This window comes from Python bivittatus, unplaced genomic scaffold, assembly GCF_059951505.1.
Source record: "Python bivittatus isolate LINGU-HERP-01145 unplaced genomic scaffold, Pbiv_v1 ctg000080_np1212, whole genome shotgun sequence".
In the NCBI taxonomy this organism is placed as follows: Eukaryota; Metazoa; Chordata; class Lepidosauria; order Squamata; family Pythonidae; genus Python; species Python bivittatus.
This window is the reverse complement of record NW_028277035.1, coordinates 61328836-61572120: the sequence shown is the minus strand read 5'-3', so window position 1 is coordinate 61572120 and position 243285 is coordinate 61328836. Positions and strand designations below refer to the sequence as shown.

Below are 243285 nucleotides of genomic sequence, written 5' to 3'. Positions count from 1 at the left end.
TAGCCTGATGCCTTAACCACTACACCAAACTGGCTCTCATAATAATGTTACTGCATGAAGTTAATAACAGCTGTATTTTAGAAGCAGCATTTTTGGAAGCATAGACAACTATCCTATTCAGGCACTGAACACTGTCCACTAATAAAGCAAAATAGGAGTCTCTCCCACTACAAACCATGAAGAAAAGAGAACCACTGAAATATGGTGTTCCCCTTTTGCAACCCCTTGAGACTTACCAGAAGGATAGATAGCACCAAAGGCCATGATCAAGTAGGGCCCAAAGGGTTGCAACACCTGCATTTCAAACCAGCCGGAAGTCCTCTACAAGCACAATCAATGCCATCTTGGTACTGTACCTTGGCCTGAAAGATAACTGAAAGGGGTCCAGAAAATCCACTTCCTTCAGGCTCCTCTGAAGCTGGAGTCCTACCACCCTCTCTACTAAAGAAGGAATTTACAACTGCTTGAACCCAGCCACACATCACTATCTAGTAGCTTGACCAACTAGGAAGGATGTGGATCTAATATATACGTGGCTACTCTGACAGCCCTAAGAACCCTATCCCCTTCCTCAAGACTTGTAAGCTCAAGCTTCGCTCAGATAACAGGGTGTTAAAGGTGCTGAATCTGCAACAACTAAATATTTTCTGCTTCTCCATCACACCACCCCAGTTAAATAAAGGTAAATATGCCCCTGAGTCTGGCTCAACTCTTAGTGACTACTTGACATACCATTGCAGTATTCCTGGCAATAGTATGGAAATTATTTGCCATTGTCACCTTTTAATTTTTTAAAAACATTCCTAGTTTATCCTTCTACAGAAACATTAATTTCTTTTTATTGCTTGGAGCAAGAGATAATTTGTTTAAATGTTGGGGAAGGTGGAAAATGGTGTTCCTCTCTCATTTCTGTGTTAATAGAGTGTCATCAACAGGCTGTTGGGTTCACCACAATTCTTTAAAAATAGGATTGCTCTGCAGTGAGACAGAGGGATTAATTATTAAGCTACTATTTAGAAATGTATATCAGAAGAATTTATTCCAAATTCAGAGAGATAACAAAGTAATCTGAAGAAATCTTTTGGTGCTCTAGATTAAACTTATGCGGGTTTATTCATTAAACTTTGGTGTAGTATATGTTATGGCAGAGTTTTTAATCTACTTTGTGCAGAAATAGGATGAGACCTTTGTTCAGATTCTACAACATACACTTTCATGGCAGGCAGGGGGGAGGCTATAGACAAAACATGTATTCTCACTTTGCTTTACTTGATATGTAGGTAACATCAGTGTATGTGCCTAGAATTTGTGGGAGACAGGATTGTATCCATGCAGCCTAAACTTCTAACTTATCACTACACAATTTGTAATATTCTGTCTGAATTTGCACTACTGGGTCAAGTGCAGGATTAATGTGTCTGTTATGTGAATACCAAAAGATTATTTTTTTATATTTATTGGATACATGAGCAGATGTTTATAAAGGGCTGGATGTCAACTTCTCAATGCTGAACATTTATTTGAGACAATGTAAACTTGTTCTATAATTGTCCCGCTTTGATGTAATACTTGTATTATTAGATGATTCGGGGGAAAGAAATAAGATTTAAAGAAGTTACTGTGGTGCTGACCAGTGCACTCAAAACCTGGAATATATTGATTTATGAAGAACTTTGGATTTATCAAGCATGGGCAACAACAATAAATACTGTTCTGCTTTGATGGAAAGATATGGCCGTTGCAGATGTAATATCCCAGATTGAAGACACGTGTCTTTTGATTGGCTCTTTCCCAACATAATGAAAAGACTGAACAATATTATTCCATCTGCTCAAGTTTAATTTGCTGGTATATATTCTTTTTAAAATGCATTTTTATAATATTTTATTTTTTCTTATTTTTTACTTTGTTAATTTTATATATTGCTTTAGATTTCTATTAGTTTCTCTCTCTCTTTCACTCGCTCTCTCTCTAGCAATGAAATAATATATTAATAAAAAAACACCACAGCTCAGTCAGCAATAAGGCAGGAAAGGATTATTATTAATCCACAACAGACCTGAGGTTGGTTTAAGCTACACTGTCCTTTTCTGATCATTCATGTCATGCAAACATCCCAAACCAGTCCAATGTGGAGTAGTTTCCAGCAGCGGCATCTGAAACAAACCACAATGGCAGCAAAATGAGGACACGCACATGGTGAAGTAATCACACAAATTTCAACCTGATGTACTTATATCGTAACATGTGACACAAGTACATAAGTTGCATCATTTGTGCAATGAGGTCACATGTGTTGTCATTTTCTCCCTCTCATGCCTCTCACGGACACTCAGGGTTTCCAGTCCTTGAATAAAACATTGGAAATGCAGAGCAGTTGAAAAAGCATCCCTGTGCATTGCAGTACACATGGAAAGCATTTCCCAAACCCTGACTGGCTGCCATCCCCAGGTCATGCTTATTGCTGCCTGCTGACAAATGGAGAAATGGCAACTCATGTAGTGAAGCCTTGCTGATACTCTCCCAGCATGAGTTTCATGCAAAAACTAGTAGGATTGGAGGAAGTGCATCAGGTTCCACCCAAAGGACTGCTCTTAGTCCGGTTATCATAATTGTTCCCTTTGATAGCTACTAATAAAGTAGGACTGGGTTAGGGCTGCATGGATTACATGCACTGCGCAATCAGGGCCTACAGGTCTATTTAACATCTGGTTCATCCTAGCTCTTGGAAGCAATATGGGAGGCTTAAGAAGCTACCCTTTCCCAGATCAGACAAGTTGTCCATTTAGCCCGAGGTGTCTACTCTTGACTGAAAGTTTTCAGGCTAAAGTCTGTTTTCAAATGGAATACTCAGTTTTTAAGTAGAGATGGCAAAAGTGGACCTAGGAACTATCTGTGAAGAATTGCTTCTGCCAATGGGGAGCCATTACCTTATTTTTAATGGAATCCAGTTGTAGCTTGGAGTAATAAAAGATAGATTCAGTCCCATAACTGACTAGAAAGTAGACTCTATTAAAATCAGTGTGACTTGAGTTAAAATCCACCCTCAAGATTTTTTAAGCTCCAAAGGAAGGCCTCCAATACCTTTAAAAACAGTATTAGGTAGTATTTGCTGATTTTCCTCAGTTCTGTAAAACCAAGAAGAATTTTGAACTTTCTGCTGAAAAGAACTACAGTACAGTATTAAGACTAAAAATGACTGTGTGTTCACCACATTGACAGGGAACTCTGAGAGTCTGCAAACATCTGAGGGTGCTAGGCGGAAAGCTGATCCAGTAGTGAAGTAAGAGGCAAGGTGAGAGGTGTGTGTGTGTGGGGGGGGGGGGGGATTGATAGCTTCACATACTTTTGAGAGAAGCCAAGGTGCCTGTAAGTGTTTGTGGCAGCCAAAGACTAGGTAGGAAAAGGCCAGGGATCCCAGCCTTTGGAAGCAATTTCTAACCTTGGGACAGAAGACCCTGGCTCCCTAGAAACAAGCAGTTCTGACACCATCCTGGGACTCCCTCTCAGTTTGTTAAAACCGAATCTCCAGCAACAACTTCAGACATGAAGTTTGTTAGACACTTTCTAACAAACTGCAAGGGCTCACTTCGGTGACCCCAAACCTCAATTTTTGCTCGCTTAAGTCGTGAGCAACTTTCTGTTCATCTACCGACGTCCCAAACCAACAGCTCCAGCGATGCTTGCTGACCGCGAGTTCTTTTCTGCGCAAACTCCACTCTTAATCAGGCGCGGGGAGGCATTGCGGGGGGAAATGCAGAAGAAAAGGTAAGGCTGCGAGGCACGTACAGCAGGTTGAAGATCCGGGAGCTGATGGCGCAGCTGGCGGCCGGCGCGCCCCCGATTCACGAGGCTCCTCTCATCGCTGAGCTCTGCGTTGCCTTTTCGCGTTATCAAGTCTCGCTTGAGGGCAAAGGAAGCGCGGGGTGGCAACTTTTCGGGTGGTCCAAACCATTGGGACGTAGGCGGCAGCGGCAGCGGCAGCGGCGAAGACCTGTGGAGCGACGAAGTCGAGGCTGTTGCCAGTCTTCTCCGGCTTAGCGGCGAGATTTCACTTTAATTCTGCTTCTCTCCATACAGAAACGTTCTCCCTCCTCCCTCTCTTTCGCCCTCTTCTCCCGCTATAGGGCTTCAAAGCACGCAGCCTGCCCCGCCCACCGCCTCCTACCGGGAATCACTGAAGATCTTCCCCCTCCGGATTACTTACAAACAAACAAACATACATTCCCCGCGCCTGCTCTCGGCAAAGCGCTCCAAAATACGTGGCTCGGAAGGAGGCGAAGTCGAGCGCAGCCCGAGGGAGGAGGGTTGCTAGGCGAAAAGAGGGCATCGCCGGGGGGGGGGGGGGAGTACGAGGCGCCCTCATAGCCCGAGGTTCTCAGAAATGGGTCGCGCTTCTTGCCCGAAGGTCTCTTTTCCCTTCAGTCGGGGAAACGAAGGTGTGCCTGTTCTGAAAACGAGGCTCTGCTGTGCGGGCCCCTCCGCCATTAAGCGACTGAGGTTCTCCCCCTTTTCCCGCCGCCAATCTCCTCATGCCACCAGGGACTAAAAGTTGCTTCTCTTCTCCGCCCCCAGCTCAAAGAGGGGGGCAGAGAGAGGAGGTGACCCACAGTGGCGTCCCTCGGTCTTCACCCGCCCCTCGCGTGGCGCTGCTTTCCAGCGTTACCGCGAACTGAAAAAGCGAGCGGGGAACGGGCGCCCGGCAGAGATTTGCCGGCCGTAAGTCCAAGTCCAAGCATCCCCGCCGCCAGTACTAAAGAAGCTGCCATCCTCCCGCTGCAAATACATACCGATCCCAAAGTCTCCGCAAGAAATTTGCGCCCCTGCCGTCCTTTTGGCTGCTCCTAATTCTATTCGAAGAGACTCCTTCCGCCTGCCCTGCTGCCCCGCGCCAGTTTCGCCAGTGCGAGTAACTGCTACTCTCGCATCCCTCTGCCCTCAGACTTTTCCTGACAGCGCCCCTTTTCTCTGCCGTATCGTCTGTTTTTCAAACTCGAGACCAAAAACGCCTCCATCAGGACTGCTGCCCTCCTTGATGCTGGGAGAGATTCTACTCAGCTCTGCATTCAGGCTGCGGGATGGTGCCCTCTACAATTTGGGTCCCCGGCGGGCCAAATCCTGCCCTTTCTGAACCCCGCAGTCCCTTGAGTCACGGCCCCTCCAGTTCGGGCGGGGACCCCCCTGAAAACTGCTCACCGGCTCCGTGCTGCTGCAGCCGACCACGTGAGGGCGTCCAGTGTGTTAGTTACAACAAATTAACCCAGGGCTAGTGCGCCCCCCGAGGATCGTCAGCGCCCCCCGACTGGACAGAGACACGCGGCCCCCGCTTTCCTATCCGAGCCATGCGCTCCCTGAGAGCGGGGGCTCTTCCTGGGATGTCTAGAGCCCTCGATATAAGGCACCCCTATCCACTGTCTTTCCCCAGTATAGGGTGCGCCCTTAAAATCGACTCTGAAGAGCCTTTCCCACGTCCGGAAAACTGTGATACCCAGGCAGCTCGATCAGGCACCGTCGGGAGCAGCAGATGCCAACCGCATCTTGCCCCTACGGCGCCGGACGCGCGCAAGAGACCTCGGCGAAGGGGCCACAAAAAGCACAATTTAGAGCTTGCCTTCTCGCTCCCTGTTGTTGTTCTCAACATGGTCCGCTCCTGGCGCATATAAGGAGCTGTGGAGAAGCCCGCCCAGGCAGATTGCTTTTCTCAGGCGACACGGAGGGTAGCTGCGCTTGGTCGCTGTGCTTCTTTCTTGCCTCCGCTACCCCGCGACCGAGAGCATCTCAGCGAAAAACAAGCTCTGAGGGCCAGCCAGGCGCTCGCTCCCAGCACTTTTAGAGTGAAAGCCGGTGCGCTTTTCCAGTATGTCTGTGGAACTGGAAGAAGCTGACCTGCCGCTGACCGAGGCGGAAGAGGCGCCTCTGGCTCCAGAAAAGAAAGGGGCGGCCAAGAAAGCCAAAGGTGGCGTGTCGGCGCTCTCCCCTTCCAAGAAGAAGAAAAACAACAAGAAAAAGAACCAGCCTGGCAAGTACAGCCAGCTGGTGGTGGAATCCATCCGCAAACTGGGCGAGCGAAATGGCTCCTCGCTGGCCAAAATCTACAACGAAGCCAAGAAAGTGGCTTGGTTCGACCAGCAAAACGGGCGGACCTATCTCAAATACTCCATCAAGGCGCTGGTACAAAACGACACTTTGCTCCAAGTGAAAGGCACCGGCGCCAACGGCTCCTTCAAGCTCAACAGGAAAAAGCTCGAGGGGGGAAGCGAGGGGGGCGCCGGCGGCGGCGGCGGCTCCCACGCCAAATCCCACAAGAAGGCGGTCGCGGCGTCCACCTCGCGGAAGGTCGAGAAGAAGCCCGTCGCCAAGAGCAAAAAGCTGGAGAAGAAATCGCACAAGAAAGGCGCCGGCGGCGGGACCGCCAAGAAAGACAAGGTGAAAGCGAAGAAAGCCCCCAAGAAAAGCGCCGCTTCCCCCAGCGCCAAGAAGGTGAAAAAATCGGCGAAGCCCAAGGCTCTCAAGAGCAGGAAATGAGACTGCCCCCAAACTTGGAGGGAAGATGGCAGCTTCCGTTGTCCTTCGACCCAAGACTTTTGGGCCCCAGGACGCTGACTTTAGCTCGAAGCACAGAGCCAGCTTTGATTTTTGTCTCTTTGGCCTCATTTCTGCATCATTTCCTCCCCCGGAAGGCGGGTGTGTGTAAAATAGCACTTCTTTCCTCCACAGACCCCATCAGGATGATTGGGGCATTTTGGATCGTGGGAAGTTTGTACGTTCACCCCACACCCTTTCCTTTTTATTGGAATATTGTGCCATTGAGGCTTGCTTTTCTGCTTTTGTGTTCTGCAAAAGTAGCGTGATATCGTTGTAAATACTCCCCCACCCATAAATCTGGGTGGGGTTCGGCCCCCCTTGTCATCCGCCCCCAGGCACTTCGGGGGAAGGGGGCGTCCTCGGTGGATCCCTAAACTCTGAACTGCCAGCCGCCTCTCTAATGGCCGGGATGCCATGGCAACAGCCTGTTGGTTGCATAGGCGTCCGCGCCGCTCCTGGGCCTGAAGTGCTGCCGGCGCTGCATGCGGGGTAGGGGGCGGCGGTCGCGTGGGACCAAGTGACCAGCGGAGTGGGCTGATTTTACCTCGAAGACTTGCGCAATCACTGCAGGTTTGAAATACGTATCTAGCTGAATCTGGGGGTGGGGAGGGGGGCAGTGCAGTTCTCCTTCGCCTACAAGATTTCGTATCGTCCTTTTCAGGTCTCGTCTTCAAATGCCTTTTTTTATTTCCTTGTGTTTTTGTTCAATAAATCGTTTAAAACATTTTCTCACGTTCTGCTTCCTCGATGTTTTAATATTCAAAATCGAAACGAGATAGTCGATTATATTTCTGGGAAGATGGGATACAGGGGCGTTGGAATCGAGCATAAGATCCCGAAATCATATCCTGAGGAATTGGGGTTTCAAGGTGGACGTGATCGAGGGGCGCGGCGCAGACGACCTGCCCGAACGAGAGGGGAATCGGGCTGCTTCGACGAAGTTGGCGCCCTCCCTCTATGAATGCAACTGAGCGTGGGCGTGGCTGATTGCTTCCCCTCCGCCTAATCCGCGCTTTTGGCAAAGGTGCGGTCCCCGCTCCTGTTTCTTCCCCTGGGGTCTCTCCTTGCTACAGATCGTACATTCTGGGGTAGCCTCGTATGGGGCGCAGCGGAGCCGCACGGGACCGAAAGGACGAAAAAGGTGAAGCGGCGCCTCTGAGCAACTCCAGGAGCATCACCCCCTCTCCCCCTCCCACGCCCATCCCGAGGCGGACGAATCCGGACATTTTACGAAGCCAATAGAGGCATCCGGAGATTTTACGAAGCCCCGCCCCGTCGGCGATCCTCCCATTCCCAGCCTCTGAGAACGGGTCATCTGGCGAGGGCGGTCTGCTGATTGGGCAGTGCGAGAAGAGCGATTACTGGGCGGAAGTAGCCTCATCTGACGGAAGGGTCCAGATTCGCAGATTCTGGGTGGGAGGGGGAGAGACTCAAGGCGGTGCGCTGTCTACGTTCGCCCTCCTCTCCTGTTTCTCTCGCAGCGCTCTGTGGTCCCTCATTGCCAAGACGCGATCTGATCCATCGCCTTGAAATTGCAGGCTTTCATATTTTAGAAAGGCTTTATCGGGCAGGGGCTCCTAAACTTTTTGCTATCACACCTCCCTTTAGTGTGCAATCTTAATGTACGCAGCTCCCTTAAAAATCCAAACACCGAAATGAACACAATTAAACAATGAAAACAATACAACGAAATTTTGGGAAACGTGGATTTATTGTGACAATGTAACTAAAAGGTTCTTCGCACCTCCCCTGAACTCTGTCTGCACCTCCCCGAGGGAGGCACACCTCACGGTTTGGGCTGCTCTAGGGTAACGCTCTCAAAACCGGTATAATGCGGCTGCTGCTGGTGGTAACTAGTCGCTCTTCCCGCCCCTCCGATCACAGCGGATCACTTTTTAGCGGCGTGTGTTGTGCGTGTATAGGAAAGGAACCCCAAACTGTTTGTAACAAAATTGGCTCTGAATTTCCTCCTTCCTGTCTCTCCCATATCAAAAGCCCCTTTTCTAATTCAGTATAAACTGTAGAGGTCAGGCTGAATGCAAAAACCAGGGTGCTGAGGCAAGACATACTGTTCGCATCTAACAAATACCGGTGAAGGACATGTATTATATTCCTTGTAACTAAGTATCTCCTAAATAATCTAATGAATTGATTCCATTCTGGGAAATCTGGGTAGATAGAAATCAGCTTTTGCTTTCAAGAAGAGCCTCTCCCACATAATCCCATAGATATGATGGGAAAATTGGTAAAAACCAGACTGCACCTTTATAATACCAGGAAAGATCATTAGAAAAGTGGGCTAGGCATTAGATAATCTTGAATGTGCTGACCAAGAGCTGGAACATCAGATAGTGTTGTCTTTGGGAAAAGCAGCAGTATCCCAGAAGAGTCTGGCTTTCACTTTCTGTCTTCATTCTGTAAAACTGGGGATAACTGCTCAGAGAGGGAGCAAGAAAATGTAAAGGATCAAGAAAACAATAAGGACCTGCTATAAACATCCACACAGAAGGTCCCAAAACTCTCTTTCCAACTATCTTTTCTGCAACGACCTGTTCTGAAACTCAAGACCTGATTTTAAAAAGGAGTAACTAGTTTAATCAAGGTGACTGTATTGGTTTTGCTTGGAATTGTAGTCTTCCTCAATAAGCTTTTTTCCCCATTTATGACTTGGCTACATTTGTTTTATCCATTAAAACCTTCCCAGTCTGCAAGACTACATCATTACATAGTTAATCCTTGGGGTCTGAGATTGGCACAGGGGCTGTTGAGCACTGTATTTCTGGGCTCTGGGCAGAAAGATTGAAAGCACCAGAGATGCTTACAGGTGTAGCAAGGGGGGCAAATTACACCATTGCATAATTTGCACAATATAATGATACATGTGTTACCCAGGGGTAAAAGTGGCAGCAGGCAAAGCCAGAAAAAACTTACATAAGAAAGAGTTGCCTATTGCCCCCTAGGGCTTACTCTTGGCAAGATGATGGCACTCCTCTTCCCACTACCCCTTCTGTTTATAGAAGTCAAACAGAACTTAAATCTTACTCTCATTCAACTGGCAAGGAGAAAGCATTCTCCACCCTACTTCAGGGGAATAGGCTACCTTAGATGGAAACACAGGGTCACATATGGTTAACCATTATTCTGCCCTCATCATCTGCACCTGATGCTGCTCCATTATTTTACCAAAGGGAAGAACCAGTCTCAAGTCTGAAAAGTACTCATCCCAACAACAAATTAGTTTTGACCACTACAAGAGGAGGGAGGTAGTAGAGAAAAGAACAATTGTTACCCATCAGTAGAGGTTTCTATGGCTCATGAAAACACAGCAGCTGCTACAATCTTATTCTGATAATGGTAAATTGTAAGAACAAAGTAAACTTTAATACCCAGACTGGGGTATTGTTGGTCTACAATCAGAGATGTTAATAATATAGCTTGTTTTAGGGACATGGTATTCACAATTCTGGCACAGATGAAGACAGGTCATGGAAGTAGTGCATATCTATGGGAAATTAGATGGTAAGAAACTCAACATCATATCCAGTTTAAGTAAGGTCACAGAACCAAGGGCTTTCTTAAAGCAAGTAGAAGCCACAAGGGGGGGGGAGGGAGTAAGAGTAAAGCTCCATAGAATTAGCATTTCCACCATTTTCAAGATGCTTTACAGCAGTTTTAAACCTCATATAACAGCAGCAGATAAAGCTAAGTGTAAGTAGTATCTAGGTAGAAAAAACCCACCCTATTTTATCTACTTGCATACCTAAACACTGTTAATAAAGTGATCTAATACTTTTGCATGTCAACACACAAGTCAGCTTCAGTTTTTCAAATAACAAAATACAAATTTTCCAGTTAATTTGTTGGTAGAGGGGTCTGCTCCTAACCACAATGGTACCAAAAATGACAAAACACAAGTTGTGGCATCATAATGCAAGCTCTGTCCTTTCATACTTGTGCCATGTTGCACACAAATATGTAAGGGACAGAGGTTATGACTCAATGCATGTTTTGTCATTTGCCCCGCTCCACCCAGATGCCTAAGTTTGTTGGTCATGTAACAAAACTGCTAACAAAGAAATGACTGCAATAAAAACAAAGGCAAGAACAGAAAAAAGGAGAGAATAGTACAACACACCCCATCTCTGTAATTTTAGTCTACATGGTAAAAACAACAAAAAAGCAGTATATAACACAAACTATTTTGAAGGCAACATTTTGGAGTGGAGGAAATTGAGTTGTTCCACCAGTTTTGCCCAATCTAATTATTTTAATCAGAAATTTTAAAAAATCAATGAAAGCAATGTAAGAAATTGTAATAATTACCTTATATGGAAACATCCCACTACTATAGACCTAACTGGTGAGACTTCTGTTAAACCTCCATAGCTTTCTACAGATTGGACAGAATATCTTTTAAATGGAAGTCCGTGGTTCTTGTTAGGATATTGTTAAGTTTATTTATCTGCATTTATTTAAATTCTTTGGGCATCAGTTATTCACTAAGAGTCAATGGATTGGATCCATTTATGTTGTTCTGCCAATGGAAAGAACATTTCTGGCAATCCAAATTTCTTTGCAGCAACTTGTATCTTGGGTTGGATGATCCTCTGGAATGGACTGGGGACCAAACTAGGAGAAATACCTGCAGTCAGAGAGTGAAGCTTGGACATGTAACAGTGAGTTTAACCTTTTGAAGAGAGTTATCTCCCAAAACACATTTGAGTCTTCGAAGCAGCTACTTCCAGTCACAAATGGGAATTGTTATAGTCATTCACTTCTTCTTTAGAGAAAGGAGGGCTATAATACTGATTTTATTAGTAATAGCAATTTGCAGCCCCTTACACTCATTTACTCTTATCACAGGCAGGAAGCTTCAGACAGTGACAAAATAATTTAATCCTATTTAAAATAAAAATGATATAGAATGCACAGCCACACAGTATTGATGTTTGAGCTTGGTCAGTAGTAGAAGTCTTAGATAATTAACTTACTCCTCATTTTAAGGGAATTGTGTTCAAGTCTACCTCACTATTTTCACTATTAAAAAGATATACTTAAGGAATACACAATCTCACATTGAAAGCTAAGCACAACACTTAGAATGGCACCCCTTAAAAGCAGTATAGGCATCATTAAATTGAACACAGATGTCCCTTAACCACTTGCCCCTTGTTCAGAAGTATTTCATATGGTATAAAGCAAATACAGAATAAGAATTAGGCCTGCAGACAAAGTATGTGCATTGTTATAGCAAAAATTAAGTCACAAAAGGCTTTTTCAGTCTGCCATCTTTTAATCCCTGACGTCTGCTTTGTGTCTTTTTGGGGAGTTGGGGTTAGAGGAAGGAAAACAAGAGGGCCAAAGCAACAGTAGGAGCATTACTTCTGAACATCTGCAAAGTAGAATTTTACATGCCCACATGTGTGACGCATAAACATTCTGCACTATAGTATTAGCACCCATCTTTGCAATTAAGGCATGCCTTCTAATGTTAGTTTTGACTATTCATGTAAACAAGCCCCACATGTTAATATACAATTAAGTAAAACAGATCAAAAGGCCATATTGTTAGGTAGGGCTCATCACAACTAGAGATAACAGGTTCCATTTGAGTCAGACTTTGAAAATATTTATAAGGGCCCTATGTACATTGGTTGGCCCTCCAGCAGGAGACACACAAGACTTGTTCCATTTTACTTCAAACTTTTTTCTAACTGAATATGCTTCCCTTTGGCTTCATCCTCTAATCATAGCATACTTAATGGCAACCAAGCAGACTGGTGCCATAAAAGCTTACAGAACTGTAACACCAATCAGGAATTCAGCATGTATAGGAGTTGACAGGAAAACCTTGATGATTCAAATGCTTAAAGTGAGTAGGGGGCCTTTGCCTGCATGTACTTCTATTAACACTGAAATCCTGATATTAAGGTACTACTCCTGAAGAGTTGAAAAAGAGGGAGTGAACTAAGTCAGAGGAAAACAGGATTGATTCACGGATCAGATAAATGCAAAAATGGCTTTCATGCTTACAGATTATTAAATGACCATTCACCAAAATGCATTTCAAAACAATGAAAACACAGAATGTCAAGATGCTCATCTGCATTATGGGTGAACCATCTTTTAGTCATCATGATCTGTACTTATGGGGTGGAGGGGCACAATGAATTTTCAAATGCCCTCTGTTTGGGGAGATGAATAACAATAATAAAAAAACTAGTCTACTTGCAGATTTACTCTACAGATTTCACATAGCCTGTTTCAAAAGTTTCAGCAATCACATTTGGAGGAGCCTCCAGAACCTAAAGAAAGAGGTTCAGAGCCATTAGCTGCCCATCCATCTTCCACACTTTTTGTACCTCAGATGGAAAGAATGAGCTGGGAACCGAAGTTAAGGGACTTGCACTCCAGACAAGGTGATTAAACAAATTTCTGCTTTTCATCTTTCCTTTCTCCCAACAATATTTCTAGCCATTTCTTTTTCTAAGAACCAAAGAATCCCAAGGAGATAAATAAATGACATGTTGTTGAGAAACAATTTGATATGTACTCAAGACTGAATCAGTTTAATATTTGTTTCGCACTTTCCAGTATCACAACTTTTGCATTTTCTAATACAAAGCAATAGTTGACAAAACACAAAATACTGATTTTGAAAATAATTTTTAAAAGACAGAAAAACACAAATAAAGGAACTCTTGTTTTCCACTTTTCAGCCATTATTTGCATTTAAAGGATCCCTTCCCTTCAGTGATGCAATCAGTGTTCATTCTCACAGAAAGCAAGAGCCTGCCTGGTCCGATGCCAGAAGAATGAGATAGCTATTTAAATCCAAGAGGTCTTTTTTCCCTGGGTCTGTAATGGGAGACAGGCAAGACAAACAGACATGGATGGATAGAGGTTCTATTTCTTGAGCATCACTAATGAGACTGTACACTCTACCAGCAACTGACTGAACAAACCATTTTCTTTATCCCGTTATTAAAGCATCCCAACCTCCACTGGTCTAGATGTCCTTAGCTGAATCCAGAGCAAGACAATAGTTCATCCACAGATTTACATCCCACATGATGATTTGAACACATGCTATTAACTGCACACACACAGCTGACCATATATAGGATTACAGGTTCTACTTGCTCAATAGTCTAGAGACTGCTGCATGCACATGGCTCTATAAACTTTTCACCTAAGCAAGCAAGATTTGGCTCTGGTACCACAGCTACTAGGCATCACAGGACAGGCTAGGCCAACTTCCATGCTCATACATTATCCAAACACCTATTTAGTAAACCACCAACACTAACTAGATATTTTACTCTTGTATAAATTATTCTTTTTCCTAAAAAAACCCAACCTCCAAACATTAATCTACTGAGGATTACAATTAGATGGATACCATACTTGCACTCTATTTTAAGCACTAGAAGCAAAATTCTGAACAAAAAAAAAATACTGTGTAAAGATTAAAGTGCAAACTAGGGTACAAATGCTAGACTTCAATCATTACAGGTGACATTACAAGAGAATTCATAATGGAGGGAGAAAATACAACAAAACTGCTTACTGTTTCAAGGAAACAACACATATCATTGAGGCTGAAAACCACAAAAGCAGTCACACTAAAATACTTCGATTTAAGCCATTTTAGTTCTGGGTGACATCAAAAGGACAAAAATAGACCTAAATTCAAAGGACCCTTGCTTAAAATGGGTTTCCAGATAAACTGTTAAGCACATTCAGATCTGAATGCACCACATTAAAAGTAGAGATAAACAGCACCTCCCTTCCCCATTCCTCCCTCCCCTCCCTTGTTTGAAAGAGAATCTTCCTTGCGGGTGGCACTCCTATTCCACTTTTGCCTCTGGAACATCTTAGGTGTAACAAGAACTGCTTGAGGGGAAGACCATAAGACAAAGATGTGTCACATACTCAGTCAAGGTTATTTACTAGGTAAGATTTTGTTGCAACAACAAAAATCAAAACTCAACAAAGAAACAGGAATGGCCAGCACAATGACACAATAGCTCATCATAAAGCAAACACAAGGGAAAAGTTAACATATGAAACCATTCCTTTCTCAGCAAAAGAAGTTCTTTTCACATTTAGAATTTCCGGGCCACTTCTTTCCCTCCCATGTTTTTTTTTAATCCTTAAATTCATGATCACATTTAATGGGGATGTGCAGCAACATCAGGGAGATTAATCCATTACCATCTCCAGCTCTGGGACAGAGCAGTTTTAAGAGAATAGGTTGAGTATTGGTGCAAACAAGAAAGCAACGTAGAGGCCAACCCTTCCCTCCTCTGTATACTCTCACCTTTTAGGTACAGAAGGGGATAAAAAAAAAAATCAGCATTGTCACACACTGCGGCCTATTGTCTAACCAGTTTCCTTCCTTCCCAATGTTGGCCTGTGCTGCTTCATGACTTTCCCACCTTCATGACTCCCATTTTTTCAGTTCTCCAAAAATAAATAAAAATGCAGCGATCAGTCCAGGTTTAAAAAAAAAAAAAAAAAAGCCTAATCCCTTTTCCCTCTCCTCTTCTCCAGAGGAATTGAAGAGTGATTTAAGGGAGCAAAATAAAGGGGACCCCCCCCCCCATCGCTGACGCTATGGATCACACAGCTCCAAGGCAATGGATGTTGTTAGGCTCAACCGTCTCAGGGAAAGGGGCGGAGACAAAAAATCTATTTGCGGGGCGCTAGGTGGCGGCCAGGCCCGACGCACGTGCCCTTTCTGTGACACGAAAAATGGTGATGACTGCTCTTCCCACATCGGTCCCTAGAACTGAAAACGGGCAGGGACGAGCGCGGCGGGCTCAGCGCTCGGCCGAGTCAGGCGAGAAAGCGCACGAGAAGCCCAGCGGTTGTAGCACCAGCAGCGCGGAGGCGGGAGGCGGGAAGAGGGCCGGCATCAGCGCTAGCGAGGAAAGGGACGGCTCAGCGCCGGCCGCGCCAGGGCAGACGATGCGGTAAACAAATCTGCCCGGCACTGGCTGCGCCAAGTGACGCGGAAGAAAGGAGACAATGTCCGGTGTCCGCTGCACCAGATCCTGTGGGTGGGGCGCAAGGAAATGCATGGCCGCGCGCTTTCCTTTAGCCAGGCAGCCGGCCTCATTTCTTGGAGCTCTGGGTCTTCTTGGGCAGCAGCACGGCCTGGATATTGGGCAGAACCCCACCCTGGGCGATGGTCACCCCACCCAGCAGCTTGTTCAGCTCCTCGTCGTTGCGAATGGCCAGCTGCAGGTGCCGCGGGATGATCCGGGTCTTTTTGTTGTCCCGCGCAGCGTTGCCGGCCAGTTCCAGGATCTCAGCCGAGAGGTACTCGAGCACAGCGGCTAAATAGACAGGCGCTCCGGCGCCCACACGCTCCGCGTAGTTGCCTTTCCGCAGCAGCCGATGCACTCGCCCGACTGGGAACTGGAGGCCGGCTCGAGAGGAGCGAGATTTCGCTTTGGCTCTGGCTTTTCCTCCGGATTTACCTCGGCCGGACATAACGAGGCGAGGCTGGGCGCTCGCGAAGAGCTAGGCGCCGAGACCCGAGACCCGCTTGCAAAGCAGGCAGGCTGAAGCGGCCTCGTCTGGATAACGGGAAGAAAATAACACCAGCGTAAGCAGAGCGGCGAGCGGAAGGACGCCGACGCCGCGCATTCTACACTCCTCCCACCCGTGGCCGCAACCCGATCTAATGACCCGACCCACGAGCTCCAATTAGCTCTCCCCGGGACCCCCCCTTACCGTTGGCCACCCTCCACAGGGTCGCCGAGTCCCCGCAGCTGCAATGACAACAAGCGCGAGAGGCTGAAGGATATAAATCCAAGCTCATCCTCTCGGTGGCTTCCCATTGGCGGCGAAGAGAGCGGAGCTGCGCTCTTATTGGCGGATACTGCGATCCCTGATTTGCATAGTAGCTCGCGTCGTCCATATTCGGTCTCGGCTAGGAACTAGGACGGCAGCGGACCCGAAGACCTGGATGCGTGCGAAGTGATTAGGTATATTAACGTGCAGTAGCAGCAGCCTTGGGAGACGCGAGGCCTTCGGCACCGAGGGACAAAAGGAGGGGCGAGCAGAGAAGCGCTCTCTTGCTTGCTCCTTCTACTTAGCGGCCGATCTGCCTCAGAGCTTTAGAGTGAGCAAGAGACGGCCAAGCCGGGTATTCTTCAGTCCTCCTTCGAATTCATTTTTCCGGATTACTTTGTTTCTGGCTCCCCAGCTCGTGGCAAGTGCAAATGGATGAGTAGGATCAGTACTGCCCGATCGCCCTGTAAGGTACACGGTCATGAAAGGTCAGTGTAAAGAAATACCAGCTTTGTCACGAAACTTGGTGGGCTGATAAGAGCGTGTTAGGTTGGTATTCCAGCTTGCATTTATTTGTCCAATATCTAAACATCCTTTTTGTGGACGATTCAGTTTTAGTTTTCCTTCTGGAAACCTAATTTCGTAATAGCTATGGCTTGGATACTTGCCATGGATAATTGCTCAACCCAGAAGCAGGGAGATGAACTTCAAGCAAAATTCTGCTGAACTATTGTTAAAATGTCAGGAGGCTCTTGAATGTGGAGTGACACTACCTAGCAGCATTTTAAATAATACTTTTACACCTGCACTTTTGAAAATAATGGATCAGCAATAAGCAGCATACTGTCCACTCAAGGTTTTTGAAGAAATATAAAATGCTTTGTTATTTTCTTGCCTATAACTATATTTGTGTTATGGGGAGAAGCAAATGGGAAATAAATACTGTATATCCATGTGGAATGTGTGCATTTGTAGAGATTAGTTCCTAATATTTCCCAACTTTCCCTATATATAGACAAGCAGCCACAATTTACACACATTATTTTTGAAAATCTTCCTTGGCTAAAGGCAAACAAAGAGCACAGCAAATCCGTGGACAAATTATAGACTTTTATCAGGATTCCAAAAATTGTTCCACTAATGGTTTCTACTAGACTGCAGGAACATTTTGCAGAAATTGAGTGTAAACAAAGTCTTTTCCCCTAAGCAAGTGGCAATTTGCCTTTTACAAAGTTTTTGAGACAATGGTGTGTCTTATAAGCCTCAGTCTTTTGCAGGTCTCTTTCTGAAAATTAAATATGGGCCACCATCTCTTCCTTGCAAAACCCCCAAAGCTTACCAAGTATGTTTCCAAACTCAGGGGTTAAAAGGGCTTTTTGAGGGGAGGGCAGTGGGGGCCCATCTAAAGTACTGATTGGTAGTTGAAATGATCAGGTGGGCTGTTTTCCATTCAAACCAGTAAAACTTAATATATTAAACATTCACATTAAAATTTCAGGATTTGGGGTTTCCTTGCATGTTCCTGCTCAATGGGACAAAAAACCCCAAAACAAACAGAAACCAGTTATGTTGACATAGAGTGAAGGGAAATAAAGAAGATTGTGGAGAGAGCGCACAAGGACAAAATAACGAGGCTTACATGCCTCCAGTATCTGACAAAGAATGGTGAAGCGAAGGTTTTCTTCAGGTTGAGCGAAGGTCCTGCTGACTTTATGAACAATCACAGTGCTGCCACCAGAAGTCAACTGCAATTTCAGATCAGGGAATGGATCCAAAGGACCAGAGAGAAGGCAAAGAGAATGGAAATTTGCTGTTCCTTATTCAGTTCCTCAATCAGATAACTAGGCAAACCTTCCTTGGCTTTAAAAAGTCTGTATCTACAGTTGAAACAAAGCAGTAAGGGGAGGGTGGGGGGTTTTTTTGTTTTTTGTTTGCCAAAAAGATTTAGAAGGTAAACAGTCTCAGGCTGAGATTTGGAGATTTTTCAGAGTTCCAGGATCTAGGATAATGCTGCTAAGGAGAACAGAAGGAATTGCGTTTAAAAAGGCAGCTTTGAACATGGAGATAGAATCAGAAAAATCGAACGTTACTCATTCCTTCCCATCAAATCTACAGACTCAAAAAAATGCAGAAGAATACTATGCTGGTATCTTTCAAAACTACAGAAGAGAGTTTTCATTTGCCCTTAACTAATCAGAAATCAAAAGGTCATTATAATGTTAAAAAAAACTGGGATCCTAGCTTGCTGCACTTTTTCCAAGTTTGGATTATAAAGCAGTTGTTTCTGGTTTATGAATACTTGCTTATAAAGAGTGGTCAGTGGCATGCCTGTCATCCCTTCAGCAATATGATTCCAGTGTGGAAGCACTTCACGTGGGGTGGGGACCCTGGCTGAAGTGAGGAAGTCCTGCTTCAGCCTTCAAATTTATGTTGGAAATGTGAACAGGAGGGGACATTTTATCATGCTTGGTGACATGCAAAAAAGACAGAAAGTTATGGATTCATATACATATACTAGTTCAGAAGATTTTAAAGATTAATATACAGTTGACACCAGAGGTCTTTCTTTTGGGATTGATCGATAAACAGTTGGAAAGAAGGTCCCCACTCACCCTGCAGATCAAGTTCTGACAGACCAGATGGCTAAACCCAATGCTCTAATCATATCTCAAAATGCACCTCCTCCCCCAGCCTCAGTCACCATTAGAGAAAGTGATTGGTGGATGTTTTTTCCACTAGCAGGAGATTCACTAATCATTGTCCCTTAATTTGCCCTGCAATGAGCTGTTAGCACAGCTCTATTTATTGGTCTCATTAGCACTTAGACAGAGCAAAATTATAGTGGCATATTTTATGCTTCTTCACAGACTTGAGGGCAGCATGTTAAACTACTATCTGATATGTCCTATAGCTGCTTGTACATGTAATATAATCTATGTTGACTCTATCCTGCTCACATGGATTGTTGGCTGGAGATCAGCCATTGCCTTAGGTTACCAACATTTGGGTGGGTGGCCCTCTTAGAAGTTAAGGGATTAGATGTAGCCAAGCTAAGTTGAGGTGAAGATGGGCTCCTGATGGAGAGGCAAGTTATAGGAAGGAATCAGACCTGTCTCCATGTTAGATGGATTGCCTCAATCCATCAATATGGCATTAAGTCCACACTATTGATATATTTTGTAACCTGTTTTCTTCTCAGGACACTAGGCTTAGAAAATATTCCTGTGACATTTAATAATGAAGGCACTAAAGTACTTGTTCCTTTAACTTGATACCTAGAAAATTAGCTCAGCAATTTGTGATTTTTCGAGCAAGGTGAAGAGATTCAGAACAAGATGTCTGAATTATTACTATTCCATCTTGGAATACAGATGAATAGGGTGTCTTCTCCACTAAATCTATCTGGTTTTTACTAAGTTAATTGTGTTTATGCTTCCCAAGATGCACTGGGCTAAGATGGATTGCTCAGTGTGCCTCCAACTTGTTCTCACTTTCATCTTCCAACATCTTGATGGAAGAGATGCTACATACTACAGAAAAGCTTTGCAAGCCTGCCCTGTGCAGAAACAATGGCAACAGAGCTCTTTTTACTGTACCCACTGCTACAGGATTTCAGATGGGCCTTGATCCACTCATTGTTTGATACAATTCATTTTGAGAACTTTTTTGCTGCTGCTCATTTAGCTCCCTTATAAATCAAACACATATACCTTATAAAAACTATCAAAAAGAAACTTATTTTAAGCCAACTGCTCCAGTTTTAACAGATATACATGAGCTTTTATCCATTTAGGAAAAAAAGATATGGAGCAAAAGCTTGCTGGAATGTTAGGCCTTTATATTGATAAGTGAGTGTTTTTGTAATTGAAGAAAAGCCTTTATGAAGTTTTGACGATTGAGACGTAAGTACAAGTAGTCCTTGCTTAGTGACCACAATTGGGACCAGCAACGCAGTCACTAATGACACAGTCGCTAAGCGGAAAATCATGTGACCACAACTGGGTTTACAATCTTACTTTCCCTTCAGTTGTAAGCGAAAAATCACGTGACTGTGACTTATGATTTTACCTCCGCCTTCTGTATTAATTCTGCTTGTTGCAAGCCAGCTGTAAAGTATGTGAATGGTGATCACGTGACTGTGGGACACTGCAATGGTCGTAAATGCAAGGATTGGTTGTAAGTTATTTTGTTAGCACTGTCGTAAGTTTGAACGGTTGCCGCATGAGGCAGTTGGCAAGCGAGGACTATCTTTTCCTGTTTTTTTACAGAAGGCAAACAGAAAAGAAGCATTCATATGATGAGATATACTAAAATATAGTAATGAGAAGAGCTTGGGAAGTAGGAAATGTCTTCAGCCAAATCAGTGGTAAAATTGGGGAAGAGATGAGAGCAAGAATATTATACTAATAATAACAACAACAACAGTAATAATTGCACACTAAAGGCACAATCTCCAATTTCAGTCGAATCAGAAACCTTTCTACCAATCCATAAATAGAAAGGCTGCAATGAATCAGTCAACATCTGACAAAGAAGAAACAGTGCAATTCTGGGCGCAGCTATGGGACAACCCAAAGAAATACATCAAGAATGCAGTTTGGATAAAGGAGATGGATAAGAATAAAAAAGAAGCTGAAATGAAAGAACTTGTAAAAACAGCAGAAATGGTGGAGGAAAGGGCAAGGAAGATCAAGAATTGGTCAGCACCAGGTGAAGATGAACTGCATGGTTTTTGGTTGAAACATCTGACTGGTCTGTACCCACTCATTGCCAAGAGTTTAACAACATACTACAAGGAAGTGAATTTGAAGATTGTTTAACATCTGGCAAAACCTACCTGATAATGAAAGATCTAACAAAAGGGGCAGCACTAGGCAACTACAGGCCAACTGCCTGTTTATCAACAACTTTCAAAATGCTAACTGGTGTGGTAGCTGATACAGTCCAAGAGCATCTAGTTGAAAACAAGCTCTTTCCATCTGAGCAGAAAGGAAACTGCCCAAACAGCAGAGGAACAACAGATCAGCTCCTAACTGACAAGATGATTTTGGAAAATTGCAAGAGAAAGAAGACCAACTTGAATGTAGCTTGGATTGATTACAAGAAGGCATTTGAGACTCTGCCACATGACTGGATAATCAAGTGCCTAGAAACAACAGGAGTCAGTAAAAACATCAGAAGCTTTGTGCAAAGATCAACGGCACAATGGAAGACACAGCTGCTGGCAAATGGTGATAGACTGGGAGAGGTTAATATCGAGAGAAATCTTTCAAGGAGACTCACTATCACTACTACTATTTGTCATTGTATTGATTCTTCTGTCAAGCATACTGAACAAGCCAGGCCATGGCTATCAAACATCAAAAACATCTGCCAGGCTATCCCACCTCCTTTACATGGACATTCTGAAGCTGTTTGAAAAAACACCATCTGAAATAGAATCGCTGCTCAACACTGTCTGAATATACAGCTAAGATATTGCAATGGAGTTTGGACTGGAAAAATGTGCCACCCTTACCATCAACAGGGGAAAAATAGTGAAAACTGAAGGAATCAAGATGCCTTATAGAAATAACATCAAGAGTCTGGATGAAGATCACTACAAATACCTGGGCATCCTTCAAGCTGACAACATCAAGCACATTGAAATCAAGAAGGTTAGTAGTGAATACATCATGAGGGTGAAGATCTTAAAGTCCAAACTCAGTGGAGGAAATACCATCAAGGCAATACCTGGGCAAGGCAATACCTGGGCAATTCCAGTCATAAGATACACAGCTGGAATAGTGGACTGGACTCAAGCAGAACCAGAAGCCCTGAATAGGAAGACAAAAAAAATAATGACAATGGGTCATGCCCTCCATCCACGCAGTGATGTTGACAGACTCTACTTACCAAGGAGCATAGGTGGGTGTGGAATGTTGCAAGTACACCACACAACTGAAGAAGAAAAAAGGGCATTAGAAGAATATCTGAAGAACAGTGAAGAAGATGCATTGAAGCTAATATACCATGAAGGCTTACTGAATACCAAAGAGACTGAACTGTCCTATAAGAAAGACCAGATGAAGAATAGAAAAGCCACATGACAAGGCAAAGTATTACATGGACAGTACACAAAAAAACTAGCAGGCAAAGCAGATAACAACAAGACTTGGCAATGGCTAAGAGCAGGAAAGTTGAAGAAAGAGACAGAGGGGCTAATTCTGGCTGCACAAGACCAAGCCTTAGGAACAAACACATACAAAGCCAGAATTGAGAGGACAGCAACAGACAGCAAATGCTGCCACTGCAAAGCTGAAGAAACAGTGGATCACCTAATTAGCTGCTGCAAGAAGATCACACAGACTGACTACAAACAGTGGCATGACAAAGTAGCAACAATGGTGCATTAGAATATCTGCAGGAAATACCATTTGCCTGCAAGCAAGAACTGGTGGGACCACAAAAGAGATCAAGTAATAGAAAATGAAGATGCTAAAGTGCTCTGGGACTTTAGAATTCAAACAGACAAGCACCTGCCACACAACACCCCAGACTTAACAACTGTTGATAAGAAAGACAAAAAAGTCTGGATAGCGGACATTGCAATACCCAGAGACAGCAGAATAGAGGAGAAAGAACTGGAGAAAATCACAAAATACAAAGACCTGCAAATAGAACAACTGCGGCAAAAGAAAGCAAAGATAGTACCAATAGTAACAGGCACCTTGGGTGCAACCCAAAACATCTGTAGCACCACTTGAAGACCATCAGCATTGACAAAATCACCATCAGTCACCATCAGTAAAGGCAGCTTTACTTGGAATAGCTTACATCCTGCGAAGATACCTTTAACACCATCAAACAACATCTGCCTATCCCAGGTCCTTGGGAAGACTTGATAGGTGGATAAAAAAGCCAAATCTAGTCTAAACTGGCTGACTGTGCAAGCAATAATAATCATAAAAACTGATCACATCACCCATGCCAGATTGGGCACTGGGGGCAATTAATACCTGATTTACTAACATGTTTGTCTACCATTTCGTACTATGACAAATCTTGAAGCATATTCAAGTATCTCTCAGCCCAATCTTCCTCACAGGATTACTGTTGTTAAGGAAAATAGGGACTTCTGTGTACATCACCTTGAGCTCTTGAATGAAAGGCAGGTTGGAACTAAATAAAATATCAAACTACTATTCAAGATTTGTTATTGGATACTTCCTTATACCCAGGTTATACACATTTAAGTGAGGAAGAGAAATTCTGGAATAATTTGATAAACTGGGCTGTTAGAAAGCAGGAAGAAATATGATCAGCTACTTGCCTAATGTACCGATTTTTTTCTAGACAGCTATTTCAACAGCAGCTGCACTCACTCTACAAATTATATTACCAAATGTACAACTAATATTGAAAAGTCTCTTCTCCCTGTTCCCCTAATTATAATTTAGTACACACACACAAAAGGAAAACAAATTACACAAAACTCTTGCCATGGCCAAAAAGACCCACCTCAAAAAAGTGTTGACATAACATCTCCGCTCATGGAAAGAGATGGTCATGCCAATTTTTGGCTAGAGCTCTGTGTGTTTCTGGAGCCAATCACTGTTCTGCAAAAGCCATGGAGAAATTCCCATCCCTCCATGACCTGATTACAGACAACACTCCTGCTTTCCTCAGTTCTAGTGTAGTTATTCTTAAATAATTGGAAAGAGAACCCTGCACCATTCCCAATGGTGGCACAAGAAGCCTATAAGGGATAGCACAAGCTACATATATGTTCAAAATGGTTACAACATGGAATTGGTGCAAAAGTACAAACTCTTCAGGACTGGGACACTTCCTGCACTGAATAATCAAATCTCCAGAATTCTGAATATATATACTAATGTTCACTTTTATACTTATCAAGATAAGGGAGACATGTTATTCACAGTGACTCTCAATGTAATTGTACTTTAGGATTTAGCAGGAATTATACTATGCATAAAAACATTAATGGGATAGTTAAATGCTTTTTACTTCTATAGCTGTTGTCACAAGTTAAGAAATTAATGATGTCAAAATAAGTTTAACTCCGAACAAAGTCTTCATTTATATTTCCAGCATTGTCTGTGTATTAAAAACTTTAAAAATGTCCCAAATTTGCAACCTTATTTCTAGTGAATGGTATTTCATGCATTTCAGCAGATTGCTTACAGGAACTCTGTTCTACCCAAAAGGATTTATAGTCTTCTATATAAAATTAAATATTCTGAATATTTATCGTTTGTTTCAGTCTCTTATTTGCCAAGAAATGGACAAAATAGATTTCTGATGTAGTTGTATAGTAAGGCTGTACAGAGATCACCAACCAATTTCAAGAGCTGCATGGAATTCCAGGTACAGCCTCTCCCATGTTGGTCTGAGGTAATCCTTTCCCTTTCATTCCCAGGGAAATAAACTCATTTCTCACTGGAACAATTCTCTGTATAGCACTTTAAAGAACCCATCACTGTCAGGAGTATTTTCCTGCATGAATTTCAGGCCTATTCAGGCCCAGTACTCTAGCTCTCTGGAGAGTGGAATAAGTTGATCCTATGCATAAAGGTGGATTTCTCTCTTGAAGTACCATCTTAACCACCTAGCCATTCTTTTGACAATAGTGGTCCTGATGCCTCTTAGGCTGGACAACAACACTTTGCCTTGAGTCCAGCGTGACTCATCTTAAGCAGCTCAAATTTTGTCCTTGTCTCTGGACCTCATAAAGCTTTTGTTTAGAATTCTGCATTATTACCAAGTGTCAGTTATCCTTAATACAGCCAACTACTACTACTACCACATTATCTTGACTGCCCCCCAAAACAGTCTTTCTATCCCCTCTTACCACCTGCTCAAGATATCAGTTACAGTGGTGGCCTGATCACCATTATAGCTTTGATGAGCTAGTTAAACAATACCACTACAGGTTTGGAAAGTACAGTAAATCCAGAATAGTGAAACAAGCTCCTTTTGGAATAGCTTCCCAACCAATAGGAATTATATTTGAAAACTGCTTGAAGATGATATTCCACATGTTCCAAAACAGATAAAAAAGGACAAAAGTTTGAACTGGCTTGAGAATAAAGCAAACAATCATTCTCATTGTGCAGCAGCAAATCTCCAGCATTAACAGTGACCTACTTTTTCCATAAAAGATGAAGCAATCCACAAAGTGAATTGAATGAATACTGCGACAGTAACCATGACAAACCAAATCTCTGCTTGTGTCCTTGGAGAAGAAAAAAAGGATTAAACCCTTCACTTTTTACATATTTCGGGACGCTGTTGCCTTCTCAAAGTTGGCATGGTAAAGTCAATGCTGCACTTAACAACCATACCCCTATTTGTGTCAGACAAAACTAAATGTTAAATGTCAGAGCCCATCTACTCAACATTAGGAAGTAAGCATGCCTGAAGTCCTGCATTATAATCTAAATCAGGAAGTTTAAATATTGCTATAACTCCATATGTAAGAACCTATTAGGCTAAAAACAGGCTTGGTAATAAGCAATACAACCAAGATATCACTGTTTTTTGGGATGCTTTGCAGAAGGTTCTCCATCTTCTTTGAGCCATTGGTGCATTAAGTCTATACTCGTTTTCTTAGATGGTGGTGTCTGGATGAACTGGCTGGACCACTTTGGTAAATTGTCTTCATCCTTGTCATCTTTCCTGGGGCCTTTGGTTTTTAACCAGTTCAGCATTATTGTGCTGCTTGCACTAACTTTGGTATTCTGGAAGATACAGAATAAGAAAAATAAGATTTTTATGACTAGTCCATCAAAAATTGCAGACTAGTTCAGTGAATTTTGCTACTATGATCTAGTGGTTTCATGGAGCATTCTAACTTGTTGAAATGAAATATATTTTATTGAAAAATAAAATTCCTAAACCACTTCCTCCATGGAAAACAAATTTATATCTGAGCTGATCTCAGTTACAGCTCATCAGGATCCCACTCTCCCCCCTCCCCCAATTTATTCAGGAAGCTTTGATGAAGATCATAAACAATCTTTTTTGCATATGAACTGAACAGGATACAGATGCAGAAGATGTACATGAACTCCATCTTTGAATTTTATGCAATCAGTAACATCAATGTAACAATTACTTTTACACAGAGATGCTTAGCCTAAGCAGGTAGCAGCAGCACCTTAGTCAATCTCAGAAGCTAAGCAGGGTCAGCCCTGATTAATACTTAGATGGGAGACTGCCTTGTAATTCCAGGGTTGTAAAATAGATTGGGAAGTTGAAAATATATCCTAGAAAAGGAAATGCGAACTTACCTTCTTGAACTCCAGTTCAATGGGTAAAATGCATTCCAGTGAATTATTTCGGGAATTGTTCACTATTGTTGATACAGGGTGAAAGACAATGTTTTCTGTGGACTGGATAAGCTGAAGCGCTTCTTCTGTGGGTACTTCTGCAAAGTCCAGCCATCTTCTAACTGCCTCATCCCCTTCCAGAATAGCTGGCATCCTAGGCAAGAAGAAAGATAAAGATTTTAGTGGTGGAAAGAAACATCTGAACTAGTCCACAACCTATATTAATAGAAAACATAAAAGGCCAAATATCAGCATGAACCAGATTCCACCGATCAAATTCAGCAAAAGAAATTGGTCTGATGTTGCAGTACCCTCAATTCAAAGCTCACTCAATTTCTCCAAGGATTGAACTGACAAAGCAATGCAGAAGATTTGGAACAATGCTTATTTCTTACTGCTGTTCAAACTAGTCATGCAATAGAAGTCAGCATAGATGCCCATTTCTAAGGAGACAATTTTATAAGATTAGATAAAACTTCCATATTCTGACCTTTATTTGAAGTTATGTTTAAAAATAAGCATACTACGTGGTAAATACAAAAAGAAATTAGATAAGGGAAAGTGCAATTTATGAAGCATTATCTTTAGCTTATTCCATTTTACAATATGTTGTATCTCCCCTCTGGGGGAGATGGGCAGCATATACATTTAATAAATAAATAAAATAATAATAATAAATAAATATGTTCTCTCTTGCCTGTGATGGATGGATCTTACACTTTCAGATGCATCTACTGTGATGATACTGTAACTGTACAATGCTTCTCTTCCCTTCTGGGGCTCCCAGCAATCAAAAATTCCAGCCATAGTAAGCAGCTTCCTGACTTTTGAATCTTCAACCTCATCTTCCGTATCTGGTTTGGTGAACTGCAAATGCAAACAATATATTAAAAAACCTTAGCAGCATGGGATCTCCTCTTAAACAGACTAAACATCACCTCTTTGGATCTCTCACCTTCATCTTGTTGTAGATGAACATCAGTTTAATTCTTAACTAGCACCATTATCTTGCTGCATTGAGCATCAAATTATTGTTGAGTCTATTACTATAATTATACCACAATAACTAAAATTCAACTCATAAATCAAGGTTTTGACACTAAAGAACAAAGTGATTCCACTGGCACTGAATGCATTTTATAAATTAAGCTTGTGAGCTGCCTAAATTAAAAACTGTTTGCCAGTCCAGGCTCTGATAATTTCTTAGTTTGACTATTGCATAATAACATATGTGGGATTACCTTTGAAAACCGCTCAGAAACTGCATATGGTTCAAAACAAAGGTCTTCATTAGTAATTTACCAATTTTTAGTAGCTAAAATCAGGTGCTGGGACTTGTCCCCATGGCTGATTTCAGAATGCAGTTTAAATATCTTTATAGAATAAGATGTTTACAGCTTAGCCTGGTTTCCTGGTTTACCTTGCCATATGAAGCAAGGTTGGTAATTTTAGTTGCATTACCATACTTCCTCAGGAAAGTTTGCTTTGTGTCTGTGTTACTCTCTTTTAGTGCTAGGCAAAGCCCTGTTTATCCTTCCAGATGTTTCTCACATTATGTACTTTTATCCATGCTATGATGTTTTTAGCAAATAAAATATTTGCTAAATATATTTTATTCATTATTTTAAACTGCCCTGGAAATGTCAAATTGAGCAGTGTATAAGTTCCACTGTTGTATAGTTTACCAATGATACGTTTGGAATTGTTTAATCCCCGGGGACTCAAGTAAGTGTTTCAATAAGTAAAATGTAGGCTTAGGAATACCACATTTCCCCAACTCAACAGTCCTTAAGCAAGCAGGATTAGATATGACCATCCTCAACCTGAGCTGCAGCAGCTGTGAGCAAAAAGGGGAAAATGACAAAGCACAGTCCCGTCCATTTTATTCTGACAAATGTAATATTTGGGGACAGGTTTAAAAAAAAGTATCAGCATCAAATATGAAGATTAATACATTACAGTGTTGTTATACCATTTCCTGCTCAGTCTGGGCAAAGTAAATGAAATAGGGCTGCTTTTGTCCATTATGTTGTCGCCATTCATAGTAGCCATCGGCCAGCACCACACAGCGTTTGCCTTTTAAGAAAGGACCCTTTGGAAAAAAGAGAGGAGCAGGATAAATAGCAATCTATTCAATGCTAACTTCAAATATATTTAAAAGCATGCATTTTATGGTTGGCACTGGCAGATTGTAATACTATCTCCTAAGGGAATCTATAAAATCATATTCAGAGCAAGAGTTCACCCTAAGTTTTAATTAGGACTGTGCAGCAATAAGGATTCAAAGGGGAAAAGGTGGTTCAGAGTGCACAAGGACACTCCCATAGCATCTGTCAACAACTGCTGTATAGCTCCTGTGTGTGCTTGATCACTGTCATTCAATCCCAGGAAAAGAAATATTTGATTTAAAGAGGTGCTGACAGGCGCTACATGAGCATACACTTGTGCTCCACCTCACCATCGCTCCTTCAAATCCAGATTGCTGCAAAGTCCTAATTTTAATAATTATACTTATCTTGACATCCATATAGGGATTCCTCAACATTCACTGTTGTGTGAAAATAAACACTACATAACTTAAAATACAGGAGTGATTTCTTTGCTGAAATGAAGAACTGTATTTTGTCCAAAAATAGCTAATCTTTACTAACAGATGTGAATTTTCTACAGCATGAACAGTGGTGTTATCTTTATTCATCAGACATATTTGTGGCTATCTTGAAGCCTGTATTCAACCAAAATGCAAAACCAGAATTCTTCAGAACTCTGGCTTGTTTTTCGGAACAAGGCTTCTTTCACAAGGAAGAGCAGCTAAATAAATCAGGAGATTCCCAAGGTGGAAATGTTTATCCTGGGGCTCCTGACTTATTTAATATGTCAAACTTCAAATCTAAATTATGAACTCAGCTTCCAGATTCATAAATGATCAGAGGAATAAGATATTTTCTGCCCTGGTATGCTCCTGATGAGATTCTGCTCCTTAATGAGAATAAATCAGCATTTCATTCATCTTCCAGAACTATACTGATAAAACAGCAGTGCAAGCAAAGCTTAAGAACCTTATTTGTTTGTAATAGATTGCAGCATTTCTAGTTTTCATATTCCCTACCCCAATTCTATGAGGTCTGGGAAAAAAGGAAGGAAAAAGCAACTGGAGAAAACAGACCAAAAATAAGCAAAAGTAAGGTAGGGCTAAGCAGTTCACCACAATATTGCTTAAGCTACCAAGTCATTATAGAGCAAGCTTGAAGTAATCTGTTGCTGTAGAGAAGAACAAAGACAGTTCGTTTTCCAGGAGGGTATCTGCTTCCTTAGTCATGTGTATATCACTTCCTGATTCTGTTTAATTGTTATGTAATAATCTGATCCTTCAGAAAAGGAGAGAATTGTAGAAAATAGTAGTTATATTCAGCCTTTATATTAGTTTTTATGGACTTATTTATATTACTGTATTTCTAAAGGCCTGTCTTAAAGTCAGTATTTTCTCTAATCTAATGTACACAGAAACCAGGCTATCTTGAAGCTGTTCTATCAAGCACAGCATGTGAAATGCTATCACCTATTGGGCTTTTCTCTTTCAGAAAAATTAAGATGCAGGGTTTGCAGCATCTTGATGTTGGTAGTATATATTAGACAAAGTTCCAGTTTTCATGTTCAACTCAAAAGTCATAAAGGCCATGGCCAGAGGGAGACAAATAATTTTTTTTTTCCAAACTGAAGATTATACAACTAACCTTATAGCAGAATTTCTCCATCATGGTATCACTCCGACAATTGAAAGTGCTGTACTGCATTTTAGATGGGTCAGCTTCCTTGAACCAAGCTGGAACTAGTCCCCAACGCATGGCTACAAGGATACGCTCAGAAGAACTGGCATCCTTTCATAAACCAGAAAAAGAAATATTGTGAAGAAGCATACATAGACACCTAGAATAAAGATTACTCTGCAATCAAAGACTCTTCCAAAACTCTGTGCATATCACTCCTGGTACTGAGAATACTGATATGTTTTAAACAGCAAAACTCTTAATCAGCTGCTTAAAAGGGAAAATCAATAAGAAAAAATACCTTTTAAAAAAGAGGCCACATGCAGAGTTTCAGCTACTGATGTGCACAACACTTGCCTGGATATGCAACTCCCCAATTCTCCCCAATTAAGAATATATGATTCTGTGTATTTATATCTTATAGGTAGTTTGAGCAGAATGGATATTCTTTGTCTTTGTTAGGGATTTCATGGGCTGTAGAACTTCAGACAAAGTTTACTGAAAACTCTTTGCTATCATCTGGTAATCTTCTGGATTTCTGCAGACCAGATATGGTAGCCCTAGTTTTTGTGGAAAAAAACAAGAGTCAACTAGGCAGCTCAGTTACTGGAAGAATGTGTGGCAAAATCTATAATTGAAAGGAGGCAGCCAAGTTGTTGGCATTATTAGAAAAGTTCAATTATTTTTATATAATTGTTTCAGGGATATACTGGAGTGCACAGTGATTCCATATATTCCAAAAAATACACCCCAAAAAGGTAAGTCTCCTTCAAGCTGAGCTGCATTCCTGGTGATTTCACAGATGTGTCTGTGTAGTTCTCTTGGCAACAATATGGAGTGGGTTGATATTGATTTCTGGGATTTTTCAATTTCCAACTTTAACAAACAGTCATAGAATTTCCAGGCTGTCTCTTATCTGAATACTAATCAGGCTCAACCTGCTTGGTTTGAGCCCAGACAAAGCCAATACAAAGGAGAAGAATCATGCTGAAGTAAAGAGAATGCAGTTATATATATATATATCTTCCACTACTTATATGAGTCATTTCTTGCAATTTTCTCAGTTAAAACAATTGAAACAGACCAACGGGTTTCATTTCTTCTTTTTGTCTCTTTAATCAAATTCACTTTCAGCACTACCCTGTGCGTGATTTCTAAATTGCTTTAAATTCAGTTTTTAAAAAGCCCAACACTGTTTGTTTGAAACCTTACAATATACATATAAGTTTAAATATCAAAAAATGTTTGAGAACTTTGTTTTTAGTTCTATATTCATTATGTCCTGTGGATCAGTTTCAGTGCTTTTACCATTAAGGGTTGCAGTACTCCAGTTGTTTAAAATGACCAATACAACATTTAGTCATCTATTTCCCCTCAAGCATGCCCATTCCCTTTTGTCTTGTCTTCGGCCTGCTACTCCTACATACGTATCTTTTTCTCCAAGGATAAAATATTTTTTACTGTTTGTCTTTGCCTGTGAAGCATAGCATAACAGAGAAACTGCCAGTGTAGCGGCACAAGTAGCAGGGGCCAGAATAATGAGCAAACATATACATCTGCCATTTTATCCACTGGTAAAATTCCTTTACAGGAACAGAAAATGATGTGGCTGTATGGCAATATTTATTAACTGGATTTATTTTTGTCTCTTTGTGACTTTATGAACTGCTAAAACTTCTGTAGTCTGCTATCCTGAGCATTTAGGCAGGAAAATGAAAGAGGAAATAGTTTGAAAAAGCGTTATGCTTATATGAGGTTTCATGTTTGGGTGCGTGCAGTGATCTGATAATGATTTTAAAATGCCAAACATCTTTGTTTTGAACTACAAGTAAAACCATGTCACGGTTGAGTATTATTTTTTAAAATCTGAGCAGTTAGCATTATTATATAATGGACAATATCAGCATCTCCCCTCAAATACCTATGTGTATGTGAGTGTTTATCTAACAGCTACTACAACAGCATGTATATTTGAAAACCATGAAAAATCCTAAAATATTATGAATTCATTTAAATAGACGTGCAGCATTAAGTTAATACTTATGCCAAAAAATTCCCTTACAGATTACTAGTAATTACTCCTAATGGGAGAGGCCACTATTCCTTATTTTCAAGGAACACTTTTTATCTGACCATCTCAAATAGCAATTCATTAAAAAACATACTGAAAAATTTGGAAACTACTTGTTTGGGGCACGACATAATTTTATGTATCCAAGTTTACTGATCAAGAGATATTAAGGCTAATATGGCATTGGACCTGAGATTGCTGTACTTTCAAGGAGTTTTTATATGTACACAACATGCAGATGTTGGCTGGTTATTTCTACAGAATGATGCTGCAGTTAACTTTTTGAAATGCATATTTTTAGTCAACTTTCACAATTATAATTCTTTAAACTATGATTTAGCAAGACATAATAGGTTGTTCATAGAACCAGAAGGCCCCATTTAAGTAATCAAAAACACCCCTTGCAAGTTTTACTAACAGTTGGCTATTTAACCTCTGCTTGAACTCATCCAGGGATGTGGGTTTTCAGAAAAATCTGAACTAGAAAAATTTCCTATGTAAATGAGTACGATTCCAACTGGCGCATTCATCTCAATATTTATAATCAACACAAATATTTGAGCTCATTGTCTGAGACAAGGGAGGAAGAACCATGAAATCCTTTCTTCTCATTTTCTTCAACAACCTGAAAAGAAACTTCATACAACTTTAAAACTGCCAAATAGTCCTGAAGTCAAAACTTTCCTGGACAATTTTTAGGCTCAGATCTTCAGATACGTTCAGTGATGGGGAGCCCAACATTCCACTAGGTAGTTTAACTGCTGTTATGCTTTTATTATGTTTTCCTCCTAACATTCAACCAGAAGTCATTTCATGTCACTAAAACCATTATTTTTTGTAGATTCACATGTTGTGTGTCAAAAGGAATGCACATTGTGGGTTGGCATAATCCTACAGTATATTCTGTTGCAACAACAAGACCTTATTTTAGCATAAGGGAATATAATCTATGGTTCTCCAAATAAGTGGATTCCAATTCCCATCATCCTTGATAACTAGTGGTATTGACTGGGGCTGATTAGTGTTGGGAGTCCAGCAACATTTTGAAGGATAAACATTCTCTTCTCTGTGGAGATAATTAGAGAATTATTTATTGTGGAGTCCATTTCTGGTCACCACAATACAAAAAAGATGCTGAGGCCCTAGAAAGAGTGTGGAGAAGAGCAACAAAGATGATAAGGGGTCTGGAGGCTAAATCCTATGAAGAACTGCTAAAGGAACTAGGTATGTTTAGCTTAACCAAGAGAAGACTGAGAGGAGACATGATAGCAGTCTTCCAATACTTAAAGGGCTACCACAGGGAAGAGGGCATTGATTTATTCTCCATAGGACTTGAGGGTAGGACAAGAAGCAATGGGTAGAAGGTCATCAGAGGGAGATTCAACCTGGAAATGAGGAATTTCCTGACAATGAGAACTATTAAGCAGCGGAACAGCTTCCCTCCTGGAGCTGCGGGTGCTCTATTGCTGGAGGTTTTCAAAAAACGATTGGACAACCATTTGTCCAAGATGGTATAAGGACTCCTGCCTTGGGCAGGGGGTTGGACTAGAAGACCTCAAAGGTCTCTTCTAACCCTATGATTCTCTATCTTAGCAATATAGGAGGCAAGTAAAAGATACTTGGGAAGTTATTCCCATCCAGCCTTATTCTCAGAGCTTCAGAGAAGGTAACATTGGCATTAATATCTGAATAAAGCATGGCTAAAATGTGTAAAAATGTCCAGTTTGATATTTTAAAAAGCACTGCTTCTTTATAAGTTCTTTTTTGAGAACATCACAGATGTAGCATTAATTATAACTGGCTTCCTTAACAACACAATGCTAATGTTCTACAGAATGCCACAGAGCACACAAAACACACTTGTGATTTTTTTTTTTTTTTTTTTACAAAAATTCAGCTTTAGCTAGAATGATCCATGAATGTAAAAATGTCAGAGAATAGAAAGTGAGTGCAGTGAACAACTACTTTAAAAGTAACGTTACATTCACCTTCTCAAAGTGTTGCCGGGAGAGAAGCACGGGACTGTTAGACTGTGGGCTCTTATTGAAGGAGGGGCTATATTTGTCAGCATTTTTCCATTCAGGATACTTTCTTTCCCCTTGATTATTGTGATAGGCACAGGCACGGCGGAGACGATCTGCTCCCAGACTAACAGCTGTCCGTCCACACATTCTTCCACAGTACACACAAAACAGTGGCCTACAAAACAGTGTTTTAGGAACATATGTATCTGGAAATCAATTCATTTCATACATTTCTAATGATCACTATTAATTAAACATGTAAACCACCCAATTCTCAATGACTCTAGGCAGCTCACAACAAAGAAATTACAATAAACTCAATAAAACAGAAAAAATAAAGCTAAAGGTGGCAAGCATAACAAAGTGAGGGGGTCTCATTCTCCCTCACTGAAGCGCTGAGTGAAAAACTACTTTCTATTTCACGCTGCAGTTCTGAAGTGTTGCTGCTTCACCACACTTTCCATGAATTTGCTACATCATCGTTAGAAGACTCCACAGTAATAAGTGAATAATAAAATTAAAAAGTAAAATTAGCAAGACATTATCTCAATACAAATAGAACAAGTAACAGCCTCCAGATGTGTCAATTAGGCCTTAAACTTTCTCTCTTGTTAGTCTGCATCGTGAAGAAGTCGACCCTGTTTGAAAAGGCCAATTCTGATGAAGATCCCTGCAGGGAAGACCAGTGCAAACCATTAATTCAGCTTCTCTGGGGATCCTTTGTGCCCCTTTGGTTCACCGTTAAAACTCTTACCACCCAACTCCCTTCTGTTCAAAAAAGAGGAGCCTCATGCAGACAATAAATCGTTAGAGACCAGAAATTTTGGAAGAGATGCTTCTTCAGCACCTTAGGCTTCTCCACCTCTCCTCCTCTTCCCTGGTTCAGGCACCAGAAAGAGTACAAGCCGCACCTGGAAGAAAGCTAGCAAGAAAAGGCGCGCGGACGTTTTCTTACCGGAGGTACCGAGGGTTGAAAGAAAGAGATTTGGGGCTCACCAGGACCAGCTACACAGAAGGCTTCCCTAGCACGTCAGAAATCATTTCCGCAGCCCCGCCGTCGTCGCCCCTTTCAGCCTCCCGGGTTCGGCCGCGACGAGGACAAAAAGGGAGTCTCCTCTGATGGGGAAACTCGGGCCTCCCCGCCCGGGTTTTCCCGCCTCCCGGCGTTCCTCTCCCTAAGCCTCTGGCGGTCGACCCGGCCGGGGGTTCCTGTTGTAGCTCAGCTTGTTGTTCAAACGCCGCCTCGGAAGTCCGCCGCTCACCTCCGCTCGGCTCCGCAGCCAAGCCCAACGGGGGCCGGCAGCCAATTTCCACTACCACCCCCGCGCCTTTGAAGCGTGGAAAGGCCTCCGCCCTCTCGCGGAGACGCGCGTTCTCCCCGTCGGTGCGCACTGCTTCCAGGTCTTAATCCCGGAAACTTTTTTTTTAATGTCAAAGCGATCCTGAAGAGCATTTCTGCCTGTGCTGGTCTGCTTCCCCCGCTCCGGCTCGGGAAGCAGAACTTAATTCCCAGACTTAAGTGCCTAGAAATCAGGATATGAATAGGCCGGGTGGGGGCGGGAGGGATTACGGTTCAAAAGTCAAGACAGGAGAATCCTTCTAGGATCACATACCTGTACAGACATATATCTACTAATAAACATCCATTATATATATATATATGTCACTCCTCTCTATTTCGTAGCGTCTTTACAGAAGTATCTTAACTCCACGTGTAACGTTTGTGTCAGAACTACAATGCTTGGAGTGCAAAGCTCCGGACGCCCGCTAGGTACATATGAACGAACAAACAAACATTTCTAACTCTCTGCTGCCAATCTATGGTCATCCATATGTCTACAACCCAGGTATAGTAGCTGTAGGTTATAATTAAATGCATATTGTCAATTTGTTGCCAGCTTTTCTTTTAATCATTCCTGAAAAAAATCAAACGAGCCAGTACATTCAGTGAGCATGCTTCAATATGTCCTTAAAAACTTTATTATAGTTTTTACTACAGCTTCCACTTTTAAATCAGAAGGGCTGATTTAAGAGTAAAATATTATACAGAAGTGGAATTGTGACTATTCTGTTTGCCCCAGGGAAAACAGTGTAAGGGCTGATGCACTGAGGCGACCATTCACTGCTACACTTCCTTAAAATAGACTGTTTCTGTAGCCTAGGGCTGAAACTCATTTGGCCTGCATTTGCAGTGTTTTGCAAATTACTATGAGACCATAATTCCCTTTCCATAAGCTACAAAATTGTATTTTGTTCCTGTCATGGAATTGATGAGACAGTACGGTGTGAGATACATGCTTTAATGTCTGAGATACTGTACATGGTTTAAATTCAAAGACATTTTCTATGCAAATTGAATTTAGGCCTACAATAAAAACTGATACATGTTATAGCATTACTGATTTAAAGTTAATTATAATATATATATTTTACTGATGTTGTTAGTTGCTTCCAACTTTTAGTGATTGTCAGCAATTGCTTCTTTCAATTCTTGTAAACTCATGCTGTATCATCAGCAATAATATCTAGCCACCTTGAGCTCTGTTGGCCTCTTTTGTCTTTATCTTATGTTGTCTTTGGTTTTTCCAAGCATGAAGGACTTCTCCAATGATTCATATTATGCATCCCAAATACTTAAGCTTTTGTTTCCTGATTAGTGCTTCCAGGGAGCAGTCTGATTTTACTGTATCTGGTATTAAATGATTTGCTCTTATTGCTGTCCATGGCATTCTCAACCATTTTCTTCAACACTGTAATTCAAAGGCATCAGTTTTTCATTAGTTTTTCTGATGATCCAACTTTCGCAGCCTAAATTATTTTGTTGCTCTTCTTTCACCTTCAACAAAAGACCCCTTAAGTCTTCCTTGTTTCCAGCAGCCAAAATGGAAATATTAACATATCTGAGGTTGTTAGTACTGTACAGTATTTCTTTCAGCAATTATGACAAATTTCTGTTTCTTCTAGTCCAACATTTCTCTTTATAAACCATGCATTTAAATTAGATATATCGGTTAGCAGTATATAACTTTGGCACACTCCTTTCTTAATTTTGAACCAATTAGTTGTTCCATATTCCATTCCTAACAGACAGTCCGTCTGTCATTCCTACTGTTGCTTTCTGATTAGCATACACATTCTGCAGTACAGAAAAGATGGCCAGTACACCCATGTTTTAAAGGGTTGCCCCAATTCCCAAGTGATAGTATGATAAATATAGCAAAAATAAGCCTCTTTGGGGAGTTCTTGCCCTTTCCATTTATGTATCATGTTAGCAATGTGACTGAAGGTGCATTTGCCTCTTTTGATTCCAGCTTGTACATCTGGCAGTTTCTGTTCAATGAATTGTTATCTTGCTAGCATGTGAAATATGCAATTGTGAGGTAGCTGAAACATTTTTTAGCACTGCCTTTCTTGGTACTAGAATACAGTTCTCTGGCCAAGCTGTTTCCATACCTGTTTACCAATTACAAGCAGCACTTTAACAGCATAATTTTGCAAGATTGTAAACCAGGGTTCCCCAAAGTGGTCAATATCAACCCCCATGGGCTGATGGGACTATCCAAGGGGTTGTTGTTATTTGTAGTACTATTAGTTAAAGTAGCATTTATTAAAATCGTATTTATTATTTTTACATGATGTTTGGGGGTCAATGAACAATCTGAAACTTCATGAAGGGGTTGATAAGCTGAAGAGTTTGGGGACCCCAGTACTAAACAGTTCTGCTGGCATTTCATCAACTCCTGCAACTTCGTTGTCAGCGATATTTTATAGGGCCCATTGAACTACACTTTACAAAATATTTGGGTCTAGCTTTATACCTATCAGCAACTTGGGGGGCTTTTTTGTATAGTTATTCCATGTATGCACACCATCTCTTCTTTATCTCTGTTAGATCTCTACCTTCTTTGTATTTTATTTATCCTTCTTTACACTATTTAGATATATATCTCTGCCTCTTATTTTTTTCTAGAATTAGACATTGTAGGGAAAAATTTTCCCTGTCCCTGTTGCTTTTGCTTTTCACCTTACCTCAACTATTTTTAATGAATCAGTAGAAAGCTATTGCACCTTATTTTGTTCTTTTACAAGGCAGAATATTTTTCATTCTTCATCTTTAATGATATCATGAATTTTGGTTCAGAGTTCTTCAGGCACTCTATCAAATCTAATTCACTCTATCAAATCTAATTCATTCAGTCTAAACTTTCCCTTTATTGCATAATCATATGGAATATTGCTCAGGTAATATCTTGTTAATCTGACAGATTTTATTTTTTTTTAAGTTTAAATTGAAATTTTGCAAGAAGTCCATGATCAGAGCTGCAGTCAGCACTGAACAAAACTCTAGTTTTGCTTGCACAGTATATAATCAGTTCTATCTCAGTGTTGTCCATCCACCAATGAACAAAATATAAGATTCCTAATTTATACAAATTCTCTATGTTGTACAAAATCTGTAAAGTCCTTACACTTTGAAGGATATCAGGTTGCAGAAGGCTAGATTAAAACTTCGTTGAATGTACAATCTTAACATAATGGGTGATCTTATATCCCTATCCTAATCTATTTCTTCTAAAACCATAGAGAACTGAAATGCAGTAGTATACAACTCATTTTGTCACAACTCTGATGACTAACTATGTAAATTATAAGAATGTTAAACACTGTTTATTCTTTCATTATGGGGCACATTTATGTATAAAATCTAGTCAGAGTAGAACAAAGCACAGTACCAGCCTTTACAAAATCAAGCTCAACCACAGTAGTAGATGCCCAGTCATAGAATAATTTAGGCTGTTTTACTGAAACAAATGACTTTCAGAAATGTGAAGCAATATGAACATGAGCAATTTCCTTGAACATCCCCTTTTCTAAATATTGTGCAATACAGAAAAATGATATGATTTGGAACTAAGTGAGGGATGCTTCAGCATTTTCTCATTCTGTTTTTCTACTCTAGATTACATACCAGTTTCTTAGTCAGATTAATATTCCTGATTCTTCCTCACCCTAGCACTTCTCCAGTTCAGGCTCTCTATGGATGATGCCAACTATTTGAAAATGAAGGCAATTTTGATATAAATCAACCAAATCAACTAGATCTGTGTGTTGTGAATGTCTTTTCAGTTTCATTTGGGCAAGAGAGAAAATTTATTTACTTTCATATTCTTGAGAATAGCAGTGTTGCTGAAAGAAAATCCATATTTTTATTTTATCATATGTATGAAAGGGCTTAGAAAGATCATAAGTATAACAATTGCCCCAATTGTAAAGGGTCTCCCTAATCACATAATGGGTCTGAGACACTGTAACCAGAACAGGAGCTGGCACAAAGTACTATAGTGTTCTTAGGCACCTTGGTATAAAAGGGGTGCTCTTTTGAAGTAGCCTGGCAATCATGAAGAAATAACTAATTCAATATTTCACAGAAACATTCTTGTGGTTATAAACCTACACACTTTGCTTTCATTTCCAATTACAGAAAGAACTGATGCCAGTGTTCTAGTATTTCTCCCAATGTCCAGAGCAGTGAAAAGAGATCTCTAACCCTCCCTTCAGCCTTGGAGTCAAACAGGTAGCCTTAAAATGTGTTTAACCAACAGAAGCCATGACAACATCCACAGGAAGTTCTTCTCTACTCCGAGCCGTGACTTGCATCGTCACAGAGTCTGTGAGGACAAGGCGAGAACGAACCAAGAGGTCATGGCCGCCTCGAAATACACCTGTAGCAGATCAAAGACAGTAACATTTTCATCAGCATGTATGGCTAGAACTATTCTTCCACTCTTGAAGTCTGGAGGTTGAATCATGGCAACTGGACTTTTCTTTTTGGTTAGAGATGTTTCAGTACTTGTCCAAGCAGCTTCTTCAGTCTACAAAAGTTGGTTAGGGGGACCCCATTAAATTCTTCCAGGGTGGCTGTGTTTCTTACTAGCATGACAGGCTCGTTGAAGGGACCATAAGAGATGTGATTAGTAGAGTATTTGAGATGTAGATGTCTTACTCCTAGTCTCTCACTCATCCCCAGGGGGATGTTAAGTGTTGCCTTCCTGGTGAACTTTTGAACTGTTCTTAATCTTCCTGGGGACTGTTGAAAGGACAGCCTGGAAAATGGGAGACAAGTTGTGTCTGAGGCCTCCACCTCTATTGAGGGAAGGATTTTCCACTTTGGCATAAATATATTCCTTCACTCCTCTCTCAAACCATCTATCTTCTCTGTCCAAAATGTGAACATTGTTGTCCTCAGATGAGTGTCCTTTTTCCTTTAGATGAAGGTAAACTGCTGATTCTGGCCCTGTGTTGTTGCTCCTCCTGTGCTGGGCCATCTTCTTGTGTAAAGGCTGTTTGGTTTCTCCAGTGCAGAGCTCTGAGCATTCCTCACTGCACTGGATTGCATATACTACATTGCTCTTCTTATGTTTTGGTGTTCGATCTTTAGGGTGTACAAGCCTCTGTCTCAGTGTAAACACATCTATATCTTAAAGACTCTACTAATCACATCTCCTATGGTCTCTTCAATGAGCTATCATGCTAGTAAGAATGCAGCCACCCTGGAAGACTTTTATGGGGTCCCCCTAACCAACTTTTGTAGACTGAAGAAGCTGCTTGGACAAGTAGCGAAATGTCTCTAACCAAAAAGAAAAGAAGTCCAGTTGCCATGATTCAACCTCCAGACAATTCTACCTGGATGACTGAGAATCTTCATAAACATATTCCACTCTTGAAGGAATTAAAGTAAAATCCTAAATTAAAGTCCCTTTTTAAAAAGGAGATAATCATGCTTGTGAAGTATCATTAAAAGCATCTACAACATTGACAGTGTTTTGGTCAATGGCCATCTGATCTTACAATTGAATTGTCACTTAGTGATATTTTACCTTTTCAACTTTTCCTAAATTAAGTAGGATTATAGTGAAAGGGGGGCAATCACCCTGCAGAATCTGGTGCAACTATGAACTCCACCCAAGGACTCCCTTCACTGTTTTCAGAGAGGAATTCTATTAATCAAATAATGGGAACAGACCTCATAGAAACATTTTAGGTATCACTGTATTGATACAGACCTCATTCCGCTGAGATCCATGGCACTAGCTTACTTCCTACATATACCCACATATATCAGAATAATGAAGCTTGAAGAAAAATCATGATACTGTTTCTACATCTGTAGGAATTAGGAAGAAATAGCTTTCCTAATAATGAAACCATGTGCTAAGTTGATATTACCCAGATAGATATGGATGGCTTCAGAGCTCACTGAGAAAAAGGACTGAATTTACATCAAGCAAATGTGACAATTATTTTTCAGACACTTAGAATGGACTAAACGCATTAGAGGAGCCAATGTGGTGTAATGGTTACGGTACCAGGCTAAAAACTGGGAGACCCTGAGTTCTAGTTCCACCTTAGGCACAAAGCCAGCTGGGTGACCTTGGCCAGTCACTCTCGCTCAGCCCAAGGAAGGTGGCAATGGCAAACCATTTCTGAAATCTTGCCAAGAAAACTGCAGGGACTTGTCCAGGCAGTCTACAGGAGTCAACACTGACTCAGAGGCACATACAAATTTTTTTAAAAAAAAAATTAGGATCAGCCAAGAAGGCACACACAAACTCACCTGCCAGGTACAAGGTATGAGAGTTCTTGTTATCTGGCACTTTATCTGACCGCTCACAGGGTTGCATTCCCAGGAATTTCACAATATTGCCCACTGCCTCTGTGGAAGTAAACATATTGGAGCTCATTTTTTTCTTCCTTTATGCTTACTCTGCTCAGTTTGCTTTCATAACCAGATTACTGGGATCCCTATTCCCAGAGAAAGGAGCTGTTATTTTCTCCAAGCACCAAGAAGTAAAGTGCAGAGACCAGGTGACTTTGCTTGTTGCCAGTTCAATAACCCAAACAATCTGGGTCCTGGGAAAGAGCGAGACCCCAGTGGAGAGGTCTTATAGATTGGAGTCTCACCATCTTCAGTTGTATTAGTTTGGTGGAACTAGCAAGTATTATTACAGGTGTCTTGTTTTAAACATCTATTTGTATGAATACCAAGATCACAGGTTCAATTATCTCCCCTTCCCCCTGTCAAAAAAGGTCAATTATTCTCTTCAAAGAGCAAGGGAAGAAAGTCTTAATTTTCAAGCAGTCTACTGCTACTGAGATTTCTAATGTGGTTCCTAGAGGTGCTTGTTCTAAAACAATTACTTCTGACTATATTTCACAGTTATGTTAACAAACAATGGAATTCTGAGCTATCATTCTAGATTTCTTCTGTGTATACTCTGCCATTAGCAAATCTTTTTTTCAGACTGGATGGCGCGTAACAGCATTTAAAGATTTCCAGTGAAAACACAATAGGAATGTTTAGTTAAACAATAAATGTTATCCCAAAATAAGTTTCCATGTGATTGTGCATGATCTAATTTGAGAAGGACTCCAAATATTTACAGGAAATCATGTAACAATCCAGTTTACAACATTAACTTTTTTTAGGCACAGGAATCAAGAGCTGTGCTAATGTTTTGTGTTTACTTACCTTCCAGTGTTTTAACAGTAGACAATGTGAAAGTCTCTTCTTTTTCAAATTCATCACCAACTTCTTCCCAGGCTGCTCCAAAATTGGGCTTCAAAACTCTTTGGATGTGATCTGCTACGGTCACTTCAAGATCTTCTAGCTAATAAAGGAATTTGGTAGTATATTGCCTTTGAGCATCACTGTCAGCTCTTTAGAAAACTGACCACATTTTAAAGCAACAGTACCATATTTTTCCGACTATAAGACAATACTTTTTTCTAAAATACTTACCCTAAAAATTGAAGGGCGTCTTATTCAAGGAAGTCAGCTGAGAACCGCGCGGTTGCAAAACTGCCCATACTTTGTTTCTGCAGAGAGGCTTCCTCCTATTGCTAGCCTCCAATCACGAGTGAAATAGCTTGTCTCCCAAACAGACTTCCTCCAATCACGAGCCTGATGTAACTGATGTCAGCTGATGCTGAACAAACCAATTAGAGGAAGGCTGTTTGCAGAGACAAGCTATCGGCAGTTTCACTCGTGATTGAATGTAATCAGTTATACAAAAGGGCGTGGAAATAATGCAGCAGAGAGGCGGTTTGGACCTCCTCCCACCGAGTGTATCAGGTAAATGTTAACTAATTACTAAATAAAAATGTGTTCTGCACTATCTTTAAAATATTGATTTTTTAATTTTGGGTTGGAAAAGTGGGGGTTGTCTTGTACATGGGGGCGTCTTATTGTCGGAAAAATACGGTATCTCATGCAGAATACGGCAGCTTAAGTTTTCATTTCTTTTGAGATGAAGTGCAGGGAGAGAAGCGTAGGATATTCTTAATCCATGTGGGGAAATGCTTCATCAAATACAGCATTTATATTTACAGTATTTGATTTCTGCAATGTTCAGACTTTACTCCTTCCCTGTTAAGAGCTACAGAAGTTCAGCATCTGATTATAACATGAAACATTCCAAAAAACAAAAACACACTTTTACCATTTTTATCTTTTCTTATTCTAATCCCTGATGTTAAAATTTCAGGCATGAGAGGAAACATATGCAAATTCTGTGAATTTGTATGATTCAGGTACAAGCTCTAGATCTCTACAATAAGAAACTTTCCAAGCCCCAACTTCATGTACATACACCAACTTCATTGGACTGGAAATCTGAATCATCATGGAGAAAGAAAGAGGGGTGTGCCTGCTTCCCTGGACATACAATGTTATGTATTGTATGTACAGACCAAGAAGGGGGCTCCACCAACCTTGTACATACAATAGCCTGATCAGGAAAAGGACAATTGCTCAGCTCAGGTCATTGTGCATCCAGGCCTTCCCATCTTCTTTCCAAAATAGGCTAACTGATAAGTGTTGCTTCTCCACTAACATTTCAGATATCAGTTCCTTATCACCATTAAAGATGCTAAACCACACATCTGACAGGCACTTTGATTCCACAAAGCTCCAATCAGCTTACACAAAGCTGGGTTTTTCTTAAGTCATCTATTTTAATTCCATAAGTTGGCTAGGAGCAAACCAATACCTGCCCGCTGTGCAGAGAACAGACTTGGGCTACTGATCCCAAAAGTGATTTAATGCACCAACCTGGTGAATACATGACACCAACTGATTCAAACATATTTTTTTCCTCATCCAACATAAAAAGAGGCAGAGAAGTATCCTTTTCATTTACCTCCAAGCACTAATAGTGGTTAGGAATTTTTTAGCAGCATATACAAGAGCTGAAAACTCATAAAGCCAATCACTCAATAGGGAGGAAGTTCAGAAGATGAAAATTAGTAGGTAAGAACAAGGTTACCCTTGGATGCTGCCCAGTCTAAGTTTCTGCGAGCACTCTTTCAGGTTCCATGTTGTGTTCCAAACATCCTAATTTGCATGGAAACAGGAACGATTCTACTGCAGGTGAAGGTCCAGGTTTGCTGTCTCTCTTACTGGCTCAAACTTCTATTTTCTCTTGCCCACTGGCCTCACTAATTCTCCTTAATGACTTTGCATCAAGATGCAAAGTAAAAATCATAGCTGACCTGTGTTGTTGCAGCCTTTCTATCCAGTCTTGGCTACCTCTAGGCCAACGGAAAGCAAAAGCTGAGATTGGCTAAAGAGTCTTTGATATTGCACGTCAGACAGACCTGAACACTACAGGCGACCTACAAGGTTGGGTTCCTTCCCTGAAATCTTTTAGACCTGCAAACTATCTGTTCAATCTGGTTTGCTCAGCACACTGTAGAGCCTTCTTTTTGGACTGCTTTCATGTTCTACCTTCGGCATATTGGATGGGAGGTTTCATAAAATCCCATTTAACGAGAGAAATTGTCCCTGTGGCCAGAATGAACCTGAGACCTTAGTGCATGTATTTCTTCACTGTCCCTTCTATGAGATCTTATGTGCTGGTATACTTATACCTCCTCCTGAGAGATCAAGCTTTCAATGAGGGAGAGATGGTTTGTTTTCTACTCTCAGATGGGAATCCTGCTATAGAGTTGTCAAGTTCTCATCAGCAGCTATTGCTCTAAGAAGGCATAAGGTGTCCTAATCTTGGAACGATGTCATGAGGAAGTCCTTTTATTCTTTGATTTAAATTTTACTTTTATTTTATCTATTTTGTTTCGCTTTGTTATATTTTGTTCTCTTTTGTTGACTTCTTATATGTATACATTTTAATTGGCAGATCTATATGGGGTTTTTATTGCTCTTGTATTTGAGCCTGCTTTTCTGTGTGGTTTCAGGGTTGTGGCTATTTTGGTGATCACTGACTGTAAATAAAAAAGTTTTAGTTTTCAGAACAAGGTTTTCTTCTTCACACTGAAAAATGATGATCCTGTATGAAGTGATTGCTGGGAAAAAAACAAGCCTTCAGTGAAAGAAAGCCAATCTATTATACCCAATTATGTAAAATAGCTGACTTAGTACATCAATGGGATCAGATGTGGGAGTTGCTAAGACAAATAAGAGCAAACCTCCCAAATCTTTCCAATTTAACACTCCATAGTGGCAATTCAATTGTACCTAAAACAGACAGGAAATCAATAGCTTCCAACACAGGGGAAGAAATCTACTAAGTATAAAAGCTAGATCACCACTGCCCTACACTCAACTTGCCAATTACATTTTCTGGAAAAGATACAATGATGTATTCTTATTTCAAAGAAAAAGAGAAAGAGAGAGCAAGAAAAATATTAGTTTAATTTGTAGTTTAAGTGACAAAGATTTTTGTTTCTAAAGTATTCTGCTTGAACTCTTATATGCCAAGACAATTGGAACAAGCTGTTTTATTTATGGACAGCTTAGGGCACATGACCCTGAGGGAGACATAATGGTCTTCAAGATTATGTCTGCAAAATCCAGCTGGCCAAGTCTGTCAGGCAGAGCTCCAGTAGGAAGCTCCAGGTCTGACCCTGAGTCATCTGGACATGCTGAGACTTAACAGCTTGTTAACTCAGAGCTTCATCAAGTTCATCCTTTGGCCTGGATAAAACCAAATGGTATATAAGGTGGAACTATTTATTGGTGTAAATGGTGAAATCATTTATCAGATCATGTCATAGGACTCCACAGATGAAATAAAGCTATGTTATCAGTGGCTTCACTTTGGAGCACAGAATTGTGACACTGAACTGGGTATCACCTGACTAAGATGACAGTGGAAAGTGTTAATATAGCCTCTACTGAAGTTTCTGTCTTACCACATATTCGTCCTCATAGCCCTCTTCCTCAGCTTCGCCAGTATTTGGATCACAATCTTTCACAGTGAATTTCATCATGCAGCTGAAAGTGCAAGCCACTGCAAAGAGGACAAAACAGCTGTCACATCACTGTGAACTCTGCAAGTGAACATTCTTCCTGGCTTACAGAACTTCTTAGGCCCATTCTGATCCCATTTGTTTAAAAAAGCCATTGTGGACTGTGATATTTGCTTGTAAAATTATCTGCATTTTCCATGGAGACTTACTATCAAATTAATACTTCTCCTTAGGTATACAAGCTTATTTGTAAATTTGTATACAAATATACTTGTGTAAAAATTTGTACAATGCCATTTAGATGTAATAGGAAATGGTTTTTCAAAAATACATCCATTCTATATCTATAGAAATGGATATAGCTACGGCTCCAAACTATGGATGGATATATTAAATAGGGATAAACAAAGGAAAAAGATAAAATATTGTTACCTGTTGTTGGATCCTCTTCAGGCAAAGCAATCAATGTGTAACAAGTACCAGGCTGATTGTACAGCAAGCTTTTGGCAGGTATATAAGCAGTGACCTCATACCCCTCTGTTGGCTCCATCTGCACTGTGACATTTTCCAGAATCTGATCATTCAACGTATTTGTGCAGTCAAACTATGAAAAAAAGTAAAAGTATGTCAGAGCACGAAACAAGACTTCTAGCATTAAAAAACCCAAGGCTAATTTTCTAAAAAGAAGCAAGCAATGCAGTCCCAATATATTTGAGCTGCATTGGAGAATTACAATATATAGCTGCATTGGAGAATTACTATGATTACTATTTTGAACTTGTAAATTCAAGTGCAACTTCCAACATGATGTTTTATGGTTTCATAGCTTTATAGATACTCAGCTCAGGGTCCACAGTTTAGAAGATCTCTCTAGAAGGCAGTTTCCAGGAGAAGATGCATTTCTTCAGTATAACTAGTAAATGTAAGCATTCAGTCTGCACTGTAGTCATTTCTAACTGTGCAAGTGCTCCAGTGAAGTTTGACAGTATTTTCAGAATGACGGCTTCTTGGCATATCATAATTATTATATGCAATATAATTTCAGAACATCTACACATTTACTAGCTTTACTAAAGAAGGGCACATTTTCCCAGGTATATCTACATTTGAGTAATGATCAAATTTTCAATGGCTATAGTAGAAGCCCTGCAATGGAAGAAATTACACTTACTGAAGCCTCTCTGCATGACAGAGTTATAAAAAGAACCTTTACTTGTCAGTTGTACAATCCTCTAGTGACAGTTTTAACCCAACAAGCTAAAGGAGATCTTCAGACCTCTAGAAAGAGTAATGCTAAATAAATCACTTAGTCAGTATGATCTGGGAATGCACTCAGTACTGGATTGTCCTCTGCTTCAGGACAGCAACAAAGATTGGCAGCCTTTGTTTCCATTTTTAATTAACCTTACTCCCTTTATCTAAACCTGCAGATGCTGCATTTAGAGGTAAGGATCTGAGGAAATAAACCAAGGTTTACAAATCTGACTTGTTTCCCCAAACCTTAACTCATCTTGGATGACACAAATAACCACATTTAGATGAAAACGAAACAGAATTATTTTAATCTCCCCATTATAGCTGCATTGGAGAATTACTATGAGCCTCAGTTTTGTTCCTATAGCATTAGATTGTAGTGCAGTGTTAGAGAATAAAAAAATGCAACTAAAGGCACATAGATAACTGACCATTCCAGTGTAGCAAAAGAAATCATTCATTTATTTATATTGTACCGAAAGCTATCCCATTTGGGATACATGTGCATATATCGCATCATATCAGTGAGATTAACTATATGAATGCCTTTTCAACACCACGCACCTGGAACACCATGTGACTGGAGAATGTATGCTTTGTACAATAGATCACATATTCTGTTTCCAATTCTGTAAGTGCTTCTGGCTCAGGAGAGGACTTGAACAGAGGGCCAAGTCCCTGGAACTCTGGAATAGCAGCCAATTGCTCTAAAATACAGTTCAAAGAGAGCAAAAAAAAAATAAAATAAAATAAATCCACAGGTTTCTATTTAGTGTTATTACTGTATTTCTACAGATATAAATGCAAAAAGAGATAGTTTTTAGATTATATCTACTGGAAGGTTCAGTGTTGAAAGGAAGGCTCTTCCATATGTATAAAGAACAACTTTTTTTAAAATACAGTATTCCCAGGAAAGTATGTTGAGGATCTGTCTCCCAATATGAGCTGGTTTTTTCCTATGATTCCTTCTATGCTAATGTTATTATGGCATTATACACTCTTGAGGTGGTACTTTGTGTTGCTGTGAATATAGTTGTTAAAAAAATTGAAGGTCTGGATTTGTCTCTGGTTTAAAACAAGAGAACAATTAGAAAGCAATTTGGAGCAGAATCTAAACAGACTTTGCTGTCTGGAATTTTTGTATGTTTGTTTGTTTGGGGTGCCTTTGAGTTACTCTTGACTCATGGCAACTACTTGGACTACTTCCTGAAGTTTCTTGGCAAGGTTTTTCAGAAGTGGTTTGTCCTTCCCTTCTTCCTAGGATGAGAGTGAGTGACTGGCCCAAGGTCACCCAGCTGGCTTCATTCCTTAAGGCAAGACTAGAATTCACAATCTCCCAGTTTCTAGTCTGCTGCCTACACCAAACTGGCTCTCCTATTGTCTGGAATTAGTATCCTGGAAAAAAACTTTTTTCCCCACAATGGGGTGAAATCTATACTAAATATACAAGTTCTTAACCTAAAAATATAGGTGGAAATGTCTCATTTTAAAATCTGAGTTGAAGATTTTGTGGCATTCTCCTGCCTTTGAAGTAATCCCCAAGTACTATGCATAAACAGAAGTGTTCAGCTGCAACCTGTAAGTGTGGTCTGGTCTCTAGAGCACTGGATGATATCCAGATTCAAATTCCTACACCATCATGTTTTTAAAGCATCCTTCTTCATCCTATGCCTCCCAGATCAAGTGAACTACGAGCCCCATCAAATGCAATAGTGAGAATGGAAGTTGTCATCCAGTGCATCTGGAGGGCACTAGGTTTGGGGAAAGCTGATTCAAGGTCATGGGTTTAAGTTAATTGCTTTCTCCCAGCCTCAATTCCCTTATCTGTGAACCTGGAATAAAAGCAAATCTTTTTATAAAGTGTGATAGAAGAAAAAAAGATTTGCAGTTTTACAAGCTCTTGTAAAGGAAATACAATTTGCCATTTTCTATAGAAATGAAAAAGGCTGAATGTAGAACAATGCAACATCTGCATTATACTTTCTTGTTTTATTTTCTTCCCCAACACCCAGTGCAAACAAACCTTGGAATATCTCTTGTCGGGTTGTTGCTACTTTCTCTAACTGCTTCATCACAGAGACGGGGGTGTTTTCTGCTGAAGGGCAAAAAAAACACAGTAGTGGTATAAAAATGGAGAAAACAGAAGTGAAAGATATGCTGTGGTAATTCAAAAGGGATGCAAGTCCTCTCACAACAAATAGCTTGTTTTTGAAGCCCGTTTAGGGAAAAAAGGGCAGGTGGCAGGAGGAGTAGGAGAGAATTGGAACAAACAGCAGGTCTGTAATAATAATAATGCAAAAGGATAATGGTAAAATGTGAATCACTTGGCAGCAGAAGGGGAAATGAAACAGTCCCAAATGTCTAATAAAATGAAATGCAAGCAGTTCATAATTTCACAGATGCTATTGCCAAAACTCTCCCTCTCAAATCCAACCCGAGATATCTTGGTAAGGGTAAAACAAACTGGATTCTGTGCTAGACCAGGAAAGAAAATGGTTTTCCTTTCTCTTACCTGCTCTTTGTTCAATGAGGGGGGCAGTTGCCAAGGGAACAGACTTGAGGTCAAAGGGTTTTTCAGAGGGGTCCAGAGTATATTGGTGCAGGGCCCTCTCTAGGCCAGGGATAGATACTGTCAATCCTGAAAAAGAGAAATGTTGACCCCCAAAATGCAATCTTCAAGAAACCAGACAACTTCTTCTTTGCCAACTTCTAAATTAGAGCACGGTTAACTCTCTTCTGTGATTCCATATGGTTAGTCCTATTTAAAGAGCTTGGGTTTTTACCAGTTTAACCCACCACAGCTTAATTTCTTGTTGTGCATATTTCCAAATGCAGTGGCATCTATCTGTTTAGCCTAATGAATGACTGTATTTCAAGCATATCCTCAAAAGATTACTCCTGGAAACCTCTCATCCCTAGAGGAGAAAACAACATGTGGCATTCATCTGTTTCCATTTAAGGCTCAAACACAGGAGACAGGGAGGCTCTGCCATGTGTCACAGTAGAACCTGCTCAGACAGCTAATGTTACCACCAAAGAGGAGCAAAACTGAAAATTAGGGTGACCTCCTCCTCTGCTCTTCATGCTATGTTAAGCCACCTCTGTTAACCTACAGACATTAAAAAAAAAACCATAAATGTCATCAACCAAAAGAAGGCTTCCAGCCAGCAGGCATTTGAATTCTGAATTTCACACTACACCAAAATATGCCAGCTACTGAGAGATAAGTGGGGATAGGAAATCATGCATTTACTACTGCCTTGCTCCTTTTCCAGCCCTTGCTTAAAGAGGAAATTGATGACTGTGTCCTAAACATGTAAATAATGAATTGACTCCAAGGAGAAACATTCTACGCTATGGCCTTTTCCCTGCTAGTGACTAACAGCATCTTCAGCCATCACTGGAGCTGGAGGGAGATGAGGAAGGATAGTTCTGTTCCTTTGGGTGGTTGGAATTGTTATTCCATAAAAGTCCTCAGCTGGCCAGAGTTACCTGGAGTTGAGTGGCCTGGACATTTAGTTAAATAAATAAATTACCAAATAAATGGAGGGGATATAAAGCCTGCCCTCATCACTGGCACAATGATGGAGGGATGACTAGAAGATACTATAAGTCACTAGTGAGGATATGGCCTAAGACAAAAAAAAAAAAAAAAGACTGGATGCATGCAACTTTAAAAGTATTCAATTAAATGTATTCAAATTATTCAATTTGAATACTTAAAGTATTAAAAGTATTCAAGGTACTCAATACTATAAGTATACAATAAGTATTCAATACTTTTAAAGTATTAAAAGTATTCAAGGTAATAAATAAAAATAAAGTTATGAGTATGTCAAAGAAGTTAACAACATTCAAGGTTTTGAATAGAGGAAAATACTCCAATGTATGCCTTTCTTTCTACTCTGATTGTAGGCAATTTTATAACACTATATAGTCTGAGCAAACTACATCATCTTGTTTACAGTTCTTAAGCAATGTAAAATTTCTGTTTTCAAATGGTCTCAATAAAGTTTTACAACCTTCACCATGCCAAAATATAGTTGATTTACGAATTCTTACTCTGAGATCAATATTGTAAACTTCAGGGCATTAAATGATTTTCAATATTTACTTGTTCTACAATGTGTCATGTTCCAGCAATATAAGTGACTACATTTTTTAAAAAGCTAATGAATAATGAACTTAGGTACCATTCAGAATGTAGCCAGCGTTGAGAGCCTTTTGCTTCTGCTCCAATACACTTAAATAGAACGTAGCCCTGTCTCTTACTTCATTGTCATCATCCATCACACACCTGAGGTTCAAAAAAAAAAAAGAGGGTTCTGTTCAATGGGAGGAATGTGCATTTCCATAGACCCCATCTAGAACATTAAATCGGTGTAACAGGTCAGGAAATATAACAGGACATACTACAGCAACAGGATAAGAATGTATGCAAATGATTAATGCTGATTGTTTTTTAAGATACAATTGGGATAGGATACTTTGAACCTGCAATGGATAGCAACTTTTAGAACATTCTGCATTGGAAATGGCAAGCTGGGTGATATTTCTTTTAAATACTGCAGCACTCTGTGCTGACTACTAATTTTCTGAACCTCTCTTTAGACTTACAGAAACTAGATCAATGTGTTGTAATAATGCAACTGATAATTTTCCACCCAAAGTTTCTTCTATATTGGGATTTTTTAGAAATTATCATCAGATCCCTATCACTGGAAAATGTCAAGACAGCAACTGGAAAATGGTTTAAAAATATGCTCACTCTGCCCCAGTGACTATGGAATCTGGTCATATTAGATGCTTATTGTCATTTCAGTATAGACTGAATTTTCACTAACCCTACATTTTTAGTTTATAGTCCCATGGTGTCTTCATTTTCCAAAATTTCATTTGCCATGTCGTCAAGCTGCTATGCCCAAAGCTCACCTTTTCAGGAGCACGAGGATGCTTGGTAGCATTTCCTCATTCTGAGCCCCAAATTTAGCCAGAGCACTCACTGCACCTGCAAACAAGTGAAAAAAGGCAAAGGGAGTGATTAACTGGAAAAGACAAGGAAGATACTTAGAAGTTTGTCATTTATTTAGCTATTTATATATAATGTTACTGCAGCCAAATATAATTAGGAAAACATTCTTAAAACAGTTTCAGGGTTAAATGGATTTGAGCAAAAGATAACAAATGGAATTCTTTAAAGTATTTGAACATATCTTAGTAGCTGATACCCATTAAACTCAATTAGTAATTCTCCTAACCCATTAAGCTATTTTCTACACGTGGACCAAGTTCAGAAGAAATTAAGTAAAATTTCCTTTTAAGAATGTGTTTATTTCAAAAAGTTGCCTATAATCTAACTTGGTGATTTAGAAGTTCAAACGTTGCAACAAATCCTAAGGAGAGAAGCTGTAGCTCAGTGGTATCATTTTTGCTTTGCAAGCAGATGGTCTAAGGTCCAATTCCAGGATCTCTGGGCATGGACATAAAAGATCCTTGCTTGGGGATCCCGGAAAGCCACTTCCAGTTAGAAGGGATGATGGTGAAAACAGATAGACCAATGATCTATCTCAGTAAAAACTAGTTTCCAACATTCTTATGGCATGCTTTTTTCTAGTGTACGTACCTGCCCTGACTTCTTCATGTTCCAAGACAACTCTGTTGTAAATGAAACGAATGTATTTTGAAGGGTTGTTGGTCTTTGGCCCTTCCTGGCCCAGCAAGTGGAGAATTCGGGTGGCCAGGACAGTGAATTCACAATCCTCAATGAATTCGCATAGGTGGGAGAGGCCAGTTTCCTTGCTTTCAGAATTTTCTTCAATGATACCGATGATACATTCAACAATGGCTCGTTTGTATTCAAAGCCACCCTAAATAGTAAGGTGAATGGATCAGCATGACAGATTAGGCTTTCATGTGTTAGATCATTCTTTTGTACAAAAGACATGCCCTGACAAAGCCAGACCAAAATCTACATGAACCCAGTTCTAGGCTGTTTTTCCTATGACTTGGCCTTATGCTAAAAAGGTACTGCAAGAATTCCATAGAAGACTGATCGGGCTGCCTGAGGCACTGTGGATCAATTTGTATTTCTGTCCTTGGAAAATCTACATTTCTGTCCTACTTTTCTAGAAGGGTATGAACTCTTTTGTCTTCAAATGACTGGCGAAAAGTAGAAGTCTGACCATGCTGTGAAGTCCCAGAAAACTGCCCTGTTAGTACATAAAGTTACAGTTCCTAACACATTTTGGTTGCTAAGTTTTAACTAAGGTTTAATCAGCACGAACTAATTGCATTGTGTTTTTCTTTGAACAATCTTTAACCATTTCTTACTCCTCTCTACTTCATGTTTTATAAATGTATTCAACTGAAAATAGGCATTGATCTACTCTTGTTCTATAGCCTGGGGACTGGTCTTCAGCAAGTACAGATATGCTTATCTGTTTCTTAAGACAATTAAAGGAAATTTCTAGAAATGGGGCTAAAACTTCTGATATAGGCACAATCCATATGCCTAAACATTCATCAATTATTACTAATCACAGGATTACTGTCAGCATATTATTATTATTATTATTATTATTATTATTATTATTATTAATTTGATTTGTCCCCACCCATCTCCCCACAACGGGGGACTCTGGGAGGCTTATATCTGCCTATGAAATACACAATGGGGCAGAGGTAGTCTAGAGGCCTATCCTACTCTGCAGTATTGGAGGGGCAGATACCTTAATTTGTCAAAGTCATCAGGAAAATTGGAGGACAGGGTCCTGGTTATGTTGTAACCTTTTGAAATTGAAAGCTGCTCAGTTAAAGGAATTCTCATTAGGCTTTCAAAGCAAGTAAGGAAGGGCCACTCTTGTTTTTCTGCACAGCAGAGAGCTAGAGCCCTTGGAATTCAAAACATAGTTCCCTCCACCTTTTTCTACTGAAAAAAGAAGGTGGAATATAAATTCTGTATGCAAAACTAATTCTTATAGTTGTGAATAAAAAATTGGGGGAAAAACCCCCAATGAATATGATATTAAATAAGATACACTACAGGTTAGTGTATACTTAGTTTTCCCTTTCATCACATTACAATTCATTTTATTAACAACTTTTGAAGGTATTTGGGGACTGTAGTAAAGGCTTTGGAGTGGCATGTAGCCTTGGGCCTCAGGCTGTGCAGCTCTGATCTAAACTGACCTGTAGCAAATGAAATTGATAATGATGATTTCTTTATACAGCTGTCTTCTGCATTCTCATGGTAAAATCACTCTTAGGGGTGCATGAAATTAGGCTGAATTGTGATGCTTGTGGCCCAAGGTGCTACAGGCTGCTTACTCTTGATTTAAAGTCTCAGAAAGCCTGAGGAGAGTCTAAACTTCTTGAAGGAGTCAGATCTATGGCACTGGATCTTAAAGCTTTTTACAGGACTGACTGAGGAGAAAGCAGAATTCCAACTAAAGGCAGTCAGCCATGTTCTCAGGCTCTCTTACACTAAGGTGAAATTAATATTTGATCTCTCTCATAAAATCCTTTTTTGCCTTTTATGGAGAAGGGGATAGCATAGCAGGAGAGAACTAAACATTCATACAAGGTCTTTTTACAAGTTTATGCTAACTGAGATGGAAAAACTACTATTGTTAAAAACAGATTATAAGGAAGTTCCTAAAACATAGATGAATAGGAAGATTTTTTTAAAAAGCACAAAAATTGCTCTGGAAAAACCCACCCCGAATACATTATATGTTGTCCATCCTAAATCTAGGATGAATAAGTGTTGGACCACAATTCCTACCCTCCCCAGCCAATAAAGTCACTGAGAAAGGCTGCTATGCACTGTTCTTGAACTCAATGTGGCCAGTATAAAGAATATACAGCATAAACAATCATAATATTTTTCTATAAAAAACAGACCAGGCATGAGATAAAATTAGTGAAATTATGCTCTTGTAAACCAGACATGAACAGACCATTTCGTTTCAGCATATGACTGTTAAATATAATAGCATTAGGTCTGCCATCTCCATCAAATAGTCTTCCAATCTAAGTTGAAGAAACATTGCAGTAAGTCAAGGATAATGACAGTATCTCAAGTAGCCAAGCTTACCTCCTCACGTAGCATTGTGAAGAGGAAGTTCATGAGGACAGCATGCTTGCGTGGATACTTTTGACAGAGGGCACTGATAGCCTGAACCACCACAACCTAGACCAAATTGGGGAATTAAACAAGCACAATGAACAATTGGAATTCTCCCTGTCAGCCACTCCATCCCACAACATAAAATTTGATGAAGGCCTAACACAAATGACTTTGCATGCCTTGAACTCATCTGAGATTTCAGACATGAATGAGGAGATCTGCTTCATGAGCCGGTCAATGCTACTTTCACTGCCAGTTTTTAGTAGAGTTGTGATGGCCAAGGTAGCAATGCTGCGGTTGGAGTCGGTCACGAGATTCTCTAAATCAAGGTTACAGGCAGTCACAGCAGATGGATGCTTCATGGCAACCTAATGAGGGGAAACCAAAGTAGAATTTACCTCATGCAAATTAGGTGACCTTGACAGCCTTGACATACAGTATTCTCAATTAAATGTACATCTGGAGAGAGTGGGCCAGGTACATCTATTAAGCCAGGACCATGTCTAGTGATGTGCTCCCCACCCCCTGCCCTAACCCTTTTGCCTGCTTCTGGTACACTCAGTCTTCATCCCTTCAATCCTATTCTCTTTAAACCACAGTTCCCACTAAACTAGATTCCCTCATTTTGGATATAATTAGTTTACTCAACAGGATCTTCAATCAAAGTTTGATCCTGGCATATGAAACAGTCTATGTCTCTTTATTTGAAATAAAGCCATCCTGTCTTTATTTGGAAAAGTAATATTTGCCGAGTGTCCAAAAAGATAGCAAAGTACAAGAAAATTAAGCCTCCCCCAGGAAGAGAATTTCATAGGAAAGCACAAATTAATGGCTGATCTCTAGTCACGTCTGCACTGCCACAAGAGTAGAACAAGTGGAGGTCGACCTCTCATGAGGACCTCAGCACCCTAGCAGCGTGAACTGGAGATGCTTGGATCCCAAACTGGGTCTTGGAAAAGCAACCTCTAACAGATATGCTCAGAAATTGACAGATAACCAGGAAGGGTATTTAAAGTAATATGTACCCATCACTGGTCTCATAGGCACAATTATGTTTTCTAAGTTGTTTTTAAGGCTGCACATAGTAGGATTCAGCTGCCAAGTCTAAATATGGAGTATTGGATCATATCTGCAGGTATACAGATTATTTAGTTTCAAATTTTCTTTGATCCATCTTACCTTGTTGAGGGTTCGGACTGCTGCATAGCGAAGAGCTGCTTTGGGTGAACTGCAGAACAACTGCAACACTAGGAAGGGTAGATTTTATAACAAGTCAGTCATACCATTTTATGAAAGGATGATTCAGATTCAGTATTAGCAGCCCCATTATATAAGAAGATACCTGGGAAATTGGAAAATTATGCAGAAAAGACCAGCTCCTCTCATTCATAAAGGCCCCAAAGAGATCATAAGCTTATGTTTTACTTTAATCAATAATTTTTAAGTTATCCGCTGGAGATTACAAGATAGTACCTGCTTGAATTCCTTGTTTGTTCACCCCATTAAGCTTCTTTCCTCTTTAGTTACTTAAACTGGATTTTTCACTGTATTACAAAATCAGGCCCTTTCACTGAGACCATTACGTTTACTGCACATATACATCCTTCCAGAGAGCAACAATGAGTTTGAATGTCACTCTATTGATACTACTCTGCAGTACAAGCCAACATCTAAACATGAAACAAGATGGCTGAAAGTGTTAGCAACCTTACGCAGAACACAGCAACAAAGTTTGTTTTGCACACAGTAAAGCTTCAGTTTTAGCGTTAGTAAACCAAACCAAACCAAACCAAACCAAACCAAACCAAACCAAACCAAACCAAACCAAACCAAACCAAACCAAACCATGCCAAGTAATTCAGCAAACTTCAACCATTAAATCATGAAAAAACATTATTACCAGACACAGCAGGGGCTAGTTCCTTAGCTGTGCATTCAGGCAGGTTAACAATGGCAGATGCTGCCTCATAGACCACCATTTCATGCTTGCTCCGTAAGCAGTTCTCAATGAAATCAAACAGGGGACTATCCCGGCTAGGACAACAAGAAAAAGAAGTATTAGGCTCACACATCCTTATCATCCACTTGATTTAAACACTGATGACTGGTTCTTTTTTCTGTGATCAGTTAGAAGTATTGGGTTGAAATTGCTAGATGGTACAGAACATTAGCATTTTTTTTTCATTTAAACAAACAATTAGCAAATTTAATGAATATTTGGGATCCCATTAAGTCATATATTCCACCAAGAGCCTTATGACTATGGCAGTATAAATGAGTAATATTTATTTATTTGTGCTCAGATTAATGCATACACCTCATGGAAGAAAAGGAATAAGGAATTTCAATGTAATAATCTAGAAAAGAACACTTATCCAAGACACCCTTGTTTAAAATTATAAAATGACTCTGTTTCTGCTAAATTGAACTTTAGCCATTTGTAGATGCATGGCATGGAATTTTCATTATTTGAGACAAGATAAAAGACCAGGTAAACTACTGATTTCTAGACTGAAACAATGGTGTCAGTATAATATTATTTTTACAGCTACAGGGAAAAATCAGTAATGTTTCTGACTTGATAAATCAACATTTGTTTCATTTTATACTCACACATAGTATCATTTTAACAGCTTCTGATGTACAAAATGAGGATTAAAAAAAATATTTTTAAAATATTTCCCAAGATCATTAGCTGCATTGATACTGTTAAATCTATGCAAGCAAGGAAACTCTGGTCCAGATAATTTTTCTGTAGAATGGTATAAGGTATATAATTTCTTACTAAGAAATAAGGAGCTTTTTGCTCCTGTACTGTTGGAGGTACACAGTGAAGCATTTTTAATGAAATTCTCTCCTTTTTTTAGAGGCATATATAATGGTAATATCAAAGCCTAGTAAAGATCCCCTTAAATGTGTAAGTCATTGCCCAATTTTTTATTAAATGTGGATGCTGGAATTCTTGACTGCAGTGCTGGTGCACAGATTACAAAATATTACTGACACTAATTCATCCTGCTCAATGTTGCTTCACGAGAATGGCAAGCTTAAGAAAATACCAGATTGCTAATTGTTATTATAGATATCCCAACAGAAACAGTGGATTATCCAATTGTGGCTTTACTGGAGGCCAAAATATGTGACATGGTACAGAATAAATGTTTGGAACATGTTTTGGTGAGATATGGATTTCTTCCTGTATTTATCGTTTCGATTAAGATGTGTATAAAGCTATATAGAGTTGACCTTGGGTTTGGAATGAATAAGCAATTAAGGAGGGACCTGCAGAAAACATTACACAGTCCTGAGAAAGAGGAAAATAAGAGGGAAAAAAAAACACTTAAAATGACCCCACTTTGATTTTGTTTAGTGTAAGATGGGACAGAGAGACCCTTGGACAGGCTTCCAAGATTCTGAAACCTCTAATCAACCTATGTGGTTAGTTTATGGTTCACGGCACCATATAATCCCACTGTGAGAAAAACACAGCTCACATTTCAACATTCATAGATCATTCAGGTAAGCAAATGTATACATTAAAAAAATGTATATATTTTTAAAGTATTTATGGACTGTTTTTAGCTTTGTTGTATGCTGCCCAGAGTTGCTTGTGATGAGATGGCCAGCTATATAAATTGGTTAAATAAATAAATAAATAAATACATACATACATACATACAGCTCTCCTATTTCAGAATCTCCTCAACCACCATCACTCCAACACTGCTCCTGTCGCCAAATACACTTTTTAATTCTATTTACATATACCACTGCCTGCTTATTTGTTTAAATAATTGAACTTCTGTTTCCTAGGCATTATGAAACAGTTATGGAGTACTATTTGGCTCCACAATATCATGGTGAGGGCCAAGTAACCTACTGAGGATGGGGATGTTGTGCTTGATGAAACCATCAGGAAGCCAGATCTGGTTCTATGAAGATGAAAGCCAATGTTTTAAAACATGATGGTCATAAAGCAGCCAACTGAGATTGTAACTAAGCAACTAATGTCCTTTTCTTACCCTCCAGCTTCTTCTTCAAGCAGTTTACTGGCCACTCGGATCATCATGCAGTAGGCAAAAGGTGATTTCAAGCCATGACGCATGAACTTGTTTAGCATCTTGTTGACGGCCAAGCGATCATTCTTGCGCACGTGATACAGCAAGCCAAGAGCGTGATACTGGAAGATGGTAGCAAAGGGAGAAATCATGTGAACTTTATTTTTATATTTGTACCCCATAAATTCATCAGAACACAACACCATTATACATTCCAGAAGTAGCTTTAAAACTCTTACTTGGACCATTATATTGTCACTAGATGCTGCCTCCTGAGCTTCATTCACCCAACGTTTTACCACATCAAAACTGGTCTTCAGAAGGTGCTGTAAAGGAAGAAAGCCTGGTAGCACATCAAGAACTGGGCTTCAAATGTCAAACAGAAACTTTGCAGCTAAGAAATAGGTCCAAAAAAGATCTAGAAGTTTTGTGGCCCAGGAGTTGCATTACATCACCACTTTTCTATTATCTCTCTTTCTCTCTTCATTCATGATGTAAAATAGTATTTGAAGAAGGAGGTGACAGCTGGTGCCTTTAAAATAATTTGCAATGGAGCCACCTTGCTTCTTCCAAACATGAAACACAGGCCTATCAAAAGACCAAATGTAGTTACTTCCTCCTAGGATCTGACTGTATGCTCCCATTATAATTTTCACTTTTTGTTTAAAACAAGAAGTGTTCTGCTGGACAACAGACACTCAATTGCCCACATAGTTTTCTTGCTCATTGCACAAATTCTGCAAGCACATACGCACCAAAGATGACACGAGGGCAGAGCTGGACACACTGGGAACCTTGTCAACAATCGCCTGCTTCATGTAGCGCTCAATTGATTGCAGCATGATGGTCTGCAGGAAAGCAGAACATGGGAGGCTGGTTGGAGAGGACACAGAAGAACATGTGGCAAGACTTCCAAGAAGGGACAAAGACCAGAGTAAAGGAGCAAACAATGCAGGAGAAAGACAGGAAAAACCCAGTAAGAACAAAACAAAGGAAGATGCAGATAATGATGGGAAGATGTAGAAAAATGACAAGGAATGCAAAAAGAAAAAGATGCAACAGTTTCATTCTTACATCTGTAATTTGACAAAGTGCTCGGACTGCAGGGCCTCTATAGTTGTCATCTTTTCCTGTCATATCCTTAGTTAAACTGGACAAAAATGGAATAGAGATGTTAGCATTATGTATTTACTATATCAGGTTTTACAAAATGGAGACTCCAAGAACTGACTTCCCTAGGCATCTCAGTTGCATCAAAGGAAAATAAAGTCTTTCAATACACACTTGTATGTATATACATACTTATACACACATACACAATGCATATTACAATGCAATATTTCATTGTATAAACACACACATGGACCAGATTCACTAATCACACTAAGCCATAAACCACGTTTTACAAATCACAATAGCTGGGTGTGCAGCACATGCTAAGGCAAGTCAAACATCCCACACTGGGTGTGTGACACACACACAAAGAATTACTGTTCAAGTCTGCTGACTAACATTGGCAGGCATCACTCTAATATTTTGAATATGGTTAAAATATTATTAACCTTACTTCCCTATAACAAAGAAACATATCTGAAAAAAAAATCACAGAATTAAAAAGCAAAAGCATTTGGGAAGGGAGGAGAGAGAAGGAAGGCAATGTTATCTTGCTGAGAATGTGCTTGGATTACTCAAAACTTGGGGTAATCCAGTCAAATGGTGAGGCTTTCTGTGTAAGTATTTCAATAGCCTTTTAAAGCTACCATTTATTTTTACTTGCTAATGACTCCAGTTTCATCATTTCCTATTAGCATTGCTGCCCACACTACAGCTTATACAATTGAAATGTTATACAGTTTGACCGATTCAAGAAGGAATTACCTGCTAGTCACTATGATGACATCTTCTGAGATGCTAGACATCTCTTTGATGGTCAGGTAACACATTCTGCGGAGAGTTGGCTGACATGGAGAACAACAAGCAACAGAGTTAGAGTGTACAAATATTGACAAGACATATAAAGTGGCCAATACTGCAGGTAAAACTGAGGTCCCCATACATTTTGCAGTTGGATGACACAATTCAAAACTGACAAGTAGACAGGAGATATTTTGTCAAGAGACAAATGACATGTGCAATGGAGTGAGATGTCAACGTTGTCATCCCAGCAGTGACATCAATTCCCAATGGGCTTAGCAAACTACCAAGGCCACCCTTTCAGAGGCCCGGCAGAGCTCCAACTAGAAGCAGCAGCACCCTGGTGGCAGCCAGCTACCAAAGCCAGAGGGGGCAGCAGCAACCCCTTTTGAAGGGATTGTAACTAGAAAATCAAGCAAGGACAAAGAAAGGGGGCAGGTTATCTCCAAAGGAATAAAGGGAGTCTAGGGCACAGAACGTTCAAATTGAAGTATAGACATATGTCTGTAAGAGAAGAAACACTTTTAGGAAATAAAATAGAAACAGAAACATAGGTTCAAGGATATCTAAAAGCTAAGAATAGAACTAGACACATAGGCTGATGGAAGCAAGTACAAGTATTGCAGAACAACAGGCATAAAGCAATAAGAAACTACTGACGATAGATGTAAGTTAACTATGGGATGAGAGTAAGGCATTTCCTATAAGAAGTACAGACAATGGAGATGTAGTAGAATAAGTTCATGTGTACTAACAATTCCATTTTCCAAGGAAGTGTTTATTTAATATTTAAGTAATAAACACCAATCATTCTTGGGATCAAAAGCCTATCCTGTATGCGTGTGTATTTCATCCCCAAAAGAACTCATGATAATGGACCTTCTGAACAGGGGTCCTACATCCTCCTCCCTCCCTACATAAACCCCAAAATGCACAGTGGACAAACAGAAGACTTACATCATTGGACTGGAACAGTTTAGTCATTGCAAAGAACGATTCGGTAGCTTCTATCACACCAAGATGCTCTCCCTAGAATGGAAGGAAAAACTCACATTTGCTAGCATTTGTGCCAGTTGGTAGAATAAATTGCATTTAGCACTGAGGCAGAAAGCACTTCAGTCAAGTCAGTTAGGACTTAGCCAAGGAAAGGTCATGACAAGAGTTGACCTAGCTGAGAGGCAAGATTAGTGAGAGCCAATGATCCCACTACAAAGAGTCACCCTGCCTCAGACCATGAAAGAGCTCTTTGATGCAACTGCCAGCTGCTTCATCACTGAAAACATAACTGAAGGAATTCTAGCAATTTACAACTAGCTGCTGATACTCTTAGAACAGCGAGATTCACAATGTGTCTTAATTTTGGCAAGCAGAGCAGTACAAGTACAATAAAGCCCTTGTAAATGGCTTTTACCTGGTTTATGAGATACAAAATCTTTGTGAGGATGTGAGCGCATTTCCGAGGATTTATAGGTGTCTCGTTGAATACTCGAGCCTAGGACCAGAGAAATATAGACGTAAGAATTTGGGGACACATCCAGGGGGTTTCCCCTTAGAAGAAAAGACCAGCATTGTTTGGAAACTTACTTCTTGCAGCACAGCACTTTTTTCCAAGTGTTGGAATGGATTGGAACCTCCACCTGCAATGTAAGATTCTCAATTTAATTAATGATCAAGGATTTTCGTATGTGCAACATTTCAGTTGGGAAAGCCCAGGTTCAGTTTGCCCCGTAGTAAAATTTAGCGTTTCTGAAAGAAAGTTAATAGCAAAAGTTGGAATGATCAAAACAGAAAGAAATGCAGTTATTCTAGGCAACCATTATGAACCCTTTTAAAGTGCAAATGGAACTGAAATGTCACAAAACATTAGTTTGGCCTTGCATGAAGTTGGTTCAACTATGATTCAGGACAAGTATTATTCTGTATTTCTCAGCTTCACATTCAACGCAGAAGAATACATAAGAAATAATGCAGCTTGCAACATAAACGTCTTTTATTATTAAAAGGATATTCAACACTAAAGTGAGAAATTAAAAGCCGCAGTATTCACCAGATGATGTGAGATACATTCCTTACTGCCATGCAAGAGGCACACAACTAGTCAGCTGCAGCTGCTGCTATCTCTGGTCACTTCTTTAGCATCTCGATACACCACCCAAGTTTCTAGTTATGGGAAGCTGGGTTATGAGACAATGATTTTGAGAATTGGAGTACAGTATGTGCATTTCAGGATGGAAAAGTAGGAAAAGGAAAAAGAATAAGATACAGAGATGTTTTCACACAATGGGGACAAGGTTGGTAAAAATACCCACAAAAATTGTGCTGGAGTGGACCCAAAGCCCATCAGTGTAGCATTCTACAAGAATCACCCAGATTCCAAAGAAGCCATGAACACAATGATACCCTCCTGGTTATCTTATTATTATTTAAAAGCAACTATAAGCAGCAGCCACTAACAACATTTTTCTACCTGTCTAATTCTTTTTAAACCTTCCAAGTGGGTGCCCATCACTTTCTTTTGTGATAAACAAATTATGCGATTTAACAACAGCCTGTGTTAAGAAGTAGTTCCTTTTCCTTATCCTGAGATTCCTCCTTTTCATTATGACTCGAGATTTTAATTATCATGCATAATTTAACTCTTATATTCCCTGGCTCCCCCCCCCCCCCAACTAAAGGCTCCCAAATATTCTAACCTTTCCTTATTTAGGTGCTGTCCTACCCTCTTAACCACATTAGCAGCCATCTCTGTACCTCTGCATGTTATAGTATCCTTTTTGATGTACTGAGCAGATAATGGTAATTTCATCTTCAGTTCCTTTATTATGCTCCCCATCATGACATTTGTCTTTTTCTCCAAAGTCATACAGTGAAGTCAATGTTCGCATAGAACTGTTACAACTCCTTCCTAGCCAATAATTATGAGCTCAGGCCTATCAACGTTAGTGTCTATTGTTATTATTACATGGTGGAGATGGGCAGCATATAAATTAAGTAAGTAAATAAATAAATATTATAAGCTGCCCAGAATTACCCTCTGGGGGAGATGGGCAGCATATAAATTTAATAAATTATTATTATTATTATTATTATTATTATTATTATTCCTTTTCTTTTGTGTATATAGCTGAAGCCCTCTTGAGAATGCCACTTTTAACATTTTGTGGCCCAAGAGGGTATTTTCAGTACAAGTGCCCCAACTGAGAAATTAATCCCCTATTCAGTTACTGTTGCCACTATCCTTGTAAGCTTTCAACGCCAACTGGAGATACATTTGTTCACCCAGGCTTTTAGGCAGAGTACTACTGTGCCTTCAGGTTTGCTATGTATGCTCTGATTGTTAGGTATAGTTTTTCAGAAATAGAACCTCCCTTGTCATTCCAGCTCAATTTTTTGTGAAAGTCTGTATGTCTCAGTACCAACTAGTATGCAACAAGCAGAATGAAGCTATTATATTTATAACCTATAAATATATATATTTATGTGGGGTTCCATTTAGTAATCTATTATGAGCACAGCAAATTGGACCAGATGGACCTTAGTATGATCCTGCAGGAATCTTCTAATATTCTGGAATAATCTACAGACCACCCAATAGCTTCTAATCACTGTTTCAGAGCAAATAGTTCTTTTGCTTTCAATAGTGATTCAGGAAATAAAAAGTAGATTAAATATTCCTATATTTCTATAGCAAATTAATTCTTCTACAGGGTTACCTGAAGAAGTGAAGGAACACTGCGCTATTATAGCACTGACAATTAGACATTATTATCATGCCATTTTCCCTTTGATTAAAGAAACCTTACCATGCTGTTTTAACACAATCAAGAGACATTAGCGCTTTCTCTAACAAGAATTGGAGTGGGTGAGTAGATGCATTCATATTACCTGCAACTAAGTATAAAATATTTACAGTAATTCACGGAAAAGGGACCATACACCACACCTTTGATAAAGTAACATTTCACCCATAAAATGGGATAGGTCTCTCAGGTCAAGCTGTATTTTTCTCCCTTCCCAGTATAGGGACATTTTGCGCACTCCCGATATTGCAGCTCACATCATTACAGCCCCTAGATCCTGCAAACATCCCGATGACCGCTAGCTGGAAGCCAAGGGATGCAGAGGAGTCCGAAACGCTTTGCTGTTATTCGGATTTTTGCAGCCCAGAAGGGGTAGCTCTTTGCGTCTGGGAGTAGCAAAGAGGGAGTAGCAACGCACCAAAGCTGGAAGTCGCCCTGTTGGACAACTGTACGGTTTCCACACTCACCTGATTCCTCATCCTTCTTATCGAACTTCTTTAGCATCCTGTCCGTGTGTGTGCAGAACCGGGGAAAAGAAGAGGGAGCGGAAGAAGATACCAGACTAGCCTCACCCTAGCCCAGGGAAAGGGAACGGAAAGGAAGGAAAGAGAGAAAGAAGACGCTATGACAGAAAAGAAATTATGGGGAACGGCAGCACTAGGTAGACCGTCCGTATCTGCGTGGAAATCCCTACGTCGCTACTTCCTGCAGAGGAGCTACTTCCTGCCAGCAGGACGGTGTTGAGACAGCTCAGCATCCCAGTGACGCGCAGCCGCACTTGTCAGCTGGTGGGCTGGAGAAGGCTCTACGTGGCTGCCAGGAGAAGGGCGGAACGACGGGAAGGGCGGCTCATGACGTTAGTGCCCCGGAAGCCAATGATCGTGGACAACGCCTCAAGCCGGAAAGGAAGACTGGCAGCCAATCCCAGGCAAGGCGACAAAGGGCGGAAGCGTGGAGGCAGGGAAGCTGGGCTTTGTGCCGCTCTGTGCATTGGCAGAGAGAGAGAGAGGGGGTAACCACGTTCCGTTTGCCGTTTCAGATTGCGCTACCTTTGCGTTTTTCTGATGTGGAAGAGATGGACGTTTCTCTCCGTTTCGTTTTGGAACCCTCGATCCTTTTTTTTTCTTTTTGAGCTGAGAGTACTGTTTCTCCGTATGCTCATTGGAATTATTTTCCAGAAAATATATCTGGAGCGGGGGAGTAACCTGATTATTTTTCTGTCCCAAATTGTCTTTTTCTTTTCCTTTCCTTTTGTTACCTATTTGCGTTCTCCTGACAACAGTTTCATTGCCTGCATAATAAACAGACATTCAATGAAGGGGTTCCAACCGTTTTACATTTACATTACGGGGCAGGGGGTGGGGAATCTCTGGAGGTTTTTAAGAAGCTGGACAGCCACCTCTCCAGAATGGTTTAGTTCAGTGATTTTCAAACTTGGCAACTTTAAGATGTGTGGACTTCGACTCACAGAATTCCCCAGCTAGCATGATTGATTGATACAAGAGGTGACAGTGAGCAAAATTTGAAAACGTACTATGGCTTTATATTAGACAAAAAATTTGCTTAGTGTGTTTCTCTTCACCCACCCATTGAAAAGTGCCTGAAGTGAAAAAGGAAATTTTCTATATCTGCTGATTTAAAGATTGCATATGATAGTGGACAGACTTGAATTATGGAATATTTTGTGCAAATACAAGTGTAAAGGTTTGCTGAATGGGATATCAGTTGTACATGATGGAAATATGAGAAAAAATGGAATGCTTAGTGAATGGTTCAACAGTGAGCAAGGAATAATACAAGGATGTGCAATGGTCAATTGCTCATTCAGTGTATTTATGGAAAAATGTATAAGGAATTATTGTGGAGATGTGTTGATTGGAGATGTGAATGTACGAGTAGTTTGTGTGCAGATTGTGCTGTTTTGTTGGCTGAGAACCTGAATGATTTGCATCAAATGTTAGATAGATTATATGATGCAACAAAAAGTATGGATCTGAAAATGGATGTGTCAAAGACCAAAGTAGATATGATTAACAGAGAAATAGAATAAATGATTGCAAATTATCCATAAATGGCCAAAACAAACAAACAAACAAACCCTGGAGCAAATAGATGAATTTGTGTACCTTAGTAGAATGTTTACTAAAGATGGGGAAATGGATGGAGAGATGTAAAGATGTTCAAATGCTGGTAGAAAGATAGTACTTGTTGCATGCAGACTGTTGTGATGAAACAGTACTTGTTGAAATGATAATGGCTGCATATAAGATGTGCTCTGCCCATTTTGTTTTATGGAAGTGAAAGCTGGGTATGTCAGGAGAAACATAAAAGTAAGATGAATGCAGAGCATGGGGTACATCAGAAGTATGTATAATGAAACAAGGATAGGATCAAGAATAAACAGATAATGTGGATTGAATATAAAAGTGTGTGATCGGTATAAAAGAAGTATGCTCAGGTGGTTTGGACATAGAGAGAGAATGAATGGGTATTGAGTTGCAAAACAAATACACAAAGGAAGAATGAATAGGTTGAGAGGAAGAGGAAGGCCAAAGAAGTGATGGGATGGAATTGAGAGATCCTCAAAAAGAGAGACATGCGAAATGTAAAGAATAAAGGGGAATTCATGAAATGGTATATGGATATGATGGAAGCAAGCATGGTTTACAAGGATAGAAAATAATAGAGAAAAATAGAGAATGGTGTTGGTAACTAAAATAAAACTATATTTCTTAGCTCATACCTTTAATTTTTTTTGTCTTACTACTTCTTTTATGCATTTATGCATAATGTTGCTGACCCCAAAGGAAATAGTGATGGCTATGTATGCATTGCATATATAGAATTATTATTTGCTTGGAAGTAGCTGGGCTCACAAATTCGTAGGGCTGCTATTTAGGCATTACCAAAAAGGGGACAAAAGGCAACATGGATTTCCATAGAAAATTAATAAGCTTATATGTAAATGCAAAGTTAGAAATAATTATTAGCTGAAATAGCTAATTAGCCCTTGCTTAGAATTCTGGGAGTTGAAATCCATAAATCTGTAGCACATTCAGATTAGGAAAGGCTATTCTAAGCTTTCTGTAAGTACTCAGCTTTTTAAATAATAAAATCTTGATGACTGATACTAGCTGATATTCAGCTGTTCTGATAAATAAGAAGACCAGACTGTAATGCATAGCACATATGGAGCAGATCTAGAGTTTGTTTTCAACTTCAGACTTAATTAGTGCCAGAAACAATATGCAATCAAATAGGTCTTGCTGGTCCTTTTTTTTTGCCTTTGAATCAGTGTTGATTCCTGGTGACTGCCTGGATTAGTCCTGCGGTTTTCTTGGCAAGATTTTGGAACTGGTTTGCCCTTGCTTGCTTTCTAGGGCTGAGAAAGGTGACTGACCCAAGATCACCCAGCTGGCTTTGTGCCTAAGGCAGGACTAGAACTCCCGGTCTCCTGATTTCTAGCCTGGTGCCTTAACCACTACACCAAACTGCCTCTATGCTGAGCATAATCATTGGGATATTTTGTTTCTTGTGCTAAGCTTTAAAACAAACAAAAATAATTCCTGCAGTTCCTACAGAAGTAGTTTTTCTCTGATCAGACAAAGAGAATATTGCCAGTTGAAGAAATCAAGATGCACTCCATAATATTTTTTCTAAACTAGCACAATAAATTCTCATTACAACTGCTGAAAACATGCTTAGTATGCTGTGAAAATACTCATCTAACCAGCATGAGAATTGCTTGTATTATACAAAGCATATTTCAGCATTTGCTTCTGAATAATTATGATGTATTCACTAACTTGTAGGTTCACTGTTTATTATTGTTGCTGTTTTATTATTGTTAGTATTAAATGACACGCTAATCAGAATTCCTTGTGAGTTGCCAATTGTTCTCTGTTGAAACTGAAGAAACAGATTGGAAACCTGTGCAAACACTCCCTCCATTACTGCTGTTTGACATAAAAGGAATATACATCAAGAGAGATACACCTACCATAGTTTAAGTAGTCCCCATAGAACATGGTCAGGTCTGCAAGGAGTTCCAGTGCTGTAAGGAGCACCTTCTCTTACCAATGTGTCCTTTATGTGCACAACGTAAATGGTCTGTGTACTTTGCACCAAACTGCCAGCCACCGTTATCTCAAAGTACTTAAAACATTGGAATCAGGGTTCAGTAAAAGGTGACAATTCATATTTCTTTGCAACTGTGTATATGGTGTTATTTCTGCAGCAGAGTATCTTAGAGAGCCTGACCAGTTGCTCAGGCAGAGAATGAAATCCAATTCTCATTACAACACAATTGGATTGATGACACTTTTAAAGTGGCCTTTTTGGTATACTTTCTTTTCTCCTGAAATTCCTGAATCTAATCAGGAAGGATGAAGGGCTGATTCTGTACCCAAGAGAAGGTAGTGACTCAAATTTGATTATATACTGCAGTCTTCCCCAGTCTGGCAACTTGAAGACATTTCCCATCATTTTCAGCTAGCAAGCCAGTATTATTTTCTGTATTTACCTTTCACTGGTACTTTTTTTTTACATTATCCAGTAGTATTTATTTCATTTGTTCTATCAGTAGGAAGACTAGAAAGAAAATAGTATTATAACAATGAGCTGTATTTGCAGCTCGGACTTAACTAGAACATTGGGATAAAAGCCTTTCTTTATATCCAGTTAAATCAGAAAACCTCTTAGATATGCAGTGCATATTTAGCTCTTTAACCTTTCTGGCCTTAGTTCTTTCCATGATTTGTGAGAACTTCTAGCTCTTCTACAGAAATCAAAATACTAGTCACCTTGTGAAGTTACAAGTCCTAACTCACAGGCAACCTCAAATAGTTTAGGAACAGAGGGAGGCACACCCTTTTTGAATCCCAAAGTAAAACATGTCTAAATAAATTGCTTTCCAAAGAAATATTAGGCAGAGGACTCCTATAGGTGAAACAAACTGTGGAAGAAGAAAAACATGGCTTGAATGACTATGTTAAGAAAAGCGAAAAATCCTTATTGAAGGAAGTCAATCAAAGCAAGCTTTTGAAAACAACAAAGGTGAAGGCTAAGTATAGAAAAGAAACAATTGAAAACCAATTTGTTAATTGGAAGAACAAGCCAATGCATGGCCAATACTCAAAGGACATAGAAGGAAAAGCCGATAAAACCCCCACATGAAGCTGGTTAAGATCAGGAGTGTTAAAGAAAGAAACTGAAGACTTTATTTTAGCATTTCAAGAACAAGCTTTGCTGACTAATTGCATGAAAGTGAAAATCATGTAACAAACAATAAATGTTACCTTTGTAGTGAAAAGAATGAAACAACTGACCATTTGATCAGCCGCTGCAGCAAAATTTCACAAACTTGCTATAAGCAGTGTCATGACCGAGTTGCCAAAATTAATCATTGGAAACTTTGCCAGAGGTTTGGATTGAATGTAGCAAAAACCACTACATAAAACCATCAAGTTGAGGAGGTTTTAGAAAATGAGCAGGGTAAGATCCTGTGGGACTTTAAAATCCAAAGAGCAAGGCACCTTGTTGTTCATAACATGCTTGATATAACAGTCACTGAAAAGAAGAAAGTCTGGTTCATTGATATTTGCTGTACCGGGTGATGCTAGGATTGAGGAAAAACAATCTGAAAAAAATTACAAAGTACTGTGTCTTGCAGATTGAAGTTGAATGCTTATGGAAAAAGAAATCTGCTGTTATACCAATTTTGAATTTATTGGACCTGAACACCCTATTGTTACAAAAAAATACCATGCTTGGAACTGCCTATATCCTCAGATGCTATTTTAATAATTCTTAGGTCCTTGGTTAGGACTTGAATTATTAAATTTTCACCCATCTTTGTGAATCTAATTGTAGATTACCCATACAATAATAATAATAATAATAATAATAATAATAATAATAATAATAATACCACCAACAGTGACATCTGCCTATCCCAGGTCCTTGGGAAGGACTCGATAGGTAGATAAAAATGCCAAATCCAGTCTAAACATCTGGCTGACCGTGCAACCAACCATGATAATAATAATAGAAGAAGAAATATGTTGCTGAGTTCAGGCAATTTGCTTTAGGAGGCAAAGTTTTACCGATGTCAAACTGCCTTTTCTGTTTTCTGAGATACCCCTTTAGGCTCTGGATGGTAGAACTGCCCTGCCTGAATCTCTCCACTATGTCCCACTAGGGCTCCTTGTCTGCTTGAACCCAACAGCCTGGCTGGCAATTCTGTATGGGATATATTTAAGCCACTTGGAGTTATTTGAAGAGGCACTGTGCTAATAATTGTAAAATAAATAAATGCCAGATTGTTTTCAAGGAGCTTATGGATCATCTCCTTATGGTCTGGGATAGAATCTTCCCCAGGATTTATGGCATTCTGAATAGTTTTGTAGCTTGTTGGATCCTGCTTTTTCTTATTTTTGGATAACATTTGCTCTCGTCCATCACTTGGCACTCTACCGGTTCACTAAGATTTTTCAAAGATAATTCACAAATATTTGGCTAGACTAATGATAATCTGCAGTAGTACATTTCTGGTCACCATTTGAATGAGGGAGGTGTCTTTTGACAAAGCAGCAAGGATGATTTCTGAGCAAGTGTATCAATTTTTTGAGTTGTTCTATTTATAATTTTCCAGTTTTAAAAAAATGGTTAAATAATTATTTATTTTGTGATGTTTCCTTATAGTGTTGTTTGGGTATATACTTTTTTTCAGTTAATTAGTTTGATATAATAAAATATATTTAAATATTGAATGTGGACATACCTGCATTGCCAGGGCTGAGGCACACTCTACCCCATACTTAAAACAAACTTGCCTCCTTGAAAAAAGAAGCCCACTTGATATCCTGTACTGAGACACATTTGCAAGTGGAAGCAAAGATTTCTGGAACAATAAACAATTTGGATGTGCAAATGGATAAGTTGTACTAAGCGTTTTCCCCAAAGTGGACTTTCTTAGGACTTCCAAGAATATGAATGATCTCTCCTTGGTTGTTTTTACTTATAATGACAAATAGAGGTATTTAGTTCCTATTGAGGCAAAGTAACTTCATAACCATATCTTCCAAATATTTATGGAAGTGGTTACTAGAGCTTATCTGTTTTAATATCAAAACGTTTTCTCATTTCATACAAATGGCAAGGAAAAAATAACAAATATACAGGATGGTAGCATTCTCTGAATATACATAGCTGGTCCAAGTATGTAAAAAAATGAAACTAAACTTAAAAATTTTTTTTTGATGCTTTGACCCAATGCACTGTTGGTGCCTTACTACTGCACCAAAGGGAGAACACATTGTGTTGTTCATTGGTCATTTTCCAAATTAAATTCATAATTGTTTTCTCCCTCAGCAGTAGGCATGAATGCCAATCACCTGCTCTCTGGTATCCACTGTCATAATTGGAATGGTGCAAGCAGGGAATCAAGAGGGCATTTATTAATTGAAACAGCTTTGCTAACATGGACATTGCTTAGAACAAATGTAGATTTCAAGTTCTAAGTGTCATCATGCTTTTGGAGACATAGGCTCACAATGGATGAAACTGATGAAATGCCCAAGCTCCAGTTTACTCTTATACATATATTTACAGTTAAGTTGTAGCATATATTTTAGATGTTTAATTTGTTCAGTTTTGTAAGGGTCTTTTGATGTTTTTTTGGGGGGGGGTGTCTCTTTTTTCCCTTTCATTTATTGGCTTGGTTTAGTTTTTATTTTTTGTTGTTCATTAATTGTTTTTAGTATTGTATGGCCCTTTTCCATTGGTTATGTTTTGTATTCTGGTATTCTGCTTATCTTTTGGAATCTTCTTACAATAGAAAATAAAGAACAAGAGAAAACTGTACAGGCCACCTAAAGTTTCAAATGTAATGAATGTAGAAATATATCCACTTTATAGCTATCAAACTCCAGCTATTACACCGATGTTAGCAAAACCATCCACTAAGTATTCCACTAATTGTGTTCCCTTTCAATATTGGAAATGTGGATGGGAACAGAGAAAAGCATTCTGCAGATTCTTCAGATCAAATGCTGCAGTCTGATGTGTAGGCTTATAGGTAGGGGAAGATATCTGTAATGGACCTCACAAAGTCAATAAACATGCTTGATTGAATGAGGTACTGTATGCTTTTATTTGATTAGCACATTTGGATTTTTGCACCATAATATCATTAATAGAGGCATCTTACATATAGCAGAAAAAAATTCTGCAGTGACATGTACATTCAATATTTTGAAAATAAAACAGTGATAAATAGCCATAGCACCATATATACGTACACCAAGGTTGCTCTTTGGCTAAATTTTTTTGCTTTCTTAAGCATATTGGTCAGAGGAAGATAGGCCCAACCCATGTTAGTTTATTGTAGTTTATCTGGGGGTAGCATAAGGATAGAGTTATCCACATTTGGGTAGAATTGCTGCATTTTAACAATGTGAATGAGTAGAGAATTGATGTTTAATTTTTAAGGTACCACAGGTGAAACACCAGTTTTTGCAAGAGGCTAAATGTAGTTACCCTTCTGGAACTGACAAAGTCCTGATGACATTCAGGAGGGTCCACAGAGTATTTCTGAAAGACTAGCTTTCTATTGCATAAATTTTCAGAGTCACTCTCTGTCATCTCAAGGTAAAATAGTGATATTCACATGTTCATGCCCTTCCAAAGAGGCAGGGCTAGCTCTAGGCTAAGGCTGAGTAGGTACTGTCCTAGGGACACCAAATTTTAGGGGGCACCAAAATTGAAAAGATTTCCCAAAAACACAATAAAAAAGTGAAAAGTAGTAGCGGCGCACTTTGTGAGTCAGCACACCTGCTTGAGGGTTAAATATAATTTCACAGTGTAAATAGGATGAAGATGTCCAAGAAAAAATTTAAAAACCATCTGGGGCTGAAAATCTGTAAAGCTCAAAAAGTCTAAGAAAAAAAGAAACAAGAGAGTGCCTTTTTGAAATTTCTAACAAAATCGGAAGATGAACCAAACCATAGAGGGTGCCAAATATGACTTTGGCTAGGGCACCAAAACGTCTAGAGCTGGCCCTGCAAAGAGGGAAAAGAAGCAGTAGACTATTAATATTACTTAGCTACTGCCCCCTTCGTTGTAATGAATGAAGTTGCTTCAAAATACCTTATGTTTCAGTGAAACATGGTTACTGAAATGTCACCCTCTCATGGACAGTGACTTTCCTTTATTCACAAACATTTAGTGAATTGCCACAGAAAGCACCATCTAGCCTTCAGTTTTAACAGGATAAGGCCATGTTCTCTTGCTAATTGTATTCTTCAGCTGGAAATTTCAGGATGAGTGACTGAAATTCAGGCACCTGAATCCAAACTCCTGCTCAGTGGAGAAATTCTAATTAAAGCATCCTCAGTATCTAGTAGGTTCTACCAGAAGACATCAAAGCCAGGGGAACCCACAATTTCTCTTGACAATTCGTTGCACTGTTGCTCTTACTGTTAGGAAATTTCTTCCTAACTTTCAACTAGAATCTATCTTCCTGTAACTTACTACCTTGTTCTTTACTCTATAGTAAGTATGTATATGTATGCATGTGTGTGTGTATGTATGTATGTGTGTACGTATGTCTATATGTATGTGTATGTATGTATGTGTATATGTATGTCTGTGTATGTGTGTGTGTATGTATGTATGCATATATAGAGAGAGAGGGAGTATAGAACTACCTTGTTTCTATCCTATACTGTCCTATACTCTGGGATGTTGGAGAAGAGATCTTCATCTCCATAAGGTACTTCAAAAATAGCATTATATGTTCTAATTGGGCACATTTAACATCGTCTATTGTTAAATATATCTAATTTCTCCAGCCTCTACTTGTCAACATTTTAGTTTCAACTCCCTGTCATCCACAGTGCCCTTCAATGCAGCTGTTCCAACTAGTCTGAATCTTTTTTAAAATGTGGTGTTTGGATGGTAAAATTTCAAGTTGACTATGAAAAATGGTAGATTTTTTTTTTAAACTAAGTGAATCAGGAACAAAATAAAGAATGAGATCCAGCATAAGTAAATATAAAGCAGTGAATGTTAGGGCTAAACCTCTGTTTGGATTTGCAATGACTGTGAATGCTAAAGAAAAGGTTCACTGAAAATCTTGATTCAGTATGCAGTGGCAATTTAAAATAAGTTTAGTTCTAAGAAAAAAAAAGGAAAACAATCATGCTTTTTTATAATTCTATAGTGCAGCCATATCTAGAACAGCTCTAGTTGTCCCAGAGCTTCAAGTACCTCAAAAAACATGAAAAATAATATTCTCCATGGCATATGGCATTCTCTGTCAGTGGATGTGGTGATTTGCACTAGCTTCAACGAATTTAGTAAAATATTAGGCATATTCACAGAATTGAAATGACTCTTAGTCACAGCTGAACTTCTTCTGCTCTTGGTAATAGACAATGAATTTTTCTCAACACTCAAATCTACTTTTCACTTCTTATTTTTCATATTACAAAATATATGAAACTTTGCAACTTTGAATTTTGCCAGCCTTGCCACCACTATGTTTTAATCCATGGAGCCTGGACACAGAGCAACTCAGAAATGAATCCAATGCGCTGGCATTATTTTGTTCAAAAGTTGAAAAATTAAGGAGTACTAGTACTCTAGGGGCACTGGAAAACTGATGGCAGGAAAACAGAAATGCTTTGGGAGAAGATTTTCCATTCTGTGACCACTTTATTCTTGACCTATCTCAGGCTTAGGAAAAGCCTGTATTCCCCAAGTGTTATTTGTTAACAATAAAAAGTCATAAGCTATGAAAAAACAGGGAAGCGGGGAGGGGTTCCTGAAATAATCTCTGCTCATAATGAAATAAACTCATGGAAAGAACTCTAGTGTTGCCTGTGAATCAGAAGATTCTTGTATTTTTATGAATGGAAGGGCATTTTAGCCTCTCAGGATTAGCCTGGGTGATACTGTCTAGTTGGCTTCTTATTAGTCTACTCTCAGAGGAATAATATATAGATCTATAACCCTGAATTAAAACAACTTGCAGGCAGAATCGGTTTGGTCTGGCCATAATACATTCCACGTGTCATTAGTCAGCCAGTATCAAATAAGTTAAAGAACTCTAATTAAAAAATATGTCTTTTCTTTACATTATACATAAAAGACGGTATGCATATATTTCCCATTTGATTAAAAAATCACCTTAATTTAAAAAAATAAATCAAGAGCAACAAAACTACTGTAAAAAAAAGAATAGCACCATTTCTCTGCTCCAGCTGAAGCAGCCCACACACGAATGATGTACGCGCACACACACACTCAAATGAACATATGCACCCACAAGCAACTGTGTTGCAAGCAGTAAAAATGGCAGCAAGATGATTCTCAGACCAAATGCTTGCCAGGTGTATATCTAAGACCTCATGCAGGCTAAGAAGGGCAGAAAGCCTGAAAGGCTGCAACTCTTCTTTTCTTCAGTATGTCAGTTCTCCAAACTCACTTCAGCATTTATACAGCTTTGTTTCTCTCCACTGTGCTACTACCTGCCAAAAAAAAAAAAAAGATGGTGAAAAGTCATGGAGAGCTACAATATTTACACCTATACTGAAGAGTAAGTACTTCATGGGATGCTTTGGCAATTCCTACCTGTATCTGCCTGGGGCTTGCAGTGGAGTTCACAGTCCTCTTTGGAGCTGAAGCGGTTGGAATTCCCTCCGCAGCCACTGTAGAGAAAGGGCCGACATTCCAATACTTTCTGGTTATAGTACCATCTTAGGGTGTATTTGCTGCAGGTGCCCTCTTCCAGATGCAAGGTGCACAGGTCAGCTGGAAAAAAAAATAACCATGAGGGTGAAACCGGCCGTGAAACATTAGCTTATCTAAGGCATAAGAGTGCTAGCTTAGACATGACACTTAGCCGCAATTCAACAGAAATATGGCCCATTCTTTCTAATGCTCCGGATAGAATTGTACTGCAAGATATTACAAGAATAGGATGGAAAGAAGCCAGACACAGTTACACTTTGTATATACCCATTCCGCTATTTATCCTAAAGACCAATGCTGAGCAGAAGTCTAATGTTAGTCAACTTTAGCTATCCCAGTTTATGACACAGTGTTCACATATTATCTATACACTTCATTTTTTTTTTCTTCTGAAGAGAGAAACGATATGGTTTAATAAAATTACTGATTATGGGGATTGCCTCTAACAGCACTGATGTAGAATCAATGTTCTTAGTAGACCACACTCTCAGATTGCTATTATAGAGTGATTTGATCCAAATTTTCACTAGTGTATTAACGGTGGTAGCATGTATTTTGAATGCACAGGATTATTGCTCCTCAGATGCAACATGAAATGCAAGGGAATGATCCAATGTGAAGTGCACAGAGATTGATCCACAGGTTCTTTTTGGAGGGATGCACAGCTTTGTGTCAAAAATATTGTAAGGACATTGAGATCTTCCTAGTATGTGAAGGTTGGCATCATGTCTTGATGTGCACTGTTGATAAGAGGATTCCTAATGCATTGTAAGTGGCTCCCCATCATCAGTCCATGCACATAGAGGCAATCCATTCGATAAAGATTAGCAAGTAATGCTGCCTTTTCCAAATTAACAGTATGACTTTTGATTGGTACACATAAGTTGTCTCTCTTCAGTTGAATGAAATCCTCTTTTGTCTTGAAGTTTTCTTTTATCACAAGCATGTTGATTTATTCTTCCAGGGTACTAAACGGATCAAGGCCCTACTGAAGAAATACAGCTATGGAAGTTGTTAATGCTGGTACCTCCGCAAACTCAAATCTTCCAAATGACATACTTTCCCACCATGAAATTCACTTCCTCTTCTAAAAGAAGTATGATATTTGACTCTGCTACCAAGTACCAATTCTAATTAACGTACCACACCACCTCCAGATTTATCGAGTCTGGTAAACATCCTGCTTTTTTCCTCCTGTTTCAGTTGGCAACAAGTCAGATCATGAGAAAAGTCTAGGCAGGCCATATGTTCCATATTTTAGCCTACAGGATCTGTTTTATTATTAGAAGTTGGGAATAAATGGAACTGAATCTGAACAAAAAAGGTTTCTTTGACATCCAGTAGCTCTGCTGCTTTCCTTCCTCAGAAAGAACTCTCTTTGGTCATCTATGCTTGGGGATGCTTTGAGGCTCATCACTTCCACCCCAAGGAGCAAACTACCGGTTTACAAAGTCATGGCCCTAGGAGAAATTTCTGGCCTCTGAATGGATCTCTTCCCACTCATAACAACAACAACAACAGACGGAATAGAATGGTGAGGACACAGAACAGTGGATATTTCTGGGATAAAAGAAATGAAAGGTTTATTATAGCAATACCTTCTCAATTTAAAAGGGGGAAGGGAACTATCGTTATTATCTCAGCCTAATCTCACTATCCATAGGCACTTTCAGATTACAAGCTGTGAAACCAAATCTTGCAAAAAATTTTAAAAATCCACTAGAAATGTACTTGCGATTTAGGAAAAAAGGTGATAACAGAATCAGGTACTTTTTGGTGCCAACCTATTACTGGCTTCTTTTAATAAGGTAGAAGTTAAATATTCTCCTGGGGCATGCAATTAATTGATAGTCTTCTCTTGGTGTAATGCTGCTCAGAAGATGCCAATTGCATATACATTTCATGCTGGACTATCGATCATATGAAAAAATGAATTAGTTATTACGAACAACAGTTATTCAGGTTAAACAATATTTGCTGGTTGCAAATATAATCCAAATATTCCTTTTCTCAATCATGATAAGGAAAATTCTTTACTTATAAACCCTATTTTACAGTTATTTGCTTTTACTAGATGGCAAGAACAGGAATAATATTGTTAGGCAACTTCAGGCAAAGAATATTTTATTTTGCAGAGAAAAATGTTGTTTAAGCTTTGCTAAAAAAAAATCTTTTCCAAGATTGCCAGCTAGTGGTCAAAGTAAGGAATATAGGACTAGGGTCAGACAACAGGCCTTCCCTTTAATGGCCCCAGGCTTTCCCCAGAGATAAGTGAGGGACCCTCCCAACTTGCATTTCACAAGGTGGAAAACACATTCATATTCTGCCATGCCTTTGGCCCTAACTGATTGATTGTGGGCATTTCATCTTACTATCTATGTTATATTTAAAAAAAAAAATCTTGTTATTTTCTGCTTTTCTTGAACACTACTCAGAATTTTGTAATTGGGATAATTTAGAAATATTTTAAATTATTGCATACATATATACACACATAAAAAGAGTAGCTTATAACAAAATTATCCTCTATATAGATAAAGGTTCTAGTTAAGCACCACTCCTTTTAACCATATGGAAGCATCCATCTAGTTTTCTTTGTAACAGTATGGAAATGGTTTTTCACTGCCCATCTATGGGATTTTGTTTTGACCTTCTTCCAGTCTAACCCAGAATGCTGGGATTGTCTAGTGTGTCCCATGCAAGTACTAGCCAAATCTGACCTGTTTATCTTTTTCAGACTCAGCCAAGGTCAATTAGGTAGAGTGGATTTAAAGCCATTACTTATTTCATAGAAGTTATCAAGCAGTCTACGGATGATTGCACTTTTACTAATCACTTCCCCAATTTTCAAAAGGAGCTCAGTATTCTAACCTTTTACTATCCACAGAGAAAGCCACAAGCACACGCCAATTCTTCAAACACACATCAGAGATTGATGCAACTCACCATCCCTCAACATAGGGCTCTCAGTCCCATCTGCTACCAGGCCCTCTTCATAGTCTTCCTCTGCATAGACATACTCATACTCAGATCCATCTGCTTTCAGTATGTTTCGTTCCTGGCCCCCTACAAAACAGAGATAGTTAGCTCAAAAGGTCTCATGTAAGGAAAACTGGATGGCAAGGAAGGAACAACAAACATGTTGAGTCCATAAGGTGGGGCATATTTACAACTATACCGTATACCTAGAATGGATTATTTATTTATGTAGGTATTAAATTTGTAGGCCACCTAATTCCAAAACAACTTTATAGATTAAAAAACAGAAGGAAAACAACATTATAAAAAGAGCAGCAAATTGACATGGGAAACAAAAAAACACCCCCCACTCCAAATCAGCCCCAGCCTAAAGGGGCCTATTAAATACCCTAACCCAAGGCCTGGGAAAAGAGCTAACTTGAAGGTGGGTATGGTGGGGGCCATATGAATCTCTGGGGGATGCTGTTCATCAGTGTAGCTGGACGAAAGTGCAACCTGTAATAATATTGCAGATGTTGCACTGACTTTGTTAAGTAAAGCAAGAAATGCATCTTATTGTATAATCTGTATATTTGCATCTCTTCTGAGCAATATAGGATATTTCCTGAAAAATAAGCACTGTAGTATAGGAACACATGCAACTTCATGTATCCTGGGGCATGAAATCTCAACTTCCCAGAAAGAATGTCTTCTGGCTTGCCTTTGGCAAGTTCTTAATGATCAGTCCTTTTTTACCATGAACTGGTTAAGGCACAGCTTAGGTAAATTATTCTAAACAAGAAACTCAACATTGAATGTAGAAAATTTTATCCTAAAATTGATTTAAGCATCCAGCTGCATAGTCTGAAGTTCAACTAGACATCTTAATCTGTAAGTGTACCTAAATGTTATAGTGCATTTACTCTACTGCATTTTGAGATCTTATTCTCAGCAAGTCTTACAGGACAGATTCAGAAAGATTCCACAGGCTTATGGAATCTGTCATTATGGAGCTCATCCCCTACAATATGGTAATTTTTATAGAGAATCCCATAACCAGTTGATTGTAGCCCACATCCCTTATCAAACTTGTTTTCTGGGCAACCAGGTTGTCCATTATGTCTATCATCTTTTGTCTGACTGGGACTCCAAAAATGTTCCACATTGCCAAATTTTCTACAATAGCTTGTAGAATTTGCCTGCAGTTCATACCTCATTAATTTCTCTGTAATTATGTTAGCCGGCTGCCTGAAAATATCTATATATCTATATACTGTATATCTCTCTCTCTATCTCTCTCTCTATCTATCTATATTCAGGCAGCCGGCTAACATAATTACAGAGAAATTAATGAGGTATGAACTGCAGGCAAATTCTACAAGCTATTGTAGAAAATTTGGCAATGTGGAACATTTTATATATATTTTTGGCAATTTTATTACATTGATAAGGCTGCCTTACTCTATTATGACTCTGGGCAGTATACAATAACATTGTTCCTAAAATACAATCAAAAACTCCAAGTGTGCAGAAGAAAAACAGCCATTCTAAAACAATAAAATACACAGGAACCATCAACTACTCTAACCCAAAGCCTGGGGAAAGAGCCAGGTTTTCAAGGCTCTTTTAAACATGACCACAGTGGAGGCCAAACAAATCTCAGCAGGAATGATTTTCCAGAGGGAAAACAGAGAAGACATGCTTCCTGGGTCCCATCAGATGACATTCCTTAATGGAAGAGACTGAAGCATGCTAACTCTGCTTGATCATATAGGCCAGGCAAAAACTACGAAAGGCAGATGGTCCTTTAGATAACCTGGCACTTTGTAGGCGATAGCCAGTACTTTGAATTGTACCTGGAAGCCTACTGGTAACTACTGCAGTTCACAGAGCAAAGGTGCTAGACAGGCATGAGAAGATATGTTCAATATTGCCCATTCTGGACCAGCTGCAGCTTCTGAGTGGTTTTCAAGGGCATCCCCAGATTATTGTAGGGCACTATAAATTATGAATGTCAATTGGCTTGATGGCTACTTTTTTCTGCATTTTTATATTTCTTCTTGATTTTATACTGTTGTATTTTACATATTATTTGTTCTATTTTATCTGTCATATTGGTCATTAATAAAGAAATGAAGTGAGCAACATTCCATCACTACTTCTTATTCTTACTTCTCCTGGGGTCTATCTTTGGAATGGTATATGAATCCACCTTCCTTTTCCTAAGCTATTATATTATGTCATGCTCTCATTTTACAAGATTTTATGGGTCTTCCTTCCCGCGCCCTCTCTTTTTACACAGGATACATCCTGTGTGGTGTTTTTACTTGTATTGACCACCAAGTGCCAGTCTTCCTTCCACTGAAAGCAAAAGGTAGAACACAACCGGTTGCATTCTATTTGGAACTTGTCAGATATACATAGCCTCTGATCTTACAATGGAATTCAAGCTGTTATTATGGGGTGCAATTTCCAGTAGAGGGTTTGAAGCCTATATTAAGATCTGGGGCTACATGCACCTGACAAGTTCCAAATAGAACAAAGCTGATCATGTCCTGCCTCTTGCTTCCAACAGAAGGGTGGATTGTCACTCCGATAATGCCTGGCTTGCAAATTATACTCTGCTTTGGAATTACAAAATGGAATGAAAAAAAGGTGAAACCACTTAATTCTTGAAAGGAGAGTGTGACAGCAAACATTTTATGCATACTAACATCAGAAATCCTGCAATGAGTGCAAGAAAAAAAAAGGAGACAAAATTACAAAGGAAAAAGACTCACCTTCCTCTTCCTCAGCATGGGACAACCTAAGCACGGGGATTATTTGAGCGTTACCGGATGGGAGTGGTTGGGTGGATGGATAGTTGGGGAGGTTACCTGGGAAGAAGAAGTCACAGTGCAAACCTCAACAAGCACACGGCTGGCATAAAAATAATTGGCACACGGTTCAGAGGAGAAGCCTCTAGCCAGAGTTCAAGAATCTTCAGAAAATATATCTCCTTTGACCCTTTTCTATACAAGTTAGTGAGTAATAAATTATGGAAGTAGGGTAGAGACAGTTCTCAAATAACATTTATGTAATAAGTAATTAATTAATCTTTTTCATGCAAAAGCTCTCTTGGAAATCAGAACAGACATTATGGATGAATTTTAAACCAACTTTGTTTGAATGGAAAAATCTTGGATGCTGGCAAATTTGGGTGGCTTGAAACACTGCATAACAATACACAATGCAGGCTACTAGTTTAGCATCAATGGATTGTTTTAACCTAGTGAAACAAATAAGCACAACATACTTATTCTCCAAGGTATGCAGCTTTTGTCATTAGCTGATTGAAAAAATGCTGATTTCATGCACAAAGATAATCATGGAAGCTAAAATGTTTGTAAACTGTGTAATCTTCCTATACTTTAAATAATTCAATTCTGATAATAAGTCCCTGAATATAGTGAACCAGTTGATTCATCCTGCTGTCTAGTTTTCTCTCCTAGAAACATTTTTTACATGGCACACTAATTGCTATGGCATCTCTTGGAGTATTTTCTGTAGATGGGCTTCCTCTGTCTTCTAAACCACCTGTTAGGAGACTCTGCCTACAGAGTTTTTTTTCTTCTGCTTCTTGCATGCATCTCTCATGCACCTTTTTTTTTTCTTTTTCTTTTTTTTGAGAAAAATGTTTATCCAGAGATTGGCTGCCAATTTTTCTAGTCTGCTAATTACTGTGTTTCAACAGATGGAGTGTTGTTTTTCAACCTAGAAAATTAGGAATTCCAGCTCTTCTGTCACCAAACTAAGTCCAAAGTAGAAGACTTGAAATTGGAAATATGAATCTTTGTGAAGCACTGAAAAAGCAGACCTAGCAGGAATATCTGAGACCTGAAGCAAAAAAGTAGCAAGGGTGGGATGGCTACTTAACTTTCTTTCACCTGCAACTTCCCCTTTATTCCTACTCCCTGCCTAATTGCCCTATACGTGCATGAATGCCATGGTAGGTTGGAGCGTAGGATAAAACAGCATTCCTAATCTTCTATTTCACTCCTCACAATAATCATAGTTCTCTTCTCACTTTTCACATGTGTGGTGGAGAGCAGGGTCTCTCAAACATTTATTTTAACCTTGAAAACTTATAACTCAGTTTCTACTTCCTGTTTCTAAAATCAGTTTGCCTAGCTACTTGTGGCCAAGCTGAATGAGATTTTTAAAACAAACTTATCCCAAACAAACAAACAAACACTGAATATTCAAGACAGGATGGAACATTTTGCTAGACAAATATTATTTGTTCAAGTGAAAGAAAGAAATCAGCAAGGCTAGGTTGCCAGGACTCAACAGCACAGCTATTACACAGGAATGAGGCCAGTCATCCAGGGATCTTTTACTTCCTCATCTCATTCTGTTGACTCTGCATTCCTCAAAAGTTGTGCATATCTGGGAGCATTTATCGGTGATATGCTGGATGCCTCTTTATTATTGGCTCAGATTACAAGCACTGCAGAGAGGGAGACAGTTCATAATAATTGAAAATACTTACGGCGTTCAGGAAGAGAGAACTGGCCTCCACAAGCTGAAATGAGAAACAGAGAGACAGTCCATTCACCAGGACACTCATTCTGTGATTAGACTGTCCACCAGTTTTTAAACAGAAATACAGCCTTAGGTAGGGGATAAGGGTCATTATTTTTTTCAGAGGAGTTTCAAGGGGAAGCAGGAGTTTTTTCGCAATTTGAATGCCCCAACTTTCTATAAACCTATTGAACTGTAGGAACAACAGATGTCCTTTTATCTCCTTTCAGGTCTCTACATAACTTGCATCCTATTGGTTAGATCAGTGTTTCTCAATGTCAGCAAGTTTAAGATGTGTGGACTTCAACTTCCAGAATTCCCCATCTGGCATGCCAGCTGGGGAATTCTGGGAGTTGAAGTCCACATGTCTTCAAGTCGTTGAGGTTAAGAAACACTAGGTTAGACTGATGCTATCAGGGCTGTTGATACTTTCTCAATTCACTTCATGGTTTCTTTTGACTTTGATCTGTTCAGTTCAGGTTCTCACTAATTTGCTCTTTCTCCATAACAGAGGGGGCACACAAAAAGCACTTAGCTGGTAACTTAGGCTTTCCCATCACTAAGTTAGTTCCTAAATAAAGTTTATCCTTATTTTCTTTCACATTAAGTACCAGCCTCAACAGTACTTTTTTTTACAAGTTACACTTTAGGATTTCTCTTTACAAACATTCTTCCTCCTGAGAAAAACCTCTTGCTTGACCAACAAGTTTGAGGCAAGTATTTCACTTTCCTTCCAAACTACTTTCCCTACAGAAACTTTCTCTAGCTCTGGTATATCCTCTATAGAAAACAATCCAGAAGTATCTAGATTTTTTTTCTTCAAAAGCAACTGAATATGGGGCAGGGGTACATTTTAAATAGCCCCGGAGGAAACAGTACAACACCGCAAATCCTCCCCACTGCTGCAAACATGTCTACAACTTCTCCAATAAGCACACATCTATTTTTTTTAAAAAAATGGAAGAGACCCTAATCCCAGATTTCTAATCAAATGGGTGATTTGACTCAAATGACACACTCCTAAACAGAGAGTCTGAAAAACATATGGCATAGCTATGCTTCAGTGTCAGCCAGGGCAGCTTATCTGAACAAAATTGTTTACAAGGAAATGGGAATATAGATAAGAAGAGCTTAGAGGGAAAATGGCAGGGCTGAAGGGTCCTGTTAGCTGTAGGTGAGGCCTTACCACAATGTTGACTCATCTCTTGCCTGACAAACTGTCGGACCTCTTCTTCCTGCAAAAAACACAATGCAAATAATACTGAGCTAAACTGCTTTACATTCATTCATTTATTTATTGAGTGCACAGATACTCCATTGCAATCCAAACTGACTCTCAGCAGTTAATTATAAAGTGATAATATTTTATTTATTAGATTTATATAGTCTAATATTATTTATTTTATTTTATGACTATTTATTTACTTATTATACTTATATACTGTAGCTGCCCTTATTATGCATAACCCCGGGCAGCTTACAAACAGCAATAAAACTGCAAAAAACATACAACTATCACAAAAACTCACAGTGCCCCCCAAAACAACACCCCCACCACATCAATCAACAACTTTACTGAGCTCCAGCTACACTGTACCACAAAGCTTGTGGGAAGAACCAGCTCTTCAAGGCTTTCTAGAAGGAGAGGAGGGTAGGGGCCTGCCAGATCTCAGGGAGAAGGGTATTCCAAAGGGCAGGGGCCACTCCCAAAGAGGCCCTGTCTAGGCCTCCCATAAATGTGGAGAATAATCCCTTTCATTTCCTTCATCAAAACATTCCAAGGCAGCATCCAGGTCAAAGCAGAAAGACAAAAGACAGACTTCGAAAAGTCTGGAATGTAAGCAATCAAATAGACTGCTTAATTGAATGTAATTTTTGGTAAAGGAAAAACAAACTGCTGCTGCAGCTATCTAAAATGAATTTAGGAATACACAAATCCCAACCCTGTCTCAGGATTCTGATTCAGAATGTTACTGGCCTTCAGAGTCATTCATGGTAGAAAACTGGCACAAACAATAAACAAATATTCTCAGGCCAGTGTAGTGGAAAGGTCTTTTTCCTCACCGTCATGCCAGGTACTCCTTTTTCTCCTCTTTGGCCATTAAGCCCTGGACTTCCCTGCCAACAAACAAAAAAAGAAGTTACTAAGTCAAGAGCATTTGGAGCTGAAAAATATGCTCATTTGGAGGAATATCTGAGCTATGAGTTTTCATTTATTTAAAAAACATATAAGGCTCTATAAATAAAGTTGGATAATGACAAGAGCAAATGAGCTTGACGTCATTCCAATTTAGACTGGGGTCACACACAAGGCTAAGCCATGGATTATTAAGTAAATAACAATAGGTTTAAATAACATGCCCAACCATCTTCTGTCAAACTGGATGGTTATCAGTGAATATGTGAACCTAAGGGTTTCTGGCCAATCTAGCAGAAGCAGAAGCAGTTAAACTTTACAATTATATATTGCATAGCCAGGACATATTTGGAAAAATATTCAGATATATCCAAATAGCTGTCAAGCTGGAGTTTGCTCATCCCTCCTTAATTCAGGGAGATGGTGGGGGAGAGGGGGCAAGCATTCTGGTAAGTAAAGATAGTCCACAATGTATTTACAAACCTGTTCTCCCCTTTCTCCAATCATGCCTGGTGCTCCTGGGGCTCCTACAACTGATTCACCCGGGGGGCCTCTTTCACCCTGTAACAGGAAATCAAACACATCTATCATTTCATAGGGCTGGCAGCCCCGCTAGCCCTTCCTTCCTCCCTCCCTCCCTGAAACTGTATTTTGAAGAGGTACATTTTATCAACCTCTACCACTGTGTGCCACTCTTGTTGAATAATGCTAATGACATTAGTCATGATATATCATGATACTAATGGTGCCATATAACACAACTCCTGCCCTCTCCTGGGCTATTTTGTAACACCTTAACAGTTTTGTTTAATTTTAAGTTTTATTGCTTTCAAGAGGGCGATCTGCCCTCTTTTTATTTCTTAGGAAAAATGGAAAAGAAGAAAATATGTTAAGGAAAATGGGTTCAAAGTTGGGGATCTCTCCTTTTTAAAAAAAACTTAGGTTAGTGTGTCATGTGTCCTTGTGTGGAACTGGTGCATAACCTCAGAGCACTCTGGACTCACAGCTCCTGCTCAAGGAGCAGGTGACAGCTGTGGCCAACATGGCTTTGCAGTTATGTCTGGTGCACCAATTACAACCAGTCCTCAACTGGGAGGCTCTTCATACAGCTGCTCGTGTCTCAGTCACCTCCCATCTGGATGACTGCAGTTCACTCTATGCAGGCTGCCCTTGAAGACCACTTGGATGCTTCAACTGATCCAGAACGCAATGGCTCAAGCAGTGATGGGAGCACTTAAATTCTCCCATGTAGCAGCTATATGTTGAGCGCTGCACTTTGCCTAGGATATCATTAGCCAAGAGCCTAAGAATCTGCTTACTACTAAAGGTTAGGCATAGGAGCAAGCCACAAGGACTTGTGAGTTAATTGGTTTATGTCTGCCCTGAGAGTGGAAAGGGATGAGGAAAAGAAAGAGGAAAAGGCTAAGTGCAGTCCTTTTACATTGTTCTTTTGTTGAGATTAAAATGCAATATTTGCTTATCATTTGTATTAAAGGAGTACCAGGACACAAAAGCTTATATCAGGCAATTTTGCACGGGATAACCTACAGTTTTGACAGTAACAGTCAAATAGCGCAATGGTGAATATTTACCTTCTGCCCTTGAATTCCTTCTGGGCCTTTGGGGCCAATGTTGCCAGGTGGCCCAGGAGGCCCAGGGGGTCCATCACTTCCCCCAGGTCCTGGGGAACCAATAACACCTGGAGCACCCTACAGAAAGAGATTTGGAGAATTCTTACACAGAAATTTCACATGCAAAGAAATTTAATTATCCTGCTTCTGCATGTATCAATATTCTGCTAGACCAGGCTGGAATGTAAGAGTTTGCACAGAAGTAGAACAGAATTTATTTCTGAATATCTGATTAATTTTTGCAGAATGGAGGACTTCAATCTCGTTACAATTGTTTATAAATAATTAAAAACAATACTTTTCTTTTTATTATTGCATATTTTTGCAAAAACATTCGAGGCAACTGTTCAGGATAATTTGGGCTTTGTGAATCCTTTTGAATGTTTCTGATTCTGTACAAAGGAATACACATGGAAAAATAATCTCAATTTAGTATCTACAGGAATCCTTTCTTCAGTCGGGGGACTATATATAAATACTCATCTAAGAGCGACTTCTAAATTTGAGAGATACTGTCTTATTTGTATAATGCAATAAATTATGTTTACTGTATCAGTTTTTATTATATAGTCCTCATTATACATATAAACCTAGATTTGTATTAAAAAGTAAGGAGCCCTGGCAATCTTCAACAAAAGCAGAAATCTTATAATAGCTTGCAGTGCTCTTAACTGAGGTTGCACAATAACACTGAATAAGGGTAAAACCATTTCTGCATATGTTTCTCTAATATCTAATAAACGTTTAAGTGAGTTTGGACTGTTTTAAGATTTTGGAAAAGTAATTATGTTATGAAAATTAAACTGCAAGGTTTCAGAGGACAGGATATCAGCAGAGTTAATTTAAGGGGCTATCAGGCTGCTTTCTAGAACGTTAGGAGTGGCAGCACGTACAAACTAGCATTCAAAGACACACATCACTGATACATAGGTTCACTGTAAAGCAAAACAAAACAAAAAGCTAATAAAGTGATTATGAAAGAATTCCAGCAACTGCTGTGTATCAAATATAAGTCCTAGTTATAATGAAATAAAGGTTTCAAGCCACTACGTTTTGGGCAGGAAGAATAGTTTCATCTGTCTCCTGTTCTGATATGGGACAAATTTCGTTTTGGGCTGTTGTCTCCTGTTGTGAGGAGCGGTTCTCAAAGGGACTGAATTTTAGGTAACTTGAAGTAGATAAGTTAAAAGATTACTTTCTTTGTTTATAGGTGAATTTCTGTTGCTTTGATTACAAATTAAATGGATGAACTCATCCAAAGTAAGGAGTTTATTTATTCATATATGTATATCTGTATCTAGATCTAGATCCTATCTATCTATCTATCTATCTATCTATCTATCTATCTATCTATCTATCTATCTATCTATCTATCTATCTTCAAGTACAGCTTTTAAAAGCATATTTCTTTTATTTCTAGGTCTTAAAAGTGTACAGATTTTACGGTATAGATTTTTTCATTACTCTTAAGTGAAAGAATAGCACACCCTGTCCCCTTTTTCTCCCTGATCGCCTCTGGATCCTTTCTGGCCATCAAATCCTCTGTCACCCTATGGGGAAAATAAATAAATATATAAATGGTATGATTTGTATAGATGTAAATTATCCAGACATATCCCTCTCCCCCCAATATATATACATATAGCTTACATATACAAAAAATAAAGTTTACTTAAAAGTAAAAACTCATAAAGGCTGATTTTTTGGTGATTGGTTCAACCAATCAAAATGGAGGCAGCACCATTCCCAACCCCTCCCCCTGAGTTCAAATCTTGCATAGACTACAATATTGCAAGGCAACCCCAACTTTTGAACTGTTGGTGCTGAGGAAGCTTCCCTGGCACGTGGGGCAAAACATTCACAAAAACACTGATCAATACCTCAGTATTGATCTCCTGAAGCCTGGAGAATCTGACTACTAAGTATATACAGGTAGTCCCCAGTTTAAGAATGAGTTCCGTTCCCAAGGTCTGTCCTTAAGTTGAATTTGTATGTAAACCGGAACAGTATTATTGTATAATACTGTATAAGTAGTATTGTGTAATTAACTCGAACCATTATGTATTTAACTCGAATCATTATGTACTTACCTCAAATTTTGCTACAATAAGCTCTGTTCTTAACTATGGGTCGTCCGTAAACCGGGCATTCACGGCAAACCTGGCTTACCTCTTTTCCAAGAAATCCACAGTACAGGCACCTCTGAGAGCAGACACTGGGACCCTGACAGTCACATACCTTCTGTTGCAGTGCTGGCTTCCCTTTTCTTCTCGTATAGGTGTGTTCATTACTCTATAGTATTCTATGATGTATTTCTACTACATTATTATATTATCTATTCATTATTCTATACCTTGGGACCAATGAGGCCTTCCTTCCCAGGGATTCCTGGTGTTCCAGGCAGGCCAACGTCTCCCTAGGAAAACAAAGCAGAAGGTACAGGCTGTTCTGTCCAAATATATGGCCTCCTCCACTGACCCACAGGGAGACACTTGAGACACTTACATTATCACCTTTCCTTCCAGGGAGCCCCATTCGGCCCTGTAACCCTGGCTCTCCCTAGAACAGAGGGGAAAGATGTTTTAGCTGGAAAAGGCAAGGCAAAAGAAAATACAGGCTTACGCTCTCTTCAGTGAGGATCTTCACTATGATAAAGATTCCCCAAGTTGTTAATTCATCTATCACATAAAGGATGCTGCATATGCACAAACAGTATTTTGAAAATGTCCAGAATTCTAGAGAGCCTTTCAGCCCCTGCCCTCGGGAAGGAAAGCCTTGTACCCCGAGGGTAGGGGGTCAAGTGGAAGAAGAAACCTCTTTCTTTCTGTTCCTTTTTTACTGTTGATTTCAATTCTCTCCTCAGAGGGCTCTATATTTTCAAATTCCATCTTCCATTCCTTTTTTTTTTTTTTTTTACAATATCCCAAATTATCATTATACACCTTAAAAGCAAACAAAAATTATCTTCCTTCTCAAAAAGCAGGGGGGGCCAGGATAGCATACAATATAGCCAACATCCCTGCCCCAATTTATCTACAGAAGCAGAGGCACTCCCATTTTGACCACAAACCAGGAACAAAAATAAGAGGAGTTAAACTCCCACCTTGCCTCTCGCTGTTTCATAATTTGAAGCACATTTCTGCCAGCCTCACTCATTAGCACAGGTTGGGTAGAATGGTGGATCAAAAAAGAGGTAAGGTGAAATAAAGGGTAGATGGTTCAAATTCCTTCATTTGGTCTCTACTTTTGAGATTAAATTAGATACTTTAAATATGTGATCGGGAGAGTCATGTGAACAACAGTGGCAGCTCCATTATATCAGTGTGGCCAAAAACCCAGGAACTGAATTCTCTTCCCAACACTCATATTCACTGATATATAAGTGCATCATAATTTCCTTACTCAGATGAACAAACATGGCAGTGTTTATGAGCCACTTCATATATTTATCAGACTCAACATGAGCATATCATTTATGCCAGCTCATAAAAATGATTCCAAGGTCAATATATAACTGCAGCTTCATGTATTCCCAGAATACTTCCATGGCACACATTAGCTGGTGTACACTAGATGCAATGATAGTCAGCAATTTTCCATAGAGTGCACTCCTGGAAAAATAATCACTCTAGAGATCTTCATACCAGTCTATTCTTACATTAACAAATTTTCTTTGCAAAGTGGCCCTAAATAATTTTTTGCATCTCAAGCATCCAGGATATATTCAAGCAAGGATGCACTTCTTTTCTAAACCCCTGCTACTGGTGGCTTCTTTCATCAGGGAAGAAGGTGTAGGAACCATTGTGCTTGGTATAAAAAGTTTGCTCCTTCTCCTTAATGTCTGTAAAAGTATTTTCCTTCTTCCCCAAGGAATCTTTTTAGTTAAATGGGTGCACCAGCATGTCTCATAATGCAAAGAAATCAAAGAGGAAATCTGGCAATCACCTTCTCACCCTTATCTCCATCTTGGCCACAGGCTCCTTTCATTCCTCGATCACCCTATTACAGAAATAAAATAAATACCACAAATAAACATAACATTTATATACTTTTGATGCACATCTCCAATTAGTGATTGTACATATTTTTAGTAGGAACTTAGAATATTTTTTTCTAAAAACAAGAAGAGAGGAAAAGCAAATAAACAAACAAACAAAGAACTCCTACCAAACATAATACAAGCAACATTAAGGAGGCAAAAAATCCTAACATGGTTTATTGATAAATCACACTTGGAAATCCCAAAGAAACCAGTACGATAAAGGACTGATGAAAGATCTGAACCTCTGATCCAAGGCCTTATCTCCTGTGAAATATGATGCAAACTGGTGTGCAGAGGTCTGACTTTCTTGAAGGTAAAAGGACTAAGCTGCTCTTTTTGCAGCTAAATCTAGTAGTCGCTTTTGTGTAGCTTCTGACTCCATCATGCAGCTAGCTCTTTTCTCAGCTAATGGGATCTGCTCCTTTGACACCTTCCCTGTACCAGCTTCACACTGCTTTGTGACAGAGATCAGCTTCATCCCACCTGGAGAGAATCTCCTAAACTTACAAGAAGATAAAGAAAAATAACCATGGTAGACCACACCTTTGGACCTCGTATTCCAATAGGTCCCATGTCTCCTTTCTCCCCTCTGGTTCCAGGAATACCATCCTTCCCAGGTTGGCCCTGGAGAAATAAAGATGAAGGTAATGTGATTCTCTGACTTGGAAGTGCACAACTATGGGCAGAGACAGAAACACATAAAAAGTGCTCACCGGCTCTCCTGGTTCTCCTGACTCACCAATTTCTCCCTGTGTAAAGGCAAACGGCCAGTATATAGATATCAGGTAGGAAGATGGAACAGTCTAGTAGATGTGCAATCATAAATGAAGAAATAATCTCTTACCTTTTGCCCACTGGGCCCTCGTGCACCAGGGAAGCCTGTGGATCCCTTCTCACCTTGCTCACCCTTTACTCCCTATGAGTTAAAATTGCAGATTACAGACAAACATGAGTGACAGGGTAAGAGAGAGAAAAAAACACCAATTCCTGGGCTCAAGAACAAAGCAAGTATCCAAAGTTATTCCATGCTGTAAACAGAGTTCATCCCTTTCATATAAAACCTGGCATCATGCTTTCAATGGATTCCCTATTAACTTGTGCTCCTGTATGCCAGTAAGTTCCTGTCTTGAGAGATGGATGCTGCACAAGATACACCTAAACAAATATAGAGACTGCCTTTTTTTCAGTGGTGATCTACACATATTCATATAGATTAATAAATATTGGGCAACATGCAGAGTTTCATAACTCAGAAATACAGCGAGCGAACAGAAAACTCCTGCAGCAGCAGCAGCAGCAGCAGCAGGAGAACTGTCAGGAGCTACATCTTCAGGCATGGCCAGGGGTGGGTGTGGGACTTTGAAAAGGCCTAAGGTGGCAATGTTGCCCTGTGACCATGCCCCTCCCCACCCCATGAATCAGAGTCACAAAATTCAGCTAAGACCTCTGCAACCTGCAGGATGAAAAGGTGCAGTATGGAATGCTTACAGTGATGCACAGAGCTACAATGCCACTGACCTTACCCACCTTCCTTTACTCTTAAGTAATCTTCTGCACTATTACACGGGTGGATACTGGCTCCTTTAGCCTCAGTAGAGTACGCAGGATTTTTTAAAGAAGAATTTTAGCACTTTTGCAGAGTCAACACCTCACTTTATCTATGTGGAATATAGCAAAACATGGGTCCTTGCCTGCTTTGCTACCTGCCTTAGACACAATCCAAATTCCTTGCCTATAAGTGGTAAATGCAGCCCAAAGATTTGGCCTAGTACCTTCTCTCCAATGATTCCATGATCTCCTTTGTCACCCTTCTGCCCTTCCATGCCTTTTAGACCACGTTCTCCCTAGAAAAGAGCAAGAGAAAAAATATCCTGTTTGAATCATTGGCAACAAAATAAAAAACAAATGTAAAAGTGCTATGATAGAGCAATTAGATAGATCTTTAAGAAAAGGGAACTTTAAAAAAAAAATGAGTGGCAGAGATTTAACAACAACAGAAAATAGAGGTTTTCTGTGTGCTGTATCACATACTGGTTCTCCTTTATTCCCTCGAAGACCTTGTGGGCCTTCCACAATGACCGTATCTCCCTGTAAATGAAAGAATATGGCAGGCAATCAAGGATCTAAACATTCCAATTGTTCAGTTTCCACTTCTACTGTAAACAAATACCATTTTTCTGTAATACAAATACCAACTATTCCATAATAAACTATTTTCTTTGGAACATGCAAAAGCCAACCCATAAATCATTTCTGATAGAAGCAAACAGTTGCCTCACAGCTAGGAAATTATCAGGGATTCAGATCAGAATTTCTGCTAGTCCTACCTGGAGATCCCCAGGACTGAACCTTGTACCCTTTGCCTGCAAAATTTGTGCATGGTTGACTTTGAATGCCCTTCTCCCTTCAAATAATGCAAATTGGTAAAAGCAGATACTTGGAGATTTCTTAGGTGAATGACATCATATCTTCTTTCTCAAGGCCAGGCTTACGTGTGTCAGATGGAAATACTCTGTTTGCTGTAGCTTTGTCAGTAGGTGTGTATTGATGCTGCCTTGCTCTGAAGAGTTTGTTCATTCATTTGTGTATTTTCTAAGGCTGCCTACTTGCCAAGCAAGTTTATTTTGGAATGGCCCAGGTATCACCAACTGATGCAACCTAATCTTTTCAAATTTAAAATGCTTACTTTGTCTCCTTTCAGCCCCATGAGCCCAGCATCACCCTAAGAGAAAAGGAAGCGTAGATTATAAATGAATGTACATAGTTCACGATTGTCAATGATCTAGCATTCTTCTCTCAGATCAGCTGGATTATAAATATATAGATGGTTAATATTATAGCTAATAATTATAATGCATGGCACTTCACAGCAGAAACTAAAACAATAAGCCCTTGCCAAAGTCCAGGAATTTACAGACACTGGCAGGGATATTTTGAAAACTCATACAATTTGATTGTGGCCTGGGTGCTTGCTTAAAAAACAGCCAATTTATAATCAGGATTAGATAAGCAATGTAAGAGAAAGGGAACACTGTAATTATGCATATTTGAGGGGCTGGTTCTTAGCCTGTCCAAAAGGTGTTTCCTTTTGATGTGGTTCAAATTTGCAGCGTAACAGTTGCTTGGCGTGGCAGAGTTCAACAGAAAATGCCAGAAGTTCAGTTGCTTTTCTTCACTCATTCTAAAGCTGGAACTATATTATTAAAAGTATTTTATTTTTCAGGATTAGAAATAGAAAAGGGCAGGAAGATTCTATTCCTCCTAACAACTCCACCATTCTTACTTACTTTGTCACCTCTCTCCCCTCTGTTTCCAGGAGGGCCCTAAAGACAAAACAGAATGCTTAAATGCAAAATGCTTATGCTTAGGACTGAACAAACAGAGGAAAGGAGATGAGTGAGATATTTATTTATTTATTTATTTATTTATTTATTTATTTAATTAATTAATTTGTCGCCCGCCTATCTCCCCCCAATGGGGGAACTCTGGGCGACTCACACCAAACGTTAAAAACATAAATATATATAAATACATAAAACATCAATTTAAAAACATTTCTAAAAAAGGGAAAGGAGAGTCCAAGAAAATGAAAATGAAAATGAATGAATATTTACTGCAGCCCCGCGATCTCCTTCCAGACCTGGGCGCCCATCTTCACCCTGAGGAAGGACAAAATAGAACATTTACATAGAACAAAAGAAAGAATAATAGGGGCAGGAAGGAGACAGAAGAAGGTTGCAATCATAGATCAAGCCAAAGCTGGGAATTTTCCATAACACTCAGCCAGCTGATAAATCCCAAAATGCCATATCAACATTTGTATTTCATTCCAAAATTTTAAACTTTGCTGTACTTTTTTGGATGAGAAATACTCTTATAAAGTATGGTTTCTGCATATTCGAATAATAATAATAATAATAATAATAATAATAATAATAATAATTTATTTGCTAAAAAGAAATTGATAGGTAGAATCTCTAACCAATCTTAACCTAAAAAATCTAGATATCTACCCTTTGCCTTCATAGGAGGAAAAACCAGATGCTACAGTACTGCTGAATATTTTCTGCTTCAAACCATGCAAAACCTTGCACAGTTAGTTCTATGCACTCATCTTTTGTTATTGGTCAAATATGGTTAGAATTCTTCTATAAGAGTGTGCAAAACATCTTGTTTCAAACTTTTGGGCTTTGGGCATATGATTTTGTCAAAGTCTCTCTTTTTCAGTTTGAAACTGCTCTTTTGAGTGAGAAACAAACTGCCTTGAGCATCTTAAGAAGTCTTCAGAGCTCAAAACAGTGTTTTAGACTTTGGAACAGCTCCATCTCAATCTCAAAAAAGCCTGTCTTGCACTTGAATCAGCAGCTTCAAATTTGAAATGGGGAGTTTCATGAAGTTTTGCACTCAAAGTAATTCAAAGCAAAATATTTTACAGACCCATAGCCCACAATATCACTACACCTGGCTAATGAAGTTAAGGAAGTTCCAGAGTCAGATTAAAATACCTACCCGAGGTCCTGGATCTCCTCGTTCTCCTCTAGGTCCTGGTTGTCCAATACCTGTGTCCCCCTAAAAAGCAGAAAGATGAGAAAAGGAAACCCTATCAGTGAATCCTGCTGCTATTTCTAGCATCTTTTAAAAATTATTTTTAGGTACATAAGCTTTATAAGCATCAAATGATCTAAGAAAAAAAGAGAAGAAATAGCTCTACACTAATCAAATGTTGGAAGTAGAAGCTCTTTATAATTCCTTTCATCTCTTTATATTTTGGGGGTTAAAACTTCTTTTATTAATAGTGAATCCTTTTATTAATAGTGAATCCAAGGAATGATTGTTTGTAGAATGAGCAAAAAATGAAAATATACAAAAAAGGGGAAGTAAGCTATTTCAGAGAAACAAATGTGCTTACCTTGTCACCCTTTATTCCTGGGGTGCCTGAGGAACCCTACGACAAAGCGATTATGAGGAGAGGAAACAGAAGGGAATAATAAAAATAGATTAATATTTCAGATAGCACAAGAACATGTACATGTAGTAATGCAACATAGAGGATATGATTCAGATTATACATACAGTCCTCATAACCTACTTTCCAACCACCTAGTTACTTACTGGTGACCCTGGAGGTCCTGGAGGTCCTGGTGATCCTGCAGTACCATCTCTCCCAGGGAAGCCAATCAAACCCTAATAAAGAAAATATCTGTCAACCCAGAAGATTAAGCCTGAAGTGGGGAATCCTTGTTCATGTTACTCCCAATGAAAACTACTAGAGTCTGCATTCCAGTTGTTTAAGTAGAGTTATATACTGGTGGTCCATACTTCAATATAGGGAAGATATAAATGTATATTATGAAAAAAAGTCATTTACATCAGGCATTCTCTTTCCATCAGTTATGCAAGGTTAGCTTCTTCAGCTTTAAAGATGAGGACAGAATGGGCCGAAGACTAGAGGAATAGAATAAAAGGTCCAGAGTTCAGCATTTGGCCCAAGAACATAGGCTTTCTCATCTCTGTAAAATCCAGTGAACCACAGCTTTAAATAATGTGACATTTGTCTTTAGACATAGGCTGAACTGCTCAGAGAAAGAATAAATCTACTCATTATGGAGAAATCCAGAATGAGAGGGCAATACAAAGTGTCATAAAAAAGGGGAATAATCAGTGATGGAATATTAATTTAATGTGGATTCTAGAGGTTGTTATTCATTTATTTTGAGAAGACACCAGGCTAAGGGATTGAATGACAACAGCAGTTATCTCCCTTACCCTGTCTCCTGGAGGTCCAGGTTGGCCAACCATTCCATTTTCTCCTCTCAGACCAGGCTGGCCAGGAGTTCCGGCCACACCCAGCAAACCAGGTGGGCCTGGTGGGCCAGGTAAACCAGGGTCTCCCTGAAAATAAATCACAACACATGGTGTCAGGCACCAGAACAGAGAAGCTAAGAAGCTGCACTTCTTTCTTTTGTTCCTCAAACATTTTAGAAGAGCTACAAACATGTGGATTTACTTCCCCATTTTGAGCATTTTCAATGTAAGATTATTTTATTAAGTGATTTGAAAATTCCTCTCAACTTGACCAAAACTCCAAGAGAAATGTGATAAATAGGATGTAGAATGTAATACTGAAACAAACAATTCTAAATTTTAAAAAAATAATCTGAGAAGAATTAAATCTCCAATATATTGTTGTATGTTTTAAGAAATTACTCTCAGGAATCTCTTGAAAATATGAAGAACCACCACTTTAATTTGGCAGGAGCTGTCCATCACCGACAGTACTGAAATAGTTAGAAGTGTATCATGAAATAAGGGGAAGGAAAAGAATGGAGCAATTTTGGAAACATAGGACAGAAAAAGAAATTACCTTTAAGCCTTGAGGTCCAACCTGTCCAGGAGGTCCCTGGAGACCAATTCCAACTGAACCCTAAATGGTACAATGAAAAAAATAAAAATGTAATGCATAGACGTGTAAATTATGAGAACAATCCAGAGTAGTGGTGGTGGGGCATTCCCTACAGACTGCACTCCCTGAGAACTCCAGTAGTTCTTCTAGAACACAACAGTTTCATGCCATACTTTTGAATAAATACAGAGGTTCCTCAGTGCTCTTTTATAGGTATTCTCTACACTGCTGATCTCCTACGCACTAGTAGATACTTTGAATGATGTGAGTTGAGAATGTCTCAGAATGCTACGCTAGAATTAATGACTAAGATAAACACTCTAATCATCACATGGATTATTTAATCTTTTTAAAGATTAAACAAACATTTTCAATAGAATCAGAAACGAAATGTATGAGAAATACAGAATACCTTTTCTCCTTTGATCCCAGGTGATCCTTTGGCTCCCTATTAATATTCAGAAATATATAATAGATTACTGTTTGCAAAGGTTGATATAGCCAACTAAAGGTGGAAAATGGCACCTGAAATTTTTCAGAATCAGAACAAAAAGAAAGACAAGTAGCCATCATATCTCCTGAGAAGAGAAAACAATCTATTAAAAGTACAGGAGGTAAAATTTTAATACGTAAAAACCTTTTAACACAAGAAGTTGTTTAGCACTGAGAATATGTTGTCTCAGTATATTGTAGTCTGGACTCTATTTTGGAATTCAAAAAACAACAGTGAGAGTCCTCTCAAGGAAGGGATTCAATATTAGGTATACTTTAGTGTATTTAACTAAATTAGGATATCCCCCTTTAAAAATTATTATTCATTTTTACATCATAACACTTCACAGCTGCGTCTTTTCATCTGTCCAAAACCTACTCAGGTTATTATATTTCTATTATGCCACTGCAGATTCTGCAGTCATGCAATTACCATATTGTATATTCCAAAGTACTTACATCTTCTCCAGGATCTCCAGGTATCCCCGGACTTCCAGGACCACCCTAGTAAAGAAAAATAAAAATAATCTAGGTAGATTAACACTGAGAATGAATCAAAGACTGAAGTCTTTTGGTGAAGCTCACAGATGCTGGAGAATGAATGCTGAGGTTCCTGTCTGGAAAACTCTTTTCTCACCTTCTCTCCACGAGGACCTGGTATGCCTCGATCACCCTTGAGTCCCTGCAAAGAAGAAAGATCAACCTTGATACCTGGCTTGGGACCCAGGTGCCAGGAAATGGGAAAAAATAAACATGGAAAAGAATAAGAAAAGCCAACTTACTGGCTTCTGCAGAAATTCCTCATCAAAATCTCCTGGTGTACCCTAAAACAGAACATGAAGCTATTTATTGCTACATAAACTTCCTTTCAAATGGGTTTAATCTTGCTTTTCTAGAAAATGTGCAAAATCCACCACTTTATTTAGCAGAATTCAGTTATTTCCCTGACTTTCATAGAATGTATCCTTTCCCTGAATGTTCTTCTAAGGAAAAACTGCCAGAAGCAAGCCACTGCCTTAGATACAAATAAGACACACTTCAGAGCACTAGCAGAGTTTTGATAGATCATAAATCCAAATACTCATTCAAGAGCTAATCTCTGGGGGCTTCCAGGGGAAGAAATGGCAGACTGAAGATGGATCTGAAAAGTGGAGCCAATGACTGTGGCAGAATGAAGAGCCAATGGATAGACCAGCTCTTTGATCATTCATCTCCAGACAAGGAGAAGACTTGAGATCACCCACAAGTGCTCCAGACAGCTGCTCCTTGTGAGGAGACTGCAAGATAGCGGTCTTCTGTAGGTTTAGAGGTCTGAGAGATAATACCATCTTACTCAAATCATGGTTGGCACCTTTGAAAGGACACTAAGTTTGCATACTTCATTTTCTAATCACTTTTGGAAATTGCTTCGTAACTGCTTTTGGGCTATTAGGAACCTTTGGACTGACAAGTTTTACAGCACCAGATGAGTTTCCTTCAATCCTTAGTGAAAGAAGCTTTAACTGCAAGTTTAAGAACTTAAAAAAAATTTTTTTTTGGAATAAACAGAAAAAGGGTGATTAAAACTTTGATTTTAGAAAGTTATAAATGGACTAAGGGTCCAGATAAACTTGAAATAAGATTTTGGAATTAATTATAACAAATCCTTCCTGTGGGAAAATGCTTCTGTTTTGAATTCTCTTAAAAAAAAGAAACATGATAGGATGAGACTTTGAGGGTTGGACACTAGAGGGAATCAGAAGGAAGTAAAGATTACAATTAAAGGAGAAGAACAGTACAAATTTGACTTAATAATACAGACTGGAGCAAAATATTTTAACATTGGACATTTTGAATAATGGACCAGAAATTAATATTAAGAGTGTCTGCCTCTATAGATAGACTATGTTTAAAAAATGTTATGGAAGAGGAACACGTTTTACTGGACAAGACTGAGACTGATCTGAAAGTGGAAAATGACAGGCTACAAGAATAATATGGAAAAAGATGCTACACTGGACATACAAATGAAACCAGCTGATTTCTTAATAATTAAAAGGGATATACAAATAACAAACCAAAAGAGTGACCTGGATAACTTTCCTATATTGGATTTACAAGAGAGACTTGTTAAAGCTTTGAAGAATTTTGTGAGAAGGGACAAAGAAAAAATGAAAAGAAATCAAGTTCTAGGACATTATTTGAAGAGACCAAGATTTTTAAAAGTAAAGGGAAGGAATATAAAGTCAGTTTATTTGATCAAAGTTAAAATGTATTGTCGAAGGCTTTCACGGCCGGCATACAATGGCTGGTGTGGGTCTTCTGGGCTGTGTGGTCGTGTTCTGGAAGTTCCAGAACACGGCCACACAGCCCGGAAGACCCACACCAGCCAAAGTTAAAATGCATATGTTGTTACCTCTAGTAACCCTTAATGAAGTTTTGCTGACATCAGGACTGAAATGACAATGTTTTATGGATTTGTTTGTAGATAAGAGGTGGGATATGGGAAAAAGAGATCATTTGTTGTATCTTGAGAAGGTAATAAGCTACTAAAATGGTTTATACTTGTGATGAAGGTGGCAAGTCACTTGTTTATATATTTCTTTTCTTTTTCTTTACTATATTCTTATTTTTCTTCTTCTCTTTTTTCTTTTCTTTTCTGAACTTTCTACTCTTTTTATTCTTCTATCTTTTTTTCAGTTTGCATTAGTTTTTACTGTTGTAATTATAATCTTTAATAAAATTACTATAAATATTTTTATAGTAATTTTAGGCTAATCTTGTGAATCAAAATCTGGAAATCTGAAGCTACCAAAGAATATTTAACTGATGCCTTGTACTTCCTTATCCCATCAAACAATATTATATTAATTCTCCATATTTGTTCGTGCAGATTTTTAGCTTACCTTCTCACCTTTCACTCCAGGAGGTCCCACTATGCTCTATAATAATCAATCAGGTTAAGAAGAAAGATTAACAGGAATAAGTAACATTAAATCAAAACAATACTTGCTATAAAGCTTTCTTCAAAAAATGAATGCAGAAATTAGATATAGCTAAGAAAACCTAAACAGCAGTTTCTGAGACAATGGAAAAGGAGAGATAAATTGCCTTTTCTCCTTCCTGCTGGAATTAATAATAAAGGACTGTCCTTTGAATCTTATCACTATGTTAACAATGAAAGAAACAGCAACATCATCATCATCATCATCATCATCATCATCATCATCATCACCATGATAAAAAAATCACGGGATGCTATCATGTTTTCCATCCTTCAAACAATGGTCTGAAAAACAAAGGATGAAAATTTTACTGTTGATGAAAAATACATTCCATATAGTTGTTTACAAAATTTAATGGTTGTATAATCTCTCCGAAAGAATGCCGTTTTTTTGAAAAAATAAAGCATATATCTTGTCCATTCTAAAACTATTTGCATCCATATTTAGTCCTAAATAAACCTCAACATGCGCTATTTAAAAAGACTTACAGGTTATTTATTTATTTTTTTAAAAGATATTTTGGCAACATGGAAAACCCAGAACATTGTCCAATACCTTCTTAGCTCATATAACCTCCTGACAAATGGTTGAAAAGAACAAAGAGCCCTATGATTGTTTCAGAGATTTGTTCTGATACCATGTCACTGGCTTCCATACACCCTATTTCCTTTCCTCCTGAGCCTCAAGATAAAGATAACTTATATAATGTCCATAGGAAAGAACACCTTTATTAGGATTCATCAAAATGGCACACAACACAGCTAATATTAAAAATACTTAAGGGGCCTATATTGCTTGACATAGTTACATACGTAGTACATACCAAGGGGAAAGATTAAGAGGAAAAAAGATGGATAATGTTTGATTATTTTGATTCGATTATTATATAACTCAACTATTGCAAAACTCAATTTTGCAAGTGGCATGATGCTCGTGGAATTTCATTTTAGAAGACATCAATATAAATATAAATATGGAGGATAATACCTATTATGATATTTACTATATATGTCACCTCTACTAGCAGAGACACCATATTACTTCTCAGTACCCAGTATTGGGGAACATGGGCAGGAGGGTACTATTGTACTCATTTCCTGCTGGGAGTGTCCTACAAGGATTTAACTGGCCAACCAATGTTGAAACAGAATACTACACTTAATAGGCTTTGGTCTATTTCAGTACAGCTGTTCTATCATTGTAGAGCTATTAAAGCATATTTGTTTGTTTGAAAAAAAAAATTCGCTTATTGTTTTGACAGCCCATCAGCTTTTCAAATAATTTAAAACTTAAGCAAAAAAGAAGTAGTTGTGCATTTTTAAAAACTTCACTAAACAGGAAAGTGAGCAAAAACAAAACATGTAAGTCATCTAGCAAGGACAGAGAAAGGAAAGGCTGCCTCTCACCTGTCCTGGGGGCCCAGCATCTCCAGGCTCTCCTTTAGAACCAGCAGGTCCTGAAGGCCCTGGAACGCCCTAGAAAGCAACGAATAAAAACATTTTTTCTTTAGAAGGATAGAAGCACAGATGACACTGTGCTGCTTAATCCCACACTGACAATGCAATCCTATGCATGTTTGTTTAGAGACATGTCCCATTACATTCATGTGAGTTCATCTACATGACTTTAGTGGCATTCCTGTTTTAAAAGTTAATTTGCAGGACTGCTTATGTCCGATAGTTTCTGCCTATCCTGTACGATCAGGCAGAATGGATGTAGTCTTGGTCCCTTAAATAATGTAATCTGTTGGGACCCAGGAGGTGTGCATTCTCTGTTGGATGCCTGCCCTTTGGAACAGCATCCCCCCGCCCAAGATTTGCATGGCTCCAAACCTGATGATGTTAAAGAAATCTTTGAAAACCTGGCTGTTTTCCCAGGTCCTGGTTGGGATGGGTGCTCCTGAAGAATTTTACCTGTTTGAGGATTTGTCTTTTTTCATATGGGTATGGTTGTGCTTTTCACTGCTTCACTGTTTTATTACCTTTTAACTCTGTAAGCCATCCTACTCCAAACTGCATAAATAAATGAAGAGGAATTGTGTGGTTTCACACAGTGACATACCATTTTCCCAGGCAATCCAGGCTCCCCTTCTTTTCCAGGCACACCATCTCTTCCTGATACACCTGGTTTCCCTGCCTCGCCCTAGTGAACAGTTACAGTTTGTATGAACATTAAAGCCAGATTCACTAAGAAGAAATAGTCAGTGTAATGTGATAGAGAGTACAAATGGTGACACATGGAAAACTGAACGGCCAACAAAAAGAAGGAGAAGAAGCAACTTACCACCTGTCCTGGTAGTCCTGGAGGGCCCTGTGGACCCTAAAAAGAAACACAACAACAAACATGTATGATTTCAGGAATGTAATACTTCTCTCAAGTTAAAGCAGCATATTTGCAACCTACCACACGCCCAGGGGATCCTGGTGGTCCTGGGAGTCCCACACTCCCTTGAGGGCCTGGCATACCCTGCAATGAGAAAAATATACCACTTTGATCCAGGTTATCAGCAGGCATCCAACCAGACCCATTGTGTGGCTTTCCCATCCTGAGCCTTTCCCAGAACTTGGAGACATCAGTTGTTAGAAGGGAAACCCACGAAATGTATCTGTTGTTTTTTGGCAATGAACAAATTGTTGAAATAGTTAGCAGTAGGCCGCAACATTTTTGACTGACCAAGATGTGTGTTTGGGAAATCAAAAGATACTTACTCGGATGCTGGACCCAGGTTCTCCTGCATCTCCCTGTAAATAACAAATGAAAACTGAAAATTTCACATTATTATTTACTTATGTTTGAGAGAAAAATGAGTTCCAAATGCTTCAATTTCTGCAGAGGATAATGCAGGTAAATTACATAGCACAACAATAGAAGTTCTGTGCCAAATTTTAGAAAGCCATATTGTTCATAGAATATTGTAGATATGTATGTTGTGTTCCCAGAGATAGATTCTTCCAAACAAAAATACAAAAAAATTCTATTTTCAGAACATTAAGTATGTAAAATGTCTGTGACCATATGCAGCAGCTAAGGGTTATCTACCATGCAATATGAACTTGCATAGACACATATGGTTGTTTTAGCTGATAAACTGGGAGAAGAAGAACACATTTTTTTCACAGATAGAAATTTCCTCACAGGAAAGAAGAGCTGATATTCTGGCAAGGAGGAGGAGAGAGTTGGGAGGCTAGAAGACAGAGGTTGAGGAAAGAAGGAAAGTGACTGGTGACCTAAAATGAATTCTAGGCAGCACTGGCTGCTAAAAACTTGGTTCCAGTGTTGGTCAGGACAAGGATCTTGAAGCAGAAATGGGTGAGGTATGAAGACCACCAAAGAAAGAAAATGCGCAGTGAGATGGTCTCCAGGTATTATGGACTTCTCTGATTCTGAGGCTGAAGAGGCAGATCCTTAGCCTGCACCTGGAGAGTGAACAGGTTGTTAGCCACCTGAGAATAATGACTTAGACCCAGCACAGGTGAGTGCTGATTCAGAGAACATGAATTCAGATTCTGAATGCCAAGCCCTAAAGCACACTGTCAGCTAAGGAGACAGTGGAGATCAGCATATCTTCCTGAAAGGAAAGGCGTTAACTCCTCTAGTTAGCCAAGGCCTCACACTCCTACTATTTAAGAGCATCCCCCAGGATCCCTCCCCTTGTTGAAAATTTCCTGACCTGTGTCCTTGTGATGACCTGGTCCAAAGTTCTTCCTTCTTCTTGCCCTGTGATTGGACCCTCAACTGACTTTGGGTTAGCTTTTGTGGAATTCTCTGGCACCTTATCTATGAATTGTCTTGGACTTCCTCCAGAATTCCATCTTCCAAACTCTTCAGGCTAATTGCTTGGAACACTGGCATAATTTACAAGGGAAAGAATCTTTCTTTGAACTCTCCAATTCTTTGTTACTCTCTCCTGGCTTTTATCTCTACCTTGGGTACTGGTAGAAGATATTTAACATGCAAATAAAAGCTCTCAGGCTACTAATTGCCTTGCTTTCTATTTGTATCAGTCCAAGGCTTGCATAGGACATTAGGGGAGGATAAAGATAGGAAAATATATTTGCCAGCCTGAGCTTTTAAGTGGGAAGGGTTGTAGAAATTGATACACACATAACAGGGTAAACTATATGAGAAGCAGGAAGTTTCACTTTACCAATAGAAGAGAATATATATAGCTCAGTGTTGAACTGTGGAGTCCTTGGGGTTCTCTGAGTTTGGATGTTTGATTCCAGATGTTTTGTTACCTGTCTAGGTAACATCTTCAGTGCTAGAAGGGAGTGGGGCTTGCTCTCCGTTTATATACAGTGACCTGTCCTGTCAGTGTTGATGGGGGAGTTGTTTTTTTCTTGGTGGTTCCTAGATTAGGCTGTTGTTTACTGATTGATTGTATTCTAAGATCTTGGTCTAAAATGCTGATATTCCCAGTTGAAATTATGGTTAAGTATGTCCATGTGTTGTGAGATTAAGGAGTTTTCATCGTGTCTTCTGACTGCCCGTTGGTGTTTATGGATGTGCTCTGCTATCTTCTGCCTGCCTGTCTTACATAGTGGCTGTTATAGTCCTTACAGACTTAACCATAATTTCAACTGGGAAACTGTCAGCATCTTAGACTAAGCTAAATCCAAAAACACGAGGGAATTCCTGGAAGATTGGTATTCAGACAAGTCAGCCATCAACAGGCACATAAAGATAAACAACATTTACACGCTATTCAAAAGAGACAATAAAAAGGAAACAAAAAGATCAGAACACCCCTCACCAGCAATCGACACCCAGATAAGCAGGGATTAACACCAGACAAACAATCAAGCAGTAAACAATACCCTAATAAAGGAACTACCAACTCAGACAAACAATCAAGCAGCAAACAACAGCCTAATCTAGGAACTACCAAGAAAAAACAATTCTTCCACCAACACTGACAAGGCAAGTTGCTGTATATACTGTAAACAGAGAGCAAACCCCAGTCCCTTCTAGCACTGAAGATGTTACCTAGATGGGTAACGAAATGTCTGCAAGAAAATAATCAAGCTCAGAGAACCCCAAGGACTCCATGCTTCACTTTACTACTAGAAAAAGAGTCTAGTTACCGCTGAACAGGCAAATGTAAATCAAATCTCACTTTACTGTTTCACTGCCGCTTCTCAGAAGGGTTGTAGGAAAGTGGGGGTGGGGGGAGGAAGAAGAGTCCAGCAGAGGCAGTTATTGAAACAACTGTTTAACTATTTTTACAAGGCACTTAGCTGAAATGCTAGCCAGGCATGTTGTCTTTTCCAGTGCTACTAATTTGAAAGAAGGTTCCACAAGCTCTAGAGTGTTCTGGTTTCTTTTGCAATCTACTCAGGTCACATACCTTTATTCCAGGTATGCCTTGGGTCCCAGGTGGGCCGACAGGACCCTGAAGGAAAATAGAAGAAGACGACAATTATTTCCAGTAATCAAAGCACAAGTATGACTGAGTTAATTCAAATATGGTATACAGCATGCTAACTCGTTTTTCTTGTGTTGTTGGCATTTTCTGAAAAGGTATAAAAAAAATGTCCTGCCACCCTAAGACATGTACATTTCTAAACAAATGAGGGAACCAAACTATACTTCAATCAAAACTGTCTATTTACTGACCTGAACAAAATCACAAAACCTCAATTACAAATGAACCTTAAACAAACCAAAAATTTACTGGTTTAACAATCTGTGTTCTGGATTCAGTGAATCTTTAGCAATAAGAGGACAAACTTTTATTAATTGGTATGTGCATTATTAGATTAGGCCAACAATTCTGAGAACATGACAAAGCTGTGGCACAGAATTACAGAGACAACTTAGTGCCAGAAATCATTCATAAAATGCATACCATTCTGTCTTTGACCAACTTGGTTTGCTATCTCCTATTAAGAACCTATTCCCACAGTTTATAAGATTATGCAATACACTGGGAGACTCAAATTCTTCTGTACACTCTCTTATATCTTCTCAACTAAGTGGATTTTATGTTGTAATATTTCTAAAAGAAAAGAACCATGTTTACTTACAGAAGGGCCTGGTAATCCAGGATCTCCTTGATTTCCCTGTTGAAATGAAAAGACATTATCAGTGATAGATGTGGTACTGATACACATCTCAGTTAGCTTTTTTTTAGAGCTGAAGAACCATAAAAGTGATGTGTCAAAATACTTGACTTCAGATGAGATGTTTACCCATTCCACACAATCCAGATTTTCAGATAAACTCCAGAGCACTGAAAAACCAGATGTTGCTTATCCTAGAATTTTAAATAATACTATTAAAGTCTAATTGTCACAGACAATGTCAGCTTCTGATAATAATATCAGCTGATAGCAGGCCTGGAATAATTAATTATTTGGGCCTCCCTACCTCTTGTTCTGGTGAGCTTCCCATTAAAAGCCAGTTCAGAGTCATTTTCATCAACACATTTTTTCTATGGCCTCTGTCTTTCTCTGCATGTAGAAAAGTACCATGGGAAATGATGGTACGTGCATATATTTCACAATGATTTGAACACATCACAGCTATACTTTTGCAGAGCTACCTGATTGTGGCAATTGCTACAAAATATATATGTTCACAAGGTATATTTCTGCATACAGTGGAGGGCAAAATTTGCTGTACTGTCCAAATGACAGCTTTTTGGGTAAGAATAGGATGTTGGAGAGATGTAGCGCAGCCATTAAGTGAATACATGACAAAGGATTGCCAATTCCTGATTGCCATATGTTAGTCCTTCAATTTAAAATCCTAAAATAATACGCTAATCCTAAAATATTGTGAAATATATACACACGCACACACATACCGTATTATTACCATCATTAAACATTAATATGTAATTCATGATATTTTATTATTATTAATTCCTTTCTGGGACAAAGCGGTTTAAAAATATTACAAAAGCTTCATGATCACATCCTGCATTTGACAAGTGGAAAGAGTGCTTCAGTGGTTTACTTTCTTCCCTCTGTGGAACCCAGCTTTGGTCACCATGCCCAGGTCTCCCTCTTCCTTTGGCAAAGCTGACCGTGCTAATTAGCACTGCAGTGCAACCTCACCCTCCCGCCCCCATTATTAGTAGGAAGAGGCATCGTGCTACATGCAAGGTGGGATGTGGGTGAGACACGGGAGAGGGAAAAGGGAGGGGAGCACCTACCGGTCTGCCCAGAACTCCAGGGAAACCTGGCAAGCCCTGCAAAGATCCAAGGCAAAGACCCAAAGAGTTAGTGAGACCCAGAGCCGCCTCTCAAGCCAAGGCAGAGAAGTTCCTTCTGTGCTAAAAAGAAGCGAGCGGGCAGAGAAAGCCAACCACAGCCAAGGACTCAGGGCTGCTAGAGTCTAAGTATAAAGGTTACTTACAGCTGGGCCGGGGGGCCCTCTAAAACCCTGTAGGCCCTAGAGGGGAGGCAATGACATACACAGACACGTGAACCAGCTACGTAAAATACAGCCACAAGGTGAGGTTTGGACTGGTGGCATCGGAAATAACTCCATCAGGGATGGGCTGCTTTTTGCTGCATCTGCCAGCACCTCCTGGAGGAAGCTGTGCAAACTACCTATGGGGTCCCAGGAAAATGCATGTTTAAGGTGAGGAAGCACCAACAATTGTGCAACAAGGTGCTCTGCAGCAGGCACGCACACCTGCTGGCAACTGAGCCTGCTGAAGATATCTGGACAACCTGCGCAAGTTCTGCAGAAATTCCTGACTCCCACCTGTTTGATAACTGCCATTCATTATACTCCTGCCCCCAGGAGAAGGAAGGGGGGCCTTCTCTCTCTGAAATGATGGAAGCTCAGGATAACCAAAGTGGTCCTTGCATGGAAGGATTTTAAGCTTTATTTAATTGTGACACTTAAAACAAGTTCACGAACTCTTAGTTCCATTTTTATGCCTTTTGCACCAGGCTTGATGATAGCAAGCCTAAAATCTTCATCCCATAATATTAAAAGAGAAAGTGACATCAGAGAGAATATTTGATTGATTCCAATATATTCATGTCTCTTGAATATTTCTGTATATTTTGAACACTGACTCAGCATGCCTGCTCTAGAATATAGATGTACTGGACATATGTAAGAAACAACCATAATTACAAGTGATGAAGAGTAAGCAAAACCCTTCTGCTGAGGCCTCCTTAAACTGAATATGGTCTACAAAGGAAAGTAGGAATGGAAAGCAAACAATACATCAGTTCCAATTATGCAAGAGTTAAGCAAAAAGGGACCTAGAAATGATTTGATAAATTAACAATTTACACTTAAAACTCATTATTATTTTGAAATACAGGAAAAAGGCAGTTTCAAACCTTGTTCGTAAAGAAACTGTATCCTGGCTTCCCAATGCTGCTAAGGCATTGCTGTTCCAATAAACAAGATGATCTTCATTGAGAGACCACTTGTCTCCAGTCATTTCTGCCTGCCCAGTATGATCCAGCACAGTGGGTGTGCTCCAGGTCCCCTCTATTAGACATTGCCATCTTGTGGGACCTAGGAAGCGTGCCTTCTCTGTTGTGGCCCCCACCCTCTGGAACGGCATCCCCCAGAGATAAGGATGGCACTCTCTCTCCTGGGGTTCTGGAAAGCTTTGAAAACCTGGCTTTGGTCCCAGGCCTGGGGTTGATGTCTATTATTTGTTTAAGGCCCCTGTTTTGTGTTATTGTTTTTGCTGTCTATTAGATTAGTTTAGTCTGGGCCATCTGTCTGTTTTTAGCTATTTTTATGTTTTTTCTAGTTTTGCATGCCGCCCAGAGTCCACTGGAGGTGGGCGGCCAATACATTTAAACAAATAAACAAACAAACAGATAAATAAAAACAGCCTTTCCTTCCTTCCCTCCCAGCTCAGCTTGACTCAAGAACTCTATCTAGCAAGGATTCCATCCAAACGCTGTGTGTCACAATCAAAGGCATGAGAAGCTATTGGCATTTCCCTGTCGATATACTGTATGGCTGGGAAGTTACAGAGAAGCACAAAGCTCTATATGGTAGTTGGGAAGCCTCAGGCGAAGACTATTCTGGAAGCCTAGGTTTGTTCATTGAACTCCTTTCTGAATCAGCCAGACTGCAATTTCTGAGGCAAATTAAGTTCCTTCCAGCGTTTCAATTGGGAAAGGGACAGACCAGGCTGATCTCCCTTGCTTTTATGTGATGGGCCCCATAGCTACTGTTTTCAAAAATATGAAGAGCAAATTTAGCTAAAACTGAGGGCGGAGGGTTTGGGACTTGTGGGCTTCACTGAGCTCCCTGCCGTATTTCTCCCATACAGTCATTCCAATAATACTCCTTTTCTTTTGCTGTGTTTTTTCCTCCTCCTGCCTCTCTCTTCCCCTATACTGTAGGGTTTTCTCTGACAGTGCTGAGCCTTTTACTTACTGCTTTCCCTTCTGGGCCAGGAAGGCCTCTCTCTCCTGGAGGTCCCTGCAGCAAAAAAAAGGAGATGGAGAATAAGCAGCAGCCAACAAAGCCACAGTGTAATGCAGTAACAACTATACATGGTAATAGAACATGCCCATTCTGAAAGTAGGATATTCATTGCTAAAAAGCAGAATAAATTTTGACATCAGAATGGCTTTGTTTCAATAACTGTCGTCATTTTGACAATGACCAGTCAATAATACTCACTGGAGTGCCATCCCTGCCCTTTCCACCAGCTTCGCCTCTCTCCCCTTTCTGACCATCTTCACCCTGCAATTCAAGATGGCATTGATGTCACAAAGGGAAATTGGCAGCTGCACTGTATCTACTCCCCATCACACAAACCAATATCACTGGGATCTATGGTTGCATCACAATGGCCAGTTTAATTTCTGCTGGTCAACTCAGATCAACCAAAAGCAGGGAGCCTGTCAGGACCAGGGGAGAGCTCTGTCCTTCTCCCTTGCCTTCTGTGAAGCAGCCAATGAGAGACTGAGATCTGCACTCATTGGAAGCAATCCTGAAAAATATAAGCGTGCTAAGTTTTATTGGAGACAATGGGCTTGATGCTTTTAAATACGTACCTAGGTCCAAGGGATTTCTATTAGTATTTTACCCTTTACTATTATTTCTTTCATGTAATATTTCATCCCCAAATATTTTGTTTTCTGTAGATCAAAATTGGGCAACTCCCTTTTGTATGGCCAACACTCAGTAGCAAATAGTTGAATATTGGCAGCACAATATTGGCAACACAACTGACAGCTCTTCCTTGACTCTTTTATTACTACCCTGACACAACCATTTCATGGGATTTTAAATGTTTCAGACAGAAATGGAGCCAATACAGTTTCTAGTCTGATTACAAGAAACTGGTCTGTAACCATAAATAAAAAACAAACCAAATTTTCAATCTCACCTCCAAAACAAAGCATGGTGTAACCAGTGGCAGAATATTCTTGCAGAAAATCCATGGTCACCAATAGAATGCTAATATAATCCAAGGAGATAAGTAACCTTGGTGGACAGAGCTATCCCACTCTTAGTCATAACCATCATTGCCCCATTGCCCTGATAGTGAATGATTAGGGATGTGCAGAATATTCCATGAGACAGAGGAGAAGAGTAGGCAGGTTAGTTAATATATCACAATGAATTCAAGGGCAGTGGTATGTGGCAAAAGTTAAATGGGAACAAGAAAAGAAAAGCACTGGGAAAATTGATAGGTGAGTTGGTGGACAGGCCATGTGGAAAAGGAAGGGAGAAAGGGGCAAGTTGCACCAGCTTTTCCATACTTGCCCCATTAACACCCTGGCTGAAACCTGGAGCAAGCAAGCTGTTTTGGGTTTCAAATAGGCTGAACTTCTGAGCCACAACATGTCTGATTTTTATTAATCCTTGTGAATAAAAGACCCTCGGAGCTGCTGCATTATTCATTAAGCCAATGAAAGAGACAGAAGCAAAATAATATTAAAGCAAGATCAAGTCAAATACTTGCAGGAAAGAAGAGTTTCCTCTTGCAAGTGGAGGCACAGAACAGATACAAGGAAAGCTGGAGAAGTGCAGAGATGAGAAACTTACTACATTCAGACCTTATCGCCTCTGGAGCCTTTTGCACCATTTTCTCCTGGGTCTCCCTGTGCAAGAACAAAAAAGGAATAATTACCTCCAAGCCTTAAATTTCAAGGGCTTTACTGAAACAGAAGAATGGGGAAAATGTCCTGCTATCAAAATAATCCTCAACAGAATCTCATTAGCTGGGACACCATATTAAAGAATCCATTTACGTTTTCTGACTTGTAGCCCCCACTTCAGACCAAAAGGGTTTCTGCTCACAGAAGAGAGAATACCTCCTGGTAAAACTAAAACTCCTCTTTTCTCAGCAATAAATCTAATCCATCAAATGTTAAAGCCAAATTAGTCATTGAGTTAATTAGTGAATATGGTTAACATGTAAGTTTTAAAACAAAAACAGCCACTAGAAGGTGATGAGGATGTATGGCTGCAAGATCACAGAAATGTTGAGTGCTTCCATCACCATCCTACAGGCTAAACAAATGCTGCTTCCTGATCAAGATTATATATATATATATATATATTCATATTCATATTCATATTCATATATATATATATATATATATATATATATATATATACCTATAGAGGAAGAGAATTCAATTGAAAAAATAACAAGGGGGCGTTCACTAACCTTGCTTCCCTTCGGTCCTATAGGTCCACGTTCTCCAGGAAATCCAGAGAGACTCCCTTCGATTGCTGTATCTACCTGAAAGCACATAAATATGTCAGTCTAGTCATCAGTCTGTCTGACAGCCTCTCTCTCTCTCTCTCCCCCCTCCCTTATACATACACACTTCTATTGATTCCTGTCTGTGGCCCCAATACAAAAGTCACATTCCCAAAAGAGCTACAGAACCTGTTAGATTTAATGAAGTTTCCCTCAGCACAAGTACATGATTATCATATACAAAGGGGTTTCACAATACATGTAACTGAAGCAGTAACTGTTCATATTTAAACAATAAACAAATTGGAAGATCCACGTGTTTGATGAAACTATCAGTTTTCCTAGACAACAACCCACATTTCAGATCAATTCCATGGAGATAATAAAACTTGCTCATACTAGCATCATATGAAGTTTAGGAAAAGGAATGGGTTTGGAAGTAGACTGACTGTTCCACAAGTTCCCTCATTAACTAAAATGGGTGGAAACCCTAGACTTAGCCATAAGATGCTTGGACTGGCAGTGTTCAATATGACATGAAATACAGAGGCATCACATTCAGCCCCTCTTTTCTCTGTTTCATGTTGACAACTGAATGGCTTGCAAGACAGCAATTTCTGTATAAATTTTATCAGTTTAGGAAAATGCATATTAGGGTAAAGTAAAATATCCTTCAAGCTGAGCTCAACCCATCTATTCTTTCAAGGGGAAAGAAATAAAAAAGGTCAAATGTCCCATGGCTCCTTGGTCTGTTCAAGGCACTCAGATATAACTCAAATCAATCTCCAACAGTCTCCTTCCATAGAATCATAAAATATAAGGTTTGGAAAATATCTAGGAGGTCATGTAGTCCAACCCCCTAACCTTCTGTAATTCGGCAGCCAGGGTGTCTGTGAAAAGGACGTCTTAGATCCAACAGACTACTCACCTTGGGTCCTGGTGGGCCTGGAGGACCTGTTGAGCCATCTCTACCCTGTGGACAAGAAATAAAGATCAAAAAATGCACAAAAGACATCTTATCTCATTTGCCTCTCTAAGGGTTACAGCTACAAACCTTCTATGCTGACTTTAAAGAGAGAAGATCAGAGATCGTGAATTCTATTCCAGACTAACTACAGTTTACTTACAAAAAACCTGTAACAGAAACTAGACACCTTTAACAAAAAAGGAAAAGAAACCCAAGGCAAGTGATTTCTAGGCAATGGATTTTAGAGTAGAAAAACAATGGTGGGTGGGGCTTCACATTTTCAATTTCCTCAAAGTAAGTTTGCTTTGAGCAGGGCTCTAGATGTCTGTTTATGGTTCGGACATATACATATGTATGTATGTGGGGGGGGCATACACATGTACCCATGGTGAGGACTGTGATTGTTTGAAATCCTGCACAAACTTCCCAAAATAATGACGTTAAACACCTGTGTGGGAATTTGTGTGAAAAGTAAATGGGGATAATGCAGAGCAGACATATAGCAGGCCTACAAATGCATATGCAATTCCTCTTTCCATTGATTGTACACTCAATTTCAAGAATTTGTTGGTCTCACATGAACTATAAGTGGTGTGACTCCACCAGGACATCATGTCTGGAACACTGGAATCTACATGGTCTAGAGCAGGAATAGAATGTTCCAGAGTTCTCTACATTGTTCCATTTCAAGAAAGTTTAAATTTGCCTATCTGAGGAGACCACTAGAGAATACTATTTTGTGGTCTAGCTGTGGGTAACATGAGAGATGCTGAAACACCCAATGACGAAGGTGCAAGAGTGGGTGAGGGCAGGTATGTACCAAGTTGCCAGCACAAAGAGCCAGGCAAACGTTGTGTATGCACTTGCACATGCAGTTGCCAGCATGGACAGTAATGGACAGGAGAGCATGGTGTGTGCATCTACACACAGAGTTCTTCTGAAGCTGAGAGGAGAGGCATGAAGCATGGCTCAGGTCAGCGAAGCACAGAAAATGTTATTCTCTATAATGAACACTGAACTGCAGCCGGAGCAAGCTGCGGTCAGTCTAAGTCAGGAGCACAGAGTAGGAGTCAGATGCCAAAGCTGCTTCCAGCAATGGGGGGCTGTGGTGGGTTGATTTAAGTACTCTCCTGGCTATGCTTATGCAGTTGTAGAGCCTTCATTCCAGCTGTCCTTGGTAATAAGGCTGCTAACTGTGACAGGTCCTAGAAGGACTTATAGCTTACTTTCAAGTTGCCACTTCTGCATAGGGCAGGGGCTTTCTACTGAGGCCAGGGTGATCTGTTACGCAGCCTGGCATTCTAATCTGCTGACGGGGTGGGTGGGTTGTCCATACAGGTGGAGGATGGTCCTGTCAATGCAACCCCCAGATCTAGTGAAGTACAGAGCACCCAAGCATCCTTGGCACCCCAATTTGCCAGAATCTCCTCCTACGGGGGAATCTAAAAATATTATGGGAAAAGATAATGGCAAACTAATTGTTTGCCAGAACAATTACATGGGTCCATAAAGTCACCAGCTTTAACCCTACTCCAGAAGGAATCTTTCACCCTACTCACCTGTTCTCCTTTTGCACCTTTCTCACCCCTGTCACCCTGAAATATGAAAATAATACTTTAAAAAGAGATAAATAATCAATATAGTTCCATCATTTCTAACATTCTCTCATCTCAGCTTAAGCTTAGAAATCTATGAAGCTTTCCAGAGAACTTGTGGTTATCATATGACTTTTTCCCCATTGTGGTAAGGAACCATTATGGGTACTTTATATTTTGTACTGTTATATATACCGTTTTATATTAGTTTTGTTGCAGAACTTTACAGTGACATACATACATACATACATACATACATACATAAATAAATGCAGGGTCTGTAATAAATAAATAGGAATTCAGATATGTTTATAATAGACAATCCTATTTAAGAGATTCCCTCTTACTCTAAAGCATGATCACAAAAGCTTATAAAATCAAAACACACATTCGCATGAAGAGCAAGTCAAGACTATTTTATTGCTCCTGATGACTTCTTAAGCTTTTCCGTCAGGGCTCATACTTCTGCTTACTTTCTCTCCAGGCTTCCCTGCTTCTCCAAGTTCTCCTGCCCGGCCTGGCAGCCCTGGAATTCCAGGTTTCCCAGGCTCCCCTGGCTGCCCAGGTGGACCTCCTGGCCCCTGCTCTCCGATGGCACGTCCTGGTGGTCCTTGTGGTCCTTCATTTCCTTTATCTCCTTTTGCTCCTCTTTCCCCAGGGAAGCCCATGGGACCCTACAAGAAATGGTCAGGCTTCACTTAGACTGACTCTGGAATAGAAGGCTTGCAGGCAGAGATTCAAGGACACAGCTTTTGATAACACTGCTTTATTACAGATACTGGAAATGTTCTTCATGTCAAGAAACCAGCAGCTGCCAACTGTAAGACTCAAACTACATATATATTTGCTTCAAATCTTATATCTCTTTCCCTCACCTATGGGTGAGAATGAGTGAAGGCCATTCATTTTGAATGGGGAGAGCAGTTGACATCTGTGCACTGCTAACATAGCAAATCAGTCTAGTCTCAGGTGCTTTGCTTCTGACCTTGGCCAATCTAGCCCTCACTTCAGTACAGAACATACCAAGTCAAATCAACTTTCTCTATAAATGGTATCCTGAGTGGTGTACTAGAGGTGCCTCTCTCTAATGCTTCTCCTTATTTAACTGAGCAAATATGACACCCAGTGGTTTCCAGGTGTGATTCAATATGCATGTTGTTACCTATAAAGCCATCATGACATAGAGTCAGGCTATTTGAGGCACCACCTGTCTCCCATCATCTCTGCTTGCTCCACCAAATCTGGATGGGAGGACATGCTCCAGGTTCCTTCCATTAAACAATGTTACATTGTTGGGTCTGTAGTCAAGACTTCTCTGTGGCAATGTATGAAATAGCATTCCTTCAGAGATCCAGATGACCCCAACCCTGTTCGCCTTTTGTAAGGCATTAGAGAGCTAGTAATTCCCCTAGACATTTGGGCTGGATGATTATGTGAGCTCTGCTGCTTAATGTGGTCTTCTTAAAAGTTGGGATTGTTGTTTTGTGACCTCAGACATTATGATGTGGCATATCTTGTACACCAGCCAGAGTCACTTTGTGAGATGGGTGGCCATGTAAATTGTTGAAACAAACAAATAAACAAATACATAAATAAATATGTCTCTCATCTTCATAGAATAACTCTGTCCATTGCTAAAGCATGCAAAGGTTGATAGTTTTTATAGCTCTGCTACAGGAAGGCAAAAAGCATGCCCCCTTGTCACCAGCAAAATGGCCATATTTCAAGGGCATAACTCTGGGCTGTTCCTAAAATTCTGAGCAGTTCTAATTGTGAAAAGAGTAGCAGTTTGCCTCCCAGAAGGCTCCCACTGCCACCCTTAAAAGCCCAAGAAAGAAAAGGTGGAGCAGATTTGGGGCTGTTTTCATTTATGGAGGCATTTAAAGAAAGGGGTTAGTAGCATTCATTTCCAAGAAGCTCCTCACTTCTTGTACTGGCCACCTTTGATCCTGAGAAGGAGGTGGAAATTTTTGGAAAAGTTGCAGATTGTTTCCTTATCTGGTAAACATTCGCTGTATCTTTTGTTCATCAAAGGGTGATTATCAAGAGAATGAAAAAAGCCCCACCCTAGCAAACTCAGAGATAAAAGGGAAAGTATTTAGTTGTTATGTAACATTTCCATCATTTTCCTTGCAATAAAGGGGTTGAGGCAGCATCTATGAGAATCTGGCTGCTGAGATACAATGGATTGACAGAAGCTTGATATTCCTATTCCTGCTCTTAACACCTACCCAAACGATGCAAACTTTCAGCCACACCTATCTGGTGAGGTCACTATGTCTTGAGACAGCTTTGCTGCCTTCCATAAAATTGCAAAGCTGAGTTACAACCCACAACTCCACAGAAGTCACCCACATCTGCTGTACTACAACCTTCTATTTCATATTTGATTCTATAAAGTTGTTTCAAGGTTAACAAATTGGATGTGTGATTCACATCCAAGAGCCTCAGTTCAAAACTGACACAGAATATCACAGAATTTAAACATCAGTTGCCTGGGACCTCTGCCCCATTTTTAGTGAAATTTTTCTAAAAAATAATATAAGAACACTCACATATAAGCATAAGTATTAATCAATATTGAATCCATTTTTCTACATCCTTGTCACAATGATATTTGGGTTTAGGGCACAACATTCAGGAAGAATTATGTATACTGTGTTTAGAGATTTGTTTGAATATTTTATGTGTGAAGAACTTTCCCCAGCTAGACTGAAAAGAACAACAAAATATACACCTAATACTTGCGTATGAAGAACTCAGCCTTACCTCCTTCCCTGGTGGCCCCCTGTCTCCTGGATCTCCTCTGTCACCCTTCAGTCCTCTTCGGCGGTCAGGAACAGGCAGTAACTGATCCGAGCTGCCGTCATAGGCACCGGTGATCTCTCGGAGTAAGGAAATCTGTGAGGAAGGAAAGAAGAATCACTGAAGCATGGTGAAGAACACAATCTAAAATGCAAACATTTATAAACTAATAATCCTTGAACTTCCTTAAAGGTGAAAAAATAATTTAGCCAGCCTTTATTGCAGGATGGGCAACCTGTGATCTTAAGGGTGCAAGCAACCCTCAGCCTGTTTGTGTGTATGGCCCTGGCTTCATTTCAAGATTCTTAAATGTCTGATAGGGCAGTCAGTCCCTCCCTCCCATGCAACCTTCTGCCTAAGAGAGACAGAAGACCGTGACAGAATAGGGGAAGAAAGGGTGTCAGAAAGAGAATGGGGCCCCCAACCTACTTTGACTTCACCAGTTATATGGCTCTGAGGGAATTTGGCTCAGGCAGAAACAAGACTTCCTCCCCCTTGCTTTCCTATAAAGTGTATATAAGTTATGCTACTTTGGCTATCAAAATTTGAAAACAATTTGTTCAAGTGGCCACATAAGCACCAGAAGATAAATAGCTTAAACTATTTCCTGAGGCAGAATATTCCACAATGTAGTTGCCAGTGCTAAAAGGTTTGCCTTCTTGGGTCCACCATCCTTATATCTAACTTCAATGAGACATCAAGCAGATCCTCCAAGGTCCATCTAATGGCTCAGATAGTATCAGAGAAGATAGTTCTTAAATCATGGGGTTTCAAACTTGATACTTTTATTTGAACTGAGGCTGGAAACACTTCTATCCTTCTAGATGTTCACTTACAGAGCCAGCCAGGAGCATTGAGAGATGTACAGTGATATGTGCAATACAGAGATAAGATGGAGGATGTGACTGAATTCCTACCTTAATACCGTATGCTTCCAGGGCACGTTCAATATTCTAGACAAACACAGATGGGAAACCATGAGCAAAAAATGAAAATAGGCCATTGGAAATAAACATCAAAGTTAGTGAGTGGAGTAAGATGAGCTGCCTTATGGAGGATAGGGTCCTTCCTTGTACTAAGTCCAAATGTATTGGACCACTTTAATGTCATCCCCATGTGTGTGTGTGTGAACTGCTTCTTGAGAAAGAAAACTCCAGATTGATGTGCTCTGATAGTTCTGTTATTCCACCAATTTGTTACTAAATAATTTCCTTGGTTTATAAATGCCCTTTTACATATGTGGGCCTCTTTCCAAAATGGCCAACTGAAGAAACATATAAATCCATTTTGTTATGATTATATCTTGCCTTTCCTCTAGGAGTTCATGGCAGGGTACACATGACTTCCTCCTCTAATATTATTCCTACAAGAACAATCCTCTGCGCTGAGGGAAGTTTAGCTGAGACATAACTATTATCTCAAAGTGACCCAAAAGGTTTTCAGAGCTGAATGTGGACATGAACTTGGGTCTCCCTTGGTCCTAATCCTGCACTTTAATATAGCAATAGGAGCCACTATCAGACGTTGAACATTGTCAGATTCCCTTTTTTTCAAGCAGAAAAATCCAGACATCAATCACTCTTTATTCCAATGCAATCCTATCCAGATGACACAAAGAATAGATACACTCAGCAGTAGCAATTATTCTCATCCATGATTCAAGCCATATTCTCAGGATAAAATTGTCCACTCTTCTCAGTCTAGATTCAAGTTAACCTGACAGTAAACTTTTGCATGTATGATTTCCCCCTCCTAGGCTTTCAAGATGAAATGATGAAGTAATACTCTTGCTCACTCACTGATGCTATCCCAGGTTCCCCTCGTGGCCCAGGTTCACCATTTCTCCCCTGAAGGGAAAAAAAAGAATAATAGTGTGTAGTGACAGTAGTCCAAATGACATCTTGGTTATGCCACACAATATATACTTCAGAAGCAGCCCCTTGGCAAACAGGAGGAAAGGACAGTAGAAAGGCAGATGTTTCTCAGGATTAGAAACAGAGATTAGACTCCAAGAGGCAAGGGCGCCATCCACAGTGTTTCAGGAAATCACTTACAGTATTCTGTCACTCCTCTCTCTTGATGACAGAGGTGAAGTAAATCATTTGACTACTTTCTTATGGGAAGTTTCAGTATGCTATGACTTATATAACAATTTCCAAATTAATCTCTGGATTAGACTCCAGAATCCATTGACTTCCAGAGTCTTTTTCATCAGAGTGATAAAACAGATCAGAAACCAGCCACTGGGATGCACAAATGCAGAGGTCTCTGGTCTACTGTATGAATTACTAATATATGGATTGCTGTGTTGCATGATATGCCAAGGATCTTTCCATATATATGGTGCGCTAGCATAAACTGGGGATGATCCATACCAGCGACCATTGATCTGCTAATCGTTGTGCCACACAATATTACCCGATTCCACTATGCTTTAGATTCTACCAAATTTCCTGGCAGATCTCATTATTAAATAACTAAAAGAAAGGGGAGATGGTCTCAATGGAAGCCATATTCATATTCAATAAAATAGGACTCCTATTAGACCAAATTCTGCATAATGAATTAGCCTCCATAATGGGTTTCAAAGCTCTAGGAAGATTTGATTTTGAAATATTATATGTATAGGGAACTGAGAGATGCCCACCTGTTCTCCTTTGGATCCAGGTTCTCCTCTGTCTCCCTAAAACGGAATGGGGATGAGAAGTCAGCATGCAGAGAACTCTAAAGAAATTCAGTTCTGCTCTAGATGGTATTAAAGCCTGAGGAAGACCTCACAAGATGTGCAAGCTAGAGCTCAATATATTTACTTAGTGTGGATGCTAAAATATTAACTTTTTCTAGGAGGCTACAGAAAGTATTATATATACCCATGGATAAGCCCATCCATGGATAAGCCAACCCTCAAATTTTTAACCAAAACACCATGAAAAATGTGCCACCTGTAGATAAATCGACCCTTGAATTTTTTTTCAATATAGGTAGTCCCCAGGTTAAAAATGCCTGGTTTACAGATGACCCATAATTAAGAACAGAGCCTACTGTAAAATTCGAGTTAAATACACAATGGTTCAAGTTACACAATACTACTTATACATATTATGCAATAATTCTGTTCCTCCTTATATACAAATTCAACTTAAGGACAGATCTTGGGAATGGAACTTGTTCTTAAACTGGGGAATACCTATATATTCTGAAGGACTTCATTTGTTTTCATATTTTGTATCAATAAATGTTGTTTTCCAGAATAGATTCCATTTTAAGTTTTCACAATTAGCTTATACATGGTAGAACATTTTTCATAGTATTTTGGTTTGGCTTATCCAGGAATATATATGAGTACATTAAAAAAGTATTATTATGTATACTCACAGGTAAGTCAAACCCAATTCTTTGGGTGTATTTTGGGATCTAAAATTCTCATCTTATCTGCAAGTATATATGGTAATACTATCTATAATTCAGACATCTGAATCTGGATTTATAAAAAATAGATAAGTATCGGGGTTGGAAAATGTGGTAGAGCCTGTGGAATGGTTGTGTTGATGGTTATATGGTTTTTTGACCTGGCTGCTAATTTGTATTTAGGTTGATATTATTATTTCTTTTTAACTGTTGTTTGCTGCCCAGAGTCATTAAACTGAGATGGGCAGTTCTATAAATGGAATTAAATAAATAAATAAGCACCCGACAACATCTGTCTGGTAATTTATATTGTAGATATTGCCACAGATAAATTGAAGCCAGTTGTTTTAATTTTGTTGAATGCTAAACAAATCTTTGATATGGCCCGGACTGAATTTATGAAGTGCATTCTATGAAGATATGGGTTACCACCATCATTTGTTCATTGGATTACAATTCTGTATCTTCATTCAGTGGCTAGAGTTATTACAAATGGTTTTGGGTCTCTCAACTTATAAAGTTACAGTATATCATGGTGCCTGAGAAGGATGCTCCTGTCTTGTTTAATCTTTAATTTGGCTCTTGAGCCATTGGCATCTTCCATTATACAATCTGAAGTTATTAAAAGTTGGTGGCATATCACATTGAATATAAATTATTATTTTATGATGATGATATTAAGGCTATCCTTGATAATTATGCAATGCTAATACCAAAGCTTGTTGAAGTCATACTGCAATATGGTTTACACTCTGGTTATAACATACTAGCAGACTAGACATGTTCCAGTTAATAAGAGATTAGGATTTACAATTTGTACAGACTATAAAATAATACTTGGGTTTACCTCTTTCTCAAAATATATCACAGTATGTTGAATTAAATATGTCTAAATTATAAATGCAATTTTAGCAGATATAATTCAATGGTTATAACTCCCATTAAGTCTTTAGGGCAAGATTAATGTTATCAAAGTGAACATTACATCAAGACAAATGTATATTTTAAGAGAGATTCCAATGTTAACTCCTATTAGATATTTTACACAGATAGGTAACTTAATAAGAATTTTTTTATGGCAGGCTAAAACCCCTAGAATATCTTTGGCAAAGCTGACGTTATCTCATAATCATAGTGGCTTTAACTTACCAGATTTTCAACTATCATTGGGCCTTTAACTTTTTTTTCCCCCAAATGAGACTTTTTATTCTTCTTCTAGTCTTTAGACCCCATTTGGACAATGTGTATAAGACTTTTGAAAACTTGGCAGGTTTTAGGATCCAGGTATACTAAAAAGGAATTTTCTTTTCCAGCCTTGAAAGCTGCCAGGCACCTTTGATTATCAATAGGTAAGAGTTACATTTTCATCCTGAATCCCATGAGAAATTGATTTGAAAACAGCAAGAAAAGTGATTTTTTGGAATGCTTGGGCCAAACACTTTAATCAGATGATTTCTAATGGTTGTTTTAAAGATGCTGAGACACTGCATGTTGAATGTGACTTACCTATAACATTTGTGTAGCAATATATAATTGAAATGTATTAATTAAACACTATGGACCAGATGCTCTAGACGTCTCTGAGGTACATGTAATTTTAAGTTCCTTAAGAGATGCAGCATTTGAACAGACACTAACAATTAAGTTATATAAGGAAATAAAAAATAAAATGAAAGTTAGTATTTGTTATACAGTATATCTGAATTGCTGAATGAAGAATTGGAATATCCAGTTTTGGAGAATCAATGGGTCCATGTGTTAAGAAATGTGAAATATACTTTTGATTTAAAAATGAAATTAATTCATCAAAAATATTATTTTATTTTCTTCTACAACTCAATTTTTTAAAAGGGCTGGGCATTAAATTTTTTAAATTAGTCTCATCCAATTACAATCTTGTTTGGTTTCAAATTATTATATATATATCAATGCAATTTTGGGAAGAAATATTATATTAAAGGATCTCAATATGATGACCACCTATATTTTTAAAACATGGAATTTATTATCTCCCAAAGAGCCTGGGGCATGGCAAAAAGGATAATTTATACAACTGGAAAGAAACTTACTCTCCTAATTTTAAGGAATGGATCCAGGGTATGAGTTTATTAACTATTTTTGCAAAATCTTAGTATTCTAAAATGATAAACTAATGCAATATGTTGCTATATGGTCTAGATTTAATGATAATCTTAATGACTGAATGAACTTTATATTGTTATCTTTAGTTATTATATGGAACTTTTTTCTATTAATATTTTCACATTTATTTAATCACTATAATATATCTAGGTTTTCTTTCTTCACTATATAATCACTATTTATCTTTTTCCTCTCTTGGTGATGTAGTGTTTTGTATGTTTTGTTTTGTTTTTTGAATTTCATTAAAAATGAAATGAAATGTCCTGCTGTAGAGGAAGGGTACTTTGAATCCCTGATCTAGATGCAAAGTCATTTGTGTCCCAGATTCTGATATCGCATAGATTGTGACAGACAGGATAACATAATTCATTTCTATAGGTGGGAGGCTGAGATAACCAATCTATAACATGCCTCCTTCACAGGCCCTTTATTTCTACTCACTGAGCCCTGGGATGAAAGAAGCCATAGAAGGACCCACGTACACATTGCTTCTTTCATTCAACAACACATATTTTGTGCTGTTCCCAAAATAATAACAATACCGTTCACGTGTGGGCCTGAAACTACAACTCTCAAAAAATCTGACAAAGTCATAAGGGGAGCTCAGCTGCCATGGAGACAGAAGTGAGAACTGCAATGTCATCTGACTTCTTTCTGGAACAAATGTGATGCAATGTGTGGTAGATCTTTGCTTACCTTTTGACCAGATACCCCAGGGAGGCCTGGCACACTCTGAAAATAGCAAAATGTAGCATTACAGAACTACAAAGAGACATTTATCTTATTGAGTCCAACCAACGTGTTCCAAAAAGAGCCACTAAGCAAGGATAGAAAATTCAGATTAGTAACTAATCATGTGACCAGTGCCAGGATTCCTAGAATAAGGTTCTCTATGAACATTTCAGAAAAATTCTGTTTACACAGCCAAACAAACTTCACCAAGAACTGTTTCAAACTGATTTTTAAATTCTTCCAGTTTAATCCTATGCAAACTATCAATCCCCACTAAAATTATTTTATTAAGCCCAAATGGTTCTCTTGGAAGGATGATGTGAGATTTTGACTTGACAAATCTCATGGGAATTCTTTGTGGCACAGAATTATTTTTAAACCAAGCCAACAGGAACTGATCACGAAGAGACTCTAGAAATGGGATTACGTACTATTTAAACTGCACCATATTAACTGCAAACTTTCTAAATTATATTGCTGGCTGTAAAATACATTGTACTGTACTTATTACCATCTTTGCTGACAATGCCCAATTAATCAGTCTGTCTGACTGAAAGTTTTTGAAAAAAATGGGGGAATCACCAAATGATCTTTGATCATAAATCCTGCTTGTTGGTTTATTGCCACTTTTTCCTAAAAAATGAATAAATATTGATGCAACATAAACATTTGATTCAATTCCTGTTGTTATGTGCTAGTTTTACTATTGCAGAACAACTGAAAGGTAACTTCTTTTGGTGGATAAGTGATGTTGAAAGTGTAGGAAATTGCTTCGCTTGAAAAACCAGCGAAGCAATAAAGAGCTTTGAAAAGCCCTACAAGAAAGATAAATGTACTCAATTTACCAATTACTGGTTATATCAGCAATGTTTTTTTCTAATACATTGTCTTTGGCTATATAAATATGATTCTGGACATAAATATTAAAATGCATGTTTAAAATGTTTGTGTTTCTCTTTACTTGTATATGTGTGTGTGTACATATAAATTATCGTGCTCCCAAGTTTGCTTTTTTTCTTTCTGTGGTTTTAGCTTTTCTCATTGACTTTTCAATTTCAGTCCTGTATTTTTCTTTTCTTTTGGCATATACATGCACACAGGCTCCCCATAATGAATTTCAGCCTTTAATCTATCTTCATGCTAGTTTCTGCTGAGACTGAATTTCCATATACTATTGTAATTTATCATATCCAATTTTAGATTACGTGGGAGGAGGAAACTACCTGGCCTGGTGGACCAATTTGTCCAGGCACACCGGGAACACCAGGTGGTCCTGGGGGCCCTGGAGGCCCATTGGTTCCTCTCTCTCCTTTAACACCTTCAGGACCCTGTCAACAAAAGACAAATACAGTTAGATATCATGTGTAGGGAGCTATCCTGTGTTCTTTTTTAACTGGCAACAGCTTTGCACATTCTGACCCAAGGGTCTTTTCCAATCTTGTTTTTTGAGAGGCCTTTTAACAAGAGATATCAAGGACTTTGTTGTAGACTCTTCTATGCAGACAACATGGGGGCTCTAATAACTTGCAAGCAACCTCCCACTTATTTCTAAATATTATCCTTACTCTGCTTTCTTGGTCACCTATACACCTAAGACCTCACAAACCCTATACCTTAAATCTAATGCTCTTTCTAAAATGTCTGCATAAAGGTAGAACAGCTTAAAGACCAGGCAGGTTGACTAGAACATTTTTACCTTAAACTCCACCCATGTATCAGAGAAGGAATAGAATATGGGAAGGGGCAAGTTGTGAGAATTGGAGGGTTGAAGCTACTCCTCTCCTTGCCCACAGATTACATGGGGCTATTCTGGACTATCAGAATCTAGCACAAAAACATGTTTCTTTGCGTGCATGGCATTTTCTGTGCACACAAATCTCCATATATTTTACTGCTGGGAAAGTGTATTTATTCTCCTACCTGGCAGGATCACTGTGATTCTGAATGCTCTCTGTAACTGATTACCAACTTTTCCAGGCAGACAACCCTGACGATGCCTTTACTTAAAAAAACAGAATAAAGGCAAAAAGCAAACCTTATGAAATAAACTCAGACATTATCATGGAAAAGTACTTACTTCTTTGCCAGGTATTCCAGCTTCACCTTTATCTCCCTGGATGCATTAAAAAAAAACACAACAGAACTGTAGTATGCACTTTGGGTTTTCTTATAGATAAACAATGAAGTTTTCTTGGATCCTAATATCCATCACTTTGAATTTTACCAACATCCAAGTGCAGTCACCTAACCTTGGGGGAACTGAAAAGAAAATGCCAAGAGGACTTTTCTGTCACACTCCTCTACTGACATGGAAATCAACAAAATGGACTGCTTTCTGGATTCTGCTATCTGAAGGCCAAAATGGACTAGATCTGTGTTGTGCCAATTCCCTAATGTTTCATTACCTAACAAAACACAATATTACAGTACCTAATGACTACTTAGCATATGAAGCGAACAAATCACCAACAGTGATCTACTATTCAACTCAAGCCATAACTGAGAGCGGAACCAGGTTTCTCTTAGATTTGCTTGTTCCTGGCTCTCAAAAGAGCCATACTCCTATGTCTCTAGACATGTACTTAATCTAAATTTTTGGCCTGCCCAGCAGAACCCATCACTTATAAAAATATATATTTAAGAAAACCTCTTAGAAAAGGCCAAGGGAGACTGAACATAGTGTTCATTTCAACACTAGCTCAGTGTTGGGAGGAAAACGAGGCGAGATAGGGAATGAAATTGAGGCAGGCATCTATAAGGAACACTCCTACCTTCTTTTTGGGTGGTGGTGGAATTAAAAGCAATTTTCACAGGGAAGGGCTTGTTTGGATTGGCATGTAGCTCTCAGAAAAACAAGGAATATAGTTGGTGCCTCTGATGCCATTTTCTCAATTTAAATATACCCCAAGACTGTTACTGAAATAGGGGGAAGAATACATGGACCTTTCTTAAGGAATTTGTTTCTAATCTCTGCTTAACAGATGGAAGTTTGGATAAAGTGCTGGGAGTACATAAGGGGAAATTACCTTTCTCCCATCTACTCCTGGAATCCCATCTTCTCCCTGGAAAGTAAACATCTTGTTCACATTTGTATTCCAGATTAGTTTAGAAGCACATGCTGTGATATTCCTTACTATTAGAAGAACTAAAGAAAATTCAGCACATTTTATTCCCTACGCTTCCCTCCCCAATACAGACCCTTGCTGGTCAGGCCTGAAGCCCCACTTCTAGCAGGGGATCAGAGGGGTCAGGCCCAATACTCACATTCTTCCCATTCAGCCCAGGTTTGCCATCTTCACCAGGCTTGCCCTGGAAAAGAAATGTAGGAGATCAGCCAGATAAGGGAGCTTTCACCAGCTTGACTGCAACAGATCCATAGAACTGTTACTAGCATAGGGAGCAAGGAACACGGAGGATGGATGAATCCCTACAGAATATATGACTTTCTTGCAACCAATGGTTAGCAAAATAAACTCAAATTTTCACAAAGAGAAATTGACTTGGATTCTTGTTGAGAAGGCAGCTTCATCAAGTTTTGCCTTTCCCCAAACTCTAATCCAGCTGCTATTTTATGAGACTGCAGCAAAGGGTGGGATAGAAAACAGGGTAATTTTACCAGCCTGGTTGACAGTGCAGCCATTTTGGGCTCTCCTCCTCTTTGAATTTGTTGCATTCTAACCAGTCTTAACAAGACAACCATAAATTTCTGTCTGGCTAATTACCCATGGTCACTATAAAATCTATCGTGCATTAATAATCGGTGCCAGAGTTTTCTTATTTTCCTCCCCCATTCCCCTGCATTTTTTCTTTTGTGTTGCATCCTTTTAAATTGTAAGCCTAAATCTGTCAGATGGAGAATTCAATTGCCAAGATCACCACATGAATCCAACACTGAACAGAATTGGATTACCAATCACTTTAGCCCATGATCACCCTCTATTAATCAATCTTGCTCTAGTTGCCAACCTAAGTATTTTTTAATTTAAAAAGCAAAAAAGGAAAACTGAACTAACACACAAAATATCTTAAGTTTCTGTTTAGGCCAAGATAGTAAGGAAAGTGCAAGAGAATTTTCTTTACATTTTATGGCCGAGCTATACTATCTACATTGTGGGACGATCCATTAACTGAGTGTGGATTCACTAGATCTGTGCAGTGTACCCAACAGCAGAGGGCAGCTGTTCATTGGTTCTGTGTTAACACAGAAGGTGACCACCCTCTTAACAAAAGCTCCTATGGGAAAGTATCAATATGGACTTTCAGCCCCATATTGTAGCATATGGGCAGTTGATGCAGATCAGTCTTTTAAGCACTTAACTTACAGGCAGTCCTGGAGATCCCAGTGGGCCAATTGCTCCAGGAGGACCTTGCTCTCCACGCTGACCTGGCAAGCCCTGTTTTAAAAAAAGCAGACTGCTGTGTATATGCAGAGTAGAAGAGAGATCTTCTTCAAAGATATATTTGGTAGCCAAAATTGGTTATCTAGAACGGAAAAATGTGCCAAGTGAAAGTCCTTGATATGAGAAAGACTGACAACTAAACTCCACACAGATCACCCAGAAATCAATTAAAACAAGAGGAAAAAAAAAACAGCTCATCTTATTTAGGCTTGTCAGAGGTCAGCGAGTTTCTATACTTACATCTCGACCAGGGTCACCCTGCTTTCCTGGATCACCCTAAGAAAATAAAGCAAGGATGCAGTCAGAAGTCAGGCACTAGACCGTGCCTCATGTCCATGTCCATGTCCATGTCATTGTCTTTGACTGTGGTTCCCCAACAGATTTGTTTAAATGCACTTGGTGGTTTGTGCAACTCATTAAACCAAACCAAACTAACGCATACCACATTATGGTTTAGTGTGATATATGAGTCCAGTTGCAGTCTCCTAAAATAGGTTATTTTAGTTCCCTTTTTCTAGGTGACAAATGGCTGCAGTGATAATCCCATAAAATCTTAATTACTTTTGTACAGTGATATATAAGCTTTGATACATTAAAAAAAATCCTATCTTTAGAATTGTTCTGCCTAATAAAGAATGCCATGAAAATAAAAACCTGCATACACAAACATCAATTAATATGCTTCAATAAGCACCAACGATAATTAACTTTTATGATTTGGGACTAACAAGATGATCCTCACTGTGACTCCTTTATTGTGAACTTTGCTATCAGTACACAATCTCCAAAATGGACGCCTCTTATTTCGGATTTAAGCAGCAGCTTCCCACAAACAAGTGACTTTGCTAAGAGTGAATGATTGGAGGTTCTTTCACAACAATTTGCTTTTCAAAATTCTAAGATAGAGTTTTGCTAAGTTTCTGGCACAGTATCCATTTCTTCTGTAAATTTCTTTTTGAATTCTTCTAGGATAGGTAGTTCATCAGTTTTTGGAGGTCATTGGCCCAGATAGAATATCAAAATTTTGCTTTGTCACCATAAAGTGACATTCTGAGGAACATTCCGACTTTGCTAAGAGTAACGCAGCATCACTGTGGCTTAACAGCTTCTAAATCTGGGACCTGTAGTCTTGATGTACCTGAAGGCACCAAGCATCAGACTTACTCTTTGGCCTGAAGGGCCTATTTGTCCAGGTTTTCCATCCAAGCCATTCCGACCATCCAGGCCTGGAGGACCTCGATCACCCTGACAAAAAATTTAAAAGTGAATGAGAAAACAACCATGGCAGCAAGTAGGAAGCATGGGAATTAATGAAATTACTGTTCATGAGACCATGGATATAGGCTATTCAATAGTTCTTACAGAATCCACCTTTATCTGCAGTAATGAAGGCTAGGTTGCTTTTTAAAAAAGAAAGAAAACCAAGGTTCCCCCCAAATTTTGCATCAGGTATCAGATCTTGCATTTATGTAAGTGCAACTTTATAAAAATATTTGGTGGGTTTTCATGGCTCTGGCCAATGTCTTTTCTTTCATCATCTCTTCTAGTGTATAACCAAATCAGAACTCTTACCTTCTCTCCCACTGGGCCTCGATCTCCAGGGTCACCCTGCAAAATGATACAGATGACATCCCACCTAAGTAAAAAATGACTATGTAGACTGGGCATTCTGTTATTCAAAAATTACTGAGGAAGTAGCAGGATTGCATTCCCTTCTGAAGCACATGGAAAGGAAAAAAGACTTACGCGAACTCCAGGGAGCCCTCTGGAACCCTCAATTCCCTGGAAGAGAAAGGAAAAAGATATCTCTGCAGTTCTCTTGTGGAAAGGGAATGGCTGATACCAGTTTCCTAGACAGCAGTCTTGCAAGCCCTCCCAAAGCCTCTTCCCGTCTCCCCTTACTACTGTTTACACTGCAAAGGACTCAGTCAAGCCATTGTTCCATCCTGTGCTCTTCATATTTCGTTTTCTCACTGCATGAGCTTTAGGAGTATACTGATACCTACCAGCATATCCACTTTTCCTAATTAGTGTCTCTCCATGAATTCTTTTCTGTGAGCTTTAGAAGCAGAGAGCTTTCTCTTCCTGTCTGAGTTTGAAACCTGATTGTGACTATTTTCAATTACAAGAAACTCTTTCAATATCAGAGAAGATTATTTGTTTCAGAAGCACACCCCCACCCCAAACCCTGGAGTGATGCTTCTGAGAGGAGGAAGGATCAAAAGTGCCAATGCACCCCCATATTCCTTCCCACAATGTTTAACTGCATGACCAAACAGCTGAACCAGGCACCAGACTTCCTCTGGTAGTTGGGACCTACCCGTTCTCCTGGCAGGCCAGGTAAACCAGCTTCTCCTTTTGCTCCTTTCATGCCATCCTCTCCAGGATCCCCTGGCTCCCCCTAAAATGGAAAGAGACAACAAGCAGGCAAGTAGTTTTACTTCTTATAAACTGATGTACACAAACTAATTTTGAGGTATGCAAAGAATCCCAGTTTCTCTGAGGCCCAAACTAGATATGACATTACGTGCATCTTTGCACGATGGGCAGATTTTATTAAAAATAAATTCCTTCAAGCAGGTGAAGGAAAAGACCGAATAAATATCACAAAATAAACAGCAGTGCGGAAAGAGAATTGGAATATTATTTCCAGATGCTGGGACTATTTAGATTAGGAAAAAATGGCAGATAAGGTGAGATATGATAAGAGTACATAAAAAATGCCCAGTTTGAGAAAGTGGCCGATGTTTTCTCAGAATAGTATACCAGACGTGTTGGAAAGTCACTCCACACTGGGGTGTCTCCCTCCCATATGCCCCAGTGGGAGGGAGACACCCCTCCCATTGGAGCAAATAGCAGGTAGGAAGCAGATAGCAGATTTCAGAAATAAATCAGAGACCGAGAGAAAGAGCAAGGAAACAATGCTTGAAAAATTTAGGAATTAATTACACACACACACATGCACGCACACACGATACATATGATACAGCTGGTTACTGGCATTCATGGGAGCACTTCTCCTTTGTTTTGTCTTTTCTGTAAGAGTATTGGAAAGTACTGAGTGAGCTGCAAAAATACCTAATTATGCTGTGAAACTAAGGGGAATGATGTAATAGAACTAAATGAAGATCTGATCTTGTGGAGTCGATCACTACATACAGGGAAGTGAAGATACTGGTTTAACTATAAATGAAAGAGTTAAGAAGAATGTGAGAAAGTTTGAAATAGTGTCATATAGATTATTGTGAGTGGGCATGAAAGTAGGAATCTATAAGTTGGTAGCAGTTACATACTATACTCAAGTGAATACGTGATAATGGAAGAACTTTGGATGAGTTTTGGAAAAATCATGCAGAGTTCTGAATGGATATGATCTAGAAGACTATATACACTGTATTCTGTTAGGTGACACAAATGGATGGATAAGAATGAGATGACAGAGTACAGAAAAGTGAAGGGAACCAGTGAATATCTGCTTAGAAAAAGGTCACTTTCAAATACCTTCTCAAGTCTTTTCATGGCAAAGGAATGAATATAAATCTAAAAGTATGATTGATCTCATTCATTATGATGAAAGAGTAAGAGAATTAGGGATGGGAATGGTGATGAGAATTTTTGAATGTGGGATTGGACATCTTTTGGTATGTAAAGAGTGGATCTTAGGAAAAATGGGTGAGGAAAGAAAAGGAAGAAATGAAGAAAACTACAGTGAACATAGAAGGGCTTCAAGAAGGATTCCTAGAGGAAAATAGTTTAATCTCTCAGAATGAATGGGAAGTGGATGTAAGAAAGAAGATACAGAAGCTGCTTAGAACAGAATAAAAAGAATTATATTACAGAGGGACACAGAAGTATGTGGAGCTATACTAACGGGATGTATACAACAGATGCTTGGTGGAAAAATGAAGTGAAAAAGGTTGTGGATGAGAAAAAAGACCTGTAAGAGAATGATTACTGCCAGAAATTAGGATAAGAGAAAAATGACTTCTTTTTCTTCTTGATGTATTTTGTTTTCTTTTAATTTTTTATCTACAAGCTGCCCAATGTTGCTATGGAGTTGGTGACCTTGAAATTGAAATAATAAATGAATAAATAAAATATGTACTGTATATAGAGAGAATGGTTGCAAAGAATATAGTCAAAGTGAGCAAGGAATGGTTAACATTAAAAAATAATGAAAATGCATTAAAAATTTGTTGGAAATGAATTTTTTACAACTGGGCAAAAAGGACTAATCCAGGAGCCTCAAAAATTGTAATGAGTGTTTATCCTAAAAGTAATTTAGGATAAAACTGAAGTGGAGGAATGCTGGAAGGGTATTACAGAGATTTGCATTAGAATGATATTATACCCAGAAGAAAGGAATTGAAATGCTATAAACATTCATATCCAAGAAAAATATCATGCCAAGTAAGTAATAAATGCTGTGAGAATGTTGAAAAATGGTGGTGTAAGTAGAGAAAGATTAAAATGTGGATGTGTTTTGCTTATGGAGTAGCTGTGTGGTTTATTTAATCTATGTATGAAGTCTGCATCTGTGCCTGATAATTGGAAGAATGCCATTTCTCTTCCCTTATACAAAAGAAAAATAGCAAAGTAGATGCACAAACCACATGGGAATTAGTTGGTCAAGTGAACTGCCTGGGAAGGCATATGGTAGAATTCTGATCTAAAGTGTATGAAGTAACAAGGAACAAAATTTGGCAAGTGCAGTGGAACTTTTGTTGACAAAAGGATGTGCTGACCAGATTTTTGCCCTTCACAAGTCATTGAGAAACATATAAACATACAGATTTGGTTACTGGAAGTGGTTAAGAGTGGTATATGATAGAAAAGAAACATGTATGAGAATAAATAGAATGTTTAGCAAATTGATCAACACTGAGCCTGGATTAAGACCATGATGCCTTGCTTGTTTAATATACTTATAGACAAATGTATGAGTAATGCTTGTGGCAATGTAAGACATCTGTTGGTGGAGATGTGAATGTGCACTTAGTCATGTATAGAGATAGTGCTGTTCTGCAGTGAACCTAGATAATTTGAAGCAAATAATAGATTGTTAGGAAGCTGTAAAGAGTGGAGCAGGAAAGATGGTACCAGTGAGCCTTCAGGACAATCCACTTGTTCTATGTCTCATTTTATTCTATTTGTTTTATTCATATTCTATTCTATTTTACTTTGCTAACCAATTTTGACTATCTTACCGCCCTGAAGATAAGTAAACAATCATGACATTCTAAACATCATAGTGTTTAACTCAAACTATTCAAGAAAAGACAACAGAATGGGGAAAAGGAAAAATTGTAATAGAACAAGTCCAGACTCTACCCAAGTCATCAAAGCTGCTGAAAAAGATGAAAAAGACAAGGCAAGAAATATGTTAGTAAAGCTAACAACAAAACAAATCCTATATACTTACATCTCAAAATGAAGGGCATGGATTTGAGAATTAATGTCACCAAAGACCAAGGTTGTATTTGGCAAGGAAAATAGAATGAATAATTGCAAGTTATACATGGACAATGAGAAACTAGAGAAAGTGGATGAATTTATATACCTCCTAGAATGTTTATTCAAGAAAGGCCAGTGGGTGGATGAAAACATTTTAAGATGTACAAATCTGATAGGATAGTGGGCAATATGTGGGCTGTTGTGTGGAAAAGAAGTATTTTGAAAGAAGCAAAAATAGCTGTGTATAAGAATGTGCTTCTGCCAACGTCATTATAGAGTCACTTTTGAGATGGAATGAGTGCTTTGTCAAGAGAAATGTAAAAGTAAATTCAGTGCAGTAGGAATGGCTTACTTAACAAGCAAGTGTGGTAAACAAGATGAGATACAGTCAAGAATGAATAGCTACTGAATACAAAAGTGCATGATCTGTAGGAAAGAAGCGGGCTGAGGTTGTTCAGTCACCCAGACAGAATGAATGAAGACTGAATCACAAAATATGAAGAGTGAACAGACTGAGAAGGCAACCAAGAAAGTTGTGGTTGAGTAGAGTTAATGATATCCCCAAAAACACAGGTGAGGTTAGGAGTAGAAAGAACAAAAATAATGTATGAAATGGTGTGTGGATATAGTACAAGAAAAGAAGTTTTGCAAGGATAGAAATGTATGGAGGGAATAGAGTGAATGGTGTTGGTATAAACTAGATTAAGCTATATTTCTTCTTCTTTTCTTATCTCATTCTTTTAATGTTTTTAGCTTACTATTCCTTACTCCATTAGCACTACACATCCTGAAAGGAAATAGGATGATGGGTATTTATACATGTCTTGTTCACATCTGATAAGCATTTGGGAGCAAATGTCTGTCTCTGCCTTGCAACAGTTGCCTTGGCCCAGAAGTGATGACCAGAGTCTTAGCACAGGACTCTCTAGTGACAAATATTGCTTTGTAACTATAGTACAATGCAATTTTAGTGTTTATTAGGTCACCCTTGTGTGAGTCATCAATCACTAATGCTCTTAGGCTGCTTTGGACTTAGTATCAATAAAAACCTTGCCTGGATTTAGTAGAAGTATACTTATTTCCAACATTCACCTGGCAGAGGTTATGGCTATTAGGAACATCTCTTTCCATGTTTGATGTTCTAGGATTGCATCAAGCAAAGTTTCAAACAAGGTTGGAGTTACAGCCCCAAGTAATAGTTGGAGGTCCTATGATAGGCACTCCTGAATAATGAGTGGCCTTAGTAGAGAGCCCAATGCCCACCCCCACTTTAGGAATCTCTTGATGTCAGGATGGGCTTAGAAATATTTACTGCTCCCCAATGTTAGCACTGTAGAAAAAGCTGACAACTTTTGCTGGAAAGCCAGGGCTTGGAGAGATGGAAATTGATGTAATGAGGTTTCCTTCCTTTTGGTTCATCTGCCTTTCTCATAAGTTTACATATATATGCAAGATATGGAAGCTTTTGGGGATGCTAGGACAGTCTGCATAGTTTTATCACATCCTAGGCTTGACAGACAGACCCATTCAATCTCCAGGAGTGTAGTTGTAACCATTTGCTATCTGGGTGGCTGAATACCCCATGGCTTAGCCAGTCTGGCAATACCATGATTGGGATGTGACAGCCCTAACCAGTACCAGTACCAGTACCAGCACCAAGTACTGGGCTCTCCTGAGCCAACTGAGAACTATCAATATCAGCTCTTTTTTCTAGTCTCAGACTAAGTTGAAACAATCTTAGTGCACATAAATTATACGATGTCAGTCATGTGAGTTTATCTTTAGGACACTTACATCTGAATGGGTCTAATATTAAGACAGATTTGGATTTAGAGTCTATGTTCCAGTTCTTCAACCATATGACATATCCTATCATTGTGGTCATAATAGCCACCATATCTCTAGCTGAGAACTTGATACTCTCCAGACTAGCAACCTTGAAATGAGTGGCTTGGCTAGTTTGTTCATAACTTGTCTAAGCTTGTCCCTATGCTCAGAAGGAATGAGATGAGTTAGCTGTTTGGCTGACCGGATAGCAGTCCTGGCAAAGAATTGAGATAGTCAGGGAGACTTCTGCTGTCAGGACTCTAACCCCATGTGCTTTGCCCTGCGGATATTTTCTTTTTTTTGGGGGGGGGGGGAGAAGGGCACTAAGTAAGCCCAAGGCAGCCTAAGAGCATTTGGTGGGCAAGGTCATCCCTTGCTGACTGAAGAATCTGCCACTTTGTCCCAGTGACTTTGTAAATTATTCAGGTAAGAGAAACCATGAGGTGGTGTTGCTAGCTACAGCTAACACCCTACCCTGCCCTTGGGTTTAAAAAGTAGGGGTTTGGTTAATTCATACAGAGTCTTGCTACATTTTCTTAAGAAGCTGTGGGAAGTCGGATTTTTGGAAAAACCTGGAGGAACTCCCTTCCTCCTGTCTGACTGGTCCTGAAGGAAGCATCTAAGTCATATGCAATCAGGGGTGGGCTTGGAGCTCCTCCTTGACTTGGTTGCCTGGATCTTCCCTCATGGCAACCCAGGCCTCTAATGAAGGGAGGGAGAGGGAGAGGCACTATTTAAGGTGATCTGTGAGGAACAATATGGCAAAATGAGAAGACCCAGTGATGTGCCACTGGAGGCTAGGCCCCTCACTCAACCCCAACTGAGAGAGAGATTGTCCAATACAGATATTGAATTGCTGTCTGGGATCTTGTGGGCCATGGTGATAATATCATGCAGAAGAAGAAATGGAAAATAAACAGGGAAAAGAGAAGAGAAAAGGAAGATCAATCAGTTTAATTGATTCTAAAAGGGCGCGAAGCAATGGAAACCCCGCCTCCTGCGCTCGCCAGCTGGGCTCTGCTCTAGGAAGGAGGCTCTGGCAAACCACTTCCGAAACACTTGCCTTGAAAACTGCAAGGACTCGTCCAAGCAGTCACTGCAGAGTCGGTAACGACTGAGCGCAGATTAAAAAAAAAAACCATGTGGCTGGTTGAAGAGCTCACAGACATGCATGCTCTCCAGAACTGGGAACTGAGCTATCTCTTTCCATAGGAAGTTATATTAGAAGCTTCTAGTCTTGCCTCCAAAGAAAGTAGGAAAGATATCCCACTGTGGAATGCCCTGGCTTCATTATAGGAGAAAACCTGACTGTATAGAGAGCTAGATTGTAGGAAGCAATAATAAATTAAAAGCTGTGATTAAAAATGTGGCTTGTACTATCAGAAAAAGCAGTGGTGGCAACACATTTCCATTATTTTAAAAGGCAAGTAAGTTAGTTTATGGAGGATAAGGCAATCAGTCAACAGTCATAATGATGTTTACAAACTTCTTACCAGATCATATGCATGATGACTGCAAATACCAGCTACTGGATAACAATGGCCCTGCTTGTAGGCTTGCTATGACTATCTGGTTGATTACCATGGGAAACAAATCTTTGGCCTGATCCAGCATATCTCTTCTGAATGTGCTCTAACTTTTTGGATTGGAAGGCTACCTCCATTAGCGTTAAAGAGGAAACTCTCACAGTGCAAATAGCAGAGGATGACTTTCTTCAGGAGTGCAACAGTACAGGAAAGGGGCTACCCCTCACCACAATTGCTGTGATCTGGATTACTGCTATTCTGTTCCCAGGCAATGCTATTTACTTTTTAAAACAGCCTTTATAGTGAATGCAGGGGGAAAAGCCTTTCAAGCACCATCTCTTTCTGGGAGTGCTGTTTTGCCTTCTCTCTGCCAGAAAGGTGCTTGCAATCCACAGATTGGAGTTTTTCCACAGCTCTTCCCAAACTGATGTTGGAACTTCATAGCAGGATTACCTTTTCACCTTTTTGCCCTCCTCCTCCAGCCTCCACACCAACCTGCAGAGCAGAGAAGAAGTAGTAGATCAGGCATGTGCAGAATCAAGAGTTAAAGCAAAATACTGGAAGCAAAAAAGTGCCACTTACAACTTGGCCTGGAGGCCCTGGCTCTCCCTGCAGAGAAAAGAGGACAAGAGAGGAGCAAAGATTAAAATATGAAGTGGTAATTTTATAGTGCCTGTAATATGCTACTTTTTGCTTATGCGTGACATTATACACATTTAGTAGGTAGAGAGATAGCTCTTATTTGGCCTGTATGAATCATTGGAAGCACTCCTCCAATATCATTTGCTGCAATGTCTAATGATTGCCCAGATTTTTGCAATTCAGGCATAGTAAACCAAGTATAGGACCCCAAGAGAAACCACAGAGGAAGAACAGCATGGAGGGAAGGAGGGAGGGGACAACCACTACCATGTTTACTACTACTTCCTCCTCTGCCACTTCTGGGTCAGCTCTCACCTCAGCGGCAGCAGGTGCTACAAACAGAGCCCTTGGAGCCTGGGCCAGTGATTGTTGCAGGCCACGCTCTACCTTTCTTTGTTTTCCTCCACATTTTGTGTAAACTAGAATAAGCGTATCATACCTGGGTTACAAAAATCTGGATAGCTACTAGACAGCTACAAAGAGATAGATTTTTTTCTACAGTGGTAAAGAAGCAGATGTGTGACCCTCATGTTTTCCCTCTCTCATGCTCTCCATTGCTGCACTCTGGGTGGGCACTTGGAGCCTGGGGTTTCTCGCCAGGGGCAGGCATCTGAGAGGTATGCTTTGAGGTCCACAGAGCTCTACTTATGCCCTGCCCAGTAGAAATGAATTCTTGCACCTGCACTTCATGATTTTAAGGAAGAATCCAGAGGGGCTCTGTGCTTGTGAGTGAATATCTTCTCAAATAATTTGCAGAGGTCTATTCTTCATACATTTTTAAATATCTCTATTACCTAACAGTCCTTTCCTGTGTGGGAAACACTTGCTCCCAACTTGCAGCTTCAGTCCTTGCAACATGGCTAAAAGAAAAACAGAGGCCTACTGCTACCTTCAAAGAACATGCTGGGTCTGTAACTATATTTGTTGTCAGTCTCAATATATAGCAATCTGGAGACCAAATAGCAGATTTAGACTGGGTAGAACAAGCTTCAGTAAGAAAAAGACTCTCTGAAAGTGGCATAGTGACTTACAGGACTCCCCCGATCACCCTTTAACCCTGGTGCTCCAGGGCTACCCTGTAAAAGAAAAGAGCTATTTTGTAAATTGGGCAAAGCTTGGCAGTCAAGTTCTGCAATGCCATTTGAAAGTGGGAATGTGCTCTTACATTTCTCCCATCTTCACCTGGGTCCCCCTGGTCTCCCTTCTCACCAGGAAGGCCTCGGTTGCCTGGCAGGCCCTGTGAAATCAAAATAGAAATGAATGTGGAATCTGATAATTTCATACCTGGAGACATCTTTTCTTGGAAGTGGCTCATCAAGGATGGGACTTGAAAAGATGATGATGCTAGAAAATATGTATCAGTCCAAGGGAAGCTGGGATTCTCCAACTTTATACAAGATTGTGGGACCAGCAGATTATAATAAACCTTCAGTCTATAGGTTCACCCCTGTGAGCAATGCCAATCCACATGACTGATGCAAACATCTCAACCTTTCAAGCTAGATGCAGACAAGAACTATAAAGGAGGAAAGTATTCTTCAATTTCAAAGTTCTGGCTCAGGCAAGAAAAAATTCATTTAATTGTTTGCTGTACAGCCAAACTGCAGAGATGATGCCTGGTGATTCAATTCATAAAAATATTAAATGTGATATTTAGAATCATAAACTCAGCATACATAATCAGTTGAAAAATATAATTTCCAAATGGCCTACAAAGGCAGCCCCATGCAATGCTATCCAATCTCTCTGTGTCTACAACACTACTTACAGTTCTTCTCATTTTATACAGAACAACTTGGGTTGTACTTCTGCAATACTTACCCGCTGACCTTTCTCTCCAGGTTTCCCAGATAGGCCTTGCTCACCCTTTGGAAAAAAGAGAAAGCAGTAAGTAAAATAAAAATTAAAAAAAGAGCATCAGAGTGGATAATAAGCAAATTGAGACAGTTACTTACAGGGGTCCCTTCCTCTCCTTTGTCACCTCTTTCACCCTAAAATCAACAGCAGAGAAATTACTTCTATCATTTTACACACACCCTGTTTTCAATTCCCACTACAGTGTCTGTGAATATACTCAATGCCCTTACCACTGCAATCTAACAGGTCAGCATTTCAAAAGGAAATTACTTGCTACAAATCTACCCTTGGCATCTCTTTCTGCAGGTCCATGGAATGGAAATTATTTTATGCAAACTCTTCAGTGAAGGATGTACCCTGCAGGCTGCAGCTACAGCATTTCTTATAAATGGCCATCCAACTTCAAGGCATGAATACATGTATGCCTATGAAAATGAACCTGACCCCCCAGGAAATACGCTCTGCTAAACAAGTTGGATTGGAAGAGTCTATCTTCTAGTGACCTGAGAAGAAATTACTCCAGTGTTTAGGAATCACTTCTGATCCTCAAAAAATCCGATGCTCAAAGATGATATGCTAATGTTGCCATTACACTCTCTTACAAGGTCTCCATGGAAGTCATGTCCTTGTAGCACTATCAATTTTGCTATAAGACATGGTTGAGGAATTCTCAGCCAGTTACAACATTAGTCTATAATATTTGTGAATGAATTCACCGAATCAGATTCTGACTAAAGATGGGTTATAGCTACAGTACTATTGACATATAAATACACAGTTAAAAGAATATAGAAGACAATATGGGTTTATAAATGAATATTTATGTTGCTAGATCCCAAGTCCAACAAAAGATATGGTTGTTCCTTTTCCTACCTCTTTTCCTCGTTGGCCAGATGGTCCAGCAGGACCTGGTCTTCCTGACTCTCCCCTCTCCCCTGGCTCTCCTGGGTCACCCTAAGGAAGAGAATCATCTTAAGGGGGGGGAAATAAACCAAATACAACAGAATTCTGAAGCAGACTAATCTACTGTCTAATATGCAGTGAAATAACCTGGAAAAGTTAGAAGGGGCTTCTACCCACTTTGACCCATTATCTGATTACTTATAGATACAGCAGCCCCACTAAAACATCCTCCAATACTCTAACAAAAGTCTAGCCTGAAAGTAACTCAGGGCATTCAACTAGATCTATAGCTGATGTAGAAGCCAGGATCTGTAATGTGTCCGGCTACTGCTAACATCTCTCCCCCCCTTGTAGCAACAACTTGAGGAATGCTCCCAAACTGTCCACCTAGCCCTTCAAGACGAATGTCACTTTACCCAAGACTGGTTATGTATCATTACCATACCCATGTAAGACCCACCCACCTAGCCCAGAGCCCAATCAACATCCTTTTGCTCCCTTCCTCCAATGCACAGTAGTCACCTTTGGGCCAGTTTTGCCAGTCAGTCCAGTGATCCCCTGAAGGAAAAAGGAACACAGATAATTAGTATGGTTCAAATGATTACGTCGGGAAAACAGACTTCTGCATAAGGAAGGCTGTTGCATAATCACTTTTAGGCAAGGAGTAAGAGACACTCCAAAAAAAAAGAGTGGAGCTTACCTATTACTTGCTGCAAGGATACATGCCCTGCTCTGCATTCTGTAGTGAATGCATAGACAGACGTGGCCCATATCTACTATTTGTACAAGGAGAAGTGATACTTGAGCCTTCTTTTATTAGACCTGATGGAGCTAGGAGCCAAAGCATGGCACTGATGTCAGCTCATTAAATTAAATTAAATTAATTTTTTATATTTAATTATTTTTTTTTCCTACAGGGATCCCTTCCCCTTCTCAGTGAAAAGAGGGAAATTAACAGAGTCTTAAAGATGTACAGCTGGCATGAATGTAGGACTGACCCTGTCTCCTTGTTCTCCTTTTGGGCCAGGTGGTCCAGGGACACTAAAACCAGGAGACCCCTGAAAAAATGTAAAAAAGCAAATTCAGAATAGAAACACTTATAAGGATGTCATATATTCATATATGTATACCCATATACATGAGTTACTAGTAAGATATCATCTTTAAGATCAGCTTCACAGATATTGAGAAGATCTGGAAAATGTTCTGTAATGAAGAGAAATTGAATCAGCACAAAGGATTTTTTGGGGCGGGGGGAAAGAGAGCTTTAACCTTTAGTGAAATTTTGCCTGGTTGGAAGGATCTAACAATGATATTGCTGAACTGAAATATAGTCTGGTGAAAGATTTGATTAAATGGTGGCTGAGATATTTTTTTATCAGGTGAGTCTGAAGGGCCCAATTTGGAAAGAAGAAATATATTCTCCACTCTATCAGAGAAGAATCATCATTCCATTCAATCACAGAAGCCAACAGTAACTTTCACAGTCATCTGAGCCTGGTCCTCACTTTTGCTCTCCAAGGCAGATGGTCATATAAGGTAATATCAGGCTATATCTAAAAGTGAAAACAAGCCCTGACAGTATTTGAAGTGGTCAGGATCTCAGTTTGCTGCTCAGCAGGAAAAAAATCAAATTTATCAGGCTGCATTTACATAATTAGTGTGTTATGATATTTCTCCATAACCAAGGACACTCACACGTTCTCCTTTGTTCCCAGCATCTCCTCTAGGTCCAGGTGGACCTTCAGGTCCTGCAACGCCCCTCTCTCCCTGAGAAGGGGAAAACAATCACAATTTAAATGTTCCATAGTGGCATGGCAGTACTCTTGCTTCCCATATATGTAAGTTAAGCACTGCTTTTTCCTAAACTGTTATCAAATTACAGGAATCAAACTACTAGAAAAAGGAGAGCCACAACAGTCTCTTGTAACAGTTTATTCAAGCCAACTCCCCTGCTACAACCAATATAAATTAAAATAGGATATTCTACACTGTCTGTTCCTCACATCTGTAACAAGAGATTTGTTCCTGTGCAGTTACCTTGTCTCCTTTAATTCCTGAAAGGCTGGAAGCCTAGAAGAGATATAAAAAAGATAGCTGCTGAGTGCTTTTCAGATCATATTCCAGAAATGCAAACTTGCAGAAGGCACTTCCTATCCATCATTATCGGCTATGTACAAATAGCTGTATGAACATAGCTATTTCAGGACAGATGGATAGTGAAGTTCTCCATCAGCCAGCTAACTTGATCAGATGAAGAAGAAATGATGGAATAATGGGCTTTGGCCAGCTCTCCACTCATGCAATAATAATCATGTCTCTCAAGGAAGATTCAGTGGGTTCCATATGAACGTCTCTGTACTTACAGCCCAGCCAGTATGGCCAATGTTCTGGAAAGCCAAAAACTGTGGACTGGTAAATTCTGAATGGCCACAAGTTCCTCATCCTTGACATACGTGGAATACAACTAGGCTACTAGTTATATGATGTACATGAAATATCTGTGCCCAAGTGAAGTTTAGGTAAAACTGCCTTGCAAAAGCATAACAGATTATATCTTTACAGCCTTTTCTAGACTAGGAATTAAACCACCAGAAAAGAGAAAACTAGGATAAAGATGGAAGTTTTTTTTACCCACCCCCGTGTTTACGGTGGCTGTTTACAATGGGACACTTACCGGCTGACCAGGTATACCAGGCTCTCCTCTCTCTCCCTATGGAAGAAAGTGACACAGGAAAAGTGTTTGGGCAGCCCCAGATGTTTAAGTCTTCCTGTAAGGGTTTGCCACAGTTGATCCCCACTGATGCTTTTATAAGCTCATTGCATCAGGCTTCACTCACTTTACTCATTAGTAAGATCACATCCTAGTTCTACTAGGAGTTGATTCATTATGAGCAATGAGGTGGACTCTCAGGAATCTGAGAGTAGAATTTAATTCAATCCATAGTATTTAACACTGTTGTGTGGGAACATTTCATGTTAATTTGTATCTCAGTAAGCTCTGCACTATTTGTGGCTCACCAGATACATTTTCAGTACTCCAAATGACTGATAAATCTGAGCCAATTTCATAGTAATGGGAACTGGGACATAGTATTAGTGCAACCAGAAATAGTCAAAAGCAACACAAGCACTCAACTATTATGCAATATTATTTCTACATAAAGAGGAATGACAGGTCACAATACTAATTCCTTTCAGCTTTAAGAGCCCTGCTATGTAAGTACATCTCTAATATAAATTAGAGCATTTGCAATAGGTCCAAGAATCCTTACTTGTTCCCCTCGAGGCCCAGGTGATCCTTGTAAGCCCTATTCCAAATTAGAGAGAGAGAGGGAAAGAGTTATTATTTGGGATAACTGTGGATCTCATACTAGGCAGTAGTAAGAAGAGGAGTTCTTGAATTCACAGCTAGGCAAATAACGGCTGAATCATTGGCCAACATTAGGAAGAATCCTTACTGAGGGATGATACAGACAGGAAAGAGTGTACCTGAGTAATGATAGGATTCAAGGTGATTCATATATTTTTATTATTGCACAACTGAACCACAGCCATGGGATTACTTTTTTGATGTCCGTTATGATGGGCAAGAATTCTCTTGGATTTGGCCCTGAATTTGCAGATTTCAGATGAACCTAGATCTAGAAATCTAAGTTGCTACTGAAAAGCTGCAACTGATGGGAAAGAGGAGGATATAATTTGAAATGGAGAAGTATCAAGTAGGAAGTATGACCAGTCCTTCCTAAAATCACTGATTCCTCTTGGAAATCATTCTAGGTCCCCACCTGTTTTTCTTCTGAAACAGCAAAACATGCTTGAAATCTCTGGGAGAAAAAGGAAGTTTGCAGAAGAAAACAATGTCCATCTTCCACTTCTCCATTATAAATCATACTATCTCACCATCATTTGCAATTGTCCAATAGAGTTCCTTATCCCAAAATAATAGATTCAACCTTTAGTATAGCAAATTGAGACACAGTTCAACATGTTTTATCATTTCTCTAACTCCTTCTCCAGTTGCTTCTTCTTTGACTCACCAAATCACCTCTGAGCTATTGCACTCACCAAGAGAGATGAGAGGGGTAGGGTTGTTCCCTATTGTCCTCCAATTAGACAATAATATTTGACTAATAAGTCCAAAGTCAATCAGCACTTCTGTCCCACAGAAATAGAAACTGTTGATTTATGTCTAGATTTTCCAGCATTATGAGACATTGAGATTAAGAAAACTCTCATACTCACATCTCTGCCAGATGGACCAGGACGGCCTGCGGGACCTTGTTCTCCCTAAAACAAACAAAAAGTACTATAAACATGTAGTTTACGTGACATGTTCCTCATTTTATCATCTGAACAAACCTGTCAGGTAATTTAGGCTGAGACCCAAAGCTTTCTTAGTCCAAATCTTAATTTTTAGCCACTAGACCATGCTGGTTTTCCCAGAGAAGCCTGTCAAAATTACTAATTGGATTAAGTTACTCCTTGGATATAATATGGTCAATTCAGAATGAATATATATACCTTCTCTCCTTCAGGGCCAGGCAATCCACGTTCTCCCTAGAAGAGAAAAGTAAATTTTGCAAAAAGTACATTTCAGGCCAATTAAGGTGTCAAAGTGTTCAGCGAGTATCCGTTCTTCTTTCGGGATGTTTCCACTGAAACACAGTTAAATCCATTTTGTTTCCATAAGAAACATACTACAACAATGACACCACCAAGCTTTATGCTTTCCTATTTTGCTTATTCAGAAAAATTCTGAATCCAAATGAAACCCTTTCCACTCTAAGGATGGATCTCAAAATAAATCCTAAATGACATTCTAGGGACTCCAGTTCATAAACGTTTGAGAGAACACATAAAACTCTGCCTGGATGCCACCAGTGCATTCAGTTCTACTCTAAAACAATGAATTTATCAACAATATTTTCTTTGAAAAAGTAGTTCCATTATCATATGGAAACAACAGGAACAGAGTAGCTATAGCACACTGACATAATGAGAATAAGAATAATTTATGAAATTTATATGCTGCCCGACTCCCAATGACTCTGGGCGGTTTACAATTGTTAAAAAACTTTTAAGAACAAAAAGTAATACAAAAAAAATACAAAAAACAACACAAGGTAGAAGAACAACAATGGCAAAGAAAACAAACCCAGAGGGGAACAAAAAGGAAGAAAGACGAGTCAGTCATCCTCCCCAAAGGCCTGGACAAAGAGCCAGGCCTTCAGGCTCCTCAAAATACTACTAGGGTGGGAGCCATGTGAATTTCAGGGGGAACCTCATTCCAGAGGGCAGGCGCTGCTACAGAGAAGGCGTGCTTCCGGGGTCCAGATAGATGCACAGTTTAATCAATGGAACCCGGAGAACATCAACCTTGCTATCATATGGTAACAATAGGAACAGAGTACCTATAGCACATTCACATAATGAAAACCCATATTAGAATGTAAGATCCCATAAGCTCTCATGAGATTTTGGCGTTCTTGGGAAAGATCACCAAATCTTGCAAAATCTCATGTAAGACTACAGTTATTTGTTATAAAAAAGAAGCTTAAAATATTACTTTAATTTTAATGTAATTTTGCAGAATGACGGGATCAGATGCTGACTGTCTTGGGTACAGTATTGTCAGCCAGTGTAGTTATGAATAATGGCGGCAATAGCCAAATAGTCCCAATCAGATTGTATTATTCCCCTCTTTGCAATGGGAAGACCAAGCTGGCCAGACAAAGAGCAACTGCAGGAAAACTTCTGGAGCCCCTCTTGATAAGAAAATCATTAGTGTTTTGTGTAAACTGCATTAACCAGCCATCAATTGTTATATAAGAAGTTATGAGGAATCAAATTATGCAATTCACACATATACAAGTTAGCCCTTGACTTGAAAACTTGATCCAAACCAGTTGCATACTATCTTCCATCACTGACAGGAACTTAGTTCAACAGCACTGCTCCACTCAAATCCCACCTTCTCTCCTGATGGTCCAAGTGTACCAGGCTGCCCACGGTCTCCCTATTACAGGAAAAAAACAAAAAACAAAAAGCAGGTTTTAGAAGCACCAAGAAGTACAAATAATTCATGAAAGGATAAAAATTGTAGCTGTAAATTAAAGGTTTATTTTTTAAGGATTCTCTAATCTCAGCCACAGGAGAAGGGAACTGAATCAGAATTTCCTATGAAGAAAAAAACAAACAGATCTCCATATCAGTGCATTAACTGAGCCTTCTGCAGAAAATTTCCCCAGAAATGGGTAGCAGCAAGTAAAAATGAAATGCATATAGCTGCCCACTCCATACAGACAGAAGATCTGTGTGAACAGCACTTACCTCATTCAGTATAGAATAAAGCTACATCAGCTAATTTCTGTCAATCAGTGTGTTAATCAATGTGGTCACCCTTCTTATTTAAAAGTGTGGTGTGGGCTCAGTCTTCCAAGTCTAAAGGCAGCACCGACACTTGAGCTACACCTACCTTGATCCCTTGTTCACCTGGAGGTCCTCTGGGGCCCTAAAGAAAACAGCAAGAACATTTTTGTTTGGGGGGGCAGTGAGCAAATTAATACACATTTCTCTCTTGGGAGTAATTTAACCATTCCTTTTGAATTCAAGTAATAAAGAAATTGGGAAAATAATGTGTTGTAACGGTGAATCCTGATGTTGGTTTACTGTCCATATTATTATTTAATTTGTTTAACAAATTTATATAGCCACCAATCTACCAATGAAATTTGGGCAGCAAACAAAAGATAAAACATAATACACAATCAATGAATATTTCTTAATGCATATAAATGAATGCAACGTAAGAAAATGACTCAATTCCTGTTGTTAGCCACTATGTTACCAGCTATGGAAAAATACTGAAAAATTAAGTGCATCTTTTATTGAATTAGTGGTATTTTAAAAGGTGGATGCTTTGGTTGAAAAATTAACAGAATAACAAAGAGTTTGAAGTACCCTACAATTAAGGATAAATTAATTTAAATCTGATCATTGTTTGTTCTCTATATTACAACGGAGTAGAATGATTGTGTATGTATGTTTAAAGTGTTTGCATTTCTCCTCAGTGTTACATATACATTCATACATAGTAGATATACATGCACAAATGCACTACAACACATTTGTATATATTTTCTTTTTTTTTCTTTTTCTTTTCCATTTACTTCTGTCCTCAGTGTGTTTTTTTGTTCTAATTTTGTGTGTTTTAGGTTGTGTGTTGATGTTTTATTAGCTCTATAAAAAATCACAAAAGAAAGAAATCTTACATTTAATAAAGAATTTACTAGGAATAATGTTGATATAAGAATGATATCAAAGTTTCCATGTTCCCACTATGGAACAAGCTAATGTTAGTACAAACAGGGTGAAGTACATAATGTTTTTATCTCAGTTATATCTTTTGTTTTTTCATTTAATGGATAATGACACGGTGGCCAATAGATTGGGAGAAGTCAATGTACATACCAATACCAAAGAAAGGAGATCTAACAGCATGCAAACTCTCACACTATATTTATTTTCACATGCTAGCAAAATAATCTTGGTATCATCAAACATTAGAAGTTTAAGCTGTTTTAGAAAAAGCTGAGGAACAAGAGACATTATTGCTGATGCATGCTAGATAATTGAGAAAGCCAGAGAATATCAAAAAGAAGTCAATACGTGCTTCATAATTATAAAAAGGCTGTTGGGTCAACCATATCTAACTGTAGGAACATGGGTATCCCAGAACATCTCAATGTTGTTATGAGTAACCTATACAGGTCAGAAAGCCACAGTCCAGGTGCCAGAACATTGGATTTAAACCTTTCTGATTCTTAAGGAGAGAAAGGGAAACCTCTGGAAAAGGGTCTTTCTCTAGTGGTACAACACTTAGGTTTAGATGGTCATGTGATCAGGCTGAAGACTAGTAAAATTGTTGTAAATCATGCATGTGGTGGCATATAACAAAGGGAGTTTGACAACCTATCCTACCTCACAAGGTTGGCAGTCATAATGCTCCCTAAATGGTAACAGTAAGTTAACAGGGGAACAATGGAGGACAACCCCCTTTCCCACATAGCCAAACAGATGGGCTTCTGATAGCAGAGGATATCTTTAAGAAAGCTTCTCAGGGAAGATCTTAATAGCAGGACAGATTCATATCAAGAAATATGTCTCTCAGTTATTCAGGTCATAAACATTTTTGGGTTTTAAAGATTAGACTCAATACCTTAATTTAACCTAGAAAATATAAATATATCTCTATCTCTCTATCTATATATCATACAGATCTTCAGCGTGAGCTAGAAATTTTAGATTAGTCCATATAGTGAATGAAAATGTTTTAATTCTGATGTATGGCATGAGACATGAATAATTAAGGCCATATTTAATTTGTTCAGAAATAGTCATGAATAGCACCCTAGCACAATTGTGCAAGTTGAGGATCAAAGAGCACTCCCAGATGGAAAACCTGTTTTTAGGGTCTTAATCACATTTGGACAGAGCTAACATTCCATCCTTTAATTTTTTCTTTTCATGGCCACTGGCACCTGTTACTGTGGCTGGTCTTAGTGTAAAGCATAACAAGTCTTCTGCTTGCTATGCTTTACACTTAGACAACCCTCAAGGATACCAGCTGCTTTCTTGGACTTAAATGGCAAGAAGTAGTACTACTGAGTGTCATGCACATATTGGTGGAATGTAATTTCAAAGTTTCAGATGACCAATCAGCAGTTTTTCACATAAATATTAAATATTAAGCAGTACAAGGGCCAGCTAACTTTTGTTAAGCTTACTCATTTAAGTTGAAATGGTTTCCATTTGATAGGCTGTTAAGAACATTAAGAGAGAATGTTTTTCTCTCAAAACTCACCCGATCTCCAGGGTCTCCAGTACGCCCAGGAGGTCCAGGAAAACCTTCTTCTCCATCTCCCTTTAAGCATAAAGCAAAGCAGTGGTCACCCATAATAAACATAAACAAGTTCACTGGTTAAAAGCAGAAAGTGAAACCTACAGAATCCCCGGCCCAAATTAATTTGTGTCAGCACAACTCTGGATTCATATTCTCAGATACACAACTTCTACGCAGAAGCAACAATATGGAAGACTTCTATCTGGAATTTTGAATGGGAGCAAAAAAACCAAAACACAAAAAATGGAGTGCTCATTTTGTTCATCTAGGCTCCATTCATCCTTTTAGTCAGTGAACAAATCCTTGTCTTACCTTATCGCCTTTTTGTCCTGGAGGCCCAGGGGATCCTCTGAGCCCAGGATCTCCAGGCACACCCTGCGGTGGGGGGGAACAGAGGATATACAAAAGTGCAAATTTTAGTTCTTTGCTGTTAAGCAGTCATTTACTGGTTTTGTTCATTTTTCTAGGAGATTCAGATGTTGTCTCTTACAGTAATACTTTTCTGTCAGACATACTACATTCTCCCAGATTTTAATTTTAAACTAAAATTCTATTTTCTTGCAAGTTTTACAAATGTTCTCTAGCAAGAACAAATACCTTCAGATGTCATTCTTGTTTTTTCTGGATACATCTCATATATACATATCCAGTGTTTCTCAAGCATTACCAATAACTACATTTATAAATCCCCTCTTTGCCTACATATTCTAGCCTTTTCTGTGGTCCCAGAGTTAAAACATGGCAAAGAATGTACTCACTGGAGTACCAGGTTCTCCTCTGACCGCAACCCCATCACCTGATCCAGGAGGGCCCTAGAAAGAGAGTCAAGGTGAGCTCTGGATCTCTGCAAATCCCTAGTTTCATATCTTTTCACATTAGGAAAATAAAGTACATTAAAAAAGTACAGGAACACAAAGAACCAAGGAGCCAAATCTTAAAGGGCAGCTTTAGTAATAACAGTGGAGGCAGAAATTTAAGCTGCTACAGCTAAAATGGCATCCTGTACCTGGACATAGTGATAGGACTAGCTTATTTTTCACCTTGTGTGAGATGGGTGGCTATATAAATATGATAGATAGATAAATAAATAAATAAATAAATAAATAAATAAATAAATAATTCCCTTTTCATATTACTGTCTGCAGATACAATAGTTACTATAAAAACAAAGCACAGAGTTATAAAGCAAAAACAAAAATTACCTTGTAACCGATTTATCATTATGCAAGGCAATTTGAGGGTATTTATGTTCCCAAAGGCCTGGCCTTTGAGAATAAGTAACCAATCATCCAGACAGCACTGGGCTCCCCAATGGGCTTGACTTCCTACCGGCTAGTGTCTCTCTCCATCAGCCCCAGCCCTTGCTAGAGACCACAGGGGTTAGGTCAGGGAGAAGATGGAGAAAAAAAGCAGCAGGAGAGGAAACATTCACTAGAGAGAAGAAAATTATCCAGAGAGAGAACCACAGAGGACAGAAGAAGCAGACCAACAGAGATGGGAGGATGGAGCAAAGAGGAGAGTAAAGCAACTAGAGGAAAAGGAAATATCAGACTTACCCAAAGAAGACAGTGAATAGGGCTGCTTTTTTTTTAATTTTGTGTCTGGCCACATCCCTCACAGCTGCTAATTTGGGAACTTTTCACCACCCCAAATGCGCCCACAGACCCTCCAAAGGCCAAAGTACCATAACTCTTTGTCCTTTCGTTGCTTTCCTGAACATTACACTCTTCACACTCACTTTCATTCAGAGCAGTACTCTGAATTATGTTTACTTAGAAGTAACTTCTTCTGAGTTTAGGGGAGCTTCCTCCAAGGAAGTCAGGATAGAGAAATGAACCCTACATTCTGACTGAAAGACCTTGCTGGTCTACTGTTTGGCTGTTCAGCAATTGAATTGCTGACTGATTTCTCACCAAAAGCAGAGCAGGCAGGGAAAAAGAAGGATCACTTACTCTCTCACCTCGGTCGCCCTTCTCACCCTGTAAGAAAAATTACCATATATGTAAGCATACAATTTGTCTCAGCATGGAAACTAATTGTGAGGAAGCGCAAATATTTGGTAAGAGGAAATAGTGACCAGTATACAGTATATAGTGAATATGTAATTCTAGAGCTTATCCAAAAACCAGAGCAGAGAGATATGGTCCAGAGATAGCCCATAGCAAGTTGTTATGTTACAGAGTTAGGGCTTATTATTATTTTTTTAAGCTTCCAAAATTATTGCTATTTGGTTGTTCAAGCTATGTTACTCACTCTGCCCATGGGGATAATGGATATGGGTGTGATGAAAAGCAATATATGGGGGAGGGAGACAAATGCAGCAGTTCCAAATTTACTGGAAGTATCCCGACATAGCAGAAATGTTCCTGTTTCAGAACACATCAGAACACTTCTAGTTAGGTCAGAACGGCTGTTTCAAAAACAAAACACTGTAACGCTATGAATTATATGGGGCTGATTCCAGAGAAGGTGTATCTTTGCAAAGAGGAGAAGGAAGGTCAAAGACAAGTGATGATAGCTGCTACCTTGCTTGCTTGCTTGCTAAAAGGGCAATACAGTATTAAGGGGCTTGAAGGCATGTGTGCAAGGGATCTTTATGAACATAAAGATGGGGCTTGCTTTCATATTCAGCAATGCGCATGAACTGTTTCAATTGCTAAAGTACAAAATCACTGCAAGAAGAGGAACATATACCTTGACAGAAATGCCAGCAGGCCCTGGTGGCCCACGAGGTCCCACCAGCCCAGGATCTCCTAATGGACCTCTGAGGCCTGGAATTCCAGGAGTTCCAGGGGTTCCCTTGAGGCAGAAAGAAAGATAACGCTTAGCAAGAACTGGGTTCCCATTTGCTACTTAGCCAAAGATGCAGGTATAAAGTTAGGCCTGCAATCCAATGCACACTTCTATGGAAGTTAAAAATGCAGGAAGCACAGCCAGATTTATGACCAAGTAAATACCCGTAGGATTACTGTGCATGTTTCAAAGTGAGACCAGAAGTGGTGAAATATCCATATGATGCTGAAAAGAAATATTTCTACATGGCAAATGAGGATTTAATGCGGCAGAGGATGTCCCCCCATGTCCTTGGGAGTCTGCCTTCAGTCTCCTTTTCTTCCTTCTCCCTCCCATTTGCCTGTAAGGTGCTACCTACCGGGTTGCCAGGCTCTCCCTTTCGGCCAGGAAGGCCACCTCCTCCATTCACAGTTATTCCAGACTCCCCCTGACCAAGACAAAAGTTTTATCATACTACGGTTTAGGAATTAAGTAAAAACCTGTCTAAGCTTCTCTAGATGGAAGCACAGTCTGTTATTCTATAGTATATATTATATTCTACAAAATCAAGAGGAGCACGGAAATATTTTTATAAGCATAAAGAAGTCACAAAGTGTGAGTCACATTTGAAGTTTACCAGAACTTCTCCTTATGCTATGTGTTAAGTGAAGAACTGCATGAAAAAGAAAAATGAAGATGGGATGGTGCATAAACCCTAACAGCCTGACATTGTTAATCACTTTCCAATGAAAATTTAGATTTTTTTCTAATATAAGTGGGTCAGTACTAGAATAGATAGCCTTAGTGGTCTCTGTGTTTTGGACAATTCCGAAATAAGGGATCACAGCCCCAATGCTATTTGAACAATACATCTTGTTTCAGTTGAATGCAGTTATTTGTATGGAAACCAATGTCAATAAGATATCATCTTCTAAATAGAGATGTGTTATAAGAGCAAAGCTTTCTGTCTGCATGATCGTGCCATTCTGATGGTAGATTTCAGCTGAGAGCATGAAATAAGTACTTTACAATATTCTTGACTTTCTTTTGCTCACCCACCTCTATTTCCATTTTGCTAGGATTATAGCCAGGTAATTATCTCTATTCTGAACTCATGATGCCAGAACAACTGTTACTTTCAGACATATAGGACAAGGATGTTCCCCTCTTTATCATTAGGATTCCCCATCAGCACCTCTGGTGTTACAATACTGCTTTGGAAGAGTGCCTGGAGAAGCTAGGGCATACATAACATGGAAATGTTACACACCGTACTACACAAAAGTACCACCGTATGATCCTTTTCCTAGTCAAATTCTCAAAGTTCCACTTACCGGCTCACCCTTCTCTCCTTTTGGCCCAATTGGGCCAATCAGTCCACGCTCCCCCTGAAAGGAAAAGATAAGAAGGAGTAAATGACTCTTAAGTTGGTAACAAGGAGTTTAACAGATATATTACCTTTACTTACTTCGATTCCTCTGAGTCCAGGAAGGCCCTATGAAGAGAAGCAGGGCAGGGGTGGGGGGGAAGAGAGAGAGAGAGAGAGAGAGAGAAAGGTGAACAGGACTTGTTTTCTTATGGTGGGAATAAGAAAAGAGAGTGAGGAATAAAATGAAACAATATATTTGAAAATAAATCCCAGAACTAAATAAACTAGGCTAGCATTAGCCATGCTTAGAATATGACATGGCAGCCCCATGTAGAGCGGATTGCAGTGGTCCAGACCAGAGGGCATGAGTGACAGTGAGGAGGGTCTCCCAGTCCAGGGACAGGTGCAACTGGCACACAACCCAAAGGTGTACAAAGGTCCTCCTAGCCACAGCTATCAATTGTTCTTCAAGCAGGAGCTGTGAGTCCAGGAGAACCCCCAGATTGCGCACTGGGTCTGTCTAAGGCAGTGCCATGTCATCCAAGGCCAATGATGGAAAGTCCCTGACACCAGAAGGTCCAAACACTCAAAGCCACTCAGTCTTGCTTGGGTCGAGCTGAAGCCTGTTGTACCCCATCCAGGTGCACACAGCCTCCAGACACTGGGACAGGATGTCCACGGCATCACTCAGGCAGCCTGAGGTGGAGATATAAACTTGGGTATCATCAGCATACTGGTGATACCTCACCCCAAACTGTCAGATGACCTCACCCAGTGACCTCATGTAGATGTTAAACTTAGAGGTTGGCCCAGGGACCCTTTGCAATCCTCTGAAGAGAAAGAAGCACGGGAATCAAAGCAAGTAATGTGCCATATTGTACATCTGGAACTGTCAAACATCAGGTCTTGCAGACATTGTTCAGGATGCTACATCTCAATGCCAAGAGAGTACATCATCAGTGCTGCTTGACATACATTTATACACTACCCATCTCACTATCAGTGACTCTAAGCGGTTCACAGGTAAAAATATAAAAAACTTTTTAAAATTATATAACACTAGTGGGAAATCTGGATCAGTCTCAACCTGATTATTTCCACTGGAAAAGGATTGGGAGAAGCACTGGGATTGGCAAGGAGAATCTGCAGGCAGCACTAAGGTCAGGGAGGGCTCCTTGCCTCTTTTTCAGTATCAGTAAATTGTCCTGTCCCACGCAGAGGTCCATATCCTTTTTTTCTTTTGGAGCTGGGTTCACCAGATTAAGCTTCGGTTTTTGCACTGACTTGACAGACTGAGTCAGGACTGACCTACCCAGGGTGGAGAAGCTCTGCCAGTGGAATACCCTGTGCTAAACCGCTGATACACTTCCTTTTATTAAGGAGATTCAGAAAAGACGAGTGTGACAAAGTCTTAGTCAAAGGACTCATAAAAAATGGGATTTAGAATTTCAAACCAAGGGATTTTAGTTGGACTCAGAAGATTCTGGGCTGGAAGGTCAGGTGTACAGGGTCTATTTTCACAAAAAAGGCATCGAAAAATAATTTCTCCTGGCCAGTTTGGTAAAGGACTAGTAATGGGGAAAAGATTTCATCATGTGACTCTTCCCAAAGCAAATGAGTCACATGGAGTGATAATGTGCTGCTTCCACCACCTTTTGAAGCAGTACAGAGTTGTAGTGGTGGTGAAGCCACAATAATGTGTTTGTCAAACCCAAATCCATGCTTAAATATGTAAGGCTTCCACAAAAACCTTTCAGTTCTAGAAAGTTTGATTTCTGCATAAGAACAGAACTGTATGTTTCACCATGACCATGATGAAAAAAATATTAGGTAAAAAAGTATGTGTAATTCAAAGATTCAAACTGATGGTTGCAGACAATATCTCAATTACAGCAAACCATTATAGGAAATGGGAATGTATTTGCATGCAACTATACATGGCAAGATGATAAAAAGGTTAATTACTGCCTGACCAGGAGGACCTGAGCTGCCAGGACGGCCAGGATTCCCTGGTGCTCCATCTGCTCCTGGAAATCCCTAGAAGAAAATAGAAATATTAAGGACATATCTTTGCAGAGATTATTTATATTTAAGAATCAAAAGCACAGGCATGAAAAAGCACACACAATATTTCAGCCTTCCCCAAATTCCAAGTGTCTTCACCATGTGGTCTGGAGATAAGAGTTGAACAAATCCAGAAGGGGCCAGGTAGGAGAAGGTTGCATAGGTATCTAATGAAAGCCACAATGATGCCAAAATATCACGTGCATCAAAATGTAATTGGGCATACAATACAAATGACTTACTTATGTCATTTTGCATCAGCATGCAAAATATCACAGGTATGTAATTCAAATCATTTGCACAGTGCATGCTCATGGGAGATTGGCAAATTTGGTCCAGAACCAAGCACAGGATAGTGAGGCCACAGAAAATTGTCTTTAAGAAAGGAGATGCTTCTTCGATCCAGTCCCTTAAGAGAACATGCCTCATAACAGAAACAAAGCTTATAATTCCTAAAGTGTTGCTCTCCAGATGGTCATAGGCAAGGAAACAGAATTATTCACATGTACATATATTGCCCAGAGTGTTAACAATTAGGGTAGTCAAGCAAATAAATGCATATTCAGAACTTGGCTACTATCCATTATCAAATGATGGATGGCTTGCAGGTCTGAATAAATCATTACAGAAATATTATTACTTTCCTCCAACCCACTGCAAGCTCAAAATGGATTAAATATTTAATGGAAACGCTTACCAAATTTGGTTTAATGTCATCAAGTGTTGAATAATCAAGAAAGGAGGTTAGCTGGTGTACATGCAAATTAAGGGCTTCTTAATTTGCATATGGCACAAAACAGGACCAAGCATTCCACCACATGGTTATAATTATTTGACTGCTCTCCAGCATGGCAAGTGGGTTCTAATTCCCATAAAGCTACCCTTGTTTCAGTGCTATATAACTTCATACTTTGGGCAGGGACTCACAACTGAATGCTTTCTTATATAAAAGCAATCTTGCAAACAGAAAGCTAGCACATCAGAAAATATGTTGTAACTTGGTCTTCTAGAGGGCCATTTTCCCCTAAAAGTTTATTTATGCTAATGTAAATTTAGTCATGTAAGCCTTCAACTGTAATCTGAAGTATTCCAGACATGGACATACAGTCTTAGTGTACAGTAGATTCAAAACTGACTTGTTTATGGATCATCTTCATTGATCCAGAATTTCTTGTTTCAGAGAAATACATAGAGATGTTAGAAGATCTGCAACAGGCATAACCAACACCTGTCATTCCAATAGTGGATTAGTTTCTCAGGACACAAAAAATGGACAAAGATTTTATAGAGCACCAATCTGAAGCAGGTTTACTGTAAAGTAAGTCTGATTGCAGCTGGACTTCCTCTAAGTAAGTTAATCTAGGGCTTCAGCTAAAAATGCTACTCTTCACATAATGGAAGATCTGCTGCTCATCAAGCCACCAATGAGATCCAAACCACGTTGTCCCCAAGCAAACACAGATGAACAGCAAAGAGAGAGAGAACTGCAGAAGAGATAGTTCCAGATGATTTAGGCAAAACCACACATTACAAAGGAAGGCAGAAAGCTTAAAAAATGGAGGTTTAATAGTAGAAGCATTATATAGCTTAAAAGATGCATATAAAATAATTCATTAATTGTTGATGTAAAATTCAATAAGACTGATACAGAAGAGGAACTAGGAAGGTTCCTTTTAAAGAGGAATTCTGTAACATTCAGCACTTGGTTTTCTCTTTCATTCAGACTACATTAATGCTGTGAGAACTCACCCTCTCTCCCTTTTCACCCCGCCTTTCAGTGGTGTCACCTGGGGGACCCCGAGGTCCCACTGGACCTGGAGGACCTGGGATCCCATTGCGTCCCTGGGGGGAAAAAAAGAATTATTTTTACTCTGGTTTTTTTAGCTGGTGTTCCTATACCTATTAAGTTCCCAATATCCTTGATGGATATAACCTTTTGTAAAATGAAGGAATAGTACTTAGTAGTACTAGAAATCTCAAGGGGAGGAAGCAGGGAAAAAAGCCATTCTGCCAACATATTCTTAATTTTAAGGGGCAACATTTCAGTTTCCTCATGACCACGAAGTGAAATAATATTCTTACAGCAAAAGCCCTCTTCTATATGCTCCGTAGCTTCTTGGCATCAAAATGACTATCATTTTTACATCTCATAGTTAATTATTGACTGCCAAATTAAACTGTCTTTTCATATCTCTCATAAATGGGTCTCTAGAATTTAGGAAGACTATTCTGTGTTGGGGGTAGTGATTATATACAGTACCAATGGATTTCCTTTGATTTTCTGATTGACACCAAGTATGCCCAATATATGTACACAGACTCTGATAAGGAATTAATTACTTCATGACTGAAATTTCAGCCAATCTGTTCTAAAACAGAAGAGATTCCATTGAGTCTCATCCTCAGCACAAATAAGTTATATATGTATCATGTATACAGAGACTGACTTCCTATAGAAGACACTACTGAAATTATGTTTCTCTTACTTTAATATTCACAGAACTCAAAACCTGGAATTGTCATCTATGTTTCAGGACTGTTCCATTTTAAGTGGTGCTAAACAGTATTTTATCAGATTTATAAATCCTATTTGAAGAAACAAGTGGATGAGGAAAAACATTTTTTCCTGTTTTTTTAAAATGAAATGGTACAGTAGTGAGTATAATTCACTAACGCTATTCTTCTTAACAGAAGATAACAGAGACTCGGCCTAATGAACAGTTTTAAATTCCTCTTTGATGGTATGAAATGGAACTCAAACAAAAAAAATCCCTCCTGGGATAGTAATGAAGTCAACTCAAAAATCCTCCTTGAAAAATCATGCAATTTGGGAACATCTAACAGCCATTGGTTTCCACGCTGTTTGGTGAAAGGCAAATTAACTGGAAAGGAGTCTGAGGGAAATGGAGTAGGCCAGAAATTTTTAGAAAGCTAATTACTGTTTACTGTAATTTAGAAAGCTAATTACTGTCACTCCAGTATTATCATCTACAATGTTTGGGAGTCTTTAAATCTACTTTCTGTGATAAACTTTGAACTAGTAAGACTAAATAAATTATTAAATCACCGAGTTAATCTCAAACTTACAAAAGTTTACATTATTTGAGGCTTCTGGTGATTTGAGAGTAGAAACTCTCTGAAATTCTGAGAGAGGTTCTGCCAGTGGTTTTAAACATATATTTGTCCAAAAAAGGAGGAGTCCAGTCAAACGAACAGAGCTCAAGAAATAGAACCAATCCTATTCCTCATCACAGAATTGTTCTCAAGAAGGCCAGACATTACCGGATCTCCAGAACGGCCAGGAAGTCCCATTTGTCCTTTCTGTCCCTGCAAAAATAATTGATAAATGGTCAGTTTCCAAGGAATAAACCATCTTTTTCCCTTAAAAGAATCCCAAATACCTCCTTCTACAATAAATCTCAGATACTCACAGGCTCACCTGGCTCACCCTTCTCACCCTGCAGGAAAAGAGACAATAGTAGGGTTGACTATATGATCTTCAGGAAGATCAAATACATTTATTTAATTGGCTTAAATTAGGAATATGTGGGAGACCCACAGTTACCAAAAGAGAGTTTTGGGATCACCCTACAGAAGAAAACAATGCTAAACCAATTCAGAAAAGAAATCTTCCCACCAAAGCCTCCTGATTATCTTCTCTATTCCTCTTCTATCTAGATTGACCAGTTTAAGTTTCACTGGCTGACTAGATATGTTTGAGTACCTTTTAGAATTGGATTCCTCCCCATCCACTACACTAATTAATAGTAAAAACAAAATTTGTGGTTGCAGACTGCTGTAGTAGTGTTGCTTCTGCTTCTCTGGGGCCTGCCTCAAGTCAGACATAAATATCTTACCCTCCCCTTCAGAGACCTCTAGGGTCAGATGATGTCAATGTCCAGGATGTGGGACTTTCCTGAGCTAACAGAAGGACACCAAAAGGGGAGATGCAACAGAGGACTGCACTTTGGGGAAAACCACTACAGGTTTTAATGAAGACAAGGACCACTTTATTCTCTGCTTCACTTTTTAGTTTATGTGCTTTGAATAATCTTCCAATAATACCGTGGGGAGGAATTGTGAATAACTGTAAGAATTCTTCTTCTCTTCAGGCATGTACCAATAGAAGAGAATATGTGTAGCTCAGGGTTGAACTGTGGAGTCCTTGGTGTTCTCTGCACTTGGTTGTTTTCTTGCAAACATTTTGTTACCCAGCTAGGTAACATCTTCAGTGCTATCCTTCCTGGATATCTTCATCAGCAGAGGTAACAAGAGCAAATTAGAAACCCAAGTCTATCGGAAGACAACCCACACTAATCAAGTACTCCATTACCAAAGTAACAACCCAACCTCCCACAAGAGGAACTGTGTAAGAACATTATTCAAACAAGCACAAATCCACTGCAGCAACCCAGAACAGCAGAAAAAGAGAAAAGACCACCTATACAACATCTTCCAACAAAATGGATATCCATGCAACTTTATCAAAAAGTGCCTGACTGCTCAACCTACTACAACACAACCAACACAAGCTATGAAAAGGATAACACTACCATACATCAGAAACATCTCAGAAACTACCAACAGACTATTACAACCACATGGCGTCTCTGTAGCACACAAACCAACTAAAGCCCTCCAAAACATCTTAAGCAAACCAAAAGACCCAGTAGCCCTAGAAGAAAAAACAGGAGTCATCTACAACATACAGTGTAAGGACTGTGACAACCACTATGTAGGACAGACAGGCAGAAGGCTAGCAGAGCACATCCATGAAGACCAACTAGCAGTCAGAAGACACGACGAAAACTCAATCTCACAACACAAGGACAGACTTAACCATAGTTTCAACTGGGAAACTGTCAGCATCTTAGACCAAGCTAAATCCAAAAATGCAAGGGAATTCCTGGAAGCTTGGTATTCAGACAAGGCAGCCATCAACAGGCACATAGAGATAAACAACATCTACACACTATTCGAAAGAGACAATAAAAAAGAAAACAAAAGACCAGAATATCTCCTTACCGGCAATCATCACCAAGATAAGCAGATTAACACGAAAATTATCACCAGACATACAATCATCAGTAAACAATACACTAATCAAGGAAATACTGGGGGGGGGGGAATAAAACAAAAAACCCACCCCCAGTAAACAGAGAGCAAACCCCATCCCATTCTAGCACTGAAGATGTTACCTAGCTGGGTAATGAAACGTTTGCAAGAAAACAACCAAGCTCAGAGAACACCAAAGACTCCACACTTCAGGCATGTATATACAGTGGGGCAAAAAAGTATTTAGTCAGCCACCAATTCTGCAAGTTCTCCCGCTTAAAAAGATGAGAGAGGCCTGTAATTTTCATCATAGGTATACCTCAACTATGAGAGACAAAATGGAGGAAAAAAATCCAGAAAATCACATTGTCTGATTTTTAAAGAATTTATTTGCAAATCATGGTGGAAAATAAGTATTTGGTCAATATCAAAAGTTCATCTCAATACTTTGTTATATATCCTTTGTTGGCAATGACAGAGGTCAAACGTTTTCTGTAAGTCTTCACAAGGTTTTCCCACACTGTTGCTAGTATTTTGCCCCATTCCTCCATGCAGATCTCCTCTAGAGCAGTGATGTTTTGGGGCTGTCGCTGGGCAACACAGACTTTCAACTCCCTCCAAAGGTTTTCCATGGGGTTGAGATCTGGAGACTGGCTAGGCCACTCCAGGACCTTGAAATGCTTCTTACAAAGCCACTCCTTCGTTGCCCGGGCGGTGTGTTTGGGATCATTGTCATGCTGAAAGACCCAGCCACGTTTCATCTTCAATGCCCTTGCTGATGGAAGGAGGTGTTCACTCAAAATCTCACGCTACATGTCCCCATTCATTCTTTCCTTTACACGGATCAGTCGTCCTGGTCCTTTTGCAGAAAAACAGCCCCAAAGCATGATGTTTCCACCCCCATGCTTCACAGTAGGTATGGTGTTCTTTGGATGCAACTCAGCATTATCTCTCCTCCAAACACGACAAGTTGAATTTAGACCAAAACGTTCTACTTTGGTTTCATCTGACCATATGACATTCTCCCAATCCTCTTCTGGATCATCCAAATGCTCTCTAGCAAACTTCAGACGGGCCCGGACATGTACTGGCTTAAGCAGGGGGACACATCTGGCACTGCAGGATTTGAGTCCCTGGCAGCATAGTGTGTTACTGATGGTAGCCTTTGTTACTTTGGTCCCAGCTCTCTGCAGGTCATTCACTAGGTCCCCTCGTGTGGTTCTGGGATTTTTGCTCACTGTTCTTGTGATCATTTTGACCCCATGGGGTGAGATCTTGCATGGAGCCCCAGATCAAGGGAGATTATCAGTGGTCTTGTATGTCTTCCATTGTCTAATTATTGCTCCCACAGTTGATTTCTTCACACCAAGCTGCTTGCCTATTGCAGATTCAGTCTTCCCAGCCTGGTGCAGATCTACAATTTTGTTTCTGGTGTCCTTCAACAGCTCTTTGGTCTTGGCCATAGTGGAGTTTGGAATGTGACCATTTGAGGTTGTGGACAGGTGTCTTTTATACTGACAACAAGGTCAAACAGGTGCCATTACTGCAGGTAACGAGTGGAGGACAGAGGAGCCTCTTAAAGAAGTAGTTACAGGTCTGTGAAAGCCAGACATCTTGCTTGTTTGTAGGTGACCCAATACTTATTTTCCACCATGATTTGCAAATAAATTCTTTAAAAATCAGACAATGTGATTTTCTGGATTTTTTTTCTCATTTTGTCTCTCATAGTTGAGGTATACCTATGATGAAAATTACAGGCCTCTCTCATCTTTTTAAGTGGGAGAACTTGCACAATTGGTGGCTGACTAAATACTTTTTTGCCCCACTGTATTCTAGAACAAATCTTTAGTGCTTGTATTTGATATTGGGCATTTGAAACAGTTTGGAGATTCTACTGATGCTGTGGCCCTAAAGGCTAATTCAAAGTGCTGTTATTAATTTCTAAAGCCCTTCATTGTTCAGGATCACAATATCTGGTAGAATATTTTTTCCTGTTTGTTCCTGCCCATAAACTGAGATAATCTTTGGAGGCCCTGTCCAGGTGGCCTTCTCATATTGAGGTGCGGCAAATGGTATGTGTCAATTTTAAATGACTATTCTGTTTAGAGAGTTTTATTGCCACTTTTACTGCTTTATAGTTTTAATATTATATTTTAATTACTGTGCTTCATATTTTAATGATTTAGAATTTTACATGGTCATTTTAGTTTATGATAAGCTGCCCTGGAACATCCTGGCAGTATACCCATTTTTAAAAGCAGTAACTATTCAGTAGTCTTAACCATAGAATATTCTTTTTTAAAAAAGGCCTAAAAGATATCTTATAAACAAAACAAGATGGGGCAACTTTGCCATAACAGAGGAACTTATCCCATTTTTACACAAGAAAGGTTCCAATAACCCTGACTTTTTTTCTTAGTTTCTAATCTCTGTCTCTCCTTTGCTACCTGAGGGAACACATATAGTTTGTGAGTAGAAATCTTATGCAGAGTAATTGTCTATGACTTACCTTAGGGCACTGCACAGCACAAGGCTCTGGTCTAGGCTGAGAAAGAGAGAAAGAAAACAAAGAACTAAAAGGTGAATGTTATGATAACTACAATGCAAACCTTTACACATTAGGGGCTAGGCTTTAGACTCAGGCCATGAACTAGGTAATAACGTATTTTGGAGTTCACAGAAATAGAGGGGAAAGTTTTCTGTTGGGACACCACATAGGCTCTTGCTGAGCTCATTAGAGGCTACAACTCAACACGTACGTGCACGCTCACCCATCTACCAAATCCATTTCCCTTCTCTCACACATGGATCCTCAGGAAGACAAGGGAAAAATGAGGCTAAAACCTATCTTCGTGCACAGCTCCCTTCAACAAGGTTCCTGTTTCCTTAGGGGACAAGAAAACTTTACCAAGGAGGGCTGAGGCAGATGGGGAGGGGAGAAGAAACTTTAATCCTGTCTCCATAACCCCACCACCCTCACCACTGTGGACGCTTTTGAAAGGGAGACCAGTGCCTCCTAGTCAGAAGATGCCTGATCAGATGAGTGGGTTGGAGAGGTCAGCAAGGGACAGGAAGGCCGGAGTGGCCTTGATAAGCCACCTGTTTATTACAATTATGAAGAGGTGAAGAGGAAGTTACTTCATCAGAAACCTCAGGAGTAGGACAGTGGTAATGTCTCTTCTACACCTTGGCAGAATGTGATAGGTACAGTAACTGGATTAGCAAGTGGTTATTGTACACAGCAGAAATTCCCACCTCTTGCAAATCTATCTGTTCTCATCCTGTAGAGAAAACCCTGGGCCTAATGCAAATAAAAGAAGCCATTGTGCTTTTCTCCTTCAGCATGCCTTCTGTAGCATGAGTGCTCCCTTAATGCAAGAGGCAAATGTGCCTTCTTACTCGTCGTCTTATTCACTTTCCTCCACTGCTGGATCTATTCAGTTGCTCAGAAAACCACAGGCAATCCCTGTCCTCTGCTGCATGAGCAGTGCCTTACCCTGTCGATGATGCAGAGGGCACTGGCAAGCCCCGCTTCCATCTCCGACAGACTGTTTGAGTCTCGCACAAAGAAAACATTACGTGATTCTTCATTGGTCACCAGGCGACGCAGCTGCTCACGATCAGCCCCTTCCATCCCCACTGCTAGCACCTGGATCCCTGCAAGGTCCATAGAAGGGAACTCAATGGCGGTCCTTCATGTTAATTACTCACTGGAGATGGTGCAGTCCAGGTGAGGAGGCTGAGCATACAAGTAGCTCAGCTCATTTTTTCAAAGGCAAGTTTCAGCCAGGGCTGCCCAAACTGTATCAAAGCAACTTAAGGATACCTAAGTTAAAAAAAAAAGGATTATCCTATTTCTTCAGCAAGGCCAAATGACAGACTGCTCAGCTAGAAGTGTTCAGATCCATTCATACCATTAAGTACAAGGCCATATGGGAGTTTCCTTCAAAACCTCTCTAAAAATTTGGAGCATTAATGAAAAACAAGAAGTCAGCCTCCTCCAGGGTGAATATACACGTTATTCCTTGATGAAATTTAAGTTAAAAAAATACTGAAAAGAAATTGCTGGGTTCAGCCAGTAGTTGGAGATGTAGTGTTCAAAAAGGAACACTGATTCATATGATGTGGTTGTATACTAAAGGTGCTCCCTTATGGCATGTAAGTTACTTCCCATTCTGTTTTTCTTCTGGAAGATTCACTGGTTTTTGTAGCTTCTTATTTGTGGTGTGCAAAATGTTTCAAATTATGTTTCAAGATTGAAATGCAACATCCTGAGCAAAAAAACAGCTTTCCTAACCTCACTGGAAGTGTTCTGGCATGCTGAAATGGTTCTGAGCACAAAACAGCTGCTTATCTGCTTTGAATTCAGAATATTTCCAATACAATCAGAATAGCAACAAAACACTTCCAGTAGAGGTAGTCCTCGGGTTATCGCCATTCATTCAGCGACTGTTCAAAGTTACCAGGGGGCTGAACTGATGGTACTTATGACAGGTCCTCATAGTTCTGGCCACCACAGCATCCCCGCAGTCACATAATTGCAATCCAGGCGCTTGGCACCTGGCTCACGATTACGATGTCACAGTGAGCTACAGTCATGTGATTGCTATTTCCAGCATTCCCTACTGGCTTCCCACAAGCAAAGACAATGGGGAAGCCAGCAGGAAGTTGGAAGTTGCAGTCACATGGGGTCCTCATTTAATGACCTGTGCAGTCCTCGTTTAACAACAGCAACTGGGACTGCTGTCGCTAAGCGATGCAGTCATGTAATGGTGTGCTTAGCAATGGAGTTTCCAGTCCCAATTGCCATTGTAACCCAAGAACTATCTGTAACATTGAATAATTTGTTTCAAGCCAAAAGCATTCTGGTGTGTTTGGGTAGGGACAGTATATCCATTCTGGCCCTCTTTGATCTCTCAGTGGCTTTCAGTTCCATCAATCTTGGTATCCTTCTGGCATGGCTGAGGGAGTTGGGGGCACAGTCTTCAGTGGTTCTCCTCCTTCCTCTGAAGCCAGTTCTAGTCAGTGTTGGAGGGAGAGGCCCCTGCTTTTCAGAGTGACACAGGGATCGACCCCCTGCTCTTATTTCATATCTACATGGAACCATTGGGTGCAATAATCTGTCAACACACCATTAAGTATCATAAGTGCACTGATGATACTCAGGTATACATCTTTGCTCTGGGCTACCCAGAAGGGTACTTTCCCAGTGCCTGGAGGTTTTTGTGGGTCTGGATGGGGAAGACCGGAGTTCACCTTAACCCTGACAAGATTGAGTAGTTGTGGGTTTTAGGTCCCTGTATCTAGTGGTTCTCCATCATTAACTCTAGAGAGGATAAGACTCCCCCAATAGAATTGGTATGCAATCTGGGGGTCTTCCTGGATTTGCAACTCCTCTCTGAGGAACAGGCAGTAGCAGTAGGAGAGCCTTTGCACAATTACAACTTATGCACCAGTTGCACCTGTTCCTAGATCAGAAGGCACTGCTCATGGTCACTCATGCTTTTATCACCTCCCAGTTGGACTACTGCAATGCACTCTACAAGGGGCTGCTCTTGAAGACCATCTGGAAGTTTCAGCTGCTCCAGAATACAGTGGCACATGCAATATTGGACACACCACAGTACACCTACATAATGCTGCTGCTATGTGAGTTGCACTGGCTCCCAAGGGGATTTGGGTGCAATTCAAGGTGCTGGTTGCCACCTTTAAAACCCTACATGGCATGGGGCCAGGTTACTTGCAGGACCACTTCTCCCCTATGGTTTCTGCCATCCTACCAGATCAGGAAGAGTGGGCATGCTCCATCATTTAGTGGGTCCTAAGAAACATATCTTCTCTGTCATGGCACCTGCTCTGTGGAACAGTCTGCCCCCAAGACATGGACAGCCTTGACCCAGCTGGCTTTTCAGAAGGCCGTGAAGACCTGGCTCTTCCCCCAGGCATTGGGGCTGGGGTGTTAATGGAGCCCTAATGTGGGTGTAGGTGTGCTTGTTATGTTGTTACTGATTATTTTTAGGGGTCTCAAATGGTTTTTCTTTAATGGATTGTGAATTTGGCTTTGTTTTTATCTCTGTTCACCATCCAGACAGCCTTGGCAGATGGTGGGCATATAAATATGGTTAATAAATATATAGATAAATGCTGAATTTTAAATGTTTTGTCTACCCCAATGCTTACATTCTTCTGATTTGCATATGCCAATGGTTTGGAACAGACAGACTATGGAACTGGATACTGTGCATTTTTATGTTTAAACAAACAAACAAAAAACCCCTACCATATGATAAAGTTGGAAGGATACCTATTCTCTGTCAGTTTTACAAGTTCTGAAGAATTTGAACAAACATTTTATCACAGAGAGTTTTTCTTAATGTTAATTTAAATATAAATAATTCAATGTATAATATGGCATGAACATATGAGTTAAGTTTGAAGATAAATATACAGTATACAGTTAAGATGCATCAGAATTAAACTAAGCTACCGGTCACTAAAATGTCTCGGTGTCCAACCCAAACTGAAAGGAGAAAGCCACAGTCAAGGTAAGTTGACCGGGAATAAGTAGACCAGTACTTGATCTCTTAGTCTTACCAAAAAAAAAAAAAAGATAAAGAAGTGTTTTGAAGAAAACTATCCCTTTAAGAACATTTTATTAGAGAGCAGCAGCAATAGCAGATGCTTCTCTCGTGTGTGCTGCATTCCAGACTTGAAGGACTGGTGACTTACCGGCAGCTTTGACTTCCCTGGCAGGGCCGATGGCATCATCACTGGATGACCCATCTGCCAATATCACCAAGGTTCCTGGTACACTGGGTCTTCGCCCTGCAACGGGGCTCAGCATGTAGGTCTTCACAAAATTAATGGCTGCTCCTTCATAGAAAAAGTAACAACCGATATGCACTCAGAGAAACACACACTTTAGTAAGAGCCCTAGTGACGTGTTGCTCATTTCAGGTATTTACTAGCAACCCCTGTGAATATTAACATCATGATCGCAGGTAGAATTTCAAAGGAAACAAGATTGTTTCTTTTTCTTCCTGCTTTGAGAAAGGAACTGCAATTCCCTCCCTGTTCCTGGAATCAAAGAAAGGAATGGGTGACTCCTTACCAATGGCATTGCTGCTAGGCTCCTCATAGCGCAGTGAGCGGATATGCTGCAGGACAGTTGCTAAATCACTGGAACGATTAAGCGGGAGCAAAGGGAGGCTTCGGTAGCTGTAAATCACAATGCCCACCTGGAGCAGGCAGAAAAGAAAAGAGAAAATAAATGCGATAAAAGCAGAATCCAAAGATGAAGTAGCATGCAGCCAAGACAGGAAAGATCCCCATCTTAGGAACCGAGAGAAACCAGGAGTGATATATACATTTACTTCTCAGCCTTTTGAAATTGGCAAGACCAGGAAACAGGAGTTGCCAATAGCCTTGGAATATACTTCAGTGCATTTAGGGTACCGCAGCAGAAACTTGAAAGCCCATCAAACCCCCACCCTACTTCAAGTTATACTAATACAATCAAAGTGGAATTGTCCTGAGTTTCCTTCTCCAGCTTACTACTTTCCCAAAACTCAATGATTTCTTCTGTAATGGCTCAGTATTCTCTTCCATCTCTCTGAATCCCAACATTTCATTACAGAACTGGATCCCACCCTGTCATATCTCTGCAGGGACAAAATTTTGATTCACAGCTACTTGGATGGCCACATAAAACTCCACAACATGAAGTTACAGAACGTACCTTTACCAAATTCTATCCTTTGTCACCTCACTGGCACCAGCTATCAATTGCACTGATAGAATGAGAATCAGCAGGGCTATAACTGGGTCCACTTCACCCAGTGAAATAACTTCAAATGTCTTTGTGCATTCAGTACATGTGAATCAAACAAGAAGGAAGAACTGCAAAATCTTGATGATGTTGGTTACCTGGGTGGTTTCAGGGCCCAGGCGACCCAGGGCGGAGATAGTGTTGGAGAGGAAGCTTCGCACAGCCTCTGCATTGTAGGCTTTGTCTCGAGTTGTATGTACAAGAAAAATGATATCACGCTGGGCATCTGGACAGACTGCAGAATGGAATGCTTCAGAGTGAGTAAGAACGGCTTCCCTCCATCCCCCCAAAAACATGCAAATGAGAACTGAAGAGATTTTACTTCCTGTGTAGCTGCTTCTAACTCTCCACCCAAATAGTTTCAAATCAGACGACTTAATTATATTTTATTTTTAAATACTGTAGTATTTTAAAAACATTTTCCCAAATGGCTTGCCATGTGAATCTGAAAGAGCTACCTAAACCTACTGAAACAAAACTGAGCCAAAGGAGTGTCATATAATCTCTCTGTAACAGGTCAAGGAATAGACAGACCAGGAAATCTAAAGTGTAGGGTTTAAAATAGGCTCATCATTGTTAAAAACAAACACTCCAGGACTCCCTCTCAAAAATAGGACTTCATCTTTCTCTCCCACCAAATATTAAGTGCAGCCCCTGCCACCCAAAAGTTGACCACCATCTTACAAGTATGAGGCTCTAGAGACCCAGTGCAAACTACAGTGATGCCAAAATGGCAGCATGCTGTGGTGACATCACACAAACATCATTACTTACTTGTGGTCAAGTTTCTGACACAAGTATGTAACTTGTAGCACCTGTTTGATCACACATGCTTTGCCATTTGCTCCCCTCGCATGGATACCCAGGTAAAGACATTCCTCCACAAAGCAAAACTCACCTGTCTGGTCAGTAACAGAAACCTCAGCCCCAGAGATGCTCCCAAACAGCGGGCGAATAGTAAAGGTGTATCGCTCACCCAGATGCAACCCAGACACTGGGTAGGATGTTTCTGATCCAGGCAACGATCTTTGTGCCTCTCCTTCCTCTGAAACAAAGGAGGAACACGATGGAGGATTAACACAGTTAATTTTACACAGGAGTAATAAATGGGGATAGTGTGTCTCATGAAGTATCCAACCTCAAGTTGCCAGGGAGACTTGGAAGATGTAACCAAAGGGTTATCATATGAAATGTTATGTTGCATCTGGGTGAATGTTGCATCAACACTCAGCTCTGTTCAAAAGCCAGTCACTTTAACAGAGGAGAAAGGAATAACCTTGCCCTAACAGTCAAACTTTTTAGCTGAGCAATCCTGAGAAACAGTGTGCTATAGCAGCTAAGAATAATGATAAACAATTAAAATGTTATTTAACAATCATATTAAAACAATCATTTTAAGAATAATAACATTCCTCCTCTGTGCTTATTTACAGAATGATGGTTTATTTTATCACAAGGGCCACTGGTGTTTTCTTTTCGCTGATTATCATCTCCTTTTCCTTTCTCTCTTTTGACTTCTTCCAGCTGTCAATGGCCTCTGAACCTCAGTTTCTCTCCAAATTCTCTTAGCTTTTTGCCTCACTTTCCTTATAAGAAAATGACCAGTTAACCCTTTATTTGCTTTCTATTAAAGCAACAATCTTCTATTCCTTTCACAACAATAAGGAGAACAATGCCTCATGATCTCTTTGAAGGAAAGACAGAATATGAATGTAATAAATGAATAAATGGCATGGTATCTGCTCTTGCTGACTGCAGGCCTCCTTTCCTTACTCTGCCTTCAGCTGGACAAAGACTGGATCCAATAGGATTATGTCACTGATATTTTCTCTGTCCAAATTCTAAATTTATTTATTAAATTTATATAGCTGCCCATCTCACGTATGTGCTTATAGAAGCAACAGTGTAGAATGATAGTTGTAATGGTTCAGGTGATAGACTAGTGTGGTGAGATCTTCAGCCACAGAAGCTCAACAGGGGACATTGGACCAGTCACTACCTTTCAGTCCAGTCTGGATGGCCTTTGCTCAGATTACTATATTCAGTCTCTGTGGAGCTTGCCAAGACTAGCCAGAAACTTTAGTTGGTCCAAAATGCATTGGCTTATATGCTCATTGATCAGTCACAATACTGCTGTATTACACTGTTGCTGTGGGAACTGCATTGGTGTATAATGTTTCTAAATGAAATCCACAATGCTGGTCACTAGCTTTGAAGTTCTATAAAGCTCAGAGTCTGGGTATTTAGGATACCATTTCTCCCAGATACTGTTGATCCTGCCTGCCTGAACCAAATAGCCAGAGAACACTTGCTAAGGGTCCCTAACTATCTGGGGGTGTGGCAGGAGGGGGACAAATGGAGACGTTCTCTGTGGGAGCTCCCCTCTCCTGCAAACAGCCTGCCTCTAAAGCTAGGGCAGCCTCCATTCTCATGGCCTTCTGGAAGCTGGTAAAATCTGACTCTTTTAGACCTTTGGGAACTGACTGTAGAGTCACTGACACCATACTAATGAGTTAATGGCATTTTTGTATTTTTTATTATCATTGTCTTATTTTAGTATTAATATCTGTAAACTATTTAGAGTCTGAATGGATTGAGGAAGTGGAAGAAATGGGATAAATAAACAAAGAAACTCAGTATTGGTATTTTTATTTGATATGTACTTATATCTAAGCATTGTACAAGATCTTTTCCCCCATAACAACAATCCTTAAGGGTAAGTTGGGCTGAGAAAGAGCGACATGTGCAAAGTCACCTTGTGAGCAGCTATGACTGAGAGTGGACTAGAATCTGGGTTTCCCGATTCCTAGGATAATGCCTTGACCACTACCCCACAAAACATTGTTGTAAAGGAAAATCAGAAAGATGTGATATAAATGTAGGGATATTAGGGATATATGTAGGGATACATCAAATACAATGACCAACCTCTTGGAGATTTCCATGTAAGATGATAGCCAGTAGCCCCAGGGACTGGAGTCCAGGTCAAAGTTACAGAATCCTTCTGAGTACCTGCCACCTGGAAATTGGTCACCCGGCCTGCAGCTGCTAGAGAAATAAAGGTAAATGTGGGAGAGTTAATTTGGTCCTTGATAGTGAAGGGAATATCTAGAGAAGCTCTTGGTAGGAACTCATATTCATGACCATAGAGAGTAGATATCAAACTTGTGATCCATTGTAGCACTATGGTAGTTCCAATCTTAGTCAGAACTGCTGTGCACAAATGAGAGAATATTTTCATCAGAAGAAATATTTGTTAGGGCTATACAAAATTTAATGGGATGATTTCATTTGAAAGTAATTGGCTCAAATCATTGCACTGTAGCAGGTCCATGAAACAGCCTGGCACTTTTACCTACTGCTCTGCTTCAGCTGCTTCTTTGGTCCTTCAGAAGACTTCTGTGCAAGCACAGTGGAGAAGCCACTTATTTTGAAGCAGACTGGCCTGTCTTGATGCTTGTGAGGCTGAGTACATCCCTGCCAAAGTTTTAAGCATAAGCGGAAGATCACATCATTTCTGATGCTGAAAGCAGAGTGCTGAGGCAGAATGCATCAGCTTTATATAGACCTGGTAGCTATATACCAAAGATAGGTAGGATAACAGTACCACTGTATATACAAAACTAATTTTATTGTCTGTTACATATTGGCTTGAATATTACACAGAGAAAAGCGGTACATAAATAAGGAAGTATTATAGGTGTGAAAACAATTTGTCCACAGTTGAAGCTCTGCTTCTTGAACTACCTTCTTACAGTATATGCGCTACCACCAAGTGAACTAGAATGTGGGAGAAACAGCCTAAAAGCAACATTCTGGAGTACCCCTCTAATTTGGGAGTTCTCCCTCTAACCAGGTTAGACTAATATCAAGACAAGCTATTTATACTGTTATTTAGGTTTCATGTCAGTTTTAGGTGATACATTTTGCTTTGTGTGATGTTTAAAGTTTTTTTTAAGGCAACTTAAGAACAGTTCTTTAAAAATTGCTTTAAAGATTAAAGGTTATTTTTTTTAGTTCTAAGCTTAGAAATGGAGCTGCAACAGCCAATGGAATTAAATATCAGGAAAGAAATGAAAGACCCAAGTATCCACTGATCTCTGGCAATACTGTAGAAGAATCTTACATATCAGATAATTACATATCAGATAAAAATATAATTTCTCTAATCTGCATGAAAGAACTACAAAGCTCCAAAGCAGGGCTCTTAGCTGCAAGAAAATGCAACAATGATTTCACCAAAAGAAGTGTCTCTTAGGGACCAACAGGGGCCATTGATGAAAACCAATGAACCAGATAGGACTGGCTTATCTCTGTCTGGTCTCTTTTCTCCTTATGTATGAAATTTAAATTCCATATATAAATAGATGTTAGTCTAGCAACTTTTGTGCTGTTGACTTCTAACTCTGGAGTGACAGGCCACCTTAGCAAAAGGTTGGGTTACCAGTGGCGGCGACAATGGCCACAGCTTCGCTTTCCCGGTTGCCAGTCAGGCTTGTGATGCGGATGTCATAGCGCCCTCCTGGCTGCAGATCTTCAATGTCATAGGTGTTAATATGGGCTGGCAACAGCTGGCTCCTCTCTGGCCCACCTGTCCCACATAAGAGAGCTAGTTAATTACTTGGATGATGGGTGGCAGTGAAAGAGGAGGTGATCTAGGAAGTGCTTATCACCTGCTGGGCGCCAGGTGAGCCGATAGCCCGTGCTCCCTGGTGCTGGGCTCCATTCTAGTCGGATACGGGTTTCTGAGGAGTCAGTCACACGCAGATTTCCAACGGGTTGAATTGGGATTGCCGCTGAAAGGAAAAATGTAGGATTAACAGTGGAAAAAAAGCCAGGTAGTCTGGTCATCAACAAAGAGAAATAAATACTCTAGAAGGAACTATTCCTCTTATGAAACATAGATAAGAGATACCTTCAGTATGAGGTAGAAATAAACTTTTTTTTTCACTTTAAAAATTGCTATTTGTATCCTCCATGAATAATCACTAAAATGTTGCTTCCTTGAATAACACCAATAATAACACCTGAATAACCAACTTAGGTGCTGAGATCAGGTATGGTGGTCTATAGATATGGTCCACAAGATGGTGTCCAGGAGGAATCTTTTTTGGAGGTTATGCTCCAGGGGAAGGAATTTTATTCTGAGAAGAATATTTCAGACAATAACTTAAAGATGTTTGCATTCTTGAACAATTGCAGGTTGACAGCTTGTCTAAAACCAAGCTCCTTTGAATTAATTGCCACCAGAGACAGATATTTTTAATATAGCTTGATGCTATACTTTTACTGTTTTTGTTGACTATTATTTATTTTATTTATCATATTTATATAGCCGCCCATCTCACACAAGGTGACTCTGGGTGGCGTATTATGCATTTTTACTCTATGCATTGGAAGGAAGAACAGTATACTGATCAAATTAAATTAAAACATTGCAGAGGCAGAACCTTCTCTATCCATAGTTTGTGCACTCAGAGAACTTCTGTAAGGGTGACGGGTACAAGTGCAGCAACAATACAATCCAGGGTGTCAAATATTATTAGAAAGTGCCAGATGATTCCTCCCTAACTTTTTGCTAGGAAACTGAAGCATAATATGGCTAAAATTCCACCTGGAGCTTCTTGAAAGCAGAATAATAAGAATCTTGACACACAAATATGGACAAATAAGTCTTACGTGTTGTGACAGTAATAGATACAGGGTTTCCTTCACGATTCCCAATCAGTGCTGTGACTTTTACAATGTAGCTGACTCCTCCTTCCAGGTTTTCTAAGTCAAAGGAATTAACATTTCCCAAGACCAGTTTGCTGCTTTCAGGTCCACCTTCAAAAGAAGAGAACGTGACCTTCCTAGTGAAAAAGATGACCAAAGCCACCCCAGGCCATTGCAGCCCACGCAAATAAGTATAAAGCTTGATCACACCAACAGGCAGCCCCTCTTCTCCCTAATTCTACATTTCCTTCCAGCAAACAACAAGGCAGCCTGAAAATCTCCAACGTCAGTCCCAAAATCAGCTATGCTTTTGATTTATGATGATTTTGTTTTTCTACTCCCAGAACTAAGATGCACAAATTAAGACTGTAGCAGACATTCAGAATTGAAAACCTACTCTTCATATTTATTTTCATGCTGCTTTTAACATTCATAGGGATTCTTTAAAAAAAAATTACTTAAATCTTCATTTTCTTAATAAGGCAGTGATGTCAAATTATCAGCTTTTCAAGTCCATGGCTTGTACTGTGATTTTTTCCCTCTAACATTCCTAAATTCAATACAACCATAATTTGTAATAACGAATTAATTTCTATTAAAAATATGTGTTTGCAAGAACTTTTTTTTAAAAAATTGCTTGAGCATTCCCTGCTTCCCTTCCTAAATCCATTTCAATTCTCCCTTCTTCCTCTTCTCTGACCAGAACAAACAGTTCCCAGTTGGTCAGACAAGTCAATATAAATTTATCTTAAAGGATCAGTACCAATCACTAATTTTTGAAAGACATTAGCACAGAAATTGTTTTTCTTCCACCATCTTTTATATGAATGGAGTTCTGAAGTGAAAACAACCCCAACCTCCAGCAAATTCCATCCTCATATATATCATTTTGTTTCCTTCAAATATGACATTCTTACCCAAATAATGTGATTGGTAAATTTTAAATGTAATTTCCACCATAATGTTGATTTCATTCAGCTGATCCAATAAAAGGTATCACCTTAAGCTATTTTATATATGGGATCAATATATGGTAACATCACAGTATTCTTTGGATTGCGAAGAGCAGGTAATTGCTGACTTATGATTTATACATAATTTTATCTGTAATGTTGTAGACTGCTGGTAGTCTTTGTAAAATCAGTGGGTAAAAATCATCAATTCATCAGGGGTGTATAATCCTTAATTCATTCTGGTGTCTGAAGTTCAACAATAATCTTAGATATTACAAGCTTTATGGAACATCTCCATCTTAACCTTCCTCTTGAAGACCACCAGAGAAGCCCCACTTCCAGGGAAAGGGATGGAGTGAAAACCATAAAGATTTTCTGGCCTCACTTCTCTGGATCTTCCATATGGAGGAACCTTCAACATCTCAGCTTAGGAGTTGCTAAAAGAGGCAGTCCTGATGACACTTGGATGCCAAGCCATAAATGACTGTATATGTTAAAAACTAGCACTTCAAATTGTTTCCAGAAATCTATCAGAAACCAATACAGAGCTAAGAGTCACAACTGGAGCTTTAATGGGCCAGATAGTTTCTGAATTAATAGTAGCTTTGTCTTCCAATGATTCAACTTCAACTTGTTTCCAGACACCAGAACAAGACTTTAATTGCATCTCTGGCTTGTTCCAGCATTGAGTTGTAAAACTACCACCAGCATGCTGATGATATCTCATGCTGAACCAATGGACAACCTCTCCCAGTGGCTTCAAGTGGTTATTAAAATAATGAGCCTCTACAGGTCAATAGTAAACAAACATTTTCTTCAAGAGGCAAACTATTGTGAGGAAACCAGAAACAGAAGGCAGATTCCTTACCACTGCGCTGGCTCCATATCACTCGATATGCTGTAGCCCCTGGCACACCAACCCATGAGATGCGTACCACGTTGCCCCTGGATTCAAGGACTCTGAGGCTGGTGACTGTTCCCACTTGATCAGAGGCTTCAAGGCAAAGAACAAAAAGGGATGACTGCTAATAGGATTCTCAAGGTGGAGCAAAAAGGGTAGAGAGATGTGTATCCACAGCCAGAGTTGGTCTCACCTGTTGTAACTGTGGTGGTAGCTGAGTTCCCTTCTCTGCTGCCAACTAAGGCTGAAACTTCAATGACATAGACAGTCCCAGGCCTCAGACCCTCAATGGTGTAGGAATTTATATCAGCCGGTACGACTCGAGAGACCTCTTGACCTGGAGGGGGAGGAGAATAGATGTATATCAAGATGGAGGCAACAGATTACACACACAAGGAAGAAAACAGAGTGAACTCTTACAGCTTAAAACTACCAGAGAGCACAGATCAACCAATACATGCTTCCAAGCTCATTAACAATCTGGAACTCAATTGTCCTTTTGCATTTCACCACATTTTGCACTGTCATTCTTTGATCAAAATTTGTACTCACAAAAATGAATATCCTGGAGAAAATGTGCAAAAAAACCCTTTATCAGCAGAAATATACATCTAAAATTGCCTTATATATGCTGAATTACAAATGCTGTCTCGAGCTTCTGAAGAATAGGTGGAATATAACAAATAAAATGAATAAAATGTATAATTTACTAACCCATTCTTATCTGTATTTATAGGAATACAAAAATGTTCATGTTGGGGAAATGAATTATTTTCATCTGGAAAATTTACTGAAATGTTTGCCAAGTGACTTGGAAAATAAAAGAACAAATTTATGATTCAAAAATTCAAAAGTTGTAAAAAATTAAATAGGTCTATTCTTGCTGTGGGTATCCGTTTACTCAAATGCAGCACCTGGGAAACCAGGATTTTCACATCTAATCAACAGTCCATGCATACTACAAAAACAGTCTGTGGCAGGCCAAACATAAATAATTATGTTTCTCTGAGATGCAAATTTCAGTGAAGCAGCCTTACATTGTGCAGAAATGAGTTACATGTGCATATAAGGAGAAACAGGGAGGGAAATGCTGCTGTCTAAAGGAATGCAAGCTGCAAAGCAGAATGGAAGCAAAAAGAATTAACACATAACCAGCAACAGTGTGATGGATAGTATATTACACAACACATTCCCAGCTCTGGGAGATGAAAAGACAGCTAATATACTCCAGTCCCAAGAGTTTCCTGTTAGCTAATGAATTTTACCCCTGGCAGATTCAATAATGAAAGTCAGATCACAAGAAAATACAAAACACTTAGACTATATCAAGACTCCATTGGATATGACAGTACAAACAAGAAGGCATGGAAGGGAATGCTCTTTTTCCATACCTTGGATATAAATGACTATACTGTACTTCAGTGGTCTGTTTACATTTCAAGACTACAGTACTAAAATACCAAGGCTATTGCCTCTCGATATTAAAACGTATTTCACAGATTGCTAGATGATAACTAAAAAGAACCAGTCCTTTGAGGATAAAATACCCAGTCAAATTTTTCTATCTGAAACTGTCTTGCCTTTTATAATCCCCCAACTGACTTAGAATTGACAGGGAGAGGAAGCAAAAATTATCTGTGTATCATCTCAATTTCTTGGATGCAACTTTTCAGGGTGTGGATAAGAGGGAGGAAAGGGGACTGATGAAATCCTTCCATTTTCCAGTCTCCTAGGAAATAAGTCAAATGGATTATATTGAAAAAGTAAATCTCAGTTAGATTTCAAAAGCACAGAAAATGTCAGAACATGTCACACCCTGTAGAAGAGAGAAAAACAGATTTTTTGGCATCCAGAAAAGTAGCTTCAAGCTGAAACTGAGCTGGTCTTCTCTTACAAGGGTGCACGTTTCTCCCACAAGGAAACTTGTTATTATTTCCTGTGATTATTCATCTTAAAGTGAAATGTATCTTACATGTATATAAAGGGTGGGTAGTGTTTGGGATTTGAAGGGGAAAAGGTGCTTTGGAGCATATAGTACCTATCGGCAGCTCCTTAAACCAAAAACTTTTCTTGAGGCGGCCTACAGCTATGGAGACAAGCTGTGTGATCCCAGGGAAAGATGCAGCTGCTTTAAGAAGTTGCTGACATGTCCTACATGAGCATCCCTGCACACTCCAGAACATACACATACACGTACTGTACATACACACAAGCACCATATACAGGTGAAACTCAAAAAATTAGAATATCGTGCAAATGTTCCTTTATTTCAGTAAGGCAACTCAAAATGTGAAACTAATATATGAGATAGACGCATTACATGCAAAGCGAGATATGTCAAGCCTTACTTTGGTATAATTGTGATGAGTATGGCGTACAGCTTATGAAAACCCCAAATTCACAATCTCAGAAAATTAGAATAGTGTGAAAAGGTTCAATATTCTAGGCTCAAAGTGTCCCACTCTAATCAGCTAATGAATCCATAACACCTGCAAAGGGTTCCTGAGCCTTTAAATGGTCTCTCAGGCTGGTTCAGTAGGAATCACAAGCATGGGAAAGACTGCTGACCTGACAGTTGTGCAGAAAACCATCATTGACACCCTCCATAAGGAGGGAAAGCCCCAAAAGGTAATTGCAAAAGAGGTTGGATGTTCCCAAAGTGCTGTATCAAAGAACATCAATAGAAGGTTATGTGGAAGGGAAAAGTGTGGTAGAAAAAGGTGCACAAGCAGCAGGGATGATCGCAGCCTGGAGAGGATGGTCAGGAAAAGGCCATTCAAAAGTGTTGGGCACTTTCACAAGGAGTGGACTGAGGCTGGAGTCAGTGCATCAAGAGCCACCACACACAGACGGATCCTGGACATGGGCTTCAAATGTCGTATTCCAATTGTCAAGCCACTCCTGAACAACAAACAACGTCAGAAGCGTCTTACCTGGGCTACAGAAAAAAAGAACTGGTCTGTTGCCCAGTGGTCCAAAGTCCTCTTTTCTGATGAGAGCAACTTTTGCATCTCATTTGGGAACCAAGGACCCAGAGTCTGGAGGAAGAATGGAGATGCACACAATGCATGATGCTTGAAGTCCAGTGTGAAGTTTCCACAGTCTGTGTTGATTTGGGGAGCCATGTCATCTGCTGGTGTTGGTCCACTGTGCTTCATTAAGTCCAGGGTCAACACAGCCGTCTACCAGATTTTGGAGCACTTCATGCTTCCTTCCGCAGACGAGCTTTATGGGGATGCTGACTTAATTTTCCAGCAGGACTTGGTACCTGCCCACACTGCCAAAAGTACCAAAACCTGGCTCAGTGAGCATGGGATTACTGTGCTTGATTGGCCAGCAAACTCGCCTGACCTGAACCCCATAGAGAATCTATGGGGCATTGCCAAGAGAAAGATGAGGGACATGAGACCGAACAATGCAGCGGAGCTGAAGGCCGCTATTGAAGCATCCTGGTCTTCCATAACACCTCAGCAGTGCCACAGGCTGATAGCATCCATGCCATGCCGCATTGTGGCAGTCATTGATGCAAAAGGGGCCCAAACCAAGTACTGAGTACATATGCATGCTTATACTTTTCAGAGGTCCGATATTGTTCTATTTCCAATCCTTGTGTTATTGATGTCATGTAATATTCTAATTTTCTGAGATTGTGAATTTGGGGTTTTCATAAGCTGTACGCCATAATCATCACAATTATACCAAAGTAAGGCTTGACATATCTCGCTTTGCATGTAATGCGTCTATCTCATATATTAGTTTCACCTTTTGAGTTGCCTTACTGAAATAAATGAACATTTGCACGATATTCTAATTTTTCGAGTTTCACCTGTATAATCGTGGATAGGCCGAGAATTTTTGAAGCCAAAACACCAACCCAAAATTGGGTTTAGCTTATCTGTGAGTATATACCGTAGGCTTTTCCCACAGGTTTTTTAAAGTACCTGTATATTCCTTATATACTTATGTATAAACCCATCCGCAGATAAGCTGACCCTCAAATTTTAAACCAAAAATTCCATGAAAAATGAGCCACCTGTGGAAAAGGCAACGGTGAAAATTAAAACATATGAAAATTTTGAGGGTTGGCTTATCTGTGGGTGGTGCATTTTTCATGGTATTTTGGTTAAAAATTCAAGAGTCGCCTTATCTGTGGATGGGCTTATATGCAAATATATATGGTGTGTGTGTGTGTGTTTGTATTAATATTACACAACCATGTTGTTAAAAAACATTTAATTAAAAAATCTGTTATATAATTAAAATGTCCTCAGGGGGGGAATCACTAATCCCGCTTTAACACGTTTTGCCTTGGGATTTCTGGGACAACAATCTGGTCTGTGCTTGTGAACGCTTAGAAATATTTTAATATTGTGATTAAAGAAGAGCCTTTTGCTTAGAATTGGCAACTGACTGCCTAAACAGTTCTGAACTGGAAAGGAGATTAGCTTGTTCAGAGACACAAATAAGCTCTAGCATTTTATCAGATTACTAGTGTTTCCTGTTCTAAAATTATTTAGTTATGGCAATCAGAATAAAGAGAAGTTTTAAAAGCTTATCGGCTTAATCTTTTGAGTCCACTGACTTGTCCTCAGTGGCAACTGATCTGGCTTTTTTCAACAGGAAGCCAAAAGAAACGAGTAGAATATTTCAGTTCATAGGCAAGTGCCAAATTCTGCCCCTGATGCAAAACCAGTCTGAAAGGAATTCTCACCCTGAAGTCCTTACAGAAGTGCAGCTCAAGATCAAATTAAAGACAATTCCCAGTGTCAGTACTGGGGGAAAGGCATCTAACTCTCAGAAGTTAACAAGGATCCACTAGGAAGGCTGTAAATTTCAGAACCAAGCTTGGCTGGGGTTTATGGATATTTCAATTTGCTCCAAAGTCACATAGCCTGCTTGCCACCAAACTGGTATTTACTGAAACAATTATGTAGCATTAGAAGATGCTTTCAGAGAAGGTCTTTCTCATAAGACAGCCCTGCCTAATTCATGGAATGAGATGCAGATAAGGACGTTTTCTATTTGTTATCTTTCAGTGTTTTATCCTAATTTCTTCCATATTCTTCTTTCCAAGAAAAAGCCACTAAGGAGGAAAAGCCGGAACAGCAGCACAGTATTGTTTGGAAAAAAGCTGGCCAAAAGCCCTCCAACTGGAAGCATCCAAATATCTAATTTGTTCTCTTCCACCCATGTATTGTCACCATGTACTGTTGTAGCTTTGACACCATGTTGCCACCCACACTTCAATAATCAGATAGAATAAAATCCAAGTATGGACAGTACTGCGGCTGGAATGCATTATTCTGGGACCCACCAAGAACTCACCCTCTCTCAATCGCCATGTCACCTTATAGCCTGTAGCCCCAGGAACCCGATTCCAGGTAACACGCAATTGATTGGGCCCAGCTGGAGCTGCCTCTAGCTTGCTGATGCTGCCTACAGGTGGAGATTCTACAAGGGCAAGCATATAGATGAGGGAATGATGAGTAAAATCAGTTGAAAAATAATAAAATGGTTAGTAGCCATTATTCATTATAAATCATTTCACATATAGTATTTAGAGTTGTTCTTCCTGTTCTTCTTGAACATTACCTCAAGAACCTGTGCAACCAACCTGCCAGAGAGGGAGGTATTCTTTTCAGTCACTGGAGGAGGGGAGCTGAGGCTGCAATATCCTACTTTGCCTAAAGTCCTCGACTGTGTTTATCTTCTTCTCCCATTCTGATCTTTCTGCGGAGCCAGGATAGGGACAAGGGCGAAAGACCAGCATTTCACAATGCTCTGAGTATTTAATGGGAAGCCCAGATTTGCACAGCTGAAGCAACCTAAGTTTTAAAAGACATTAGGAGGAGCATGGTCCTGCTTTGCTACTGCTGCGTCAAATCTTGACCAAGGTTTACTGCTAGGCCTTTACCAGCCATAACAACTCTGCTGTGCTGAAGAGGTTAAAAAAAAATCACAATGCAGTTGCCGAAAGGAGGAAGTAGCTCCGGCTTCACAAGAGAACGCACCAACTTGGAGACTAAGGGTGGCAGGAGCGCTTTCTTGGGTGCCCAACTGCGTCGTTATTTGTACTAAGTATGTGACACCCTCCTTCAGATCCTGCAATTCAAAGAAACTCCGGTCGCCAGGAATTCTTTTTGTCTCCTCTGATCCATCTGAAACAATATGCAGAGGAAGCAGAATCAACCTGTGCTCGTATGGCAAACGTTAGTTAACTCGCAACCCTATCTTTCCATATAAGTCAAACAAAAACATTATTTTTCAACCCTGGTTCACACACTCATATTTATATCTTTCATATTACTATTTTTTACTATTTTTTATATAATTATTATATAATTATAATTATTATTGTATTGTTAATTTTTCTGTTTTTTTGGAATTATGTTTTAATTGTAAGCCGCCCAGAGACACAAATGTGAGATGAGAGGCTATATAAATCAAGTAAGGATATGTGTCTATGTCTATGTCTATGTCTATGTCTATGTCTATGTCTATGTCTATGTCTATGTCTATGTCTATGTCTATATGTCTATGTCTATGTCTATGTCTATATATGTGTGTGTGTGTCCCCTGAATCACTTTTACCATTTCCCACCATTTTCACTTTGGACTTCCAGTTGGTCTCTGTTTCTCTCCACCTCATTTTCCCACAAACTCCAGGCCATTTTCTCTCATAGTCACCAGCATAAGCATTGCAAGCAGAATAATGCATAGCACTAAAGTGAATTGTTCTTTTATCACAAATGACTACAAATGCACATTCATACTGCAGAATTCTGTTACTAGGAAGTGGAGAGACACACTGGAGTTACTTATTGGATAAATTGTGAGAATTACTTACTTCAGGATTTTCAGAGATTGTGCTTTTATGCATACAGGTAGTCCTCGCTTACGATTGCTCATTTAATGACAGTTTGAAGTTACGACGGCCTCGGAAAGGGTGCTTTACGGTCTGTAAAGCACTTCTGGCCATTGTAAAACATCGTGCCGCCCCCCGCCCCCATGGTCATGTGGCCGCATTTCAGGCACTTGGCAACTGGCTCGCATTTATGACTGGATGCCAGGCACCCTGCGATCATGGGATCCCCATTTGCAATGTCTTCTGCCAGCTTTCCCAGAAGGTCAATGCAGGGAAGTTTGCAAGCAGAGGGGAGGGAAGGAAACCTCTCAGTGCTGTGCAGGAGTGGAGCAGAAATCTTCAGGATTTGAGCTTCATACCTTCACACTGCTGAGAGATTTCCCCCCCCCCCCCTGCAGTGGTGTGCAGGAATGGAGCTCAAAACCTGAAGATTTCCGCTGTGTTCCTCCAACCCCAGGAAGGATTTACCTTCTGTCCAGAGAGTGGAGGGCAAACCCTTAGGTGGGCTTTAGGAACATTTGAGAGCGAAAGGGCTGTCTGCCAGGAGGATTTCAGCTCTCCATGGAGCTAGAACTGTCAGGCAGGCAGCCCTTTCACTCTCAAAGAGCTGCTTGCCGGGAGGGTTTCAGCTCCGCACTGAGCTGAAATCTTTCAGCAGACAGCTCTTTCGCTCCATCTGCTTAACAACTCAGGAGATTACTTAACGACAGCAACTGGGAGTGTCTGGATTGCTGTTGTTGAACAAAGCAGTCACATGGGTGTCCCACTTAATGACCGCTTCACTCAACGATTGAAATTCTGGTCCCAACTGTGGTTATTAGGTGAGGACCACCTGTAATAGGAAACCAAGATTTTTTATACCAAGAAAACAGTGGCACATTATTGTAAAGCCCAAAACAAAGAAATCATACTATGGCTTAGTGTTAAGTGCAAGCCTGGCCACTGAGGTAATATTAATTAAATAACAAATATAAATATAGTTATATACAAACTAAATATAACTACTGAAACCACAATTAACTACAGCATGATTAATGGTAGCATTGTACTTAAACAGTGAGAGCTGTTTTCCCAGCTTCAGAGAACATGGTCAATGGCCACTAATGCCATTTTTGCCATTCCTCACTGGGCGAAAGCTATAGATTACTCAGTTAATCTTTGACTTCATTGTTTCCTCTCCTCTTAGACCCCCAAAGAGCTCAATTAACTCTGCTGCCTTCTCTCACTTTCCTCCTCTTCTGCTTCTCCTCCAACTGACTCTCTTACAAATTCCTTTTATCAACTCCTTTTCCTCTTGGGGCCAGTTACTCTGTCTCAGTCTAACCTACCTCACAGAGTTTTTGTTGCTGTGGGGAAAATAGGAGGAGCAAGCATTATATATGCCTTGAGTGATACAGAATAAGGCAGGATATGGGATGGATGGATGGAGGGATGGATGGATGGATAGATCTCTTCTATATGCCCACCTCCAACTTGAAAAGTGAAAAAGTGAGATACCCCTCTTTTCTCTCCACTAGGTCCCCTTTCTGCTTTGCACAGCTTGAATTCTTTTGCAGCCAGAATTATCTAGGCACACAGAAGGTCCTTACCCTGAGTGTTGATAATCACCAATTTATAAGCTGTAGCCCTGGGGATGGGAGTCCACAACAGCCGGACGCGACCCAGTCCTACCGGCACCATGCGCAGGTTTGATACACTGCCTACTAATGGTGGTCCTGCCACAGAGGGACAGAAAACATGATTACTGGAAGAATGTGGCAAGGTTACAAGATGTTTGGAGTTGGACGTAATTAGCAGGAGCAACTAAAGCCGACAAGCAGGAACAAAAGTACTGAAATGAATCCAATTCATTTCTGGATGTCTTTTTGTCAGCATTAAAACAAAATCATTATGGCAGCATTAGGAATCCAACTGGCTTTGGGGACTAGATGGTGTATGTTTAGTTTCCAGTTACTTAAATATGCAGTATGAATAGGCAGTTTTCAACTCATCTCAAAGCCTGAACCCCTATCTCAGTTAATCTGGTAATGAGACTGACATGTTGCTGGGCTGAATTGTAGAAGGGGTATCAAACCAAAGCAAGATATAAGCCTTCCTTTTGCAACTCACATTTTTATGTTCTCCAGATCCCCTGCATTAGGACATATATTGTCACCAGCAGGACTAGAACATATAGCAATTATCAACAGTCTTATATAAGCCAGGAAATGTTAGTAATCAGAATACTAATTTTTGAAAGTGTATATTCTATTTAATAATGTAAACATAGAAAAACTGGTGAATACAGGATTCCTGGTGTAAATGAAGTTCTTGGGAAGAGCTATAGGACTGAACAAGTGAGCAAAAGACTCATTCATAATCTCCTTATTAAACCATGGTATGAACACTAGTACTGGCTCAGTGTGGGGCAATACGCAATAGGTTAACACAGTCAGCACTCAGAGATGACTTACAGAAGGCTTAAATAATAGTTCATATATTTGGATGGAAAATACAAATATATTCCACAACATGGATAGTTCTGCATATATGATTATAATGAAATGGAACACTTGATGATCTTTCTTTTCCATTATCTTCTATTTGGAACAAATGACTTGTTTATAAATCTGCCATTTGCTTGTGGATGCAGCTATATCTGTAACTTACAGGACAGTGATATTTGGCAAAGCCAACTGGAATCTGAATCAAGGGGTAAAATAAACAGTTGCTCCTTCTTTTAGAGTCCATCTTACATAATGGCATGTTATGGAAGCTAACAACTGTATGCAATTGTGTTTTTGTTTTTTTGCATTATTTTATAGTTGAAGAACTCACAATGACCAACTTCATTAAATGACAGTCTGTTTCTACACAGCATAGTAGCCTGGCTTGGGCTTGCAAGGAGAACAGCTGAGTAAACGCTTGAAACAAAGAGACTAACCTTTTCCTCCTTTTTATAACATACCCCACTCAAATAATTGTGAGTAAGAAGTATGTTTCCCCATTTTTCTCTCCTGCAGTGTTGTTTTACTTACATTGGGTTAGGACAAAAACTCTCTTTATTAGAATATCAGAAAGGTGAGTAATTCCAAAAGTGCTTCTGTGTGGGGAACAAGAGGGCAAAAGAGGCAATGGTCCATAGAGGTAGGGTTAACTCACTCAGTTAACACTTACGGATCCGGACGTTGAGAGGAACAGCATTACCCTCACGATTGCCGATAAGAGCTGACACACGAACCACATAGGAAACATTCTCTTTCAAATCAACTAAGTCCTCTGTGGTCTGGGAGCCTGGGATATGTCGAACCCTCTCAGTGCCATCTACAGCAGAAACCACAATAGTTGTGAATATGAACTCATGACTGTGGTTTTCTAACTCAAAGCCTGTTTCATAAAAAAAAAAAAAATCTTAGACCTTGTAGTTGCAGCATAAGGTTACAAAGAGGCAGAAATCTGAGGTTGGATAAGGAGAGAGGTGGATAAGGTAAGACTTTCAATTGCCCACAAACAAATCACTTCAGCTTTCAATGAAGGATTTATTTTCTTACACTCTTCTAGTCTTGCTCAGGTGTGAAGCATCTCAATGTTGCTCCTACCTCCATTATCCCTCGTGTACCATTGCTACCCTCTCAATACTGACAACTTGAACAAGTTTTGAGGGTGCCTGCATTAATGTTCCTTGAAACATCATTAAAACTCTTTAGATGATTAGAGATGATGTTTTATCAAGACTCCCTAACTTGCAAAGAAAATCCCCCTCCAGAACTTGCTCTTCAACCTGGAAAGGGGCTCTGAGGAGGGACCAAATGCTCAGGACCATGCTCTTCATGTGCATTTAGATATACCATACTTATTGCTTGGATAGGCTTTGTTCTTCCTCTCCTCTTATTACACTTCTGCTCTTTCATCTGCTCCTGTCAATGGATGCACCTTGATCTTCAGCAAGCCTCCGCTGTGAAGCCAGTCTTATCCGCCAACTGCTCCTGCATACTCACCCTGCACATTGCGTACTACAATCTTATATCCTGTGGCTCCTTGGACTCCCAGCCAGGATAGTCGGACTCTGCTTCCTATGGTCTCAACGATCCTCAAGTTGGAGATGCTTCCCACTGAAGGTGCCACCCCTGAAAGAGAAATTTTGGCATGAAGTCAGCAAAGCCAGTGTGAACCAAAAGCCTCAGCCAGGAATGTGACTGGCTGAATCAAAGGGAGCATGAATTTCCTCTTTACTCACCTGTCTCTGAGATGGTAACTGGGGTTGCTACTTCTTTTCCATCATACAGAGTGTAGAGGGTGATGTGATATTCAGTGCCTGGCTGTAGGCCAGTCAGAGTGTAGCTGTTCTCATTGGTGGGAAGAGAGACAGTCCTGGGAGAATCCACCCCTTGAGATCAACACAAGGTGGAAATTAGCACTGATCTTTATGAATTCTGAAACAAACAGGCATAATCCCCACCTCTCATTATTGTGACATAAAGACTAGAATGAAGCTATTGCCTATTTTTCAATTCTCTTCAACGTTCAGGCACAATCATGGTTCATTCCCCCCCAAATATATCAAAAGCCATTATGATGCATACTCTGAGATAAAATTGTTTTAAAATCTGTATTTTAAGGAGGAAACATTTAAATGCAGATTTCTTTTTTAAAAATTAACGCTATTTATAATTTAGTACCAAAATGAAACATAACAAACTAAATGAAATGTTTGGGAGTAACATAGACCAGAAATAGCCCAACTCAGTCACATTTACCACTCAGACCCAGGTCACCAAATTCCATCAAATCTTGCAACAACCATTCTCTTTAAGCCAACATTCCTGTTACTTCTGGCTGTCTTAGATGAGGTGACGGAATTATAACAACACATGGTGGAGGACACCAGGTCAGAGAAGCTAAAACTTACTCTCAAGAGAAAAGGAGAGCTGTATGTTGTATAGAAACATTTCAGAAAGGATACCCTAGAAATATCTGGAACTGACTGGGAAAGGAACAGATTCTCTATACCACATCTATAGGAATCCACCATCCCAGTAACCTCCCTGCCACTCATTACAGAAATTTAGCCAGCCTACCTGTGGCTTTTCTCCACTCCAGACGATAGCCCCGAGCATTAGGGATGATGTTCCAGGCCACCTTAATTGATGTTGGGTCAACAGCAATAGTCCTAAGAATCTGGGCTATTTCTAAACAGAACAAAAATAAATTGTAAAACTGTGAACTATTAAGAAAATTCTAATAGCCTCTCAGTTATTACAGTCTTTGGATCCAAGCTTTATCACTATAGGACAAGTTTATTCAAAGAAGAAAAAAAGGCAATTTGTATCAAAATTCACCATTATAGGAAGTCCCAGCATTTTTTCTAAAGATGGACTTTAGCTGGGCTACATAAATGACATTCATATATTGACCTGAACATACCTAGACATTTCTCTGTCTCAACTACAATGACCTTGTAATATATATTACATTTTCTCTCCCCACTTGAATACATGATAGAGAGGTACACCATATTTAAACTTGAATCAGAACACTTCCCTAAACCAATTTTCATGTTTGATACCTTAATATTTAACTTAGTTATCATGCTGTAAACCAGCTTATAAATGGAATGCTAACAATTATGCCAGAAGACTTATCTTACCTGCAGTAATAATAATTATAGTAGCAGCAAAAGTAGTACTAATTGTACTACTAATACCAGTAACAACAAAAATAATCATCAGCAAGTGCATGTACCTGTTCTCCTCCTAATGGAGGCCTTGGGACCTTCTATTTGTCCATAGATTGGAGCAACAGATACTAGGTAATCAATGTTAGGCTGCAGTCCAGTCAACATATAAGAATTTTTGCTAGCATCCACATCAGCTTTTTGGCTATCCTGACCTAAAAAATTATAAAATACAAGGCAAAATGAAAGAAAGTTGTCAGCCATTATTCATACTGAACATGCATCTGTGTATTACATGACCACATGGTGAGTTGCCGATGGCTATATTAAATGGCCCATACACTACAGTTATTTGGCCTACAGAGAAAAATACAAGGCTATTATGATAGCCAGCACAGCAAAAAATACAGGCTGAGAACATATATCATATCAAGCCAACAAGTTGACATGTTGCTTAAATTCAACTTGAATAAACCATAATTGACTGGATTCATATAGGAGTCTAAGCCTTACATCATACTTTAAAAGTAGTACAGTTGGTACTCACAGCATGCTAGTTCAGAACCAAATTGACACACATATCACACTTTGCATGATATATGACCCTAGCCTCAATATAGCAATCAGAAGAACAGCACATAGTAGGTAAAATAGCAGCAACAGTCTGCAATGAGAGTGATTAATGCCCAATACAGGTGGTCATAGCTGCACATCACTTTCACAGTTAGAAGCAATTATATAAAGTTGAAAAAAAGATGTTCCAAAGAGCTATTTTCAGTTTATATTTAATTGTATCCATCCTATCATTCCTAAATGGGCTTATTATCATGTTTTATTCTTCCAGTAATTTGCTCTGCAACTGAACAGAGCTTTAAATTCAGACCTCTCTATTTCACATCCAACACTCCATCAATGATGTGAAAACAGCTGTCACTACAGCATGGAATGTCTACAGTCAGTACATAGAATGAAAGACTGGAAAATTGGAACACATCTGAGAAGTAACAGATTCTCCAGGTCATTACTAATTATCTTCTTTATGTAATGTGATGAGAGACCAGTAGTGATATCTCCTGTAGACATTGTCATTGCATGATAAAGTATCTCTTTAGATGTAATAGATTTTTAATATTACTCCTATCTTCTTAATCTATTAATTCTAGAGAATACTCTAAATAAGGGAGTTAATTACTAAACTTCTTACAAAATATCACAAGGATTTGGACAGCTTACCGAAACATTTATAGTGCTAGTCCACCACTTTCAAGTTTTGAACTGTGGATGGGCATCATCACAACTCCATCCAAGACTCATAACCAGTTCTTTATTGGACTTTCCTCATGCATGTAAATAAGCTTGTGCATTAAAAGGGTTGAATAGATTAACTTCCCATCAAAACCAAGAAATACAGAGCTGATTTAGATAGATAGACAGATAGATAGACAGATAGATAGATAGATAGATAGATAGATAGATAGATAGATAGATAGATAGATAGATAGATAGACAGACAGACAGACAGACAGACAGACAGTTATTTCTGGACAAACCAATAACTTAATTACATAGCAGCCTATTTAGAAATTATTGTAAAAATAAACTTAGGTTGGAAAATCACGTATATCAGGACTATCTCCCCTCTAGAAGAAATCTTATACTAATCCATCATATATAAATAGTGTGTGTATGTGTGCATATCTTTTTAATATTGTAAGGGTATAATGCTAAATACACTTTTTAAAGAGAAACTATTGCTTCATATAGTTTGTGCCTTTCTATATGCAAGTGTGTGTATGTGTTTGTGTGTATGTGTGTACCTGTTTGTGTAGTATTATAATGCTAATTAGGGCTTGAGTCAAGCTACTTTCAAGCTTTGTTCAGATCTACTGCGGATTTATATTTGCCATCAAACACTCCTGTTTCCACTATTTTCTCATTGTAACAACTAGTAAAAAATAGATGTCTAATTAAAGAAGAATTTATCTTGTTATTCAGAATGGAAGTTTTGATACCTTGAAAATCATCTCCAGGGTGTGGACTGGGAAGTATAATTAATGCTAAGTTTTCATTCAAGGTCTGAATAGTCAAGAGGGTCTTACTCAGAACATGAGAAGAATGCCTACATAACATCTTGAATCAATCAAGTGGTCTATGATATTATACTTATTGAACTGATTGATCATACAGTACTCTTAAGCATCATGGCACTGGAACAAAGAGTACCAGTGAACAAACATACCTGAGAGGAGTCCCCAGGTAACACGGTATGCAGTAACTCCACTCACACCCCTCCAGATCACCAGCATCCCGTGGGAGGAGATGTTCTGGGCACTCAGCTGTTGTACCCCTGCCAAGTTCACTAAGGATTGAGAAAGAAAAATCAACAGAGATGAGCAGAAGGATGTTTCAACTAGCTATTTATCAATAATCCTAGAACCCAGATCCTGGCAAGCCATACCTTCTCACAGAATTCATACATTTAAACAGTTATACTTCAACTTAGTGAAAGGCAAAGGTATGATTTCCCTATTTAAGTTATGAAGTTATGGATGTTTTTATCTATGTACTAGTCAATAATACCCACAATTAGTATCTTGTTTAGACTATAAAAACCACTAAAAGTGATCTGGATAAAGGCAAAAGAGTCCCAATCCTGGCACCTCACACTTCTCAAATCCTATTTCATGTATAAAATATCAGTTAAACATGGGAAAGTCCATAGCTCCTTAGGCACATAATCAGGGCTGGATTTAACAGGCAATTTAGATTACAGGTAGTCCTTGGGTTATGACCACTCGTTCAGTGACCGTTCAAAGTTATGATGGCACTGAATGAGGAGGACTTATGACCAGTCCTTGAAGTTGCAGCTGTCGCAGCATCCCTATGGTCACATGATCGTGATTCTGACACTTGGCAACCAGCTCACAATTAAACAGTTGGAGCATCCCATAGTCACGTGATTGCCATTTGTTGCCTTCTCTGCTGACTTCCCACAAGCAAAGTTAATGGGGAAGCTAGCAGGAAGTTGTGAGTTGCTCCTGCAAGTCTCTCCCGCTCCCACTGCTTTTTCGCCTGCCTGCCCACCTGCACTCTGTAGTGCCTGCCTGTGGCACCTGCCCACTCACACTCTGTAGTGCTTGCCCATGGTACCTGCCTGCGCTCCATAGTGCCCACCCACGATACCCACCTGCCTGTGCTCCATAGTGCCTGCCCACGGCACCCACCCGCCCACAGCACCTGCCTGCCCTCCCACGCTTTGTAGCACCTGCCCACGCTAATCAAAGGAACAAGGCCCTGCTTTCTTAATTCAGGTGATGCTTACACGTTCGGCTATGAACTACAGCAGGCACTATTGTATGATGTGGGAAGATTGGATACAATGTGATCACATAGTCAGTGTTAGGTCGAAGGTTGCTGAGCAAGAATGAAGTAGCACTAGCACCAAGGTTCACTTCTTCAGCTTGCGCTTCACCTTTCAGGAGGAAAAACAAAGAGAATGTACGAAATGTACATCAGAAAGGTATGGGAGATATATAGGATTACTGGATGGTGCTACTTCCTTAAGAATATTCATAAAATTACAGCTCAAATTCTTATTGGGACTTCATTCTTGATTTCTTAACCCTGAAATTTAAAGACCAAAATACATCACTAATTCAGGAAAGCAAAATTATTCATAAATAAGGGTATTTTCTTTTAAAGCAGTCTTCCCCAACCTTGCGTCTTCCACAAGGATTGCTATTCCAGCATTCTGGGGAATGCAGTTCCAACGCTTCAGGACATCAGGAGACTGAGGAAGAGTGCCCTGAAACAAAGCATCTGTCTCTGTTTGGAGTTGTACTTTGAACTCTCGGCAGGCCATGAACCATAAGAGTCTTGCCGCAAGGTCAAAAGATACCAGGCATACACAGGGAAATTTATTTTTTTATGTTGAGGGCCCCATTTCCTCAAGTGTAATAGACTAAGGAGAGTCAATTTGGTGTAGTGGTGTAGAAACCAGGAGACCATGAGTTCTAGTCCTGCCTTATGCACAAAGCCAGCTGGGTGACCTTGGGTCAGTCACACTCTCTCAGCCCTCGGAAGGAGGCAAGGACAAACTGCTTCAGAAAAACCTTGCCAAGAAAACTGCAGGGACTTGTCCAGGCAGTCACCAAGAGTCAACACTGACTCGAAGGAACACACACACACAATTGGCTAGGAGTCACATGGTGGATCCAAAGAAACAACTTAGTATAGCCAGCGCCAAAAGCGAGGGAGGATGTTCATTCTCTTGCTAGTCCTCCTCCTCTTAATCTTTCTGATTCAGTTTTCCTCTTTCTCTAATTTTCTTTCCTTCTGATATTCTCTTCTGTCTTTCCCAGGCAGCAGATTGAAGGGATGAGACAGAGTACTTAACAGTAGTCTAAACTGATCCCTTCTGGGAGCTTTAGAAATTAAGGCACTTGCTATATGGGGTTAGGCTGAAGGCTGTATGTGGTCCTAGGACTGAAAGTTGCCCACACTGCCTTGTAATACAGTGGCTATAGGAGTCCAGCATACGTGTTTTTCTGGACTGGGCTTATTGATCCCATGTATATCTCCATCCTCTATTTCAGAGTATTTAGTACTGCACGGAATGCATATCTCTAGCTGCTGAGCCAGGAGCTGAGACCATTTTAGCATGTCTAAAGTGGATAAGAACTATGTAGATAGCATTGACCAACAATGGCAGTGACAGCTACAGGACCCTTTTTTGTACAGGCTTTCTTGCTGGTTGTGTCACACCAAGCAAAGCAGCAAGCAAAAGCAACAGTTGGCGGTGCTGATCTCATCAACATTTATTTTGGTGCCCACGGGGCCAGAATTCTCTGCTAGGCAGATGAATTCCCTTGGCAGCAGGTGTGGCCAGACACTGGGTGAGGCCCTGGGAGAGTTGCCAGGGCTATAAGCACTAGAATGGCTGCAGGCTGGGGCGAGGCAGCTCCAGGTGCAGCTTCTGACAAGCACATCACAACAAGTAGTAGGTGAATATTCCAGTAGGGTCCACGTCCCCAAGCCTGGACTTCCTTGCTTAGCAAACCCTGAATTCTGGCAACATCTACCTAGCTGCATACAGCAGTTAGAGTGATGCTCAGGAGCAGTTGGGGCTGGGCACAAAGCTACCCTCTCCCCACCTCAATTTGTTCTTTTAAAAAAGCTGCCTGGCTACTCAGAGCAATCTTCAACAAAGAAGAGCGGTTGCAGGACTGGAATGTACAGCGTTGTTGTCTTCTTCCCAGACATCATGCTTCCTTCTGCCGAAGGACTCATTTTTCTGCTAAGGAAACATGGCAATTCCTGTTTTCCCCACACCCACTAAATGAGGAGATGGAGAATTACTGATGGGGTTAAGGGGAAGCTACAGTACCAGCCATGTCCTTCCTGTTCCAGTTCAGTTCCAATACTCCCTGAAGCAACTGGATTGATCACTTTTTGAGTAGAGAATCTTTCTGATACTTCTAACCCCAAAGCGTCATCCCTGTCAAGCTTTGCACTGACCCCTGGCCACATAAGTGAGCCTGTAGCCTTGTAGGGCTTCATTCAGATCAGCTGCCCAGGACAGTCTGAGGAAGAATGGTCCTGTTTCTGACACCCGAAAATTTGTCACTCCAGACAGGATCTCTGTAAAGGAAACAAAGAATTGGTTTACGTTCTTCCTTCATGTGAGTCCCAGACACATTGTGTTAAGAGAGGACTCTGTGGAGTCATTTTCACTTATGGTGGAACAAGCTACATGAGCAGAATGGCAAAGCCATCTCCAGCCAGGCTCCCTTTAGAGCTCCAGGAATACAACTCCTGTATCCCAACCATCAGGCTGCCTGGAACAAATGAAAGCTGCAGCCCCAACACTCTGGAGGGACCACGGTTGCAATAAACTGCATTATACAGTTATGCAGTCAACTCATTTGAAAATGACACTGGATAATGAAAAAGCTGTAGCTGTTACGAAAAGGGTATTACAGATCACCCTTTCTTCCTAACTTCAGAAAGTGGAAACTAAAAATGGGTTCAGATGAGATACACGTAAGAAAAGGCAGTCCTTAGGCACAAGGTCCAAAGCTATATAGGGCTCTAAAGATCAATCCCAGGACTTTGACTAATACGTAAGACGGACCCCTAGTCAGTGCAGTGGTTTCAAAACACATATGAAGTGTTTCTTGGGGTCAACCCAACAGCAGCATAGCTGTGATATTCTGAAGTAGCCACACTGGGGGAAAATGTTCTGATGGGAATGGCATACATTGTATGAAGAATTAATACATTACAGTACTTTCTAATATGAAGTCACTTTTGAGCAGAGCACAATTCCTGATGATGTACATGGACACATATATCCAGGTTTCTTGGCATGATACCTAAATAAAGACATCTCCAAAGGTAATATAATGACCTGCAGGAATGTACCAGGCAGGTGCCCAGGGTGTGGACAAATGCAGCCAAACTCTAGAAAGAGAGAGAATGAGTGCCAACCTGCCTTGTCCAATGCATCTTGGAGGTTATTTGGGACTCCTGTGCCACAATTACCTTGAGGAAGAGAGCTTAAATTCCTGCATTACCAAGGTTGCCCAGATCCAAATTCATGACAATCTCAAACTTTTTATTATGCTTTTACTGAGCTTCTCAGAAGATAGCCATCAACTTCTTCAAACAAAGCTCTATTCACCAGCTCTCTGACTCTGCAATCAAAAAACTGTGGCTATGTCCTGGACTACAATATCACACAGAAAGCACAAAAGAGAATCTGTAAATTCTAAGTATTATTACATGATAGGACTACACAGACATTTTGCACCCAGAGAAACACAAACAGCAAGCTTTCCTCAACCTGATGGCCTCCAGTTGAGGATCATAGGAGTTTATGCCCAAGAAATCTGGAGGGCACCAAAATCTGGATCACCTTTGGGAGGAATTTTATCAGGAAATGTCAAAGAAGTTACAGAATCAAAGACAGGCTTATTACTCACGAGTCCGTCCTTTGCCAGAAACCGATTCTCCAACGCGGTTGGCGTACTGAGCTATAACGATGACCAAGTAATCTGTCCCACTTTTCAAGCCACGAAGTACAGTGCTTGTCTCACCAGATCCCAAACTGACCTATTCAGTATCCAGAATGGATCTGTTATCACGCATTAATTGCTGCCACATCCAGTCACATGTGAAAATAGCATCTGTATGAATTTACATTCTACTATTTCTGTAATTTCTCAATTTTTTTAAGTGCTTAAAGAGGGACAAGCACTTAATTTCTACCTCTATACTACTTTCCTGATATAAATTCCTCACTACTAAAGCCAATTAATTCTACTAAGAATAAATAAAGTACCCTTTTGTCATAACTGCTTTATTTCTTTATGAAAACAAAAGATCCATATATTTCAACCCTTACTTACAATATTTATTAGAAGGATATAGGGGATGTTAAAGACTAAAAGAAAATACAGTATCCTGAATCTCCTGTTCTAGGCAAATTAAAAAAAAAAACACTTTACACGTCTTAAGTTTACCCCACATTCCTTGCAAATCATCTAACACATCTTACATATACTGCTTGCAAATCAAGCTATATGTTCACCTTGCATTCCTTGCACTAAACTGTTGATCTCAATTTATTAGATGGAGGTATTGTTTCAATGGACCTTGCCCAGAATGATTGAAGCAGGCCAACCCCCTGCTTCATTGTAAGATTGAGAAAGATGGATGCACCTATTTACTAGAGTAGGAAAGTGAGACATAAATCCTCTGTACCCCCCCCCACACACACACATAAACATCCATACATGCACACACACACCATTACAGAATGTAATCACCCAGCTATTATCTAAATTTGTCAACATACCACTTCCCAAGATAGTCTCTTCTATTGTCAAATACTTGTCACACACACACACACACACACACACACACAAATAAGAAAATGATAGCTCTGCTATACAGCCAAAAGGACTTTAACTAAGAACTGGATGATGTTCAGGGGAATCTGATGGGGGTGACTGACTCAAGAAATAAGCTACATTCTTTAAAAGATGAAGTTGTGAGACAACTCTCTTAGAATGCAAGGAAAAGCAAAGAGGACACTGGACCTTTCATCCTTTTTTATAAACATAAATTCAGTATTGATATGTCAAATATAACAAACAACTAAGTGATCACAAAAGAGCACTTTGAAATGGGCTGGTCTGAAAACAGACACAGTTGGTTAGTGTTTATGTTGTTGTTTTAATTTGGAGGGGGAACACCATTAATATAGCCTGACCTTGATAATGTACCCTCAGCCCCTTTTCAGACCAATAAGGGCTTTATCCCTGCACTAGATATGTGCATAATATTCTATTCCAGGAATTGTTCCCCCCAGAACACCACAAACCACTTCCTGTTCCAGAAATTTCACTTCTGGAAAACTGCTATATCAGCCCCAGAATGGGTTGGCTGATGTGGTCTTGGAGGGAAAACAGGACAATTTGGAATTCCCCAGAAATTAATGTTTTGCACATATATATCTGGCAAATTAAAACTGCTCTTCTGTTTTATAGCTGAATATAGCTAAATTTACTTCTGAGAAAACATGAGTGGGATTGCGCTGTAAAAAGTACTCACCTCCTGCCTCTCTGACATGATTTGTTGCCCCAGGCCAGTCAAAGGCACATACTGAACTTTATATCCAGTTACAGGACCACCAGCTGCTGTCCAACGGATCCTTAGCATGTCTGTTCCTTGTTCCATGAAGACCAGGTTGGAGGGACCACTGTAGACCTGTGTACCTTAGGAAGGAAAAAAAAAAATAGGGTAGCATAAATCAGGTTCCTTGCTGACAGATACCATTCCAAACAGCTCTGGACATGGAAAGGAAAAGCTAAGCATTTCAGAAAAACTGAAAGGGTCTGTCAAATGAGGAGTGACAATCTTGGACTGGATATTGCAATGGAAGGATGGAATGCTATCTGCTTGCTGGGTCAAGTCAAATCAACAATAAGATGAGGTCAATGGTCCTGACCCAAGCTTCCTCCAACATTGTTTCCATGGAAACAGGAGAAAGGCAAAATTCAGACCTTCACTGGAGGGAAAAGGCTTGAAATCTATGTGGCACACCAAACCAAACACCAAGGGCCTCCAAATCCTTTACCTACTGTCTGGAGGACGCCTCCTGTGCTGGCGCACACCTTCCGGGACACCAGTGGCAGCAGGGATGCCAGGATTTTAAAATCAGTAACATAGAAGGAATAATCTTCTGTGGGCGTGGAAGCCACTCGGTCAAGCTCCTTCCGGTCTGCGTTTTTGATACCTAAGTGAGGGAGAGAAGAAGGAAGCACCCTGCTCCAGTTCCAGCCTTTCTTTAAACAACTGCTATATTCTTGTGGTACTCAGTCTTTTTCACACTGGGAACAACTCTCAGAACAAACTGGGCTTTGAACACTAAGGCAAGTTTTGTCACTGTTTAAACTGAGATTGAGAAACTGGCACCCTAAAGACATTTTGGATTTCACTCTCATCAATCCCTGGCCAACTTGACCAAAGGGAAGAAATTTGGGAACTTTAATCCAAAACATATGGAGGGCTCCTGAGTGCATAAATCTGATTTCACACTTGTAATTTGGAAAGATACTATAATCCTAGCTCCCTGGAAGGGGACACCTTTTGTATGTATTTCAATCCTCAACATCTCTAGGTAGGGCTGAGAAAGACTCCAGCCTAAAGCCCTGAAGAACTGCTGAGCGTCAGACCAGTTAAGCCCCTGCCAGTTCTGCTCCTAGTTGCTTTTAGTCCAAACAAGCTAAATTTCCATCACAGCAACCTTGGTAGAAAACAATAATAGTTGATCCAAGCTCTCTGGGGAGGTATTTTGTCCTCCCTCAAATAAAACTTGGGCAGTATTGGAAATCTTCTACGATCTTGCTAAGAAAAGTATGCTTCCACACATATATTATACGCAAGCATCTGTAATCTGAAATCCATATTAGGACTATGCTTTTCTTAGGCCACATCAAATGCCAAAAATGCATGTAATTTTCTTGCCCTTTGAGATTTCTTCAGTGGGCAATATATTAAAAAAGAGAGTGGAAAGAGAGAAGACAAGACATGATTAAAGATATTAAAACGATAAAGTCTTCATAATCAGGGTGGTGAGATGGAATATCTTGCTTGATGAAGAAATGCGGAGATTTTGAAATCTTGCACATTTGAGTTGATTTAATAAAAGCATTGGTCTTCTAGAGTTTTTAGCATTTCTCCTGCCAAAATAGTACTTGTGTTTTTTGTGTAACTGAAATTGATATATTCACCTTTCTTTTTGAAGCACATCACTTGCGTTGCTGGGGGAGCCAGGGACTTAACAATTTTTCTTTTCTTTTCTTTTTAGTTTTAAATTCTAATCTGGAAAATATCTCTCTATGCATCAAGAACATTTTAAACAATGCACTAATAAACAAATAATTTCTACAACAATTAGCACTAGTGCTGCATTATAGTTGTGCAACTGAATTCTCAGTTTGCAAGTGCAGACTTCCCTAGGCTTACCTGAGGCATAAGCAAAATCTGTGAGAGGGGAGGATTTCAGGATTAATAAACCTAGAGGGCCCATCCCATGCCTGCAATGTTCCCAATCTCACCTAGCCCTAATCTAGCAAGTAAGAACTGGTATATGCATTTCACGTACCACCCATCCAATGCTTTTTTCTTTCAGCATACAGTCAACAAGAAGGGGAAGGGGAGGTGGTGAGAACTAGTGGCTGATATGGAGGGAGAAAGTCCCATTAAATTTATCCTTATTTGATTTCCGTCCTACAGTGCAGGATCACTCACCCACAGCAAAGACTTTAATGCCTTGATTCTTCAGCTTTAGGGCTGTCTGCTCAACCTCATCCTGAGACTTTCCATCAGTAATGAGGATACAGATCTGAAGAGAAAAGAAAACGTAGTAGTAACTCACACAAATGCTCAAAGAACTCAAGCTCACTTCTTCTTTCTGAAGAACACAACAACTCAATGAGTTTGTATCCTCAGCCTGCCCAGGCACAGCTTGATGCCTGAGGCAGAAATAAAGGTCAGGACTACTTCTGGGTAGTGTCATAAAATGCAACAAATACCCTTACTTCAGAACACCAGTAAGAGTTATTAATTTTGGTACGTTAATGAAATGTAGTGTTTATATGTCTCTTATGGGGCATTTGGCCTACATTAACATGAGGAAGCTAGAATAGGACAGATATTGCTCATACAGCACTTAAACTTCAAAAATGTTGGTCAGCTTACAGGGAGCAACAGGTAATACCTCTGATGAAAAACATAAATTTCTAACATTACAAGAGACCAAAAACGGCTGTCCGAGTTGAGAAAACCTATAAGCTTTTCCCCATGATCCTCTGGCCGTTCCCTTCTCTTTCTGAGGTAGCAGAAGTTCCCACCGTACCTTTGGGACGTTAGGCCGGAGCTGACTGGCCCCAAATAAGTTATCAGCTACATAACGAAGGCCTGCTCCTGTGCGAGTATTCCCACCCTTGAAGGCCATCTCTTGGAGAGCCCTCATCACTTCTGTTCCATTGAGAAAGTCAGAGAATTTGAACTCAATCCTGGGATCAAAACAAAATTAAAGGTAGTTAAGCAGAAGCAAAAGCAGAAACCACACTATTACTTGAGAGTCCATCAGTTGAGAGGCAGTATTTCCCAGGATACTGCTACATAATCTTTTTTTTTTTTTTTTGGTCATCAAATAGTTGTTTTTTTTAAAAAGGTCAATCTCAGTGAGGCTCTTTGGAGCTTTTCAATGTTATAAATAGAATACTTGGCTCCTCTAACAAGTAACAGGCAGTTATGTCATGAATGCAGTTTTGTTTGTCTTTAGAGTGAACATGAATCTCAAGAGTATTCACAAGTGTGTGTGTGTGTGTGTGTGTATCGGCCCTTTTGTGTCCAGCCTGCAGCTTTTAACAAGTACTCAATGCCCAGCTTCTAATCAACCCTGCAAATAGAGTAAAGAAAGGGGATAAATAGTTTTATTTCTCTTGAGGGCTGCAGGGTGGTTATCATACTTCAGGAATGATTAGAAGTAACTAGAGTTTTAATTACAAATGAAACAACTTAAAAGTTCTTCGGTGTATGACATTTTAGTCTTCCCCAGATCAGTATCCTCCAGGTGCATTGAGCTTCAGTTCCCAGATTGCATGGCACCAGTCACTGAACATCATATTCCCAGCTGCGGCCACCTGGAAGACTCAGAGAACTCTACACACAGGACATGATGGCCAGCTGTTTGACCCCAGCATCTAGTATTTAGTGAAATCATGTCCTGGAATATAGCAGTCCTGCTATAACAGAGCTGTTCTCCAAGAATTTGTCTAAAGTGAGTAATACTAAAAGCAAGTAGACTGGGACTCACCTGGGATCATCACTGTACTGTACAGCTGCATAACGTACCCTGTTAGGACCCACCACATTGATAAAAGGAACAACTAGTCCTTCCATGAAGGATCGGATCATGCGGAAATTTCCCCTGCCAATGCTAGAGGATCCATCCACCAGGAATACAATGTCAGCCAGGTACACATTGGTGCAGATCACTGCAAGGCAACCATCAATTGGTCAGAAGGCTTACCTTCATCACTGGATCTGCTCCACCGTTTATATTGCAAGTCAAAAGAACAGCAGGAGCTGGGCTTGGTCTATACACAGCTATATATGGAGTGAAAGCTCTTATCACAAATCTTTCAGGGAAGGTTTTGTGTATTTCAGGTTCGCATTATATTTTTTACTATCATTTTCAGCCATGCACAAAGGAGGCAGGAACACACTGTCAGTTTAGTCAGGGATCCTTTTTGCTGGGAGTCACTTCAGCTCTTTATACGCATTGCATTTCTTTGGCTTTAACTGATTAGAAAATACCAGCTTGAGTCTTTAGTCCCATAGAGCCCGACTGAACCATTTTTTATTCAAAAAGATCTACACTTTCTTTGTACTTCATACATCAAGTCCATAATCTGACCATTAAAGTGAATATACTATAAAAGAGGTAGAAAAAACCCTGGCTTAGTAACTGGTGTGAGAAAAGACTATTCAGGACCAGGGAATCTGAGCTAAGGGGGGGATTCAGAAGGAGAACTATAATCTGAAAGAGACAGACCACAATAAACTTTTTACCCCCTTCTTTCAAAAGGTGTGTCAGAATCAAAATCAGAGAATGGAACCTTTTATTTCTGAAATGATAGAAGATAAAATTTGTGCACAAATATTCAGCTATGCATTTCTCCCACTGCTAGCTGCAACAGAGAGGTGCAGGCCTGGCTTTAAAACAATCCTGAAATCCCTTTATTAGAGCAAATAAATCAATCCTTAGAACTTCAGTGAAGTTACAGAAGTTCAATTTCCACAAGGAGGAAAAATAAATCAAGTTATGGACTTCTTCCCCTTGTATACCAGCAAGGAGAGGAAATGGATATATATGAATATGAAAAAACACAACGGAAACAAAGATGGGGACTACAGAGAGTTTGCCAAGGGTATTTTATATCCTGATTCAGTTTGGAAGTACAATGAGTTCACAACAAAGCCTCGGCAAAGAAAATGGTTAAAAGGTCACCAATAACAAGGGCCCATTCTCAATTCAGAGCCCTTACACCAGCAATGCATAATTTCTTTTTCTACTGAAATCTCCATTCGTTCAGAGGAAAACTCTTCAGAAGACCACATGCTGGGTACAGCTAAAGCTAGGAGTGAATGGGAACAACTACACTCTTTCTCATGCACCCTTTTTTCTCTCTTCCAAGCAGCAGTTTACAGGGAAGGGAGGGAAAACTTTTATCAGGGCTTTTGAAATTAGGTCCAGGAGTATAGGTCTCCCATCCCTAACTTACCCCAAACTTCCCCTAGGCACAGTCAGAGCAATTATTAGTATTAAACCACAATTTGAACTAGAAAATTTGTTACATTGAGAAAAAATAGCAGTTCTCCTTTCCTCCCACTGCACAGCTGCTACGAAACTATGATTAAGAATCCCTTGCAGGGCAGATATTTTCTGTCAAAAAAAAAAAAAGTTTACACTATAGAGAGGTGCTTTCAAGCACAGAAAGTTGTGAAAGGTAAACCTGGCCATGTTCAACTTCACACACTTGAACTGTCATCCCCCTGTAGTTTCTGGGGGCTTCCAAATGAACTCCAGTACCTAATCATTGGCCTCCTACTACACCGGGTATGCTAGAAGTGAAATTATACCATATGGTGCTCTGGGCGGCTCTTCAACATTTCAAGTGGAGTTTTTACAAACCCTTCTCTCCAAGGTCTTTCTAACAGAGGAACAGGTTCACCCTAGCTTTCCTGATCTTCCTGCTACAATTCCTATCCCTTCTCTAGCCAACATGATGGTTAAACTGAGTACAAAGAGCAGAAGTTGGAGTTCTAATCTATAAGGCTGCCATGCAGCCTTAAATTAACCATTACTCACCTCGCTCCCTTTTTTGAGCCATGACTTGTACTGAAGCAAAGACTGTAGCATGGAGTGCCGCGAGGAACAGCATTTCCCCTCTCATTGTGGGAGTCTGAAACAAAGAATAAGAGATGGAACCATGCTCACTTCTTCAGACTGGGAGGCAAGAACTGAATGAGTTTGTCATGAGCAGTATTATCCTAGTCCCCAACACAGGACCACAGACAGGTGGCAAAATGGAAGTTGACAGTCCTTGCTTATTTATTTACTGCCTTTATTAATTCACTGTTTCTCTGGAAGTTCAAATAGACCTCCTCTAATTTTATGACCTTTGGTTAACCATGGCCAGGGAGGTAGTGATGACTGCAAAGACCTTAAGAGTATTCACTGCAGTCCATTTATGAATGGGAAAAATTGGGCAGTACACCCCAGTAAAGAATAGAACATTTAAAAGGCATATACTACCATCAGTTATACACCAGCCTTTTCCAAATCAGTAGCCTTCAGAAGTTTAGGACTGCAACCTCCATCAGCTCCAGCCAGCATGCCCCAAAAATTTCAGGAATTATAGAAATTATAATGCAAAATTTTTGGGAGACATGAAGTTGAGGAAGGCTGCTGTGGTCTTTAGTAACTTGCTAATGGAAGAAAGGAGGTGGCTTCAAGACCAAAATTGTGAAAGAAGGATGAAGATACTGGGAAATTCTCAAACATGAGAATTTGGTTTTCATTTGCCCATTGAGGAGGAACAATCAAGCTGCTATTAATCCACATGCATTTATAAATTGGTTGCACCTGTTTTTCACATTAATCCTGTTTAAGCCACACAAATATTGATATTTAAATAAATATATTTTATTAGAAATATACAGGCCTAAATATACTTCATTCAAAATTGCCCACTTTAAAATGCATTGGTTAGCTGAGAACTGCATTGCAAAATCCAGACAAGGCTGAAATCCATTGAAGAATGATAAAAGTATCTTCCGTTCCATGCATTAATCTTGCAGGTGCATATCAGATCAGTTCATTGTGGAATTTTCAATGTTTGAATTCTTAAAGCATGTATACCTCTTCATTCATTATTCACATAAGTACATACCTACATGTGCACATAATAAATGATACTTGATCCTTTTGGAGTAATTAAATTGGAAGCTCCAGATACAACAGTTTGTAAACCCAGCTATGGTGGTTGTCTTTACATTCAGCACTAAATCATGTGATTTCTTGGGTTAGGCTTAACATGTGTGTGACCCCGGCCATTGTGGTTAATAAACCATGGCTTATGGCTCAGCATAATGTGCAAATCAGGTCATTAATAAGCTTATTGAATAAACCACTGTTAACTTGCTGACAACTTTCTCCAGAAAGGGAGGGAGGGAACAGGAGGTTAAACTATCTTTCAGTTGGTATTATACAAGAGGGAAACCTTAGCTGACAAAACAGAATACCCATGGTTAAACAAATCATTGTTTAGCATAATGGATGAACCCAGAACCATCACTTATACAAGCCTTTATTATGGGTCAAACCAAATGATTAAGTGAGAGAGGAAGAAATCCACCCTACTGGAAACAAAAAGCTTCCCCTAATCATCTAGACACTTAGTGGTTAGCTCATCCCTGCCTACATATTTTCCCTCTGTAATGATCTCCTTATTTAAAAAAACAAACAATTTTTTCCCTTTTAAAAAAAAAAGAAATTATGCAAAAATCTTGGCTTGGTTTCATCTATTTCTCAATAAACAATGCATTCCATTGAAAGGGAAACTTTTGAAACTTCTCAAAATAAGTAGCGCAAGTGATTTAAATATATACTGTACAGACACATAAATATTCATCCTTCTTATGATTTAAGTCCAGACTCTACCTGGATTTTTCATGTGTCATTATCTCTCAACCTGAAATAACAGAAATAATAATAAACTACCTTATTGGGTTAATCCACTAGACAAATAACTAATAATGAGACAGTAACAGCACCAACACTTGTTGGTGACCATTTTTAAAAGTCTGACCAAATCAACCTTATTTGATCTTGATCAATGAGACTAAATCCAAACATGTGTACCTGGAAGGATCAGACAAAAGTTTGCTTTTCCACCCCTTCCTTTCTAACCAGCTCTCCTAAATCCTGGTGGGGGTCAAAGGCCCCTTCTGTAAAAGGGCTGCAGCATGGTGGAAAGAGAAAGGAGAATCTCAGAAACACCTCTGCTGTACTAACAGACAATGCCTCCTTCCTATTGTCATTTTTTTCCCCCTTCAGTCCTGTATGCAACAGTCGACTTCATACGACAATAGAACTATCATAAAGCAAACAGTTTAGATAATCTTATTCTGGCAGATGGAATGGGCCAGGTAGCAATAAAAACATTAATTATCTTAAGTTTATTTTACAGATCCTAAACTAGTCCAATTAACACTACCACTTCATCCACAGAAACCAGAAATGCAAGTCAGGTGACCACTTGTGGTAAGGTAACCATTCTCATACTTCTAATTAGTAGTAGAGGCAGTGTGGTGAAAGCTATTCCTTTGGTGTGAGCTTTGACTTCAGACAACCATATTTCCATGCAGCTGCTCTGGCTATGCAAGCAGCTTTTATACACAGAAACAGGCTGCACTGAGTAACTCAGATGGGAAAGTAGAAAGAACACAGTTAGCTGGATCATGCCTGTAACCACTCTACCCCTAAGGAAGCATGGGTGAAACATGACAGAAGGGAATGATGAATATACCTGGGGGTGAAATGGTTAGGAAGAAATTTAATCCACTAAAAGGCCACTGCTGGAATGGCTAATTTAGAGTGCAGTAGTAATGCACCATTACTTTCATAATGTAAATGTCCTAGCTACTTAGATCTTTACATCATCTGCCTTCTAGAGTTTGCCCTGTCTCTTCATAGCACGCAGCTCCTTGGGTTACATCAAGGAATTCACAGGAAAGGGCATTTTGGATCATGTCAAGAACATTCTCTCCTTCTTACTATTCTAGAGCAATATCAGGGTTTTAACAGGAGTGACAGAGTTGGTAGCACAATGTGTGGATCAGGTCTTTAAATGTATCTGTACATTTTCTCATATACTACTATTAGCTTAGGGGAAACAGAGAAATCTGCACTGAGTAATTGACCAAACAGCAAATGGTAACATGTCTGCAGCCTGCAGGTGTTCCCCCCCAAGTATCCCTAGATTATGCCACTGAAAGATCGAATGGCTTTTACCCCCTTAAAAAAAAGGGTGGAAACCAGAGTAGAATACCTCTGATAGGTGAAGTTCCCCAATTTCCACTTTTTAATCTCTCCAAATCCTCCCCCAAACCTGAATTTGTGCCACAGTGCTTATTGTACTAGCTTATAAATGCAATACTTACTGCATGCATGCAACACTTGCTTGGCCAGATAATTGGGTATGCAGTATATACTTCATGCATGTAAGATATCTTGCACTTGAGTTGGGGACTTCAGTGGAAATAATTATGCACATGTGCAGAGAAAAGATACAAGTTCACAAATTGTGTAGGATCCAAAGAACAAATGCAGTTGTTGGAGGAAAACTATTGTGTCTCCCCTACATTCATGTCCTATTTGTTCACACTTCATAATAAAAGAAAAATAAGGAAACCACATTATACTTTAATGCTAAGTATGAACCAGCCATGTCTTACAGGCAGCATAATTAGGAACAGGTAGAGGGACCTGAGACCTTGCTGAAAGCAATTCAAAACAACATGGTCTATGATGCCAAGGCTGAATTCACACAATATGCTAAGCCATGGTCTAATTAATCATAGCTTGTTGACCAAATCATAATTGCTTGTGTTCATGCACCACATATCAGCCTGTAAACTGCAGACTGTAAATCAAGTTTGAGTTCACTGTTCTTGTTTATGGAGCTTTCCTCAAGAACTGTTGGTCCTGGGCTCTTTTTGGTCCTGAGGAAAGTACAATTTCTCTGTGCCCCCAAGTTACCTCATTCAGTTGTTATCCTGGTGAACTCCAGCCAAGCTACTCCCCACCCTGCAGCTATGGGGAGGGAGATAGTTCAGTGGTTGAGCACATGCAGATACTCCAAAAATATTTATAAAATGGAGGGCCCCCCAAGGTATCTCTGTTGCACAAGGTATTTGACTTTATCTACCCTAATTTTTAAATATCCATCCCATCTTTCAAAAGTCCCTGCTTCTTCCTCAGTTATGATGGGACCACCTATTACTTTATTGCCTTTTAAACTGTTAGCAAAATCAGCCTGTAAAAACAAAAGCGTAGCACACATATATCCAGATTGATCATCTGGACCAGTAATTTGGATCAGGGAAGCAGGCATTTGAATCGATACACAGTTATAACCCTCACTAGGTAACCTGGCCAGATCTTCATCTCCATCCAATCTACCACACAGGACTGTTGTGAAGTTATTTTCTGCCACCCTCAGTTTGTTCATTTAAGAAAAATGTGATTCTGGGCAAGTAATCTTTTTCAATGAATGCTTCTCTCCTAGTTGAGCAGTCTGTGGCAGTGGTCCTTAATCTAGAGTTGGCTGATGTTTTTGCACTACAACTCCCAACAGTCCACATGCTGTTTAGGGTGATGGGGGTTCCAACAACTTTAGAGGGGGACAAAGACTGAGAATCAAGCGTCTATGTTGAGCTTCTTTGAACTGTCAAAGAGCTGATTTTAAGGAAGTGAGCCCCCAAAGAACTGAAGGAAGAGGACAGCCATACTGTTCATGGAAAGCAACTGAGCATGGCCCACGGCTACCAATGTGCCAGGGGCTGCTGCGGAGGTCCCAGAAGCAGGGCAACCCTCCAGGAGAGGACTTCCAGATGAGAACATGCATACAAAGGAAAGCTGACTTCTGAGCGATTAACAAGTGGAAACAAGAGCTAGAAGCAGCCCAAGAGAGGAGGAGGAGAAATACAGGGCTTGGTTAGAACTTGTCAAGGCATCACCTGGTAAGACTTTTCTTTCAGCACCAAGGCACAAAATGTGAAGTGTCTCTGAGCATGTGCAAAGTAATGTTTCCTCCCCACTGAACATAGCTCCACACATACAGGATTTTAGGGCCATGGTGCAGATGTTACTCTTGCCTACTCAGAGGTCTGTCCCTTGAAGCTTACTGGCCGAGACGCACTCTTTCGCTAGCCAAGGCGTTTGGGCTACAATCCCAGCGAATTTGTGAGCTCAGCGAATTCCGTGCTCCTGGCTTTCGAGTAAAGCGCGGCTGGAAGGGGGGGAAGCGCTCGCGAGGTCAGCTGCAACTCGGCTCCCCTCCGCACGGCTCGCGCGCCTTCCCTCGGGGGAGAAGGACCGTGCCCTGCCGGCCGCGCAGACCCGAGGCGGGGGGGATGAGCGCGCCGGCGACCCCCTCGGCATCGCATCGCTTGAAGCCAAGGGAAGCGGCGGCGGGGCTGCCTACCTCACAGGGAGTGCCCTTCTTTCACCACTGAAGATTAGTGATAGTTCCCCGGGAGTAAGCGGGAGTTACCTGCTGCTGCCGCTGCCCGCGCGCATACTCTGCAGAAGACCTCGGGACTCTGCCTGCCTGTTTCTCTCGTTCAGCGGGAGCCCCCCTGAACGTCTCCCGCGCTGCTCATCAGAGAAGGAGCCGACCGCCTCCGAAGAGCAGCCGAGAGAAGACCAAGAGGGGCGAATCCCGCGACACCGCTGCCAAGGGTGAGAAGAGGGGAGGGGGCGTTGTCTGTATACGCGACTCGCCCCTCCTCCCTCGCTGCGCCTGCTGCCGCTCTTCGCTACTTTGCAGAAAATGGGCGGCGGAGGGAGTGGCGGTGGGCTGCGCCTCCAGCCCAGCCCCTGCAGCCCAGCCCCTGCACCAGGCAACGGCCTTCTCAGGTACTTTTCTCACGTCCCGGAAGGGTAGGAGTAGCGCTGAGGAGGCCATACCTAATTCTGCGTGGTCTTAGTGTTGTTTAGGGAGGGGTTTTCTTTTAAAGTGCCCGCCCTTTCCTTTCTGTCCCTCATAGGACAAGCCAAAAGGAGAAGAAACACACCCCTTTGTAGAAAGGGCTACTGTTTATACGGGCCGAGCGCCGCTGGCACAGTCCCTGAAAACAGCCATCAGCGCTTCAAAGTGAACGTGTCTCTTGGACTTGGCCGAGAGTTCGCCGTCGGACCAGTCTGGTTTTCTGTGCAAAAGTTGCTACTGCTCACTCTTGCTTTGAGTGGGAAATTAGGGGATGGGATAACCAACTTTGGACAAGATATCCATTTTTGGAAATTCATTTGGAGCATAAAAAAAATGTAATGCCAACCTTTTGACATTACAGAATTTCTCACAGTGTATTTCCCTTAATCCTTAGTAACCAACATGCAAAAGCATAATGTGAAATGAAAAGATTTTGCTCCCATTTTGATTCCTGAAACTTTGCCCACTTTTCCTCTGGGAGTAGTTCAAACAAAATAATGACCAGTAGAATAATGATACAATTAAGGCACATAATTAAATTCCTAAAATACATTAACACAACCATCATGACAAACAACCTCAGAAAACAATGGAAAGGTGGACAGGAACACTGAAAGTAAAAACTTACTAGAAAATAGAAAAAAGAAATCTTCAGGTAACTGCAGAACCCTAATAAAGAGCCTGGATGAAAGAGTAAAGCTCTTAGGTAACATTAGGAGACCCACAGGCTTTTTAGGGCAAGATTCTGGGAATTAGGAGCATCTCTCCTCTCATCCCAGTTTTTTTTTTGAGTCCCCTCAAACCAGTGGTGAAGTTTTTCAAGGCATTCCTGAGCAGAAATGGGTTTTTTAATATATTTTTGCTCAGTTGAACGTTCTGGAGAACACTGTGCAATCTCTTCAACATGAAAAGGTAAAGACACCATGGAGATGATCTTGTCTCTTCCTGGTGCCTACACAGACACTTCCAGGCAGTTATCTTGGCAACAGTATTGGTGTTTTGGACTGACATCTTCCATGATGCTTCAACTTCCCAGTGGAGCCTACAAGCCCATTATTCCTGTTATCCCCCATCCAAGTACTAACCAAGGCTAGCTCTGCCTGGTTTTCAAGTCCCCCAAAAGGCCACCACCTTTATTTATTTTAAAGGAATTGATTTTTTTCCTAAAAGAACAGTGCACATTCCCCCTATCTCTCCCATTTATGAGCTTCAATTCTACTGGCATTCATCTAAATACATAGTTCCAGGAAATCTGGAACCTGTTTCTGAAGTCACACAGAAAGAAAAATAAATTTTTACACTATTTCATCTGAAATAATTACTGTCTCCTTATTCAATGCACATAATCACTATTGTGCATGGGGGGGGGGGGGAACCTCCTTTACTTAATAATCATGGCCAATTAAAGATGTGCACCACTCACAAAATTTGTCTTGAATTTAGGAATTCAGAAGATAGCCCAATTCAATTTGGGGTCATAGCCAAGGTGAGGTTTCTAAATCTGAAGTTTCACATCTCCCATTGCATCATAGGAAAACCACAAAATAGCTATAACTTGTTTACTTTTTAATGAATTGGACAGACTTTGCAGATATAGTAGAACTTTATTAAGAGATGAATCTATATTTCAGAAAATAGGTTTTGGTGCTAGGTTCCTTTTGATTTTTTTTTAAATAAGTCCCTATATTGTTTCCTTTTTTGACAGAAATAAGTTATACTTGCTGTTGTAATTATCAGCTTATTTTATTCTGTGCTGATAATGTTTGATAATGCATAGACAGATGTAGAGGTGATTTTATGCAAGGAGAGAGTTAGCTTTGTGGTGATAAAATAAAGTTTAACTTTTCTATCATTTCTATCATTTCAGTGAGCAATTTCTATAAAAAGAGCATAGAGATTAAGCTTGGTGAGAATCCCACCAGTTCAGTGGGCTATGAAAATTTATTCTGACACTGGCAGAAAATAGGGCTACTGTATCTATTAAGAAAACTTGAAGGATCAGGTTGGGGACAGATCTTCCTGGAGAAAATCTCTCTATGTGGTTGCTAAGAGCCAACACCAACGACGTACATGATCATCAATGATATCCGCTAAAGTTTGATCAAAACAAAGAGATACAAAAAATGTTAACTCTTTTCTTCTGTGTAAAGGCCACCCTTATTTTTTGAAGCCCAGAAGCAGAGAACTCTGAACAACTTGCTTCCAGCATATGTGCACCCACACACACACGCACACTTCCCTGTGGCTAGTGGCCTGGACTCATGTAGCTGTATTTTTATATTAAGTTAAAGTCGTGGCTTGTTTTAATCACGGCTTGTTCAGATAGAAAAATAAGAGGAAGTCTTATAAACAAACTATATTTATTTATAAACTAAATTAGCTTTAACCAATTCCTAATCCATTTCCCTCCTTTTCAGCTGCTTTTGTGTAGATCTCTGGAATTGATTAGAAGTTTGATCAGGGTAGGAAAACAAATAAGGAATCATCTAGCAATCACAAACTAGCTGTGTAAAATGATTATGTGGACAAGGCTGGGATTTTTCTTTTCTCCATTTGTTACACTATGTTCTTATTTGCATTGTGCTTGCAAATGGTGAGAAACTGCACCATATATTTGCAATGGCATAGTCAGAGAGGGCTCTGATGGACTGCAAAAAAAAAAAAAAGGATTGGAGGTTAAAAGCTGGAGGTTGATCACTGCCTGCTGCTTTGAGGCTAAATTGGGAGGGGAAAATTAAACATAGTTTTAAGAGAATGAATAATAATGTGGGTTCTTAAAGCCAGAAAAATGTATTATGGCACAGGATTTTTTGACTGCCCACTTTATCAGACATATGCAATGTAGAGGCAGAAAATCAGGAGTCTGGTAGTTGTTGTTGTTTAGTCGTTAAGTCGTGTCCGACTCTTCGTGACCCCATGAACCATATTGCGCCAGGCCTTCCTGTCCTTCACTGCCTCCCTGAGTTTGCTCAGTTTCATGCTCATTGCTTCAGTGATGCTATCTAACCATCTCATCCTCTGCCGTCCTCTTCTCCTTTTGCCTTCAATCTTTCCCAGCATCAGGGTCTTCTCCAAAGAGTCCTCTCTTCGCATTAGGTGACCAAAGTATCTGAGCTTGAGCTTCATTATCAATCCTTCCAATGAGCAATCAGGGTTGATTTCCTTTAAGATTGACTGGTTTGACCTTCTAGCAGTCCAAGGGACTCCTAAGAGACTTCTCCAGCACCACAATTCAAAGGCATCCATTCTTCAGCACTCAACCTTCCTTATGGTCCAGCTCTCACAGCCATACGTTGCTACTGGAAAAACCATAGCTTTGACTATGCGGATCTTTGTCGGCAAGGTGATGTCTCTGCTTTTTAATATGCTGTCTAGGTTTGCCATAGCTTTCCTCCCAAGGAGCAAGTGTCTTTTAATTTCATGGCTGCAGTCTCCGTCTGCGGTGATCTTGGAGCCCAAATAAATGAAGTCTGTTACTGCTTCCATTTCTACCCCTTCTATTTGCCAGGAATTGATGGGTCCAGATGCCATGTTCTTAGTTTTTTTAATGTTGAGTTTCAAGCCAGCTTTCGCACTCTCCTCTTTCACCCTCATCAAGAGGCTCTTTAGTTCTTCTTCACTTTCTGCCATTAGGGTGGTATCGTCTGCATATCTGAGATTGTTGATGATTCTCCCTGCAATCTTAATTCCGGCTTGTGATTCTTCCAGCCTGGCATTTCTCATGATGTACTCTGCATATAGGTTAAACAAGCATACAGGGTGTCGTACTCCTGTCCAAGGGTGACAGCATACAGCCTTGTCGTACTCCTTTCCCTATTTTGAACCAAAGTCTGATAGTACCTTTTCCAATTAACAAATGTTATTAAAAGGCAAACGCTATCATGAATTGAAGTGACCTGATGATCAGTTGCACAGGGTGGCTGGACTGATGTATGATTTAAATTGGGGGAAGATAGGGGAAGGTAGGTTGGCTGGTTATGTGGATGCAAGTTACATATGAGACAAATTGCTAGTATTTTATCAATTAACAATTGTGTGTTTGTTGAGATCTTCTGATATTACCTGAAACTTTTTGATGTGAGTTTTCACTCGATGGTGCTTTTGAAGTCCAGTTTTTCCAAAAGTCACGCTGAGGTCTGCCACAGGGTGTTCTGGGAGGTTGAAATGCTTTCATATTACTTACTTCTTGTTTTGAGTTTTGATGTCAAACTTGTGCCCATTAATTCTACTGCACAAAGTTTGTCCCATTTGCCCTACATAGAATCCAGAGGGGCATTGCTGGCAGATGATGGCATATATCATCAAGTGAAGCACCTCTAATCTTGTGTCTCTATACTTGGGGCCTGCGATGGTGTAGATGTGGAGGGTTGTTCTTATCTATGTCTTTAAGGTGCCAGGGTTATCAAATCACTAGATGGCAGCAGAATTCTCTGTAACACATTACTGCCATCTAGTGGTCATCTAGATATTTGCATCACAGATCTGATACTATACAGTGCAGTACCTCTCTTTTACTGCCACAGCTAACAAATAGAGCTACCTGCTAAAATTGTTTTTAGTGCTGTTGCTTACTAGTAAAATGGTCAAATTAATTTTAGTTGCGTGATTCAAATATCAGTTGTAAAAACTAAGTCATGCAATTCTATGGCAGACCTGCTTACCTTGGAATCCAGCAAGCCATTGCTCGTGAGCCATATGCAACATCAGTTTCTCTTATGCCTTGTGGTTTTTATAGTGTTAATAATTATTGTTTTTTATATATTTATTGTGTTATTAATTGTTGTATACCACCCAGGGTTACTTTTTGTGAGATGGGCAGCCATATACATTTGACATATAAATAAATAAATAAACATTCCAGCTCTGATCAGCTGTTATTCATCTGTCATGGGCTCTATTCAGCACAGCTGGTCATAATGTCAGTCTTAACTACCAAAGTACAAGCATTCATTCCAGAAAACAGAGGGAGCGTTTTAACTGGTGGAGGATAGAATCATCTACTTATGCTGAGACATATATATAATTAAGCCTGACCCACTGCAACTAACAGAGGGTGTAAGGGTCTGTTATCGGTAGCCAAAACATTATTAATCTTCATATTACTGTACTTACCATTTGCCTATTTGCTAAGAGAATCTTAATATTGCTACTTTTCAAAGGTGCCCTCTATTTTCATAGAATGATTGCTTTTACAGTATTATTATTATTGCATAATTGTAACTTATATGCTACAGGACCAGATATTTCACCTCCAGTTGAATGAATTGTACACTATTTCTGTTTTTGTTTGGAATATGTAATGATGAAAATGATCTTATTTCAGCAGGTATTATTTTCAATCCATCTTTTAGTGCAACAATAAGTGTTATTAGAATATGATTATGGAGCACCTAATGGTTATTATCTGTACAATAATTAGCAATGAGAATGCATCTTTCTTAGTGGTATCTGTAACAGGCCACAGCAATGTCCAAATCTTGACACGTTCATCATGACATCATCACACAAATTACTGATTTATGTAATTTGTGTCATGATGCCTGATGCAAGTCATGACACATGTGTTGTCATTTGTCCCCCTGCAGTCATCCAGTGTCTCTCTCCATCTCTTGTGTATCCTATTATCCTGCTAAGCTTGGGTTATTTTATGTTGTTACTTTTATTTTGCACTTAATTTTTGTACCCCAAATGCCTTGCTGTGCTAGTATGTGCTTGAGCACTAATAAAGTAGTAGAGGAGAAAACAAGGCCCATGATATGTTGCTACAACTTCCATCACCTTGACTTTGACCATGCTAGCCAGGGCTCTAGAGAATATGGGCATGCTCAGCTCAAATGTTGGAATAAGATGGGACACTGGAAATAAGGAATATATTTTCATTAAGCATATGGAAGTAATTCCAAAGTTTGATGAAGAATTTTAACTTCGTTAACTTTTTCAAATTAACCACCAGACAAAAGACAAACAAGAAAATGCCATGAGGATTCTTCAGTTGGACTGCTCAGTCTCCAGCCTGGCTTGAGAGAAAGGAAATATGTGCAAAGGGGAAGACTTATTTTCCCACTTTCCTGATATAGGAAAAGCATAAGTAAAACAAACAACCCAGAAGCTTGATTATACAAGTATAACTTGGGCAAACCCAATTCTTCTCAAGGAATAATGAAACAATGGAATGTGCAATGAAATATGGTAAAACTAAAGGCAAATACTAGGAAAAAATGATAGCGGTATTATAGAAGAAGTCAGTGTTCTGATTTACATGTTGCATTAAGCTCTATCATAATTTGTTTAACCATAATTAATTGAATAATCCATGATTGTTTTCATTTACAACACAGTGAGTCAGAATCATGGTTTCTAAACTAAAATGTCTGAAATCACAAACATTAAGTCCATAGGTGTCCATTAGCTATCATGAAGACAAAATAACAAAAGTGTGCACTGTGACACTCTTTGCTTCTTTAATTATAGTCACCAACATCCTTGAACTGAATTCCTTCCAGTTTGATATCCCAAATGATGGATCATAATCACATTCTTCTGTGCTAAACTCAGAAATAATATCCTTCCAATGTGGCTGGGCATAGTCTGAAACTTACATATGTATTCTGCTAGGAAGTGTAAATTAAATAACATATGAATATTAAAAATACAAAGAACATGTGGTATGCTTAAAAATAATGTGTTTAACAATTAAACTTGCACGTGAATAAAACAATTTAGAGATTATGCTACTTTTCTTAACCAAGGCATTTTTTCCTATGGAAAAGGAGAATTTCTCTTAATATAGTTTTTAAAAGCCCTTTTTATTGTTTTTCCAAATATGATTGGTTGGCTTAATTGGTGGTGTCACCAGTTAATTGTGAATTCACATACTTTACATTTTAAACAAATGATTACTGATTGAATTTTGTGGCCTTAAAATATATATAAGGGAAATAGGAGAGAGTTGCATCTGTGTTGCATATTTATTTCCCAAAATTCCAGGAATTCTGACCATGTGCTATGAAATTTGGTACATGCATCTAAGCCATTAGAAGTTAATTGTCTAACTGCCAAATCAAGATTTTTAATCTACATTTTCATACATACATGATATGTAAACCTCCATCCCGCAACTGTAATTCCTCAGAACTATCAATATCTATCTATCTATCTATCTATCTATCTATCTATCTATCTATCTATCTATCTATCTATCTATCTATCTATCTATCTATCTATCTGTCAAATTTGTCACCACCCATCTCATTGAAATGACTCTGGGCAGTTTACAGCAAACATAAAATTTGTTAAAATACAGTATAAAACAGACCTAATAATAAATAGCTTCCAAGCAACTTTTCCTATACAGTATTAGGAAAGTTGGGGAATATATTGATACATATATACTTTGTCTCTGTGGTTGGAAGATAGCCAAATTCAAGACTGTTAATGGTAATACGTAAAGCATTAGGAAGTATCTAGGGCAAATGTAATTTTGTGTACTGAATATCAAAATCGGTTGATGATTTAGCAAAACTACAGTGGGAGTTAATCTGTGGTTTCTGCTGACCACAATAGAATCCTTTTTTTTTTTCTTATATTCATGCTAGATGAAATATAGCTCTGGAACATGTACAGAGAACCATTCGCAGGTAATAGTATTGTAATAATTCTGTTCAATTTGTTTCAAATAGGCAGATCACCTCATCAGTAAGTTACAAACTTTATCTGGTTTTGCTAGCCAATCAAAAATGTGTGGTTTTCCCGTTCCCTTAAGTTCATATCATTATTCTCACTGGAAGACATGGAATACATGACAGGATAATGGGGCAAATTATGGAATTCTGCAATTTCAAGTTAAAAACATTTTCCATTTTCTTGGATTTCACATGGGCTTAAATTTTACAAGTTAAACAAACAATATAATAATAGAGGATCATCTTGGGTTGGGTGGAATTTTATGTTTTTATCCCTGAGGGCCTGGATGTGTGTTCTGCCCCAAAAGCCTTGTATTATTTTGCATGTCACTTCTGCCCTCTTAATCTATCCTTCCATGCTTGGCATTGTCCTTTTCACCTCAGTGATTGTACCTATTCATTCCACTTAAATCCTAAAATCCTCTGACATTTAGCCAAACGTGGGTGCAATCTAATACAAAGAGATCCTACAGTTCACTCCAGGAACCCCAAAATGGGGAATCTGTCATTGTAAAATATGCTCACCAACATAATTGTGTTGCTAGAATAGTTTTTTTTTTTTTAATCACAACTCTTACTTTACCATTTACCAACCATTTCATCATTCCTGATCATTCTTGGCAGCCAGTATCTGTTTTTAACCAAAATAAACTCCATTTGCAGTTCTGCTGTACGTGAGTTAATCCCTTTACCTTGTCCTTGCTATAAAACAATAAACTTATTTTTGACTAGAAAAGGTCTTGGAATGGTATGAATTAAACTGTCAGTTAAATGGGATTCAGATATATTTTTCTCATGAGAACAGAACAGTGTGGAATGTTTTCCTGTTAGGGGCTAGTATTACCAAAGTCTAAGATGTCTTTAATTTCCTTTTCTCCAGCAGTATCCTTAAAGAACACAAAATAGTACATCCATATTTAGATCAGTATCTCTTCTGTTGTAAGGATGAGTCTTAACTGCTTGAATAAACAGAGTGGCTGACTTCACACATTAATTACCTATAATTTGATTTCTTTGGCTTTAGCTTAATGCAGCGTGAAATCTTGGATTTGTAAACTACAGTTTATGTCTCTGCATGCTGTCTGAACCCAGCCAGTTGTGGGTTATTCAAAGCATGGTAAAATAAACCATGACTTAGCATCATGTGTAAACCTAGCCAATAAGCTTGAAGACAGAGGCAAATATAAACGGAATATTCTCATAAGATAGTCCAGCAAATGTTGCTTTTAAAGCATCTTACACTCCAATCCAACCTTCTTAGTAGCCTCATCAGTCCCTTGTTTAATGAAGTCGCTTTGTGTAATTGGGATAAGCTTCCCAATTGCCTTCCTTCACTAATCATTTCTCTAAGCTGGAGACCATTTCAGTTGGATGACCTATCAAAGAAAGATGAGGGGGCTGTGTTCATTACAGAACTGAAAGTACAGTAGGTGTATGTTTGGCTAGCAGTGTAGGAATGGTGATTGTTAAACTGGGATCCTCTGGAGCATGATCCCAATCTTGAAAAAAAAATAGCTTAATCCAAGCAAGAGGTAGCAAGAGATACTTTAAATGCTGTTTAAAAGTGCAAAATTATTTGGAGCCTGAGATGGTTGGTATTTTGGAGAATCCTTGGAATACATCAGAGATCCAATATGAGCAGCATTACCCAATGTGTAGCTCGGGTTGTTGGTTATAAGCCACAAACTTCCTGCTAGAATGAGCATCTCTGTCTGCCTTGAGACATCAGTCTGTGTTTCCAAATAGGGGCTCAAGAACTTAGGTTACCCGGACATGTTAGCTTCACTGCTTGTGTAGTGTAGCTGGAAAGAAAGAATTCAAGATAAAAGATTGATTAGCATCAAAATAAAGGCACCATCAAACTTGGTTTCTAGTTTGTATTGTAGCAATTGGGAAATAAATTCCTCTGCTTTTCATCATAATACAGAGGAAAATAAGACAGAAATGTATATATTTTTGTATTTAGAATTTGTTATGGTAATTTTTCTATCAAATCCTTTAAACAATTTTCCAGGCCATATACTTATATACTTAAAACAAATACAGTGGTACCTCTAGTTACGAACGCCCCTCCTTACGAATTTTTCAAGATACGACCAGCTCCGGCCCCAAAAATTTACCTCTACTTGCGAACTCCGCCTCTACTTACGAACCGGATCCGTGGCCATTTTCCCTGCTGCCACGCGGTCACGGCTTCCTGTGGGCGAGATCGCGGTAGCAAGGAGACGTTTGGTGAGGCTTGTGGTGTGTTTTGTGGCGTTTGGAAGGTTTTTGTGGCGTTTGGAAGGTTTTTGAGGTTTAAAAATAAAATGCATATGTTTCAGAACTGTTTAGCCGTATTTACATTGAACCTTATGGGGGAAATTTACCTCGGGGTGCGACCAAATTCGGAGGGCGGATTAGCTGTATTTACATTGAACCTTATGGGGAAATTTGCCTCGTGGTGCGACCAAATTCGGAGGGCGGAACGGATTAACCGTATTTACATTGAACCTTATGGGAAACTTTACCTCGACTTGAGACCAACTCGAGTTGCAACCAGAGTCACGGAACGGATTAAGTTCGTAACTAGAGGTACTACTGTACAACATAAATAACCATTTTAAACCAACATACTCTTATACATTTATCGTTGCCAGAGTCTTACAAGGAAAGAGTTTAAAGGATTTTTTTTTACTGGATATGTTTATTGATAGCAGATTATTCTATACTGTACAGCTTACTATATTTGCACTGGAAATGATACAGTCTTTCTGCATTTTAGCACAAGCTTTTACCAATCCGTCTGGAACTAAATAAAGTCAATGATACCTTGCAATTTCTCTTCACAGTACTTAATTTATCTTGCTTCTGCTACTGGATATACTTTTAGGGACAATGTTAATTGTTTCACTGACTGGACTGATTTTGCAATCTTTCTAATGTTATTTTGCCAGTTCTCTGCCAAAATAAAATTAAACCAAACAGTTCTAACCCTGTCCCTCCATGATTTTCTGCAAGAACCACAATGCTTTCCAAGGCTTCTCAGGCAGGAGCCATAAGTCCAGGAGGACTTACAAATTATGAACTTTCTTCTTCAGGGGAGTGCAACAAAGTGAGCATTTGAATTGGAATCAAACAGGTTACTCACCAGCAAACAGGAACTCAGTCTTGCAGAAATTTAATTTGAACTTGTTTTGACCCATTCTGGCTCTTATAGCTTCCATGCACTTGGTCATCACTTCAGTAGCATTGCTGGTGCAACTTGGGTTGGCAATGGACAACTAAGTGTCACTAGTATACTGATGATGCCTCACCTCAAACTAATGAATGACCTCTCCTAGAGGTTTCATGTAGATGTTGCACCTGCAGAAAGAGTACCTTCCATGGGAAGAGATAAATCACTCACAAGCTCCCCTTCCCTCATTCTCATAAATAGAAAACTCAGGAAGATAAGTTGGGGGGGGGGGAGTATATGCCATTTTCTATATTTTTAACATTTTAATTAAGCTTTTCCAGGCTGGTGTTTCCTAGAACTTTTGGTAATGCAATTCCAGGATTCCCAACTTGCATGGCTATTAGCTAGTAATTTTGAAAGTTGTAGTCTCAACACATATGGGAAACACCAGGCTGAGAAAGGTTGTTTTAGACACCTTTAGCGTCCATACTAATGGACTGAAGTACCCTTTTAATATCATATTCTAACATATTCTGAACTCAGTTCTCCAGCAAATGTCATCCATATCAGCAAATCTGAGAACATATCACCAGAACACCAATATGTATAGCAATAAAAATAATTTCTGGGATACAGAACTACAGAGTGAGGAAGCCAATACAGTCTGAACCTGCTGAATAAGCATAGAATGCTGACATTCAGGAAGGGGGAATAGAATGAGTATCCTGGAAGAGGATTTAGCTGATAGGATAGCTATAACTCTGAATAGAAATACATGATTTGCAGGTCCCACTTCCTGAATTTAAACAGTATCATGAGATCTTCAGCCAAAGAGGGGTCCTTGGGTTTAATTATATATGGCAGCCTTCCTGAAGCTAAGTCCTTCCAGATGTGCTTCAAATAGGCCAATCATACTTGGGTTGCAAAGCTCTGGGAGACCAATAGAGAAAACTCTTTTTGCTGCCATTTACTTGTCATCCAGAGTTTTGCAGCCCAAATGTGATTAGCCTACTGGGCTACGGTTCCTTTTGTTTCCAGAAAGCAGCAAGCAATCCACACATCTGGGGACACCAGTTTGGATAAAGCTGGCCAGGTGGTTGAGAGTATAATCTGTAAGCCAGGAAAAACTCACATTAAATCTGAACTGCCAAATATTTAGCAGGAGGATTTTGGCAAACTGCTACAGTATTTTCTTGAATTCATTTCTCCAGAGCACAATGAAATTGACCAGCAGAGGATTATCATGGAGATAATGTATTGTATATGAAACACTTGGAATAATCAATATCTTAAAATAATAAAAACAATCTATTTCTAATGTTAGGTACATGAAGCTATGTTATCAAGCCATGGTTTGTTTTAATAGTTTGTAAATAAACCACAACTGCAGAGTTTATACCAAATGCTAAGCTAAAACAATAAACCACATAGTGGACAGCATGATGTATGATCCTAGCCTGTATACCCCATTACACATCTAAGTTAATGGCTCTGATGATTGAGAACAACCTCCCCTAGCCAGGTTTCCTCCAGATGTTTTGAACGATCACTCCCACAATTTCTGGCCACTGGCCACAAGGCTGATGAAAGCTGTATTCCAAAACATCTGGAGGGCAACCAGGTGGGGGAGGTGATCAAGAGAATAGACGTGCTGTTTTGTCTGTGGGCTCCAACCACAGTTTTGGCCTCCCAGTATGTTGAGTCAGCATTGGGAGGCATTTGCTGAATGATTTTGTCTTATGCCAAAGTCACTATGAGCAACAGCAGATGGAAGAGAAAGAAAAAACACATGCCAGGAGGGAAAGCTTTGTTTTAAAAAGTGGGCCTGTTATTTGAATGTAATAATTGAATATTTAGTAACATGCTTCATGGCAAAGATCATGGCTGTTCTAAGAAAGAGAAGAGAAAAGAGACAGCTTAGGAAACCTCTTTGTGATTACTTTATTACCAATTTTTGGCAAAAAGGATGCTCTTGCTTACTCTCCTGAGTTTATTCTCATATTCCTGTCTTCTTCCTCTTCCAAGAATCTTCATAGTTGATGGGCTGCAAGCTGGACCTTCTTGAAACAATCTGCCTGTGACAGCTAGCCATGCATTCATTGTCTTTTGTCCTTATATCAAGTGGCCCAGCAACCATGGTCACAGTTGAAGTGAAGACAGTTGCAAAAATAAAGATTTAAACTTCTAAGAGGTGCTGCAGGGAGAAGTAGGAAGGAGAAATATTTGAGAAAACAATAGTGAGAGAAGTGGGAAAATGGAAAAAGAGAGAGTGATTCAGTATTGGAAGAAGTGGAAGTTGGCTTCCTTCAGAAGCTCTCTGGTGATGAGCCAAGAAGCACATTCATTTCCCCATGGAAGTGTCAGATGAGAAGACCAGAACATCTGACTCTGAATATTGGATAGTCACCAAATCACAATGGAGCAGGCTTATTCCTTCTCTACCTACCATCTGCTTTTTCCTAGTGCTGCATCCCTCTTCCCAAAATTGATAGTTGCAACAGAAATACTTTCAGTTCTGTCTAATGAGGAAGAAAGGTTCTTGGAATAGAGTTCCTATACTAAAGTCAAAGGGAGAAGAAAGAACATGTTCACTGCTACTAATCCTCTCCGTTGGTTTTCCTTTCAGCAGCATGTCCTGTTTCCTGAAACCGAACTAGGAAAAAAACCTCAGGATTTGGCAAAAAACTGCCTAGAACTCAAAGGGATTCATATCCAGTGCTGCTTCTTTGGCCCTAATCTGATAGCTGCTACTGTGTCTTGATTAGTTGACAGGAAAAGAAATTCCGTTGCCTTGCCAGATAGCTTCCTTGTTGTTCAGTTATTCAGTCACTTCCTATACTTCATGACCCAACAGACATTATTTCACCAAGAGTGTCTATCAGTAACTGTTCGAGTTCTTGCAAGTTCATGATCATCAGGGATAGTACCCAGCCACTTTGCTTTCTATTGAAATACTTTTCAATTGCTTTTGATTTTTCCAAGCATCAAGAGCTCCTCCAGTGATTCTTGTCTTCACATTATATTAAAGTTTTAGCTTTATTACTAGTGCTTCCAGCAAACAGCCTGGTTTTACTTCATCTGATTTTACTGAATTATTTGTTCTTGCAGTCCAAGGTATTTTTAACACTTTTCTCCAGCGCCACAATTAAGAGACACAAATTGTTCATCTTTTCTGACGATCCAGCTTTCATCTCCATGTGTTAACATTGGGAAAATCATGACCTTCAGATTATGTGCCTTTGTTGCCAGTGTGATGTCTCTACACTTTATTGTTTTATTTAGATCTACTATAGTCTTTCTCCCAAGTCACAAGCAACTCTTTATTTCATGGCTACAGTCATTCTCCCTGTCAATGTTTGAGCCTTAGAAGTCTGTTACTACTTCAACTTCAAGAAGTGGCCTGGCACACGTGTGTTTAAGGGCTCTTCACAATTTGTTGTGATCTAAAAGCCCTTTCATTCACAATAAAGCAAAAGTGAATGTCTTTTTGGAATCCCCTTGCCATTTTCATTATGCATTGGAAGTTCGCAGTGTAATCTCAGGCGTTCCTGCCTCTACTGAATCTAGTTTATTCATTTGGTAGTTCTCAGTCCATGTGTTGTTGAAAGTCTGGATTACAAAAACTTGAGCATTATTTTATTACAATGTGAAATAAGTGCAATTGTTTGGTGCTTTCAACATTTTTAGCACTCTTTTTAAAAATTTAAATTTATTAAAAAAATAATCTTTTTCATTCCTTGTCTACTGTTATATTTTAACCCTGCTTAAAAACTACAAGAAGCACTTTCACTGTGTCATTTTGTATGAATTTAGATAGTTCTGCTGGTATTTCATCAATCCCTGCAGCTTTGTTTTTAACAATATTTTCTAGGACCCACTTAACTTCGCCTTCCAGAATGTCTGGCTCTAGTCCAGTGATCAAAACTTTATATGTATCATTGATTTGGGGATCTTTTTTGTTCTTCTGTGCCATCTCTTCATTATATTTTCTTTCTCCAGTAGATCTTTGTGTACTTTGTCTTTTATCAACAACAACAACATATTTTATTACAGCCATTGTCCAATCAGTAAATATAATAAAATCCACGTCAAAATCAGTTTTTGAATAAATAAAATTAGCTTGACAGAATATAACAACCCCCCCTGCACTTTTATCTTAATAAGAATACTAAAAAACTTTTGCAACCATTTTAGTCACATAAAATATTTTATGGGAACTTTAGTACTAGTGGATCTGTAGGTTTCTTATATCGCATAGAGGGTTAACCATGGTTAAACCATGGTTTTCAAGGCACCACAATCACAGAAGAAAGTACTACTGGATGTTTTGAGAATCTCTTCTCTGCTCTGTGTTTTATCAGGCTATCTTTGCATTAAAGGTTTCCCTTGTTCTAACTTTTTAAAATAAAATTCTTATCCTTCCCATTTGATTGCTATCCTCATTTTCCTTGCACTGCTTATTTATATATAACTCCTAGTTTTGTTCTTCTCTGGAATTCAGAGTTTAGTTGGGCAAATTTTGCTCTACCTCTGTTGCCTTTTGTTTCCCACCTTTATTCAGCTACTTTGAATGCACAAGCAAACACCCATTTTGCCTTCTTTTGCTTTTTGCATCTGGGGATATTTTTGTTTCATCTTTAATAATGTCATGGATTTCAATTCAGATTTCTTCAGGCACATCAAATCTAACTTACTAAAATATTCTTTATCTTCACAGCATAATCATATGGAGTACTGCTCAGGTTGTATCTTGCTAGTCTGACAATTTTATCTTCTCTTATTTAAATTGTAATTCTGCAAAAGGGAGCTCATGATCTGAGCTGCACTCAACATCAGGTCACATTTTTGTTGACTGAATAAAAATCCTCTATTTTGGCATGCAAATTGTACAATCAGTTTGAATTCAGTCTTCAGTGATGTCCATACTTAGAATTGTCTTTTAGATTGCTGAAAGAAGGTATTTATTATAAACATTGGCTTTTCTTGGTAGAACTCTGTGTCCTGCTTTGTTTTGTACACCAAAGCCAAATCTTTGCATTATTCCAGATGCATTCTGTTGTTGTTGTTGTTCAGTCGTTAAGTCATGTCCAACTCTTCGTGACCCCATGAACCATATCGCGCCAGGCCTTTCTGTCCTTCACTGCCTCCCTGAGTTTGCTCAGTTTCATGCTCATTGCTTCAGTGATGCTATCTAACCATCTCATCCTCTGCCGTCCCCTTCTCCTTTTGCCTTCCATCTTTCCCAACATCAGGGTCTTTTCCAAAGAGACCTCTCTTCGCATTAGGTGGCCAAAGTATCTGAGCTTGAGCTTTAGTATCAATCCTTCCAATGAGGAGTCAGGGTTGATTTCCTTTAGGATTGACTGGTTTGACCTTCTGGGAGTCCAAGGGACTCCTAAGAGTCTTCTCCAGAACCACAGTTAAAAGGCATCAATTCTCCAGCACTCAGCCTTCCTTATGGTCCAGCTCTCACAGCCATACATTGCTACTGGAAAAACCATAGCTTTGATTATGCAGAACTTTGTCAGCAAGGTGATGTCTCTGCTTTTTAATATGCTGTCTAGGTTTGCATTCAAGTCTCCTATAATTAGTATGATTCCTTTTTTTGGTGTTGTGTCAACAAAGTATTGTGAGTCACCATAGAACTATTCAACCTCTGCTTCCTGTGCATCTGTTGGAGTAGACGTGCATCACCATAATCTTAATTGGCTTGCCGTGGACTTGAATTAAGATAATTTTTGAGGTTGCATGTGACCACTGACTTTGATGCCATTTTGATCATAAAGACAACTACTCCATTTCTTCTGTTCACAATAGAAGATTCAGTGCTTGCTGATATGAAGTGACCCATTTCGGTCATTTTCAGTTGGTAGATTCTCAGAATGTCAATGTTCAGTTTTGACATTTCTGCTGTGACATCAAGTTCATGTTTTTAACATTCCATATACCAATGAAATACGCATCTTTACAGTTTTGAACTTTCCTTTTGCCTCTGGACACCTCAGCAACTGGATGTCTTTTTGGCTTCAATCTAGCCATATCATAAGTACTCACGTGCTAGTTGTATTTGTTTTCTGGTCTTCCCCAGTAGCTCACTGGATATCTTCTGACTTGAGGGGGGTTCATTGTCCAGTACCATGGTGGTATTTGATAGCTTCAGACCTATCAAATAGCAAAATATGGCAAATGAACCACTGCGTGTGGGAGAGCTAAATAGTCAATTTGCACAATTCATGTAACTTAAAAAAATGGATTTAGATTTTTGTTGTTGTTCAACATTTATGCAGAAAAAGGTATAGTTTCACCTTTTTTTACACTACCTATTTAGTTCACACTGGAGATAAGTATTCATTCAGTTTTTAAAGGGAATCCAGATGATATCACTGCCAAGTCACTACATTCCAATGTTGTCTGTGTGGTCTTGCCTTTATTTCCCCCAGACCTAATTTGTGGCAATTTTGAAATGCCAGCCTGCTATGTTTGGTGTGAATTGGCAAAGCATTCTTGAGTCTTCTTCCTGTAACTGGTTATTTCATTAATAGAAAAGCAGAATGCTCTAAACAGTGCTTACTTTGGATTCCAAATAAAGATATGGCCTGTGGAATAAGCATTGTGACATTGTAATGGAGAATACACAATGATGACCTAAAAAAAAAAAACCTCTCTCCCTCTGATTGTGGAAACCCACCTCTCAGTTGAACTAAAAGCCATAGCTTTTGTGTAAAGCAAGCAAAAATTGCTGATGATCCCAGAATTAGTCACAGGGGCTTTCCAGACATCTTTTCTAGTTTATCAAAAAATATCTCACCTCCTGGGAGGTTTCCTGATGCAAAAGCCATCCCAGCTCTAATGTAATATACATTCCTCTTGCTCCAGACAGTAGAAAGGGGAAAAACATTTTTACCTTTAAAATCTGCAATCTACTGACATAACTAGTATATGGAGGGTTTATCTGCACCTTTGCAGCGTACGGGGGCAGTCTGTTTTACACATAAGAAATTCTCACCATATACTCCCACTGCCATATAATTTCCATGGGAAAACAGAGTAATCAGCCTTGAGTATCTTGGTGTTTGTAAATGCATTTATTAGAGAGATTTTTATTTCTCTTACCCCACCCCCACCCCACCACACCCCCTTTCAATAACAAGCTGCCATGGTAACTGCCATCCAGAAAGACAAGGCTTTTGAATGTACATTTGCCACCATATTGGCTGCACAATTCAGACTTTGCAACTGTTTAATATGGGCTTGCTGCTATGGCAACTACACAGGTTGTTATACAGTGGGGCAAAAAAGTATTTAGTCAGCCACCAATTGTGCAAGTTCTCCCACTTAAAAAGATGAGAGAGGCCTGTAATTTTCATCATAGGTATACCTCAACTATGAGAGACAAAATGGGGGAAAAAAATCCAGAAAATCACATTGTCTGATTTTTAAAGAATTTATTTGCAAATCATGGTGGAAAATAAGTATTTGGTCAATATCAAAAGTTCATCTCAATACTTTGTTATATATCCTTTGTTTGCAATGACAGAGGTCAAACGTTTTCTGTAAGTCTTCACAAGGTTTTCACACACTGTTGCTGGTATTTTGGCCCATTCCTCCATGCAGATCTCCTCTAGAGCAGTGATGTTTTGGGGCTGTCGCTGGGCAACACGGACTTTCAACTCCCTCCAAAGGTTTTCCATGGGGTTGAGATCTGGAGACTGGCTAGGCCACTCCAGGACCTTGAAATGCTTCTTACGAAGCCACTCCTTCGTTGCCCGGGCGGTGTGTTTGGGATCATTGTCATGCTGAAAGACCCAGCCACGTTTCATCTTCAATGCCCTTGCTGATGGAAGGAGGTGTTCACTCAAAATCTCACGATACATGGCCCCATTCATTCTTTCCTTTACACGGATCAGTCGTCCTGGTCCTTTTGCAGAAAAACAGCCCCAAAGCATGATGTTTCCACCCCCATGCTTCACAGTAGGGATGGTGTTCTTTGGATGCAACTCAGCATTCTCTCTCCTCCAAACACGACGAGTTGAGTTTAGACCAAAACGTTCTATTTTGGTTTCATCTGACCATATGACATTCTCCCAATCCTCTTCTGGATCATCCAAATGCTCTCTAGCAAACTTCAAACAGGCCCAGACATATACTGGCTTAAGCAGGGGGACACGCCTGGCACTGCAGGATTTGAGTCCCTGGCGGCGTAGTGTGTTACTGATGGTAGCCTTTGTTACTTTGGTCCCAGCTCTCTGCAGGTCATTCACTAGGTCCCCCCATGTGGTTCTGGGATTTTTGCTCACCGGTCTTGTGATCATTTTGACCCCACAAGGTGAGATCTTGCGTAGAGCCCCAGATCGAGGGAGATTATCAGTGGTCTTGTATGTCTTCCATTGTCTAATTATTGCTCCCACAGTTGATTTCTTCACACCAAGCTGCTTGCCTATTGCAGATTCAGTCTTCCCAGCCTGGTGCAGGTCTACAATTTTGTTTCTGGTGTCCTTCGACAGCTCTTTGGTCTTGGCCATAGTGGAGTTTGGAGTGTGACTGTTTGAGGTTGTGGACAGGGGTCTTTTATACTGATAACAAGGTCAAACAGGTGCCATTACTACAGGTAACAAGTGGAGGACAGAGGAGCCTCTTAAAGAAGTAGTTACAGGTCTGTGAGAGCCAGACATCTTGCTTGTTTGTAGGTGACCAAATACTTATTTTCCACCATGATTTGCAACTAAATTCTTTAAAAATCAGACAATGTGATTTTCTGGATTTTTTCCCCCATTTTGTCTCTCATAGTTGAGGTATACCTATGATGAAAATTACAGGCCTCTCTCATCTTTTTAAGTGGGAGAACTTGCAGAATTGGTGGCTGACTAAATACTTTTTTGACCCACTGTATGCAGCCATTTATATTTTTATACTCAATCTCCCCCTCCCGCCAGTAGCCTTTTAGGAGGGGTTCCTTTTCAAACCATTAGACACATTTACTGATGGTTGCAATCCATAACATAAGCAACAATAAAACTAAGTAAAAGAAATAATTTAAAACTTTTCATAGATCATAACAACATACCTTAAAGGGCAGAGGAAACAACAGTTCTTCACTTACAGCCAAGGGCTGACTACTGTCAGTGCTAGGCTAGCCAAGCTGTGGTACAACCACATAAACAGCCCTCTCCTTGCCATGGGAAGCAGAAGAACCCCTCCTATCTTAATTTTTGAGTACCCGTGAACTGGAAGAGGTGCTTCCTCAAGTCCTGGGGTCGTGAGCCCTTATGGCTCTTGCACCTCAATACTAATTCTTAACGTCTGACTGATAAACATATATAACCACTGCAATTCTTTTAGAGCCAATGTTACGGGATATGCAGATGTGAACCAAATAATGTAACCTTTCTGCAGTTTTCAAGTTACCTTAAAGGAGAGAGTGTCACAGTACTTCAGAATAATCCAAATGGACGTTACCAGAGCATAGGCTACTGGTCCATTCAAATGCCAGACCAGGCGCTGCTACATAGAGGTTGTTGGAAACTTTAGGGTCATTAGATCCCATACCATGACTCCAGAGACACAATACATTTGCATTGCTTATGACCTTATAAAGGCAAAAGAAGATGCCTTCATGGGGCTTACCTGTAGGGCAAGCAAGATTACAGTATTTTGCTAACAACAGGCTGAGTAGATGACTCTGTGCTAAGTCTTTAAACACAAAGAACCAAAGGTAATGAGTAAATCCTCTAGGCAGACAGGCAGTGAAGCTTGATGTGTGTGTATGGGGGGAGCAGAAATGGATAGGAGGCTGCATGCACTAAATGCTAGGAGCCCTGACATAATGGCTCCACAATGGTGCCACATGCAAAGCCTCGGTGGTAGCACTAATTACTTAAAGTCAGGGGCAAGGAAGCAAAATTAAAGGGCGCATCTCAGACAGTGACATCCTTTTTACAAAGATGGCTCCCCTAATTACATCTCTGCTGAGCATCAGCAGCACCTCATGTTCCTGCAGCCCTTGGCAGTCTCCCAGGAGGCATTGTGCCCAATGGAGCCCCTCTGTCTGAGAGAGAGAGAGAGCTCTTCATTCTGTGCACAAAGGGTTAGGGCACACCTCCAGCACAGGGAACAGGAGACAGTCATTGTCTCATCTCCTTCTTCTTTTCAAACAATTGCCTACCCATCTCATCTGACCTCCTGCTTGGGTCAGGTTATAATTTAATTCATACCACCAAACTGAAGGAAATAAAATGTAACAAAACACTGTTTTAAAAATATCTGTGTCATTGCCCACCAACCCACACTGGACACTTCTGTAACATGGTTAGTTTATGGAGAAATGTTTTTCCCATTTGTGGTACACGGTGAGAATGGACATCCAGGCAATCCCTTGGCTGTTCCCCATTGATTGGGATATTGTGGTGACATAAGGGCAAGAGATAGGCCCAACCCATAGCAGTAACAAATTGCAGCCTATTGCATGTGCTCTAACAATGATATTTCCATTTGACTCCAATAATCTGACAACTTTATGATGGCTTGGAACTATACTTCACTGTGGCATGTGTGTGTGTGTGTTTCTTTAGCTCTGCTTGCATAACACAGCTGACTAAGTCAGACACTGTCAACATGTAAAGACTTTGCAGTGCATAACTGCCAATGATTCAATCTACCAGAAAGGAGGCTGGGTCCCTGTCTCTTGGTTGCTGTCCCATCCAGATTAGAAAAAGTGAATGAAGACTTATAGAAATGCACACAATCCATGTCAGTACGACTAAGGGCAGAGTTGGGGGAGTTACTCCTCCCATCCTTTTCTACCTCTCATCTTTGGCCCCATAAGGCTATGGAGTAAAACAAGCAGAGATCAAGTACTTGTAACCTGAGTGTGTGCCAGTAGACTGCATACACCCTTTGGTTGGTGGGATGTGGGCCACACTATGTTGGTTTTCAAGATATTGTTTACAGATTGTAGCTTGAATAGAATTATGTGTGCATGCTTGGGATAAAATTGGGATATCATTGCATTTGGGGCATCCTGGCTGAAATGTACTAACATTGACACCTACTATCCTTGCTGTTAATAAGGAATGCTGCATATGGCATGATACAACTGTGGCTGATAATCTGATCTTTGACTGTTATATCTTAGTAAAAAAAGAGTTCTGTGAAAGCCTTAATTAACCAGAACCATGATGGGTGGCAGAGATCAACAACTATGGACCCATCTGCTGATAACAAAGCATACTGAAGATTGTGACTTGGAATATACAAGGAATCAGTGGTAAACAGCAAATAAAAGAACAATAGATTTTGTTAGATCTCTGTGAAACTAAGACAAAGGGAAAGATGTAGTTCTGAATGAAGGTAATCTATCTTGTGGAGAGGAGTTGATGATTACTGTAAATGCATGGAAATTAAGTATAAGTTTAATTATGAATAAAAGGGCAAAAAGGCATGCCAGAAAGTATGAATTAGTTTTATTTAGGTTGCTGGGTGAGTGCATGGAAGTAGGAATTCATAGGCTTATGATAGTTGCATGTGAATGATGATAATGAAAGAACCAGAGATACGTTTTGGGGGAAATTGTGCAATGTTATATATAAATTAAATTGGAAAGAGGGATGAATTTTCTGCTAAATGACATGAATATATGGGTGAGAATCAGGCAAGAGAGTACAGAACTAATTGGGAGAACCCAAAATTCATGAAAATAGTGACTGGTGAATATCCATTTGGAAAAAGGTCTAAATATGCAGTATAACCATTAATCTCTATCACCCAGAGTCACTGGGAGTCAGGCTACATAAGAATTTAAAATAATAATAATATTAATAATAATAATAATAATAATAATAATAATAATAATAATAATAAGCTAAAGTCTGCTTTACTTCGAACAGCTTATATCCTGCAACGATTCCTTTAACACCATCAAACAACTTCTGCCTATCCCAGGTCCTTGGGAAGGACTTGATAGGTGGATAAAAATGCCAAATCCAGTCTAAACATCTGGCTGACTGTGCAACCACCATAATAATACCTTTAACACCATCAAACAACATCTGCCTATCCCAGGTCCTTAGGAAGGATTCGATAGGTGGACAAAAATGCCAAATCCAGTCTAAACATCTGGCTGACTGTGCAACCAACAATAATTCCATCAAGGCAATTAACACCTGGGCAATTACAGTCATTATATATAAAGCTGCAATAATGGACTGGACTCCAGAAGCCCTGGATAGGAAGACCAGACAAATAATGACAATGAATCATGCCCTTCATCCATGCAGCAATGTTGACAGACTCTACTTACCAAGGAGCATATGTGGGCATGGAATGTTGCAAGTACACCAGACAGTTGAAGAAGAGAAAAGGGCATTGGAAGAATATCTGAAGGACAGTGAAGAAGATGCACTGAAGCTAGTACACCATGAAGGCTTACTGAATATCAAAGAGACCAAACTGGCCTATAAGAAAGACCAAATGAAGAATAGAAATGAGACATGGCAAGGCAAGGTATTACATGGCCAGTACACACACACACACACACCAACAACTAGCAGGTAAAGCAGATAACAAGACCTGGCAATCACTAACAGCAGGAAAGTTAAAGAAAGAGACAGAGGGGCTAATTCTGGCTGCACAAGATCAAGCGTTAAGAACAAATGCATATAAAGCCAGAATTAAAAAGTCAGCAACAGACAGCAAATGCCACCTCTGCAAAGAAACGGAAGAAACAGTGGACCACGTAGTTGGCTGCTGCAAGAAGATCACACAGACTGACTACAAACAATGGCATGACAAAGTAGCAACAATGGTGCATTGGAATATCTGCAGGAAATACCATTTGCCTGCAAGCAAGAACTGGTGGGACCACAAAACAAACCAAGTAATAGAAAATGAAGACGCTAAAGTGCTCTGGGACTTTAGAATTCAAACAGACAAGCACCTGCCACATAACACCCCAGACTTAACAACTGTTGATAAGAAAGACAAAAAAGTCTGGATAGTGGACATTGCAATACCTGGAGACAGCAGCATAGAAGGGAAAGAACTGGAGAAAATCACAAAATGTAAAGACCTGGAAATAGAAGTAGAACGACTGTGGCAAAAGAAACCAAAGATAGTACCAATAGTAATAAGTGCCATGGGTGCAATCCCAAAACATCTGGAGCACTTCTTGAAGACCATTGGCATTGACAAAATCACCATCAATCAATTGCAAAAGGCATCTTTACTTGGAACAGCTTACATCCTGCAACAATACCTCTAACATCATCAAACAACATCTGCCTATCCCAGGTCCTTGGGAAGAACTCAATAGGTGGATAAAAATGCCATATCCAGTCTAAACATCTGACTGACTCTGTGACCAATAATAATAATTCTATTCAAATGTACCCATGGCAAAGGAATGAATATAAATCTAAAAGCAGAATGCATCTGATTCTTTCTGATGAAAGATTGAATGAACTAGTGAAGGATGCAAAAATGATGAGAGGATTTCTAAACATGGGAGAAGAAAAAGCATTTTTTTCTCCTAAGTAGATATTAAGTAAAAACAAATATGGAAGAAAAGAAGCAAAAGAAACATGAGTGAAAATAGAACAACTGCAGGAAAAATAAGTACAAGTCTTGTATGAAAAAGTATTCAAAAACAGATTAATTTTCCACAGAATTAATAGAAAGCTGTTGCAAAGAAAGAGAATGTAGTAGTTGTCTGCAAAGACCAAGTTACTGCCTACATAATATCTTTCAATATTGTTTATGGTTGCTACTTTTCTTTTCTTTTAGGTCAGCCTACTCTTTTCATCTGACATAGCCCATGTCCCTCTCATCTCTAGATCAGGAAGCAATCCATAGCTATACTCCTTCCTACAGTTCTTACAAGCAAATCAGTCCTCTCTGAAAAGTCATGTGCTAGCTTTCTGCCCACTGCTGGGTAAACTAGGCATTCTAAAATTAACTAAAACAATAATTTGCTAGAAAGCTAGGTGCCAATAAATAACTGTCTCCACTTTAGTTCTTTAGGCACTGAATAGAGATATAAGAGAAGATGAGAGAATTAGGGGAGTTAAGATTAAAAAAGAAACTTATAAATTAAGGACATTTGTGGATGATTTGGTGTTAGTTTTATAAGATCCACAAGAAGGAGTAGAAACATTAATGTGGAAATTAAAGGACTTTGATATGTTAGCAGGTTTTAAGATTAATAATCAGAAGACAATGATGTTAACAAAAATATGAAATTAGATCAAATAGAACTGATGGAGAAAACTGGTTTTAAGATTGAGAAAAAAGTAAAATACTTGGGTATTACTATGACAAATATGAATTGTATGCTATTTCAAAATAATTATGTTAAGACATGGACTGAAATTGAGAAGGACATGTTAAGATGGGAGAAATTAAAACTGTCACTGTTGGGGAGAGTCTCTGTGATAAAAATGAATGTTTTGCCAAGAATGATGTTTTTGTTTCAGACAATACCTGTTTTGACAACTGATGTACCATTTAAACAATGGTAGAAAGATATATCTAAATTTACATGGCAAGGGAAAAACCACAAGTTAAATATAAAGTGTTACAAGATGCAAAGGAAAGAGGAGGATTGAGTTTACCAGATTTGAAATTGTATTTTGCTGTTTGCTGTTTGGTTTGGATGAAAGAATGGATATTGCTGAGAAATAAAAGACTTTTAGAGCTAGAAGATTACAACCTGAGGTTTGGATGGCATGGATATTTATGATACAATAAAGTTAAAATTAATATGAAATTCAAAAATAATTTTATTAGACGTGCCATATTGAGAATATGGAATAGATATAAACCCAGGTTGTGCCAGAAAACACCTCTATGGACCTCAGCTCAAGAAGCATATCATAGAAGAGAAACACCAGACAAAGGCAAATGGTTGATGTACCAGGAACAATTGGAAAATCAAGGGCAATTTAAAATTAAATTAAAAGAGCAATTAATAGCAGAAGGATATAGTTGTCAATAGTTTTCCCATTTACAGTTATCAGAAAGATTCAAAATGGACAAAAAGAGTTATGATACGGAGCAAAGCAAGACAGAATTTTGAAGTACAGTTCTGTACTGATGATGAACATGTAATTGCTAAAATGTATAAACTTTTGCTGAAATTTGAAACAGAGGAAGAACTGGTTAAATAATGTATGATAAAGTGGGCTAAGAATTTTGATTATAATAAACAGATGGATCAATGGGAAATATGTGGTTAAAAGAGTTGAAATTTACATTGTGTTATGATCTCAAAGAGAATTTTTATAAAATGATGTATTGTTGGTACATGACACCAGAGAATTATCTAGACTGTATAAAGGCACTTCAAATGTATGTTGGAAATGTGAACAACATGAAGGACATTTTATCATGCTTGGTGGACATGTAAAAAAGCCAAAAATATTTGGATACAAGTACATACGTTGATACAGAGGATTTTATAGATTAATACTCAATTGAAGCCACAACTTTTCCTTTTTAGGACTGATGGATTAGTTAGAAAATAGCCATGGAAGATTATTTCAATGTATGATTACTGCAGTGAGATTATTATATGCACAGAGATAGAAAGATTCAACACTACCCACCATGGAGAAATGGTTGGTGAAATTGACAGAACTTGCTGAGATGGACAAACTTACTTCTTTGATTAGAGAAAGGACAATATCTACATTTAGTGGTGACTGGAAACCCCTTATGGACTTTTTGCATAAAAATGAAAAAAATGAACTTGTGATTTATGGTTTTGATGATTAGACAGGATAGATTATAGAAAGAAGAGTATCACGAAACTTTAGAAAGAGAGGTTAAAATATAATTGTACTTAAAACTGCTGTGAAGAATATCAGAAGCCACTACTTTGTATCTTTTTTCTCTTCTATTTCTCTTTAACTTTTTTCCTTTCTTACACTTTCTGCTCTCTCTTTGATTTATTTTTCTTCTTTATATTAGTTTGTATTAGTTTTTATCTTCTTTTTAAAACAATTTTAATAAAAATTATATATAAAAAAATAAAATTAACTAAAACGATAATTTGCTAGAAAGCTAGGTACCAGTAAATAACAACCTCTATTGGAGTCACAGCTTGGCCACAGTTCAGTTTTCCCATCATCCCTTTTTCCCATCGTAAATAAAAGATAATAAATTACAACCTCTCTATGATTTTCTGAATCCTCTTGGAACAAGCAGAGAGAATAAACTGTACCTTCCATTTAGTCAGTGGGTGAAAAAAAAATTGAAATGCCTAAGCCAATGTGTATATTTTTAAGCAAACATCTTGTCATTTGCATATATACACATGGGTTGAGCAAGCCCATCTGCATGTAAGCACATTTGCTATCACCAAGTATTTCAGGTCTGTCCTCTTTAGAGGGCAAGCTCATGTGCACAAACAGGCCCCAATATTTCACGATTCAGGTGAAATTTCACATTTTTCTGAGGCCGTCAAAAGAAGATGTAATTTTGAAATGAAAAACGAAAGGATGCCAATGCCATAATCAGTAATATGTGTTGTTGGTGGTGGTTTTTGCTTTGTTGTACCTAGTAATGCAGGCACAATGGTTTTATCAATGTTTGGTAGAGCCGCAACCTTCTGTAGAGAAGCTAACTAAAATAGAATTCAGAGGTGACAGAAATAATGGTGCTTCTGAATTTCAGTGATCTTGCTGAATTACCTATCATCCTCCATTTGCTCAAGTGTGGACCCTACGTGTCCTAAAAGTAGCTGTTGAATGGTTAGGTGGAAGTTATGGCCAGGAGTATTTTTATTCAAATAAATGAGGTCTCTGGTTGCAGCTCTCCTTGGAGCATCAACATCTGGCAATCATCCATTATTTAATAAATTCAAGATTCTCCATGCAAGCTCTTTCCCAACTTGGTGCCCCCCAGAAGTGTCGGACTACAACTCCCTTCATGGCTGCCAGCTGAGAATCAGAGGGGGTGGACTTAGAACTTGAGAAGACTGTTTGCCTGTCATGTGCAGGCAAGTCCAGTTGATTGGCTTTATAGTGACCCTGTATGATGATATATTCAGCAGTCATCATGAGGCCTTCATGGAAACAATACAGGTCCAAATAGTTATGAAAATGACATGCTAAAAAGCAGTCCATTTTTTTAAAATGACAATTTAATATTTTTTTCCAATAAAGCATGTGTTTGAAACTCCCATAACTAAGTAACTCTGATCCCTGTACACCTTTTTTGTGTTCCTAAAATAATTAAGAATTGCAAATATAAGGAGCCTTTCTTTCCCCCAGAAAGAAGCTGCCTTGAGGGTGAAAACAAAGTTCCTGAAACTCAGATCCCAAGTGAAGCTCTTAGGACTGCCTTCACATACCATTTTAAATTATAATGTGGATAATTTGGTAGTTCTTTAGAGAGAAAAGTCCAAAACTAACCATTGTGATTTGTAAACCATAATTTAATGGTGTACTATTATGTTTGAATCATCCAGAGGTGCCTTATTCAATCAACCATGGTGTAACATCATGATGAGCCAGGTATGGGTATTCCAGCCCTCTCATACTCTTATTGTCTGGACAGCGGACTTTGCTTGCCATTTGCTTTAATCCTTTGGAGGCCTTTCCCTTTTGCTCCACAAGAAAAGAAGCCAGCCAAGTGCTGATCTAGTGTCTGGATTTAGGCTATAGTTTTATTTGGGAGTGCAAGAGATTAGCACCCAGAGGCACTGGCAGTGACTCATGCCTAGAAGTAGGACCATGGATTGATGTTGCTACTGGGGCAGCCCAGTGGAATTCCCACCAAAAGGGCAACATGATTGACACATCTGCTGAATAGGTGCAGATGAATAAGACAGGAATGCCCCAAGCAGACCTTCGCTTGAAGAGGAATGAACTTCATTACCCCTACCGATACAGACAGGGCATAAATCATTCACTTGTGGACTGTATTACAAAGGGAAGAAAAGCATTGTACTAGACTGAACTCTGTAACTGAATCATAATAGCAGAGAGTCCCTGCTTTGCTCTGTCTTGCCAGAGCCTATTTTACTGTTTGCCTCCATACCTACCTATCCTTTCTACTCCAATAATTAATACAACCCCCAAAATTCAAGATTATAGTCTAGACAGCCTGGAGATTAGTGCAAGGGATAATCTCTTCTCCCTGGTTAGTGAGGATTCATGAGGATAGAAGATCTTCAGTCACTGGAGTGTAATCAAGCAAGATTTTTCAATCTTGTGAATCTGTCTCAATTGGGAGCTTGCAGAACTGTGTAGGAAAATAGAGAAAACTAAGTCTGCAGAGTTTTAGTGGGGCAGGAGAACATGACCAGAATGTTCAATCATACAATCATCCACCTACAACCAAAATGGTCCTATGCAAGGACACATTTATCTTCTTATCAGATTCTTGTGAGACCTAGGTTTTAGAGTAGTCTACAAGGGCACTGAGGAATGCTTTGGGAAGGGGTGTCTATGCTAATGTACTTTAAGGCTTTTCTTTTTTCCCCCTTAAAACACACAAGATAATGGCTGTTTAGCAAAGTGATTGAAGCAGCTGAAGGGCCACTGGTCTGTCTTCACATGGAAGTTCCTCCTTTGGGTGAAGTACAGGCTTCCAGCCAACCAGCCAAGTCTGTTAATGTGGAAAGAGGATACCCTGAGCAGAAGTCAGCAGTCAGAGGAGGTAGAGAGGAAGTGCCTGTGGGCCCTGGATGGAGACAGACAGATGGGGGCCCCAGACCTGCTGAAACATGCTGCAGGAATGTTCCTGGAGTGACAGCAACCAACAGGACCTTAGTGCTGGGATCGTTCCTGTTCCTGCCCCAATTGCTCTCACGTCAGACTGACTGATAGAAGACCAGCAGTCAAAAGAAGAAGCCACATCAGCTAAAGTAAGAAATGTGACTGCTGTTCTTGCTCTAGTCTGTCCCCCTTACCAAAGCCTTGTGGCAGTTTTTCTTAATCTCACTTCCTGCAGATGTGTTGGGACAGCACAGCAGCACATCTGGAGGATATTTGTTTATGAAGATCTATCATGAAGATTCTGAGGATCAAGATCTTTTCCCAAGTGTGGGAAGATAGCTTATAGCAAGTGACAAGGGGCGGGGGGGGGGGGGCAGAAACTGATGAAAGGACCATTCACGGCTGTTCTTTGCAGTAAGGTAAGTGAACAGAGCAAAAGGGGAAGGCAGTAAAGGGTCAGGTGTATAGCTACAGACATAAAAGTAAACCTCTCTGAGCCCATAGCAAATCTCAGAGAAGTTTACTTCTATGCTATACACCTGACCCTTTACTACCTTCCCTTTTTGCTCTGTTCACTTGTCCTGTGCAAAGAGCAAAGAGACCCCCCAGGTATGAGAGAGGTGAGACCCTGGATAGAGACCTCCCTGGACTGTGGCAAGTAGGAAAAAGGGAGGAGAAGGTGACATTGGCACTTCTTCCCAGCTGAAGCAGTGGATCTCCCCTCCACTCTTCTGTCACAACAAAGTCTCTGACTGAGGAAGAGGAGGCAGAGAGTGGGGCTGCTGTAAACTGAGGTGAGGGCCAAATCAGGGGTAGCAACAATGGAGAGGGCGTGGCAGTGGCTCCTCCCTCTTTTCCATGCTGCTCTTCCACTACAGCTCCTACTGAGCCATTACACGATCAAGGGTTTGTTTTGGTTAAGTCAAAACTTTGGGGCAAGAGGCCACCCTGGGCCTATCCCTTCCATCACTATTTGCATGTCCTTAGCACACAGCCATGGCATTTGCAGGTGGGGGGGGTCAAAAGCAGCAAGATGGTGGACAGGGCTTTGTGATATAAACCCATCCCCTTCTGTGTATACAACATCACATACATGTTCAAAGGGAGCAGGGCTTGCATCACAATACTCCTTGCTGATTTTGACCCCTGCCCCCCTGTAGACAATGCTGCACACAACCCTTCTGGAGGCTGTTTCTCACTTAGATCCCCTTCTGTACCCGTGGCCCCTCCAGCTTTCATGGAATATGAGTCTTGAAACATCCTGGCACCTAGGTGTGGGGCCTCCACATCCCCTCAGCCTCCAGAAGCAACAGAAACTGCACCCACCATGGATCCATACAGCAGATTGACTATTCCGTCCTTTGAGGATGGTAGGGGGCTACCATTTATTTTCTGACTATCTGACCAGGAGGCTATATTAAATTGCCTATATCTATGCATCCCACAACATCCGTCCAAGAAAAACAAACTTGGATAAGCACTGTTTCCCTGGAAATTCTCATTATTTGAGAAATGGAATAAGCATAATAACATAACATCTTTGAGTCCTACCACCTGTACAGAAACCATTTCTGAATATCCCTAATGGCTAATCTTCTGTGGTAACATAATCTTAGCTGCTCTGTTAAATTGCAATGTTAAACTATGAAGCAAAACGTTAGTTCCTTATGCGGTATGGGGGTTTTTTTGGTTTGGTTTTGTTGCTTTTTTTTGGTCTTTGAGGATATTTGTAGGAAGAAAGGAATTCATGCTGGAAATCATGAGGTAAACATTGCCTTGTGGCCTCAAAGGCCTCAGAGCCTCTTGAGATGAAATTCATGCTTGTAAAGACATCAGTGGATTAGAAGTTTCCGAGACACTCCATTTTCCCTCCCTGGAGGCTTCTGGTCTGGAGCCAAACCATTCTCCCAGACAAAGTGAGACAACGCCAGCCTGCTGTAACAATTCCAGGCCCACTACATCCCCTGACATCTAAAACAGAAAGCATCCATTCTACATGGCCTGGATTCTCTCACAATGGATGTGAAGGTTTCCAAGATCACTATATCTAATTAAGCAAGACGTAGCTGAGTGGCAGCCATCACAAGAGTGGTTTTCCACCCAATAGTTTCTGAGATGTGGTTAAGCCTGGATTGGCTAAGATTTTCATAGTGCAACAAATCTAGGGCTACTGTGGTTAAGCCTGCAAAAGCCCAGCTGACCACTGGATGGCAGCAAAGAAATACAGAAAACTCTTTGCTGCCATCTACTGTAATTCTTAGCTCCACTCCTAACGTTTCTGCCTTCCAGATATAGTAGCCCAAACTAATCCCATGGCACAACAGCAAAGTTGGCTCTTCACATGGCAATCAGAAATGGAGTGAGTAACTACAGTTGGCTCGTCATCACTTTACGCTGTGATAAATGGTC

At 39.7% G+C, this 243285-nt stretch overlaps 5 protein-coding genes across 8 annotated transcripts; 1 reads left to right on the top strand and 4 right to left on the bottom strand.

The window, feature by feature from the left end:
• Positions 1–5673: 5673 nt before the first annotated feature.
• Positions 5674–7295, top strand: H1-10 (H1.10 linker histone). The gene has a single exon (XM_007421900.4). The coding sequence runs from the start codon at positions 5860–5862 to the stop codon at positions 6523–6525; it is 666 nt and encodes a 221-aa protein (XP_007421962.1). The 5' UTR covers positions 5674–5859; the 3' UTR covers positions 6526–7295.
• Positions 7296–13126: 5831 nt separating this feature from the next.
• LOC103054224 (histone H2A type 2-B-like) lies at positions 13127–16438 on the bottom strand. The gene is made up of 2 exons (XM_007421901.4): positions 16330–16438; positions 13127–16172 (listed from the first exon to the last, which is right to left on the bottom strand). The coding sequence occupies exon 2, from the start codon at positions 16084–16086 to the stop codon at positions 15706–15708; it is 381 nt and encodes a 126-aa protein (XP_007421963.1). The 5' UTR covers positions 16087–16172; positions 16330–16438; the 3' UTR covers positions 13127–15705.
• Positions 16439–23163: 6725 nt separating this feature from the next.
• HMCES (5-hydroxymethylcytosine binding, ES cell specific) lies at positions 23164–36060 on the bottom strand. Of its 2 annotated transcripts, none has more exons than XM_007421903.4 (7): positions 35582–36060; positions 34550–34760; positions 30458–30601; positions 28696–28815; positions 27421–27590; positions 26685–26877; positions 23164–26132 (listed from the first exon to the last, which is right to left on the bottom strand). In XM_007421903.4, the coding sequence occupies exons 2-7, from the start codon at positions 34730–34732 to the stop codon at positions 25923–25925; spliced, it is 1020 nt and encodes a 339-aa protein (XP_007421965.1). In that variant the 5' UTR covers positions 34733–34760; positions 35582–36060; the 3' UTR covers positions 23164–25922. The 2 variants fall into 2 exon arrangements, with proteins under 2 accessions (XP_007421965.1, XP_007421964.1); XM_007421902.4 differs by having other exon boundaries at positions 23165–26132; positions 35541–36059.
• A 2773-nt stretch (positions 36061–38833) lies between these two features.
• On the bottom strand, positions 38834–70092 carry COPG1 (coat protein complex I subunit gamma 1). Of its 3 annotated transcripts, none has more exons than XM_015890306.3 (24): positions 70007–70092; positions 63791–63843; positions 63618–63698; positions 63164–63235; positions 62171–62250; positions 61367–61442; positions 61048–61140; positions 60532–60618; positions 60257–60414; positions 58135–58268; positions 57414–57481; positions 56414–56602; positions 56202–56297; positions 53730–53973; positions 53039–53114; positions 52300–52403; positions 50619–50744; positions 50130–50201; positions 48671–48813; positions 47285–47456; positions 46796–46893; positions 43116–43254; positions 42201–42299; positions 38834–40308 (listed from the first exon to the last, which is right to left on the bottom strand). In XM_015890306.3, exons 1-24 carry the CDS (start codon positions 70032–70034, stop codon positions 40178–40180), a joined length of 2619 nt encoding a protein of 872 aa, XP_015745792.1. In that variant the 5' UTR covers positions 70035–70092; the 3' UTR covers positions 38834–40177. The 3 variants fall into 3 exon arrangements, with proteins under 3 accessions (XP_015745792.1, XP_007421966.1, XP_087990369.1); XM_007421904.4 differs by lacking the exon at positions 70007–70092 and adding an exon at positions 66474–66796 and having other exon boundaries at positions 50130–50198; XM_088134243.1 differs by lacking the exon at positions 70007–70092 and adding an exon at positions 66474–66792.
• A 4053-nt stretch (positions 70093–74145) lies between these two features.
• Positions 74146–211163, bottom strand: COL7A1 (collagen type VII alpha 1 chain). The gene is made up of 121 exons (XM_025175014.2): positions 210887–211163; positions 205417–205510; positions 203359–203539; positions 202393–202552; positions 201786–201879; positions 200110–200268; positions 199584–199747; positions 197951–198080; positions 196485–196607; positions 194290–194439; positions 193207–193326; positions 191036–191182; positions 190372–190482; positions 189531–189680; positions 189292–189420; positions 188471–188617; positions 186904–187029; positions 184461–184607; positions 183775–183900; positions 178643–178786; positions 178417–178542; positions 176560–176706; positions 175554–175676; positions 175325–175471; positions 173809–173928; positions 171779–171925; positions 170979–171115; positions 170164–170290; positions 169782–169925; positions 166549–166709; positions 165562–165597; positions 161429–161455; positions 161280–161324; positions 159747–159839; positions 157899–157970; positions 156033–156059; positions 155899–155952; positions 154944–155012; positions 154487–154591; positions 153745–153771; positions 152551–152604; positions 152105–152167; positions 151754–151813; positions 149366–149401; positions 148862–148906; positions 147412–147447; positions 147133–147177; positions 146163–146198; positions 145565–145600; positions 144928–144960; positions 144586–144657; positions 143886–143945; positions 143410–143445; positions 142858–142938; positions 142083–142118; positions 141949–141993; positions 141293–141364; positions 141159–141203; positions 140068–140094; positions 139939–139980; positions 132999–133079; positions 132425–132460; positions 132251–132286; positions 131843–131923; positions 130919–130954; positions 130601–130672; positions 129543–129587; positions 129305–129340; positions 128356–128391; positions 127502–127606; positions 126243–126278; positions 122644–122679; positions 121796–121843; positions 120914–120949; positions 119961–120092; positions 117665–117865; positions 117156–117191; positions 115558–115602; positions 114594–114668; positions 113977–114021; positions 112592–112654; positions 112343–112387; positions 110130–110165; positions 108997–109032; positions 108318–108362; positions 105679–105711; positions 105374–105436; positions 105254–105289; positions 105032–105112; positions 104377–104445; positions 102872–102907; positions 100769–100810; positions 100624–100668; positions 100446–100490; positions 99907–99942; positions 99456–99515; positions 98858–98983; positions 98204–98275; positions 98001–98036; positions 97601–97660; positions 96706–96750; positions 96379–96414; positions 95778–95813; positions 95123–95179; positions 94864–94935; positions 93936–94007; positions 93805–93840; positions 93635–93715; positions 92995–93048; positions 91555–91608; positions 91403–91465; positions 90537–90599; positions 89011–89127; positions 87902–87979; positions 87346–87399; positions 86468–86516; positions 85250–85282; positions 83499–83594; positions 80707–80826; positions 77641–77820; positions 74146–77537 (listed from the first exon to the last, which is right to left on the bottom strand). Exons 2-121 carry the CDS (start codon positions 205499–205501, stop codon positions 77503–77505), a joined length of 9237 nt encoding a protein of 3078 aa, XP_025030782.2. The 5' UTR covers positions 205502–205510; positions 210887–211163; the 3' UTR covers positions 74146–77502.
• Between the last annotated feature and the right edge of the window lie 32122 nt (positions 211164–243285).

What these genes read in the sequence shown, in the direction of transcription:
- LOC103054224 (XM_007421901.4), bottom strand. Translation starts at nt 16,086, where the DNA reads ATGTCCGGCCGAGGTAAATCCGGAGGAAAAGCCAGAGCCAAAGCGAAA.
- COPG1 (XM_088134243.1), bottom strand. Translation starts at nt 66,510, where the DNA reads ATGCTAAAGAAGTTCGATAAGAAGGATGAGGAATCAG. An exon ending in AAAGTGCTGTGCTGCAAGAA is followed by an intron (nt 63,699 to 63,790) that starts GTAAGTTTCCAA and finishes CTCTGGTCCTAG; the next exon opens with GCTCGAGTATTCAACGAGAC. An exon ending in GTCATCATAGTGACTAGCAG is followed by an intron (nt 61,443 to 62,170) that starts GTAATTCCTTCT and finishes ATTTTTGTCCAG; the next exon opens with TTTAACTAAGGATATGACAG.
- HMCES (XM_007421903.4), bottom strand. Translation starts at nt 34,732, where the DNA reads ATGTGTGGACGGACAGCTGTTAGTCTGGGAGCAGATCGTCTCCGCCGT. An exon ending in TGGAGAAATTCTGCTATAAG is followed by an intron (nt 28,816 to 30,457) that starts GTTAGTTGTATA and finishes TTTTTTCCAAAG; the next exon opens with GGTCCTTTCTTAAAAGGCAA. An exon ending in TTGAACTGGAGTTCAAGAAG is followed by an intron (nt 26,133 to 26,684) that starts GTAAGTTCGCAT and finishes TGTATCTTCCAG; the next exon opens with AATACCAAAGTTAGTGCAAG.
- COL7A1 (XM_025175014.2), bottom strand. Translation starts at nt 205,501, where the DNA reads ATGAGAGGGGAAATGCTGTTCCTCGCGGCACTCCATGCTACAGTCTTT. An exon ending in AGGGAGAGCCTGGCAACCCG is followed by an intron (nt 154,592 to 154,943) that starts GTAGGTAGCACC and finishes TTCTGCCTCAAG; the next exon opens with GGAACCCCTGGAACTCCTGG. An exon ending in AAGGAGAGGAAGGGACCCCT is followed by an intron (nt 141,994 to 142,082) that starts GTAAGTAACTGT and finishes TTTTTTCCAAAG; the next exon opens with GGTGAGCAAGGCCTATCTGG.
- H1-10 (XM_007421900.4), top strand. Translation starts at nt 5,860, where the DNA reads ATGTCTGTGGAACTGGAAGAAGCTGACCTGCCGCTGACCGAGGCGGAA.